This window comes from Lutjanus erythropterus, chromosome 14, assembly GCF_056507025.1.
Source record: "Lutjanus erythropterus isolate fLutEry1 chromosome 14, fLutEry1.hap2, whole genome shotgun sequence".
Taxonomy (NCBI): Eukaryota; Metazoa; Chordata; class Actinopteri; order Lutjaniformes; family Lutjanidae; genus Lutjanus; species Lutjanus erythropterus.
Window position 1 is genome coordinate 35,546,108 of NC_139330.1, and position 288,358 is coordinate 35,834,465.

The following is a 288,358-nucleotide window of genomic DNA, read 5'->3' on the forward strand; positions in this document are numbered from 1 at the left end:
ATAACTTGTTTGAAAAAACACTTAAGAAAAGTACAGGTGTGTGTGTGTTGTGACAGTGTACAAACGGCATGTCGGACTTTAGGAGACTGGGATTACACCTGATGACCACAGAACGTACTGTGAAACTCCAGCAGTGTTTTGTGGACTAAAAAACTAAACCCGACCTTCAATCAGCATGATACAATCAGCAAGAGATAATGACTGAATTTTCATTTTTTGGAAAGTTAGATCCTGTCAAACTGTTGTAACAGATGTAACTGATATTTATAACACTTTGTAAATGGTTAATAAAGACTGTGTAGTGCACACATGTCAAACTCAAGGCCCGTGGGCCACATCTGGCCCGTAATACAATTATATACAGCCCGTGGAAATAATTTCATGTGTCTATTATGAATGGCCTGCTGGTAAATAGCACTCCCACCACTCATACTACAAATCCCACAATGCACTGCAACAACTGCCACACAAGTCAAGACCTGTGCACCAACCTCTCCTCCCACTGCTTTCATGACACACTGATCAGTGGTCAGCAAATGAACACATCAGTCAGTGCTTTTACAGTGACACTTAAGCTAACCCCCAAAATAAATGACCAAACGAAAAGTGGACTTTAAAAACAGGGACTCTGAAGGCAGGTGGGAGGCAGAGGACCTGTCTGTCGACATCTGAGGTAAACCTGTGTGCCTTGTTTGAGGAGCTAATGTGGCCGCAATTAAAGAATATAACATAAGACGACACTATGAGACATAACATCAGGACAAGTACAAAAACCTAGACACACAGCAGAAGCTAGAGAGGTTTAAAAAGAGTTTGGTGTCACAGCAGGATATGTTCACAAAAGCAAAATCACAAAGTGAAGCTGCCGTGAAAGCTAGTTTTATAGTGTCAGAAGAGATAGCCAAGTCAGCCAAATCATCCCAGTCATTTACGGAGGGAGAGTTTCTGAAGCACTGCATGATGTGTGCGACGTCTTGCATCCAGACAAAAAGCATTTTCAAATGTAAGCCTCAGCAGAAATACTGTTGTGATCTTAATATGGGAGATTAAATATTCTGAGCTGAAATATTCTCATTTTGCGTAGTGTAGTGGTGGTGTAGTGCATCTATAAATGTTATCTGGATGTCAATTACAAACTTGCAACTAATCTTCATACAACAACTCACACCTCACACACTACAGTATCCCAGCATATATTTGTGTACACACTTCCTTTACACTGTGTGTAGGCCACACACACACAAGCACACAGATACGTGAAGGATTCCTCACAGCTAATGCTTTGTTTTTTCAGTCCTTTTCCTCCTCACGTTTTGAGGGCAAAGGGAAAAAGACAACATCCGTGATCCTATCTGCCAACTGATTTCCTCAGCAGTGCTTTGTGACAATTACTGGATGGACTTAAAAGGCCCCCGAGAGCTGACTGGCCTAAGAATAACCCCATTTAGAGCAATTTACTGTGGTGGGAGGGAGGATCAGACTGGAAGCCTGTTAAAATGTTATGATTTGTGTCTGTGAGCAGTCATCATCTTCACTTTCAACTTTATTTGTGTTTTGGTCACAACTGTAATTATACTGGTTCCCTCCACTGGTTTTGGAGGATTTCCACATGGTTTCTCTGAATGCACACCAGAGTTACTCTGTTTTTACTGATAAGCTGGCTGCTATCAGGCAGTTACTGACAGTCAGATCAGTCAGCCTGTTAGTATCATCTACCTCCAGTATGTGGATCTGCAGACAGCTGACAGCTTCAATGAGTTTCCAAATATCAACAGTGAAACTGGAGGAAATATGGGGATTTGTGAAGCTGTTGGGCCCTGAATTGTGCCTTTGTTGGAACTTTTTTTTGGATCTCTTAACCCCCTCCTCAAAAAAACAAGTCTGTATTGCAGACACACTGTTGGAACACATGCACAATGTGTCTCAGCACTACCACACTGAAATAAGCAAGGACATCGTCTGGATGGCAGCATATGTTGCTCCAAAACCTGTACCTTTCAGCATTAATGGGGCCTTCACAGATGTGACAGCTACCCATAATGCCATAGGCACTAACACACGCTCATACCATCACAGCTGCTGTCTTTTGAAGTTAGCGCTGGTAACAATCTGGATGGACCTTTTTGTTTTTAGCCTGGAGGACATGACATCCATAAAGGGGCCTTCATATGATAAGAAATTGTTCCAGACTCACCGTGAGGAAGGGCGCAGAGAGGTGAAGCACAGCACTACAACTGCTACGTCCTGTCTGTCAGGAATACAAACAGCTGAGCTAACTTCAGCTCTGGATGTAGCTAAGTTCAGAAACAATATGATTCAGAAATCTTATAACCCAACCTGACTGTTCACATTTCACCAGTTCCTGAGCCCATGTAGTATCCTTTATACAATGATGTAGGTTTTTAATGCAGTGCTGCCTGAGAGGTCAAGGAATACAAAATTGTAATAACTTTAGTATAAATGATCCAATCTACACCAAACTTCACATTTGATAAGAGTCTTGCCCTGAACACATCTAAATGACAATTTTCTCATGCTAACAGCATGCTAACAGGTACACATGCTAACAGCCACATATGCTAACAGCGATGCTAACAGCTACACATGCTAACAGGTACAAATGCTAACAGCCATTCACACTCACCTGCTCAGGTTAATTTTATCTGCAGTCAAACACACCCAGACAATTCACATGACACAGTTTGTTTGATGTGAATCTTGTTGATTTGCTTGTATTCTCACTCTGTTTATCATATGTTTCTTTGTCTTTGACTTACTGTGGTTGTTGGGGGCGGTTCACTTCCTGGTTGAGCAAAAGGTGTGTCTGAGGGGCGGGGCCTCTTAAATCTGAAAGCCAGCTCATCAGACCAAACCATGTGCTGCAGTCAGAGGGGGGTCAGGCTTTAGTTAGTGTTTGCCTTGTATTAGTTGTAGTTGGCGTCCATCTTGTTTTCCTCTTGTGTGTTATTTGTTTTGACCTGGTCACTATATATGTTCACTGCTGCCTCCACAACAGTGTGGAAGGAGCTTTCATCAGAAGAAGTTGGAGGGTGGGTTGATCGTGCGGTTAGCTACAAACAACTGTATTGTGAATGTAATAATCATGACTTTTGGTAGTGAGGATGAAGTTTGGGATTATGGAGGAATGGAGTGGCAGACAGTGGCGAATCTCAAAAGAAAGAAAAAGAAAAAAGAAAAAGTGAGGATTAGCTCTTCAAGCAGTTTGGAGGAGTCTCAGTAAAGAGTAAAGAGAGTGATGGCATATCAACTTCAACTTTCAACTTTATTTGTTCCCAAAGGGCAATTGGTTTTGCAGCAAGACACACAAAACACACACCAGAATTTACAGAGGGTACGGCAGGGGGTGAAGCAGGGGCACTGAATGTTATGGCTTGGGAGAATAAGGAGTGGCAGGTTGATATTACAACCCCATTACACATTTACCTATACATCGAAGCCCGAGAGCTGAAAGTGGGAGCAATGACTGGAAAGTCATAATTATGTTTGCTGAGAGTTTCCACCTTTTTTCGATGGCTAAAGCTTTTGAGAAGAATGTAGGCAAAGTAACGTTTGCAAAGTGCTTATATAACAAGCGTATACTAGTATATGCAGTGAGTAAAAAACAAGATGATTTGCTGAAAATGAATACTCTGGAGGGTAAAAAAAGTTAAAACCCATGTTCCTGGCACAGCTGCTAGACATAGGGTAGTCATTTCTGGAGTGCCACTGTCTGTCTCAATGGAGGAGATTAAAACAGAACTGAAAGGAGGCAAAGTGCTTGATGCTAAACGCATTACTAAAGAAATGGAGAACGAACAGAAACATTGTCAGTAATCATTGATTTTGATCATGATATTCCAAGGAAAATTATGATAGGCCTCTTCAGCTACACAGTAAGAGAATTCATTCCTCCAGCATTAAGGTGCTTTAAATGCCAGAGAATGGGACATACAGCAAAACAATGTAAAGGAAAAGAAAGATGTGCAAGATGTGGAAGAGATCATGCATTTGGAAAGTGTGGGAAAGATGTGCCAGTTAAGTGCTGCAATTGTGGAGGAGACCACAGTGCAGCTACAAAAAATACTGAACAAAGTGTCATATGCAGAGGCTGTTAAGAGTGGTAACAATGGGCAGGTAGCAAAGGAAAACAGAACTGAAAGAAGTAACACTGTTAACAGTACTGGTCTTCCTATTGTAAGAAGCAAAGAGATGCGTCAGACAGGCCAGCATGAGATCTCCCATAAGTGTAAGGTAAAGGAAGGAACTATGTTAGTTGATAAAGTGAACTTTGTTGCATTCATATGCAAAGTGGCTTACATTGGTTTGGAACAAAATGACAGGAATGATAGAACTGAAACCATTGTTGAAGCTGCTAAAGAATATCTTGGAATCTCAAGTGTAGAGTGCAAAACAATACGAGAAATGATAAACCCTTTCACCTATGATGTGGCTAGCAAGTAAAAGTTTAATCGCAAATGGACAGGAATTTAAGAAAGTCATTAAATATTTTGATGACAAACCAGACATAATTTGTATTCAGGAAACATGGTTGAGACCCCATCTAGACTTTGTTATGATGGGATACAACTCAGTCAGATGTGACAGAGCTAATAACCAAGGGGGTGGCTGTATCACATTCATTAAAAACAATATAGCATTTAGAAGTATAAATTCTCCATATGAACATGAATATACAGTTGTTGAGGTGTACAGCATACAAAGCCCAATCAAAATAATTAACTACTACAACCCTTGCTATACTCTAATTGCAGCAGTGTTTGAGGAAACAGTGGATGAAGAAAATCACAGAGAAGACAAAATAGTTTATGGGGAAGTGATCATACTGATAATAATGGTGAAGTGATGGAAGAAATGATAGACACTAGGAATCTTGTATGCTTAAACAATGGTAGAGGAACATGAATAGACATAAATAGGAATAAGATGTCTTGTATTGATTTAACATTGGTTTCTGCAAATATGGCTTGCTTATGTGATTGGGAAATATACAAAGATAACATAGGGAGTGATCATTTTCCCATCATATTTACTGTAGAAACTGATAAATGTACCCACGAAAGAGCTCCTTTATATAGATGGTGTTTTACAGAGACTCTGAGAGACTGGAAATTCAAAGTATGTTGGCGGGAATTGGTTGGCAGCATTAAGATGGATGGTAATGTGGATGAATGTACCACTGAAGTTACAAATATGATTATTAGAGCTGCCACAAAGAGTATTCCTAAGACTATGACAAAAGGAATAAGAGAGCTGTACCATAGTGGAATGATGAGTGTAGTATAGCTATTAAAGAAAGGAATACTGCTCTTAGAAATCTCAGAAACAACTTGAGTGTGGATAATCTGATTGAATACAAAAGAAAAAGAGCCATAGCACATAAAATAATTAAAACTGCTAAAAGAAACACTTGGAGAGACTTTTGCTCTACCTTTAGAAGAGAAAAAGATGTCAGCCATGTATGGAATATGATTAAAAAGATGAGGTGGAAAAGGGCTGCCAATAAAATACCAGTTCTTGCAAATTAAGATTTCCTAGCAATAACAGATGTGGAAAAGGCTAATCTTTTATATTAGAGTATTTGCAAATGTTCATAGTGGTCACCATCTCACAGACATACATAAAAGAAGGAAGGAAGAAGTGTTGAAAGATAATGAAATAGTGCATAACAAAAAGGTGGAATGTAGCTCAGCTACAGATATGGAATTCTCTCTAAGGGAAATGAGGAGGCCATTAAAAGGCAGCAGGAATTCTGCTCCAGGACCAAATCAGTTGAGTTATGCCATGTTCAGACAATTACCAGACAAAGCACTAAAAATTATGTTAAAACTTTTCAATAAGATTTGGGCAGAAGGAAAACTACCTGATGAGTGGAAGGTGGCATTGATCTTACCATTTGTTAAACCAGGGAAAGATGCAGCTAATGCTGAAAACTACAGGCCAATAGCTCTTACCTCACATTTATGTAAATTGATGGAAAAAATGATTGTTTACAGGTTATCATATTTCTTAGAGTCTAAACATCTGTTAAATGAGTGGCTTTAGGAAAGGAAGATCCACAGCTGATGCATTAATTAAAGTGAGTAATGATATTGAGAAGACCCTGAATATGAAGGAAGTGATGGCGATAGTTTTCTTTGACATGGAGAAAGCTTATGATTCCATGTGGCGAGAAGGCCTGTTAATTAAAATGAATAAGTAAGGCATAGGTGGACATTTATACAACTGGACCATGGACTTTCTGACAAAAAGGACTTTTAAAGTAATAGTAGGTTCAGAAATTTCAGATAGGTTTGACATTGTAAATGGAATACCACAAGGCAGCGTCATCAGTCTGATTCTATTTAATATTATGATAAATGATACATTTGAGAATACAGGGGTAGGTATACAGTCTTCGCTGTATGCAGATGATGGAACAACCTGGAAAAGGGGGAAGAACTTGTCATATGTGATAAAATGCATTCAGAAAGCAATAATAAGCATAGAAAGATGGTCTTATGATTGGGGATTTAAAATCGCTGTTTCAAAATCATGTTATATGCTGGTCACTAAAAAGAAAATAGATAACAAGGAGGGGTTAACCCTATACAGTAAGCCCATGGAAAGAGTCAAAGTGTTTAAGTATCTCAGTTTATGGATTGATGATAAATATACATGGAAAAATCATAAAAATCATAAAAAGTTGAGACCAAATGTAAAAAAGTGTTAAACCTCATGAGGTGTGTGACCGGCCTGACATGGGGAGCTGACAGAGAGGCATTACTACACTATATACAGGGCTCTGTGTAGAGCTACCTTGGATTATGGATGTATGGTGTATGATGTTGCTGCAAAAAGCCACTTACAAAAACTAGACAGGATGCAATATAGAGCATTAAGACTTTGTCTTGGAGCAGTTAAAACCACACCCATCAACTCTCTGCTTGTAGAATCCAGTGAACTGCCATTGTATTTAAGAAGAACTAAACTATCTTTAACTTACTGGATAAGAATTCAAGGAGAAGGAAATGGAAATGTAGAGTAGTGTTGAATATATAACATTTGCCGGCAAAGGGTTTGGGTGGGAAATTAATAAGAAAGTGAAACAGTACAAATTAGATTCTGTACAACACAGTCCAGCAGTGATAATTAGCTGCATTCCTCCATGGATTTATCTGCAACCCAAAGTAGACCAGCAAATATTAGACCAGAAAACAGCTATCTACATATTTTTACAGATGGATCTAAACACCCAAATAATGAGCATGTAGGAGTGGGCATATTCATCCCTGAATTTGATATAGGCATCATCAAAAGAATTTCAAACAAGCTGTCTGTGTATACAGCAAAAATGGTAGCAATAATAATCAGTCTTCAGTGGGTAGAGCAGGTCAAACCACTTGAAGTAGTTATATATTCAGATTCTGCAGCTGCAATGAGTATAAGATCAGGAGAAACTCCTCGAGAAGATCTTTAACTGGAAATCTACTTGATTTGACTGAATTTACAGCATCTTGGTATAGATGTTCACTTCTGTTGGATTCCGGCACATACAGAAATTGAGGGAAATGAGACAGCGGACAAACTGGCTAAAAGTGCATTAAACAAAAAGGAAAATAATGTGTCAGAACTTTGTTTTGGGAGAGGAGAAGCAAAATCAATCATCAGTCAGGGAATTATGTCAAAATGGCAGGAAATATGGAACAATGATACAAAGGATAGGGACTATTACTAAATTCAAAAGTCTGTCAGAGTTAAAAGGCTGAGAGGGAAATGTAGGAAAGATATTGTCACTTACTCTAGGATTAGACTAGGACATACAGGATTAAATAGTACAATGTTTATCATGAAAAAGATTGAATCAGATAAATGTGAAATTTGAGGATGTAGGGAAACTGTTGAACATGTTCTATTTGGATGTAGGAAATTCATTGCAGAAAGGAAAAGATTTAAGGACAGTGTGGTCAAAATGGGAAGGGAATGGAGCACTAAAGGGTTCCTCGAGTTAGGAGAGAACCAGGCACAGGTTCAGAGGGCTTTACTTTAGTACATATATGAAACAGGTTTAACGTCCAGAATATGATTTTTTTTTCTTTGACTCTTGTAATGAATCTAAGTCATGATGTTACACACTCCGATACAGCAGGTGGCAACATGCACCTTAACGTTGGTTTGTAGCCCGCCATTTAAACCAAAGAAGAAGAAGAAGAAGACACAACAGTTTGTTCCTTCCTCGGTCACAGAGACAGCTGCTCCATGAAAGAGGCTTTTTATGAACTCATAGGTACATTCAAGAATGGATTATTTAATGAACTGTGTTAAATGTTTGAGTGTTAATGTTAGAGGTGACAAATGAAGGATAACCTCTTTTACTTTTGTAGCCCAACAAATGTGATTGTGTCTCTGGCCTGAACTCATGTGTGTATTTAAAGTTTTTGTCCAGTCTGTACAAGACAGACTTCATCATACTCTAATGTCTAGTGTCATTTAGTTTATTTTAAGTGCCTGTAACATCATAATGTTCAGCTCTGTATCAGTCACTGTACTCCTCTGTTAAAAGTTATTAAAAGATTTAGCGATCATTGAAGGACATCACTGTGGTGTGGCATCAAGTTTTGATATTTTGCCATCAAACAGGAAGTTGTTGTAACTTTGCATGTTATGGTCGAATCCACCCCAAACATAACATGTTTGATAAGATACCCAGCCTAAACACATCTACAGGAAAATATTTAGTCAGTGTTGCAAAATGGCTCCATCATCCCCTACAATATTTCAGTGAAGCCGTCCCCGCAGTAGTATGTACAAGAAGCAGTAGACACACGTTTCATGTCCAGGCGTACAAAAAGCCTCTTGGAACCACAGTGTAAACCCAACAGGAAGTTGTTCATTTTTGAATTTCGTGATCAATTTTGGCACTTTCCACATGTTGTATTTAAACAAACTCTTCCTAAAGAATTGATCAGATTGTCTTCAAAATTGTTGTGTGCCATCTAGACTAGTTTGTGAAAGTTATATATTTTGATTATTGTCGAAGGGCGTGGCATGGTGTCGTGTTTTGATGCCTTGCCATAAAACAGGAAGTTACTGTTTATGAGTATAAATGATCCAACATGTTTGATAAGAGTTCCTTCATGCTCACATTTACATCCCATTCAGGAGTTATATTCATTGTGCCACCTACTGGCAACAGGAAGCAAGAATTGTGCAACAGTCATCATCTGATTTACATGAAATTTTCAGTGTTGTGTATACTTATTTTACTGGAACATAAAATAATTAATAGCTGTGTTGTAGTGGCACCTAGTGGAGACAGGAAGTGGCATCAGACTCCTTCCCGTGGTGTCCAAAACACGTAAAAATTCAGAGCCTTGTTGTCTGGTCTGGTCTGCTGATGGGGTCACAGTGGGCACAGATTGGTGTGAGGCCCCCTTCAGTGCTGCTTGCAGCTTTAGTTGTTGTTGTTTTTTCTGTTTCATTTTTTTTCTTCTATCCCTGCTTTATTTGTTTCATTTTTTTCTGCCTTTCTTTTCATATTACCTGTGTGAGACTGATGCTATAAAAAAGGCACTTAAGGTTCTGAATCTAAATATTTAGACTAAAATCATAATCAGTAATTGTAATTGCATTTTGATTTGCTTCAATTTATAACTGAGGCAGAATAATGACATGTAGTGCTGCTCTGTTTGACTGTGGATGCTGGATTATTGTTGGGGCAATCTGGTCATCATCGTCATGTTCAAAGCTGCTTATTGGTCCTTACACTCAGTCCCACCTGTAATTATGCTTTATTCTGTGTAGACATGACATCATTCTGTCCTCGTGGCTCTTTAAGAATTAAGGCCAATGAGGAGTTCAGATTGGTTTCAGCTATTTCTAAATGTGCGATGACCTCAGTAACTCAATTACTGCCTGTTATCATGAGGCATTCCCACTGCTTTGAATAAACTCTGCTCTGTGTTTCTAACAATAGGCCTGAGGCCGAGTAAACATACAGTATCAGGTGATGTGTGACTGGGTTCATCTGAGACGAGATGACTCAACAGCTCAGGCCTTGTGTTGTCTTCCCCTGACAGAATTTGAGCCAACAGCCACGTGAAGGACTGAGCAGAGAAATATTCATTTAACTCTGTAAAAAGACTGTCAGTCTACTTCTTATAATTGTCTTTTTAGAATGTAATAAGTCAGGACAGGATGGTGTTTCTATACTGCTTATTTGACACTAAGGGCCCTATCTTACGCCCGCCAGCGCAAGTGATTTTGCTATCTTACACCAGCGCAAGTGCCATTTTTGCCATGTGTGTAAGATAGCAAATGCACTAGCGCTGGGTCTGTGCCGCTGTGGTCTGTGGTCTGTGGTATTTCAGCACAACACAGCACCCAGCCGGCTTGGCCAAAACACACACACATCTCCACAATCACAGAACAGAACATTTTCATCAATGTTAAACAGTCATGCACGCCTGTGTCATTAAAGATAAACTCACTAATAAGGAAAAAAAAACTCTAATTATAAAGCCTAATAAATCGAAACAGACCTGCAAAGTGAGCACGGGACAGGATCACATGTCAGATCATCTTTATCAGATGAGTCAGCATGACAGCTAGAGCAGCTCTAGTGTTTATGTCTGTGTGTTTGTTATGATCCATAAAAACAATGATTAAACAATTATGATCTATAACATATAAAATATACAAGACACTATATTTGACCGCACGAGTCCGGCCCAACCTCAGAGAAAAAGGTCTGTGTGCTTCTATCAGAGCTGGTTGGATATATCTGTGCGTAATTTTTTGCACTTCAAACAGAGACTCTTTCTGATTGTATCACAGCGGGTCAGAGGAGTGAGGATGGGAGGAGGAGATGAGGATTAGGTGGTAGGGGAGAAGAAGGAGGAGCGCAGACAGCTGTGTATCTGCTCCTTCACCTGGCTCAGGTGGGCCAGTGGAACCGGGAAGATTTGCAGCTAGACTGGATCGGTAAATAATGATGATGATGATAATAATTAATGATAAAATACAACATGCTTTCAAGGTGCTTCAGGTTAAAATATAAGCAGTTACATATCTGCATGACATTTGCGGTTCATTTATTGTATTGGTTTTTGTAGGCGTTAATGTAAAATAAATTATTTACACATGAAGCTGTTTTGGAGACGTCCTGCTGTCTCCATATATCACGTCTTCACTACCAGGAGATCTGTCTCCTCACTTTAAAGATCTTTTCTCTTTGTTTCCTCCTGGTAAATCCGCAATCATGCGCTGGCGCACCTGCCTCTTAAAGGTGATGACAGCTGACTGTCTGACTGTTTTATTGCATATTCGGCTTAAACTCGCCTGTGAAGTAATGAGAGCACATGGGCACACCTTGATAGGTGTATCCCGCTTTGCGCTGGTGGCGCAAAGGGCGGGGCATTGCAAAATATCACTCCCACCCCTGGCACAAGACGGCAAAGGTGGATTTGGACACGCCTTGAATAAATTTAATCCATTGCGCCTCACACTTGCCACTTGCGCTTTACATCAGCATAAGATAGGGCCCTTAGAGTAGGAAATCCTTATGTCTCTTTGGGCTCCTGCCCCTCACTATTACTACTGTCTTAAAGGGACAGTTCACCCCATAATCAAAAATACAAATTTTGCTGCTCACAACAATGTCCATGGATTATCTTGAGTCATGATTTTTGGAAAGTGAAACCTGTTAGGGAGCGGGACCAGGGTGGCTAAAAATGTGGTAGGAGGCAGACGAGGGAGACTTGATCCAGGTACAAAAAAGTGTTTATTTACAAAAAGGGTGGCAGCATGCTTCATGAATAATTGAAAATATGTACAAACAAACAAAAAACAAATAAACAGTTAACTTGACTTAACTAAACAAACTCAACTCAAAGTAACATAGCATCAAGTGCACACTGCTACACTGATGACCCTTCCTATTCACAGTCAAAGACCAACTGTTTAAATAGACTCCTGTTGGCAGGAGTCAATCTTGGCAGTACCATCCCCACAGGTACATTAAAATATTTTCCCTAAAAGCAGGGAAGAAATACAATTATTTGCCACATACACTTTATGCTCAAAACCACTAAAGTACTATATAATGCACTTTTGCAACCAATCTTACCTAAATTACCCTTAAACTTTAACAGTTCATTCTACCTAGAGTTTACCTCCACCCCTCTTACTTGGTTTAACCCAGTGACATCACTAGTGATGTCACCCAGGGTATAAATACAGGGATAGACGGGCTCCTCCCTCCTTTTGTCCCTGGAACACATGGTAGGTATGGTAAGTAACAAACAAAAAAATGGCATGAATGATTTAACTTAACACAAACCAATAAACAATGTTTTTAACTCAACAATACTTGTCTATGTGTTTTACTTTAACCAGAAATAGTGATTGTATAAACTATAAGTAAACCTAATGCAAACACAAACAAACCCGGGATAGCCTGTATTTGCTGGTTACACATGAATGATGAAAATGTGGCCAAAGCAAACAATTAACAAGCAAGGTTAAATTATGGTATGATGTGAAATGGAAAAGACTGGGACAAATGGTGTGTTCTCACTCACTTTGTCACAAAACCTTTTAAGACTTTCACAAACCTTTTTTGTGCTTTGAGCATCATAAGCTTTTAGTCCCCCTGAAATTTACTCAAAGTATAAAGTGTAACCCTCTTTTCTTGTTTGTTGGTGTTCTCCAGTTCTTCCGGGCTGTGGGTAATAAGTGGGCTACAATATTTCTTTCTTTCTCTCTTTTAATTGTCACCAACACGGCACGACAGTACAACACACTCCAACTTAGGGGTACAGCGACATCTCTACACGGTTAAGCACGAGCCATTCTCTGTGTGAGTGTGTCACCTATACCTGTCCATACAAAGACAAGGGCAGGTAGGAACCAATTAACTACCAAGGTAATGTGATTGTGTCTTTTATGTTGTTGTCTTGTTACATATTTTAAATCTTTTTTATGTCTGTGATATTTTCATCTTGCTACATCTTGCTGAGTCACGTTACGTCGTGTTGAGTCGTGTTAAGTCTTGTTACATCGTGCTACATCTTGTTATGTTGTGTGGAGTCGTGTTATCTCTTGGTGAGTCTTTTATGCTGTTTTTATGTTGGCTTTTACGTTATTGCTTTGTTACATCTTTTACGGCATTTTTATATTGTTACATCTTTTATGTTTTATCTTGTTACATCTTTTATGTCTTGTTATGTCATTTTCCTCTCTTGAATTTTTTATGCCACTTTTACCTTGCTAGGTCTTTTACATTGTTTTTGTCTTGTAAAATCTTTAACATTGTTTTCATCTCAACATCTTTTCTACATATTATTGTCCCATCCATTTAGGTTGAAATCAGTCTTTATGTTACGGAGGCAACAGGCAATGACACAAAATAAAAATGATCAATTATTCCCCTCAAATGCATTAAAACTGAACTAACGGGCCTGTTTTGAAAATGTAAGGACAAGAAAGTACAGACATTTGTGTTAAACTGCAGGGAGTAAAACTAAAATGTTCCCAGAAAACAAATACTCAAGTAAAGTGCAGATACCTGAAAGCTCTGCTCAAGTCCACTAACAAAGTATTTGTATTTAGTTACTTTGCACCTTTGAAGTAGACTAAAGCATTAAACACCTGGTATAGTTATCCAAGCAGCTGTGCTGTTCAAACCAAGCCTTTGATGGATGCTGCATACTAACTGTGTTTGGTATTTTTCAACCATAATTTCTGCCTCCTTCATCACTCATGTCTTTGTTTGGTCCTTAAAGTGGTGAATGTGATACACTAATATGCAGAGAGGTGAATTCAAATTTATGGAGAAAATAGTCTTTTTTTTAGGATACCACAGTGAAATTTATGATGACTGAGAATCAAAAATGAAGAACATTAGAGGTTAACTGTATCAATATTTGGAAATAAAATTCATACAGTTTGTTACTGTTTGTAATACAGAACGTGTGACATAAAATGAAAGTATGGCGTAATGCTCTCTGCTACCATGGAAAAAGGGTAGAGACTGTACAGTCTGATGGAATAAATCACTTCCCAATCCAACCCAGATGTGCTTTTATTATTTTATCAGCTCCAGAGGTATTAATTCGGGAGAACAGAGGCCATTTGGAGAGACACATGCTTTCTCTTATCCCAGATCTTCTCACCGAGTGTTCGGTCCTAAATTCAGGCCAAAACACACAGGCTCAGAGTTGTCTCTAAACAAGACGGACTCTGGTGATCTCTCTGAAGTCCAGGTTCTCAGGAACATGATGAACTCTGATAATATTATGGAACTTCTGGCCCTGCACGGCTCTCTCACGACAGGTCAAATGATACATCACTGACTCCACCCAGGAACACCTGTTATACATCAGGCTGGGACTGACAGACAGGAGTCAACGAGCTTTCTGTCTAATGTTTACAGCAGTGATACTGATAAATTATTTTAGTTATTAGATGCCATTAATGAACAGTCTATGCCAACTAATCATTCTGCCAAATGTTTTCTATAGTACAAACCATTGTTCGAGATTTGTGCCACTTTTATTCTGTCTCAATGCATGAGAGGATATGAAGGACAATTGACGTGTCATACTTTGAGTAATGGGCTGTCTGATACTGCAAAGCTAGCCTGACTCACTGGATACACACTGCAGGTATAAGTCCTGCCACTGGTTGTTTATTTTCAGTGGCATTGCGGCGTCCCCTATCTACGTTTTCAAAGTCCCTGAGGAACAAGAAGAACCTCCGAGCTGCAGCCTATATGCTGAAAATGGCAAATTAGCACCTGGGATGCTAATAGTTTGAACATAAACAAGCTAAGAGCTGTTCCCCCTCAACACTATTTTGCAGCACCATCGCTGCATCCTGGGCGTAGCGCCACCCAAGATGTTTGTGACTGGTTAAAAGAAATGCAATCAAGGCAAGGTGTTTTTTTTCCCATATAGCAGAATGTGTATGTGTGGAGGCAGACCTTTCTCCAGCACTGTGAAGAGAGGTTTAGATATGTGAGACTACTGCAAAGCCTACAAATGGTTGCATATCCCTCTTCTAGCTGCTAGTGATGGGAAAAAAAGTTTGTTCTTTATAAAATTATATATGGGCTCATATATTTTAAAAAAAATCAGAATAAATGGTAATATTGAACTGCATTACTAAAGAATTGCAATACAGTATTGTGATATCAAATTCTGCATATCAGTGTAAGTACAAGGTTTTTTTTCTCCATCTGCATGCCATCAAATTTCACATACAGAATTCCATATAAATCTTTACAAGTCACAGCATTCCATATGGTGTTCCACAGGGCTCTATATACAGTCCACTCTGTCTCATTATACCTGCATCCACTCAAACCATGTGGTGTTAAAGTTTTATAGATACACAGACAGCACACAACAGTACATATCACTCAATGTCCCCCCTCATTTTTCAGCGTCCTGTTTTCGTCCCCTTCACTTATATTTTTTCGGGATGATTTTCTTTCTGCAATTTTCTCTCAAAGTCTGTGTAAAAGGAAATTCAGAGATTTTCTTCTAAACAGAAACTGCTGAAAACAAAATGTGAACATACTGTGAACTGTGTGGTACTGAGTTAGATCGTTAAACTGTTCATAAACCCTGTGCTCAGGATTTTTTGGGCAGACCTGAAACTCGATGAAATGCTGGAGCACTATATAATGAATTGACACATGAACAACACTATGACCCGCCCCTCCCTACTTCAGCTCACTTCACTTCCAACAACCTGACACAGAAGTAAATCCTAAATACCATCCTGTCACTGTCCTCTGGATCTGGTGGATCAACATGTCTGGGCATTTTCAGATTGTAGTGGTGTTTGACACTGACACAGCACAGTGGACATGCCCCCAGTGTTTCAGAGTGAAAGCTGATTATTTTTTCATGATTTTGAGGCCTATTTTTATATAATTTTATTTAATTTATGGAATAACATTCAGCAGACTTACTGTAGGTTACAAAGAGAAGAGACTAAGATAACCTTTCTGTGTTGTTTGCTTTTCTGGACTGAGAAGAATGTGAAGTGAAGTGGCAGCGGTCACTGGGGTCACGGTGCCATCCTCCTCCACAGACCAGCTGAAAACACCAGCAGGGAGGCTCTGCGGGGAGTTTGAAACACTTAAACTAAAAAGAAATCTCTGAGTCTACAGAAGTAACAACTGTTCCGCTCTTTCATTTGACTCCCTCTTCCTTGAATCTGTTGTTTTTGGAGCTCCTGTTGAAAACACCATTTAATGACAGGCTGCTGGGTCAGACAAGCTCACACACGCTGCATCGACACAACACCTGCTTTCCACTGATGTAGCTGCTTGATGTTCGTCACCTTTACAGAGAGAGCGGTGTTATATTTCAGACAGGGTGATGTGCAGCCTTTAATTTCTTCTGCCTTTCTTCTAAATATGAGTCTAACATATCCTCAGGTTACATTTAATTTGTCTGTGATTTATTATCCATTTGTTTGATCTGTTTTGCATTATTAATTTTGTTAAAAGCAGCATGTTTGTTCCTTTGATTGAAAAATAAAATGGATTTACTTTGGATTTTCATGGATTTAGAGACTATTTAAAGATTATTAAGAGTGTAGGTGGAAATTTTGCTGAACAGAGGTTTTTCTCATCCAATGTGTATTTTATTTCAGCTTTCTCTTGTGAGTTTTTTTTGTGTAAAACAAAAGATACACTACTTGTGTCTTTATCAAATGCAGTTTCATACAATCCTGTCTTAGTTTTAGGGATTTATCCATGGCAATTTACAGGTATAAAGTCATTATTTTTTTTAAAGAAAATGTTGGCCCTTTTAAGTTGAGTCTCAGATTTTTGTAAAACGTGATTTAATCAAGCATAAAAATGGTTAGCTATACCCTAAGGACCCCAGTCTCACTTCCTGGTTTAACAAAGGCAGGAATACTGCTCAAGCTCTGGTAAACTTTCTATCTTTGACAAATTCATTAAATAATATTTCTATCAGGTGTGTCTCAACTAGAGCTTGAGATCTGTGCCTGAACTTGAAGGGACCCAGTGGGTTCGGGTTGGGTCGGGCCTTATTTCTCACATATTTCATGGACTCACATCAGGCTCGGTCTGTACTTTATTTATTTACTTTCATTTTCCTCCTCAATTTAGTAATGGCCAATTCCAAGTAGGTCAGGTTTGGGACAGTTTTGGACAGAATTTTGTCAGCATCAGGCCTTGACAAGCTAGTATGCTAGTCTCAGCCATAACATGTGAACTTTGTAGCCCTTCTAAATCAAAGCTAAATTATGGTTGAGCAACTTTAACAAATAAAATGGCTGCTCACTAAGACTACACTGTGAAATGAAAAAAATGGAACGTTTTGTCAACTCTGTAAGACATCAACTCTGATCTGATCTTTCAATCTAGAATAATTGAAGAGTAAAAACCCTCAAAATACAGTTTTGTCCCAGTTCTCAAGAATGAATGCATTAATGTTCATGTTCTGAACACTTTATTGTTCATTCTTCCACAGTTGTCTTGGCTCTAACCAAGACACAACACACTGATTTAACAAGATGCTACTTTGGATGGATAGATGGCTGCTTGGTGTGTTCTGACAACTTTCCTCACAAGCTTACCTGCTGTGGTGTTACACAAGAATGGTTTGAGTTTATCTTTAGTGTCTATTTTGGGCTCTAATGATCAAATAAAGGTTAGAGGAAAAGAAAAAGCTTTGAAAAACAGCCTGCAAAAACTGTGCGTCTGTCCTTATTCACCCCGACTCTGCTCACTGTCCAGTCTATTTTATCAGTGGCTCACACTGTAGCTCTGACAGCTGCTTAGATAAAACACTGACACTGGGGAAAACACTTGTCCTGACTGCGCTGACTCATTTCCACTTGTATATTAGTATATATGTTTGAATTTCCAGAGGGGAACATGACTTAGAAATGGTAATTGTAATTAGTGTTGCTGTTAATGTTTTTTGGGCCCCAGTCTGAGTCCACTTACACATTTGGATTTTGTCTTTGCTGGCAGAGCAGCACTACAACACTATTATGTCAACCCTGACTTGTAGAAACTAATGTAACATACAGAAAGTATATAATGTATGATGACTTCTGTTCAGACACTCACAGCTGATTAAGGTTAGGAAAAGATGGTTTGATGGTTTGGTCTTTGTTTAATACTGAAAAGGTTTGCAGTGACTTACAAGCCAAGACACGAAGTATCACATTTAGCCAAAACAAAAATCTTTTCCCAACTTTAACAAAAGTACATTTGTTGCCTGGAGTCTGTCTGGAGTTTGTTGTCCTAGGCTGTGTATTAACAGGCAGCTTCACATCTGCAGCAGTGGTAACAGGAGAGGTCTGATGAGCTGTGCGTTACCACAACCTGATCCATATGATGTAACTGCCTTCAGTCAAGAAGACTTGTAAAAACAATGACTGCATGTGTCTTCACTGTTATTGTGAATGATTCACTATTGCCTCATTCAGGCACCACCGCTAACATTCCTCAAATGACACAGAGACTAATGTGGAGCTACACAAGAACACTGTGGCAAAACATCTCAAAGTTCAACACTCGGTGGGACAAAGTGAATTAGTATAATGTTTCTCAGTGTAAACAGATTAAGATTGATTAGTTCTAAGATTACCCACATTAACATAACAATCAAAAAATTGAATTCAAGTGCTGTATGGACATGGTATGTAAAATGGTAAAAAATGTATTATATTTCTTAACAAAACATTACATTGTTTGCTAGCCTGCTAAAAAGTTAACAAATAGTTAAATTGTTTTCTAGCTACCTCAAAAGTTAACAAAAGCACATGGTTTGCTACTGAGCTAAAAAGTTCAAATGTTACATTATTTGTTAGCTAGTTAAAAAAAAGTTACTAAAATGTTATGTCGTTTGTTAGCTAGCAAAAAGGTTAACAGAAGTTATTTTGTGTGGTACCTAGCTAAACTGTTAACAGCAAATTACATTGTTTTCCAGCTAGCTAAAACAATAACAAATAATTAAATTGTTTTCTAGTTACCGCAAAAGTGAAAAGTTATATTTTTGCTACCAAGCTAAAATGTTAACAAAAGTAAGATTTTTGCTAGCTTATTACAAGGTTAGCAAAACTTTGTATTATTTGCTAGCTAGGGAAAATGTTACATTGTTTTCTAGATAGTTAAAAAGTTATCAAAAGTTATATTGTGTATCAGCTAACTAAAGACTTAAACATTACTTTTTTGCTAGCAAGCTAAAAAGTGAAAAAAGAGTTACATTGTTGCCTGCTAACTAAGAGGGTAGTTAGCCTATTTATCATACTCATGATGGCTCGGCATAGAAGGTCTAAGTTCTCCTCCTTGTTGTCTGAATTAATGCCAAATAATAGATGATTTAAAAAACAGACAACGGCAAAGTGAGGAAAAAAGAGACAGTCTTGTAGCAACTGGATGTTTGAAAAATCAGCTGGAGTGACAGACAGAAGAGACGCATCATAAAATTCAGCTGGGTTGAGTTTCTCCCTTAACTTTCTTCAAACTTTATTAATGTAACTCATACATTAAATAAATAAACGGATGTTTAAATTGAATATTTCTCAATTCTGAGCTAGTTTTAAAGTATATTGCAATATCGATAAGTTAATTGGATTTAAAAATGAATCCTTGCTGGTGTAGTCCAGCCATGAAAGCCGATGCCCCATCTGAAGACTGGTCATCAACTATCTGTGCAAATCCAGAATTTTACGCTCCTCTCTAATGTTGTTTCAAAATTATGAAGCAGGACAGTTATGTAACAGGCCAAATGTCAATACCTGCAGAGACTATTGACATTCACATGAGCTAAATCTTTAGGGAATACGTCTCTTGAAGAGTTTCCCAGCAAACACTTGTTTTTGGCTGACTCTGTATCAGCGCTTTGTAGTGTGTGAGTGCCCCGACCACATTCCTGTTTTTGTTGGCGTGAGCACTCGAATGCATATTCCATTATCTGTGTTCTGACAGCTACCCCTGCAAAGACCAGAGGGGCTTTTGTGTCCTCATGTATTAACAGGATCACAGAGAGAGTCCTGCAGATGTCAGGAACATTGGAAACACATGCTTGATCACATGCTTGACAAGATCACAGTTTGATTTATCTGAAGGATGCGTGTCTAAAAGATAACTTGTGTAAACTCAAAGATTCTTTGCCTCTTAAAGGGAATTTTTCACGTGAGGTGAGGTACTTATCCATAGTCAGTGTATTACCTACAGTAGATGGAGGTCACAAGCTCCCAGTTTGGAGAAGCAGCAGGAGTACTGCTGTAAGAAGCTAAGCAAAGACCTGCTCTTTACAATATTTTCACCACTTTACCTTGCTGTCTGACAGGCTTCTCTGATGGGAAAGTAGGTATGCCAAATATCGTTCTCTGCGAAGCAACCAGTCTCCAAAACCATCAAATTTACAATAAACATGACTGAACACATACACTGAGCTGGTCAGCCCTATACACACACTACAAGGTAAGGACCCTGCAGTCTGTCTGTGTCGTGCTCACAGACACATCCAGGGCTGCTCTGTGACTTTGTGTCTGACACAAGTAAGAATGAAACACGATTGTTTATCATGTTTGATGAGTGCCAATGTGCAGCAGCATTTATAATCTGTAGCTCAGAAAAGATAAATGTGTCACAAATGATCATAAATTCATATGCGCGTGCACACTTTCCCACAGCCTCTGTGGAGACCAGCCCTCTCTGGTCAGTTAGGAGGGCCCCTTAACAGGAGCCCCATGGAGGTCAGGACCGCTCCACACATACAGAGACATGCATACATACTTACATGTACATAAATCTTAATTAATACAGAAGAAATCATTTCTACCTATCAAGTTCAGATTAATATCTGCTAGGTTGTTTCTGTTTTCATGTGACTTTGGTAACTTTTCCAAACTAACCCTCCAAAACACCAGTCAGGTCAAGTGAAGAATTTGAGCTGGTGGCTTCAGGTTTTGAATGAAATATAGTAAAAGTATTGTATGAATTGCTATGCAAATTGGTTCCCACATCAACACCTCAGTAATTACTTTTGGTACAATCTTATCATAAATAGAATGATTACCAAAAGATGAGTACTGCGGTGCAAATATTGAATTGCCAGAGGCTGACATTCTATTTAATACACAATTTATGGTTGAGGTGAGTTGTTTCCCACCAACAGAGAGGGCCGGACTCAGGGAAGCTCAGGCAGGCTGCAGGGACACTGCAGGAGTGCAAGACAGGTGCAGTATTGGAATTTAACGATGACAAATGTCAATGTAAAGCCAAACTCCAGTAACATTTTGTTTAATTTAACAGTTATAAACATCCACACCTTCTACAAGATGATTAATGATTTCTTATGACTCATTAACAGACATTTACTCATTTGGTGAACATTCAGCATTGATTTGAACTGTGATTAACATGAAACAAGCAAACAAAAACAGTTCAAAGAAGCAAATATTTCAACTTAACATGTGTCCTTGATCTGTGATGACACATCATGGTTATTTTCTGATTTATCACTGTAAATATATTCAATATCTAACAAATTTCTCCTTTAATGTTTTAATTTTCATTTGTCATTGTTGTAGGCCTTTCATTTCATTCTCTGCATGTCGCTATATATTTATATTAGAATAAGAAAAGTCTCCGAGGGAAATAGATAATTAAATAGTTATGGATCCAGATATATTTTCTTGTTCTGCCAACAGTGGCTCTTAAGATAGTAAAGGTTTCTGACCTCTGATATAATCCAGGTGAGTAGGATTGATTCCAGCAGCATCCTTTCCTTCTGAATTAAACACTGATGAGTGTTCTCTGCATACAGTATGATCCTTACTACTGAGGTGTGAAACATTCTTTATCTCACTGCCTTTGTCACCTTATCACTCAGCTACTCCTCCCTCTCACACACACTGGTGTTACTGTCACTCCACCTGTCCCATGACAAAACACTCCTAAAGCAGCCATTAAAATATAGATTTACTGATTTTCTTTAGGAGCCTGAAGATTTTTTCCATTCCAATTAGGGTCTGCAAGTGAGGTACAACCTCAACCAATCATATGCTATCATGATAGCCTCTATGTAGCCTGAGGGGCAAAACCCAGGACAGAATCACCCAGTTCTGCGTGTGAATCTTAAGTGCTGTCAGTTCTCCCAGAATCAGGATTTTCAAAGTCATCCCAGACTGATGGATTAAGTCTGAGTGGTAAGGTGTGTTTATGTGTGTGTGTGTGTGTGTGTGTGTGTGTGTGTGTGTGTGTGTGTGTGTTAATATACTAATTTGTCATTAAATAAAATATCTATTTTATTCACTCCCCAGCCCAGCTGAGACCCTTTTACACTGAATGAAAAATCCATTTACACCCACTAACACCTGGCTTTTGTCTTCAGTGGGAACACATAAAATGTGTATTCCTGGGTCAAATGACTCTGCAGATCTCACATATTTATCAGCTCCAGCTCTGATTGGCAGTGATGTAAACACACCTGGGTGGACACGCTAAATTTCAGCCCTTTTCCATCGCGATGCTATGAAAGATTGTTGCCCCAGTCTGTAACTTCTGCAACTCTTTGTCATCTCAGCAACAAATTCCTTACATCTCTGTTCAAGCAGTGCCTGGACCTCAAGAGACTGCAGTAAAAGATAATTTTTAAAAAAGACACCGTAATGCTGCTGCTTTTTACTAACTTTTCTGACACGTGTGTGTCATTGAATGTGACACATCAGAAAAACCAAACAAAAAAACAGAACGGCAAACTTGTTGTCTGGCAATGGGAGAGGAATCAGTCACGCTCATGTTTTAATGCCATTGTTCATCTGTTATGTTATCAGATTTCCACATTTCATGTGTTGATCTGTACACTCCTGCATTCATGTGGTGCTGCAAAAATGTGTTCCCGACTGAGAAAAGTGCACACCAACTCACGATGAAACAACTCAGAAAGTTGGTGAAAATTTCTTAACATGACTTGCCAAGTTGTGCAACAATAATTAAAAGGAACCCTGGGAGTCAAGACAAGAGTGTTTTGTAAGCCAGAGAGACAAGCTAAACACATGAGACAAGGAGACAACCAGTGTCTTTGAGGCTAGCAAAGCATATGATAACAACATATGTTGCCATAATCATTCTACCTCAACCTAATATTAAAGCAAAGGAAGCTATGCCTACTAAAGACCATCTGCTCAATGTATTTCCAGATGAGACCTTGTGATATTTCTAATAAATATGTAGTCTATAGCCTACAAAGTATAAAGCAGAGTATGAATCAGGACTTATGACAAAGTCTGAGACTTCTTAAAAGGCCAGGATAAATGATATAGCTAAATGGGTGAATGAATTTGTTCTCATAGTTTGTATGAAAAATACATTTTAAAAATCCACAAATTTTCATAAATGTTCTAAAAATAGACAGATTAAATGACAACATTCTCATAATGTGTGCACGGAATGTTGTTTTCATGTTTTCAAGTAACATTGATGTGAGCTATACTATAACTGTCCGTTTGAAAAGCATAATATTGGTCTAATAAAGCTAAAACTGTGACAGGATGAACAGAGCGCATCACTGAGGGACGGTTTACGAGTGGTTCAGACTGCCCTTCTAAAGGTGAACCTTTCAGAAGGTATACCTGAGCTAAGAAGACTCTGGGAAACAGTCCATATGCTTAAGGGACACCTTAAGGTGCAGCTTATGATGTGTGTAACTGATTGACTGCACCTGAAACACCTGCTGCCAATCCCTCACTGCAGCAGCAGTATGGGAGGGGAGATACAGTATTGAAACAGAGAGCACAGCAAGAAACACACACACACACACACACACACACACACACACACACACAACACTGTGGCACAAAACATTATGTCACATATGCAGAAACATGGTGGACAAAAGTAAAGTTTGGTTGATCAGTTTTTATTAACGGATGTATTCCATATAAATCTTTTTCTCAAATGTAATTTTTTAACATGGTATCAGGTTGTAACCAATGACATAAGTGGACAGGATCACAGCTCCCCAAAAGTGAAGCCAAAGCATCTTGATCGCCCCCTGGTGGAAGGCTGCAGTACAAGTAACAAATATAGCCTCCCAATGTTAAAGGGATAGTTCAACCAAAAATGAAAATCAGTCATTATCTACTCACTTTCATGTTGACTGAAGGTTAGGTTTAGTTTTTTAGTCCACAAAACACTGCTGGAGTTTCACAGGAAAGCAGTGTTGCAGAATCTCCCAACTAATAGAAGTGAATGGTGACCAGTTTTCAAACAGAATAAAATCATAACTCCATACTGCTGGTCTGGTGTCAATCAAGTCTCCTAAAGTCCAGACATGTTGTTCACTTGCACGCACACACCGTCACACCACACCCACCCAGTTCAGATGCTGAATTTTCATCTTTGGGTGAACTATCCCTTTAATAGATAGCACATGGGACAAACTAAAACATCAAAATACATGTCAAATAAATGTTTCCCAAAGATGGCTTCTTCCATTTCAGGTAGTTCTTATCACGCTGATGTTTGTTCAAGTGTTTTGTCTCATTTTTTTCTCATCAGTTTGGTTTTAATTCGTTATTTCATGACATTAAAATGTGGTTTTACGCCATGACTGACAGCTGAGCTCTGCCCATGAGTGAGTCAGTCGGCTGTGTGGGCGGGAACTCGATACTGCAGTATTCTGGCTTCATTTTTTTACAGTGGGAGGAAGTGGAGAGGTGTCATCCATCTTTATTTACAGTCACTGGTTATAATCATTAGTTTCTGTCCATACAGGGTAATGATTTATATAGATTATTTAGGGAAGACATATTTCAGTGGTTTAAGTTTACTGATGGATCGTCCATTTTGGTTCCACATCACAACTTAAAAACTCAGGAACACACCACAGTTGGAAGAACAATTTCCCAACTCAGGGTCAGACCCCTCCGAGAAGCACAAGACAGCAACATACAATGATGTAGCAAAAACAAAAAAAAAGAAGGGCTGTGGATAAGTAGCATTATTTCTGTCAACACACACACGCAGACACACACACAATGTCCCATTGTGTCCTGCTGTTGTTTATAGCCCCCCCGACTCCCTCCCCGCTTTAAGCATGATGCGAATATGACTGGAATGTCTTCTGTAGCAGAAGAGAGCCTGATATTACAGGAGGTCAGGCTGAGAGACAGAAGGAGGTAGATAATTTACTGTAACTCCACAGTGACCTTGCTCTGAGCAGTGTGTGTGGGTGTGTCTGAATTCCATGACTCGGCTTTGTTTTTCTAGTAAGTGAAGTAAAAACAAGGGAATAATCTTTCAAAAAAATATCAGACAGGCTGGTAGCCAATCAAGGGTCAAAATTTGAGAGGAATGTGATATTTCAATAACATCAACCACAGAAATACAATACAGTCCACGGTGATCAGAAGAATTGTTTTAGCACAGTTATTTCTAACATTAAGAGTTATATAAAGAGCAATAAAATGAGTAAAAAAATGCCATTTTCATAAAATCTTTATCACATCATCTGATCTATACTGTGGTATTTCCTGGCTTGTGAGACTTAATGAAAGACAGAATTTCACTCACTTCCTTCCCGTCCTCCCTCTGCACCGAAGTATTAATATTTTCATTGATCCCATTGGTCAGTGGTTCCTACACAGACACACTGGGTGGAGACAGAAAGAAAAGCTCTCCGCTAGATGAGCTCAGGTGATACTGTGTTTCTGCAAGAGATTAAGCAGAAGACAAACACACCTGATCTCAGCTTTCCCATATTTTTTAACGCTTAGAATTGATCTTTTGGCTGATAGAGTTCTGCATAACCTCAGTTCAGATTATACACTCATAGCATAATACTTTACTAACTCTAGAAAGCAGAGGTGGGACGTAACTACATACAAATACTTTGTTACTGTACTTAAGTAGATTTTTCAGGTATCTGTGCTTGAGTATTTATTTTTCTGACAACTTCTTCCTTTTTCTCCCTACACAGCACAGAACACAGATCACAAATTTCTGTACTTTCTACCTCTTACATTTTTAAAACAGGCTCATTTTATTTTCCATCATTGTGCATCGCCTTCCCAGCATTGAGACTGATTTCAAACTAAACTGATGGGGCAGTAACACACAGAAAACAAGGGAAATACTTCAGAGAACATTTTACTGAAATGTTCAGTGTCAGCATTTTTGCCACTTGCTTACGTCATAATAACCCTGTTCTACCTCATATTTTTATAGGACAATTTTTTTTACTGTTCTAAATCATAAAATGACCAGGATGTGTCATTAGAGATCAAGGAAACAAGTTGAAATAGTCACTTCACTTAACATAAACGCTGAATAGCTGTCTGTTTATGAGTCATAACTACTCATTAATAATCTTGTAAAAGTTGGTTTGACTCGGACCGTCAGTCCAGCACAGTGTGGGTTTGCATTTTCATTACAGCAGGGCTTGAAGGTGTGTCTTTTATCGAACAGTAAAATAATGAAAATACCTGAAAGTGCAATCAGTGACACGGGAATGCAACTACATTTCAAAACATAAAGATTCTGTACAAAAGAACATAAAGAGACTTTAAGAAACACACACATGGGTTGAGTATCACAACACACGCTTGTTCGAGGGGGAGACAGGAGGGCTGTCACAGGTTGGCCATGGCTGAAAAGACGTCACTGCAGCTCCACTCCAGAGTCGATCCATGTCGAACGCAGCTTGGTGCACCTTGGTGCAGTTTGGCTCGCTGAAAATGATAATGTAAATGTGATTTGGTATGGTATGGTTTGTCTTGGTGCAGCCAAAAGCGCTGCTGGAAAAGGCCCAGTGCAGTGTGTTATTTCAGAGTGGGCTTTTGTTTTCAGGATAACAGGCTGAACAGACAACAGCTGACTGTGGAGGACTCAACCCTGCTTGTTATTGTCAATTTACAAGGTTGTGAGCTTTCCAGAAGTGCAGGAGGGGGGAGAAAACACTTACCTCAATCATAGATTGTACATTAAATAGGATTAAAATCTATTTAATACACAGTGTATGGCTCTAGCTTACTATTTGGACTGCTGAATGCATTTTGCTTTAATAATGAGTGTATTTCAGTTCACGTTACATTCTGCTCAAAATATATGTTCTGTTGCAAATTAGCTGTAAACATAATTTCTAGGGGGGCTACAACAGTTGATGACAAAGTAGCTCGCAAATTAGATTTCTAAAAATAAAAAGTAATTTTTGGACCACAGGTCTATAAATGAACACATGTTTTCTTTTACTGGTCTGTTGTGGTTGTTTTGAAATATTAAACAGTCACAATAAAACTGTGAACTACGTTGCTTGTTTAATTTCACTGAGAACATGTGTTCTGTACAATGTGTGGCTCATTCACTGTAATAAAGTTTGAAGCTGTGATTGATGTGAATGTGGACTTTATCCAGTCGACCATCAGCCTCCTCCCTTTTGAACCATTCTTGCTTTTCCTCCAGCTCTTGCTGCTCCCTGTTCGCCTTCAGGCAGAGTGTAAATCTCAGTCCTCCTCCTCCACCTCTCTCCCTCTGGCTCCTCCTCCTCCTCCTCCTCCTCCTCCTCCTCCCATGACTCTGCTGGTGGAGCCCGGCCCCCTTTTACTCCTCTCAGCTGGAGGATTTGGATACATTCACACACGCTCTCACACACTCAAACACAGGCGCTCAGGCAGGCCAGCAAGCGAGGAAACACAGGTATCATGACCCTGCTCGAGGACAACCTCCACACCGTCTCCTCCGACAGCATATGCCTTCACCACAACTGAGCTCCAAGACAGAATTCATCTCTTTAAAAACATGATCAGGAACCTCTGAGGAAGTTTTTTCTTCTCTTTTCATCCTCCCCACACCTGACTTTTCCTCAGCCTCAGGGATTGTTACAGCAACATGAGTCTGAAGGGGAAAAAAACTGGGCTGGTCATCAGCTGGCAGAAGTCTTTCTCCATCCTGGCTCCTTGGAGAAAAGGTACAGTCATCTTCTCTCTGTCTTTCCAGTGAAGTTTCAGTGGTTTCACCGTCCAGCTGCTTCTTGTTTCTGTGAGATGAGATGCTGCAGTAGTTTTCATTCAACGTCTCTGATCTCTCACTGACAGACAAATCCTCTAATCACACACCAGTGCTTCATTTGATAAGGGATGATTAACACTGTGAGGGCCTCTGTGCTGAGCTTTGTTCTGTAGGTGACTGAGATTTTAATTGAGTTGAAGAGGTGTGAAAAACCTTGAAAATCTACTTAGCTGTGGGTCAGCAGGGGCATTCTGATGGGAAGCAAATCTGTTGTTGGTCAAGAGAGATTAGCAACTCCATCATATGACTCAGGCTGTTTAATAAGAGTTTAAAAGGATTCCAACAAGCTCTAAAACCAACTTTTAAGAGCAGATTCTTCACCTTCTCTGGCTGTTAATCACAAAACTTAAATTTAAATAGGTAGATTTAATGAAAGCTGAGAGCTGTAAATTCTGTCTGGTGTGGTTTCCCCTGGAAAACAGACATGGAGAACTCACTTTGTGTCTACTTGAACAGGAGATTGGAATAGAACAGCAGCTTTCAACAGCGGTGAATTCAGGCTTTCTGAGGGGCAGGGGCGAAAAAAATAAAAAGGGCACCATGTGAATGAGGTGGGGCACCGGTATACTGAAAGTGGTAATGAAAGTTGGTGAAACAGTTCCAATCCTGAGAAAGGCACCCAAGAGGAAACTTTATCATATTTTGTCCACTGGAATGGAACCTAGAGGGCACTTCATCACATTGCCTTGGACACTGGGCCACCCTAGAGCACACTTTATCATGTTTTTCCTACCGTAAGGTTATCCAAAATGTAATTTTGCTGCGTTTTTTTCATGCAAAAATGCTGTAAGGGTCTGCACTTTAATTTGCTAGGTAATGTCAGTACTACACCTTAAACCTGCTAGACAAAAAGACAAAATACCATGGCTCCATTAAAGTTACTACAAAGGGTTTTTAACTGTTTTTAACTATCTTGTGGTTATGGCAGAGGAAACACTACTTTTGTCTGCTTTAAAGCAGCCATGTATGCAAAGCTATTAGGAGTAGCCTGATGTCATGACTGACAAATGTAACTAAATTTACAGAAACACATTTTTATCTCTGCTCAACATAAGACTGAAGTAGATCATGTATTTGGTCGTATGTAAGCATATGTTCATATGTTCAGGGCCCACTGTCCTGCATGTTTTAGATGTTTCCCTGCTCCAACTCACCTGATTCAAATGATCAGGTTGTTATCAGGCTTCTGCAGAGACTTGATGATGAGCTGATCATGTGAATCAGGTGTGTTGGAGCAGGGAAACATTTAAAACATGCAGGACAGTGGGCCCTGAGGACCAGGGTTGGGGAACACTGTCTTATACTACCGGACCCATCAGCCTAGTATTTTTTGTGCACATTTCTGACTGTATGCTGGAGGACCTCTCATGGTTGCAGTGATTCCAAATTCTTGAAAAAACCTTAAAAAAACCAAAACATTTAATCTGACTGCTGACTCCTCACTTCTCTTAACCAGCCCATAGGGGTCATCAACAACTGCTCAGCTAAAAACAAGGCTTACCTAGTCTTCTGCAGGACACGTTTTGGTTTTTGTTGTGGTTCAAAACCTGGCATAAAAAAGTTTGGTCTCATGTTAAACTGAAGTATCTGCAGATTAATTCTATATCTGATATATTATAATCCACTAAAATTAGGCACCATACCAGATTAACCCGGAATTCATACCAGGTGCGCCTGCGCCGCATCATGGCTGCGCCGCGGTTTTGCTCCGTCATGCACGTGACTTCAATTTACACCAGCAGCATTTCAGAAGCATTTCAGCAGAGGAGCGTTTTGCCCGTCTGATTATGTTTACTTGCTCTGATTTTGTTGATTAAGTCCTCTTTCCTTGCTCTTTGTGCTTCTACCATGGATAAGCAGGCTACGCAGTTAAATTGTATATTTTCTGTCTGTCTTTATGATTGCGAGTCTGCACGTGGTCTTTTATTTTGAAAATCAGCTGGATTCTCCCCTATTTTCCGTGCCTGACTTCCTACCTGTTCGACTTGCTCTGTGCCAATTGACGCGCCATCTGTCAAAAATAGACTTGCTGTGTATTCTCTGTGGAGTGGAGCACCGAGCTGCTTCTGGGACACTGCTGAGACGCACCGCGGCGCTTCTGGTGTAAATTATAGCATTAACTAGAATGGCAGTGTATTTCTCTGCGTGCTGCAGCGCAGCCATGACGCGGCGCAGCCATGCCTGGTGTAAATTAGGGGTAATACATCTTCTCCATTTTGATTGTACCTCATTGACTGCTGCTGTATGTTGTCACTATGTATCTATTTGCTGGCACATTGGTGACATCAACATGTCCTAGTAAATAAAATAAAATGTGTATCGTGAAAAGCAGACTTTAACATTATCGACTGTAACTTGCTTAATTCTGAACTGATTTTCATGATAGTAGTTGTTGACATAAAATTCAGTTGGGGTGATTTAAACAATAAGAGACTTCCACTATACTATACCATACAAAAAGCTTTATTTAAAACTTTGCTAATCTCTACTGCATCTGGCAGTTGTAATGGCTTTGCAGTAGGTGCTTCACCATCTGTTAGAGATCTGCGGAGATCTACTGAGTGACCTCTTAGATTTGAGAGTTTTAAAGTTCAAAATTAAGGTCTTGGGTAGGTTTAGGTACCAAAACGACTTGGTTATGTTCTTGGTCATGGTTACAATAACTACCTCATTGAACTGAACCCTGGTTCCTCTGTGAAAGTTTTCCTGTCCCACCTGTCCATCCTGATGTCTGCCCTATACTCTCAGAAAGGTTCCAAAAGGGTCCTACATAGAACCATTTGCTTCTGAAGAACCCTTGTTTGAAGAAAGGGTTTGTCAAGGGTTTTGTGTGAGATGGGATGCATTAAGAACTCTTTTCATCCAAAGAACCTTTTTTGGAAGAAAGAGTTCTTCAAGGACTGTTGAAATCCTTGAAGAACTCTTTCATTAAGATTCCACCAGGTTCATTTTGTACCATAATATAAAAGGGTTCGTGGTAGAACCTCCTGAGTGTGTTCTAGATGAAACCCTTTGAATATAAAAGGGTTTTCGGTAGGACCCCCTAAGTGTGTTTTAGGTAACACTCTTGGAATATAAATCAGTTCTTAGTAGACTCCCCTCGGTTAGTTCTAGATAAAACCCTTGGAATATAAAAATGCTTTGGATAGAAACCCCTGAGTGTGTTCTTAGTAAAACCCTTGGAAAATAAAAAGGTTCTTGGAGTGTCTACCCTTTATAGTATGTTGGGCTCTAGGTGTAAATTTTACATTTCAGCATGTGTCTGACATCATATTCAGCAGTATAATGTTGAGCAGTGTTCTTCTGTGTTGACTTGGTAAAATCTCAGTCTATATGACGCAGCAGTGTAAAACTCTGCAGTTCATTCTCATCCCTCTTTCCTCTCTAATGCTGGCATCAGGTTGCTCTGCATTCCAAGTCGGAGCCTCGCTCACATATCACCATCAGCTTATTTACAGTACGAGCCTCCACACCTGCAGAGCAGCAAATCCTGCGAGCGTTTTGTTGTGGGAGGGATGATAAATCTGCTCATTGTTGCGGCTGTGAGGGAGCCCCTACGCTCTGCTTGACAGCGGTCACATTGTTTGCCATGTTCTTCAGAGTAAGAAGAAGAGGCCCATTGTAAAGATAACACTTACACTGTGTACAGTGCAGCGGGGAGCAGCTTTTTATTGGCGCTCCTGTGTGCGTCCTTGTTATCTTTGCATCAGTGTTTAGGTTCAGGATGGAGCGGGAGGAATTGTCTGGGGAGCCGTATGAAATAACACCACCTCTCTCCAAACTGTAACACAACATCACTGGCTGAAATCTGATGTTCTTTGTTTCATGTGACCGGAAAACAACCAGAAAGGTGGCTGTAGCCACTTCCCAAAAAACTACCATCTCTGATCATCCTTAGGTGATTAATACAGTGGAATTCTGTGTTAGACAGTTACAGTGTAGAGAGGGGTTGTCAGTTATTATTCAGACGTCAGGAATGTGAGCTGCTGAGGTGAGTAAAGTAGTAAATATGTTCTGTGTGGAGCAGCCCATAGAGCTAATCCACCAGAGGATCCCGTGTCAGGGTCATGTTTTGCCTCGCCTAGTTGTGAAAAGTACACGCGTGTATAGTACGTACATAAAGAGTGAGAGAGTTCATGCAGGGAGGACAAAACACAGGACGTTCACACTGGAGACTGGGGTTAGGTTTGCATGTCAAAGCTGATTGGTGACCAGTTTTCAAATGTAAAAAAACAACAGAATAAAAATATAAAATGCCTCCATACTACTCATGTGGTGTAATCCAAGTCTCCTAAAGACCTAATATGTGAAGTCGACTAAAATAATGTTATTTCCACCACGTTTTTAGTTTGAATCTTCACTATAGATCCTTAGCTCAGAGCCACGTTCATGTTCACATGCACACTATCTGAACTTGGTGTGTGTGTCGTGACGGTGTGCAAACGGCATGTCAGGACTTTAGGAGACTTGGATTACGTCAGATGAGTAGTATGGAGGTGTTTTTTTTCCAGTTGTTTATTACGTTTGAAAACTGGTCATCATTCACTTCCATTATTTAAGAGATTCTGCATCATTGTTTTCCTGTGAAACTCCAGCAGTGTTCTGTGAACTAAAAACCTGACCGTCAACTGACATGAGGGTGACAAGATAATGACTGAATTTTCATTTTTGGGTGAACTATCCCTTTAAGTAAAAGTGCAAAGTATCCTTCCCAAAAACTACTCAGAGTATTAGTTACTTTTTAACTATTGTTATCTGTGTTTAATCAGTCCCTCCAGCAAGTTGCCATATTGATGATTTCATGCACATTCAACCAATCTCCATGAAATCTGCACCACGATTTCCACCAATCACACAAACTCCACACACAAATGTCATACATGTAGGTCTCGATGAACTGACTCAGGGTTTAATTATAAATTTATTGATTTATTTTTTATTTTGTCACAGGTACTGAAAAAAACACGAGATTCTTCTGTGTTATTGACATCAATGCTCTGTGCATATTTATACTTTATAAATTTGTTCCTATAGTTTTAACTGAGTTTAATCTCCAAAAAGATTTTGAAGAATCTTTGAAGAATACCCCCAAAGTGCACAAATAAAGCAGATTTTATTAGAATTTTTCTAATCCTGGGCTTATTTGGTCACTTAGAACTCTCAGAATAGAATGTGGTTTAATTCTGAAACAAGTTGATTTTGGAATTATATTCAAAAAATCTGAAAACAGACGTTATTAGACTGATCCCCGCCTCCCCCACAGATGATTAATAAATTATCAATAGCAGTCTTTTAATCAATATGTTTTTAAAATTCTTCAGCCACACATGTACCTGCTGCAGCAGTTTGTATGTTTTTTTTTTGTTGTTGTTGTTGTTTTTTTTGCATTTGTATGTCCTGGTTTTCATTGAAAATAAGGTTGAAAGTAGAACAGGCATACAACCTGACTGGACCAACATGTGACCACATTTAGCACAGACAGACGGACATTAACCTGCAAACAGTGCAGCTGCTGCTGCTGCTAGCATTACTAATGTTAGCCACACTGTGTGTCAGGCTGACAGCTAACGTCACCTCCGGTTAAAAAATGTTGTTTTCCTGCAGACTCTGTGAGCTTTTTCGGTCTGAAAAGGTGAAGCATTTAGTGAATTGTTGTCAGGTTTTGTTGGTTAATGCGCAATGTTCATATTGCACAGTGCAAAGTGGCACACACATTTAAAATATGATTTCCCGATTGTGCACCATGATTAACGGATTTAAATGGCTCTTACACACAGTATTTGTTTGGACGGTGTTTAGCATGATCAGCTATTAAACTGTGCTCAATTTGAATTGCTTTCTGGAAGTTTTCTTACTGTTAGACAACTTGACATTTGCATTTAATTGTCAGAGAAATTAGTCACCAGGAACATCCCTAGTATTTACACTTTCGCATATTTTTTCTCACCTGACCAAAGAAATAAGCTTATACCATTAGAGCTTCAGAGTTTCAGTCACAAATATGACGGCAACTTCAAAGTGTTCTGGTAAGTTCAAGCCTTGCTCAGCATCTCACTGAAAAACCTACGTGGACAGTGTTTGCTTATACTTGTATGTTCTGTCCTTTTTTATGGGATGGGAAGTCAAACTGTCAGAGGAAATGAGCCTGAAGGAGTTTTGACTTGACTTACAGTACTTCTGCACATTCTTGCCTTATCTTAATGGTTCCTGATAAGACAGAGTGGAGTTGGGGGCCCACCGTTACCTTTGATAGAGACAGAGAGTCTGGGTACCATCCTTAGAGCTGATGACGCCACGGTCAGGAAAGAGGTAGAAAACAGAGCGGGGATCTCAGACAGGCCACGTGTTGAGAGATGAGTCCAGAGGTGTGCTGCCTGTCCTCGGTTTTGAGGATAGTGATCGGCCTAGATGGGAGACGGGGGTGGGGTCAGTGGTTTGTCCCACTTTATCACACATCTGCTTTATGTTGCAGCTCCTTGTAGGACAAAAGATTCTGATGATGCTTTAGACTCAGAGCAGTAATTATCAATGGTGCCATGAGCATCAAAATGTATTTTAAAAAAATAAAACTACATCTAATACTTTTGCCATGTGAATGTCAAAAAGCTACACAACTGTAAGAAAAAAAAATCTTACACAAATCAACAATCTTTTCTCATTAACTAAACATAAATACTCAATATTCAATTTTATTTGTTCAAGTTTTTTAAAGTTAACATTGCTGATGTTTTTACAGTCAGAACACATCAAAACTCATAAACTTGAGCTGAAGTCTTTTGACTTGAAATGATGAGTTGAATGAATGCACTGTTTAGTTGAATTAACTCATTAAATTACATTTCTGCAGAAACATGATCAGCATATTTGACATTGTTTTGAATCATTACAAAATTATTTCAACTTGTCTTTTAAAGTTCAGTCAACTTAAAATTTTAAGGCAGTCTGGACAGTATTTTATTTTTACAGGCTACCTGAATGGTTTCATTTGCTCCTTTTATAATTCATGTAGAATGTCAGTTGAATTTTACAATTTTAATTTTACAATTATTGACCTCAGTAATTCTGTACATGTTTGGTGTTTTGGAGATGATTTTTGGAGCCTTTTTTTTTTTTTTTTTTTTTGCTTATTCTAATGGTCATTTCCATTAGCTAACTGCTCTTCAGTCTCAGCAACACAGATTTATTTTCATTATTCAAGCATAAAAGTTGTTAACTGCTACAACTTGTTTCATCCTTTTTGAGAATAATGACATTGTGTGAATAAATAAATAGATAAATAAATAAATAAATAAATAAATAAATAAATAAATAAATATTTAATCAGTTTTGAACAGAGCAACTCATTTGCATATAACAATATGCAAATGAGTTGCCTCTGATGTCTGTGATGACATCACTGCATTCTATGACATCATACTGAATTTGCATGGGGGCATGACACATTGCTTTTGATGTCTGTGATGACATCACTGCATTCTATGACATCATCACTATTAGTTTGTAAGGGGGCACAAAATCCATCAGTCTTCCAGTAGTGCAGAATAAGTAGGGTTGAGACATAACGACGTAATACATCTGAGAATATACCGTGTAAGACACACAACACAGTTTTACTTTGATACAGACTTTTTGGATTGATAGAAAGATAAAAAATGAGTGAGCAGGAGTCACAGGACACAATTACAGCCCTCAACAACGAGCTCAGTGTCCTCCACATGTTAAACAGCGACCTCACCAGACAGAATGAGGGCTACATCAAAGACATTGAGAGACTTCGCCAACAAGTCTACCGCTCTAAGAATATGTCCAAAAGAGCTCTTCAAATAGAGAATGAAGCCTTTCGCTGTCAAAAAGAGGAACTCCAGCAGGAGGTTGACACCCTGCGCAGTAAAAACCACTCTCTGCGAATGGAAAATGGGGGCCTGGAAACAGAGAACAAGACCTTGTCCCGTAAAATAGAGGCCATGGAGCAAGAAAAAGACTTTCTGCAGAAGCAAGTTCAGCAGCTAAATGAAAGTCTGAAATGTCAGACAGAGCTGAATGCACAAGAGCGTCGTGTCATGCAGGACAAATATCAAACAACCAATCATGACAATGAGACTATTACCCAACAAAACAGGGCCCTGAAACAAGAACTTGAGGAGATGAAGAAAAGGTTTTGTGATGCAGAAGAGACCAGTAGACAAAAGACTGAAGTTCTTCAAGAAGCAGCTCAGAAAATGAAAAATATTCTGCAAGAATCTGAAAACAGCCATACTGCAATGACCCAAAAAGCCACATCTGTGATACAAGAAATCACCACCGTGGAACTAAATGTTCTGCAAGACCTCAAAGACATTCAACACAACTATAATGTATTGAAGTCTATGAAGCAACGGAATGAGGCCCTGGAAAAAGAACTTGAGGAGGTAAACAAGAAGTTGAGTGATGAACAAAATGCCATGAAACAGAAAAACAAGGCTTTTCAAGAAGAAGCTCGGGAACTCAAAAGAATTGCGAATGAACTCAGACTCAACGATAATGCCACGAAACAAAAAATTATGTCTATCAAAGAACAAAACACGGACCTGGAAGACGTAGTCAAGGACCTGACCAAGGAGGCTCAGGAGCTCAAAAACACTGTGAAAGACCTCAAGCATAAATATGATGTTAAAAACCAAGACAGTATATTCAGGAGACAGCAAAACCTGGCCCTGGTACAAGAAATCCAGTACCTTAACAAGAAGTTGTGTGATGAACAAGAGCCCAGTAAACTACAGAACGAGGCTCTTCAACAGCAGGTTGTGGAGCTCACATCCATTGTGCGAGACCTCACAGACAAGTATGATGTCAAGGTGAAAGAAATTATGTCTATGAAACAACAAAACAAGGACCTGGAAGACGTAGTCAAGGACCTTACCGAGACGCTGTGTGATGGACAAGAGGCCAGTAAACGAGAGACTGAGGCTCTTCAACAGCAGGCTCAGGAGCTCAAAAACACTCTGACAGACCTCAAACATAAATATGATGTCAAAAACCATGAAGGCATATTTATGAGACAGCAAAATATGGCCCTGACACAAGAAATCAAGGACCTTAAGAAGCTGCATGATAGACAAGGATACATGAAACAAAAGCATGAAGCTCTTCAAAAAGTAGCTGAGGTGATGAAAAATGTTCATCAAGACCAGGTCGTCCAGAGAGAAAGCCTGTCCATTAATGACACTCCAGAAGAGTGCACTTCTAAAATCAGACTTGTGGCTGATGAACTCGGTGCAGATGTGTGCAAAAAGAGCAGGGCAAGACATTGGTTTCGTTTCTGGAAATCCTGACCTGTCCACCACCACCACCACATTTGTGACTTGCAGATCATGATCAAGATCTTCCCCAGTAACAATTTCACATATGGCAAACCGTTTTAACATTTAATGGCTCAGCTTCACTATCCGGAATTAACATTATAGACATCAACAACTTCATTTTGACTATATTCTCATTCTGACCAGTCAAAGGACAGTTGACAACAAAAGGTATATGTAATTCAGTTTTGACTAATCGAAACTGAATTACGGGCAGCACGGTGGTGTGCATGTTCGCATGTTCTCCCCGTGTCTGCGTGGGTTCTCTCCGGGTGCTCCGGCTTCCTCCCACAGTCCAAAGACATGCATTCTAGTTTAATTGGTGACTCTAAATTACCCGTAGGTGTGAATGTGTGCGATGAACTGGTGACTTGTTCAGCGTGAACCCCGCCTCTCACCCACTGTCCAGCCTAGATATTAATGTTAAAACGCCTTGTCATACACTACAGCCAGTCTGTTCTTTAGTAACATTTTGCAAACATTTTTTTTCACCTTTGCCTGACACTTGAAAAATAAATTGAAAAATGCAAATAAAAGCAAGATGATTTGTATCTGTTATTTCCTCCTCTTTTGACCTGGGTCATAACTTGGTTGCTTAGTATTCAGTGTTTGTAAATGTGTTCTTATATGTAATATGCAGCTTAAAGTGATAAGAAACAATGGACAAAAGAATTTAAACATGACTGGGCGTCCCTATAGCTCAGTGGGTAGAGTGTGTGCATCATGTATTGAGGTCTGTCAGGTCTGATTGCTGCCTGCAGCCCATTTACTGTGAGTCATCCCCTCGCTCTCTGCCCCATTTCCTGTCATATCTTCAGCTGTCCTATCACAATAAAGGCAAAAAAGCCAAAAAATAATCTTTAAAAAAAAACAAAACCAAAAGAACTTAAACATCACTATGTCATGACAGCTGCAGAAACATGGCGGTACAACATGGCGGTCTTCATGGAAGAGGGCGGACTCATTTCAAGGTTATGAAGATACAACAATTCTTATTTTCAGGAGATTATACACTAATGAATGTACTCTTTTGTATATTATATTCCATTTCTGATTCTGCCAACAGACCCCTAATCTTTGAACCTTTAACAAAAGTTATATGGTTTTTGATTTGATGATGATCAGGTTGTAATCTCATTAAGCAGTCAAAAGGAATTTTACATAAATAAATCACAGAAATAACTGAAATTTAAATAATTGAAAAACAAAAACAAAAAACACAATAACTACATGCTTCATGGCTCCTCCACTCAAACCTCTTTGCTGCAGCCACAGCAGGTCTTGAACTGAACCCACCTGTGCTGTGAAAGTAAGTGACTTGTCACAGCCTGTTTGTGACCTCCTGTGCTCAGATCTGAGAGGCCAACTGAGTCAACTGCTTATCCCGAGGGCTTACACATGCCTGCGTGTGGTGGCCCAAAAAGAATCCCCAAATCTCTGAAGGTCAGACTGAAGGTGAAGCCTGTATTCACAGATGGACTGAAGGCTTTCGGCATACACCCGCCATGCAGGTTCATTAGAGCTTTTGAGCAGCTGGAAAACGATTTCAGGAGGAAGAGAGGTGTGGCTCCAAGAGTTTCCAGTAGAGTAACACATGATCATCATATTTGCAAATGCATGTATGTGGGCTGAAGATCAAAATTTATTTTGTGTATGGATTAAACCAATGAGATACAATCTGAGGTGTTGCCAATTTTATTCAGTGCCAAATTTCAACAAAAGTTTAATTTCAGAGAGGTTAACACACACACACACACACACACACACACACACACACACACACACACACACACACACACACACACACACACACACAAGTGGTTCCACTCCTTTTATATTTCCTAAAATGTTGGAACACTTTGATTCACAACAAATACAAAAGACAGGGGCAAGATTTGTGTCTGATCTCCCAAATTACTTGGGGGAATTAATGAAGTGTAAGTGACTGATTTGAAGTGTTTTGGAGCCATCATCTGTTGACCAGTAGCAGTTTGACAAGCCCCCATAATGATTTCATCACTCAGAACATTAGTTCTCAACTTTTACCCTCAGGAGTGTGGCTGTTTTTGAGTTTGTTTTTTTTTATGGCCCAATAGGCCATGGCCACAAAAAAATACTCTATGGTCACCAAGTCCCACAAACATTCTGATTCCACGACTTTAAGTTGAAAATTCTGTTAAAATATTTTGGATCACTGGCTTGCTACTCATGTCAGGGCTTCCTAAGTCTGGATTTATGAGGCCACTCAAAGGACTTAAGCCCCTCAAACTGCTAACATGATCCTTACTGAAGAAGCAGAAACAGAAAAGGTACACTATGGAAAAAAAAGACAACGAAAATGTAAGAGTTAATTGATGCAGGAGTTAATGTAATGTGCTGTTAAAGTAAGTCACCGTTAAAGTTGCATTTAATTGCCTTTTCTGAGATCACTACTTAACCCCACCTTATTTCACAACCTTTTTCACATATGCAGTAGTGCTTCCCGACACCTGGGTACACACTTTGATGCGCAGAATCTGTGGAGGTACCCTTTAATGTCACATCTGGTCTATAAACAGGTGTAGCTCTTCAGCCCGTCTGTGTGTTTTGCACCTGTGCTGTCTTCATAAATGACTCAGTGTCTCAAGAAGCCAACTGTGTGAATGAAAGAACAAATTATGTGTTTTTTGGCCTCTGTTAACCCTTTCAAGCAGGCTGTGTCCACCCCCCAGCCTTCCAGGCAGCTCAGAGCTTTGTTCTGCAACAGGGCAGTCCATGCAGTTTAACACCTTTGGTCCTGAAATCTCTGACTTTGTCAGAGACTCACTTGAAGTCCAGCCTGGAATGTGAAGTGAATATGACGGGAAATGGCTGAGGGACGTTTTTAAGAAGCTTTAGGATGAGTGTGGGGCGGGGAAGGGTGCGTAATTATATGTTGTGGGTTTCAGTCAAGCACAGAGACTGGAAATAGACTGAGTCAGCCCATGCAGACGATTACAGAAGAGAATATATGTTTGTGTTGTTTGGGAGGGACGAGGACAGCTGGATCAGGGCGACACCTGTACGGCTGACGGCGGTGGAGAGGATTGTAGGGAAGGACAGGGATCGAATCACAATAACACAAAGTCAGATTACACGGCTGAGTCGGCCGGATGACTTCAGTGTATAATTAAAGTCAACCTGCTCTCCTTCTTATTGTCTGCTGGTAATTCACAGTAATACGTAGGCACTGGATGTAAGAAAATCACACAGGCAGAGTGGAGGCAAGCTGACTAAAAACCAGCATCTGATGTTTGGTTTCCACAAAGGCAATCTGTGTTATCTGCTGGAATTGATAAGTCATTTAATTCATTTCAGAGCTTTCACTAAAGTTTTTTCCATCTTCACATTCCTGGTGTCTGGACACAAATTCTTTTGCTGTTCTATCACTGGAAATAGATCAGCTTCTAGCTTCTTGCTGTTAATTGAAGAAAGATGACTTGGATGCGGAGACACCACAGATGACTTCTTTAGAGATGAAGCTCATACAGCCCAGGAATACTTTTTTGTGAAATATAATAATGCAGTAGGTCTTAAATTGCATTCATAGTGGTCTTAAAAAGTCCACTTGAATTCAACTTGTTGAAACCTGCAAAAACCCTGTATGAAATGGGTAAAGAATTAAAACACTTAATGTGTCCTTGTTCACTTTAAATCACTTTAAATCTGGCGACTTTCCAAATCCTCTTGGCAACTTTTTTTTGTAAAACGCGACAAATCTAGTAACTTTTTCTGGTGTTATTGGAGGCTTTTCTGGTGTTTTGGAGACGTGAAAGTACATGTACTCTTTCTGTGAGCCAGTTCAGTGTGTGTGTGGAGGGGGTCATTTTCTCACAGTGACAATTTTTTCAATTGTCTCTTTTTGGTCCATTTAGATTGTTAATGTTGTCAGCTTAAAACTGTCTATACAAAAAATTGTTGTTAAATGTCATAATTATGGAAAAAAAAAAGTTCACATTTTACTGTGACTTGTTGTAGGCTCCTAAGTGGAGCATAAGGTTAGAAACTAAACCAAACTTAAGAAAACAAAAAAAATGTATATATATATATGTAAACTTAAAAAAAAAAACTTAAAAACTTAAAAAAAAAAAAAAAAAGATTAAAGTAACTCTGCCAAAGTGTCTGTTTTGGGTCACTTTGCTGGTCCCAAGCCCAGATAAAAGAGGAGGGTTGGATGTAGAGCTCGCAATTCCACCCCACATAACAGTCTTTTGATTAAATTTGATATTCTAACATTTAACAATGCAGGACAACATTGATTTATGTAATGTGGGTCTAGACAAAGCATTTAAGTCATGTCAAGTTATTTTGAGAAGTGATGGCCTATTTCAATGGCAAAATTAAAAAAAATCCAAAATTCAACAGAAAAAAGTTTGTAGTTCTAAACTTATTTAGGGTGGTTTTTATTCACTTTTGTCTTGTTGAGTGTGTTGTTCCTCTCCTCTCCTACAGTGTCCATTACAGTTACATGCAAATTGCCGGTTATGCAAATTAGGTGATGACATCATTTAGTGACTTCTGGCGACTTTCAGGACAGCCAATAGCTACTTTCCTTACTGAGGAGTTGGCAACACGGCCAGTAACTTTGGATTCTGCTTGTTTCCTTGGACTTTGTATTTTGCCTGTTCCTTTGGATTTGCTTGCTTTCTGAGCCTTTTGCCTTTTCTGCTTCGTTCTTGTCGTCTTGTTTTTGCTGTGCTGCCTGTAACAGGCTGTGACAGTCTGATCAATTAACAGGGTTTCTGCAGGTCCTTAAAAAGTCTTGAAGTCAACAATCAAATAATATGAGTTTTAGACCTTAAAACATCTTAAATAAAATCCTGACAGGTCTTAAATTGATTGGATCGGGACATTTACAGTACTTTTATAAAGTTGCATTGACTCAGTGTTTCTGCTCTGCATATTTTAGGTGTTTCCCTGCTCCAACACACCTCATTCAGATAAACAGGTTGTTATCAGGCCTCTGTAGAGGTTTGAGCTCGACAAGCTGAAATCTCTTATTTCAGCTTCCTAAATGTGAATATTTTCTGAACTGAATATGTTTGAATTGTGGACAAAACAGGTCATTTGAAGATGTCATCTTGGGCTGTGGGACATTTGACATTTTTCACCATTTTCTGACATTTTAAAACAAACAACTATTAATCAACTCCGAAAATAATTGTTAGTTGCAGCCCTAGTATCAACTGTATCAGTGTCACTTCTCAGACAGCACGCATACGTCTCACCGACGTCAGCCTCAGATTGTGCGTCAGCATTCTGCTCCTAAAGTCTGTAAATGCGTCTGAGAAGCATCGGCCCATAACAGGGACATGGTTGACATGGAGATACATCGGCTTTGGATTGGCCCATTGCATGTTATCCAATTGGCACCAACAGAACTGAGAGCAGGCGTTGGAGACGGAGAGAGGCTACCTCATGTCAGTCACGACTGGTCTTCAGATAAGCAAATATACATAAAAACTAGCTCTTTTGTAAATATGTCATGCAGGGTTAGCTACATAAGTCGGGGGTTTAGCAGCATAAGTTGCTAAGAAACTACAAAGTTGAAGAAAGAATAAAATATTTCATTAAAACATATCAGGTCTGTGGGACCTGTTTTCAGTGTTTACTAAAAGAAAAATGATGTGCTTAATTAACCTGAAACTCATTGGCTTTGGCTCATTTTCTGTGAAGAAGATATAAAAGAACACATTTTCAGTGAGTGCACACTGTCCAGCCCCACAACCAGCCTGTCAGCAGCTAGCCACAGGACCAGGATTAGTCCATCAGCAGGCAGCCACAGGACCAGCTTGTCAACAGCCAGTCACAGGACATATATATACAGTATAAGTCATCAATATACTTTGCCCCTTATGTGTTATGCAAACTGACATGAATGTGTTGAATTTCAAATTAAGTTCAAAGAAATAAACATCAATAGTGATAAAAGACATTGTTTGATCTCTATTAGTTCAAGATAAACATGATTTTTCCACCCATAACTGGATAATGTATTGATTTTTACATTTTATCACAGAAAACGAATAGCACTTTTGTTGAAAAATGTGATCTGACAGAGGCAAATGGCAAATATTAAGTATATATGCTGTCTATATTGCTTGCAATTGAGTTAAGTATTTTTGCATAAGTTGTGATGGCTGTATTGCTTTAAAAGCCAAATAGTACACTGGGTCCACCAGACCCACAAACATTGGCTGAGTAACAAAAACACAAGTGTTAATAGATTGCACCAAATTAAAGAGAAAGACTGAGTCATTTTCCAACTAACTAAGTCTTTCCAACTGAGAGATAAAGTCCTGAATAGATTTATTGTAGTTAAAAGTAGGTTTGATGAGACCTGAGACCTGAGATATCCTCTGACCTACATTCTATCTTTGGTATTTTGCTTCGACACGACGCTCTGATTCTGTCTGGGTCAACACACACCTGAGTGAAGCAGCTATAAATATTCTGGTGGGATTGTTTCACAGTTTACCTGCTTGTTAGTACATGTTCAGCTGACACTAACAGCTGTAAGACAGACACATGTCTGTAGTCCAGCCAGTCATTTCACTGACTTATGCTCATCAGTCAGAAAATCTACCCGTGGCAGGTTTTTCTGCTGTTTGTGCTCTGTGGTTGAAGCCTGGATGGATCACTGCCTGGGGGCCTCCAACCAATGGAACCCTCATTCTTGACTGATCTGAGGGTAAGGCCCCTCGTTGTCAGGGGCCCCTATAAGTGGAGACCATCACAAAACAGAAATGTGACTATAAAAGACTCACAGTAATACGTCAGGAGAGTTATTTGGGTCTTTGGCCCAGAGAAAACAGGCTATCATTTTACAATAAATAAAAATCCCCTCAATGTCTGTAGTTAAAAAAAAAAAACTAACTTGTAAATACACAGGAAGAAAAAAAAGGTTGTTCATGTTTATATTAGGGGGAAGAAATAAATAGATCAGTGAGAACAGAAAAATAAATTAGAAATACATAATAATAAAGCAATAACAACAACAACAACAACAAAATAAAAAATAAATAAATAAAAAGTGAAAATCCACAAGTTTGAGTCTCCTCTAACAAGGACCAGTGGTCTGCAATTTTCCATAACTAGTTTATGGAGGCTAAGGATTACCCAACATCAACATTTAGAGGGAAACACAGTTTTACAGTTGAAGAATGTAAGAATAACTTTAGACCTGCAACAATGATAAATGCATTAATGCAGATTAATTTCCATATAGTTTTTTTTGCCAAAGTCTCAGGGAGCCCATTAATTTTGGAAATGGATTATTAAAGCCATACTGTACATACTGTAACCCATCTGCAAATCCAAACTGAAAAAACATATGAAATAAATGGTCCCCTCCCCAAAAAAGCAATTAATCTGTGCTGTTAGCCAACTTAGCACAGCACTGCACAGCACTGCACAGCAGTTTGTATTTCATGACTATTGTTTGCATCGCTGGTGACTCATAATCATTTTACATCACTTTGGCTTTGATTCAGAGGTTTTACTCAAGAGACAGTAAACACTGATTTAGGCTACCAGCGACATAAACACACAGTGAGCCTCACAATTCATTCAGTACACCATGATGTCAGTTGGAAAAACAATATGTCTCAGTGGCGACCTGCTGAAGCCACAATGGAAATAGCTGCATGCATTCTACTACTTTTCCCAGCATTCAGCAAAAACAGGAAATGAGTTTTCTATCCTCCACAGAAAAGAGTTTGTTTTGGGAGTCAACAGTTTGAGTTGAGCTGTGAAAAAGAAAAATCTGCATGCATGACCAGCTTCTAACACATTCCAACAAGAGCTCACCACATCACAGCAGTGTCTGTAAAGAAAATAATTGGTAAAGTGTCTTAAAATATACATTAGCTTTGACTGTACATTTTTGAAGTGATACTTGAATCTCATAGTAAGCAAAGGAAAATATACACAGGGCATCATCATATTCATCTCCTGGATGAGCCCACAGTGTGGTTCACAGTTAGAGTGTAAGGACAGTAAACAGTGGAAATTTAATTTCCTCAAAAAGGCCATGTTAAGGTCCTCAGAAAATCTAATAATAGCTTATTTGTGTTGTCCAGTTTGCTGCTTAAAATGGAATTGTGACCTAAACTCTATAATTGTGAGCAAGTATATGTTTGTAAGTGTGGAATAGAATTTGCCGTAATCCAGCAAGTATCACATCTAATTATTGACAGAATAACTTCTTCAAATAACGATTTACCACAACTATTAAAAATGAACATGTGCACACCCAAATATTGAATACCTTCCTATTTGCCTTAGAAACAATGACCATTTAACCCTTTCCTTCTTAAAGTCTGTATAAAGGAAATTCTGAGATTTTCATCTAAACACATTCTACATGTATATTACTTACATACACAATAGTTGGTGAAAACTGAGAACTATTTACTTCTGAATTGTGGAGTTAAACTGTTGTCCACCATTTCTGTGTTCAAGACATTGTAGGCACATCTAAACTATGGCTTGGTGATGCAACAGAGCCATGGTTCCCCAACACAATATAACCCAACACACAAACAACACTGCTGTGGTGTGTCAGACTCACTTTACACAGACTTAAAGTATTCAGAAGGATAACATTTGATTACTGTGTCAGTGCCTCCTAAAACTGTTACAAATGACCATTAAAATTTATTGTTTTTACTTTTTAAAAATGTCATTTTATATATAATAATGTATGATTCTGGTACTTTGTTTAGGTTAGGGTAAGATTGAAATTTGTGTTTCAAAAATACTTGATTAATGTTAGGGAATGATTGTGGCCTCAGTAAAAGGTAGAATAAGGTTAGAGTGGACCCAGATTATTAAAACCACCTTTGAACCCACATCATTTTGTCTGGACAGTTATTCATAAGTTTATAATTAAGACTCATCACTAGAGGTCTAGAGGCAAACGTGTCATATTTTAGCAAACAACCAATGCTATAGAGATCAACCACTTTTTCAGTAGCTCCGGTTATGAAGTGAGTTTCCCATCATTCACTCCATTGATGTTTTAGAAAATCCTTATATAGAGAGCTTTACACCTGGAATCAAGCCAACCAAATGCGCTACACTTTTGGATTGTGGGTATTGTAGTTCTCGAAAACAAGGTTGATATCCAACATAGTTGTGGCTTCTACAGGAGCATATACCATAATTTCTCAGTCTCAGTTAGAATATGAAGTGAATTTTGTCTTCTGGAACCTCACTCTTGAGAAGACAGCGCACATTACATGATTTGATCAGTATTTGTTGTGATCACTTGTTCAACAAACACTGTGTGAAAACTGGGAAAATACACTTTAGTTAAAAAAAAAAGGCTAATCTTTTTGATTTTGTGCTGATCCACAGAAGGAAAACACAGACTTTGTTTAACATGGGAAGAGACCTGGTTCAGAGCCTTTAGCAGCTGATATGGTACAACAAAACACTGCACTATCAGTGTTTGGGCAGATCTGTTTCAACAACTGGATTATCAAAACAATGGTCTTTTTCTAGGAACTGTGGGTGTGCTGCTGTTGTGTTGAGCAATTGCTTTTGCAATCGAGACAAGAGGAAAATATTCAGTGTGTTTATCCTTTTTTCATTCATTTAATATACTTGCAATTTCATCGAAAGGATATGTTGTGTTTTTGTATCGGTCCAATTTAAAAATATTTTACATTTTGAGATTTTCAGTTGTGCCAAGTTACAATCAAAGTTGATACCACTCCAATCAGTTCCAATCAGGTAACAGTTTCGAACTAATTAGGCTACTTGTGAATCATTCATCATTCATTGCAGGCCTCCACCCTTCACAATCACAACATCCTGTCTGCCTCATCCAAACCACACAGAAGGAAGTGACTATCCACATACACACTGCATTTTTACTTTTGCTTTGCTATGCCTATTATCAGTAAACCAAAGACTTCCACCTCTGTTCAGATTCTCCACAACATGCTCTGGAGAAAATTCCCCTCCAAGGAGTCCCTTCTCCGAAGTTCCCCTCAGAGGGGATAAAAGCATCAGATTTACCACTTCAAAGAACTTTTAATCTCATGTTTGCCTTGGCAAGATCTCCAATTCACCCTGCAGGAAGTCGCCCAACCTCCACTATTGTTAAAATGAGATCTAGCACTTAGCTGCACTTTTATTTTTAAGCACTAATATAAGAAACCCTAAGCTTAATCAGGCTCCTGGGTTTCTCTGGGGAAACAGGGAATGCCTTTTGTCTTCTCTATTAAAATTCAAAGGCTGGAAGGGAGGAAAAAAATGTCACTTGATTGACAGGGAGACGTATCAAGTTTCCCACAGTAAGAAAGAGGAGAGGACACATATGACTGCTCCCTGTAATGGTCTTAGAGTTCTTCAGATCAAAGCTGGACAGTCAGGTATAGGGTACACTGACAAATTGTATGGGTCCTGTGGTATCTGACTTAAATAATGCAGGATTACATAAACAGCAGTCTTGGTTACCAGGCTTCACTCAAGCATCCAGTCATATCACCATAAATGTGCTTTTTGATGGTGCATATGAGCCATTCATGGTCAAAAGATTGGATCCAGTCCAGAACTGGATGATATTGACAGAATGGTTGAAATACCTACACATCTGCATTCTGAGTTTTGTTGCTCTTTAAATGAATTATAGTTGTGCATCAGTCAGGTATTATATAATTTGGCTTTCGTTCAAATACCTTAAGTCAAGCAAATCGACTCTCTGGCAGCCCCAAGCTACACTTCAAGTTTGGCTTAAGCTGAGGTATTTCAAGGTCTTTCATTTCTTTCAAGGCATATCAGAGACTTTTCAGACTCGTTACAAAGCGGCTGCCCAGGTGTTCAGACCAGGAAGACTGTTTTTCCATGGAAAAGAATGATATCAGTCATTTTACTAAAGGTCCAGTAATGACAAAGGTTACATTAAGGTAACAAAGACCGGTAGGGGCTCTCTTGGGACTCTGGAGTGAGGGAGGAAGCCAAGTAACATTACTGTAGAGCTAAGAAGTCCACAGACAGAGGGGTTTGAGACAGATGGACAGGTTGACAAAACATGGGACTGTGATGACACAGGAGAACACCTTTTGTTTCATAGTTTATGCCAAAAGTCAAAGTTTATTTCTTTTGACTCTGACCACAGTCATTCCCAAACCTTAATCAAGTAGTTATATTTTTTATCCATGTTGCTTATATCCTCTAACCTTATTCAAGAAAGTATTTAGTTACAGTGATTTGTAACAGTTATTGAAGGCTGATGACAGAATCAGATCAGAAATTAGGCAGCTGCAGTTACAAACAGACAGGTGATCACTCATGTCACATGTTTTGGACTTGAGTCCCACTCGAGTCAGAAATGTGCTGACTTTATACTCAACTTGACAAAATCAAAAGAGATTTGCACCTTGAATTGAGCCTTTTGACTTGAAAATACTTGACAAAAAAGTACAAAAATTTCCAGCTTTGTTTGACATTTGAAGTTGCAGAAAGGATAAGTCGAGGCTTTGTTGTTAAAATGGCAATACAAACAATGTACATCTGTATTATTGAAGGACTTGTTGAAATGGGGCTGCTTGAATAAATCTGTTTCTTTATCTGTTTAACAGGCAAAGGAAACCGAGATGCTGTTCTGGACAGTGAGGTTGTCTTGACAAAAATGAAGCTCTTCAGGAATTTCCAAGAGAGGCTCCTGACAGCTGATGACTCCACGTCTACTATCTCCACAGTGTCAGGTTTTGAGCCGGACCCCACCAAAGCCTCTGAGGTGAACTCACACCTTGATGACAAGTCTGGACAGCCTCAGGTGGAGTCCGGCTCAGACTACTTATCTGCCATTTTCTCAGACTCTCAGCTGCCAAGATTGTACAAGTTTGAGTCAGAGGACTCTGGAGTGGAGCTGCCCAGTGGAGCTAACTCTCCATCCACGCCGACAGGCTCTGAGCAGAGCTTTGTGGTGCACAGTCGAGAGTCCTCCTGCGATTCAGGCGACTCTGACCCTACAACTCTCACCGATAAACTGGTCACATATGGACAGAGCTCTGAGATTAAACAGGCAGTGGACTTGGTGGATAATAGTCTGAGTCCAGTGGATAATATTCAGGACAATGTGTTCATAGATTCAGAAGAACTCAGTCCTTCAACTGTGGGAGTAGAACTGCACATTGGTGAGGATGTGGAAGTGGACCTGTGTAGAACTTCAGGAATCAGCCCTGATGGAGATCAGATCTCTGGACAGCTTGAGGAGAGCAGTACTGTAACTGAAAGGACCTGCATAGAACATGTGAGGCAATGTGGGCAGGAATCTTCACCAGGAGCCTGTGATGACGCGATGGGCAACGACTTTGAGCCTGAGTCGATACGGAGGAACGCCACCAGTGACAGTCTGGAGGAGTACATGGATCAATGCTGCAGACTTAGTGAGGTAAGCAGACCTACCTACCTACCTACCCAACCATCCACCCATCCATCCATGCATCTATCAAGATGCAATTACTGACCCTGCCTTCCTAACTAGCTTACTGACTTTTTAGCATCTCTTGCCATCAAACATAGTGCTGGTCCCCACAGACTGGTAGAACATCTGCCAAAAAATAGAGCTGGCTCTGGCCCTCTTTGTCAAGGGTCATGATATTCCCTGTAGGGCTGAGTATCGGTACTCAATACCTTTAAGTGATTGATTGGAATAACCTAGAACCAAGTAATATCAAAACTTCTCCAGTAAAACAATACCTCAATTTGATATTTTTTTTTACCTACATCTAACAATCACAGCCAATCACCACACATATTCTTCAATTTAACACAACATGTGAATGGCCCACTATTGCAGCTACAGCTACCAGGTACATACTGTCTGTGGTGTGAGGATGAGTGTGATATATTTTGCCATCTCAGTGTGCCAAGCTGCCATCATAATGAAAGAAAAATGTAACAAATAAAGTACTGTAGTGGTATCAGTATCACTTTCTGGGTACTAGTGTTGGTCATAGTATTTAAAAGGGTACCTGGCCCTGGTTCCCAGCCCACTCTAGCCTGGTATTTATAGGAGGGAACAACCTTGACATCCTCCCCCTGGATGGATACAGGGATCAGACAAGGCTTGGTCCTGTAGATATCCACAGTCATCTCAATCATCTTGTTAATATTAAGCTGCAGATAATTGTTGGTCAATCAAAAAAATGTGAGGTTTGTGGAGCTGGTGGGAAGGGGCTGATGTGTTGAATCTGTTCTCCTGCAGACATCCTTGTCCTCCTTGATCTTGGTCCTACGCTCTCTCTGAATAGGAGTGAGCTCCTCCCTTGTCTCTTGCCCAGAAGGTTGTCTCCTTCAAGCAAGGCTGTGCTGTCCTAAAATGTTTTTACTCCAGTTGAAACCTTTTTGAATCTTGCAGATACCTCTATAATTCAACTTATACAGAGTAAATTGACATCTGCCAGTAAAACTTTCAGTTTTCAGTCTGAACACAACTTTAGAAAGATTTTTAAGCTCTTACATGCTGAGTGATTTCAGGAATAAACACTACATGCAGTTCAAACACTGATAACCAACCTTTGCAGTTGTGGTAGACAATACATTTCTCTCTGTGTGTGTGGTGTGTTTAGTGCTTCCAAAACTGTTGAATAAGGACAATTATGGTTCCTCAGGAAAATCCCCTTTGGGTGAGCAACAAATATATTTCATGTCCTCTGTCATTATCTCTAATTTTAAACTCTTTCCAGCCTCCATGTCACCAGGTAATTGCATCACTGTAACTGAAATACGGTTTGCAGAGTCACCCATTTTCTTGAGTATATTTATAAGTGTGATCAACACATGGAGGTCCTTCAGATGTTCTCTAGCTAAACAAAAGAATGTAAAATGCACTGGAGCTGTACCTGTGTTTTGACCTCCTCCTGTGTGAGGGACATGACAGAAAACACAGCTGTACTCATTCATAGTGATCTGCTGGGGCATGTTTCATTCATGTTACTGGGACAAAATAAAGAGTTATGTTCTTGTTCACATCCAGTGGGCTCTACAGAGAGCACCTGACAGCTGTGGAAGCTGCAAAGTCATAATCACCTGTTTGATGTTCCTGAAAACATAGACAGTCAGGCCTTCAGACTGTCTTTCATTACCAGCAGCTATTAGAGTGAGAATCTGATACAGACTTTCCACATGAATGCCTCCTGTTGTTTTAGAGAGGGCTAAATTGTGGAAATGATACTAACAAATAAGAAATAAAGCACCCTTTAAGTAACTATCTCGATTCCAAAAAGAAAATGCAGATTGAAAGAGAAATTAATTATTAGTGTTAGTGAAATTGCTGCTGACATTTTTGTGGTTTGAGACACTAAAAAAGAGCAATTTCAATATTTTAGAATTTTAGAAGATTTCCGTCAGCTCTGTCAGATTTTTACAAAAACATGATTTATTCAAGCATAAAAAGGGTTAGCTATACCCTAAGGACTGCTGTCTCACTTCCTGGTTTAAAAAGTCAGGAATCCTGCTCAAACACTGGTAAACTTTCTATTTTTAGACAGATTCATTAAATAATATTGCTATTAGATGAGTTTTAACTGTAACATATCAACTCTGTAGTCCTTCTAAATCAAAGCTAAATAAGAATTATGGTTTAAAAATGTGTATTTTGTGTGTAAAAATGAGTAAAAATAAAACAGCTCCTCACCACGACTATGCTGTGAAATGAAAAAAAAAAAAGTAACATTTTGTCAACTCCATAAGACGTCAGCTCTGTCAGATTTTCTATCTGACGGTGTTCATGTCCACATTTAAATAAAAAAATTAACCACTAGGTTGGCCTGTTTCAAGGTTTAATCACCAAGAGTTTGATCTATTAAAATATCATTATCATCGAATTCCCTCATGATTTGAGATCTTAAAAATATATTTTTCCAGTGTAATTGGGTAAAAATCAAAACCTCCTCAAAACACAGATTGTCTCAGTTTTCAAGACTGAGGATATGTCTCAAATAATTTGAACTGCTCACACTCTTCAAGCTAATGCAGGACTGTATCTCAGAGCTGCAGATATTCCACCACATTCTTCTCATCTCTTCCTCAAAGACCTTGTCAAGCTCAAAGGCCCTCGTGAAGACAAGACTTTTATTATCGCTGGCACATTTGGCAAACCAAAACATGAGAACCTGCTTACACTGAGACAGAGGCAGTAAGGTGGGGAGGGCGCGCGTTACAGTGAGCGGCAGCTTTCATGGACCTGCATGTCACGCAGCACCTGTTCATCTGTGCCGAGGGACTGGAGATCGTTTCAGCGATACTGTCGCTGACCGCCGGCCCCTCTCTCATCTGGACCCCCCCCGTACTGCTCGGCGGCCTACCTGGACGCATCAAATAGGTGTCAAATATCTCAAATTACTCGCATATTTACCCAGATAAAGTCTCTTTGATAGGTCCTTAGGGCCCCTGTAAAGTAATGGCGTGTGGCGGTGGCTTTTAGGGGCCCAGCATCAAGGACTCTGGGGGTACATTGCTGACAGGCAGCAAGGTGGTGTCGCCCCCACCGCCATCATGATCACCTGTCACCACAGCTAATAATGTAATTCCTTTCCCAGCTAAATGGGAGTCTGTGGTCTACAGCAGGGGGTTATTGGATTTTTCTTGCCTCAAACATAAAGAACTTTCTCTGTTTTTACCCACAAGCCTTTTCTCTCCCACTCTGTTCCTCCACTACAAGAATGCATTTCATAATCTCAGCAAATCTCCAGGTTCAGATGTTGGAGATATTATTGAGCTGTTATATTTCCAGCCATCATATGGACCTGTTTAGCTGCATGTCTGAGCTCACACTTTGTATCCATTTTCAAAGAATACTTACTTCATCAGTGCTTGAGTGAAATGTAATTAAAATATGAAATGGATGCTTCTGGTTTATTTGAATTCCTCAGCTGCACAGCAGAAGTGTGAACAGCATGTGTGCTGCTGCCCTGTCAGGGTTGTTTTCAGTAACTTAGATCATTAAAGAGGTATTGCACACTTTGTAAACATGTTTTTGAGCCATAAACTACAGCATATTATTATACTGTGATGATACACATCATCAGAGGTGGTGTGAGCCAATCAGCATCCTGCCGCTGCTGTTTTAGTTGTGCAAAGAGGGAGAAGTGTCCATGGAAACGATTTGTCTCTAACATACGACGCCTCCTGAAGAGGTTAGCATATAGATACTGTAATAGCACCAGTTATATCAGAGCTGGAGAGTATTTCTTCATTGAAAGAGGAGCAAAGAACGACACAGGGCTTTTATCGATGGAAAATATGTTTTCACTCTTCTTCTGGCTGGCTTCGGCTTCAGCAGTTTCTATGAATGGCTGCTGAGATGGTTCTGTGTCACAAACAGATCAGGTTACCAAAATGCAACCTTATGTGAAGAATCTTATGTGATGGAGCAGAATATTTTCATACGTGTCTGAACATCTTTTCTGCTAACCTCGCCATGTAATCATTGTAACTGCACACATCAAAGATGGCAACACCTTTAGCCTGAAAGTGTGTAGAGGACATCAAAAACCAAGAAATGATGAAACCTAGTACACATTTTCATACATTTGTCATGCCAAAACTAACACAGGACAGAAGATCAGCTGCAGCACAGAGTGTCCAGTTCCTGTCTGCAGTGCTTTGAAAGATATACTGCAGGAAAGCCAGGCAGAAACACTATCTGTGTGTCTGGCTGAGAGAAGCAGCGTACGTGATCTGCCCGTACCTTCCTCCCTATCTGGATGCTCCACACACATCTGGTGCTTCATTCCTTTCCAACACGGTCATGTTTAGGAAATTATTTTGGATGCAGCAAAGATAATGGAAACATCTACAAGTGAGGGCCAGAGAGGGCCTCAGTTACCATGGCAATCTCAGATGTTATTATCTTATCATGCTCTTATTTTAAAATGTGACAGAGGAAAAAACTGCAATCATAAAATCAGATATTGCCCAAAAAAAAAAAAATACGTGGGCGAGTAACCACCATAGCAAATAATATGATTACTCAGAAATAGTTCTCCCACATTAACACAAAAAGAGTCTCTCAAAGTCAAATCAAACTAAAAATGCATTTTTTACATACTATGGCTAGGTCACAGCAATGATACACACTAGAAATTTGGCTCCAGCTCCTGTTAAGCTCCAGTTCACCATCAGTTGATCAGTCCACCACTTTGATTCAAAAACAACATAACAAGATACACAAGATAAAAATGACATTAAAGATGTAACAAGACAAAAACAGAGTTCAGAGTCTATACATTTTCACTTTGACTTAAGTAAAAAAGTTGAGTCAATACTTTTACTTTTACCATAGTCTTACATGTCTAAATGTGAATGTCTGGGTATTTGCCACCTCTGGTAGGATAAAATAAAATAAATGAATGTGAACTTCTTCTTTTTTGGAAATTTGAATTATAATTGTAGTCTAAGTCTAAAGTCTAAATTGTGAACTATGAACATGACCAAGTTAATTAAATCTGTGTGAAATGAACTTGGAGGTAACTCTTGTACATTGTGGCCATTCTGTTTCTTTTCTGTGACCACTACCATCACTTTTAGTCCCACTCCCACTTCCAGTTTCTATTAAAGTGACGTCAAAAGACAGTTTCCTTCAGTGTTTAAAGTATGATATTTAGGCTTCAGACGTCCCAGAGCTACAGCATATAAATACCCCTCAGACGAGAATACATAACAGATAAATGGCTCCTGGCTCCCTTCCACTCACAAGGTTTCATTTATCCTCCTCTTAAGACCAGTGGGACATATGGGATTCCTGATCTGACGTCAGCCACTAATGTTCACCTCAGACAATATTGGATCCAGTGTTTCATGCCAACACAAACACACTCTGTTCAGTTATTGTATGCCTCTAGTACTGTCCAAACAGGCTTTATTTCTTATGCCAGACTTGCAGCCTTTCACATCCTTGTCGCCTCAGTCAGTCAGCTCCATGTCAGAGACGTTATTGGATGTTGACTCATGGAATGAGTAGAAACTGTTTGCGTGTGTTTGCCCACTTTTAAATGGGGGTATTACTGAATCCCACTCTCTCTTCCCGGCTGTGAATCACATAATGGTCTCTGTGGGGCCGTGGATAAGATCAGCTCTAGCCCTGTTACAGCCACAACAGCCTCTGATTGCAGACCCTCCCCCTCATCAGCAACCATGTCTGAGGAAGTGAGGGTCATCTTGTGGAAGGGATACCCTTCCTTATCTTAATTGCCACCAAAAAAAGACTATAAGTAGTCTAGTTGCCTGGATGCAGTAAAGAGGTTAGGAGGAGTCAACTGATGAGGAAATTCACCTGCTAATTATCACATTAACCTTCATCTTCATCCATCTGAATGTATAACTCTAACATGCAGTGTCTTTGATGTTTATGATGCCCTATTGCAAGTTTATAACTTGCAATAAAGTTACCTTAAAGTTGTGTTTAAACATTTTTCCATTACCAGAAGTTACCCAGATGCTTTTGTTTGTGCGTCCATGATTATACTGATAGCAGCTAAAGTAGCAAGTAGCATTTAATGGTGTACATTTTCCAAATTGTAAAGAATTTGGCCTAAAAAAATGGCCTAAAGCTTACAGCACTGATTCTATGCCAACATTATACTTCATATTTACATCACCCAAAGAATGATGAGAACTCCAGTGGGTAATTTTAAAAATTATATTAATTTTAAAAGACAAACGATAACAAGAATGTGACAAAAGCCATGAAAATTATCTTCTTTTTGGTTTTTCAGAACCCTTAAACACTGAAAACATGAATGAAATGAGGTCACATTTATAGTACAGCTGACATGCAGGGTGATGTCTGAGTAACTTAACATATTGTCCAAACAGTAATTTTAAGCGTGCCTGGTAAAGACAGTTAATTACTGCACCAAAGGAGAGTGTATAAAGGGACTGGAAACACAGCACAAAAGTTTTTGACATGGCTATTTATTTGGACTTTGACTGTTTTTGTCTGTCTTTATATGTTTAAGTTTAATGGGGCATTCATTTTTTGACCATTTAGGGGCATCAAAACAAGCAGGAGACACAACATCTGACATATTATTAAGAGTAATTGGCAATATTAGAAAAAGTTTACCTTTTAACAATTTAGCAGACATGGAACAACATTAGGATTCATTTGGAGTGGTTTGTGTCTACCTGATGAATTAGCTCAGTTTTCCATTGACTCTTGGTAAAGAATCTGTCTCTCTAGCTGCTACATGCTCCACTCTGTTCATCAGCAAGTCTTTAAGTTTGTCTGTGTACTGTTTGGTGCTGGGCAGGTAGTGCGCAGTCAGTTTATTAAAGCTTTTTTTCTCTAGAAAAAGGATGCCAGGCCAGGATAGAAACAGTACTGATGAGAGCGATGAGCAAACCAAGACCAACATATACTCACACCTAAACAACAGGAAAAGTTGTTCACCAGTTACTATCAAAACTTAAGTCACATCACATTAAACGTGGTTAATGTTGGAATGTTAAAATAAATACCTGAGGTAAGTGATGTAGCTCATGTACGTTAGGTAACTTAAAACTTTAAATTAGTCAGTGTTGACTTTGCTTTCACTCACCCTCAAATATTTTAAAGTGTCTCAGAGTCTCTTAATTCTGATCAAAATACACATTTTTAAATTTAGAAGGACTACAGAGTTGACATGTTATGGCAATATTTTATTAATGAATTTGTCAAAAAATAGCGGTTTAGTGTTTGAGCAGTATTCCCACCTGTTTTTAAACCAGGAAGTGAGACAGGGGTCCTTGGGGTATAGCTAACCATTTTTATGCCTGATTAAATTATGTTTTTGTAAAAATCTGATGGAGTTGATAGAAATCTGGGACTCAACTTAAAACGGCCAACATTTTGATTAAAAAAAAAAAAAAAAAATGAAGATGATTATAATAGCACAATTCTAAATCTGTGTTATCAGTAGGTGTTGTTGGTTTTAGATTTTGACATATTTTAAACTGTTTAAAGTTGTGAATTCTTCTGGGACAAGGTGTATTCTGGCAAGCAAGTTTAGAAATAAAAAAGAAAATAAAGGAAACCAAAACTTTTCATGTTACAGATATTTCATATATCTTTTTATAATTTTTTGAAGTTTTTTTGTAAGACATTATTTGTTCCAATTCTCAAGAATGGGTGCACAATAAATTACTCTCTCAAATTACACACAGTAATTTCACCCACTGTAAATGAATTAATATTGATTAGCACAGCTTTAAGATATAGTTTTTGCTCAAAATTTCTAATAATGATTTCCAAATTAGCTGTAATTAAGCCTATGACCAGAGGACATCTGATGACACTGTACTGTGTGAAAGTAATGTGACACATTCAAAGTGTGAAAGAAAGCTCAAGGCTGTTAAACATGACCTCCAGAGGTGTGTGGGAACAGGTTCATGGTCAAGATCCTGTGTGATCCACATGGTTTGTCCATCAGAGGAAATGAGTGATGTCAATCCTCCAGCCTGTTATGGCTGTTGCCCCATTGTTTGGCCACTTTTCCATCGCAGCTCCCTGTTGCCCCGAGTGGAGCTTAAGCGTCAGCAGCATGGGAAAGAGAGGAAAGACCCCAACCTGAGCTCATATCCTGCTTTTGTTGGGACACTTTTAGGAATGTTAATGATTGGACAAATATTTGCTCAAAATTTCCTTTTTTCGTGTTGCTGAAAACGTGAACATCTGCACCTCCCGGGTGAACACAACAGGTTTTCTGCCTGTCTCTGTGCTTTCTTGGTGATCGTTAAAGCATTTCTAAACTCAAAGAAAAGTGACTTTAGCTCTGCAACACACATCTGAGCTTTTATTTCATACCTGAATCCAAACTGTAATTATTATCCTCATTAATAGCTTCATATTATATGTTACACCTTATCACTCCCATCAAATACAACAGCTTGGCCAGTGGCCCTATACTTCAAACTGTAGCGCTGTAGGTAGCCTTCATGTATTAGTTTTCAGGTGCAGGGCTCCATGGTCACGTTAGAAATAATAAACATGCAACATTCAGGTAGACTTTCAAAATAAAGGCACAAAAACAACTTGCATATTCATGTAAGTTATGTAACTTAAAAAGAAATCAATATTGACGTTTGGTTTCACATGAACCTCGTTCTCCTGTTTGTTTGACCCATCCATCCACCCCACCTCTATACAGATTTTTCTCACTCTTTATACTATGTCACCTGACTTTGACAACACATTAAAACGCTTGAGGGACGTCTCTAGAAATGACGTTACAGTGGCACTTACAGCATCACATTTGTAATCAGTGGGACACTGACCAAACTGATGTATTTGATGCACTGGGACTGAGAACAGGCTGGTCAGTTACTTAGTTTGGCTGCATGTAAGCCTTTGTCAGAGTTGGACTTAGAATGCAACCATGTGGCTCTTTCCAGGAGGAAGAACATGCTTGTGCAGACCAGGTACAAATCAAACTCACAAAAGTATCAGTAGAGAAGAGCTGTTTGCTCAGTTTTGGCCTGCACTACGTATAGGGACAGAGGTCATGCTGAAAGGCCATGTTCCATGCCACCCTGTCTTGGCTCTGGGCCCCTCCTTGGCTACCCTATTCAAAATTCTTTGAAAGGCAACTAAACAAAGGCGTATAAGTTTCTTTTTCCTCTGAATTGCTGTGGTACACATAGGTAGGTGTTTTTTCCTCATAAAGAGCTGCTAGCCCTTCAGAATTTCCCTTTTATTAATCTGGAAACTTTGTTGCATGATGATCTCAGAAGCTTTTCCATCCCGATAAGAATCATACAGTGATGTAGCCTGGGAACCAGATGCATCTGCAAGCTCGTATTTCATTTGCTCTGGCAGATATGTCTGGCTGCACTCCTGTTCAGACAGATTTCCATCAGTTCTTGCTCTTGTCAGGTCAGTCACAGCCATTGATTTAATATGGGGCAGGTTTGATACGATGACTGACAGTGGAGCATCACTGGTCCAGATTAGAAAAGTCACGTGTTTCAAGAACTCACCAGGCTCACAAAACTTTGATCAAACTGTCAAACTAGGCAGTGCTGATCAAATACGGATCAAGATTCTGCTACTGCATGGCTTTTTCCCACCAGAAACACAATTTTGTATCCTGTTAGCTGTAATTTGAGGATGTTTGTAACTAGACCACCATTTCTGTTTCTGCCACGTCACATGTTTTGATGCTCTGATTGGTTGCAGGTCTTCTGAAATGCATCCAGAGCCATTTGGGTCCAATAAATTATGTCAAGCTAGCAGTGATGTACAGGATGAATCAATCCCAATGCCTGGCATGGATGCAGTCAAATATAAAATTACTATAGTACTGCCGAAATATGTCCTTCCAGATTCCAGCCATTCCAAAGTTAAATTCAAAGCAACAAATTACTTTTTCTCCACCTTATTCCTGGTATCTTGATTAATCAAACTGTTTGCTTGTCCATGCAGGCACAGCAGGCAAGTTACAACCCTCTGGGTTCAGGCCTGGGTTATCTGGAGCACATCTGCCAACTCATTGAGAAGATCGGCCAGCTGCAGGAGACCAACCTTCGGTTGCAGAGGCAGATCTGCAGCCTGCAGAAGGATGGCAGGATGACAAAGACCAAAGAGGTGTGTGTGACTGTTTTACTTTTTTTTTTTTTGCTATGTTAGGGATTGTAATCATGCCAGCAAGTCCTCAATCACAACTCGAAATATGGCAGCTTGGTCAATGGTCCTGTCCGTCAAACTATGACTCTGTAGGTACCCTTGAGGATGTTGAGAGCCATCTGATCTTTTCTGGCAGTATAATCACTCATCTATATTGGCACTACAAGTTTCTTAGTTAAGTAAGAGGAACAATGTGTAAAGAAGGGATTCAGAAATCTTGGATGTCGGTCCAGGATTCTTTACGTATTGTGCAGTCAGTTTTGGGCTCAGAGGCTGGAACAGCTTTCCACTGGAGCCAGCAGGAGACTTGGTCTTCAAAGCCTTCAAAGCAACCAAGTAAAGAGAGGGACAGAGAGAGAAGAAAGGAAAGGCTCGCTGTCATTTATTTAATTCATACAACCAGTCTTTTCAAGAATCTTCATATCTGTACATTCTATTTTTCAATCCACATGAAATGTCTGAATATCAACTCCTGAGTGATGGACCACACCGGCTGCCCTCCCACGAGCCTCTCTGTCTGATTCCCTGCTGTTATACTCTCAATGGCGAATCCACAGCTAGAGACAAAGAGCACAAAGAGCCCAACACTGTCTGAAGTATCCGAATGGATCATTAATGACAGCTCTGTACATGTGTGACTGACAGCTCTGGTCCACTGCTCACATCAGCAGCACAAGCACAGCTGGATACATGAAGGCAGTTATCACCTACAAGTCCATACTCACCAGCAGAGTAGTGAAGTGTGACCACTGGGTTCAGTCAGGATAACCCCAATTTAACACAGTTTTATAGATCTATGTGTGCATTCCAGACATAAAAACATTCTTGTACAGCACACAATGTTCTTCACTATTCTCAAACTTGGGTTTTGTCACAACCTGCTAGAACTCTTGACCTGAGCTTCTTCAGTTAATGGAATTGACATTCCATGGTGTTTTTTTCCTCCCTGGCTAACTGTGTAATACCTTTAACAGCCTTATCCTTTGCTGATGGGTTAAGGGTCATTGGCTCACCATGGGTGTCCCCTGTGAATCCCCAAAGGCATGATAAACTCCTCCATGAAGGCTTACCACACAAATGGGGTGGTCCACAGTAGCAGCTAGTTTGGTATTCTCACATTAAAGTGGCTATTATCATTATTTTTATAGCAAGATTGTATCAATTTACAATGCGAAAACAATGTAATACATGGGACCAGCTGACTACCTGTCATGAATGCAATAAATAAAAGTAGCATGATGAATGTGTCCAAATGTAACAGTAAAAGTAATGACGTTCCTTAAAAACTGTTGGGGAACCAGCATTTACTGAGGCTGATTCACAAAGATGGACTTTGACTATGGATTAGACATAACAGATAGTCAGACTTCACATGGACATCTAAATGTCTATCTTAAGTAGGACTATGGAGCAATAACGTCTGGATAAATTAACCTTTTAAAAAAAAATAAAAAATAAAAAAATAAGGCCAACCAAGTGACCACATCCAACCTCTCAGCTCCATTTACCTCAGCTGAAAATATGTCTTTTGCAGAAACTAAACAGTTACAAAGACATTTTACTTGGAAAGTTTAGCAAAGAGTGTAACAATACAAAAAAGTCTGATGTGGAAAAAAATGACAGTGACAGTAAACAGTGTTGATCCCATCACTGAGAGGAGCATCAGAGATTTTCAAACAAGATACAAAAATACAAGATGCAAAGAAATCATTGCTCTCTCCATAACAATGTTAGTAAACCACAAATTATGAGCCATGTTTTGCTCTTTTTGTTGTTGGGTGCCACTGATCAGTTGGTGGCACTGATTGTTACCATGGTAACATGAGTCAGCCTTGGAGTACGGTGTCTAATTTTTATAGCTTACAGCTAGTCAGTCTTTATTTTTGTGAACTGGTCTAATTCACAATATACTAATCTATGAGCAAAATTAAGACTAGTCTAAAGGCCCCTACACATGATCAGCAGTAAAAACACTTTGCGCTGGCTGTCCCATTATTTTCCTACCCTCGGCATGGCGCACCGCTCGGATCGACTGCTCACCACTGCGCCCAAAGTTCAAATTATTTGAACTTTGACCTCGTTTGCTCCTGACCTTTCAAAGCGCAACCAATGAGATAACAGCTGAATGTGACGTAGCCAGAAGCGACACATACAAACAGAGGAGGGAGAGGAAATGGAAGAAAAACTCATTCTCTGTGTTTCCAAGTTCCCCGTAGTCCCCAGTAGTCAGATCGGGCTACCAGGCTTGCGATTAGGCAGAGTTTACGAGCTACCATTAAGCTAAATACAATGCTAACGTTAGTTTAGCTGTTTGTGTACGTTCACTATTCCAGGCAGTGTCAGTGACAGGATCAGTGCTTCGTAGATATAAACTGTCGTTTAGCTCAGCAACAGTAAATCCTATCATTTTGTCACATAGAGCTGTGGTTTGTTTTTGAAGAAGAGGAGTCTGCTTTTTCCTCCTCATCTTTTTTCTTTCCAGAGTGACAAGTAGCGTTTGGTGTTGCCTAGCAACGGTGAATAGCTCGCACTTGTTGATGACGTATACCTGAGGTCCTCCGTGTCCGCTCGGCGCCTCTGCGCCCTACCTGGCGGTGAGCGAAGAGAAAATGTGAAGGCCCCTTAATACTACAGACTAGTCTGAAATATCTTTGTGAAACTGGCTGCTGGACTCAAAGTGCATTAGTTTGAGGTGCCCTTTGGATAAGGACACATGTGCACTCAAAAATCACAAAAAACTCCAAGGCATTGTCTTTTAAGACAACCTTTATTGTCATGACATGATTATGTTAGGCCTTAAAACAAACAAACAAACAAACTCTGATGTGTTCATCAGGGAGTCAATCCTTCACTTGGAGTTATGACCGAGAGAGGGTGTGGACATATAAACACTGCAGCAAATGGTGTCTTTTAGCCCACAATATTCATCAAAAGCAGCATAGTAAATCCAAGCAAGGACAGTGGTTACAGAGAACCTATAAATAATATCAATAATAATAATATAATAATATATAATAATAATAATATATAATAATAATATAAACCTATAAATGTTAAAAGAAAAGCAGTAAAATCTGTGTCCTCATTTAGCATTTCTTTGTCTGTTATTTATTTATTTATTTTTTGTACTATGGAAAAGGGAATCTGGTCAATGCCAAATTCTTGTCATGTGAATGGGTTGGTGTTCTGGAAGTCCAGATAGTGTCTTGTCATGGGGTAGTCAACATGATTTTCCTTGCTGCTGTTGCTTCGGTGTTTGCTCATGGTGGGACCAATTGAGTTTATAAAGAGTAAAACAATCCTCTTTGTTTGCAAAGTGCCCTGAGATAACTTTGTTATGATTTGGTGATATACAAATAAAACTGAACTGAAGCTGAATTAAAGACTGAAATCAATTTTGTCCATGTGGTGTTTCATGTGTTACAAGACATCAGGGGTGAAATACACAGTAAAGACCATGTCTGAGCATTTCCTGCTTTGAAACTGCAGTGAGCAAGAGCAATCTCAAAAAACCATATTTAGTCAGGCCGAGTATATGATGTCGTAAACCTAAAGAACCAGTCCCATTAATCAAGGGGATGGTGCTATACATATCATTAGCAACAATGCTCAGCCCATAGGAGAAAAAAAAGAAAAAAAAAAACATATCACGCACAGTTTATTACTTCTTGCAGAGAATTTTAAATTGTTTAAACCATGACTGGAAATGGACTTTGAAATTAAAAGAATGAAGAATGAAAGAATGAAAAGTATGATGTAATCAAGCTACCCTTGTAAGTACAATTTGTCAAAAAGTACTTGGAGTAAATGTAAGACTGAACCACCCACCTCTGGCTGCCTGTGTCTCTTTTCAGACTGGTTAAGAACAGTGCAACCAGTGAACATTCCATAAAGATTTAACAATTCGGTAAATGCACAAAAAAGAATGCTGTTTACCTGCTAATCTACTCATCATTTTCACCTTCAAAAATGCTAGTGAAAACTTCTCACAATGCTAACTGACTCTTCTTCGCCTCCATGCAGGAGAACATAAGAATTTGACCATAGTTCAGTTTGTTTGTACTGGGTGACATTTTGGCCTTCACCCAGTGAAGGCTCTCTGCCAGCTTACTCGTTTATTGTTATGTGCCTGCTGCTCTTTAGGATACCAGGTTTCCTTCTCCCGGGTCTTTCTTCATATGACTTTTGGAATACAACTCTGCTGCCTACTGAGAATTTGGCTCAACCTCAGATGCTCAGCCTCTGGAACACACTGCTGCACACTGCTTCTTCCTCTATATGAGTTGGTTGCATATTGCTTTTGAGGCAGCCACTATAAATGAATAAAAACATTAATCTTATTCATGTCTCTTCCATTGAGTGTTGAGCATTTGGAACCAAAGAGCAGATGCTTCAGTGAATAAATACTGTAGTTGGCATTTGCAGGATGGATTTGGTCAAATTTTGTCACCCTCATCTGCACCCAGCACTGTGTGAGAATATAAATGACCAGCGGTTATATAATAAAACTGAGAGAGGGCTGCTTTTGTATTGATGTCAGGAGGGAAATGTGTGTGTGTGGGTTGGCTGATGTGCACTCGGATGTGTTGCTCCAGAGGCCCAGCTGAACCTCGCCTCCACAGTAGGTGAAAGGTAACTTCAGAGCAGGGAAAGAGATCATGCGGCAGAAATCAGGAAATGACCTTATATAATGAGCCACTTGGGCTGCAGGAGGAAGCTGTGCAGGTGCTGTGTGGGACTGAACCCTGCGCACAGTGTAAACATTTTTCCTTACGATACAGCAGGAAAAGACACGTCTCATCCCCTAGCTATTATCTCGACCATGTGACGCTGACGTTCCAGGCCGCATTTACGTAGTTTGCACTATTATGGGATTCTACATGGAAGTGATGTCATCCTGTAGTTCTGTTTTAGTTTGCATGGAAGGATGTGAACCTCAGATTGACCGATGCTCTGGGATGACTGTTTGTATTGTTCTTTGTTTTACTGCAGGTAGTCACAGCACTGACCCACATATACTGTACACTCATAGAAAACCAAAATATGCACACACATAATGGGGGGTGTGGACTTGCGTCACAGATCTGAAGACTTTAGATTCAACTTTACAAAATCAAAAGACACTTGCAACACAACTTGGAATTTTATGCCAGTGACTCATGACTTCACTTGGATTTGAGCCACCTGACTTCAAAATACTTCATACCGTCTCTGTAGCCCGAAGATGAGAAAGCTTTTAAAAAGTGTGAATCCATGAATCAAATCATTTCCTTTAATTTCCTGAATCATCTAATGATAACATTATTCATTCTCATCAAGTCGACACTTACTGCAGTTCCTCAGATCCACTTTGTTTGAATCAATCAGACATCGTCTAATCAAGTTGCAAGAGAGAACCATGAAAAACTAATGTTATGTTACTGAGCTTCAGCTGAAGAAATAGCACCAAAGATAATTTGGTTCATGTACAAAAACTACGAGGTGATCAACAAAGAATGAACTGCGGTATGTAAAATGTACAGGTTGAAAGTTAGATAGATAGATAGATAGATTTACTTCCAGCTTTGTTCAACATTTGAAGTTACACAAAGAAATGTTAAAATGGCGTTACCTTTGGTTCAAAAAAGTGCCAAACATGACATTTTGGGGAAAGGTTGGCCCATGAACAAAATTAGGCTAACAGTATAAATGGTGTCAGTAGTAATTTTTTAGTTTTTACTTTTTTAAAAACACACAGTTGATTTTATTTGTTTGCGTTTTAACATCTTCTGGATGCTGTTTGATGACATATGAGCGTATATGGTGAACAATCACACATAAATCTAATATACATACATGTCCATGTCCATGTATGTCTCACACCTAAATGCTTATAGATGTAATGTACACTCTAAAACTGAATGCTCATATTATTTATTTATTTATTTATTTATTTATTTATTAGTTCTACTATCTTAAAAATATTGGCTTCCAGCAGAATTTTCTTTCTTTTGTGTTTTTTTCTTTTGTTTGTGTCACTATTTGGATGCTTGAAAATTAAATGGTTGCAATTAAAAATGTCAAATTGATATCCACAATTCACTTTCACTTTAATGAGTTAAGACAATAAGTATGCAATTATTTTGGTTTTGAAAAACTCAACTTCAATTTGAGTTTATCTAAAGAAGAAAGAGTAAAATGTCTCAGTGAAACATTGTTAGTTGGAAAACATTTAGTTTTTTGTTTGAGTTGGGGTTAAAATTCAAAAATCACTTCAAGTGAGTTGCCTTGAAATTTTGATTTTTCTCAACTTTTTCATTTTTACAGTTTGTTAACTTGTTGCAATGAGGTAAATGTAAATTCTGAGTTACATTAACTGAGAATATTTGATTTGACTTAATCAATAATTTACACAACTACAGCATGTTTAAGCTCTGATAACCTCAACCACCAACCACCAACTCAAAAAAATGTGGCATCTGATTGCCTCATTTCTTTTAGTACTGCTAACTTATTGGGGTTTACAGTGTACATGAAAGTCGCAATATATACTCATATCATGGACCTAATTACATGACATAATAGAATATTAATAGATTAATAGAATATTCTCTTCTTCCTGTCATCTTTCTGAACAGGACTTCTTCCAGCAGCACTGCAGCTGTGGTGCAGCCAGTCTGGCCTTCCAGGACGTTCAGAGGACACACTCCAGAAGTGAGTGTTTGTCACCCAGTGGAACCCTCTCTGACCTGTCCACCATCCCCGAGGTCACCCGGCATCCGCTCGTATCAACCAGGAGAGGTAATGCTAACACGTTGTACTTCATTTGATGGTAAATCAAGGAAATGGTTCAGAAAATAAACTGTCAAAATTACAGTGTCCCTCACCCAAAAAGTGACTGAAGTGTTGAATGCACAAAGAGAGCATACAGAACATCACATCCTCACACCTAAACAACAGGATAGGTTGATGTATGACTGGTGGAAAATACCAGGACAGGCATACTGGTCTTCAAGTACATTATGTAAGTCATGTGACTTTAAACACATGGTTAACATTGTAAAATGGCAGCAGTTTAATTAGGTTTAGGATTAAGATTTGTTTAGGTTAAGTCAAGGGAAAGATCGTGGTTTGGGTTAAAAGAAGTACGTTATGGTGGCCTGGTAGGTCAGTTGGTAGAGCATTCCTGCCTCCCTGTCATATTTTCAGCTGTCCTGTAAAATTAAAGGCAGAAAATCCCCAAAATATATATCCAAAACAAAAAAAGAGAGAAAAAAGTGTGTTACGTATGTCAAGTGACAGAAGTGACAGAAGTAAAGCAACGCAATGTCCTGTTTCTTTGAGCCATTCATCCATCCACCCCATCTCCTTACATGGACTTTCTCACTCTTTAATTCTACATCACCTAACTCTCTCCTCTGCTCCCGTCATAATCACTATGGCCACTAGAGGTTGCTGCCAACAAACAAAACAAACAAACAAAAAAGAAGTAAATATGGGTGGTAATAAGGTGCTTATACAGACAAACTAGAATTTTATATTTTGAAAACTTTCTTTTGGAAATGTACAACACCTATTTGCCACAGCCCTCCTATAACACCATAGGAAAAGGTGATTCAAACACTGTTATGCCCCACCTTAAGGTGGCCCTACTGGGGCAAAGAACACTCCACAACTATCCCACAGAGAGACACCTTTACAAACACAATACAAATTACAAATATACCAAATCAAGACAATACTAAATTAAAACAAGCTAATTCAAGACCACCAGAAAAGTCATATGGTCAGAACACAAGGAAAACTTCGGAGGTAAGAACACCAGCAGTCTCTCTGTTACAAACCTCTGCACAGGTGCTTTCACCTCAGTCAGATCAGGTGCAGCTCTTTGGCAAACAGAGGAGGAGCTGGAGAAAAGTCAGAACAGGGCCTGTCCCAAGGGCACAGGGAAAACACATCCACATCATCTTGATATAACCAAAGCTTGTTTTCTTATGAGGCTTTAAAAATAGTTGCAATGGCAACTGTTCTTGACTTTGATACACTTGTGTTTTTGACTTACATCAGACTTAAAGTGATGTTGCCCAGCAATTACTTGATGATGCAAGTTGATGTGTCAGAGGAAGGAAGAACCAACCAATCACCAAGCAGCAGTGGAAACTGCAGGGATGAATGCGTGGTTGGCTCTACAGTGAAGATAGAACAGTTTATTTGGACAGGCGATTACATGAACATACTTGTGTACATGCAACTTCATCTACAGTGAGAGCATTGAGCTTCTATAAGCCCAGAAGATAAGATATACATTCTTTAGAGGACTGGACCCTCCACAATTACAGACATACTGAACTCTCTGCTGTGAGTCAACTGAGCGCCCTTTAGGTTACTGAAACCACTCCTAATTAACGTTTAGCATTTAATTACTAGCAGGATCAGCACTTAATAACCTGCTCCAGTGCGAGCAAACACACACACACAAACACAACCACGAATTCATGTTTTAATTTCAGTGTTTGTCTGCCACGTTCCTGCAGTGGATCTGATAGTTACTGTATGTTATTTAAAAGCTTAGTTAGTCCTTAAGTTTCACAAGCTGACCCTGCAGCCACCCCCGGTGTTTTTCTGCCTCTGTGTTTACCTTGTCATCAGACACCAGCTCCAGGTGATGGTCCTCATTTGGGGAATACAGTCATCTTACCAAATGTTATCATTGCTGGCGTGTTTTTCGGAGGGGCTCACCTCACCAGGAGGGAGGCGGTCGTATTGGCTGACAGCTTGCTGGTCACGCAGGAAAGGAGAAATTATAACTGGAGTGGGACATGAGCGGAATTCCTGGAATCCTGCTCATGACAGCAACACAGAACGTCCTGTGGACTCTGGAATGCTTCGGTTCTTCCTCTGATGGGCAGGAAACTGGATCCGGGAAAAGTCAAGGGAGATGCGGGGCCCGAACTAGGGGCAGGGAATCAGATAGTTCTGCCTGGGCTAAGGTTAAATGTTGTGCTTCAGGGTAAACCTTTATTGTCACACATCAGCCACAGGTTGTTGGGAGTGTTTACACAGGAACAAGTGGGGTATTAATGAATCAGCGATAGAGAAACACAGGATTAAAGTGTATTTATCTATAGATTTGTGGAATTGTAGAGTTCAGGTTAGGATTAGGGTTTCATTTGGATTTTGGGTTGGTGCATTCACTGACAAAGGGGAAAAGGCAATGCAAAAATTCACTGATTGACAGACTTTCATGCACAAAAACCTGACTCACAGCTGTAGCCATAGTTGTGGTTTTCCTTATCAAGAAGAGTGCCATGCTCAGTAGAAACTGAGCCCATGTGAGGAGGGGAGGTGTGTTTACATGGAACGTGGGAGGGGTGGGGAGTGGGACCAACAGAGGTGAAAAAACAGGCTGATTTCCATCAGGATTTGTCATAACAGTCATCACTCCCTTCTCAACATACAAACGAAGCTTCCAACATGTGAACAACAACACTCAACTCACAAACCAAACTTATATGCCTCATAAATATAAACATACAGCTTTATATGGAAGCTTTATTTCCACCAACATGATGGAAACTAAAATGAGAAACTTTCTCAAAATTATTACTTATTTTCTGAAAATGAGTTAGTATATCAAGCTAGAATCTCAAAATAATGACTTATTATCTGAAAAATATATATGATAAAAATGACTAATAACCTGTTATCTGAAGATAATGAGTTAGTAATCAAATAATGAGCTATAAACTCAAAGTAATGAGTAGTTATCTGAAAATACCAAGTTATGGTCTGAAAAAAATAGTTATATATGAAAATGATGAGTTATTATCTAAAAAAAATATGTATTATTATACCAAATAATAAGATAAAATCTCAAAATGATGAGTTATTATCTGAAAATAATGAGTTCGTATATCAAATGATGTGCTACAGTCTCAAAATAATGAGTTATTATCTTAAAATAATGAGCTAGTATCTGAAAATATTGACTTATTGTCTGAAAATTGTGAGTTATTCTAAGTCTTGGTATAACTGTGTGCAAAACCTTTTTTTTAACCTGCTTTTAAGTCATAAACATGAGAGAGAAAAATATTTAGATCAGACTTAGTCACCAGAATATTAACCCTTACTTGCACCTCAGGACTTCTGTACATTTGGCCAAAAAGAATATTTAAAATGCAGCTTTAAAGCCACTCTGTGTTTATAATTTATTAGGACTTTGGCCTTCAACAAAACAGAAAAAACTGACTTAAAGTTGCTGAAAGAAAATGAATGAACCTGGTAAAACCTTATGCCTGTTCACTTATTTCCTCTATAGGAGAGTGCAAATATAAAAATAGTAGTAGTAGTTAAATGCACTTCCAAATAATTGTATAAAGAATGAAGTACCTTGTGATTTGTGTTTCAGAGATGGGCAGTGAGGCTCTGACACCCGTCCCTCTGTGGAGGAGAGGCCTGAACCGAAGGAGTTACACAGAGGGGGAGGTCCGCTTCCTTGGGGACAGCACCGAAGGGCTCGCCGTATCCCAGCGCAGGGTGAGTCATGTGCACATGGCTGTAGGTCCACTGTGAGCATTCCATTCAGCAGTATCTTGTATTGTTTAACAAAGGAGCGTTTCATGTCAAGACATATGATCAAAGTACCTGCTTCTCAGTATTAATAATCATATACACATATTTTATCATGGATCTGACATACAGCATTTTAAAATTTTATGATTTCTATGATCTATGAATATCTTTCTATAGAAAAGTTTTATTTCTGTTGGCGCTGCTACCACAGGATGTCTTCACTTATGACTCACAGCAGAGCATGTCTGCCCCTGCTACCACCCCCCGCCAACACACTCTGAATCACTTAAGGTTACCCAACATCCATATCTTCTGTTGACTGCCTTTCTGGCAAACAGGCAGAGCAAAACTCTCACTGATGACACATGATGAATGAGACACTTTCCTGGAGGGCTGGTTCTCCCTCTGAAAGGGCCCCATCTGTTGGGAATAGACAGTAATTAATGTAGCAGGGAGGATATTACTGCTCCAAACACATGAAGTCTTGTTTTCAGCTGTGGTGGAAAGAGGCACGTAAGTCTGTACTCAACTACTACTGTTACTGTACTGTTACTTTACAACCTTTGGTCTTGAAGTCACTTGTCTTGTCAATTTGTATTAAATTGTCCTTCTTGTTTGTCTTTGTGTCCAGCTGAGTGAAAACTACACATGGGGGCGAGTCAAAGACCTGGTGAGGAAAACGAAGTTGAGGAATCAGAGCAGACTGGGACTGACGTCCACCTCACTGAAGATGTCCTGCCCACAACTCTACATGTAAGGAACACAATATATATATATATATATATATGAAAGCTGTTTGGCTATTTACATCCAGACCCCTAGTTGAGCCAATGAGCCAAAGAGCAACAAAAGGTTCAACAAAACTACCTGGTTAGGTTTAGGAAAAGTCTTGCCACGTGAGTGTAAATAGACAGTGTTATACTTTACACAGGCGCAAATAGCATTGTTGGCTATGGACATGTTGGTGCTTGTCTCTGTCATGCTTGGCTATGTGTACCTAGTTGTAAATGGCCACATTTACTGTTTACATTTTGGGTGCAAATAGGATTATTGGCTACTGACACCTGGATGCAAGTAGCATCAACAATAAAGATATTACAGTGTATGACCAAGCACAAAATAACAGCAATACTACTTTTGGAAAAAATTAAGTCTATATCTTGAATCATTTTTTAGATTTTTTTTTTTTAGATTGAACTCATTGAATATCATTAAATGAGTTTAATATTACTGGCAGCATGTGAAGAGTTATCTTAAATAATATTTTTGTCAGTTGAACACTGAAACTAAGTATTTTATGAAGCATTTTTGCCTCTTTTAGCTCATAGTTTTGGGGGTCTGGCCCCTTAAATTCCACTCTCATTCTTGGCTGAATTTGGATGAATTACTCATTATGTGAAATTACGTCGTTGACCAGGCAGAATCCTCACTGATAGAGAAGGTCACACTGATTGTGACTTTAAAACATGTACTCCACTGTTGGGACAACTGTTTTCCGAAGAAAATATGCAGCTCAAGTGACTTATTCAGAATATTTGTCGACAGTAAGGAAGAGAAGTATCAGTGATGGATTTAGTACTCAAACTGCAGTTTTTATGGTGCATTCATGTGCATCGGAATAATCAGAAGAAATGATTTCCTGACTGACAAAATTCACGTGAACGCCATTAGCTGCTGTCCACACAGAGTGGCCTAGTTTATTAGAAATATTATTTATTAGTATTATCCCTGATAATAACTCAGGTTTCCAAATGGATTCAGAATTACATACACCCTACCCTACTCTATCCTCAGTAGCATCCATCTTTTTTCCACTTGAGGAACTGAAAACACATGAACACACTGAAGTCGGAATAATGATTTCCCATCTCGGAAACTGTGACCATCCGAGGAGCATGAATGCACCTTTATTCTCACTCCATGAAGACTTTCCAGTCAACAAGAATAACATCATTGTGACACAACAGAAGAGAATCAGACAGACCCAACCTCTTCCTGTCCACATGTCGAGGTGTCAAGAAACTGACCCTGAAGTTGGACTCCTGATGGTCAGGCCAACATACAGACACAAAGATTCTTGTAATTAAATCATTTGGTGGTGAAAGATATGAAGTGAACCATCCTGGTTTCTCTTTCTTTCATAAATAATGTTGAAAAACTCAAATGTGTTTCCAGACTCTGTGACAGAGCCTAAAACTTTATTGTCCTTTGTCTTTGTGGTCACGTCTCGTCTGTTTGGGTTGAAATGGCACCAGCTCAAACCAGTGAAAAGGAGCTGCACTTGTTTTCCTTGTTTGTTGAACAAAACCTAAAAAAAGAGAAGGAATGCAAGTTATTTGACTGCAGTGAATAAAAGCCAGCGTGAGGAAAAAGAAAGGCATTTTTGGGGTGGAAAAGTGGTGACAGCTTCTGTGAATTTTGGGCAAGAAGAAAAGCGTGACAGGTTCCTGGCAGATGGAGCCAAAAGGAACTATTAGCTTCATTTTTGCCTGAGAGAGGAGGGTCTGAGAGTGGATGAACTGTGGCTCCTCTGTGCTTGAGCAGGTTGTACAGTGCAGGAATCTGACGGGAGGTGGAGGGCTGTCCCGTCCTGACCGGGGCTTGGCACAGACCCAGAGGAGCAGAGGAGGGGAGGGGAGGGGGAGTCAGGCCTGAGGTATGCCTGGAGGAGTGGGAGAATTCCCTCCTGGATTTAAAGCTGAGGCCTGGTGAGATATGGCTGCGGGCCAGAATTCATCAGAAAGAACAGCAGCCTCCTGTGGAGATGTGCACGCCGGCCTGCTGCAGAGCTTTTGACAGTGTGGGGGTAACAGACTCAGACTACCAGGCTGAGCTGCTGTGATGCAAACTGAAGGAGTGAAATACCAGAAGTCCTGCACAGAGCCAGTAGCTCTCAGTTATAACTGTCTCCTCTTCTTCACAGGCCTGATCTAGGACCAGTGGAACCTGCCAGAAGAAACAGGAACTCCATGATTGCCCTGGGTCACCACAGCAAACTGGACTTCCCCTGGCAACAATAAAGATCCAGGTAGTGCAGACCCTTCTCTGTCCTTATCAGCCCCACACTTAAAGGTCTAAATGTAGCATCAGATACAACCTAAGAGGAGATAAGAGAGATAAGAGAGACTGTTGTGTGGCTGTGGGTGGGGGGTCTGACAGCCTGGGGGGTGGGGACCTATTGCTGGGTCTGGAGCGGGGATGCACCCGAATCTGAAAGCATTATTTGAGAAAGCACAAGTAATGTGATGGAAACAGGTATTTGTTTTCTCTTGTTTCTCATTATCAGGCTTGAGGAGTAATGGATTACATGTATAGGACTGCAGTCTGGATACAGAAACTAGTAACTGTATTCTATTACAGTTACTGATAAATATATGCAATCACATTACAGATACATTTAGTAAAATTTGGATAATTATTACACTTATATATCCTACCATGCACAGTGTACACACAGTGGTTTTTAAATCAGTCAATCAATCAATAAATTGTACATAACAAAGGAAGGAACAGCTTGAAAACTAATAAACGTAACAATGAACATAAAACATTTAGAGCTGCAATGATTGATAAATTCTAGTCATAATTTAGTCATAAGATTTACTAAGTGAACTTAATCTAAGTGAAAAATTTGTGTACCTGCCCTGTGATTCCAGTCTGCTCCAAAATGTAATGTTTTTTTCCACGACCCATGCTACCCTCTTCCACCACATTTCATCAGAATTGTTCCTGCAGTTTTTCTGTAATCCTGCTGACAAACAGAGAAACATGTTTTCATGTCTTAAAACATGTCCAGAGGGGATATTTTAGGGGAAATGGGTAGTGGTCACTGTTAAATAATAAAAATGTCAACACTGACTATTAATATGTGACAGGATGCAGGTGTTGAAAGAAACTGCTGATACACCACCAGAGTACTGGAAGTCCAAAATCCTGGTTTCCACCATCCTGACACAATTATATGAGCCCTGCTGTACCAGAATACTTTCACCCTGCTGTCCATGTATCTGCTGGAATTCCTCATGGAGGTGAAGACACAGCATTTTTTTAACCTCTGCCCTCCATCTTTGTGTCCTCCTCAGATTCGACAGAGACGGTTTCACACGGGGAACCAGAGGACAACGTGAAGTTTCACAGAGATGACCCAAGACTGGAAAAGAAACAGTGAAGAAGAAAAAGGAGGAAGAAGAAGAAAGGAAAGAAGAAAGAAGAAACAGAGAGGATTATAGGAGGGGACTGTATGAGGGATGCTGGTGCTGCATGTAAGGGAGAATTGAGTGTTTATGTGAGTCTGTATATTGTTTGAAATATATTGAAAAATATAAGTGATATCCTCATGTAATTAAGAAGACAAGGCTACTATCCTGTATGTCTAGAATGATCTACACTGTGACATTATTTAACTGCATTATACATTCCCTGTTTATACTCTTTACTCTAGTCGAGGTTTCCATTAAGGCGCTGCAAAATCCAACTGATGTGAAACAGACATATTTCATAACTTTTAATTTTGCATGATGTTGTAAATGTGTTATAGACAAATGGCTTTGTACAGTGTGTGTGTGTGTATGTGTGTGAGGTATTGTATAACTGGAGTGCATGCCGGGGTAATGCATCTGAGGAGTGGAGGAGATAAACCCTGCAGTGTGCATGGATCATACATCATGTTAACAGATGAGATGAAGAGAACATGTCAGAAAGTCTCGTTCATCAAACAGCAGCTTGTCTTCACATTTACTTTTTGAAATTTCAGCCCATGAACTCTGGTGAAAGGAGGTGGCAGAGAAACATCAGTCTCTTGATATTAGAGTATATACACTGTGTCAGTGGTATGTTTAAAGAACATGCAGAGCTTGACACATTAAGCGCTGTGATTTATCCTCTGTGCCAGTGTTACATCACTGACATTCTCTCGTCTTGTTCCAGATAAGATGCAGGAGTCAGGAGTTATAGTAACAGAAAGGAAAAGGCTGAGGGGGATTTTATACAAAAGCCGTAAAGGCCTCGGTATACTTCAAATAAAGTGCTCGTCTGATCATCTGATAGTGAAACCCCTTTCCAAAGCCAGGAGCAGTTGGGTGTGTCAACTTTACAAAACCTGGTAATCCAAGAGTAATGTCCATGTTAATGCAGTGATTGGCCGGGCATGTGGAGGTGATTCCATACGGCAGAGTCTGAACTTTCCACTTTTAATGAGAACATTCAAGTGCATCATCAATACCTTCTACAGAAGACTGCAGAATAGAGCTGCAGTGATTCATTGATTATGAATTGACTTCACAGACTTCACATTAGCTACAGGACTCACACTGAGCTCACACTCAGAGCTCAGCATGAACTCGTACTGGTTCTTTCTGTTTTTTGGCTCCAGACTGCTCTTCTTCTTCTTTTGACTCTAGATGTTCATAACAATGTTTCAAACATTTCAGCTCACACCAAGCGTTTAATTGTGTGGATTGAGACCAAAAGATAATAATAAAAATAACAATACTGTCCTTTTCTCTTCAATAACCACAGGAAAAAAATATCTTTGGATGACAAACTTAGTTCAGACATTCCAATTCCACCATCAGAGGAGGTGCTGCCTCAGCCATATTGTTGGGTTATAATGATACCAAGTGATCCTTCATATTGTGCTATTATATTGTACTTCATTAAGGTAAAAACTGTCTTTACTGTGTGTCATTCAGTCAGTTAAAGAAGGGATGTGTGTTGAATTTGGTAACACAACAAGAACTGTTTTTATGTAAATTATAGCTGATGTTTATCAGACAGCTGTATATGTATTTTATGTTTCAGTATGCATATTGCATCAATATTCAAATTTATTTTTAAAAATAAAGTTACATGAAAAGAAGATATTATGTGTGATGTCATTTGTTTCTGTGGTGTGAAATTATGTTATAGATTCCCATTACTGAGTGCCTAGATTCTCAAACTGTGGTGGTACACAAACTCCCTCTAGTGGTACATGGAGAAACATGATTTAAAATAAAAAAAACAAACCCAAAACTATGTAATATTATGAAAATACTACAAAATTTCAAATGTAAATTCATAAAAATAGAGCACAGCCTGCTACACAGTCATAATCATGCTTGTAGCCTGTGCATGCATCATCTGTAATTATGACTAGTAGTTACAAGATAAACTCTGATGCTGAGATAGGAAGTGGAGGTAAAGTATGGAGACTGAAAATGAATGGTTCTAAGGTGCTGAGCACATGACAACATTTTCAACATAAATCACTAAACTTTTATTGCATTTTGGGCACCTGTAAACTTTTGAAACCAGGTTTCAGACTGTTCTCTTTTGAACCCTTTAGCACCTTTACCATTGCTGTATAATCTGGCTTCTGTTTCAGTCGTCTGTGTGGATCTGTGTACATGAGGACCGTCTTTACAATGTTGTCGTCTGAGCGTGGAAATTTGGAAAATGGAAAAATTTTATTAGCAAGACTGCTGTCATGTAAATGTGATCAAAAACACTGAAACTGTGGTTCAAAACTGGAGGTTTGGAGAAGTGCAGAGCAGGGGGAGAATTTTTTTAAGCAGCCGTGTTGAAAATTAAGTGACAACAGTGAACCGAAGCAAAAGTTACTGGCTACTTGTGAAGCACCAGTGAACAGCAAAGAGATTACTTCAAATTTAGACTCAGTTTAAGCTGGAATAAACCTCTGTCCTGAATGAACTGTCTGTAGCCGAATAGGGTCAGCCTATCCTACTTTATTTTAACCATTATTGGTAATAATGGTGGTACTTGGAGAGCCCAGTATTTTCTGAGGTGGTACATGGTATAAAAAAATTAAGGAACACTGGTCTAGTGCATGTATAGGATTAAAACATCTGAAATGTATAGAAATAAAGCCAAACATATAACGGGGTCAAAGGCTAAGTTCCTGTTGACATACAGTAACCCTGATCATGTTTATGACAGGGCCGACTGTAGGATCGGACCTGTCGAAGGGCTCAGTCCTTTATGAGAATCTAACATACATACAGTGCCTTGCAAAAGTGTTATCCAACACGTCACTTTGAGCAATCACAGATTTCAATATACAGTGATGGAGCTGTTTTAGAGAGGAGCCACAGTCAGTTAATGAAAGCAGAAGCAAAGACTCACATTGATGAGAATTTCCAAAGTAAATAAAAGATCAAATTATTGCAAAGTAGATATGGGGAGAAATTTACACACCATTGTTTTCTGAGAGCAGCTAGCAAACACAGCTGATTGTTGAAGACTTAATACAGGTCATGTTAACAGAATATTCTGGTGCGTTTTTTTTTATTATTATTATTTGATATTAACTTATTTTGGATGTGTGTAAATACACAATAATAATAAATCTGATATTTGTCAGACACATGGTACATTGGAGGAGAAAGTTTAATATTATAGTGTCAGCTGCTGTTTCCAGTGGCTGTTGTTTTAGATGGAGAATCTTAATGTGGACCAGGCTTCATTTAGATTAAACTAAAGTATTCGTATTCACTAAGCAAAAGGCAATAGTTCAGGGTTGTCAAACCTAAACTGGTGGGCCATATCAGAATTATTGTTGCACTCTAAGAGCTGGTTGTAAATGTAAGACTATATGAATGCATCTACTTGTTATCATATTACATTTTGCCAGTGCCTTAGAGTTTTACTGATTTTAGTTCTAACTTAATAACTAGCAATGAAAGCAGACGTCTGGCAAGCAGACATTCAAGTGTACAACAACTATACAGTTTCTATTTACAAAATGAAATATTACTTATACTTTGATTATAGTATAAGTAATATAATCAAATATAATCAAAGTAACAATGAAATGGTTGTTTCAGTTTGGGTAACCTATTTTTGCTTAAAGATGTTCATAGGCTGCTATTATTAACATTACTTCAACCACATGTACAACTACTGGACATGCTATATGATATTGAGATGCTATACTGACAGCTAATGGGTAGATGTTTTCAGTGTGGATACATCGGGATGCTTTCTGTAGTTTACAGACACTGCAGAATTAGACAGAATTGCTTTACACAAATTAAATACTTTTCAAGCTTTTGCACAGTTTGACACATTGACAGGCAGGTGTTTTGCTATACTCTACATACTTACATAGAGCTGTGTCAACTTTTCATTCAAAGCAAATGGCTGCGTTTGATTTGTGTATTTCATTCCCACAGCCCTGCGATTGTGGTTTTCTCTGTTGCTGACACACCTGAATGGAAGTGAGTCACCATGAGTTATACCTGAGCTTCTCCTGCTGATTCAAACTAAAGTCACACATGCAGTAAAGTTTATGTTTGTGTTGGCTTTCATGACTCAGTTATATCAGTTGTATGACAGCCTCTTGCATCAAGAGTAACATAAGTGCTGGTATTGCTGTTGCACTGCTGTACACAAATGAAATGATCATAAGCTTTGACTGACCTCTGGTGGTCACAGCTAGTAACTACAACTAAAATCTGCTCTTCCTTTGTGGAGCAGTGAGCAGCCACAAGACAGCAGCCATGGGCCACCTCAGGACTGCTCTGATCAAGGATTGTAGTTAGTAACAGTAGTAACATACAAATGTTACTGTTGGTATTGCATTTGTAATAAAGACAATGAATTATTTGATAATAATTTATATATTATGACATGTTAGAAGTAGTGTTGTAGTTCATCACTATGACCACTGGAGGGAACCATTTCTGTCTGCAACAGCTGGAGAAGATGACACAGGATAGACAAGGGTGGAAACTGTTCATCAGTGGCTTGTGTTCTAAAAGGAATACAAAAACCTAAATACATAATTGTGCCAGACCTCTGATCTTAAATAAAAATGAGATGCAGACCTTTGAATAATATGTTTGTATATCATAGTTTTCAGCATCAGATTGATGTAAAAGTAATAATAAGGACGCACACAAGATGTAAATGAGATAAGTGAAGAAATACCTGAATAAAGAAACACTTTTCTTGAAATAACTGAGTTGTGTTTATTTGCCTAGTTCTTTTATCAACCTTTTTGCGGTGTTGGTGATTACAAAATATTACAATATAACAACTTCGGCTGCTCATAATAGAGAGTAGTGATGCTCTGTGCTGTCTGCTTCCCCCATCAGGTTTCCCAACACCACACCACCCCCAGCACTGTGGGAATGACAAATATCCCAACAAGCCAACAAACACTCCAAGTCTTCTGTGGCAGAATTCCAGCTTTGAACAGACTGAACATTTTTCTTCTTCTTCTCTGGGAGGAAAACAATGAGCAGACTTTTTGCCAGGATCCACCTCCAGAGGAATTCAGGAACAAATGTGCTCACCCACTGGCTTATTACACTGACTGCAGCATGCAATATCATAGGCAGGCGACAGGCAAAAAGTTCATTCAGTTACAAAATATTATCTGTTATTACAGTGATGACACTTCATTCTTGCACTTGTGAAGAGTAGTTTTATAAAACTCAAGGCCCATTTAAGTGTTTACCGGAGCTTTTAACCAAATCTCATGGTCTCCATCCACAGAAGTTGTTGGCTCAGTTGTTGACTTTGTGCCAGTGAAAACAGTCTGTTCACACCTGGGGTTAAGATGTGTCCTGGGTGATTCAATCAAGTGTCGGCAGCTCTAAGTACAGGTGTGAATGCACCAAAGATGCATTGATAATGCATTGAGATCTAATTGCTCAGACCACATTCGGAGGTGGTCTGGACCACATATGACCACATTCTTTCAGCAGTGTGTACTGGGTCACACTGAAGAACCGCCTACTCAACTGATGTCCTGCAAGTCCATATGAACAGCTGCCTGATTTCCACTGTAATGCAAATGACATGTGTTCTCTGACCTGCCAAGATAAGCAGCAAATGTTTGTGAACGATAGTTACACACTGTGCGAAAAAATACTGTGTATTAAGAGTAATTTGAAGCTGATAATCACAGTCTACAATTGCCAAATTGTATTTTAAATGCTGCTGAAATGTGTAACACTTTGCACTTTATACTATAAACATTGGACATTAATCTACAAAACATGACAACAACAACTTTTTCAAAACTTAGGAACTGAGTTGGGCTCAAAACTCAAAAATCTATTACAGTCCATTGCCTTGGAATTTTGAGTTCTCTCAGCTTTTTGGTTTTTATAGTGTGACTGAAATGAACCATTTATGCTACATTTGTAAAATAGGACACATATTTCTGAGGGTAAACATGGCGCAGTTGTGATGGGATCATCCAGGACAACATTAATATCAGGTGTAAAGGGAACCAAAGGGTGGTACTTAACAACTCTGCAGGTAGATCCTGAGTGGAAGACTTGAGTGTTGCATGACATCACATGTGATAGCTAACAGTGTTGACAGTTGGATTCTCTGTTGGCATATAAACACCATTAGTTACTTCACTTGCCTGCCAAACTGCACATTAAATGACATATTTGGTCCCACTATAGCCTTTTCATGACATGTATCTGAAAGGTATTGGCTTGTAAAATAATGTGAAAACACAGGGAACTACTTCCTTGTTTAGGTCATGAAAAGTTGACCACATAGTCAACTCATGTGGCTCAGAGCTGAGCTGATAGAATGTACCACTACAACACTGTCTGGAATACAATGAGTTCAGTGCAGTGTACTTGACACGCAGCTGTTAATATAGAAGCCCTATTTTATTTTATTTTCATAACTGTTATACCCAGGGGACCATGCTACAAAAAGATTTTGAGAGGATATCTCTTAATACAGTGATGCTAAGCTGTAGCTGTTACAGTAAATGTTATTCAAAAAACTTTCCGTCAGGTTGAACATCACTGTCCTCACAGCAGGTTAGACATTCAGTCTCACTTATCACACTGATGGGATTTATTTATGGTTCAGTTAGTTGCTGCAAGAGTGAAAAGCCAGAGAGCTTCAGGAGTTACAAGTGCAGCTTCATAGGACAGACCCATCGCTGGTGTTCAGATTCAGTCTGATCAAAGTCCTCAGAAGTCTTTATCCCAGCCAGAAAGCTCGTCAGGAGGCTCCTCTGTGTCAGGAGGAAACATGTCGAAGTGACTGTGGTCCATTGGGCCCTTCAGCTGCAGAAACAAGACAAATATTAATAGGTGGGACACAGGCCAAACTAAAATATCAAAGTACATGTCCAATAAATGTTCCCCAAAGATGCTTTCTGTCATTTTAGGTACCCCTTATCATGCTGATGTTTGTTTTCTGATCCGCTTGGTCTTAATTAGTTATGTGCTGCTATAGAAATGGGGTTTCATGCCATTATTGACAGCTGAGCTCTGCTCACAATCGAATCCGCCTTCTGTGTAGGTGGGAACTCGAAAGTGCAGCTGAAACTCTGGTCACTACTGCACAGACTCCAGATGGCACTGGCAGTGCAGGGTGGTACCGCTCACGTCCAAGGTTTTGCCTTCAGTTTTGTACAGGGGGTGGTGATGTGTTGTCCATCATTTATTTACCTCAATGGCATCAATGAGCATTTATAATAGACTGAATAAAACATGGACATAGTCTCAATGAGGTCACCCATAGAATCCTGATGACTAAATTTCACCAAGCACAGCTGTGTCCCATTAGCCGAGGCAGTCAGAGCTGATCGCAGCCATTCTACACAATGCTTGTGATTCCACCAGCAGCTCCTTAGAGCACCCAAGAAGCGGTTCTGTGCTTTACTTCAGATATGTGCCAAGTCTACTTTTGACAGATGCCATGTCAATGTGCACAGAACAGATCGAGCAGGCAGGAAGTGAGACATAGAGAAAATAGAGAGAATCCAGTCAATTCTCAAAATAAAAGACCCCACATAGACTTGCAATCATAAAGACAGACAGAAAAGAAACGATTTAACTACGCAGTTAGACTTAGCTAACTCTCAATTGGAATCCAAAAATGGGCATGAAGGTGGAGCTTGAGTGGAGCTGAGGCAGGCCAAATGAAATGGCTACCTAGCAGGTAGCCACCTGTGATGGCACCCAACTCAAAGTTGCCATGACCCTAAATATACACACCTTTAAAAAATAATATAATTTAAATGACTGAGTTATATCAGAATTCAGCACATGTACAGTTGCCATGAAAGAGGTATTTAGCTACAGACCAAACCCGTTTCTTGTACCAGGCTGTAAACTTATCAACATATGGGAGTCTGTGGGGACTGACTCACTGTGGAGCCAGCCTCAAGTGGCTATTCAGTTTTTGTGGACTGTGGTCCAATCAGCATCTTCACTGTCATTCTATATGATGCGTTTCAATTTTGTAACAAATATTTCTCTTTATAAAGGAGATAAAGGCAGTCGATCACATTCTGAAAAACTTGTAAACTTGTAAGCTGGGACAAAGGTGACAGTCTCACCTCTCTCTTCAGTGGAGACAGCAGCTTGTGACGCCTCAATCCCTCCCAGTTGAAGCCCTGGAACCACCTACAAAAAAAACCCCAAATAGATGTTACAAACTACAACAGCCATTATGCCCTGTGAAAAGTAACCTTCAATCATTTCTACGGAAGCCCAGTATACATTTTAAGTGATGTTTTGACCTGTCACAAGACTCTGCAGTGGGTATCAGGATGGGCTGCCATAAATCTACTGGGCCCTCAGACAGGTGACCCCTCTCTCTAGCCCTGACCTGATATACCTTTATTCTGCTGTTAAATCTGACACTCACCCAGGCAAAGAGCAGATATTCTGCAGCTTAACCTGGTCTAGTATTTACCTGGCATCTGCTCACGTTGAGCTGCAGTGTTTGGCCCTACTGGCAACTTCATCAGTAAACATGCTTTTGGGGCTCATACAGTAAACAGAATGTGGCCCCACTGGGGCCAGTTGAGGATTAGCGCCATGCCTATGGGTGCTGACTTGAGGGCATTCAGTGGGCATTCTGGGGGGACACTGGGCTTACTATGGGCACAATAGGGGCATGCGGAGCACACTGTGGGCGCATGGGAGAATTGCTCTAGTGTTCCTGTGGGCATACTCTGTGAGTCCTTAACAAACAAATTAGTTTGGTCTTTGCCCTCTACTTGCAGTATTGCAGTATGCAACATTCGCATTAGAGCCTTTAAGGAACAGTTCACTCCAAAATCAAAAATACTGTTTTTTTTCCCTGGCCTGTTTTCTTGTTGTTGTGGCGAGTTTTGGAGGTATCAGCACAGAGATGTCTGCCTTCTATCCAATATAATGGGACTAAATGGCACACAATGCTGCTTGTGGTGCTCAAAGCAAAAAAAAAAAAAAAAAAAAAAGAATAAAAAAATATAGTTTCATGTAGGAACAACTTTCTTTCTGTAGAAGCTAAGAAGCTACCTAGCATGTGAATATCATTGTCAGCATGCTGCTGAAAACACCAAGCAGCAATCATGCTCAGCAGCCAACTTAGTAGAAATTATGAAGAATGATGGGTTAATTTCCACGTTGTGCAGCTGATTTGCTCATTTTAAGCTTTAAATTAAAAATGTTAAGTCATTGGAAAATAAACTTACTTGTGTTTCTTGATGTCAATGATGCCGTTCTTTTTGTTTCCCAGCCTCTCCACTGGGTTTAGCCTGAGATGAAAAGAAACAGATGCTTATGTTGGTTTAATGTCAGGTTTAATAAGACTGTGCATGTTCTGTTCAAAAAGCAACAGCCCAGAGACTTAACCAGGACACTCACATGATTATATTAGTCTAACACATGGCTTAATAAACCCAGCAGCAGCAGCGTCCAAACACAATAATCTGCTGCAACGTTTGTGATGACCCATGTCAGTGTGGCCGGTGTGACAACACTGTTTCATCATCCCAACATTATTACCACCTGGTCTGTTCCACACCATAACAATTACACAGTGATTCTCTGATTATCTGTTTAAACAGTCACTAAGCTGTATTATCCTCATATCTGATGGTGGTTTGTGATTCTCCGTACTTGCAGAGTCTTCTGATGAGGTCATCTGGGCGCTTGGCTATTTTCTTGGGGAAGTCCACCTTCTCAATGCCATGGAGGACCATGGTGTAAATCTTTATGGGGTCAGAGCCTGCAAAGGGTGGGCTGGAAGACAAACATTTCAAAGGATGAGCTCATTTATGTCACTGATTATAAGTGCAACATCAATCTTTCAAGTTCAACTTTATTGTGACATACATTAGAAGTACACAACATCAGAACACATGTGGTTGGTAAGACTGCCAGTCACATCACAGGGTGTTTAAAACAACCAATCACAACATGGGTGGTTTTACAACAAGCAATCACAAATTAGGTGTATTTCAAAACAACCAGTCATAACAGAGGTGGCTTTTAAAACAACCAATTACAAGACAGACAAGACAGTTTCGTAAAAGAACAAAGTTGGGATTTAAAACATCCAGTCACAGCACAGGTGGTTTTTAAAGCAGCCAATCACATGTTTATATAACACCCAATCATAGCACAGGTGTTTTTTTAACAGTCACTACACAGTTGGTTTTTAAAAGACCCAATAAAATCACAGGCGGTTTTTTAAAACACTGTTAGTGTCATTGGTTTAGTTTGATTTGCTACACTAATGACGCTCAATTGTACCTTCAAACCAAACCTTCCTCCCACCTCTGGGTGTCATCCAACATGATCAAACTCAGTAGCAACAAAGCAGAACTCAAAACAGAATGACTGTGGCATCCAAGACTGTGAAAGAAGTGCAAATCTAAAAAGTAGGAGATTTTGTCTTACTGACTTACTTGCCAGTGAGAAGTTCGAATATGAGGATTCCCAAGGACCAGCAATCAGCTCCAAAGTCATGGCCTTTGTTCATGATGACCTCTGGGGCCACATACTCTGGGGTCCCACAGAATGTCCAAGTCTTCTTTCCAAGGCCGATCTTTTTAGCAAAGCCAAAGTCTGCCTGCAGAGATACAGAGGAAGAAGGAAGATATGTTAAAAAATAATGCAGATACAGAATGAATATCACTCTGTAACAAAGTGGCTTACCATTTTGACATAACCCTCCGTATCCAGTAGAAGGTTTTCAGGTTTCAGGTCTCTGTAGACAATGCCCATAGTGTGGAGGTAATCAAAGGCCTCTAAGACACAACCAGTACAGAACCTGGCTGTGGGATCATCAAAATAACTCCTGGTAAATTACAAAAGATCCAAAAATTAACGGTTGTTTCTGTGAATATACACAGAGCAGACATATGGCCAGTTTTAGGAAAGCTCATCAGTTGTTTTTTCTATCATTATTATCACCATCATTTGTCATAACATCTGCATCATTATTACTGGCAGAGAGATAACAGGAAACAAGGCTTCCTGAACAGAATCAAGTTTACACATGTTCATGTTCGGCATCTTATCCCCTAAATGACAAGGGCACCCTGAGAAAAGATCATGTGCAGCAAATTGCAATTACAATGGGCCTCGTGCAAGAACATTTTTGTATTCTTATCTTAGATTTCTCTCACTTTTCTTCGTACGAAGGGCACATACGAACATGCCACGTCAGATTCAACAAACACTTGGAATTTCAGATAAATGACCCACCTGTGCTTATCCGAGTGCATGTGCATGGAACTTAGAAATTAGTATAATTAACACCCCAATACTACCACATAAGGCTGGTAATAATAGATCATTGAATCAATCATGAGAGGTTTTATATGTAAATTTACAATTAGATTTGAAATGTAGTCAAACAAGTTAATTCTGAAGTGTAATTTAATTTTCAAACTCAAACTTTTGTATAAAGGCAGACTGACTGCACATGATTCTACGACAGGTCTGGACCTCGTCAATTGTGTTTGTATCTTAAAGGAAATTCAAAATATGAGCAAAATGGTAACTACGATAAGTTCTCTTAAATCACTTGTACACCACTTAAGAACGAATCTATTCGTACGAGTGGTTCTTGCATGAGGCCCAATGTCTTCTTTGAAACTTAAAGTGTCTTTAAAGAGTTTCTATGTGTTTATAACAACTTCATTCATTCTTGTTGCCCTAAAATATCTTAATCAGTTAGGACAGCCACTTTTTAAAGTCGACCTACCACCTCAGCACACAACACTTCACCTATTTATTTTTTCTCCTAACCCCGATTCAGTCCTCACCATCAACCACCTGGTGATCTTTTTAATGTGGCCTCTATTGTATGGAAATGTATTTTTAGTGTATTTTGTTTGGATGTGATATATTGTGCTTTTAATATACCTATATTTTGCACATGCAAGCAAAGACAAATGTATGCCATTTTCCACACAAATGGTAGACAATAAAAGATTTTCTATTTCTATTTCTTTTAAAAGATCTGATAGCATGTTGGTTATTTCAGAGAACAATGAAACAATTATTGGGTGGGGTGGTGTTGAGGACTCCTCCACAGTTAGATAACATTCACACTACATACCACTGTTTAGTCTCTGTGACAGAATCAATGACACAACTGATCCTTTAGACCAATCTTGATTGTAACACTGAAACACTTGTTATTTGTTAACCAACCCACAGTGGGTTAGTTAACAACTCACACTAACAATGGATTTCCATCTGCCTGTTTTATGTACAATTTAATTTGTGCATTAAAAGAAATTGCTAGAAATCTTAAACAAGGAAATATGGCAAAAAAAAAGACTTTTTGCCTGACTGAGATGCAAAACAATATATGAAAGCGTGATGTAAAAAGGGTTAGCCAATAAATTATGATGTACATGAAACGTGTTTAAACATCCACTAAAGCTTCTGCTCCACTACAATGATGAAAACATCTGATCTGTGTGAAGTGCTGAGGAGACTGTGACCTTCCTCACACATGGATAAAACAGTAATGTCACATTTCCATCATGTTTTCCAGGGCAGGTGGTAAAACGTGGGTTTTCAGACTGTTTTTAAGATATTGTTTAGCATCAGTTCATGGACGTTTTAATTTGCAGTCATCATGAATGTAACAAACAGACCTACACTCACATGTCCCGCAGCACAGTCCACAGCTCTCCACCGAGACACACCTCCAGCAGCATGTAGACAAACTTATTATCCCGAAATGTTCGGAATAACCTGGAATACATGGGCAAACAGCCAGGAGAGTCTTTGGTAACTACTGTGTTGCATTAAAAACCATTCACCTACTAAAATAGTCAAGTCAGTTTTATTTATATTGTGCCAAAGCATAACAGATGTTTCCTCAGGGCACTTTTCACATAGAGCAGGTCTAGACCATAGTCCTTATTATATCATTTACACAGACCCAGTAGTTCCCACCGAGAGCAAGCGCAAGGGCAACAGAGGCAGGGGGAAAAACTTCCTTTTTATGGGCAAAAACATGGAACAGAGCTAAAAAAAACTGAACTAAATATAAATAATAATAGTGCCTGGTAATATGCTGCATATTGGTGGTGCTAAAATACCTCACTCTCTAAACTTTACAGCCAGTGAGCACTTCTAGATTTCTTAGATTTAGCATAATTTAACATTGAGACCCAATAAAAACCTGTGAACTGATGAGGAAGAAACTGAGTGTTAGGAGGAGTGTTGTACTTTGGCTGAACTTTTCTCTTTGAATGGCTGCTTGCACAAGGTCTTTTTACTTTAAAGTCCTGGTGCCAGTAAATCTCAGCAGCATTCTCTCAGCAGGCTCCTTAGCAACTCCACTGAGAAGCCAACACACTGAGCTGCCCCCATTTAATCTTCTCCTTAAGGAATAAAGAGGGTTGGGCAGATTGAACTACTGGCTAACTTAACCATCCTGTAACCTCCTCTGTTCAACACCTAAATGCTTCCACTAACTCTGATTATGGAAAGCAACAAAACATCCTGACATGATCTCATCCTAATGTGGCTGCTTTAGAAATAACACTGTGCTCTTTGTGAAACCTGAATGTGTAATGTTGTGTGTTGCCCACACCTGATGATAAAAGCTGAGTTTGTTTGCTGAAGGATGTTTTTCTCAGAGTAAATGTGCTCCTGCTGTCTGGTGTCCACAATGTGCTTCTTCTTAATGCACTTCAGAGCAAACGTGGTATCCTCGTCCTTCAGCTTCACCTGACAAACAGCAGAGAGAAGCTCACTGAGCAAGCCTTAAAACTAAACTTTTATATAACATATTATTGGTTATTATTATGATATTAGTAGTACTATTATAATATTTGCTACACTGATAAATATTGAGGAGGATGAGAATAATAGAAACTGCACTACCTCTAATGGCCACCAGGAGAAAGAAAATCTGACTGTAATGAAGACACCGAGATCTCATGCTGATTTTCTAACCACACATCTCCTGTGTAACGCACATTTATGACCCTGTCAGTTCATTTATTGATTTCTAAGGGACATTATCAATACATACAGTGTCAGACCAAACCTACCAGACCTACAACCAATCAGAGAAATGAAACATGCGATATAGCCGTACTTGGTCCATTTCCGAGCAGGACACACAATGATGGCCATCTGGTTAAAATCTTTCTCATACAAGTAAACAGTACACTAAAATATGTTTTTGAAAACATTTGTGGTGAGAAACAGGGAATAGTAACAGGATCTTTGTTCGTATTTGATCAGCACTGTCTAATTTAACAGTTTGATCTGAGTATTAGAAGCCTGAGGTGAGCTGGATGGACCTGCTGACTGACGTGCAACAAATCAGAGCAGCTAAACTTGTGAAAGTTGACTTTTCAGATCAGGGGCATATTCAGTCTGAAAACAGAGCGCAACCGGCTTCACTGGCACAAATTTGTGCTTAAACAATGCGTAGAAATGTTTTATGCATGAATCTGGGATTCATCAATATTTTCTTACTTGAATTTGTTTGTACTCAAATTGGGATAACTGAAAGTCGCTCTATATCATCAATATGTGGCAGTTACATGCCGCTTTATCTTCTTAATCCCAAAGAGAACCAGACAAAGGCGGTGAAAGCGGGCCTTGATTTCATCTCCTCCACAGGATTACAACTTTGGAAATAGACATGGCCTAAAACTGCAACTTTACCCCCGACCTATAAGAGGCAGAAATGTGCCGCAAGGCATCCAGCCTGCCAGAAAACCAGAAGAAGCAGAAGAAGGAGACACAATAGTGTGTTCCTTCCTCGGCCACAGAGACAGCTGCTCAATGAAAGAGGCTCTTAAGGGTCTCACAGGTACGTTCAAGAATTAATTACTTAATTAATTAATTGTATGAAATGTTAATGTTAGAGGTGACCAGTGGAGGATAACCTCCTTTACTTTTGTAGCTTTCCCAAATGTTTATTGTTGTTCTGGCCTGAACTCAGTGACAGTGTTCCTGCAGCTCACCAGCTCCACTCGTCCAAATCCTCCCATGCCCAGTGTGGCTACAACCTCCAGCTCCTGGAAAGGCTGGTGATGAGGCAGAAGAGTGATCCTCTCCCTCAGCCTCTTCAGCTCCTGGGCCTCTGCAAAGTCGATCTGAGGTGAGAGGGGCCTGACAGAGGAACAACACAGGGAACACGAATTAGCCCTTTGATGACTTCTGAATCCTTCTTGCTTTAAGGTTCACACTGACCTGTTAGCACCAGGAAATCACCAGTAAACTTGGAAATGCAGAAATAACTGTATGACATCAAAAGTCACCACCATTATCACCTTACAGGGAAGCTTCATTAACATCTGTACAGCTGTGCACTTACAGGGCATTTCTCCTCTCATCACTCCTGGACAGCTCTTCCACGTACTCCTTCAGGTACGCCTGGAGCTCCTCATAAGTTCCCACCATTTGGTTGAAATTGCTGGTCAAGAGGCGGCATGGGGTCAAAAACAAACAAATAACTTTAATGTTAAATTATTTTAATAGAAAGGACTTTTGAAAGCATCATTTGCTTATGGACCAGGGCACTACTGTTAATACATGCCTGATCAGTGGTGAACACATATTGTATGTATGGCAGGAAACTAGTTGGGGCCATGGTCTGGGATTTTACAATAGTCTCTGATGTCATTTAGCCCTTGCTCAGATGAAGAGTTAAAAATATCTTGTGGTGTTCCACACAGAAGTTGCTTTGCTCCACTTTTAATTTAAATTTTACTAAATGGCTTACCATATCTTGTTAAAAATGCTGAGGTATATGCAGATAATGCATCTTTATTCTGTACTTCAGAGCCGAGAGAGAATCTACATATTGAGTTGCATATCATTAAAAATGAGCAAGTGAATACTGAATTCTTGAGGAATGGGACAAAAATTTCCCACCAAGAAAAACTTTAAAAATGATTAATACCCACACTCTCATTACATTTCTTGGTGAAAATGTATTCTTTATGGATTTATTTCTTTGAAATGTATGCAAGTCTGTATGCTTTATTATTTTTTAATTTCTAAACTTGATCTGTGCCAGAAAACAACTGATTTACAAATGAACCAATTCAAAGATGCATTAAGACTTCAAAATCTAAAACTAACAATATAACATACATATAGATACGTGCTACTATAATCGTCTTTGTTTTAAAATCAGTCAGTTGGTCCTTTGTGTCCCAGATTTCCATCAACTCCTTCAGATTTTTACAAAAACATGACTTAAGCAGGGCAAAAAAAGCCTCCATACGGTTTGTCTGGTATAACCCAAGTCTCCTACAGTCCCACACACTGTGACAACACACACACCTAGTTCAGACAGTGTGCATGTGCACGTGAACGTGGCTCCAAGTTAAGGATCTACAGTGAAGATTCAGGTTAAAAACATGGTGTAAATGATAATGACTGAATTTTCATTTTGGGGTGAACTATCCCTTTAAACTCTTTTTTTAAAACAGGTTTGAGCTGAATGATAAAAGGCCTGGTCAAATTCATAATTCTGTGCATTCTGATCAATCATTTCCTATAAAAACACAGAGACCAGGGGCCTCCACACTCCTTCATTTGTGCCTGGGGATAAAATGTAACAGTTATAAAAGAGAGAGCAGCTGTAACAAGAAAAAGTTCATACTGCAAATGTACTTATTTTACTTTTGAAGATTTATTACCGTTTTCATGGGTCATTACATAGTGAATGTTGTAAATGGTCTGGTCTAAGAGTCCTACATGTAAACTCTATGCAGCTACTCACTCTCTGTCCACCACCAGGCAGTGTGTGTCGTTCTCACTGCAGATGATGTTGGCTGAACGAACATCCTCACTGTGAACATACATGTACAGTTCAGTCACACAAAACCATATGTACACACTGTCATTTCTGCAGTTTGACTTTATATTAGCACAACATTACAATTACACATTTGTCCAATAAACTTGACTTTATGCATCAGCAGTTATAGTTTAGTTAAAATCCTGTTGTATGTTGTTTGTACCTGATGAGAGCTTTTTCTCCAAAGTAGTCTCCAACTCCCAATGTCTTGATTTCTTGTGGTTCAGCAAAGCCCTCAGTGCTCTGAGTCACTATGACCTGCAGACATAAAACATTAGAACTCATCAGTGCTTTTTTGCAGTGATACATTAAAATGTCTATGTAGGAAAAGAATGGAGTTTTTTCTAATATGTCAGAAATTGTTCACATCTGATCTGGTTTACAAAATATGCTTAAATTGGCTGGGATGCATTACATCACTGGTTCCTAAACTGTGCGGTATAGAGCCTCTGCAAGTGGAGTGTGAGTGACCAGAGGTAAAATATGGAGTGAAAATGAGTTGAAAGAATATGGTTCATTTAAAAGAAATAAATAAAGAAGAGATTGCTACTGCTGACTTTGATTTCAGTAAAATTCAACTTGGGTTCTTTTTCACTAGGTGCTCCCCATCATCATTCTCATCATTGTTGATGACATGAAATTGTTGAGTTGGGGAAGTGAAATTTGGTAATGCTTCAATCTCCAGGTCCCAAAATTTCATGGTAAATATGTGGTGATTACCAAGTAATATATGTGGAACCCTCAGATTTCATGGTTAATTATGTGATAGTTAGAAAATAACATTTTCATGTAGTTGGTGGGAAAGCATCATATTTGAAATTTGAATTTACCACAACTTACCCCCAAATTTCATGGCAAGTACATTATAATTCCAGAAATGACCATTTCACAAATCTGATCTTTAACCAACACAACACGAATGATTGAAGCTTAACTTAATGACTGAGTTAATGCAGTGTTTTGTGGACCTGACCTTCAATCAGCATGAGTGTGAATAAATAATGACTGAATTTTCATTTTTGAGTGAATTATCCCTTTAAAATGCTATGGACACATTGTTGGACATAATAAAAGGGCTGCTGAGATCAGACTAGAAACTACTATAAATTTGATAACACAACAGTAATGGGTTTTTCAGATACAGTTGTGAGTTTGGCTCATATCCTCCCCCCTTCTGTTGATGCTAAATGTATGCAGGGATACTACAGCTCCCAAAACATCCGGGATAAACTGGAGAGAGCAGGAACACTTGTAGAACTGTAGACTTGAACAGTGAACGATGACTTTTCCTCAGTCCATGGGAACACAAGCACAGGATTAGCGCTAGTGGTTTATATAGAAAACATCAACTTTAAGAGAACATGTTTGGAAAGACTGTGCAGATATCTCACCTCCCCTTTGGCGATAATAAAGAAAGTATTCCCTTCTTCGCCCTCTCGGATAATATGCTCCCCTTTTTCAAAATAATCCTGAAAAGACGTCAGAGGTCAGTCAATATCAGTGGTGGAAAGAGTTCTGGAAATCTGTATGCAAGTACAAGTACTGTTACATTATTAAAATATTACTCAGTTACAAGTAAAAGCACTGCTGTTGGAAATATTTTACATAAAAGTACAATGTATTTGTCTCAAAAACTACTCATAGTATTAGTTACTTTTTAACTGTTTTTAACCTCTCTGTTCTGCTCAGTGGTCAGTCACCTCTACAAACTAAGGTTACAAATTTTGTGCATTTTCCCCGACAATAATTGAACAACAATCGATTAATAATTTTTTCTTCCTTATTCAACAAATGGCTCCACCTGACAAAACAATGTCAAATGAGCTACCATTTATAGACTATTGATTGAATGTTCATGAACACATTTTTAATTGGTTATATTCTTAACAGCAACTGATTAATGATTAATCATTAACAACCTTAATCCAAACGTATGCAGCATTTTGTTTTGTTTTTTATTTGTATGTCAGTGTTTTCATTGGCCTGTTTGTGATCAGATCATCTGGCTACTGAAATGCAGATTTAAAGATTTGGATATTAATTCAAGTTGTACTCAGTACTCAACTATGATTTTAAAAGTAACTTAGTAGAATACATAGTGTAACGCATGCTTAAGTACTGACTACATAATCCTATACAATAAACATAACAGTGCAATTATTCTTTGCAATAATGCAACTTGTACAATAACCCTATAATCTACTCTGTCATAAAGCATTGCTATTTACACTGACATATAAATATATATCTTTATGCACACTGTGTACATAATTCTTATGTTTCTTATTTCTTATTCTTATAGCACCTATGTATAATATCTGTAAATTAACAGTATATTATTGTTTGGAAAACAAAGCACCTACCTTCACTGTATATATTCTGTTATATTATCTACTGTTGACATTTTGTATATGTACATATTTGGTGGATTGTACATATTATTATACACCTTGTTATATTTTATATTTTCTCTTCTAATTACATGTGATATATTTTTTCTACTCTTGAAAGAAGCATCTGTAATGTGAACAATTTCCCCACGGGGATAAATAAAGTATTTTTGATTCTGATTTTGATTCTGAGTAAAAGCACCGACTTGGAAATCTCATAAAAGTACAAGTACCCCCCAAAAAAACTACCTAATTACAGTAACTTGAGTATTTGTAATTAGTTGCTTCGACCCGTGGTCATTATGTTCTTCACTTAGATATGATCTGAAACTATTTACAGAAACAGATACTTATACATATAACTATATAGAGAAAAACGGTGTATAACCAAAGAAATGTGGTGAAGTGAAACACTCACCACTTCAAGACAATCAACTATCTTGGCCAGTTTCTCCTCAGGCAGTCCTCGCAGCAGAGACACACTGATGGAGAAACAAATACACTCATTCATTGCAGATGTTGGGATTGATAATATTCAGTGAAACTGCAAAACAGTGACCCACATGGTGACCAAAATCCCAGCTGATCACCAGACTCCCCTCGACTTGAGAAACGACAAACGAGCCCCTCCCGCATCACTCTTTCACCTGACTGCTGCTCTCTCCTCTCTCTCCTCCCCCCGCGCGCGCCCGCTTCACCACGGTGCAACGAGCCCCTCCTTCACCTGACCGCAGCGCTCTGCTCTCCTCCTCTCTCTGCCTCCTCTCTGACAGTCAGTCAGCTGTTCCTGTCAAAAACATGACGTGTCGTGGCTTTTATACCTATGGATGTTAACATTAGAGCTGGACAGTATTACGTTACAAGGCTGGTAAACATATAGCTTCGCTGTTTGTTTTTGTTTTGTTAGTTTTTTTTTTTTTACCCTGCACTACGTTGACTTTGCTTGTCTCAGCTATAGACTGTAAAGGTCTCAGCTTTATGGTCATCACCTTTTTAAAAAATATTTAATAAATCTCTAAAGCCTTCTCTTCTTCTCTTTTATTTTCTTCTCTGTTCTTCTCTCTTCTCTGACTTCTACCGACCGCACATAGAGCATACTGAACAAAAAAAAGTTTGATGGCCAAACCATTTGTGTGTGTTTTGGGGGGTTCTTCACTATTATGATAACTCAAATATTAGATTTTTTTCACAAATAGGCCTGTTTTGAAATATTTTAAATAATTACTCCATAATCTAATGAGGTCCCACCCATAGATATAGAAATAGAAGTATATAGTTTCTTTATCTATGGTCTCTACTATATCTACTGTTACCTGGGATTTACACCAGGTGCGCCTGCGCCGCGGTTTTGCTCCGTCATGCACGCGATTTCAATTTACACCAGCAGCATTTCAGCAGCGGAGCGTTTTGCCCGTCTGATTATGTTTACTTGCTCTGATTTTGTTGATTAAGTCCTCTTTCCTTGCTCTTTGTGCTTCTACCATGGATAAGCAGGCTACGCAGTTAAATTGTTTATTTTCTGTCTGTCTTTATGATCGCGAGTCTGCACGGGGTCTTTTATTTTGAAAATCAACCGGATTCTCCCCTGTTTTCCGTGCCTGACTTCCTGCCCGTTCGACCAGTTCTGTGCCAATTGACGCGCCATCCGTCGAAAATAGACTCGCTGCGTATTCTCCGCGGGGTGGAGCGCCGAGCCGCTTCTGGGACGCTGCTGAGACGCACCGCGGCGCTTCTCGTGTAAATTACAGCATTGAAGGGTTCTATGCCTTTGAGTGCCGCGGCGGAGCCGTTCCGCGGCTGGTGTAAATGTGGGGTAGTCTCCCCCTTTCGGCGGGAATCATGGCAACGGTGAGTGTCCCAAAAGTGGCCAACTTTGGATACAAAAACTACAAGTCTGATGGAAAACGGCGAATTGCAGAATGCAAAACTGACAAGCCTCCCTCCCTGCACTCTATCCCGTTGCAGTTCCTGCGACTAGCGCGCCAGTGGAGAGGGTGTTTAGCCATGGAGGAATCATTCTGCGACCCCATCGTTTGCGTGTGAAGGGCGACACTCTGTCCAATCTGGTCTTCCTCAAATGCAACAACCTGTAAATGTTTGTATTCAGCAAAATGTTAACATAAACAAAATAAACATGCTTTTGTTTGAAACATGTCACATCTTTATTGGAATGTAGCCTTTCCCCATCTGCCTTGGTCTAAATGACCAAACGTAATGTAAGAATAGATCAAATTAACAGCTTTGTGCTTTAATCCATGCAGACTAGACTACATGCTCTTTTTTGGATGAGGAACAATAGTGAGAGACTTGACATAATCTGCGACTTGACTTGACTCGACAACCTTGTGACTTTACTTGACTCGACATAACCTTGTGACTTGACTTGACTTGACTTGCCCATGACAAAAAAACTTGGGACTTGCTTGAGACTTGGACCGAATTACTTGATACTTGCTTGGGACTCGGATTGGAGGGACTTGTGCAATTGTCTGCTGATCACTAACCCATGTGGACGCCATCGAACAAACAGACCTTCATTTCAGTGACTGAACGCCGTAAATTGCCAAGTTGAGAGATGACACACAGAGAACTTGTCAGGTGTGTTTGTACCTGCGCAGAAAGCTGAAGTACTCCTCATGTCTGGCCTGTGTGGTCCGCATCATAATTGTCTGGAATGTCTGGCGGTCCAGTGCCCAGATGTGAGACTGGGACACAGCTGGACGGGAGTGGAACCATTAACATTCATTAAAAATGTTGCTTTATCATCACTGTGGAGGTTTATGAAGAGTGGGTCATTCTGAGACAACATAACTGACACTGACAAACACATGAATTAGAAAACATTTTAAATATTTCTTCTGTTACTTGGTATCTGAGTTGGTAGTACTCATATAACTTTACAAAACTTTTTTTTTTGTTATCAATTAATGAATTTATTTCTCAGCACAAATCAGTTGTGTTTTCCAGTTTGACCCAATTATAATTTTATGAGAAATTATTTATCATAACTTCTGCGTATCAAAAAAAAAATAGCACACTACTTTACTGTCATTTCTTGCGCAGAATAGATAATTGTAAGGTTGTGTGCCTTTTAAAGGGACAGTTCACCCCCAAATTTTTTCTATAGTGCTATTTATCCATCCATACTGTTTTGGTGTGAGTTGTGTAGTTTTGGACATATCAGCCGTAGAGATGTCTTCTTCACCTTCTCTCTAATATAATGGAACTAGATGGTATAAGTTCATGGCGCTCAAAGTGCCAAAAGAATACAAATGGTTAACTCAGCAGCAGTGTCTCTTTGAATAAATCATGACCTGATTGCTCAAGATAATTCACAGACCTTGTTGTGAGTATTTTAATGTAGGAACTACTATACTATATTTGTGCAGTAGAATCCACCGCAACTAGAGAAAAAAAAAGAGACACTGGTTTTGAATTCAAGTGTATTTTTTTGCAATTTAGTCCCATTACATTGGAGAGAAGGCAGACATCTCCTCAGCTGATACTTCCAAAACTCACACACAGACACACACACCAAAGAAAAAAGAATGAATAGCACTATGAGCCAGGGGGAAAATATGCACTTTTGATTTTGGGGTTAACTGTCCCTTTAAGGTCTGATGGCAGAGCAAACAGTGTTTTCAGAAATAATCTTGTTTGCTTTATTTACAAGAGTGAGATGAGAAAATTGATATTGATGTCATGTCTGGGCAAATTTGGACATGTGGGTGTATTTTTGAACTTAGGACAGAGACAGGCTAAGTGTCTCCCTCTCCCACCAGTCTTTAGTTAGGTTTCCATTTGCTCCGTATTAGTGTAATGTTTAGACATCACAATTTTACATTTTGCCTTTAAAATGTAGAACTTTCCATCTATCATTAGTTCAACCATATTGTGCGCTCCAGTTTACACCAGTTGTAAACATGAACACATCCATGCAGTATGTAGGAATCGGCTGAGCAGTTTTGAAGTATATTTAATAAGTCCCTCTGTGACTTCTACAGCAGAACATATCTGCTCATGTACCGTACAGCCAGCAGGTGCTTTACATATGATGTGGTTGTCAAAGACACACTTAAGCACAAGGGAGTGTGTGTATGAATGTTACCCCAAAGGCAAGGTGGGCACATATCCCCACAAACAAAACCTAACAATAGCAAAAGCTGTTTTGCTGCTGCCAGAGCAGTGCTGACTGAGATGACAGGATGCATGGGAATACGTTACAAAGTAACAGATTTATCTATATTTTTCACTTTCCCTAGAGGGTCTGAATAACTCACTAGATTTGTCACTAGGCACTTGATTTATACTATATACAGGGTGTCCACAAAGTCTCTTTACAATTTAAAAAAAATATTACAAAAGCAATTGATGAGATAGGTTAATCGGATTTGTTCTATGTACTCAGAGGTTATCAGAATTTTTAATCACATTCATGTTTCACACATGAAGCAGAAGATCACTGATGCCATTGCCACCATTGATGAGGCTGTGCTACAGTGAACATGGCAAGAAATCGAGTTTCCGTCTTGATGTGCTTCATGCAACCAATGGTGCCCATTTAGAGGTGTATTAAATGAGGCAAAAAAAAACTTCAATATCTACTTTTCATTTTGTAATAATTTCCACAGATTTGTCTATTCATTTGCTTTTGTAATAAATTTGTTAAATTGTAAAGAGACTTTATGGAGACCCTGTATTTTAGCTGTGAGCAGTGGCTACATTTAGGTAGTGGGCCAAACTAGGGCTGCACGATTTTGACTGAAATTGTGATTGAGATAAGATAAATCATCAGTTTCATTACAATTTTCATGTTAACTGAAAAAAAAAAAAAATCATCATGATGTGATATTTGTCAGCATCTGAACCAAACAAATATGTACTCTTAAATCTGGAGAACAGGATTTTCAGGACAGATCAACTCTGCAGCTCTACAGTACCTTATTATAATGCTGTTTGCTCCTTTTCCTCTTCAAAAAATTGCAATTTGTTTCTGGTTGTGCAATTTGGATGTCGCACTTGTCCATTTTTGTGATTTTATTGCGACTGCAATTTGCGCAGCCCCAGACCAAACAAATGTGAGGCATAATGAGGGGGAACGTGATCTTTCAAAACTTAAAAATACATTGTTTAGCATAGGTGCTGTGTCACTTATTAACATAGAAACTGCGAGGCAACTGTGCATATATTTAAATTTTTTGATCAAAAGTATTGCTAGGTGCAATTCAGTAATTCCTGGATATTGGTATGGACATGTCCCTACTGTCCCTACTCAGTTCTACACCCTTGTCCAAAGGTGAGACATTACAACCATGACTTCTTATAATCCCGTGGTGTTGTGTACCTTTCAACTATTGTTTGTGGTACTCTCTTTGGATTGTACACACATCAGCAAAACATTAAAAAAAGAACTTATGACTGATATTTTGTCTTATTTAAGGGAAATGTTCCTGTCCCTCACCTTTAACAGTGGCTGTTCTCTTGCAGTTGTACAGTATGGCCAGTTCTCCGAACGCTGTGCCAGGACGCATTTCTCCCAGCAGCTTCCCATGTTGGATGACCTCCAGCAAGCCCGCTGCAGGGAGGACAACATGCAGTTCAAAATCATTTTATCATCTTCAGTTTCATCAGATACATGCATTCTTTAGAAGATCTTTGCCATGCCATCTATGCCAGACAGTGAAACTTCACAACTACTAGGCTAAACAATTTCAGCCTTCTTCAAAGAACTCTCAATGTGAATTTATCATCATAATGGCAAAAAGACGTCCCATCAGAGCTACACATATTCTGTTGAGCTGACCTGCCAGTACGTAGAGGTAGTTCCCAGGTTCCCCCTCCTGAATGACCAGCTGACCCTCAGTGTAAACTTTCTCATACATACAGTCCACCATCTCCCTCATGTGCTGTGGCTCCAGCTTCTTCAGGAAGTCATTGTTCATGATGGCATCATTGATGAGCTTCTTGGTGCTGGGATGGAAAGCAAATGCAGAAACAAACAGTGCCAAAGCCGAGTCAGGTGTATTTATGTATCCCTGTATCACAACTCACAAATTTGTGAGGGATTACACTCTGCACACTATACAACAGTTTCTATCTTCAGAACCAAAAAGCTACTTTCTAAGGTCAAAGGTATGTGAGCCAATCAACCACTCTTTCCTGAATAAGTGAGATTAATGGCTTAGTGTCAAACTGAGAATGTGTGTGTTACTACTTAAATTCATTTATTTGATGTGTGATTAGACCTCAGGTGAAGTGAGGGTAGTGATTCTATTAATGGTGGGTGGGTTCAAGTGGTTGAAAAAAAAAAGAATGAGGAAAATATTGGAATATATTTCTTTGTCTAAAATGTGAACACATTTTAAGCTTAATTATTCAACAGAAAGACACAAATCAACAGAATAGACTCATTGTGCCTGATGTGAGGTCCTTTCTCACCACACTAAATTCATATATGAGCCACCATGAGCATGGTTTATAACTTGCATTTTAATGCCTTTCTCAGTCATCTATGATGTGACAGCATTAGATTTTCACATAATAAGAGAAAGTAAGTGTGCATCGGGGTGTAGTTCAGTTATAAAATCAGCAGACCAACAGAGCTTCTCTCCTGAGGCTGAAGCAGCTGTTGTCTGGCATCACCATTCAAATTCAAAGTTTTTTTTTAGATAATTTACTTTTCTTCTTTAAATAAACTTATAAACACGATATTTAGTAAATGCATTTAAGTGATAGTGAATGATGTTTAAAATTTTTGTACTTGCAATTAAAACTTCATTTTCAGGCACCAAAATAATGAAAAATCAGGTTCATAGCTCACTGTGACCTTTTTTTTTTTTTTTTTTAACTATTTCTAAAACTCAAAGTTTATCTAAAGAAAGCAGGTAAATCATCGCAACTAAAAATTACAGGTCAGCAAAACTTAAAGTTTCTTTCAAAAGTCAAAAACTTTGAGTTGAGCTAATATTCAAAAATCTATTGCAGTACAATGCTGTAAAATTTGGAATTGTCTCAATAATATATTTTTTAAAAATTAATAACGTGATTCTTCCATTCTCCAACTGTAAAAACATATATGTAGCCTATACACCAAATTAAAAAAAAAGATTTTAATATCTTGTCAACTATATTAAAGTACCTGGCCAGTATAACTGATGAAAGTTGTCCAAAACAAAATGTCGGATATTTAATAAATCAACAGAAATCGAGACAGTGTGCGGGAGTCTTTTCTGATTTTCTTCAAATATCTTGTCAAGTAAAATGTGTATCATATTAAGCTTCAGATCTGTGTCCAAACCTGATGGGACCCAACAGGTTTGGGTAGGGCTGTTTTTCTCACATATTTCATGGGCTTATATTGTCTTTGTTTGTTACATAGAGGGAGGCTTGGTAATATGCTAATGAGGGATGGGTTCGGGTTGGGTTCGGACAGAATTTTGTCAGGCTTGGGCCTTTTCAGGCTCAACCTGTCAGGCCCAAGTAAAGTTCTGGTGTCATAACCTACAGCTCAGTGCCTTTTCCTCTAAAAGTTGTTGGTTCATCTTCTTGAGTCTCCATAAGTTAACTATAGATGCAAAAAAAAAAAAACAGTCTTTGATTGAGGTGGCTCTGGACAGATTTTGTTTTTGACCATAAAGGTTGATCATAAAGGTTCTCAGACCCTTGATTACATTTTCAGCCATAACCCACCTGCCAACCTCATGGTCTTTAAACCCGACTGCACATGAGCGGAGGATGAATTGGATGCTAGAGTTTGTTTCAATTAGAAATGTGTTCTTACTGTATGCATACTGTTATGTTTTTTATCAGACCAATAGACTCTAGCAAACGTGTGTCCTGGGTTCAGGCTGCTGCATTAATGTCTTCAGTTTGAATTTATTCAGCAGATTTCCCTGAGCATGTGTTTGTGTGCGTCCCTGATTACCACATCACACAGACGATGTGCTCGTGCATTCAGTGAAAAGGAGAGTGCTGAATGGGTCTGAGAGTTGTGGGCAAGGGAGGCAGCATAGGTTGTGTAATTGAAGCCCATAATGACTCAGACCCTGCATTTAGATCCCGTGGCCTTTTGTTTCCCTCCATTTCTTTCTATTATCCTGTCATGCTAATACGGCCTTTCAGATGTGGGAGACATTATATAAGCCTGCCAGAGCTGTCTCGATCTCCTGAACGATACTCTGTTTGAGTTGATCACAGCCAATCAGCTGTTTGAATGACAAAAGGACAGTTTTAGGACAAGTGAAGAACTTAAGAACTTGTTGATTTCCACTGAAGTTCTATCTAGTTCTATCAAAAGTGGTGGTTTGGTAAAGAAATATCCAGGTTGAGTAGAATCCTACTTGAGTTTTCAGTGCTTTGTGTTTGAATTCAATCAGCACTGTTTGCATACATTTGCAGTCCTTTTTGTTTTTGTTCTGACTGAACAGATCAGGATATCCACAACTCTATGTGAACACAAGTGCACTTTAACAAACTGCTTAATTCAGCTAAGTTTGTAATATTTCTTAATAGAGTGCTGCAGGAATGAGTCCTGAAATCCAAATATTATTGTTGGTATTTGTATGTATGGTATTATTTTTTTTTACCTCTGGTTCCCTCGTCTTGAAGTCAGTCAGGTCTGTGGTTATCACAGACTGAAGACATGTCAGCAAGATAAAATATGTCCATAAATATCTCACTGGTGAGTCTAAATCCAGCAGAAAAATCTCTTTGGCTTTGAGAACAAGAGCGATGCTAACTTCCGTGTTGGCCTACAAAAAATTAAATGATCCCTGCAGCACTCTGCAACTCTTAAATTCACATATTTCTGTTGCAATGACAATAACTGAACTTCTGCTCACCTGCTCATTCCATTGGAACTGTACTGGTCTGAGTTTTTTCTTATTTAGTCTAAAAATTTCAAAAGCATGGAGTTTTCATTATATATTTTACTACTTTACAAGCAAGAATTTATTCAAAAAAAAAAAAAAAAAAATCCAAATTCCAGCATAAAACTACACAATATCAGCCTGGTGATGGCTCGACCTAACACACATGGGACATCAGGAGCCAACACTATCATGGGTGAAAAGTAGTTTGAGTTATAATGGAAGACTTTCTGATCACTTATGTTTCAAAGCACTGAAAGGTGGCGAGCTACAGTATCCCACTGCATTCACAAGAACTGACGATGTAATTATGACCTCTGCAAATCATAATTCTGTAAGTCTGATCCCTGTATAATGTGTACAAGCCAAACATATTCATGATAACATTTTATATTAAGGTTCCTGTATTAAGCATTAGTTAATAGGTAATAAGGACCTTATAAGATGCTTATTAACATTAAAATGTGTTAATAAGACTATATGTGTTAATAATAGCATAATAAATATGTTTATTGTTAGACTGTAAGACATTTTTAAACACTTCTGAGAAATCTCTTAACAATTAATAGACAAAGTGAATAATAAAGGATTTATTAACTTTAATAAGCACTGTTCACAATTATAGAATATCAGAAAATGGAATGAAACATCACTGTTTCCCAAAGCCCAAGGTGACATCCTCATGTCTTCTTTTCCCATGACCCAAAGATATTCTGTTTATTGTCATGAAGGAGTAAAGAAACCACAAAGTATTCACATTTAAGAAACTGAAATCAGAGAATTTTGACTTTTTTTCTTTAAACAAAAATTTAACAGATTTATTGATTATCAAAATAGTTGGTAAATAATTTAATAATCAATTCATAATCAATTGTTGCAGCTGTAAACCAGTCTATAAACTGTTAACAAGTTTTTTAGAAGTGTTTATCCATATCTTATTACCTATTAACAAACACTAATTACGGGCACTGTAATATAAAGTGTTACCATGTTCATGAGTAAGTATTAGCCCCACTGAGAGAAATGGTCACTAATGTAATCCATTGCAACTATTACAAACTAAAGTCTTCACAGCCACAGACCAGTTCACTTCTAGGGAGTGTTTCAAATTCAAAGCACAGATTTTAGTTGTAGCGTCCCTTTAACTTACTGTGAGTCTTTGCGGACGGCCTTTGCAATGGAGATGTGCGCTGCTCTGAACCCTCCACAGAAGTTCTCTGAGGTTGGTTCAGCAGAGACGCCCTCTTTTGCTTTGAGCCTGCGGTGGACCTCCACAGCCACCCTGTGGAAGCGGCTGGGACCCTGGTTGATGACACTGAAGCGGCGGTGGCTGTGGTGGCACAGGGCAGGTGGAGAGCGGCCCAGGCCGTTGTTGTAGCCGATGGCATCCTGGAGCTTGTCGATCTGGGAGATCTTGGCCTCTAGTTCCCTCTGGAGATACTGTAACTGAAGCTCCTGGGCTCGAAACTCTTGGTCCCGACGTGCTAACTCCACCTCCAGGTGGGTAATCCGCAACCTGAAGATCACAACTGGTTCAGTCACTGAACACACATAAAAGCAGGCACCAAAAGGATTGAATACAGGCATTGTTTGACTGGAGAAGTTTTGATACTTCTTGGTACAGGGTTATTTCAGTCGAGACCTTAGAGGTATAGAGTAGTGATACTCAGCTCTGGTCACATCCTTGCCAGGTGTGCATTTGATATACATACCAGTACTGGTTTTAACAAAAGCCTTTGTTGCTGCTGGAAGCTAGCTAAGAAAATATTAGCTTGAATAACAGCGGCATGACTGAAAGAAACACACTAACAGTGGGCAGCAGAAAACAAACACATGCCGAGCATCTTGGCTGCACCTAATTGAGCAGATTTAATGTTACACTAAGTGGTTGATGGCTGTCAGCCACTGGCAATGACATCATCCGTTGGCCCAGCCCATGAGGGGTTATACGAGGTATTTAGTTGGTGTATTACCTATACTGTAGATGGTTTGGAGAAGCAGCAGGAGTACTGCTCTAGGAAGCTAAGTAATGTATTGCTGTACTACATTTTCTGATGGGAAACAACCTGTATATAAGCCAAATATCACTCTTTCCAAACCAACCAGACTCCGTTGATATTTTGCCTCATAGAGCATAGGAGTTGCTGGTCTACAGCTGCTTGATTGGTTAGTTTCTTTGTGTTACTGTGTGACTGTGGTATTTAAAAAGGTTAGTGCAGATTCACACCAATAAACAACATATCTTATCATTACATTCGGAGGATGTCTAGGTTATAGATGAGGCCTGTGTTTGAAACTGCATGCATGCTGTACTCTAGTCTACACATAAGCAAGGATCAGTGACAGCCCATCAAAGAGTACACTGATCCAATCAAGGCGATCCAAGTGTAGGAAAAATTTGTGGTGGTGTCTGAGTGACGGTGAGGTCTTTTAATCATGTCAGAGTGCTTGAAATGATCCTATGCAAGCAAATTTAAAGGTGACATATGTAAGTCTAGTGTTCAAAAGTGGTACTGCAGTCCAAATCCCACAGACCTTGTTGTGAGCAGTTTCAGTTGGGAACTACTTTATTTCTATTAGAAAGAAAAAGTAGTTCTACTGGAGAGAAGGCCAACATCTCAAAGGATGATATCTCCAAAAACTAGGCAACGCATATAAACCACAAGTCCCTGGTACACTCCACTGGTCTTATATGTTGTTTTGGGAATCCTAGGCAGCTGACTCATTTTATTGTTTAGGTATGTGGATGTGTTATAAGATTCAGTTTACAACAAATTCATCACTGAACCTGCACACCATAATGAAACAAAAACTTTGCTCATTATTTGTGTCAAGTACTGGCTACCTCAATTGTGCGGATTTGTTACATTTCCTACTGGTCACAGATGCATATTAATACTTTTCTAACATTAATAATTAGATCTATTAATCCATGAAAGTATAGTATATAATAGTCATAAGGTTTGGTACTAACCTGAGGACTTCTGTGTCCAGGCCAGGAGGGTCAGTGTGGATGGAGGCCAGGCAGCTGTTCTCTTCAGCCCGTGGGGCTTTTATCGAACCGTTGCCCATGGCCAGGCTTTGGCTGGCCACCATAGGAATGGCCCTCAGGTCAAACTCACTGTGATGACTGTGTGAGAGGAAGCTCTGCAACTGCAAGCTGCTCGTTCTTCTTTCACGCCTCCTTTCACAAAAGCTAAAATGTTCTAAAGAGGTGAAAATGACAAGGATTATCAGTTCAGTTTTGTTAGAGGTTAACATATGGTTAGTAAAATATGTTGAGCAAGAAAAGCAGGTCAGCTCAGCAGTAAGAGCACTAGTCGTGTAAAGATAAAGTAACATAAAAAAAAAACATAAAACTGGAATAAGAATAACACTGTATAAATCACTCATTCTTGAGAATTGGTTCAAAACCGTATGTTGAGAGGTTTTTGCTTTCTACTCTTTAATGGGCCAGACTATAGTGATAAAATTTTTTATCATTCATGGACGTCTTACAGAGTCAACAAAATGTTCCATTGTTTTCATTTCACAGCATAGTCGTAGTGAGCAGCTATTTTATTTTCTAAAGCATCTCAGAGTTCTCTTAATGTTGATCAAAATACACTTTTTTAAACTATAATTCTTATTTAACTTTGATTTAGAAGAACTACAGAGTTGACATGTTATGGTTTAGACACATCTGATAGAAATATTATTGAATGAATTTGTCTAGAAATAGAAAGTTAACCAGTGTTTGAGCAACATTCCTGCCTTTCTTAAAACGGACAGTGAGATGGGGATCCTGAAGGTATAGCTAACCCTTTTTATGCCTGATTCAATCATGTTTTTGAAAAAAAAATCTCACGGAGTTGACAGGAATCTAGGACACAACTTAAAAAAGCTTACATTTTCACACAGACAAAAAAGAAAAAAATCAATCAATCAAAGATAATTCTAACTGTGTGCGATGGTTCAGGTAACCCCGGATGTTTGTATCAGAGTCGGACAGATGACAGCTCATAAAACCGGCATGGTTTGGCAGTGTTTTAATCTGTCGACAGGGAAATTAGTTGCCAGGAATGTCTCTAATTATAACAGCACATTTTTATACCTATGTTATCAGTAGGTATTGTTAGTTTTATTTTTTGAAGGATTTTAAGACATTTTTAAATCGTTTGAAGTTGTGAATTTTGTCTGGGACAGAGCACGTTTAGAAATCTTTAAAAATTAAAGCACTCTAAAACATTTCATAAATTACATATATATATAGACCTTTAAAGAATTTTTTACAAAAAAAATGGAATTATAGTGTTGGTATTAATAATTTAATTCGTTTTTTTTTTGGGTAGGACATGATCTGTCTCAGTTCTCAAGAAAAGGTAAATAAGGTAAAGAAAAAGAATAAAAGTTAAGTAAAAATGGAATGAAATATAACACTATAGAAATACAAAAATGAGGATTTGTCTGTACAAGTAAAAGTGTGTACTTTTATTCAATAAGTATCACTATATACATACACTATATTAATTATGCATTTAGATTTGAGATTGTTTGCTTGACTGATGACGTGTCAGTCAATGAAATGTGATTTTTAACATGAAATAAAAACAATATCAATATGACAACAATAACAATATAATAATGTTCAATGTCTTGGACGATGCTGCCTTGGATCATCCTGTACACATACTACTACTTACATACTTCACGTATGAACAAAACGTCACACGTTTTAGCTTGTATTTATCCAGATGTTAAAACCTTCCAGCACTGTAGACAATACACCCTTCCCTACACTCTGTCAATAATCTTTAAGCAAGTCTTAAATCAGGTTTTTCACCATGCAGCTCTCAGATTCTCCCAACATGAAGCCAGTTTATCATGAAAGAGAAAATGTTCCATTACTTACCTACAGAGTGGCTTTATAGTGTGCTGGAGATGATAATCCTGATGCTGTGAAACACTGACTGTACGACCACTGTCTCACACTGCCTCTTCAGTTCAGCTGGGTCTTATTTGGTTCCCATCCACAAGAACAATGACACTAACAAGTGGATCTGCTGATGAAGTTGAAGTATGTGACGACCCCTGGTGGCCATGTGGAGTTTGACATGTTGAGAGGGACGGACAGTTCTGTACATACACAACAAATCTCTTTAGATACTGTGTGGATCGAATCAGGTGATAATTGTAAGCCTGCCTACAAAACAAAACGGTTTTGGAGATTTGACAGCTTTAGAACAGTGATACTCAACCCTCTCTATGGTGCTTTGTGGCCCTTCAATCACTTTACAATTCAAAATGAACATAAAGTGATCCACACTATTACTAGGATTTTTTCATAGTTCTGAACATTACTGCATTACATTTTAGAAATGATTTTTTTTCCTGAATAATAACAGGCATATTTGGATCAAGCAAATATTTGTTTCCATGGCATTATTTTTGTTTTCCCGAGTAACATGTACAGATTTGGGTGCATCCCTAATAAACGCATTATAATGCACTATGAATGCTCCCATAATGCACTATACATGTGGTCTTTGGAGACAGTGTTAACAGAAATGTGAAACAAAAGTGTGACTATTGTGCTTTGGGAGTTGGTGGTTGATGTTTCAGGGATCCATGGAGGTAAACTTTTTTAGTTACTCAAATAGATTTTTTTTTTTTCAGTCGCTGGCTGTATGTGAGCATTTCAGCAAAAGAAGCAGCTGTCTTCCTGAGTCAACCAGACATGTTGTCAAGCTGCATATGCTGAATCAAACCTTTTACCAGCACCAAAATCACCAAAATGTCTGGTTGTTGTGATACAATACATCAGAATTGATCAACTTAAAGTTGTTCAGAATTCCATCAGGATCATGTTCAGCAGCGTCTACGGCTGCAAGCTAAACATGTTGACTGAAATGAAGACTCGATCAAAACTGCTCGTGTTTGCAGCGGCCCCTTGACATACCGTTGTGGTCTGACATACTGCTGTTGCCAAAATGCGCGCACAGCTTTCTAATTGCTTGCAAACTGTAAAAGGGTCTATACACCTCATCCTCTCTCCTCCCGATCCATTTAAAGGGCCAGTTCACAAACTTTGTCCTTAAAAACACATTTTCCCTATTACCTCCAGTATTACTTCTCCATTCAGAGTTTGAGATTTAAGTATTTGTCCAAGTTTTGAGATAACTCAGCCAACTTTGTTTGTATGATGATTGTTTTCATTGTTGTTGTTTTTTAAATATTCCAAACCCAAGATAATTTCACATCCTACACAGATAATGCAAAGAAAATAAGGGTTTTGCAGATTGGTAAAATACTGATATTCTTTGCTGGCGATGGGATTGTATCAGAGCAGAAGTAAGAAAAGAGGCACTTTACTGCTCTTAGAATGGTCAAAAGCGTAAACATTAAAAATCCAACAGCAAAAGACTTGCATGCACACAAACTGACAAAAAACAAAATCCATTGAAAATGGGTTTCTTTATTCTGAGTCAGTGGCAAATTACTTAAAAATTTGACTTGTGCTGAACAGTGAATCTGTTTGGCAATCAGTGACGACAGCTGCCATTGTTTGGACTATAAAAAGTAAAAATAAATTCTTTTGGAAAACAGAAAACAATATCATTACCTTATAAACATTCAGTTCTGACACTACACTAAACTAAGAGGCACTCAGCATGTGGATTGCAGTGAATACCTCACCTGTGGTTGGAAGTCACATTGAATCTTGGAAAACAAACTTATACATCTCAATTCAATGTTGTGGTAGCACAGAAATCTGCACACAGGCCACTCAGCTGGCAGATTTCCTCTGAATGTGCAGAAAAAACATCAAATGTACAGTATATCTATGTTCCATGACCAATAAAAGAAAAAAGATAAAAACAAATGTAAATAGTGCTTCATACAGGCTTAACAACAGCATGCAAATTCTGTATAATGCCCTCTTATCCATTCTCAGATATTGTTCTAATCTGACAAGTACAGAATTTCAAACCAAAACAAATTATACATCAATATTTCTATGTTGATCAAAATAAAACAGGTTAAGTGTGTTTATGAATGGTTTCATTTTCTGCTTCTTCTTCTTTTCATTCCAAATGTGAATACAAACAGTGTGACCTAAAGAAAAGACTGTGCAGCTGCTGCTGTAGCAGCCCGATCTCATTCGTAAGTCGTCAAATACCGTCATTTTGTCATGGCCTCAGCATCTCACACAAACACAGTAAACCCACTTGCATTGCATGACATGTAACGTAACATACTTATTTTAAAAATTATCTTTTCCTATTTAAGAAGCAACAATATACAGTACATTAATCAACATTCAAACAAATCCAGTTTTGGTGCCTAAACCTATCCAGGTGGTTTTGAAGCCTAAATCTAACCTAACCTAAATCTAATGAAGTAGTATTGGTACATAAAACCTAACCAGGTAGTTTTGGTACCTAAATCTCACCACCTAGTTTTGGTGCCTAAACCTAAACAAGTCATTTTAGAGCCTAAACAGAGCCAAATGGTTTTGGTGCCTAATCTTAACTAAGTAGCTTTGGTACCCAATCCTAACCAAGTAGTTTTGGTGCATAAAGCTAAGCAAGTAGTTTTGGTGCAAAAATCTCACCACGCAGTTTTGTTGCCTAAACCTAACCAAGTAATATTGGAGCCTAATTGGAGCCAAATCGTGTTGATGCCTAATCTGTACCAAGTAGTCTTTGTGCCTAAACCAACCAAGTAGTTCTGGTGTGTAAAGCTAACCAAGTAGTTTCACAGCCTAAAACTAATCAAGTAATTCTGGGGCCTAAACCTAACCAAGTACTTTTGGAATCTAAACTTAACCAAACTGCAACTGCAACTAAGGCTTCCCCGCAGCGTCTCATTCAGACACTAAAGCGCACCTTGTGCTTCAGAATGAGATGCCGTTGGGTGTGACAAAGACGTCGGTATTTTGCCAACCTGTGATGAGAACATGTTGTCAAATAAACAGCAAAGCATGTAAGTGCTTCACTTGTAGAGCACTGTAATGCATGAGTAGATTGTCGCTATCAAAAAACAGAAGGTACAAATTATTCTGTTCCCTGCTACCACTACAGTAGTTTCTGGGATAAGTGAAAATTATGTCAGCCGGTGATGTCCCTACTGATTGGCTAATATTAATTATGACAGGAAATCAACTAATCCAAACAGACTGAATAAATTAGCTTAAACTAAATGGCAGTCTGATCTGAGTGTTGTACCTGAAGAGCTCATCAAGTGAAGCAAATAATACATAGTGCACAGAATGGGATTAACAGATGTGTCACACCATCACATGTTGTAAAGTTACAGCAAAAAGTATATGTGTACTCTTCATGTAAAATGAGTAAATAATGCCTTTATTTGGATTCTGCTAAAAACATATATTCTGGATGAAGTTTACAACCTGTTGCAAATGTTTGATATTTTCTTTTTACATAGAGTTTATATCCTGTAACTCACCTTCATGCACAAAAATGTTGATTCCTGCTTTGTTTGCAGGCTATTACATAAAGAGTACACTCTTATAACAAGGTTAAAAATACTGAAAAATAGTGACATAGCAAACCAAGTAAATGAAGGAAATGAACAACTTGCTTATAAATAAAAAAAAAAAAACCAACATGTTTTCACTCCTTACTCAAATATGGCAGCTTGGTCAGTGGCTGTACACTTCAAACTGTGACGTTGTAGGTACCTCTCTAGCTCCGCAGTCATGTTAGCAATAATAAATATACAATGTCAAAATAAAGACACAAAAGCTAATTAGTTAGGGTTAGGAAAGATAATGGTTTGGGTTAAAGTAAGTATATTACTTATGTAAGTTCATGTACATATTGTATTAGTTTACAACCCAATGTTGGGATAATAACATAGCACTATGTAACTTATGTACGCAAGTTGGGTAACTTATGTAACATCTTAAAAAGAAGTAAATGTTGGTTTCACGTGGGACACAAATCCTGGTCTTCTGGGTGAAAGTCCAGTGTTTTTTGATCCATCCATCCACCACACCTGCTCTATAAATACACTTTGGCTCCTTATACTATATCACCTGACTTAAACAGCACATTAAAACATAACACTGAAGGGTACAGGGGGGCCTATAGTGTCACGGTTTGAAGGGGAACTGACCAAGCTGTTGCTGGAAAAAACTGTGCTAGTTCCATATTTGTGCAAATTAGAAATGTGAAGAAATAATCAGGAAGCGTATCTTTAAAATAATGCTTGACAGGAAAGTTGCTATTGAAATGATAACTTTAAACAACACAATAAATGACCAATTTCTACTCAAATATTTTACTGTAATAAAATCAGATGTGACTATTGTGATTTGTGGTTATGATCCCTTTTGTATGATGGCTGAGGCAGAGCAACTAAACACAATAATATAGATAAAATCCAACAAAACTGTGAAAATAGATGATGGTATATTCTACTTGTGTTTTGTCTTTTTGCTTGTGTTGTCTGAAGTTGCAGTGCTTTGAGCTCTCTTGCCATGCTACTTTAGCTATAAATGTTTCTTTTTTAGAGAAACACTGATTCAGAAATTACAGTAACAAATCATTCTTTAGATTACATGATTTTCAGGCTATTGTCATTCACACATACAACTGCTGTCATGAATTTAAACATTAACGAAAGGTACATCTCACCCACTAAATAGATTTGTGGGCACACCCGCACCTGCTGAAACAATGAAACTTCATTCGATTTCAAACTACTGAACTCAAGAACAACAAATAAATAAAAATGAAACACCATTTTGACCCAGGACTGTTTACAAGGCAGCTGTCAAAATGACATAAGGAATGCTTCTGTACATTTGATTTTCAATGAAACAGGAAAGGTTTTCTTGTGTAACATACTGGCAAAGGGCATTTTTTAGATTACTTGCATGTACAGTAAATCAAATTCTAATCAGAATGATAAAGCAATAAATAATCTGAAAATACTTTTGTCTGCTGACAGTCAAAAAACTAGAAATTTTCTGAAATATATGGCACTGCATGTGATAGACACTGTGTAATATATGCAGTCATGCCAATAACGTCAATTGAATTGAAGTGAATTGATATTTGGAGCATGGAAATGAGAAAATCTTAAAGCCTTGCAAGTTTTGATGAACAATAGGCCACAGTACATTTTTCAAAAACTGTAAATATATCAAGAAACTATTGTCAATCATCTGTACATAATCAGCATATGCCCTTTGAGAATTTCAATTATTCTGTATGTAAAATCATGTTTCATTAATGCAATGTATTTACAAAGACTACGTTGTTTTATACATACAATCCTTTGTCTTATATTGTACAATACTTACAATTACAGCATTGAATCATGGCGTCCTTTAACACCTCAATACAAAAAAAAGTAAAGAATATCATATATATGACCAGGCAGGATGTCTGATGCTGGTTTCAAAGTATTTCCTATACAGCACAATCATTCAAACAAAATGTCATAGCTGCAGGTAAAGGGATTTTTGAAAAGGCAGTGAGTCAGATAATATCAAGAAGGAATCATCAAGAGGGTCTTTGTCTTTTGGTTTTTCATGGAAACACATGGCATCTATCTGTTCTGTGAGCTGCTCTGAATTCTTTATCACAGTTACAGGATTGATGTCACATCAAACACAACAAATAGCATGTGCTAAAGTGTCCATGCCTTGCTTTCACTAGGAGTTAAATAGATCAAAGTGGATGCAGTCAAAGAAACACATGAGTAAAGTATCTCCCGTGTCCTGTCCAGAGAGCCTTCAATGACCAGCTAAAGGATCGGATGTTACAGCGTCTCAACTTTCCAGTCTTATTGAAGTCAGTGTGCTCACCACTGCCACTGGAGCCTCCAACGTTACTGGCCCTGTGTCCAGCCTCCTGGAAAAATGTTGAAATGCCAATTCCAGGTTTGGATAAAAAAAAAACTCAAAGATATCTCCGAATGTCTTCAAGTTTCCTTTCTGTAGCTTCATGGAGACTGTCTCTGGTAGCCCTACTTCTTAGCCAGTTGGAAAGGATGTTGACCCTTTAAAGATAGGTGTGAATATAGAGCAAAAGAATTAAGCATAGTAACATTTTTAATGCATAAAAGATTATTTATCATCAGTCTTGTTGTCCAGTGCATTTCCAGTTATTTGAGCTATGCTATGCTGCATTGAACTTGCTTTGTTTATTTTTCCTGTACCCCCCTGGTGGTCGTATCTACAACCAGCTGGACTCTGTTGTCAGCTTTGAAGATTTTTTAGAAAATATTTGATGTGTCTTTGGACTCAAGTCCCACATGAAAACAGGCATGTCCCAAATCAAGTCCCAAAACCTAAACTTGTTGTACATCAGTATGATGAATGAGTTCGCTGATTTAAAAATGTTGTGCAAATTTATACCAGATATTATCAGATTTGACCAATTTGATACTTAAGTATATTTCAAGACTGAGACTTTATTAATTGGCTATCATTTTTCCCTGATTTAAGTCAGGGTGGTGCCCATAAGATGGATTTAATGTTCAACCCTATAATTTAAGGTAAATATTGATAATTGTCAAAAATGAATTACAATTCCTTCATACATTTAGTGCCCCATATTAAAGGTATTCACCACACATATTTGCGTGCCCCGCGTGAGGCACAGTACTGCTGGCAATTATTCATATGTGCAATATTAACTGCAGAATAATATCAAAATTTAGATTTAGACTAAAAGGTCTTTACATTCAACACCACTAGTCTGCCACAGGAATGTGGTGAAAATTGATTTCTTCATCAAATTAACTAAAGCATTTGAGAGATTGGGTTAAAGCAGCCATTTTGCCAGTGTTCAAACCCTCTATATATAATGCAACATCCAGATAGACTTTCATAGTAGAGGCTTTGTGCCTTTATTTTGCAACTACTTGGTAGGATGTAGGAAAAGATCAAGGTTTTTAATGTATGGCACGTAACTTGCATGTAGGGTGCATGGCCTTAACACAGGGCCCCAAATATGTAGGGGTTATTATTAATTTTGGGCTATCAGAAATAATCAATATTTATAATAAATACAAGGATTCGACTTATATGAAATCCACCTTGTGGGCACCACCTGTACAACTTATCAAAGAATCAGTGATTCATGGACATTGACATGTGGACAGGAATCAGACTTCCTGACTTTTATATAGACCTGATTCTGATGCAGGGGCAAATAGTCCATCTACTGTGACATCCTATGCATACCCTAGTATGAATGTGTGGTTCTGTAGTTATCCTGTGTACTCAATCAACACTGCAGCCTGAAAGACCTCTAGGCAGAAGGTACGATCAAGCCATCCCAGTTTATCCAAACTATTTCCACTAGCTGCCGAAAGTGCTTTAAATGACTGTGAGCTACACCGTCAGCTTGTTAGCTATAAAGTCGCTCAGGTTAACAGCTTGTGGTTCCCAGCATCCAAAATTCTAACTCAGTATAATTAATTTGATGTCACATTTTATATATTATTCTCCCATGGAACAGCCTGCCCCTCTGACAAGTGTAGTACACTCATTTAATATCAAAGAGCTTTCAATACTTCCATAGTACTACTGCATTTACATGTGATTTACCGGCTATAGTTTGACAATGTGATGTTATGTCAATGTGTCAAAATATGAACTGCCACCGAAAAACAGGACTCTGGATTGCACAGGACATCATGACAACTGTTTATAGAAGTGTATGTTAGTGGATCTTTCCTTGCTTTCACGTTTTGGTCCTTGTGATGGTCTTGAACATCATTAAAAGGCTCAAATAAATCCATAATATTTAGTCCATGCTGTGAGGCACACACAAATTCATCATTATCTTAACAAAAGTTAACATTATTCAGAGACAGTCAACAAACCAAGACAAATGAACAGACCCATGTACAGTGAAGACAGGCTCAGGTCATAGACGATCAAAATGGAATTGATTTTACCAGCATTTATTTTCACAGAGTTTTTACTGCATTCCCTCAGATTATTGTTGGTTCTGTTCATCAGACCAGTATTTATTTAGTTGTCATTATCAAGTGTAATTAAGAATTAAGTGTGCTCTTTCTGTGCCACTAGAAGTTGAAGGGTTTAAATCACAGCTGTGTACTGAGTCAGACTCAATTGCGAGCACAGGTTGAGCTGAATTACAGCTAAACTGACGTCAGACGATGACTGTGAAGCACACCCACAGAATGACACTACCTCTCAGAGTATGGTAATTAAGGAAGTGGGTCTCAGATCTCAGATTTTCTACTTCAGCTCACCATAACATGAAGGCTGAGGGAGGAATTTAAAATTAGCACTGGAACAATAAAGTGCATATTTTATCAGTTATCACTGCACATTTGCTCAATACAAAAATATCATTTTTATCAGTCTATATACATGTTCACCACATCTGAAGACATTTTGATTTTACTAATAATTTTGTTACTGTCTAAAGCACTATCAATATCCATACATAATAAATGGCCTTTTGCCTTTATAGCCTCGGTTGACTGAACAATTCAAATCTGTCACATCCCCAGATCTTGTTCTTCAGGTTGTCAGATATGATAGTAGAATAATAGACCTTTTCACAGCAGACGTTTTGATATGTGACAGTAGTAAAAGTACAAATGTAAACTGGGGGTTTCACAGACAAGTCAGCTAGTCGACACTGTGCATCATTCAGACTAGCTGTTCATGTGTGGTTTTAACTAATTGTAAGATATTTAGAGAAGGAAAATCTTGCCTGCAGTCAAACTGTATCTCCTGCTCTCACAGGCTTACTGTGGCTGAGTCCAATCAGAACGCAGCTCATTTGTTAACAGTGTCTTAGAGCCACTCAAGGACTCTGCTCTTTCACAAATCAATAGGTTTGTCTCACACACGTTAATTAACCCTTTACTGATTGCATTTGAGTTGTTAATTGTTATTGGATGAAAAAAAAAGATATATCTCGACTTAGTAGTAGTCAGTTTGTCGGCTATGTTTTGGGAGTAGTCGATGGTTAGAAAAATGCAGTAGTCGTAAATGCCGTGGTGTAAACAAATGAATGGTGGCCAAATTCCATTTAGCTGCTTCAATGTCAGCCTCTTGATATTGTTCCTGCTGGCTCACTGTGACATTGTCACGGCTTACTTCAGTGGTTCCCAAACCCTTCAGAACACCCTCCCACCCCTCAGTTATTATCATTCATTGACAATAATTTAAGAAGCAACTGAGAAAAGGATTAAAGTTGAATTTCAGTGAAATAAAGGTTAGCAGAATAGTGTCAGCAAATTCCTGTTTGTTTACATCCCTTTACATAAATCATAGTCAATCATTCAACCTTACATTGCTCTGTGCCATTGTTAATGTCTGTAAGTAAGTGGAGTCCAAAATGAACTAAGGTAGAAGTGAAACCTTCCAAAAGTAAACAAACATATACAGAATTACATTAGTTTGAAACTGAGAAAGTTGTTTTCATAAGATCATATGTGATGAAAGATTTTAACTTACTGCTGACACTGTAAACTAGTTAAACCATGTCTGCAGCAGGCTTAAGTTACACCTTAGAGAGATCTTCAGTGATATCTGTGCCCTCTGTGAAACACAGCAACTGGTTTAACCAGCAGACATGGAGACAATGTGGGTTTATACCAGACAGCACAGGTTTTAACTCGCCCTAAACCTTGAACTGCAGCTAAGTTAATGATAGAGCGGCATTCTATAATACTTATTATTATTATTATTATTATTATTATTATTATTATTAGTAGTAGTAGTAGTCTTTTTAATATTGTGTCTTGAACATCCATGATACAGTAGATCAAACAAAATGAGTATGATTTATTTATTGGTACTCTGCTCTCTTTAAGTGAGTAAGCTTAAAATATTTTTTTTTTTTTGGAGAACAAAACCAAAATCATCAGAAATGTATTTTTAATTATGATTGTCACTTTGAACACAACCAACATTTTATTTATACATAGGTATTTCAATATGACAGCAAAACGAAGGCCAGCTAATGACTAAGGCATGAGTTAATGTGAGGTACTTGCAGAAACAGGACACAATGAATATTATGGCAACATCAATCTGTCATGGCAACATCACATCCAGGCAGAGCAAAACACAAAGAGCAGCAGCATATAATGGACCAAGCTCCACTCCAGCCAGTCCATCCATTTCTTCAACACTGAGTCACTTGGTAAAGTTAATGAGGTTAGCTTAATGAGCACAGCTACTCCATAGAAATGCTTGTGGATAAAATGTTCTCTATTAAAAAAAAAAAAAAAAAAGATCTCCATTGTCCAGGCAGGTTACAGCTTTCTTCATATATGGATGAGACAATGTGACAAGGGCAGCAGCATGCCTTAAGGGTGAGCAGCGTCCATCCAACAATATGGGCTGTATACTGTGCCTCAGATTAGAAGACAGACACACAAACAATCTACAAACACTACAGTTAATACACAGAGCCTGACAGCCGTAAAGCAGGAAGTGGCTGCCTGTAAAAATCTGGCAAAACTATTTACAATGAACTGAAACCAGAAGGAATATACAAGGAGCTAAAACATAGAGCTGTTGCGTTCCTGCTGTACAACTAAACATTTAGTTTTCAGGATCTTTCATGCCTGAACTTTAAAGCTTCAAATGGTCTTGGTTGACACCCTCCTCCAGGACACAAGTGTTGAGCTAACTGATTGGAGATGTTGAGCTAATTGATTGTCTGGGATACTTGATTCCTCAAGAGCAATGAAAAATCAGACCTCAGAGACTAAATTCAAGGCTGTCCCCTAATGACTGAATCACATATCACATGACATGGTGTGGTTTGGATATAACTGTTGGTAGTTTCAATCCAAAATGTGTATGTTTTCAAAAAGTATTTACAGATGAAGTTTGTCCTGATGGTGGCACTATAGGCACTGAGTATCCAAAATGCTCCTTTTGTGGAGCTTGACATGCACAGACAATATCATGTCAGCCTTCTAATTATCAGATTTTTGCAGCATTTGTGGTATTTTTGTGGAAGGTTAGAGTTGATTGTGGCACCAAAGAAACCATCCTAAATCATTATGGATCATTTCTGGGCACCATATTTATCTAAAAGCAAATTTAAACTCAAAGTAAAGACTGTTTTTTTTTGTTTTTTTTAACATTTGAGTATCATCAGCATAGCAGTGGATAATCAGTCCAATTACCTCATAATTATCTGGCTAAGAGGTGAAATATAAAGAGGAAAATACAGATATGTAGATGTGATATTAATAGGAAACACAGTGTGCCAGGCAGAAATAGCAAATTGATCTTCCACTCAGTGTACGAGTTACTAGAAATGTTAATAAATCTCCTCTGGGAATTTGTGGAAAATGATTAAGTAATAATTTTGCGACGTTATCACTTGTGTTGTTTACCATTTTATATAGGATGATCTACTGTTCTGGACCAAAGTACTTGTGTGCATTGATGGACCAACATTGCCAGACAAAAATCCCTCTGGCTCTGGTGACAGCCCTGAATGTGATCTTTTAGATCTGCATATTCATCAGTACAATATGAGCACACGACCAAAAATTCAAAGTGCAGACTTTAAACAGCTTTTTGTCACTTTTACATTTAGTGTAATTGAAACTGGCATATTTGCAGTGCTTGTCCATGTTTGTTTTTTTAACACTATCACAAAGAGGAGAGTTCAACTAAGACTTTCCAAATGCTAATATAATCTTTCCAGCCCCACAACTCAGTGCAGCATGGTCTATTACAACAGAACAAAACAACATTATACAATAAGTTAATAAGCATTATCAACACATTATGCACAAATATCATGCATATGTAGCCACATTATAATTTTTACTTATCTGATCATATTAAAATAATGCATAGATATAAAAATCCAATACATAAACATTATAATACGTATTAAAAATAAACAATCTGTACAAAAAAATTTGCCATGTCTTTTTAGGATTTTTTTCAATTTTTTTTCCACGTATAACAGAATAGGGAAAAAGTAAAAAAAATAAATATCCTATGTACAATCACACAAGCCATTCCAAAGTTATCGTCACTGCAAGGAGAAAGCAAAAGGCAAAATATCAAATGTTAGTTCAAACAATGTTTTATTGTGAAATTAGCAGAGTGTGTGAGCTGTTACAGTGATGAGCAACAAAACAAGTCAGTGTCAAACTCTTTAACTTACTTTATTCCAACATCCTGGTACAGGTAAGCCATCGTCTCCCTGGAAAAAGAGAAAGTTGAGTGAAAAATACCGTATCCTGTAGAGGTGAACAATATCCTCATGCAAGTGTACAAGGCACACAAAAGCAGCTTACAATTATATATATATATACATGTAAAAAAAAACAGTTGAAATTAGGATTCTTTCTACAGTTTACATCTTACACACACTGATACACCAATACTCTAAGACCTTACCTGTGGAGATGAAATTTAGACATGAAAAAGACAGACCTACTGTGTATTGTTGACCCATTTCTCCATTACCAGATTTATGGACCATGATCAAAAGTACCTTTTGAAACCAAATCTAACCACATAGAATCCTTCTGTGTTGCAAAACTAGAGCATGTCTTGCAAACTTCTGAGAACAGACTGTACATGACAAGGGGCATGTTGGACCAAACAGCAGATAAAGGCAGGTGTTTAGAAAATGATTTGTCTCCCATAACCTGCAAACAGCTAAAGTTGTGTTGGTTTTTTTCTTTTTTGTGATGCGATCACACATTTGCTTTACCAATCACACCCACAGCAGTGCAAGCAGCTCTTAGTAGTACCTATATCATGCAATTGGTAACACAACTTATCCCCAAAACTAAAGCAAAACAATTAAACCAATTGTTTGCCTTACTTAACTAAAAACTGACCCACACCGCAATGATGCTAATGCTAGTGCTAATACCAGGACTCTGGCTTGCTTTGACCAAATAAATTCATCTACTGCTTTTCCCACTGTGGTATTCTGTCGCTTTGAAGATGGAAAATGGTGCTCCATGCAAGAGATGATGTAGTAAACAAGGGAGTATGAGGACAGGATTTAGTACACTTTACCGTAACAATGTCAAGGCTTTAGATTTAAGATTATTTGGTGGTTATGGCTATGTAATTGGTGATATTAGTCACAATCATAGGTCCACATGTTAAGTTAACATAGAAAGTTTTAGTAGTTGTGATGAAAAGACTGAGGTAAAAGAAATCTTTTCAGACTTGTTCATATTAGTTCTGAAGGAGTTAGTTGCAAAAGTTGGTTTATTACTGTGTGAGTCAACTACAGGAAGTAGATTTAAACTTCCATGCAAACATGCATGTTTTGTGTGAATCTACAGTGCTTGCAGTCAGGATGTGGTTAAGGATAACTAAAGGCATGCTAGGAAAAATGAAGGGAAAGAAAGAGCACCATACCACAGGGCAAGGGGCATCCAGCCCATCCAGGCCTGGCAGGCCTGGTTCACCTTTCTCCCCTTTAAAGCCTCGGAAACCCTGTTTGTGAAATCAGCCATTTAAAAACCAGTTTTGTAGCTCATGTGTAGCAGAGGACTGTTTGTCCTCCACTGCGTGACGACACGTCGATCTCCGCCTCTGTCCACTGGATGCAGGTTTCCTAAACATGCAGGAAGCCTGGGACTGACAGGAACTGGGCTCACTGAGAAGAGCTTTCAGGTGTACAATGTGATGCCAAATTGTTTCTTTGATATAAAAGTAGAGGATAGTTCTCTTTAGTAGTGAGTTTGACTTCTGTCACCAACCCAAACCTTTAGAGTCCAAACAAAGTATTAAGGTTCAGATCAGGTTTGGGCCATTGTGTTGCATAATTCTGGGCTTGGGTGAAGTTTGAATTTGGGCCATTGTTCATTCACTTTGGGATCCTTACTTTTAGAGGGTTGGTTTGATAGGGAGGAAACCCTGGAGCAGACCAATAAACTACTGTAGAATTAAATATCCCATCTGGCCTGGGAATATCTTGAAATCCTGCAGAAGGAGCTTGTGAACGTGACTAGGCAAGCTTGCTTCACTTGCTGCCACTGCAACACAGACTCATTGAATGAAAATTGATGGATGAAGGGGTCAGACTTGACTATAAGTAATAGAAGCAGAGTGTTGTCAATGTGTTGTTCTAGGCTGCTGAGCTAATGGTCAGCAATGGATGTTGAAAAGGATGGATGTAGAGGTGTGAGGTCTATATAGCTCTGAACTTTTGAAGTGCCCATTGTATTTGTTTGAGCCGAGTACTGGGCATGGTCTGGGTCTCAGTTTTGGGTTAGTGCAGAACTCTAGCTTGATTGTCCCCAGCCTGTCCATAATTGTATTATTTAAGGTGAAGCACAGGGTTGCAGAGCTGCAGAAGGGGTGCTGAAAATCGAGTCTAACTACTTTGGTACCTGTTGATAGTCATAATCAGTGGCTGCCTGGTTCCTGTCTGTCTCATTCCTGTAAAAAAAACAGGTTCCTCAGGCAGAGTTTTGGTCTCCAGTCCATCTTCTGTATACTACAACCTTGCTTTTGCTTTCATGAAATGATTTCAGTGGACTGCAGATTTGGGTTTTCATCAGTTCAGTTCCAGATCTTCCTATATATCTGACAGTTTGCAGTGGACACTTTGACCAAACCCTCCCTGAGGTTGATTAGAATGACTGAATACCAGAGCCAAAAGGAAGCAGACTACTGAATACAAATCTTCAGGAAAACTGAAGCTCTATGGAATTATGTTGCATTCCAAGATAGTACTCCTTCCCTTTGCCTCATGGTTACACATCAGACAACTGACATACCAACGGACAGGGGGCATCTAATCCAGGTGCTCCTTGGTCTCCCTTATCCCCTTTGGCCCCCCTGTTGCCTTTCTTGCCCCTCTCTCCCTGCAAACAACAGTGTATTAAAAAAAGACAAACTTTAGTCCTCCTCATTAAGCCACACATGAAGCAAATGTTTGTTTTGTGTAAGGTTTCATCTGTCAGGTGTTCTTACAGTACATATATGTACTTTAGACAATATGAAGAATACTGTAAGTTATTTTAATTCACTAATGTGTTTGGTGCCTTTTGCTGTTTTCAAAAGATAATATGATTTTGTAATGTAAATTTAGTGGAAAGGGAAAGTGAGAGGGAATTAGGGAAGGGGGATTAAAGCCAAAGCTGTTGGTGAGCAGGTTTCATCCAAGCATCCTACCAAGGACTACCTACAAGCTAGCGTACAGAAAAAGTAGGTTTTGGAAAACTCGTGAGTGAGAAGTGAGAGGACTGAGGGAGGAGGCTACAGTTTTTCATGATGGGAGATAATCTACTCAGTGAAACATTCAATATGAAAATAAACAACAGGGTAATGTCCAAACATAAAAGCTAAGTTAGTGAAGTGGCGGTTGGACCATGTCTGCTGGGTCATTTGGTCAGGAAATTATTCTGGTTGAGTCATCATTACAAATTGAGTAAAAAATCGCATGCATTGAGAAAAAATCATATGTTCAAGAATTTGTAGATATAAACTTTCACAGGTAAATAAAGTTCCACTGAGCATGGTGGTAGGAAACGAAATGAAAGACTCCTGTTCATTTTTTTGTTAGTTACAGTTGGTAACATTGGTTTTATTTTTAACAATGTTCATGTTCTTGACCAAAAAGTTCTTGGAAACATTAGAATGAAGGTTCACAAACATGGACAAACTAGCTGTGTTTAACCAACCCACCATGATCATTCCCTAACCTTAAATTTTTAAGGGCAATGAAAAATGATTATACACATCCAAGTCTGGTTGCAGGTCTTGGGGAGTCCATTGCTTAACACTGCATAACACACCTGTGTATCTGACCAAACTGTGAACAGTCTAGTTATGGGTAATGGTTTTGCCAAGTGACATCACCCATTGGTTTGTGGACTACTGCATCAGCATCTTATTTTTTACAACCAGAACATGCACAGTACTGAAAAGAGAGTGAAGCTAGTGGGTGACATACTGCAATTGGGCGGTGCTTGGTTTCGGCTCTAGTCCATTCAGCAGGAAAATATGCTGGCCACCTGCCATAAAGTTTCTTGTATTAGAGCTAAACGGTACACTAACATAAACTTTTTGGGGGGCATTTTATGCCTTTAATGACAGGACAGATGAAGACGTGACAGGAAATGGGGAGAGAGAGTGGGGGAATGACATGAAGCGAAGGACCATGGGTGGGTGTCAATGGCCAATAGCTGCTGCAGAGGACTCACAGCCTCCATATATGGGGCATACGCTCTACCAACTGAGCTATCCAGGCACCCCCTAAGATACACTTTTGAAAACAACTGAGTTGAGAAATAAGCAATGCATTAACAAACGGTACCTAGTTTGACAGTTAGATCTGAGTTTTGTGGGCCTGGTGCATTGCGCTGGATGGATCGACTGAGAATGTCTTGTCAAAGAAGGTAGCCATGCCCTAAAGCATCCTCTGCTTCATGGTCTGTTTTATGCTACAAAATGGACGTTGTGTACTGAAGAAAAAGAAGAATTGAAACTAACAATTGGGACCATAAACTAATTAGGAAACTGTTTACTGTGGTCATAAATCTAGTGAGAAGTAGGCACATTTTGCCATAAGCTTACATACACTGACTTCTTTTTGAAACCAGTGGAATTGCCCCCTGCTGGCCATTAGACAGAATGCAGGTTTAAGACACTTCCACTTCACTTTCCATCCACTATTTATTACACAATCTATCGTTTTTACAGGGAAGAAAAAATGCATGGAACAAAAAGACAGTATCTCTGGTTCTACAGCATCTGTCCTTTATAATCCAGACTGTCCATTGTGAGCTCTACAGTGTTATAGTAGTGCAATGCTACATCGGTACTCATCTAAGTTTGGAGTACTTGTAAGACTTCATTCTGTATGCAGATTAGAAAGTAAAACTGGAAAACTGAAACATTTCTTGATCATAGTATTAACAGAACACCTGCTCACCAAGATTAAGGCTATAAGGCATCAGATAAAGAGATTAAAACATTATGTATAGGGAATACAGTTTGATAAGAACTGCAGTGTTCTCCCAGTGCTGTCTTAGCATCACCTGTGCAACCACAATCTCATAGTTTAGACTTTTCTCTGGTGTAAGGCTTGTGTCTCAAATGGTTTTTGCTAGAATGTTGTTGGTAGTTCAGAGATGAGATCATGAGGTTCATGCAGTCACTGAAAGTGACATGAAATGTTTCGTTGCGTAATCTTACTATTCTTTGACCAAGCTATCTGTGGAATTTCACTCTAACTAACAAATTAAACTGTCTTCAAAATGATTAGCTCAGAAACATGCAACAGTTTTGGTGTACTAGCAGTTAAATCATACATCATAAATTCTGACAGTGATGGGAGAGCACTGCTTGCCAATCTTGGGTATGGGTCAGGGGTGGGAGGGAGAACATGAAGGCTTGCAAGGAAGAGGTACTGTTAAATGGGAATAGGAGGAGTGAAGTGGAAGTATAAGAGGAGGAAGATTAACCCAGGACTACATTAGAATGCAGGAGGAAGAGGAGGAGCAGGAGGCCAAGGTTTGTGAGAGGGAGAGAGGGCAACCCCGGCAATAAAAAGAGCCACGGGCCACAGAGCAAGGTGGAGGGAAGTAAAAGGGGATAGGAAGACCTGTGGAAACAAAGGAAGACAGGACAAAGAGTAAAAACACCAACACTATCCCATAGCTTTGTCTTCAGCACCTTCAACTGGACAGTCACATTCAGGTCTGTTTTTCAGAGGGGTGTTCGTTCAAATCTTTACAAGGAGATGGTTCTTATTTTGACAAGAGGCCAGTTGAACGTGCTGAGAGAGCTTATGAAATGTGAAAACTTAAAAGATGGGAGTGGAAATATTAAAACAGTCACAGGTTAATGGGAAGGAAACAGAAACATTCTCTTAGAGGAAGGGTATGGACATTACAAACAGATTCTCCGATACACTGTAACCTGGAAATACAGTTTTTACTCAGTGTCATTTTGCAGGGCTGATAATCAGTGCCAGTTAAAGGGAATTATTTTGGGAAATATGTTTGTTTCCTTTATTTTCAACAGTAAGAAGATGGATATCAATCTCATTTTTTTGAGTAAAGTACAGAGCTGGAGTCAGGACGTGGTTAGCCTAGCTTGGCATAAAAACTAAAGGCAAGAGAAAACAGCTAGCCTGGCTCTTTCCAAAGTTAAATGAACAGTTTACATGTCTACATGTTGGTAAGTACATGTTTTAACTTTGGACAGAAAGTTTTTGCAGCTGTTTGAACACACTGTTAAAACGAATTTCATGATTTACATTAAGATATGATTTTGTTGGCTGAAAACATGTCAGATTTTATAAATACAGAAATCAGTACAAATATAGGCTACTTCTTTATCACCTGTGGAGAAAATTCTCAGATTTCCTTTAAAAAAAAACACCCACAAATTTATTAAAATAAAAAAACAGGTGTAAACAGGTCCTCTGAGTTTTTTGGTCAAGTGGACACTACACTGACATATATTACCTCCTATAAGTTGATGCAGTGAACGTCTTAGCAGAGAGTGTTCCTATTCATGCATACAGAACAACATTAGGTTTCATCTGAAGTTATGTTGCTGGTCATCCAAATGAGAAAAGTCCAATATTCACTCCACCGTGTTCACCAGCTCAAACGTTTTAGAGTTTTTTCATTGAAAACAGCTGTGTGCTGCTGCTGCTGTAAATGACGCTACACGTGCAGTGAGAGTGAACCAGAACAATAACATTATGGGCCTCTGGCCACATAAAGCTCTGTAGAACTGAGGGGAACTGCAGAGTTGGTGATAATTCTCTGTGGAGCAACACCTTTCACTGCTTACACATACTTAATTGATCCAGCTTTATAAAATATTGATCATAGCTGTTCAAACACATAAATATGAGAATGATATCCATCTCTCAGTTGCAAGTCAAATACTCCTTGATGCAAATATATCTGTCTCCAATGTCACTTATTAACCTTAAAATATTTTTTCTTTCATAAAAAACATCATATCAGGGATATTATCAAGAACTATTCAAGTATTTTGACCTCTTTATTCTGAAGTGCATCTATGACACTCAGTTTCAAAACAAAGCCACTGCAAAACAAATCCATTTGCCTCAGAAAGGCAAGATACATCTTGATCTCAATTATTCAGGATCATTCAAAAAGAATCAAAGCAAACTATCTGACTCATCTGGCTTTCCTTTCAAGCACGATATCAAAGAGCACGTCCTGTTTATTGATATTCAGCTCTTTAATGCTCATCTCCTCCTTGAGAACGTCTTTGAAGTCGTCTCAACTCTGAACAGGTGACCTAATACGGCCCCATGAGGCAGCTGCAGCAATACTGGCAGAGGTTAAACAATGTACGGATGCAAATATTTGCCTGGCCTGTTGTCATATGATTCATAAAGATTCAGCAAATGTTTAGTTCAGTTTTCTGAATTTACTGCATAAAGTGACCTGGTCTGTGTGTATTCCAGAAATCAAATCTAATGTGTGTCCAACAGCCAGATCATGTCCCTGGTCCTGCCTCTGTTCTTTGTGACTGGCAAAATAGTATAAATGATATCTTACCCGGTTCCCTTTGAGTCCTTGTGGTCCTACTAAACCCTGCAAGAAGGAATACGAATATCATTAGAAGGTGCATATATCTGCTAAACTACAAGTATTCTAGTTCACTGTCTTAGGCCATGTTCAATCTGACATTATTACTGTGTCAAAAATAGTGTCCTCATTCATTTCAATAGCAGAAAAAACACAGGTTAGTCCAGAAAGAAAGATGAACCTGCTCAACTTTTGCCACAATGCAATGTGACATCAGCAACAACCTGCATTCATCTGTCAAATCATTAGTGTATATTACTTTGTAGTGCAATTCAATCAGAGGTGTGGACTCGATGACTTAAGATTTGACAGACTTGCAACTCAACTTGGACGTTAAACCAGCAACTTGTGACTTCACTTGGACTTGAGCCTTTTGACTTAAAAATACTTGATACCCTCCCCACAAACCAAGAGATTTAAAAGTCTGTCATTTAAAAGGTGTGAATCATTAATCAAAACATTTCTTGTCATTTAACACGTTAACACTATTCATTCTCAGCAAGTCAGCGCCAGATCCTCTTTGTTTGATCCAGTCTGAGAGCATCCAATCAAGTTGCAGGAGAGAACCATGAAGAACTGATGTTTCATTGCTGAGCTCCGTTTGGACAGAATGATGTCAAAGATGATTTCCTTTGCATACAAAAACTATGCAGTCATCAACAACAAATGAATTGCAGTATACGAAACGTGCGGGTTGAAAATTACACACGGAGATGCAACAACTTCCAACTTTGTTTGGCACTTAAAAGTGTACACATAACGTTAAGTCAAGGCTCTGTTGTTGGGATGTGGTACATGAGTGCAAAGACCTGAAACTGACTTGTGACCTTAGAATTGTACTTAAGTGTAGTAGGGGAGAGTCACCACAATTATAACATTTTCACTTCTTTACACTATTACTCAGAGTTTTTCTTTTTTATCTGCATTAGTAATATTTTCAGGCAAACGACCTAAATGTGTTTGCTATCCTAAACCACTTAAAGTTTTCCAATAGAGAAAACAAGTCGCACCGTCAGTCACAGTGTGAGCTATGGATGTAATGGCTAAAAAATAGCATTAAACAAACATTTTTATGGCCAATCAACAATATTTCAGTCAAGCAACAGTTTTGCATTGATTTGATACCGAGGATGTGCTCAGATAATGTATAAAGCATACTGGTATTATTAAAACTTAGCAGGCACATTCATGTCCATCATTGTTGGAAGTACATTGATTACATGCACATAATTTGCAAATTTGATTTATGGAACCTAAATGTGACTGAACACAGAGCAGCCTATGGACTGGTTGCACAACAAACATTTTGACTTGTCAGAGCAGGATAAGCACAGGTGGACTTAATCATAGTAATCCCAGCTCAGTTCTAAGAAGTGTCCCAGAGACAGTGACACTGAACCAGCATGCACAATAGCAGGGCGTCCCCTGAGTGGCATGCAGCAATCATTAATACACCTGTGAGTTTTCTGGTATGACATGTCACAATTACTGCTGTGCAACTAGTCCACTGGCCTATGCAATGCATGGATTTTGGGAAGGCTCTGTGTAATAATGGGATAATAACGTGTTACAAATAAGCGGCTGGTCACGTGCGTCTTTTGGTGTTTCTTACAGACCAGACTCTAGCAATGGATAACATATGAAAACTATAACTGATGAAGAACAGATACTTGCAGACAATGTGTGAATGCTGTGATCAATGAGCAATAACTGCTTGTGTGATGGAATCAAAATTGAACTGCAGACTTACAGGGATGCCTTGAGGCCCAATTGGTCCTGGTAATCCTGCATCTCCCTTTTCACCCTAGTGAAAACAGACAAGAGTGTAAATTCTCCTTAAACTATATATTTATGTTAGAATAAAAACCTAATTAAAACACACACAAAAATACACACATATACAGAGATACCCACTCTCTCTCCCTTTGGTCCTGCTGGCCCTGGGACACCTGCTGGTCCTATTAGACCCTTTAAAACAGAAAGGGGAAAATAAATCCACTTTAGTAGATACAAAGAGAATAGTACTAAAGAAAATATCATCATTAAATGTTTCAAATCAGTAAATCAACAAGCCTTCTGTTGAGCATGAATACATGTCATGAAAGATAATATTATAGATCATTTAGACCAAAGTTCTGTTACTAATTTTGAGTGACATAGAAGGTGTAGGTCATTTTTCTGTCCTGGTACCTTCAGCATCAACACAACAAGCTTGTTGAAGCACTGTCCAAACTGTTAAAAAGGAGGGAAATGAATAAAATGTCAACAGCTGCAGTCCTCTGTCTTGAGTAGCAGTCAGGATTGGAGAAGAAGACCTTGCATCTCAGGCATATCCAGTATTGAATGCAGCTGTCATATGCACTGTTTGACATGTCAACATGCAGCACGGGCACCTCTGCATGCTCCTTTTGGATAGTTCTTTGCAGCCCACTGCCGATACAGGATCATGAGGCAGGAAACTGTTGAGGCAGGGTTGAGGACTGAGGATTTACACTGGTATGGTGTCCAGTCTCAGATAACACCAGGCAACATTCCACTTCAGTGGCCCAAGATAGTGGCTGGGAGATAATGGTCACTTTAAAGACTAGTGGCCATGGTTGCATATGATTTCTTTGTTTGTATGTATTATAATATTTCCTCATAAACAAAAATTACAGTTGTATGGTGCTCAGATGGTAAACACTAAAATAAAAAAACAATATAAAGGAAGGTCACCCCCCCCCCCCCCAAAAAAAAAAAACAAAAAAAACAGTGACAATTCATTTAAAGGAAAATTTAGCAGAGTATAGATTTCCACAGTATTAATTCATTGGCACAAAAAAAGAGTCACACTTATGAAAGTCCAATCTGCTCTACTTTGTTTCTTTGATTGGTGCACTGTCAATAAAACTCAACACTTGTTACACATTTTTTGGAGTCAGTCCTCACCAGAAATATGTTCACCTGAGTTCTTTAATGTTTTAAGTTACTTAAATTACAATATGTAACATATGTACACTGTGTAATTTAGGTAGCATTGTTAGGGTAGAAGGGTACAAGTACTGGCTGATATACCAACCAGGCCTTGACAGATCATGTCTGGTTGTCATAGAATGCCTCATTTATGTGCTTTGAACTGTTATTCTTTGCTTAATTTCAAAGTTAGAATTAAAAAAAAAAAAATATGATTGCTGTATGGGTTGTGGTCCTTACATGAGCCAATACAAACCATGTGGGCATAAGGGTATTATATACTGTGTAGAGTTGCCATGTTTGCAATGAAAGTAGATTCCTCATCCCAGTGCATCCTCAGAACCCAACCCTGAACAGTCTTGTCCTCACAGAGCTACTTCAGGAAAGAAAAAGAGACAGGACGAGCATGGGAAGCAGGAAAGCAAGCGGACAGGACAAGCAGACATGGCAGACATTAAGCAAGCGGCAGCAGCAGGGGGTTGGAGGAGGAGGAGGAAGAGGAGGAAAAGGGTGAGGGGACCGGAGCAGGACTTGCACCACTCACCACTGGACCCGGTCTGCCGTCTAACCCATGAGCCCCCTGTATAGCGTTGTACATAGTTAGAGAGCAGAGATGATGGTGGAGATGGTGGGAGGAAGGGGGGGTTGGGGTTGGGATGGGGAGGTGGGGGTGGGGGGGGTGAGTGAAGCTGTGACTCAGGTGACTTAAAACACATATTCAGATGATGACAAATGACAGGTGATGGAAGTGGCGGAGGTGAAGGTAAAGTGAGTGACAGTAATTGTGAGTAACTGCTTCTACTGATCATGGTGGATGATGACATCAAGTTTACAGGTTCTCAGTGGAACAACCTGGGTAGGTTCTTGATAAAACCCTTAGAATATAAAATGGATCTCTGTAGACCCTCCCGAGTGGGTTCTTGAAACCTTTCACAGATGGTTCTAGGTGTAACCCTTTATGTTGGGTTTTCGGTAGAGCTTTCTTAAGGGTTCCAAGTGAAACCTTTACAAAAGGTCTTGATAGAACCAAAAAGGGTTCTCCTATTTGGACAAGATGAAGAACACTTTATGGCTCTAGTTAGCACCTTTATTTCTAACAGTGTACTGTAAAGTTTAATTTTCATTCAAGACTCAGTAATTTTTTGACAATATAGTTTTTAGCAAATTTTACTCAAACAATATGCATGTCTGTGAAGGTTCTCAGTCATCCAAGTCATGGTATTTGTAGCAACGGTTGTCGTAGGCAAGTGGACTTCAACTGGAGTTCATCCAAACTGAAACGTCTTCAAGAACTCTATCAAGTCCAGTTGCATACGACAACAATTGCTATGCAAACAATATGTTCTATTTACTATGAAGTCTGACTTCCTCACCGAAAACCAGTGGCTTCAGCCATTTGTTCGAGGCTCACAATCTTGTTTGTCCAGAGCTTTCATTTACATCTCATGGTCTTTATCAGCTAGGATTCTAGAGCAAACTTTTTCCAGTGATGTTAACCATGAGATGCAGCTCAAAGCTTTTAAAAAAAATCTAATTTGTGTTTGGTTTGTGTTGTCAAATTGGTGAATGTGTGTCTAAATTTGCTTTTGTTCTATTTATTTGCAGTAAAATGCTGGCTATGTGCTTTACAGTTCCATCAAATCAAATTAATTAAGCAAACCCACATCTGTTGAGATGATTTCAAAGCCCAAGAGACAAACTGATGAATATATGGTCATAGAAGTCATGGTTATTTCCTGAAAGTGACCGTAGTGTAAACCAAGAACAAAGAACAGGAACCCAAAGTGAAGAGAATAAAATGAAATAAGGTAAAAGTCCAAAAGTAAATGCTTAGATTTATAGTGTAATGTTAGTCATTTACGTCCTTTGACACAATCCGCCCTTCCATGCAATATTTTAACAGGATTATGACAACATAAAGGCAACATCTGAGACACTGAGAAACATCAGTCAGTAACAACTACAATATGGATTTTAAGGATTTTTAATATGGGTTTTTAAGGCTGATATAGTAATAATAGCATAATGTAATGCTAACATTTCTGTTCTGAAGCAGTGATATAATCCCAAAAATAATCAAGACTAAATAAGACAACAGGATAGGACACAAAAAAAGATAGAAGACAGAATTCTGAATGGACAGGAAGTCTGGAGTACTTACAGGAAGTCCAAGATGGCCTCTGTCTCCCTTGTCGCCTTTCTGACCAGTCGCTCCCTTTTCTCCTCTGATGCCTATGCCTGGTTCTCCCTGAGAGAGATGGTTAGATAAAATTGCATCCTTACACTTCGAAGGATAGAATGGCTCTGAGGGCAGATACTAATCTATAAATATAATATCTCACCTTAGGCCCCGAAGATCCTTGAGATCCCTGGATAGAACAAAAACAGTTATTAATGACACAATACTTACAGTATCATAGACCATTGAATTGTTTCAGAGCACCTTGCACCTACATCATGTATGTATCATTAATTTCCCACAACAGTACATACTGTATCCCAGTTGTTGTCACTGTATATCACTGCTGAACGTTTGAGTCATGCCGAGAAATAAATTGTAAAAATACATGTTGGACATGTTTGATCAGCTTCTATTAGTGGGGCTTTGGTTCATAAACAATTCATTATTATATTTATTTAAAAAAAAAAATTTTCATTGAGAAATGACTATTAATTGCTGAAAATCATTTTTTAATCCCTTTTGTTAAAGGTATATAAATAACAAAGATTGTAGAACTTCCTTATATGCAGATGATATCATACTATTATACCTAGTTAATGTAGCATGATCATCATTTATGACTCACTAAATTAATGAACCCTTTAAGTAGTGAAATAAACTGTAGCAAATCATATATTATGGAAATCAGCCAATACAGGAAGTATTATTCTTACTGCACACATTTCATTGTGTTATTTTTCTTCATTAAAGGTTACACTCATAGTTCTGCCACAGGTGTTTTCACTTATTTCACCTGATTAGACCTCATCTCAGAACTGTGTAGGCAGGTTGTGCTTGACTGAAAACCCCTTGACAATCTTGTTACACTTATAGCCGCATACCTCACACCACCTTATGGTGCAACATTTAATACTTTTTCATTCTTATTGGTCCACTTGTTCTTCATCTACTTTAAGTGTGAATAAGTCTTTAGATCAGGGGTTAAATGGTATATTTGACTCACTGCTGGGCCAACTGGTCCTGGAGGTCCCGGGGGCCCTGGAGGACCATAGATCTAAACACAGGAACAAGGACAAACACAAGAAACAGGTTTCAATTAATAAAATATTGCCCATAAAATATGTGCTCTATTTACCATGAACTGCACCAAAATTACCTGAGGGTTAATGAATGACACTTACCATTTCTGACCTTCCTCCTTCTCCATTTTCACCTTTAGGACCCTGTGACAATAAGTGACAAAGACACAAAAGGACACAAAGTTGACAATATATTCTTTGGTCAGACACCTTATAAAGTGAAGGAAAAATGAAGACACAACACTTTTTCACACAGCACTTAAGGGTGAATACAAAATGTATTCAAGTGTTCCCCCTTTGCCAAGTCAGACACTGCATCCAGAGAGATGCAGCCTGAGGGGCACTATTGCGTACCATTGCACCAGGTAATCCAATAGGGCCAGGGGCCCCTGTAGCCCCCTTTTCACCCGTAGGGCCATCTAAACCCTACAGAACAAGGAAGGGGAGAAATTCAGGGACTAATGAATTGGTCTTCATGTTAGAAACAAAGCATAAAAGACAAATGAGATCATTTTGTTTCTTATACAATCTTAGTATTCATTACCAATCAACAACAGGGGCAATATACTTCTGTCAATTGTTTTCTTCTTTTCTTTGTATTTGAAATGAAAAATGTGTCAGCAATGTCATTTTTTAGTTTTTAGTGCTGTTGGTCCATAAGTAAAGGCCTTCATTTTTACCTGCATGTGGTTTATAAAAATTAACTAAAGGCTCCTCCTATATGAGATGAATGTTCAGTTTTTCATACGTTGACCTGCTTACAAGCCCCAGCTGCTAGTTCTGGGGCTAACTCCAAATGTGGAGAAGAATCCTGCAACTGTATCCAGGCCTTACCTTCAACAGCAACTGATGACACCACTGATGACTAATTCTATTGGAACATGTTACCTGTTGTTACACTGTTTCTCCTTTTGGACATACATTTGAAAAACTCACGATAGCTAGCTCAGTGATGCTAACGTTTGGAGAAGGAGGAAACCATTAATCACCATCAGTTCCATTACATATCAAGAGAAAGGCAGACATCTCTAAGGCCAAAATCTCCAAAACTCTGCAACTCACACCAAAATAATCTGTATACATAAACAGAACTACAGGAAAGCATATAAATTGCAAGTAAGACTAGTCCATAAAACTTGCTAACATGTTCATACAGTCTGCAACTTGAACTGAACTAAAAAATTGAGTATCCACCTGATAACAATAGAGCGTTTAATTAATTTCATACAGTATATACAGTACAAAGGCATTCGCTGACTGCCTGTTGTGTTTCATGTGTTTTCATTTCAAATACAATTAAAACATTTGACCACATGGCAGCCACCAATGCAACTTTGTGGACATCTATTTTTAACAACCCAATATGCATATTGTGCATATTATCTTAGCTGTGCAGAGATCTGTAGTCACATCTCAAAAACAAACAAGCAAACAAACAAAACAAGATATATAAGAAGAGCAAAAACATGTCTTACGCAGGGACATGCACAGGTTTAACAGTGTTTACTGTAGGCTCTTGAAGTAACACAGGGCTGCAAATAGAACAGCTCTTTATATGGGGGCACATTTGGCATTCCATGCCGCAGTGAATTAAAAGTTAAACTCAGTGTCATTCCCGGGGTCTCTTCCAAGCCAGTGAGTCTCTAATTAGATAATAAGAGGGCAGCTGGAAAAACCAAGGCCTTCCCTCTGGATAATGACAGATGTGGGACTCTGGCTTTGGTCAGGGAACCCTAGGCAATGATGTGATGTGGTGTGGTGTGTGCTTAGCTCAGTCACTCACAGGTGATCCAGATGGACCCATGTCTCCCTTGTCTCCCTTGGGTCCTGGGAAGCCCATGACGCCACCCTCCCCTCTGGGACCTTCAGGACCAGCTGGGCCTGTGGGACCAGGCTCTCCAGGCTTCCCTCTGGGTCCCTGAAAACACAACAATTCTTTATTGTATCTGAAAGAAACTACATTAAGACATATTTTTCAAAAGATCTGAAATGGGGACGTGTCATCACACTTAATATACTTTTAAGATTCTTTGTTGTCCTTAAAACGAATAAATAGCCTGGTTAGTAATATGAAGTACTTATAATTAAGTACTAATAATTAAGTATTACCTTTTCTCCATCCAGTCCAGGAGCCCCAGGTAGACCCACTTCACCCTGAGGATACATCAAGGCTGGATTACTAACTGGACAAAGCTGGCAACTGCCCTGGGGCCAAGACCCAGATCAAGTGGCCAGTAGCCATTCAAACTTTTCTACCTTTCTCTTTAAAATTTTTATTTTTTCATTATACTGCTAAAACACATATGACACAAAATACACTTGTTGGCATTGGTGTGTTGAGCTCTTGAGTGCTTCTAAATTGCAGATAACCTTCGACTCAAAACTGTGCCTGAACGCATCCTGTGCCAACCCAGTGTCATGGAATTTACACCAACATGATACAATATGAACTACGGCAGGGGTGCTATGTGGATACCTATTTTGAAAACCTGTATTATTTCAGTTTTTGTCATCTTTGAAATCCAATGTGAAATGAAATATTACATGTTAACTGTCATTCTAAAATGCCTCCTACCTTGGCACCAGGGATTCCAGGGGGGCCTGGAGGTCCAGGTAATCCAGGGGGGCCCTTGAAGGAGAGGAGAACATGTCACTGAACAGAAGTGTAAAAAGTACTGTGTTTGCAAAAGCTGTGATAAACCCAAAGTACTTACCATCAGGGGTATGTTGCGAATATCCTGTGGAGGAATATTAAAGGTTAACAATTCTCTATTTTATTCTTTTGTTTTTTACATTTAAGAAAATGGCAACTCAATAAGACTGACTTACATTTTCATTGTTGAGAATTTCAGCCTTTCCTGGCTCCCCAGTTGGGCCTGGTGAACCCTGTATTGTGAAAAGATCGTTTGTAAACTTCATCATATAAATCAAGACCATACAATTGACATTTTGTGACCTATATGTCAGCATTTGCAACATGTTGTTATGAGTCTGCCAGTCATGACTTACCCTTGGTCCAGCTGGGCCTTCAGGGCCTGCTTCCCCCTAAAGGTTAAATGAAGGTATAACAGTTAAATTCTCCAAAAACATTCTCAACTTGTGTTTGTACTAGGAAAGCTACACAATATGATTAGGGCCACATATGAATAATTTATTTGAGTAACTAAAACCTATTGCTAGTGCACCATGCACATCAAAACAGCCACCCCTATAAATTTTTATGGACAGCCCCACACTGGTGGTGGCCAGGCATGTGCCTGTGCAGCACCTTGCAGCACTTCACCCCACTGTCCTATCTCCAGCATTAACATGCCTGAAAAAGAACATTTTTTTCCCTTCAGAGAAACAGGTTTTTTGTACTTCAATACAATGTTGGCCTGACTACAGACATTATTTACTAGTATGTTACATGTTATTAAATGTAGTTTTAACTCCACCTGTGCTCCAGCTCCACTCTCTGCTCATAGCCTGTAGCTGCACCGGTGGTGTATTTATGTTTCAGAATTGTGAGAATTAAGAGGTCAGAGTTCAGTCTCAGAATTCAAGAATTCTTTTCTGACTTTATTAATTCTGACTACAGTCAGAATTCTGACAATAAGGACAGAATTCTGCGTTCAGTCTCAGAATTCTGACTTTAAACTTAGAACTCTTCCGTAGAAAGCAGTGTTCTCTTTTAAGTCCTGCCAGAAGTCCATTCATTCTGTCTTTTCTTACCTTCTCTCCCTGGTCGCCTCTGTCACCCTGTAAGAGGAGTAGCAGGCAGTGATTTGCATGTGTTTTTGTTGAAGTGCTACTCTATACTCAGGATAGATGTGTTGCTGTACATGTATGTGCCAGGTATCTATCCACTGATCAAACTATTCCTCTTTACCTTGGCTCCCATTAGGCCTGGCAGTCCTGGTGAACCTGGTTCTCCTTTAATTCCCTGGGCCGCAGTACTTGGTTCTCCCCTCTCACCCTGCCGTACAGAGAGAACAAAGTCAGATAAGAACAGCAACAAAGCAAAAGTGTAATCCTCAATAAAACTCAGATGAACATGCTACCTTTAAACCATGTATTTTACATGTACATTTCATCATTGACATTGAATGATTAATTAAGAGCCTCATATATCTGCATAAAAGCATCAGTTATACTCATAAAAAGTTATTCTAATGCACTGCTTTAGGTTTATATTTTTCACACAATAGAACGTAGCAGCAGTGAATCACATGGAGTGCCATAACAGTTTGATTAAAAAGTCTTGACTTTTTTTTCCACAGCTTTCATCTGCATCACACAGTCATCATCAGTGGATTAAGTTTGCTCAGTTGACATGGGGATGGCTCAGTTGTCATCATCTACAGCTATGTATGCAATTTTGGTTAGGTGGTTGTACATGGTAATTATATGGAGGGAGATGGTACTGTAAAGACTTCTGTTCTGTGTTTCAACTGTTCTTTCAGTCTCTCCTTGTTGTTTCACTGCTGTAGACACAGATGATGCCACACACCACTTTCTTTCAGGTAGGGTCCTGTCTTTTGGAAGTAAAAGCCAAGAGGCTTGAGGTGCTTATGATAAGGTCATTTGATATTAGTCCTAATACAGGGAAATTTGCAAAGGTGTTTTGTAGTCAAGTTGACAATTGTAACTTGTAGACTCTGACTAGCTATTCTGACAGTCCATCCATGTGAGGGTTACCCACTGGGATGCTTTCAGTGGTCCCTGTTGAGTTAGCAGCATCTGTCTTGGTCTTAAATCATGTTGGATCTCTCATCATCCACTCCTTGTTGGCCTGGAGTGCCCCCTTGAGCTGTTGTACCTCCTGTTCTCTATCCTCCTCCTCCTCACTGATAAGACATGTTCTGTCTGTCTGTGGAATGATCTTCAAAATGGACGAGTGCTTGTTGAAAAAAAGTGTCTTGCCATCTCCATGCCAACTGAGCACACTCAAGCCGCTAATGGAGACTCTGAGATGTAGCTGTGGAAAGCTCTAGAAAAAAGCAAGCTAGTAAGAGGACTTCAGTTAAGATTATTTTGCCAGATAGCATTCCTGTACATTCCCATGGACACACATAGCATCTAAGAATGGTTTCTCACAAGCCATTCTTATTTGATTTAGAATGAATCAAAGAATGCATGTATAAATATTATTAGAAGTGACTGACAAGTGGTATGGTAGGGTTTGTACAGTACAACAATTACATATATGCAAAAATCACAGAACTCCAACAAACACCAAGTGAAGCACAGTGGAACTAACATCACATAAAGATGAAACAAAACACATTAAGACTTTTTGAACTTTGGCCACAAACACTGATGTAATGACCATGTGACTTTGCAGACATCCAGTTATGAGAGGAATAAGGATGACTGACAGAAGCACAACCAAACAGTTAGGATGCTCATTCCATTCCAGGCCTACCCTGTAGCCCCTCTTGCCAGGGATGCCAGGGGTACCAGGGATGCCAGCCTGGCCCTTTGCAGTGGAAGAAAGACATTCATGACTGATTGGGTATTCAATAACTGCCACAGACACTGATCAGAAAATTACTTGACTTTTAAACCAGGAGCACCTGGAAACACCTGTTAATGCATACAGTGACCATGATGGTATATACTGTATGTCAACGGCAGTAGAACAGAAAGAAAATGAAAACAGCTGCTGCAGAGTTGCTTCAGTGTTGAAAAACACATGCAGACACATCCAGAAAGCAATTATTCATGCAGTTACGTGGATCGCCAAGGGCCCCAAGGGGTCTGGGAGCTAGTGCCTGAGCCACTGTGTGAAGTAACAATAATATTTCTTGTTGGAGATACACTAAACAACCACAAATACACACAAAGCAACTACAAAGAGATATAGATCAACCACAAAGAGACACAAAACAGCTCCAAAGAGGTACAAAGCAACTGCAAAGACACATAAAACAACCTCAAAGAGGCACAAAAAGAACACAGAGAAATACAAAACAACTACAAAGAGGCACAAAAGAACCACAAAATGATATGCAGCAACTACGAAGACACTAAACAAACACAAAGAGACACAAAAAAAACTTCAGAGATACAACGCAAACCACAAAGAGATATAAAACAACCTCAGAGGCAGAAAAGACACAAAATGATGACAAATAAAATGTCTGAGTTGTTCTTGTGTCTCTTGAGAGAACTGGTCCACCCCAAAGTTGCAAAACAACTACAAAATGTGTGTGTGTGTGTGTGTGTGTGTGTGTGTGTGTGTGTGTGTGTGTGTGTGTGTGTGTGTGTGTGTGTGTGTGTGTGACAGATTATCCTCTGTGAAGCACCGGCCACAGCATGTTGAACCCTCTGAAATTGGTTGTTAAAAATAGAAAGTAAAACATGCTTGAGTCGTTTAGTTCATCTGTGTTGTTGCTCCTCTTTTCAGATGAATGAATGGACGATTTATAGATGATGTACAGTCACAGCTGTGACCACACAAGTGCAGACAGAGCTGGCTGGTAGAGGGAGTTCAATCCTGGTTGCCTTGGTGGAATCTGTACGCTGTCAACTGTGTGTCTGATGATGTTTCAATATAATTTCTCATTGTTGTAGACAGAGTGTAACAAGTTAAGTGACAAAAGTTGGAATCTGATTTTGACAAGCATCCAGGTTTTTGGAGTTTTCAAATCCAAGAGTAAGTGTTGTAAATCCTTCACACTAACACAGAACAGGGCAACACTGTTCAAAGTTGTAATGTTTCCATTTCAATTGCTAGCAGTTACTTGATATATACAAGCCGAGATGTCAGGAGAAATTGAGAGCTTTTGTCTGTGTCAAGGCTGCAGCTAATCCCTGGAAGCAACCACACTGTTAAAAAAAAAAAAGTTCAGACAACTTATAATTTCAAGGCAACTTACTGAAGATTTTTGAGTTTTTAGTTCTTCAGTTTTGAAACAAACTTCAAGAAGTTTTGCTGACCTAAAATCTTAAGTTGAGATAATTTATTTTTCTTCTTTAGATAAATCTGAATCTTTGAGTTTTAGAAACAAAAAAATAAAAACTAAAAAATCACAATGAGCTGTGAACCTGATTTGTCCTCTTGTGCCTGAAAAAATAAACAGTTTTAATTGAACATTTCAATTAACACTTCAATAAATTTACTCAACATTTTTTAGATAAAATGTTTTGAGTTTCTAAAATTTAAAGCTTAGTAAGATCAGCAGTTGGTAAAACCTTTTTCAAAACTTCAGAATTTGAGGTGGACTCAAAAATCTACTGCAGTCTGCTGCCTTGAAATTTTGAGTTTTCTCAACTTTTTTATTGACAGTGCACTGAGACAGTAAGACAGATATTCGGTTTCTTGCACTGTCATAACTGTATCCTGAGAAACTGAAGTTTCAGTCACATATATTCAGAGTATGGTGTCATTAGTGCTGCACTTTCATGTGTCAGTTGTAAGGTGGAGATGGAAGGGACCACATTGGGACAGAGTGCCCCCGGGCGTAGATGAGTTCTCGGTCTGATCAAAGCATTGCTGCCTCCATCACCCCTGCTACCCTCAGGAGGACCTGGGTGCTGATGGCTCGAAACGCACAAAGTGGTTCATTAGAGACGCTCCCCGAACAACAGACTGCCTCTAACAGCAAAATAACATCTCCCTTTGATCTGTGACTGCACCAATCAGCTTGCAGCGTTCCTCTGGTCGCCTTAAAGATTTGTCCTCCATCCATCAAGTTTCTATTTTAACATCTCTCGCTTTCTGTTACATATGGTGGGTGTGGGCCCACATGGATCTGTCACACAGGCATGCCACATCTTGATTTATCAATACGCTGATCTCTTTATTGAACCCAGGCAGCCACAGGATTTCAGCTTCAGAGAAAAAGAACATTGATAGATGAGTTCAAACCAATCAATCACCTTCACACTGAGAAGAACTGTAATCATTGTCCAATGACATCATTCTGTTTATTGTCCTCTCATTCTCTGTTTCAGAGGAAGGACATAGAGAAGTAACTACTCACTGCCAGAGTTTCTGTAGTGACTTACAAGTACAAGTACTGTACACTATGATGATGTGAAACATCGCAATGAACAATGACATCATTACTGGGTCTTAAAGGGTCTTTGTCTCAGAACCACATCTTTAACTTCTGTCTTTAGTTGTGTTTAAAATGAAAATAATAAGCAGGACATGGAGACATAGTGCAAGGAACAGCAGCCACATGTCAAATATCAAAATAAGGGAATAACTCTATGGTAACTCTGAGGGCACAAACTACCTCAAATACAGAAGGCTCTTAAATCACAATGGTACAGTGGAAGAGGGCTCATTCGATAACTGTCAACTATCATAACTATTAGCCAGTGTCACTGACACCAAATATTATAGAAATTAGGTATTTCACTGGAAATAACTAGTCTCCTTTGCCTAACTGGTAAAGGTCACATTTGCCTAATTTATATAAACGGCATCTGCATATGAATGTAGAATCTGTGTGCAAGGGAAAGATTTTGGTATCTGAAGTCTGAGCAGGCTTTAGCTACATGCAGGTAAACTGTCCATGTGGAGAGTAAAACAGGTGGAACACATCAGCTGAAATTCAGTCTTGGAACTCATCCAAATTCAAATGCAGATGTCTGTTTTATAGAGATTCGTTATATAGAAGAGGAATTCTTGGACCATTATTTTCTACACCGGAAGCCTCAGAAACATTGGCCATTGCCCCTAGAGGCTTAATCATCAATCGACAATAGCTGATGGGTTACAGGGGTCCCTGCACCTGCTGAAGATGTTTTGATCAGATTTCCTACAAGCAAACAAGAGCATATGTTCCAATGAACATAGTCAAACAAAAATAAGTTGGATTTCTGTTCAAACAGCCCATGACAGGAGGCCAAATGTGCAGCAGTGTGAGGTATGTTCCAGCAGCCTGCCATTCCCTCCATGTCATGTCCAGAACTTTTGTGTTGCCCCCACACTGCAGCTCCCACACCTGCCTGCACACATGCTCCGAATACCCTCATCATCCTCTTGCCAGTCCTCTCTGCATTCAGTGTTGCTTTACTGCCATTATCTCCACTCCTAGCTGTATCTGTACCAGTACTTGCCTGTCTGTATCCTGTTCTTGGCCCTTAACCTTTTCCTGTAAACCTGCTCATGATCTAGTTTAGGGATCTGCAACCTGCTGCTCCGTACCACATGTGGTGTTTTTGCCCCTCTCCAGTGGCTTCCTGTGGCTTTAACAACAATGATATGGAAATGAATAACATCTTGTTTTTAACATTTTAATTTTCATTCATCATTGTTGTAGACCAAAAGTGATTCTTACATTCTCAGCTGTCAAACTGTGGGGGCCTATACATCGAATACAAAATAGTTTTAACATTTAGTCAACTAAATGTGCATCACAGCCTACATCTACAGCTCATGCCCTTTCCTCTAAATTTTGCTGGTAGCTAGTCTTGAGTCTCCTGAGGAAAATAGATTTTAATAGTTGCAGCACCAGACAAATTTCTATTTTCTTTTTCTGCCCAAAAATGGTTCCTCTGAGAGAAAAGGTTGCAGACCCCTGATCTACTTCTTGTTTAGACTTGTTGCCAGCCTGTCTTCTGATTTTTGTCTTTGTCAGATTGTTTGCCTGTTTGAACTGCCTTTTTCAGTCAGCAGTAAGCCAGTTCAGTGGCCATTCACTAAAGTGCCTTGGTGTCTGCATTTGGGTCTTCTTTCCTGTCGACTTCGCTCTGCTGTTAAAATGGCATTACATTTGGAGCACATAGTTTGGACTTTAAACCTGATTCAGGACTTGTCTATCTTGACTTGGGGCTTAAGTGCAAAGATTTGAGACTTACTTGTGACTTTCAAAATAATGTCCCACCACTGGATATTGACATTGTGTTTCTGCTTACTAGTCCAAAATCCTTTAGCCAAATAGTCTGTGCAGAGCCTGCAGGTATTAGGGGTAACTTCTTTGCTAATTTGTGCACGAGTTACTATCAGGACTGTATTTCTGAATTTAGCTTCACATTCAAAAGGGTACATCCTCTTGGGACCATGAGTCTGCCAGCTTTCCTGTGTAACCTTATTATCAGTGTGTTCTGATTAGTGCAGGATATTAAGATTTCTCAAATAAGCCTATGATTTTCTATAATTTCCTTACACAACAGTTAAAAAGGACAGATACAATCAAGATGATGAATACATTTTGTTCATTTTTACTTTCATTTCCTTATAGAGAGCCAAAGCAAAATGTCTGGTCAACGTGAAGAATAATAGAATGAGGTGGGTGATTGAAGAACTTAATTACTGTCTTCCTCTCTGCTCATCACATTTCCCCCAGCTGGGCAGCTCATTGTTTCTCATTTGCGGTGAAAGGAAAAAGGCAGAGAAACCTTTTCATTCAGTCGAAGAAGTGCAAGTGTTGGCACACTCTCCTATGTCATGAAATCCACTCTCTGTCATCTGTTGCTGCTCTCGGTTCCCACAGGGGAAAATAAAATCAAAGCTGCTTTCAAAGAACGCTTATTGGATCAGTCTGAAGCAAAGCAGTAGCACAGTGACAGATGGCACAAGGTCCTGAGGTGGTAGTTGTGTCTGCTGCCTTCATGGCTAGACGTGGGCCTGTTGCCTGCTGAGAGCTTTTGGAACTGAAGAGGTTGAGCCTAGAGAAGTCATTATTTGTGGTCGGCACCATGCAGATATTAATGGTTATTGTGTATACCACAAAACCTCTACCAGGCCAATTTATTTCATTCTGTCAAAAGGCGCCAGCAGCCAGCTCCCAAAGATTATATATAGAACAGATCTCCCCTGGGTTGAAGGAAGACTCGACTCCTTAGGCGACCTAACATATTAAGGGATCTAACATTGAAGGATCAGCCTGCAAAAGCACTTTCTCTTTATTATTAAAAAAATAAAAGCCTTTCCAGATCGCTGTTTCCTGTGGATAGCAATGAAAATACATTTTCCTTGAAGTTTTCCGCTTTTTACTTTTTCTTCCTCTTTCCCCCCATCTGTCCGTTTGTGAGGCTTAATGGAGAAAACACACACACATACACATGGCTGCGACTGCTACTGCCATGCTACCATGACCAAAGGAGAGCTGCTGTAAGTGCTGCAGTTCATCAGAGAAGGAGTACAAAAGTCAGAGAAACAAGTTCAACAACTGATTTGAGACGAGGACACTGTGAGCTCCTGTTGTGGAGACATCAGACCTCTAACAGACAATAATCACTGGAAACATCACAAAGTTGCTCATCAAGGCAAATACCTTGATAGCCCATTGATAGCTGTTTTACCCTGTTGGAGAAACAGTCAACCAATCTGGCTGCCCAATCCAAGAACTATAACTACAACAATAATGAGAACATTATGTAAACGTTTGGGTCAAACATTCAGAGTGTCCTTCCACACTGTTGTTACCAGCACTAACTTCAAAAGCCATCAGTCAGTGATGTTATGGGGCTGTGTTAGTGCCCATGGCATCATGGGTAACTGTCGCATATGTGAAGACACCATTGATATTTAATGATACATACAGGCTTTGGAGGAACATATGCTGCCATCCAGACGACATCTTTTTCAGAGACGTCCCTGCTTATTTCAGCAGGACAATGCCAAGAAACATTCTGCATGTGTTAAAACAGCGTGACTTTGTAGTTAAAGAATTTGAGTAGTAGACTGACCTGCCTCCCACTGAAAAGGTGTGGTGCATCATGAAGCCCAAAATATGACAGTAGAGACCCCAAAACGTTGAGCTATTTAAGGCGTATATCAAGCAAGAGTGGGAAAGAATTTCAGTTGAGGTGTCATTTTTCCATTTGATGAAAATATAATTTTGTAGTATTGGACTACGCTGGCTATAGCTGCTATTTCTCATAGAGTGTGGCATGAAAAGTTTTTTAATAGGGTATGTATGAACTGGGGTAAGCTGAGTGTAGACTGCATAAAAGTAGAAAGCTGGATTGTACTGATGTATTATAGGGCCCAATGGAAGCATTAAGAATATATAAAGGCTAAAAACCAGACCCTTGAGGTATAGTTCAAAGCAGCATCACCAGACAGAGTTGAAGCAAATAGAACAGATAAAAAATCTAAAAGGCTAAAAATATCCTGAGTACAAGCACTCAGTGTTCATTCTAGCCAGGTAAAGACTCTGAGATAGTACACTAAAGCTGTGCCAGTGAGTGTAATATTGGTTATGCTACCAAACTGTTACAGTATAACTCATAAATAGATTTTTCATGAAGGATTTCAGCTCATTTATGTTCAAAGACAGACAGCAGCTCCTCCAATCCTGAAGTGCCTTTCCACTCCAATCATCCAGACCCCAGCTGCAACGTCTGTCTGTAATCTGGTCATGCATGAATGGACTTCAACATGCCACACACACACACACACACACATGCTTGACTCTACCTTCTCTCCCTTCTCTCCTGGGAAACCCCTCTTCCCTTCATCTCCCTAAAGAGTGGATGGAAACATCAGGTCAGAGAAGCAGCGAGGCAGTGAGAGCAGACACGCCCTTTCAACCAGGGGAAAATCAAAGACGAGCAAAGGCTCAGGGGAAAAAAGGGAGTGCTCTGTCTTGACATGGAGCTGACAGGAGAAGATCTACATGTTTAGAGAAGACCTCAGGGGCCTTCTATCATGTAGGTCCCTGGACAGACACGACAAGTGGTTGCCTTGTGAAACAATTAAACAGTAGTCAGTGGAGAGATGATTTCTCATCCAGACCGAGCAAGTGACTCAACGTTAACCCCATTTGATTAACATGGAGACTACAGAACCAGACTTAATATGATGTTTCATTTAAAGGCTTACCATACAGGAACAAAACTGACCTTTCACAAAAATGTGCTAATTGTAGGGCTGCCATAACTCTAACCCCAGCTCTAGTGTTAGGGCTCTGTTATAACACCAACCTTTTCTTTGCTGAATGAAGTGTGTCTCACTGTATTGTACCATTGTACAGGCTTAGCCTCATTGTACCAAAAAACCCTTTTCTTCTCACCCATAGTGTTATTTATCCATCTAGACTGTTTTGATGTGAGTTGTGGTGCTCAACGCAGCAAAAAAAAAAAAAAAAATAAAAAACATTTGAAAAACTCAGCAGCAATGTCTCTTTTCAGGAATCATGATCAATCCACACACCTTGCTATGAGCAGTTTCAACTACTTTCTTCCTACTGAACCACACCCGCTGACCGAGGTTACAGCTCAACCAAGGAGGACACTATTAATGTTTAAACACACTGTCAAAAGCACAAGCCTCTCGTCCGTAAGTAGATGCATGTTTCCTTCTCTGTGGTGATATGGTTCATGGTAGTAGTTTGGTAAAAAGAAAATAGTACAACATGGAACTGCTCCCAAGAAGGTGTGTGGATTATCTTGAGTAACTGGGTCATGATTTCTGGTGAGAGACATTGCTGTTGAGTTATTTAAATATATATATATTTTTGGTGCTTTCCCACAAATCGAGTGCCATCTAGTTCCATCATACTGGAGAGAAGGCAAACATATCTATGACCGATATCTCCAAAACTCTCCAAGTCACACCAACACAAGTTTAGACGGATACATAGCACTACATGTAAGAGGGGCCTGAGCTCATCTGAGTTGGACTGACAGAGACATCCCTGTTTATTTCAGCAAGACAATGCAAAGACAGTTGAATAAGACTTCAGCTACAAGACTGGCCTGCCTGCAGTCCAGACCTGTCTCCCATTAAAAATATGGTGTGCAAAATGAAGCACAAAATATGACAATGGAGACCCTGCACTGCTGAGCCAATAAAGCAAAAACGAGACAGAATTTCACTTTCAAAACTCCCTGTCCTCAGTTCCCAAACACAAAGTGTGCTACTAAGTGTTGTTAAAAGAAAAAGATAATGTATCACAGTGGTGAACTTGCGCCTGCACCAACTTGTTTGGAATGTGTTGCAGCAATGTACTTTATTCAACTGAATATAAATATCTAACATATCTAACATTTAAACAAATCCCAACTAGTTTGTAATTGGGGTTCTAGATACAAAATCAATGATCTTTTTTTAGTTACAGGTATACCATATAGGAATAAAACATTTGAGAACATTTGCTAATGGTAGGGCAACTATAACCCTAACCGCAGCTCTAGTGTTAGGGTTGTGACAATCCTAACCCTTTCTTTGCTGAATATCCTGGAAAAACTCACAAACATGATTAAATGGCAAGAAGGATCTGATTGAGGTATCTGGATAAGAGGCATTTATATCTTCTATTTTTCCCCAACCATTTTGCTATATCCACGTGTTTAAAACAGAAGCTAAAGCTAATTCAGAACAGGACCGCAGCTATTGACAAGACTAAGCTCACTAATAGTTCCACATTTTGACTTTTAAAGGCATTCAAAGTTTGCCAAAACACTAAATAGTTTTTCTGCAGCACTCCTCAAATTAGAGACTTGGCCCACATATCTCACAGATCTTGGATTCAGGACATCAGCATTACTAAAATCTTGGCCGTGGCCCTGAACAGATCATAGGCCCAGGGCTGCAGCCTTTATTAGTAGCTGTTCCTAATACTTTGTGACACTTCAGAAAAATGAAAAGGTGAAAGATCTTACCTGAATGCCTTGGTCTCCCTTAACTCCCTGTGAAGCAAAGCAGAGACAGATGCTGTGAGTGTAACAACTGATAATAATCACAGCCGTCCACTAGATGGAGCACAAGATCCTCTCTGTGCATCGTAATTAACAGTGACAACAGTCCAAGGCCTCACAGAATGGATGGACAGGAGCAGTGTTCATTTCATCTAAGAAAATATCTAATCCCGGTTGTGCAACCTTGAAGGAAAAAAGTCAAATAACAGTGACTGCAAAGGCTTCTCCTCTGTCCTCATTATGACCTTCAACTCAGCAGCCTCGTGTGCTCATAAAGCTCATGGCAGAAAACAGAAACAGGATTCTGGGCTGATTTCATGGGAAAACAACACGAGAGGGAAAAATGGTTGAAGCTTACAAGGCAATAATCTGCACAGAAGCTAGCAGCAGTGAGGTTCTTCCAGCGGTTCCAGCCTCAGGAAAGCTGCCGTATAAACTTCAGAGGGACATTATGTTTTCACTGTGACCTTTAGAGTCACAGTGAAAACATAGAAGCTTCAGAAAAAAATCACTCTAACAGAGAGCCATGTTATAGATTTACTGTTTGATGATACCCAGATGACTGAGATGCTTTGATTTAGCTCTGTGGAGTTTAGAAGAAAGGGAAGACTGAAAGTTCATATCAAGTTTGAAGGTGCTATTTAAAGTCTTTATTGTTATTTTACTAAAATTTGATTTCTTTTCTTACAACGTATTAAATAACTGTGTAATGCAAAAGGTGTCACTTCAATAAATCCAAAAGCATAGAATCTATCACCAACTCTGCAGTACTGACCTAATCACACTAACCAACATACAATATTTGGCAGCAACCAACCCACCACATTATAACATGAAATGTTTGTTATAATCAGATGTTTCTCACAATTTAACAAGATCATTTCAAGTTATTACGACATACAAACTGTAAACAACAAAGAGATATTATTAATCTTGTTTTAATACCTTTAAAATGTAATGTTATAACAATATAAATGATCATGTTATAACATGAAATGTTTTATGTGATGTTAATCTGTTTTTCTTTTTGTGGTGGATCATCAGCACACTGCTGTACGCACACAATGTGTGTGGCAATAATCTATTTAAAGGGCCAGTTCCCCCCGCAACAAAAATGCATATTTTTCCCCTGGCCTGTAGTGAGTCCCATCACACAGCTACAAAATATTCTCTACATAAAGCCTAGGGGAACAGTCACATTTTTTACCTGTTGTCCAGCAGTGGTGATCTGACAGGTGTCCGCCAAAAAAATATATTTGAAAAATTCAAAACCAGCATTTCTTTCCAAAAATTATGACCTGATGACATTCCAATGACATTCCAAGCAATAGTTTATCGCTGCAAGTAGACAGTGGACACCTGTCAGATCACCATTACTGGATAACATGTAAAGAAAAATTGTTTTTCCCCTCAGCTTTATGTAGAGAATGCTTTGTAGCTATGTGATGGGACATACAAAGTGTCATTAGCATTGACTGCAGGTCTCATTAGGTGTATAGGTGTTTAGGTATGTTTTCTGTGAGAAAGCGTTGATAACCACCACTGTGGACCAGCTGCTCAGCACCAAACAGCAGATACACAAAGTTGGAGACTAACATGTGAACATAGTGGATGCACCTGGCACCTAAGGAAGCAGCTAGCTGACAGCGAGCTGTCAGGGGAGTGAATATTGGACTTACATGTATCAGTTGGCCAGTAACACAACTCCAAATGAATGCTAATGTTGATCTGTGTCTGCTGGATGTGTCATATGTTATTAACCCTCTTCAAATCTTTCACGTAGCTTCCTTCCTTCTTTAATTCCCCTCTTAACTTGTGAGTGAGGTTTGAGCTAAGTGAAATAGTTCCTGTCCGACCATGACAGCCCATCTCTGGCCTGCCACAGACAGCTTCGTTTAATCCTTTTAAAACATACTTTATCTTAACTACTTTCTACTTTCCCCTCCCTTTGGACATTTTTGGCATCTCTCCTTTCATCATCTATAATTTATCAAAACTCTAGTCTCTAGTAATGCCATAATGGCTTAGATTACTGTACAGCAGTTGCTGTGTGCACGTTTGCGTGTGTGTCTGTCCTCTAGAGGAAGTCTGTTAAGCCATGGAAAAGTGTAGAAGGACAAGCATGTGCAGAGTGTCCCGGGCATAGCTCACTTTGCCCCCCACACAGCTTCAAAGCCAAGGTTAGATCCTTTAAGCTGCCATCCACAGAGTGTGTGTGCATGTGTGTGTGCTTTATTCATCCCTGTTTTTTCAGTACTGAGGAAACTATTATGCAATAATCCAACAAACACTTTCCATTGAATAAATGTCAAAACCATAAACGTGGCAGCAGATGCTACCTGCATCATTTTGTGAGGTCAGGGCCTGTGTGTTTTTATGATATCAATTCTAAACAACTCCCAAAGCTTCATTTAATGCTTTTTCTTACCATTTCATATAAATGATAAAATGTGGTGATTGCTAGGAAGGGCCAGATGGTGACTAAGATGGGGGACACAGCCCACAGTCCTCATTCCATACAAGAATTCAAGAATGCAAGAATTTAAGCACATGCTAATAAGAGGCTTCAGGAATCTGAGTCAGACAAATCTAAAGTCTAATAAAGTTCAGGTATTTTTAGTATGAAATACCACCTTTGCTGGTACAAAACCAAGACAACACCTACCAAGATGACTATACACACTGATTGATTACAGCTCAAATTATACTTCCACAAAATGCATGTGATGGTATTTATCATCTGTTCATGTACACAAAGGAAACATCCATAAAAGCCTATAAAATAACCTCAGCCTCACTTTCCCAGTCTATTCATCGCCCTTATGAGTGATCTTTCCACACCTCAAACCACACAACAGCTCACACCCTTTGTTTTAACAACCCTAACAATAGCCAATGAGACTATGTAACTCAACTGGAAAGAACAAACCTTATTTGTCCATCAAACACTGGCTTAATATGCTGACTGCACAGTCCAAGTCACAAAAAAAATTTATAAGACACTCCTGTTAAGCCAAACTAAATAACCACACTTCTCTGACACTGAGACTTACTTGTTCAGAGTATTTATAGGTATAATATGCTACATTTTCCTAAAAGACAACCCGTAGACTCATGTTACATGATCTCTTTCAATCATCACTTATGACCTACTAGAAGTGTGTAGTGTTGTAGACTGTATCTGCAAAGACTCTGCCCTCTGCCTGGATGGTATTTCATCTCCTACTGACTGTATCTTTGAAATATTTGAAGTGTTTGTAATATGTTAAATAAAATTAGATTTTCAAGACACTCTGGCTGATAGATTTTTTATATGGAACAGGGACTGTGGATTTTGTTTTCTACTTCTTACAGTGTAATCTCATTAGAAAAGGATGACTTCAGAGCCAGTATGGAGAAGAGGAATGATAATAGTGACCCATAACCAATTCCAGTGTACATACGCCATGTGAATGTTGTATTCATTTTAAAGTCCTGGTCATGAACCTTTGAGTGAAACACAGAACACCACAGTCATACATGAAAAAGTTATAAAACAAGTAGAGAGTGGACTACCTGTGGGCCTTCAGGACCTGGTGGGCCGACATCACCTCGATCACCCTGTGGACAGACGGAAAGGCAAATATTAATACAAAGCTGATTAACAGCCAACAGAGTGGACCAGGTTTTCCTTCAAATTGTTGTATGGTCTGGCTGAGGTTAAAAAATGTTTGGTGTACAGAACACTACAGCAAAGCAGCGGGGTCGCATTTCATATTTAATCAGTGAATACTTGCTGATCCCTGATCCAGTCAACACATCCTCATACTTAAACGTTGGGCTTATTGTCACTTACTCCCAAAATTACATATATTACCAGTATATTAGCAGTGACAGGCTTACTGGGTCTCGACTACATAATACAGGTCACGTGACACAACTCTTGGCACATTACACACATGGTTTATGTTGTAAAACAATCACAATTTGGTTAGGTTTACGCACAAAGAACTACTTGGCTAAGTTTAGGCAATCAAACCACTTGGTTTGGGTTAGGAAAAGATTGTGCTTTGGGTTAAAATAACTATATTACGTATGTTGGACGTGACTTGACTGTTGCAAAGGAAGTGAAATTTTAATAAAACTTAAAATTAAATAGCTCTACATTTACCTTTTGTTCCACACAGGACTCAAACCACGGTCTCCTGGGTGAAACTCCTGTGCTTTTTTGAGCCATCCCTTCTACAAATGTGGACTTCCTTGCTCCTTATACTTCTCCTGTCATGTTCACTACGTCCACTAGGGGGCGACACTCAATGGTAAGAGTTGGGCTAAGCTGCTTGCACTTACGACCAGCATGCTTTTTACTGATGAGGTAGGACTGGATTCAGTATGTATCAGAGGCATTTCCAATACTAACACCGGTATCAGAACAACCCTAGTCGAAACCATCCTCACTTGAGGTATTTCATAGTTTTACTATAATCTTCTCTGTCGTATGTTTACTTTCTCTCTAAAATACCATCTTACTGCACAGGAAAAGGTAACCTCTTTGACTTCTGAGAACAATAAAACTGTATGCTTTCAGCCAAAAAAAGCAACAAGAAATAAATTACAACTTCCCACCCTCAATCCCTAAAGAAAGAATATGATACGTAAAAGTTCACCATTACTTGGGAAAATTAATGGTTATTGCGTTCTCTCTAAGATGAAAAATCCATTATTTATCTAAAGGGCAATATGTACAGTAGGTTGTACACTGGAATACATATTTTCCCAGACAATCTAACATACCGGATTGTATAGACCATCTTCTGTTTCAAAAGTGAAATACAGAGGAGAGCTCACCTTTTGTCCTGGCACACCTGGCTCACCCTGCAGAGATAAATCACAGTGTGTACACACAAAGCACATATCCACCCAGTGTAACAAATTCAGTATCTTATACTGACAACCGGACAGAAAAGCAGGTGGCTAAGGCTTGATTTGAGGGCTTCAAAGTCATGTTTTCCACCCAGATGCTTCTCTGGTTGGGCTGCAGAACAGTTCAGATATTACTGCTCATGCTAAAGCCTGTCACAAGTATGAACCACTTGTGATAGGTGTTGGTAGATCTCTATGTTTCTCTGACCTCCCAATCTACATTCCTCCTTTCAAATAATCCGTGACAATTACAGCATCATGTGGAGATCTACTCGTTCAATCCAAAGGGAATGTGTAGTCTTGTGTAGGTGGAGTTGGTCTGAATTTTCAGAGCAGCTGCACAGAGACCAGTTGGAAACATCTTGATTTGATCCCTTGTTTCATGTGGCTTGTTTTATTTGGGCCTGAGTGTGTTTGTCTGGAATAACTCTAAAGTCATCACGAGAGGCCACAATGATGCTAATCAGGTTTTTTTGAATTGTAATTTTGCTGTTTGGACAAGAACAGAAATTTGTTTACCTTCAGTCCTGTTAAAAGCTGCAGAAACAATGTAGAAATCACAAAAAAGTTCATGTCAGATGGGCAAACTTTCATTAAAGAGAAAAATCTGGGAAGTTGCGGAACTCACTGAACCAAAGCTTACCCTTGGGTCTTTTCCCGGTTTGCCTGGTTCACCAGGCTTACCCTGTATGAAAAGAGCAAAAATGATTTACACAGAATCAAAACTATCTACAACACCACTTCCATGCCATCTGAATTCCCAACTAGGCCTTTGTGCATTATAACAAGAGTCTGGCAGTGAATCATAAGTATTTTGCTCACTGAAATAATTACTGTATTTCCTCAAACAAAAGACTCCAAATAAAATGGGAATTAGTCTGGAACCTCTCAGTTCATTTGTTTCCATTTGTTTCCAAGAAACACTGATACCAGGTGCAGAACACCACACAATTGAACAGACAAAAAAACAATTATACAATGAAATGTGTGACACAGCAGAGACACAAAATGGCGGCCGCCTGGTCACAATCTTTCTACTATCTTTCTTTCTTGTATCACAGCTGAAGATCACACTGAAATATTTTTCTGAAAACATTTGAGGTGAGAAATAGATAATGTTGTAACAGAATCTTGATTGATATTCGATCAGCACTGCCTAGTTTGACCATTTGATCTGAGTGCTGTGCGCTGGATAGACCTGCTGACTGGATGCAGTTGGATAGACCTACAACCAATCTGAGCAAAAAAAAAACATCTGATGTAGTGGTGCTTGGTCTGTTTTCAAGCAGCACACAAAATGGCGGCTGCCTGGTCACAATCCTTCATGTATTATGTCTAAACAGCACAATAAAATGTTTCTGAAAACATTTATGGTGACGAATGCAATGCAATAACAGAATCTTGATCCATATTTGATCAGCACTGCATGGTTTGACAGTTTCAGTCAAGTTTCACTTTCAAGAGCCTGAGGCAATGCAGTGAACAGACCTGCTGACTGGACGCAATTAGATAGACCTACATTCAGTAAGAGCAGCAAAACATGCGACATGTGACTTTTCAGAACTGGACCTATCATTATATAGAACCCAGACAGGGGGCCAGACGTATCTGCCAGAGTAAATGAACATATGATCTTGGCAGATTCATCTGGTTCCAAGGTTAGGTACCCTCTACAGTTGAGGTAAATGAAGAAAATACAGTAAGTCAAACCAGCACAATGTTAAAATAAGCTTGCATCAGGCTTGAGGTTGCACCTCAAAGTTTGAACACTGAACAGTCTGTCGTATTTTAAGTGAAAGGTTGATTCTTAGCTTTATATTCTTAGGCTGCACCATGAAATTGTTGCCAGTTTTCAGACAGCTGAGTCACACAGCAGCACGTCCAGGTTTTAATGGTGTCCCTGAGCAAAGTAGCATTTCCAGTCCAGACTAATACTTGTAATATTTTTACTAGGCTTTCACTTCTCTGGGAACAATTTTGGGTTTATAAAGGTCTGTTTTCACGTCATGTAGGATGGATGAAGTTGGGAAACACTCCCTTGTTTACAGTTTGTAAGGGTTTATGACATTGGACTGCTGCAGACTGTTGTATGGTTGTAGTTTTGGCTGTGTGAGGGGTAGAAATATTGTGCATAAAAACAATTTTCATTAAATCTGGGCTTAATTACTTTTACTAACAGACTTTGCCTGACCTGACCATCCATGTGTTTGCTTTTCAGGCATAATATTATGCATCAAGTCAGATGTTTCCCAGTGGTAGCTACCATTTGTTGTTATTTACAAGATGGAAGCTGGTTATCATGGTATGACATATATGCATCATAATCCACATAGAGGAAACAAAGCCCACGGCATTATATATAAAGTATTTAAAAATGACTGAATCATTGAGGAATGTATTTTCATGTCCAACAATGTCCAAAAATGTTTGGTAGGGTCGTTCATTAACAGGTATAAAAGTAGACCTCTGGCACTCACCGGTGGGCCACTGGCTCCATTCAGGCCAGGTGTTCCTGGGGGTCCGGGTGGCCCTGGAGGTCCTGGGGGTCCCTGCACTCCAGGCTCGCCCTGCTGAGAGACCTTGAGTTACAACCTGCCATGCTGGAGCGAGCCCTCGCCACACTGGCCATGCCAACACAACAACCTCACACTACACCACAAATAAGTGCAGCACGGGGGGTTGCAGAGAGGAAGGTTAGCTGGGGAGCAAGGCAAGCGGTTATAATGCTTGAGGGTGACGATTCATCGTTGACCTTGAACTCTGATCTGGGATCAAATATGCAAAACTCAAGGTTCACTTATTGGCTTTTCTGGGACTCTCTGCTAACTTTGAGAATTTCTCTGCACATGGGGTCAACTCCCCACAGTACCCCTGGTACTGTTGGACCCTGGGTAAGGATCTGGAAACTCTAAAACTTTCAGAGCCAACCGAATGTGTAATATCAGCTGTCTGCGAACATGAGACAGCAGCAACTGGGAAGTGTTTAAACTTTTGACCAGGAGTCAGTGGATGGTCGGAGAAACATCAAGAAGGACATTCATATCTGATGCCAAATATAGTAAGTGCACCTTTAGTTTAGAATATTTAATCACAGTTGTGGCTATAATGCTGTTTCTTTTCAGTTACTACTTTTGTTTGGAGGGCATGGCACAGCCATATAGAATGAAGGCTAATGGTCCTGCAGGTCTCATTTTTCCAGGACTTTTTGTCAAAGGTACTTCAGCATTTTTTAAGTTTAGCTTCTTAATTCTTGTTGGGTAAAAGGAAGTTGCGAATTGGAGATCATAGAAGACCTATAACTGCATGAAATTAATTTTGACATTGATTTCCTGTAGCTTCTTTGAAATAAACAGCTAAATTGAGTGTGGTTATTCTGAAGACTGCTCACTGACAGCCAGGGCCCTGGAACATTATCTCAAACTAAAGCCAAGACTAAACAACATCAAATAAAGGAAACTTACAATGAGCACAGGATATGAGGAGAATAAATACACTTCAGTGGCTGAAATAAATTTGTCTGGCTGCTACATGTCCTGAATCTGCTTCTCCTTTGTTTCAAATAATTTCCCTACTGATCTTTTGGAACTCATAAAGTCAATTTCCTGATTGCTACAGGTCAATATTTTATAGAGTAGACACCTCTGCATGGAAATATCCGTTATCATATAGGGCAACAAGTTTGCATGGCATGACATTTAATACATTATGCAGCACTACATGATCTATTTGAACACATGGTCCAACTTAGAGGAGTTCCTAACACAAAGCTCTGGCCTCACTTCAGTCACTCAGCAATCACTGTGTTACTGTAGGAGAACACACATGTACAGTAGCTCAGGACTGGAGAGCGCTGCCAAGCTTCTATTCTGAGATAATGGAGAACATCCATCTGAATCAGATCCATATTTTATCATTCCTTCTCTGCACTGCAGTGCAGAATGTGTCCAGATATGATTTATATCTCTGAACATGTTTGGCTTTTCTCAGGGGTTATACACACACACTGTTATGGGTCCATTGCAGCTGCCAATAGCTGCCAATAAAATGTGCCGTTCTGCACAACTTGACCACATTCAAGACATTATAGAAAGAAACTGCCATAATTTATTCTCATCATAATGAAATCCCATTATTGAGACAGTCACCACTGATTGGCTGATGTCAGATTTATCATAGGGAGGCAATATGAAGTCTGTACAGTATGTTAGTCCAGCTTATGTTTTCACAACACGCTTTCATTCCCAACTCGTCAAATATGGCAGCCAGGTCAGTGGCCCAATGCTTCAAACTATGACAATGTAGGTACCCCTCTAGAATCAGGTTTGCACATGCAGGGCTCTGTGGTCAAGTTAGTAATAACAAATATACAATGTCTAAGTAGACTTTCAAAATAAAGGCAAAGTGTTTAGGTAATGTTTAGGAAGTAAAGGATTTAGGAAGTAAAACTACTTGGGCAAGTTTGCAAAAAAAAGCATAGCTTGTATTAAAATGAGTACATAACATACCATACTACGCTACACCGTACCGCATCATACCACGCGATAACGCATCACACTGTAATGCACCACATCATAATGGACTGCACTATAATGTAATAACGTAATGGAACTGGACTTATCAGTCTCTTCAGGACTATGCAGGCTGTTTGGGGGATTGCTGCAGCCTAAACTGACTGATTTCATGACAGCTTTAATAAAAAATGACAATGCATGTCGCAATGTTTTTAGGTTTTTTTTTTCTTTTTTTGCAATTAAATTGCAGGTTCAAGTGAAAACTGCAAAATAAAGTTTTTGTATGACTCATTAAAATCAAATGCAACTTGTTTCAGAGAGAATAAAACTGCACTCTGTTCTGAGTGTTATGACTAACCTCACAAAAAAGGCTCAGGATTACTAAAACTCTCACAAAATGTGTCTTATATGTAATGAAGAAGTTTTTTTTAGCTCAAAGTCAGTCAAAACAGCACAAACTTCTAAAATAATAAAAAAAAAAATGTCAATAACAACGACAAACTTGGGTCTTTTCAGACCCATGACAAAATTGATTGGTAGAACTGGAGATTGGTCAAATTTACAGAAAGGTTGTGGAGTTTTGACGAAATTGCAAGATTGCACATTATTCAAAGGGACTGGTTGAATTTGCATTAACCGTTGCGATCACAACATCGCAGCTTCCTGGAGGGACTGACTTATGTACAGAAGTCATGTAAGACATGTAACACCTGACTTCAATAGCCTATTAAAACATAACAGAAATTACTCCAGAGACGTACCTACTGCGTTATACTTTGAAGGACAGGGGCACTGACCAAGCTACCATATTTGGCTCATTGGGATTGAGAACAGGCTCTTTTTTTTATGTATGACTGTCAACAGTGCTGATCTCCAAACAAAGTGCTTTGTCCTGGCACAGAGCAGATTGAACATACACAAGCAAGCAACCTGAGTACAAAATGAACCACAGGGCAGCACACTGAGGCTCCTTCACACACAGCTTTGGTCCAGTGTTGTAGGACCTATTGGACAGTTATGGCTGCAAGACAATGTAATAACTCTACATGTTTCTTAGAGTTCAGCTTCATGGTAAAAACTACTCAGTCTGTGAAACAAGAAGACTGAGTTAGAATCTGTAGATGTGGAGTTTAAAAGATGGGGCAGGGAGGCAGTCTGGGCCTTTAATGGTCTAGTGCGTAAGATTTAGGGGGATTTATTGGCAGAATATGACAGAAATGGAATTTAATTAATAAGTATGTTTTCATTAGTGAAACTAAGTTTTGTTACCTTAGAATGAGCCCATAATATCTACAAAGAAGCAGATCCTCTTCCACAGAGGCTGTCATGTTGTGTTGCCATGTTTCTACAGTAGCCCAGAGGGGACAAAAAAAGTTTTGCAGCTTGGGAGATATTTGGGAGAGGCAAGCAGCATTCAGTTGTGTCTGCAACCTCACTGCTAAATGGCACTAAACCTACACAGTGGTCCTTTACATGATGTAAACACTATTTCTTTTGGTTTGTATCTGTTTTTTGTTTTTTTTTATTTAAGATGAAACAAAGATTTAAATAAAACTTTGATGGTTTTGTGGATTGCTTTAAAACCTGAAAAACTGCAGCATTTATGTTTGATTTCCTGTCATGCATTATTGACAGAATTGACCTTTAGCCTTTAATATGACTAAACATTCAGAAGTAGCAGCAGCCAAAGGTTGGTTAATTGCAGCATGATGGCAGAAAAAGGTTGGGGAGGTTTTGGCGACGGATGGCGGCGGTTGACATCCACAGGGCGGGCAGAGAGGAGGGGGCAGGTAGGGGGCAGAGAGAATTGTACCTTGAGGCGTTTTAGGATTAGAGGGCTTATTGAGGGCATGTTGCGCACGGTGATGGGCAACATCTGCCGGGGGCAGTCACAAAGCACAGGTGGCCAGCGGTGCAAAAAGGTCGCAGGGTAAAGGTCACCAGGAGGCCAGAGAAAGGAAACAAGGTAGAACCAGGAGAATGAGGGAGGAATTGGGGGAGGGATATGGAGGAAAAAGAGAAATAGAACATGAGAGTGAAAAGCAAGGAAATGGGAAGGCAAAGGAGAGAAAAAAGGAAACAAGGCTGAAGAAAGGAAAGACAAAAAGAGGCACCAGCACAGCAACCTATGGGCCTGGAGTGGCAGAGGGGATGGCTGATGCTCTGTGATGCTTCTTTATTTCAAAAGAATGTGACATCTTCAAATTTCATCGATACTGTCATACTCTGTAGGTTGCATATCATCACACATCCCCATTTCAGGATTTATGTGCATCAGTGTCCCCATTAACAGCAGGCCAGGCCCTTAGATTGCAGCGGAGCAGAGGTGGGCGCCAGTCTTGCCACAAAGAGAGTACAGCAGTACAGTTACAGTACACATCCAGACTTACTGTGGCCAACTGTCCAACACAGGGCTGTACAATACGCCGCTTCTGTTGAGATGACCAGCATGATCAGATACAAGTTTAAGAGAGGGCAGTACAGGTGTGATCCTGCTGACAGCTACATATCACCACTGACACCAAGCAGAGCCAGCTGCAGGCAACTTGCCTACTTTTTACAGAGTGTACATATTTCCACAATTTTAAGTATGCAGAAGTATTAGGCGAAGACTATCTGCACCCAATACCTGAAACCCAAAGAAGTATTCACTATTATTTACTACTTTAACACACAAGACAGTTGTGGAATGTAATTCTTTTTCATTGTGTAATCATTCACACTAATTTCATCTGAAAGCCAAAAATAACAACAGCTCTATTTCCATGGAAATATATACAGCATGGTATAAGTAAATATAAGTAGGGGTATAAATGGAGTAAAAGTAGGCAAGTGTGCTGCTTTGTCCCTCACCATGTCCAGCTATCCACCACAACTGGAAACACAACTGCTTTGTTTAAATGTACAGAAGTCAAGGGCTGCCAATATTAAAATTAATTTTAGTTTTCATTTTACTGTGTTCAACTTATGTATTATAGAAGCTTATGGCTGCCATGCCAGAAAAAAGAAAAACGGATCAGTATCACAATATAATGTGATTTTTTTTTTTGTTGTTGTTGTTATAACAAGATGTTTTCATGTTATTAAAAAGTACAAATGTATCATGTTACGACATAAAATGATTCATGTTATAATGTGATAACATATTGTTATAACAAGAGCCTTTTCTTGCTATAACAATTCACTTTTTTTATTTAACCCTTTATATTACGGTGCTTGTAATAAACATTAGTTATTGTAATAAGGTCCTAATAAGATATTTATTAACATTAATCTGTGTTAATAAGTGTTGATAATACAATGATAAAAAAGTTTGTTTCTAGATTAGTTTAGAGCAGTTCACTGACTGCTTGAGAATGTTAATAAAAGCCTTATGAGGTTCTTATAATAGTTTATAATAGTTTTACAAGCACATTTATTAAGGTCAACTAACCTAACTATTGTTAATCCTTTCCTAGGCTTTTGTTGTGGCTTTGTTAAGATCTCTACATACTTTATTATGTATTTCTTGGCAATTAACTATGCACCTATTAACAATAAGCAATGTTTTTGGTGGTGCTGGATCTAAATTGTGCTCTTTTTTATTACTATTTTCTGGCTTTTTTATTCTGCTAAGAATGGTAAAATAAATGCATGATGAAGTATGAATATATCTATATCTATCTATATCTATATCTATATATATCTATATCTATATCTATATCTATATCTATATATATATCTATATCTATCTATCTATCTATCTATATATATATATATATATATATATATATATATATATATATATATATATATTGGTAGAACCTGACTTTATAAGATTATGTTATTACATTATAAATGTGTTATAACATGAAGTTATTAGGTTTATAACATGAAATGTTTCATGTTACAGCAAGATAAATAGTATATTGTTATAACATGAAAACTTTCTTATTATAGTATGAGAAGTTTGTATGTCCTAATAACATGAATATATCTTGTTATAACAAAACAGAATGTCTTATGATAACAACATGTTATAACATGATAGTGATCCATTTTTCTTTCTCTGGCATGGCAGCAATATGCTTCTGTAGCAGAGAATGTGCCACTGAAACTTGAAAATTAAATTGTCATCTATCAGTAATTTTTTTATTTTATTTAATTTTTCATTGTGTGCACATACATGGAAAATGGAATTCTTAATTCTTAAATATTGGCTTCCTGTGCTTCAGTAGAACGTACAATTCACCTTAATTCCAGTAATAATTCAAAGAGAAACTGCATGAACCAAACCAGTGACAACCTCGTCACCACATTGATCTTTTGTTTAATTCAGGTGGGTGGAGAGCAGAGGGTTGAGGAGTGCCATGGCTCTAGGGCACTGCCTCTCTTTGCGGCACGACTTGGTGACACCCCTGCTGAGGGTTATCTACCGGGGTGTTTGGAGGCACCCACAAACCTTTAACGTCAGAGCCTGACTGGAGCGCAAGGCAGCCAGGGTTTTCAGAGGAAGATCCTGCACAAAGAGGCCCTGCACACCAGGGAAGTCATCCAACCACACAGAGAGTCAGTCATGTCTGGTGAAATCTGACTTAAAGTTGATTTCAGAATCCCTCAAAATATTTATTCCTTTTTTTCAAAGAGGGAGATGATGGATATCAACCTCATACCTTTGTGTTAAATACAGAGCTTGAGTCATTATTTGGTTAGCCTGGCTTAGTGTAAAGACTGAAAGCTGTGTGTGAACAAAAGTCTGAATTACTAATTTATGATTTTGGGGCTATTAAACCTGTGCTACAGAAAACAAAAATACACAATAATAACATCATCTCTGTGTTATGTTCATCTAACAGCAGTAGTTGTAGTTTTCAAAACATGTCTCACATCTGCAGTGAATATGATTTTCTAAGTTAAAAAAAAAAACAACTTAAAAAACGTATTTAGTCATTTTACAGCGACTGCTGATTCCTCACTCCTTTTAACCAGCAGGAAGGGCTTGCAAGTCGTCAGCAACTGCTAGGCTAAAAACAAGGCTTACCTCGTCTATTATAGGCCATATTTTGGCTTTTGTCGTGGCTCATAAACTGACATCCATAGAGATAAAGTTAGGTGAATGAACAGACAAACCACATCAATAACTATAACTATACCTATAAAAATATTGTTCTAAAATTGCACTTAAGGGGCGTCCACACCACAACTATTAACTCAAAGTCTGTATTCTACTATCCACTTGAGTTAGAGCAATTTTAGAACTATATACATATATATTTATAGTTATAGTTATAGTCCTCGGTTTAGATGGAGAGATAGAGTCCAGACCACAGCTTTATAGTTGTGGTGGGACCATCAACATCCACTTGAGTTAGAACAATTTTTAGAACAAAATTTCTATAGTTAGAGTTATTGGTGGGACAGCCCCTAGATCCTTGTTTTTGTTAGCTTCTCTGGCATCTTGACCTTTTACTTACAGCCAAAGCAAGAGCTACCTCATTGGCTGCTGCTGTATGTCACCACTATGCGTCTACATGGACGCCATATTTTTGAGGTCAATATCATAAACACATACAACATATACTGAGAGATGCAGATTTGTCTACAAACCCTGTAACTCAGTTCAATTGACTCAATTGAATCATTTTTTGTGTAATAAGTTGAACATGACAATGATAATTTAAATTATTGACACTACTAATGACTGGTCTTTATGCTAAGCTAGGCTAGCCACATGACTCGATATGAGATTGATATCAATCTATTAATCTCACTCTCAGAAAGAAAGCAAATAAATTATTTCCCATCCTTTTAAAGGGACAGTTTACCCCTAAATCAAAAATACATATTTGTCCCCTGACTTGTAGTATTATTTATCAATATAAATAGTTTTGGTGTGAGTTAGAGTGTTTTTTACCTTGTTGTGAGGAACTACATTTCTTCTGCAGCAGAATCTACTGGAAATACTTTAGAAACGACTTTCTTTTCTACTAGATAAAAGAAGTTCCTACCTGAAACTGCTTGATTATCTTTGGAAACAGAGACTGGTTTTAAATATTTCACAAATGTGAATTTTTGGTGCTTTGAGCAACACAAGCTGAGTGCCATTTAGTCCCATAATATTGGAGAGAAGGCAGACATCTCCACAGCCAAAGTCTCCAAAACTCTGCAACTCACACCAAAACTATCTAGATGATAACCAGCACTACATGCCAGAGGAGAAATGGGCATTTTTGATTTTGGGGTGAACTGTCCCTTTAACAGTGAGGCTGCTGCTGAAATACACATCACACAAACACAAGAAGGATTTTCTGATCTTGCTGGCAAACTCTCTAAACACTGAACATTTTACCTCCACCTACAGCAACTATAAGTCTCAGTGTAGGACTAAGCTCTGGAGCAGACACAGAAAACGGACCTCCCATACATACAGACTGCTGCAGGGGGCTCTGAGAAGTATATGAAAAATTCAGCAGGCATACAACTTGTGAGAGGAGGGGGGGCAGCTTCCAAAATAAAATAAAAAAAAAAAAAAACCTACTTTGATCATCTTAGCAGGAGCAGTTTAATAACTGAAGGTTGAATTACGCTGGAAATGGACTTAGCTATCTGAAAAATCCCCCTTTACACAGGAGACTCTTATTCTTGGCACCCCCACACTCAGGCTCTTATCACGTCCGACTGTATGCTCCAGCAGGCCGCCAGTAATTGCCTTATTTTCTCTCAACTAGCCAAACCCTAGAGACGGCGGGCCAGAGAACTGCAGAGCTACGCATGTGCTACCTATCACTGCGCTAGCCGCCATGTGTCTGTCCAGCTTCTGCAGTAGTTTCTCCTCTTCCAACTTCACTGTTCTGTTGTGGTCTGACATTAAACTGTACAGGGGGCATTTTAGATATAATGTCATACGCTGTAGGATGGAACAAGTTCATAATAACATTTATATTACAATACAAAGGACAATTTCTGAATTTTAGCATAAACATTAATAATGAAGTGGATTTTTTTGTGAGAGAGTAATGAGAAAGATTTAGTTCCACAATAATGTTTTCTTACCCTGTGTGTGTAGTCTCCACATACACCCTGGAGAGAACAGAAAAACCTTCAATCAGAACAAAGACCACACATAGTCGAGGTTTTCACATATTTTTACATTAATTAGTTACAATCAGTTTCAAATTAAAGGGGAAGTCCACTGATTTTACACATGAAGATCGGTTTACTCGTCATGGGGAGTTCAGCTCAGGCTGTGAAAACAGTTTAATGTGGTCTGAGCTGCTGTAGAAAAGCTTTGCCAAGTGTGAGAAAACACCCTGGGGATGTCATCGTGATGTCAGCAGGGTTATTTTATCTTGGGCAAAGAGACTACAAGGTCATTTAAGAAAGTCTGTGTTACAAACTGGGGGCATTAAGTTTAAAAGACTTTGGTGCTCTTCTGTATGGAGTCATAAAAGTGCCATAAAAAAGACTGAATCTGTAAAAAAGTAAGAAAATAAAGCTGGAAATAGTAATAATAAGAAATGAAACAATAAATTAGAAGATAAAAATCTGTAGAAATATATAGAGGAAAAAATGAAAGGATAAATAAATGCAGAGATCTTGAGACAAACAAAATACTAAAGATTAATTCTAAGCATTTACATTTCTCTCTCTGTGGTGTGCATTATGATGACAGATGATAAAAACATATTTGTAATGTTTTTGTGTTTTATCTCAAACCACTTAATGTTTAATATTTGAATATAACTTACTGCAATAGTAAAGGACAATACTCAACAGCCTCGTCAGTTTAAAATTCATGCCATTTAAAATTAATAATATTACAAATTAACTGTTTTCATAAGTTTGTTTGACTTTACCTCAATAATTGTGGATGTATTGTGTGAGTGTAAAGGGCCAAAAACCTAAAGATAAGGCAAGTTACCTAAAGGCAACGCCATAGATGGTTACTTTCCTTTTTTACTTGTTTGTTTATTTCTGTATATAATTTAATATATATATGTACTTATTTCTGCATATAAAGTACTCTTTACTTTTCCTATTGTTTTCATATAATGTCATTTATATTTTAAAATCTCTTTATTCCCCCTTTTGCTTTTCCCTGTTTTTTTTTGTTTTTTTTTTGTTTTTTAATTTGTTGAACAGCCAAGCTGAGTCAATTCCTGCACACACGAACCCTGGCAAAATTCATGTGGTCATTCAAGTAAACACAAAAATAAGGAAAAATAAAGTCATAAAAGTAAATAAATTACATTATATTAAATACATACAGAAAAAGTCAGAGCAATTTATATATATATATATATATATATATATATATATATATGTATAGTGTGTGTATAGTGTACATATTAATGTATATGTACAGTAAATACATACAAAAACTAACAAATAACTGTTAAGATACATAAAAATCCTGGTAATTACTCTTTTATTTATTGATTCACATTTATTTTCACATTGTTTTACATGTTGTATTCATTTTCATGGCACTGATATGACTCCATATTTACCAAGCAGCGAGGGTTTAACTCAAAAAGAAGCTATCATGTTGTATTATAGTTTTGAGTTATGAGTTTGATCCAATAGAATAATCAAAAGTCAGGATGTTTCAACTTCTGCTGATTCACATTTGAACTCTTTTTAGGGTCCCAAAACTTCATGGAAGTGCAATGCTAATCTGCTGGAGTAATTTACGCAGTGTTTCAAAAACCTGAAGACATTTTCTCTACCCAACTCTACTCTGAAATTGTTAAGCTACTGCAAACCGTGTCTCACCTTCTCGCCTTTGGGTCCAGGTTCCCCCTACAAAACAAAACAACACAATGAGACACATGAGACAGATAAGACAGACGAGTGGATGAGCAGGTTCTTATCTCAGGACTGGTATCAGACTTAAACAAACTCACCGGGAGTCCTTTAGGACCACGCTGACCCTGAAAGACAACAGCAGCACAGTCAGTCTTTAATGTGATTTGCAGCTTAATGAAGAATTCAACATGACTGAACACAAATTCCTCCAATTAACGCGAGTGAAATGAATCAAAATGTCAAGGTATCAGTCAAATTGATGAATTAGCCTTTACAAAAGTCTGCTCCAATTATTGCTGCAGGCGACAGCACTCTGTTTGACCTCCCATCAGGCCTTGGGGTGTGCCCAGTGTAAGTAGCTGTCAGAGCTCGGCCGACCGGTTGATTAATGAACTCAGGGAGACGGCCCAGTAGGACACATCCAGTTCACCCCACGCTGCTGACCCCACAGGCCCAGCAGCTCAAAGCCACTTTGTGAAGGCAGCAGTATCTCTCAAAGCCCTTTTCAATACTCGCTGACATTCATCAAGAAGGAGACACAGAAACAGGAGCTCATTACACGGCCATTAATCAACAAAAACCATCATCATCTAATTAAACAAACTGATGGTATAATAGCAAGTTAAAGAAACTCGCACAGTCACAGAGGTGAGGTCTTTTTACTAACCAGACAAGAACATTGCATTCAACAATTCTGCTCTTCTCTAACCATATTATCATTATTATGGTCATCATCGTTATGGCCAATAAACCCTGTTTAAGGTACACTTAAGGTTACTCAACTAAAATACGTTCTTATGTTTTGGGAAAGATCGTGGTTAAGTTTAAAAAAAAAATATTGTCCATCCATCATCCTGAGCTTATTAAAGGACACACTAGTTTCTGAGTGAAACTGAATAATGATCATAAACTTCAATAGCCTGTGGAAGCTGGACATCCGCACAGTTACTTTGGCTCTGTAATCACTGCAGATCTGCCAAGTCACCTTCAGATCATTAGTTATGAACAACACTGAAGAAATGGACGATTTCAAAGTCCTGCTCCATCTGCAACACCGTGTTCGTTATGATTTATGGCTAATAATGAATGAAATGATTTGAGAATAGAATGTTAATGTTGAATGGAATCCTTGAGGCATATAATGTTCTCAAGCCTCAGTGTATGGAGGACCACAAGTGTCATGGTCATTAGAAATTCATTTATTAATCAGTCAATAAATGAAGTCAATTGCAAAGTAATTTGATATTTTAATGGACAATAAAAGGAGGAATTATACATGAAATATTCATCCATCACTAAGTAGTTCAAATTAAAAAGGATTTTAATAATCAACATAAAACAGTCAATAAGTACATAATTTAAAAATACATCAATAAATAACAGAATTTAAATGTCTATTTGAAAGATTTTAGTTAGGCATTTAAAAGGGGAAATTTCTGTGACACTTTCGCCCCATTTACACCTGGTATTAAATCTGTATCCATATAAAGAAAAAAAACATTGTAATGCAGGGTGAAAATGCTATGTGAAAAAAAATGTGCCAGATCACATCTTGAGGTATTTTTGCTTGCTTTGCTTTCAGACCTTAGGCAGGTGTTAATGCAATCTGCTCAACAATCTGGAGAACGTTTTTGGATACAGATATTATTATAGTACTAGGTGTAAATGAAGTGTTTGGGCCTTGTATGTTTAAAACAAGTAAAACTATGCAAATTAGTGGTTGGAGGTAACAAGCTCTCTGATTGGTTAGAGAGCCACAGCTGGCTCATTCTCAAGACAGCTGCTCTGATAAGTGTATGTGCTTGAATAGATCATAGTGATTTAGTCTGTTTATTCAAAGATTAATAAATTCATTTGTACACACATTTTTATTGTACAATAAGTTAAGAAGCAATGAAACGCTTTATTACTGTTTCTGTGACACTTGTGGTCCTCCGTGTGGTAAGAACAGTCTAAATTGTTTTGTGCCCAGTTCAGTTGGTTAGTGTTACCTTGTAACCCTGACTGAAAGCCAGAGTGTGACTAACAGCTCCCATCTGTCTCTACCTTTTCCCTCCTGCATTCAGCCCACTGTCAGCTTATTATTGAGCTGCATAAATCACAACACCACTCTGTTTTTTTAATGACTTTGTGGGTACAAAATAAACACCCAGCTGACAGCAAAACAAGGCCCAATGCAATTATATTACAATTTCTTTGGCTTGTTGGTCTAAAGTTTGAGCAACATGCCCAAATTGTTTGACTGGTGATAATTAAAATATAGTGCAACTATGTTTATGAAAAATGTAAGGAATGCTCACCATGTCTCCCTTCACTCCGCTCTGTCCCTGTGTGGACATTAAAACAGTCAGTTCAGGTGGTCAAGCAACAAATCAATTGAAACAGATACTTCCACTTGATTTACTTTGAAAAACTTCTTAGAAATATCCAGAGCATGTTTAACTTCACCCTGTAATAACAGTCATGACACTAATAGAGATTTTATTACAATAATGACCATAATCATCCTCAACTTAATTATGCTCATTATCACAGATAATCACAGTTCTGGGCGCTGAAGGAGCACTCAATTACTCAGTTATTTCACTTTTTGACAGGAAGTCAGGGAAACTCACAGGTTTGCCATCCAACCCGATTGGACCCTAGGATGAAGGAAGAGAAGGAGATCTTTGAGCACATATGGAAATTTCTCCACCAACAGCTGGAACCATTACATGGAACACTGGAAAACTGAATGTTTGCAAATAGTGTCTAAACACATCACAACAAATAAGGTAAAATGCAGAGGTGGTTCCATTGTAGATTAATTAAATCATGTTTGTAATACAGTGAAATTTAGGTTATGATTAACCCTGATTCAGGATTGAATGTTGTGTTGTTTAGAACTTCATGATTATAGTATGAAAGAGAATAAGGGCCAGATATGAACATTTTATTTGAGTTCTTAATAAGGATGTGAAATTAAAGTCACATGTCTCAGAATTAAGTTAGAATAAATAAAGTCTGAATTCTGAGAATAAAGTCAGAATTAATTAAGTCAGAATTTAATAATTGTTTATTAATTCTGACTTTAAACTCAGAACTCAACTTTTTCATATCTGGCCCTAATTGTCTTCCAGTTCTGAATGAGAAAATAAAGTCAGACTTAATAAAGTCAGAATTCTGAAATTAAAGCCAGAATAAATAAAGTTAGAATTCTAAGAATTGAATCAGAATTAAAAAAAACATAAAAACATATTTTGCCCTAATTCTCTTCCCTATTATATTCATGAAGTCCTGAACAACATGACATACCCATGATACATAGTCTGACAATCCTAAATCAGGGCTAATCATAACCTTTGTCTTTGTCTTTGTCTTTATTAGGATCCCCATTAGCACCAGCATAAGCATTGGCTATTCTTCCTGGGGTCCACACACATACACACATTGACACTTATAGATACCACAACCACATAAACACAACAAACACAAAAGCTCATCTCTAAAATTTACAATAAAATAAAATAAATATGTAAGATAAAAATATCACTTTACAATATATTCAAGTGAGTGTGGTCATGGTTTGTTTCTTACTCCTTCCTTTGTAACATAACTATTTTCTGTACTGTAATCATTAATAACTTTGTTGTCTTATTAAATATTAAAGTAAAAACTAAAAATCCCAGCTTTTACACAAGTAATGAAAGTATCATGATAGTATCAAGCTGACGGACAGCATGGTCATGACTTACTGGAAAGCCTGGAAATCCTCGTGTTCCAGGTTGTCCCTTGAGAGAAACAGAAAAACAATCAGTGTATTTGTTGTACCTTCAAAGGTCTGACATAAAAATCAGCTGGAAGCAGGTCAGAGAAAGAAAATACTGTTCCTTTCTCCGGTCCCACCACTGCACTGAGGTATTTGCTGAGTGTTGAAATTGATTTTGACGTAAGGAGTGATACTGAAGACTCTGGGGAATAAACTGAGCATGTGTGAGTGTGCTCTCTCTGCAAGGGAGGAAACTAGAAGCTGAAATGGAACACTGAGAAGAAAAGAACAAAGAGTTCTAATCTAATAAAGATGTAGAGAAGGTGAATGAGCTCAATGAGTGGATGTCAATAACTATTAGCCAGTGTTGTCTGACGGTGGCCAGTTTGAGCTTTTCTACCCCAGTTCTCGGACTAGTAGGCGTAGAAGACATTTAATATCCCCGGGAAAAGGAACGAAGGGAAAATAAAGGTGTAGGGGAAGGCAATTACAAGGAAGGAGTGAATGTGCCTAATGAAACAGATTGTCTGGAAGCAGCAGTGGTAGTTAGAGGGAGCTCTGAATGGTTTCTGTCCCTGAGGATGCTCTGCCTTTTGTTTGGGCATACTCTTTGACCGTGGTCAAAAGTTCTGAAAAAAAAAAGAATGGATTTGACTTTAGATGGTGTATTTTTATGCCTGCATCAAAGCACTGATTCTTAAAAAAATGAATGAACTTACACACTCAACCTGAAAATAAATGAGATGCAGTTTTAAATAAAGCCTTGTCAGTGTCTTCACTTTCATGTCTTTTTCTTTTGTTGCAGAATACCTATGTATTTTTAAGGTCAAGAATGAACTTACGCACTGAACTAGAGCCAACACAAGCAAGTTCCAAAAGTTCCAAATATCCACTAATGAAGACCATGACATGTGGCTGAAAGCTCTTGTAAAAGATATTGTAAGTGCCTTGACTTTTTCTACAGAATACTTCCATATTTTTAAGGTCACAGATAAACTTTCACACTGAACTCTTGTGCCAACACAAACAAGTTCCAAAAGTTCTTAATATTCATCCACTGATAAAGACCATGAGATGTGGTTGAAAACTTTTGTAAAAGCTAGGAAGTGCTTTGACCTTCCTGTGTCGTTTTTTCCCTGAGGTCAAGAATCAACTTTCACACTCACTGGCATTAGGAAATGCATTTTTTTTGTATTGCAAACAAGCACAATTTTCATGACCAATGTGTAGGATTTAGTGACATCTAGCAGTGAGGTTTGAGATTGCAACCAACTTGCCTCTCTCTCCCCTTCCAAGCATGTAGGAGATTTGGTGACCATGACATTCATGAAAAATGCTAAAAGCCCCCTTTAGAGCTGGTGTTTAGTTAGTCCCTGCTGAGGTACTGTAGAAACATGGAAGCTGTAGGGATGTCCAAATCACATCTGTTTATTGCCAGCCACAATTACCAATCATCTATAAGTCATATCGTCATCTAAAGTTGAATACCAGTCTGTTTTTCTTTTTTGTTATAGCAGCTTGTATAGCAGTATTATAGGTCAGTTAGTTTGGAATTTTAACTAAACCCGACCAGTAATACCAAATGTTACCACTAAGTGTTGCTAGTGATTGCTGAATGGAACATAAGAGCCCATGAATTAGAGTAGAAGTCAGTTGCGGGTCAATGAATTTTCCACAACAGGGCCCACTAAATGTTTCAAAATAAAGGCCTTGCTAACAAATGAAGGGTTTTTGTCAACTGAAACACTGGATGGCTTATAATTTGAAATGGATACAGATAGTGTTGAGTTCATAAATGTGAGTGAATCAAAATAAGCTAAGCTAGCTAGCTCACTAACATAGCAAACAGATGTGAAAGCAAAAGAGACAGTTATCAGGGACAGGGTTATATTATTACTATTATGTATAATTGTATATTATTATTGAAAAGGGAATATGATTGATTGTTATGATTGCTTATAAGCTTTTGAGTGATTAATTTCACAAACTAGTTATCAACACTCCACCACTGCACACCTCCACATCTCCTGCCAATATAGTCTCCTAAATCTTAACACTGGACTTTCAAACCAGAGGTTTTTCCTCACCACTGTTGCCTCAGTGCTTGCTCTTGGTGGAAATTGTTGGGTCTGTGAGATAAAATCTGTTATAATTTGACATCATATAAATAAAACTTGACATCCTGCATGTATTTAAGGAGTCACTGTTCTTCTGAAATATGACTTCTTTGCAGCCCTCAGTCAAGCTGTTAAGTTGAAAACCTTTCTCGCAGTGGAAAATATCTTCGCACTCATCCATCTAACCTGATGAAATGACAATGTGCGAAGAAGTTGAGGCACTTGGCTTGCCTGAGCTGTCATTTCCTCTCGTTCTCCTCACCCCAGCACTGAATTAACTCCCTTGTTCCATCTAAGGTCACGACTGAAGTCTCTCATGTCAATCTCACCTGCTGTGCTAAACTAGCTTCTAGTGTTTCTGACTGACTGGCCCCTGTAAGTTCAGAACTCGGCTCCTACTGCACAGAGTTTCCTCCATGGACTGTTATTCACCAGAAATGCCTGTTACCTTTCTGGAAGAGTGGGTGCACAGGTATAGATTATAATAACCATCAATTAGCAAGATAGATGTGTACCCTGCTCAAGCTGGCTTGACTCTAGGTTGTGCCACTACTTTTTAACATCTACTGGAATTCTACAACCACTGAAATACCCATAGCAGTCATTCTGACTGCTCATGCATTCTTCAAATGAAGCTTTGAATGTCATATTTTTAGTAACTGCCTGAAAAAATACCCTATGGGAATAATTAATTGGATTAAAAAGAGTGCAGACTGCCAAGGAAACACAGATATCCTACATAATATAGTCCCTTTTTCTTTAATGTATGATACTCGGAGCCACAAAAGCCTAAATTGTTTGACTGCAGTGAAAAAGCTGTTTTTGACAGACTAATGGGCAACAAATATGGATAAATATTAGATAACTACTCAAAAATCTAACTAAAAAAATCTCTTACTTTTGGACTTTCCAACACTCTGGAGTTTTTGGAAATGCTTGGATCACAAAAGTCAGAAACAAAAGTCACCAATATTAGCATTTTTAATTCAATCTAATCTTGATTTGCAACTGTGAAGAAGTGATGGGTGAATAGAAACGCAAAAAAAAAAAAAAAAAGCTGCACATACACTGAATGCTGACTCTTCCAGTCTGTGGCTCTCAAACGGTGGAACAAGACACCAAACCATGTTCAATCAGCAGAGTCCCTCTCAGTCTATAAGAGAAGACTGAAGACCAGCTCTTTTTTTGAACACCTTTGCACTTCATTAACTGCACAAGATATATAGGCACCTCGTCCTGTCAGACTTGATCTTTGCTTCATGGCACTTACTGGTGTTGTCCTCTCCTGACTAGATCCTTGTGTTGTACCAGCTCTCAAACATATGTTGCTTTGGATAAAAGCACCTGCTAAATGAAATTGTAGGATTGTAAGATTGTAATTAGGATATGGACCTGCTCCTCTATCAGACTTAGTGTTACCAAGGCTCTGAAGCATGGCTGAAGCCTCTGTGGCAGTTCTTGCTGACATTTTGTTTTGGTATTCTTCCAAGCTTCTTTCCTCCTTGGTTTTAGCTCAAAGCTAATGCTAGGTTTTAGGTCGGCAAGAGTGTAAAAAATAACTAGACAAAAACTGTTGCTAGGCAATGATGACACCGATACACTGTTTATAATGTGGTCAATATGACTGCTATAACTCACTCATAACTTTTTTGTGTTTTGTAATTTAAAAAAAATCCCAACGTTAGAATAAAATTACACACATTTCGGAAAAGTTGATGACCTATAGTTAGACGGGTTCAATTTCAAGTTATTGGATTGCAAAATTTAAAAATGGTCAAAATGACTGGCTTGGTAAAGGCATATTATGCAATTTAAGAGGCCAAACTGTCTTCCTGAAACAGAAAAGGAGAAGAAAAAGACACTCTAAACTTTTTCAGCCTTGCAAGAATTTATGTTGACCTGGTGTCTGGATTACTACTGTAACACTGACCCCAGTTGGACCTGGACAAAGTTTCTCACTTTACTTCCTGATAGAACAAACATGATTAATGATCCAGTTTATTGCCAAATCACAGTTCCAATCCTCATGAACAATGCTGCTCTTTCCACACAGTCTATAATTCTACAGTATTATTCTCTCATTTGTGGTTCATTCACCCAGTTTTCAGTATGATTCAATCTGGCTGGGCGAGCACAAACTTGAGCCCAGTGCCCTACAAAAGCCTGGAAAGAGCAAAGTCTTTCCAATTGTCTCATTTAATCAACGGAAGTGAAAAGTCTGTTGGTGTCCAAGAACCTAATGTGTTAAGCAGAGGTCTGCTAAAATGGTAGCTAATATAAAAGCTTGGCAAGACTTTTTTATGTGGTGTTGGGAGAGGTGAAGACACTTACAGGAGGTCCTCTTGGTCCAATGATAGACAGACCTGGCTCGCCCGGTGCTCCCTATAGACAGATAGAAAGACAGGAAGAAAACAGAATGAAAAGATAAGATGGAGAGGGGGTTCCACACGCTTTCCAAGTCACCTCTACAAAGAATTAGAAAACTCAGCTTATTAATTTCTTTTCTTTCCACATATAAAATCACATACAGGGCAATTTTGGTCACACTATTTCACAGTACGCTTATGAGAAATAACAATCTGTATTTTATATCAAATAAGACTAAAATAATATGTTCTTTATTAGGCAGTAGTTATACCCTAACACCAAGTCACATATTGAAAAGATGTAACAAGCTATACTTTGTATCAAATTAGACAAAAACTAGAAATTACATGTTCCATATTACAGTATTAGACCCTTATAAGACTTATAAGAGAAGGTAGTTAGGGAAATATTAAAACAGAACTGTACTCTAAACTTGTGTGTAGCATTTCCCACTGTTAGACACTATGCAACAGCTATCACAGTGACACTCCAAGACAGTTGACTTGTTACTGTCAATTAGCAAGTAAGCTAGCTTGGTGGCTAACCGAACTATAATCTAAAACAGCACTCAAGACTCTTTGGCTCTAAACAAGCCAGATGATGCCATTATAGCCGTGTTTCCAACGCAGGAACTTTCTTCAGTGACTAGGAAACTTTGAAGGAACTCGGTGTGTTTCCACTGCAGGGATCTGGTCTGAATTAAGTTCAGGGTATAATGCTTCATCTCCCAAGAAGTTCTCACTCAGGAGGTAGTATTTTCTAAAAGTACAAGAACTATGGGGGTGGGGCAAGCAGTGCTGAACAATTCTGGTTGGTCGAGTGCTCGTAGCATATTATTTCAGCCACCATCTCTAAAAATCTCACACCAGTTTTCTTTTTGATTACTGGGCTGGAACACACATAAACATGGAGTTAACAGCTGTTGATTTGTTCATACAACAGCAGACTGAATTGCCTAATTTTCGCAGGTCTTTATGATGAAAATGTAGACAGGCTGAGAGAACCCCAAAAATAGTTCTTGGGATTAAAATTTCCAAGTACTTTTTGATGGAAACGCGACCTGTGTCATCAGACTTTTTTTTTTTTTCTTTTCCCCACGACTGTTCCACCAGACTTTGCCCAACAGTTCTGTGATTGGCTCCTACTACTGTGCTTTGATTGGCTCTGAGCATGAGTGTAGACTGGCACTTGGGAGAAGTTAAGCAAGGTGATTGTGGAGATGAATGGATCAAGAACAAGACTTTGACCCAGGCCACTGGTCTCTGTGTCCTGTGTGAAGCTACATGTCACTTTTAACCATTTTTCACACTTAGCTGACTTATTATTTTCAGTTTTCAGTCACAGTTTGTTTAGGTTTAGGCTCAAAAACTTACTTTAGGCAAGAAAATTACTTGGTTAGGTTCAGCTACAAAAACTACTTGGGTAGGTTTTGAATCAAAAACTACTTATAGTCACAAAAACTTGGGTGATATTAGACACAAATGCTACTTCTGTAGGTTTACAAAAACAGTACAGTAGGGCAGGTCTAAGCGGAAAAGTCATATAAAAAATGATGCTATCATCAGGGTTATCTCAGTTTGGGATTAGATTGTATAAATGTATCAATCTGACTTACAAACATGAAGTCAATAACTTTAAGAAATGCAAGCATTTGCCAGGTGCAGAGAGTCCAACAAAAGATGCTGTAAATTGCATTAAATGTATGATCCTGAATTTTTGGAGCACGACATGCACAAGAGATCAAAACTCAAGTATACTAATGTCTGCTACATCAGTTTGGATCACTACCCACAAGTCAAACATTTGTACATGTACTATGTGTAGGGCATTTGTGGAATAGTACTTGGATTTAGGGCATCGTGCAATACTCTTGTATTGTTTATGGTTTTGGGTGTATGGATCTCGGGTTGATACCGTATGTTAATTGTAGTTTGATTGTACATGTGTGTGGCTGTGTCACCTGTGTTCCCTTGAATGTCAAAAACTAATAACAATAAAGTCTATTCTAATCTGATCTAATCAGTACTGAAGCAACCCTTTAGGTGTTTATTCAAGGAACATATGCACTATTGACTCATCTCTGGCAGTCTACACTCCAGCAGAGAAAGAATATATAAAAGTGGTGTGACCCAACTAATAGCCTCCTGTTTTGGACTCTCAAGACAATTTCCTGTTGATGAATGGCATGAATTCAAGTGTCAAAGTTCAACCCAAGTTGAACTCAATGCAAAATATTTGTGTGGATTTACTTTGCCCGTGCAAGGAATATAATTCCATATGTGATTTACATCCATGTTTTAAATGCTTGTATGATCAGGCCTCAAGTGTTCAAACTGACTATCACTTTCATTCCAGACAAATTGGATCTGATTTCAGGATTGTTCTTCATAACTCGACAGCGTGACTCAGGTCAGCGGTGCTGTACAAACAGTGGAGTGCCTCTGGGCTGTGGATTTGGTGCAAAATAATTGATTTGCACTGTGACAGCGGCAGTCTGTGCAGCCCCTCTGACCCTCCCTGCACAATCCCACAAACCACTGAGGCCAGACTGGCCCAACTCAGGTTTCCAGCACTTTCCCTTATTAGCTTCTCTCCTCCTGAAGGGAAACCCTATCACAAGGACACATCTGATAGTCCCAGTCATCCATCAAAGACAAAAGTGAATAAATATTTCTGAACAAATGTCTACTTTAGGAGGCTAAGAATTTGTTTTCTCACTCTTGGTTTGATGGCAGATATATCACTCAGAGGCCAGAAGGCAAAGGTAATGAGGGAAAAAGAGATTTTCTGTTAGCTGAGGCAGTTTTCAGTTACTTCCTTGGTTTTCTACAGCTTTAGTAGATTAGACAAGTGAGAATCTACAGATACACTTTGCAGAGATTGGATTACTTTGGTCGCAAGAGGTCAAGGTAACGAGGCAAAGTCAGAATCACAACTAAAACCAGGACCCACTCAGACCAAATGCACACACAGAAAGTCAATTGCTGTGGAATCCTGAGCAGACAAAACTATGTAGATCTCATTTCCTTCTAAATGACATTTTCTCAAGCCCACAAAGAGTAGAGTGTCCATCTGCTGTGGTTCTCTCGCTACTTTTTTTGTTTTTGCAAAACCAATCCATCATGTCTTTCTGTTTTTTCTCTCAGCCTGGCTCAGTCTGCCAGTCACTTGCCCCCAAACACTCTCCCACAAAACCCACAGAAGCCATTTGTTTGAAGAATTCAGTGTTCTGGAAAAGCTCCTCTTCACTTATTCTTTTTGTGCCTGCCTTACGCTTCCTTTCCTGAGGAAGAAGATGCTTCCTTTTAAGAGATGATCTACAGCCAAGTCTGCTGCGTATAATTCCTGGATTTCTTCATCTTCTCTCTCCTGGCAGCTACTGACTAACCACACATGAGACAAATCGCAATCACACTGTTACAATATGTCCCTTGCCTAGAAATAAAAAGGAAGCCAATAGATTATTTTGGATGAGGATGTGTAGAGCAATCCAAAAAGCCGCCAGTACATTGTCTGCTTCTCCGCTTACTGTCTTGGTGGTCAGGTTACTATTTCTGGTCTCTCATGAGTCGGGCCGAGGCTGAACCTACTTTTGTTTTGACTGGTCGTATTAAAGATGCCTGGCTAACAAACCACACTCGTCATTGTGGTATGACAGTCAAGAATGTGCTGAGTGTTTTCCCTTTTATTGCACATTTGGCCCTACACATCACAAATCATGTTGTACTTGATGAGGACAAATCTGTAAATCTGCTGTTTCTGGCTTTGATACAGCTGATAGATGGGGACGCTGTGATCACTTTACCGAATGTGGAGAGTCAGTTTTGAAAAGTGTTCAAAACCAACAGGCACATTTATTTGCAACATATTGTATTGAGACCTATTAGCAAACAGCCTTTACACATCCAGCAGAGACAGACCAACATTATCATCCCACTGGAGGTCTTTCTAGCCAACATTCCAATATGTGTTCTCCTTTTAGCTCTTTTCTGGTTTCTACCACCTCCTTGCAATAAAAGAGGCAAAGCAGTTTTGCAGAGCTGGCAAGGATGGCAGCATTACACAATAAGCTACATACATGGTTGATTTAGTCAATGTTAATATGAAAAATAATTATTAAAGCGGCTAAAAAGAAACTTCAACAATTTGAGAAATATGGTTGGTGGGTAGGTGGTGAAGAAAGTTTTATTCTTTTATTCCAAATGTATTGCAAATTTCAAGTAAACCGCAAAAGAATTTCAAATGAATGCTACCAATAAAACTGTCCCCTACCTTTATGTAAGTATGAGGAGTTGGTTCTTCGAAATTAGCAGTAGGTAGCACCAAAACTGCAGTCAGAGAAGCATTTTACCATTACAGAAGAAGAGGGTGCACCAAGTTGATCTAATTAAAATAGCGCCATCAAACTTCAAACGATGAAAACAATGTGGAAAACAGGGTGGAAATCAGACATTTCTGTTTCATGTATTCAGATAAAGAAGATGTATTACAGAGTCATGGGAGCCATGAGGAGATTGTCAGAGCAGAAACAGCTGACATGTCATTTGAGTTAAATGTTCACTTTTTTTTCTATAAAAAAAATTTCTATATATATATATATATAAAAAAAAAACATAAAACATTGCACCAAGGTGCTAAAAGTAACCAACACATGCACAAGGTACCTCAGTTTTAAGCAGCTAATGTGATGTAACCCCCACATCTGAGTTCATTTTCATTGATGAACTTAAAATCAACCTTCAGCAATGTGCAGCAGACATCACATTCTCTTTCTGGGTAGAGTTCATTACACTGATGTGAATAAAAGTGATCATTTTGATTTTTATGGTCCTGCTCTGCTGACATTGGCAGGTGTACTGCATGTTTACCATCTCTGTTGACACACTTTTGCAATTCATGAAGCCAAGTGGGAGATATCAGAGCCGATAGTAAAATTTGTTTTACATATAATTTCCACCCTGAGGCCAATATCAATCTTTTCTCTCCCAGCTGGCAGCTCATATTTATGGTCACTTCAACATGACAGAGAGTTAAGACTTAACTGTTGTGCAACGCACCAGTAACGACATTTATTTATCTCAATATATAACTCTGCTTTTTCTTAGTTCTCTTTGAGAATCTCCTCATGTACTCTGCGGTGGCCTCTATAAATGTCTCCCCACTTTCTGTGGGGAGTCTTAAATTAGAACTTTCAGACGCTTATGTGACAAATCGTTACTATTGTGTTTCATGGTGTAAAGAGTTCAGGTAATCCAACCAGGGTGGGAAACCATTCACAGAATGTGACTCTCATGCTGTTTGAAAATACAGTCCCTGATATAAATCACATGCTACCTGTACACACAGTCCACTGCACAGCTCTGAGCTTCCAACCACCAACACCACCACCCACTAAGTCACATTTTAGCAATGTCTCAAATGACAACCTATTTATATTTCACTGCTTTTTCTAAGACTCATCCTGCTTGTGCTGATGTAAGCAGACTGGGTTGACCATAGATGACCAAAGTAACAAAAGCAGAAAATTAAAGGACAAAGCTGCAGTTTGTCTTTGACTGGTGCTACATTGCTAAATTCTGTATGTAATCCTGCTGATGGCACATGCTCCTAAACTTACCTTCTCCCCTGCTTGTCCTTTTAAGCCCTGGGATCAGTCACAGCAGACACAGTCGCATGCAAAAAGGTGTGAAGAGGAGAGAGACACAAGAGAGAGAGGAACCAGTGTTAGAGACATGGAGAGGGATCGGGGCATGCAGCATCCTCAGGACTAGTGATGGGGAGGTGGTGAAAGAGCTACAGTAAGGGGAGTTGCTGAATGTTTAAGTTAAGGGGGAGCTAAGTGGAAGCTAAAGGAATCAGTGTGCTTCAAATCACCTAACACTGTCTGAAACATCTTCTCCACCGCTGGAATCAGAGGTCTAACTAGTCATCCAACAATTTTTGTAACTTTTCAAAGCAGATAATTTGACATTCACATCCATTTTATGGTTTTTTTTTCATTATTCATACTTTCAACACGTGTACAAATGAGTGCAATGCTTTCAAAGAGAGACTGCCCAAATGTTATTGCTTTTGGTCTGTAGACATTTGGTACATCCATCTTCACTTAAAGCATACTGAGACCTTAAGGACTGCCGTATGGTAAAGAGCTACATGGAATACAGTAAGTGCTGCATCAAGATGGACTTTTCAAACAGACACCATTATACAATTTTGAGTAAGTCTTAAAACACCACTTCATGTTCAAGTTCATCAATACTGGCTTTTTATTTAAAATGAGACATAAACAGGTCGATGTTTAGACCTTTGATGTATTAGATATAATCCACCTAAACATTTCAGAGGTCTTTGTGACTCCTTTCAATATCTGCTATGAACAACCTTATTCAATCACTGCTGGCAGTGAGAAAAAAATCGAACCCATGTCTGATTGAGCACTCGAGATTCTTTTCAGGCTGTGAAAATTCCTTAGCTAGGTAGGGGCCTGTGAGCTATATCCAGTGTTAAATATTACACATGTGGCAGGGCTCAGATTATTTGAAATATGGCCATGTCCAAAAGAAATGTTCGGAACTGACCAGATGAATTGTGTGGTAACCCTGTAAATTACAGGCCGTTAACTGCACAGTAATGACTGGAAGTAATACCAAAGTAAAACAGATTGTGTAATAAGTAGTTATACTATGTACTACAGCCTGGGTGGGCATCAAGCAAGGCTGTCTTGAATATCTCACAGCAACATCTAATGCCTAAAGTATATAATATATATGACTGGCAGCTGTAAAGCAGCAGAAGTTACATTTACAGGTTTATGTAGTTGTTTGTCTTGAATTAATATGGAATATGTTTCCATGCATATGAAAATATGGCACAGTGCCAGTATCATGTATTTTCTAAAATTGTATGTACTTTACATTGTTGTCCTACATCTCATCATTCGACTCTGTCACTGTTCTCCACTGTTCAAGTCTTTAAACATGTGTGGTAGGTCATTTTGTTACAACACCCAGTGGAGTTCAGCTATTCCAAAAGTTTTCTACCACTGATATTTTTGCTCAGTTAATATGAAACTGTCCACAGTAGAGCTTCAAAAGTTCAACAGTAAGCTAAGAGGCAACGTGGGGATTCCGGTCATTGTTGGTTGCTGTAGCAAAATGAGGGAATGTATGTTGAAACAGGATAACAGTTACAGGTAAAAACATATTTTTAGTCAGTTTGTAGGATTACTAATTCAGGAGCTGGTAATTGATTTTATGAAATGTTCATTGGGTATTGCCTGATATTGTGGTGTAATAAATGGTAACACATTCTCACTATCAACTTGTCAAATAAGGCAGTTTGATCAGTGGCCCTACCAAACTATGACTATGAGTTTTACATGTGGTGTAAACTGACGTGCATCTGCATCAGGTTAGCAATAATACATATGTTGGGTCCCGTCTTAAAAAGAAGTCAGTGTTGACTCTTGGTTTCACACAGGATATAAGCTCCAGCCTCCTGGGTCAAAGTCATAATGCAATGCAACATAATGAAATGCAACATGTTCGATGGCACACCTGATTTTGATGGCACATCAGAACATAACACTAGAAGGGTGTCTCAAAAATGATGTTAGAGGGGTACCAACAGTGTTATAGTTTGAAGTGTATTGCCACTGACCAAGCTGCTATATTTGATGAACTGGGAGTGAAAACATGTTGAATAACCAATGATACATTCAGTCAAACACACCTGCAGTTGGTTTCAGTTATTTTGGTTGATTTAAACTTCTGCTTGGGTTGAAGGTGGGCGAAACTATGTCAGGTTATGCATTAGGTGACAGGATTCCTCCAACTACTTAGAATGATAAAGGTGGAATTTGTTCCACCTTAAATGGAGAGGGAAATATTAAACAGTCTACACAAACCCACTCAGAGCTGACCTATAATCAGCCAAAATAAGTGAAATCACTGGTGGGGCAGGGTCTTAAAGATCAAATAAATCCCGGTCATGAACACTAAGTTATGCTGATATGTTGCTTTTGTCATTTGCCATGTCTTAATGAATTTGACCACTGCTATAGTGGGCTAGATGCACAAACCCAAGTCACTCACCATTCTCCCAGGAATTCCCATACTTCCTTTGTCCCCCTATTGACCAATGCAAATTCAAAAGGGACAGGGGTCAATGAGAAGGTTAGACTGAAGACTGAAGTGAACTCTTAAAGGGATACCTTAGCATGTAGACTTGTAGGCTCATGTCATCTTCAAGACATGGATATAATCTCATCTAATTAAACATAATTTATTTTGAATCATAATCCACCATTACATTATAAGAAGTTGCTCCACATCACTAACACTAGTTTGTTTGCACTACTTGAATTGATCAGTGGGTGCCACTACTGAGAAAGAGATGCTAACACTGGGTATACAGAGTTTGTAAAAGTCCAATGCCATGGTATCCATTTAAGCAACAGAATCATTTGTGTTGAGAGGGCTTAGTCAGTTAACCATGCCATGCCTAATGTTAAGACTAGAGACAAGCATTCCATGATACTGTGAGAGGAAAAGACTGCAGTCATGCCCAACCCAAGACTCCTACACATTTGAGATGTTTGGAATGATGTTGCAAAGTGAGCATCAACTCTTCCTTGAGTCATTTGAGATGAGTGGTTGGTAGTCATGACAAACACTCTGACAAAACTGTGACACAGAAGAACTTTAAGGCCTTGCTCTAAAGCTTTATGAACACTTGTCCACCTAGCATCTCCATTCACACTACATCAGAGAACCACGCAAAATAAATTAAATGAGGGTATCTATTTCTAAAAGCCTTTTAATGCATCTGGCCTCAGCAGCTCTACTGGTGTCTGAGGATCAGGCAACGCTCCAGAGATGACAGCTGGTTGAAGACTCACTGCGGCAGGAGGTTGTGGACATCAGGAGAGTTGTAGGGCCATGCTCTATAAGTCATAATATTCACCTGTGCCTCAGAGCTCTCATCTGTGTGGACGGCTTTGTGGAGACACAGCTGAGCAGCCTGTGTTTGGACTTTTGGGAGAATTTGGGGACACCCAAATTGATTTCCTGTACAAACAATGCTCTTACTTTGTTCTCCTGCTGATGGATGGCACTGTATTTAAATTCAAAATACCTCTAATAGTGTTGACTGCAACAATATTACTAAGGGTCCCTTCTGCCACTGCATAAAGATATGAGAAGTCTGAATACCTTGTATACAGACTAGTGTTTTCAGGAAGGCTTTGTTCACCTTAGTATAGTGACACCTCTGGTTGTACAGATTCCACATTTCTGCTCCAACTGACACAGGATCCCTCCTGCCTCCTCTGTTGTTCTTGGGGTTTCTTTTGCTTTTCCAGAGGTTTCTCAATTTTATTGCCCTATAAAGTGTAAGATCTTCCTTATCCGAATTAAGGGTTTAAATATAGAGGGTTTCATTCATACTTGCCAACCCTCCCGATTTTCCTGGGAGACAGGAATTTTTCATTAATTCTCCCCGTTTCTTCCCAGGGGTCACAATTCTCCCATAGTTCTCCCAGTTGATGACAAATTTTATACTAGTTTTAAGTTAAGTTTTAAAGGAAAGGTGCACAATGTTTCTGAGAACAGCCAATTTAATACCACCTGACAAAACCATTTGTAAACGATTCATTTTCTGTGTTATTGTGATCAAAGATCAAATTAGAAATTGTGTTTTCTAGCTAATAATTGGCAGTTAGAAGTCATCTTCAGGCATCTATTTGCAAAGTTTGTTGTTTCTTTCAAAGTCGCCAAAATGCAACAAACAAAGTCTATGAAACTAATTTTTCAGGGGAAGGTCTCTCAGATCTGTTGTTTTGGTTTCGAAATCCTCCCTTTTTTCATGGTCTCAAGGTTAGCAAGTATGGTTTCATATGCAGCAGAGATCGAAAAGTCATCTAAGCCCAATTTGACTTGCATGTAGTGTTTTTTAACATGATTTCAACAATGCTTTGCAACCCTAGAGGCTGTCACTGGCATCATGTCCTGTATGCTCAGGCATTATTTTCTGTGAATTATGTGGGAATGATGGTCTCCATAAATGTACAAGAAAGGTTGAATCAAGGGTAAGTGACTTGGCAGTAGATTCTTGAAAAAGTCAGCTTTTCATCCAAGGGGTCTCTTCAGTTCTAAATGACATCTGTGGGAGGTTAAATATCTGGGACTCCCCACATGTCTTTCGGGTGCACTACTAAAGCACAAAACCATGGCATGTTTGACTCTGTGAGGCTAATCTCTTATTGACTACTGTCTGTCTCTGTTCAGACGTAATGGAAACCCCATCACTCAGTGTTGAAGCCAGCGCAAATGGCTGCTAGATACATGGCTCTAAGAAACTAACCCAGGAGTAACGTCTGCGTTTCCATTGCAGGTCCAGCTGTTTTTATCTGTGCAGGAAGAGACTGCTCCACATCCAAATCTGTTCTGACTGTGCCACAGGGGCATCACTGCATAATATTGAAAATGCATAGTCGATTTTTCACAAACTTATTTTCAAATAGTTGCAGAAGAATTTCATAATACTTCCAGAACAGTTACGTTTAAAACAAACATCACTGACTGCCATTATCCAATCAGATGTTAGGACAGGGAAGGACACAGGACAGGTCAATGAATGGGAACATAACCATCAGTTTTAATGAAGACATTTCAGTCAAGCTGATACCACTGTCATCTTATCTGTGCGGACTGAGTCTGAGCATACATTCAGCTGTTTTCTGTACTGGTACATCACATGTGCTGGTATCTCTGTGGCATATTTTCTAAAGCCTTTAAATACTATCAGGCTATGGCTGTGCTCTTTGAAGCCCTGTCCAAGGTCCTGATTTAAACCAAGGCCTTGGAGAGAACCAGAAAAGGTTTTAATCCAGAGCTGGGGCTTTACACAGTGTCTAATGTGATTATTTGCTGTAACCTCAAAATACAACCTTCACTAAAGTAGGTTTTATAGCCATGAGACGAATTGAGTGTTTTATAAAACCTCATTCAGTTCATGAGTTGCACTACATTCCACAGACAGAAACCTGATCGCTGCTGCACTATTCCTGCTGCTGGACAGCCCAAACATGGTTTTACTATTTTTTTTATCTTCCTTAAAAACTTAGTGTTAGTTTGGCTCTTTTGTCTGTACAAACACACACACACAGACACACATACACACACACAATCACAATCACACACACACACACACACACACACACACACACACACACACACACACACACACACACACATTCTTGAATTATCCACTGACATAATGCATTCCCAAGCCTCTAACCCTAATCTCAACTCCAACTCTAAACATAATTCCAACCTGCTGTAGAATTTAATGTCATTTAGTGGTGAACTTGCATATTGCACACACCTCACCTCACCTCTCCCTTCCAAGTGTATGGAAGAATCTACAGTGAAAAAGTAAAAGGGCATATCTACAGCCAGTGTTTAGTTTGTCTGGTTTGGGCTACTGTAGAAACATGATGATGCAACATGGATCCGAGGATCCAAACTCTCTGTAGATATAAAAAGCTCATTCTAAGATGACAAAAACACAATTTTTATTTTCAGGTGATTATATACAAATGAAAACATTCTTATGAATATTACACCTAATTTCTGTTGCATTCTACCAATAGATCTGCTTAAATCTGACAAACTGGACCTTTAAAACCAAGTTTGAACCCTCAAACAGCTCTTAAAGAGTCTATCTAAAAGTGAAGACCAGCCAAAATGTCCCCACTTTTCAAAAGTATTCTCCTCCAAAGGTCTAAAACTTAATTTGATTCTCACACAGATAGCTGTACAAGTACACACACACAGACACACACATTAGTGTCCATCTTTCCCTTGTAGCGCCCGTCACTCTCTCATGTGGTTTTCAGATTTATTAGGGCCTCAGTAGTCTCCCATTCACTTGTGTCTCACAAAACACACACCCACACACACACTGGGCCTTGAGCTGACAAATACACTGCAGGCAGAAGGATTTATGCAAGTCCTTAGCAGTGCAATGTCAAGGTGTCTGAGGCATATTTACAACCTTAATGATCCTCAGCTCGTCTCAGGCCAAACACATGCACACAAATACATTCCTATATTACCAACAGTGGACTATCCTGCTACACTGACCAAGTGAGGACCTATGGGTCTGGTGATTTAAAAAAATAGTATGATTGGAATCGAACCTTTGCTTTTTAGGTTTTTTAATAATATCACTACAAAAGTGCTTATCCACATCAGAACTGTGCATTAAAGTTGCTTCTACCAATCTTAAAAGTACAAGAGGCGACCTTCAAGTAAAATCAAAATTTTGTGTAACATAAATGCTCTATACCATTAGTTCCCAGCCTGGAGTCCAGGCCCCCCTTAGGGGGGTGCCAAAAATGACAAGGGCTCCCTAAGAGGCTCCTTAGGCTCCTCTGAGGATGTCAAAATTAGATTCGAACGTGTTAACTAAAATCAATATTTGTACAAAAGTGTGTGTACAAAAAGATTCAAAAACACATTTTTTGTCCTCAGTCAAAAATAGGCTACTTAGTAGGTCACACCCATTTGATAATGAATCATTATGTGTGTATATAACCCTGCTCTGTTGGGTTGTAAAAAGAAAACGTGTTAAGCTTATACTAGAAAAGAAATATTCACCAAAGGTAAAGGCTCTTAAAATGTAAACAATTACAATTGGAATTAATCACTTATTCTTCATGTAAGTGCTTGTATATGTGGGCTTTCAGCTCTTCATTGATACAACTAGGGAGGGCTCCAAGGTAAAAAGGTTGGAAACCACTGCTTTAGACAGTACACATTATGTGGAAAAAAATATTGCATTGCTGGAATCTATCTTGAAGACAAAAAACTGTTCTATTTTGACATTAATCACAGATTCTATAATTGTGACATTCTAATGATGGAGTGCTGCTCCAGTCTGTCTCAAATATACACCATATTTGTTGTGATATAGTGGTGCAGATATCTGTTAGCTTTATTAATGAGTGAATTAATTATTCTTCAATTGCAAGTCAGTAGTAGCAGTTAGTAGGAATTATAGGAATACTGCACGCTGTAAGTTTTGCCAACCTGCATGTGGAGAAATATGAGAGGTGTGTGTGTGTGTGTGTGTGTGTGTGTGTGTGTGTGTGTGTGTGTGTGTGTGTGTGTGTGTGTGTGTGTGTAAGAGGTGAGAAGGAACAATACATTTATGATCCATCCATCATAACAGTCAGGTCTTACCCCCTTTGGTTATAAAGAGCTATAATGTCACATTCTGGAATAACCACATTCTCTGGAAAACTCTGCTCCCTGATTTTCACTTCTAACAGGTCCTCTCTCCAAAAACCACATCCTCCCACCCTCCTTCAGTCAAAGGCCGCTGCTGATTTCATTTCCCGCTGCTTGACGTGTGTAATCAATCACAAATTGTGGAAGGAATCTCATCCTCGCTTTTGACACCAAATGTCAGCAAAACCCCGGCAAAGAAAGAAAATGTGGGGCCGGTCTCTGCTTGACTCTTTTATGGACCTGTTTCACAAGTGAGCTTGTCAGGACAAAATGGGGGGTTTGCTGGTTGCAACTGGCAACCCAGGACAAAGGTCAGATACTGGATGGCCACCTGTTGTCATGATAGGAACCATGTGGGTTTGACATGTTGAGAATGCTGAGGAGGAGTTAGACTGAAGAGAAGAGTGGTGGAGAGATGACAGCACAGACTCAGGTTTGTTCAGAGAGATTATTGAAGCATTACATTCAAGGTGTAGCAGAAATACAGGAAGAATTTAAATGAAAACAACCAAGAGGCCATGGCACGATCCAGCTGACAGCTCATGGTGTTACGAAGAGATGATGTTAAAGTTTTAAAGCTATAAGCACTCAGTTACACTGCTGTACTGACGTCTGCCATGTTGAATGTATCCGGATGGTTTGGCTTCCGTTTGAATGTTTGCATTAGCAAGTGTATTTTGTAGGGAACATATCTTGCTTCGATTAGATTATTTAAGCTTGGGTTTCTACAAGATGAGTATTTTTGTTAGGGTGGTGATACATAGCAATGTGGGCATGGGCGTCAGAAGCTCATGCACAATGCATCCTGGTACATGTAGGCACTTTCTTGGTTAGTATAATATACTGAGGAATTTATTGCTTCAAATGACCACATTTACCATAAACACTGACTGGACATCCACATGAAAAGTGCCAGAGTTTCATTTTAAGGGGAAGAACACTTCTTCCTTTATTTTGAAAGATTTGAGTTTTAAAAAATGGAATTTGGGTAATAAGTGAGTTGAATGGAACCACAAGCAGGAAACAGCAATTTAGGCTAATATTAGCCACCATAAGCTACTTGTTGAGTGGGCCGGTAGCACCAAAACCCCTGTATTTAATTTAGTAACAATCCGAGTTCTTGTAAATGTATTGATGTGTGAGTAGCAACTAATTTGCAGGTTACTAGATAATTCCTGATAAAGTAGCATAGTAGATAAAATTAGCTTCCCTAAGCTACTTGTATGTACTGTGTGCAAGTATGTTTTCTCCAAAACAGTAAGATGTAGATGTAGATAGCTTTGGCTGTCATCTGATAACCATAGCTGGATGTATTCATTTTTACTATAGTTATGATAATCAAAACTCATTAGAAAATCAAAATGAAGATAACAGCTTGGTAGAGCTCATGGAGAGATCAATACTGCAGTGATCACTATACACATGCAATATATAGAGACACACAAAGACACAAGTTAAAAAGACAGTTACCGGAAAGCCTGCTCGTCCAGGAGGACCCTGAAAAAGGGGTGAGAGAAAATTGGTACAAAAAGGAAAGAGAACATTTCACAGATAAAGTCCACATAATGAAAGATACATGCACTGAACCAGGCCAGAATAAAATGAATTTCAGGTGTTTTTGTCTTGTATGAATAGGTTTTATTTTGGCCTTTTCAGCTCAGTGACTCAACACAGAAAGAACCCTGCTGATGCAGTAACATGCCCAAAAGGCATTCAGTCAATCATATTTCAACACAACACAGGATGTTTCTGAACACAAAAGAACAAACTGTTTCTTCATCTCATCACAAACACTCATGCAAAGATTGGTTTTGTGAGAATGCATGCTGGAAGTCTACGTTTCTGTGCAACTAACCCTCATAAAGACTCCTGACTGACCCAACCCTACTTGAATACTTGCTAATGTGGATATGACAACATGTCAGCGTGGTGGCTTCCATCAAAAACAAAACACAGGAGCTGGAATACAATGGCTTTCACTTATGTCCAGGTTCTGAGAACAAGAAGGGACTCAATGAATTAAAGTCAAGTGTGTTTTGTTTTCATTGAGCGAGCGGAACACACATCAGTGCTTCTTGTGTGAGCAGCTATTATGTAGCAGGACGGAATGCTAATTGGTTGGAAGTCAAAACAGGAACTCTTGACATTTTCCAAAAAGCTGCTGAGGAATTGACGCTCCACCAAGGAGAATGATAACCGCCTGCTCGTGAATGCTGGCATGTCATCAATATTCCTCCATGAGGAGCCCGGTGGGAGTGCTGCACTTCCCAGAGAGAGAGAGTGTGTGTGCGTGTGTGAGTGAGTGAGTGAGCGTGGGCGACTGCTGGCCGACAGCAGCAGTGGGGAAGTCATTTCTCTCACATTAGTGATCCTGGATGGAAGGAACGTCAAATAATCATCTGAGCTCTTTCTTATCGGCTTTCATGAATGAATATAAAAGTTTATTAAATGCTGTTGTGTTATGGATTGACTGTGGCTTTACGGTGCATTGTGACACATGTTATTTAAGTTAAATGAAAACTCCAAAATTGTCACAAACCCAATTGAAGTTGTTTTCAGTGGAGCTTTGGGCAGGGGTGTGTCCAGACTTTTTTGACTGTTGTGGCCCAACTCACTTATGCAGTGGTGGCCATACATGTGCCCAATAAGCATAATGAAATAGCATTAATTTACCATTACTCATATATTACTACTACTATTATTACTAACATTACAGTGTCTTACATTCATGTTTAAAATTTGAGTTAAAAGATTAATAGTCCCACTAATCCCAAAACAACACTTGTAACACCTTACAAATATAATACAAGCTTTCACATCATATTCTTTAAGCCCTTGAAAAGAAATAATACCTCTATTCAACCTCTAGACTCCTTAATTCTTATTCAACCTACCATCATGAAAAATAGTTTTAGACACACATAAGGATGGCCAGTTAGCCCACTGTGGGGCCCTGGGGCAGAAATTAGCAAGAGTCATAACAGGGGTTCCAGTCTACCTTTTTGCTATGGTTTGGTAGGTCTGCTTTTAAGGTTACTGATACTACAGAGTACTGAAACCCTACATACTACCTAACTACTGATACCCTACATACTACATAGTACTGATACCCTACGTACGTTAAATTAATCCAAAATTCTGTACCTGAATGCTCATCTGGGAAACAGTGAGCTGGGGCTACGGCTAGATAAAAGTGGTCAAAACTTGATGCAGCAAACATGTAACACAAAGCTGGGGATGGTTACTCTTCAGTGTCAGTCAAAATGCACTATATTCGATAGCCACAGCTAACATTAGCACACCTGCAGTCAGCCCCTTAATGGCGTAAACTGGACCCTCCATGGAAGACGAAACTTTAAGTGAGGCTTTGACGATTTCATCTTCCAGAAAATTACTAGCCCATTGGATAAGTTGTTGTTGCAGATAACTGGGCTTTTTTTTCAGTGTCTTGTTTGATGTTATCATAGCATTTTTTCTAGCATTAGCCAACACTCAGTCACTGGTTGTGTGTATCACTTACCAACATACTGTTCAGTCAGCAATAACAGTATGTGTGAGTTATTGTACCAGACATTTTTGTACGAATTACATCTCATTTATGGTGAAATATTACAGTGTAGAAGCACTGCAGTGATGATAACAACAACATAACAGGAATGAGATCACATGTGCTTCTTCAGAGACACACAACAGTGTTAAATGTCCTGGTGACAGACTGACAGGCTGGAGGCTGGAGGGAAAGGCTGGGAGGGTAGGGATGGAGTTTATTTTGTGTAGTGTCACAGTGGTCTAAATAAATAACTAAATGTTCTAAATAAATCATAATGTTGAAATTCTGAGTAAAGTACAGAAAAAAGGCTCTGTTGGGTGCCTGTACTGAATCCCAGGTCCGGTATTGGTTCAGATGTGAATGGTGCCCAACCATACATTTTTCTTGCTGTTAAATGTTGTGGTTTGTTCAAAGTTGGCTCTCCTCCCCGCCTCCATGGCTCCTTTTAGATCCATGATTACAATCTGGCACCTGGTCGCTATGTTTTTATAGCCTTCACACCCTGCGTGCTGCAATTGGCTGGCAGCTTCACACCCCCTGCCCACACACTGATGTCCATAAGTGTCCAAAACACAGCAAAATACGAAAACTCAGGCAGAGGCTACGCTGATACAGACACTTCTAGTGGGTCACAAGTGACGATTAAGAGAGATAATTCTTGTATGAATTTATGAATCAACACTTCCTCCACAATATCTCTCATACTTTCCTTCATAAACAGCTGTTTCAATGTAAAAAATGAAATAAATAAACATTCAGAAGTGTAGCATAATACCATGTTATGTTGTTGTATATCTTTGTATAATGCACATATTTTTTTATTTTTTACGTTTTATTTTTACATATTTATTTCTATTTCCATTTTTATACAACTGTGATGCAAACATTTCTCCTCCCTGATTCTGATTCTGAATATCAATCAGGAGTACAGGGAAAACACTTTGAAGACTTTGAACTTTTTGTAATTCTGTGCTTTTTTGGTAAGGTGTGGAACACAATGTGTTTTTAATCTTCCTGGAAATTCTATTAATTATACAAAAAAAAAAGTTGCTCCCCCGATTTAATTCCAAAAAACACCTGAAAATAATGCAGCATGTGTCACAAATTTTTAGAAAACCTGAAGAGAAATCAGGCATTTTAGGACACAACAGCCTGTGAAATCCTGGAGGATTTCCTGATTTATGAACCCAAACCACAATTTCCTAACTTGTGGGTGTTTATTTGTAGTACCCTGCTGTCATTCACATGATAGAAGTGTACTTGCACTTCAGTTTTGAGGTTTCTGGGTCAGATGAGCTGTACTCCTACTAACTCAGGCTGGCACTTGGAGGTAGGTGCATGGTAAAGAGCTGAGTGTGAACACGCTGCACGTAGGTGCCCACCCGACAGCTACTGGCTCTTCAGGGGCTGTCTACAGGGGGCAGAGGTCACCCACTGCCGGAAGGAACCCTTCACTTGAATTACACAGTAAACCCATAAAACATGTGGCTCCCATTTGGCAAAGTGCTGCTGAATGAATGGGAAGGCAGGGAGGGGGTGGTGGGAGACGGGTATGTTTGGTGATCATACGTGGGATGTATGGTCCCCTGGGTCCCCTCCTCTGCTCAATAAGAAGTGAGCTGGGATATAGTATAGGAGAGAGGTCTGATTTATTCCATTCTTGTTTATGTTATTTTACCCAGTGGTTGGCTAACCTTCAATACACACGCAAAAAAACCATCAGCAAGTCAGCATCAGTGAATGAGGCCACATCCTTTTGTGTGGCTAGATTAAATATTTGTTTCAAACAGACATTGCAAATTGTGCATCTGTGTTTTAAACTGCTTGTGAAGGACTTCTGTTGTTATGTTGTTGAGGTTAATCAGAGTCACAGAGTGTTTCCAGTCATCTCTGATGTGTTTTAAGTGTGTTGGCCAATGCAAAGGTCAACAGGGTTGCGCTCCTGTCATGTTACCTGTGCACAATCATGATATTTTATGTCTTCCAAAGGATGCCAGCAAGACACTTTAAAGGTGATGAGTACAAAAGCATTGTCATATCACTTTACAGTTGTGCTAGCTTATATTAAAACTACATGTTCTTGAAAACTGGCACAAAGTATGTTCTACAAAAAAAAAGAAAGAAAGAAAAGAAAAAATATTAATACCAACACTCTAATGCCATTGTTTGGTGAAAGATTATTCTTCAAGCATTATATGAATTTCTTAAATGTTTGGTTTGGTGTAATATTTTTAAATTCTAAACTTGCTCTCTGCCAGAAAACATCCCTGTCCCAGACATGAATTCACAAGTTCAAACAATTTAAACATGTTTAAACCCTTCAAAATCTAAAACTAACAATGATGACATGGGTATAAATTGTGCTATTACAATCTTCTTTGTTTTAAAATCAAGCTTTATGAAAATGTTGTCTCCTTAAAGTTGTGTTTCTAATTTCCATCAAGTCAGTTTTTACAAAAACATGATTTAATCAGGCATAAAAATGGTTAGCTATACCCTAAGGACCCCTGTCTCACTTTCTGGTTTTAAAAAGACAGGAATACTGCTCAAGCACTGATGAACTGGTAAATCAGATGAGTCTCAACCATAACATGTCAACTCTGTAGTCAACTAGTAAACTAAAGAAGAATTATGGTTTAAAAATATGTATTTTGATTAACATTAAGAGAACTCTGACCAATTTTAAAAATGTAAAATGGCTGCTCACTACAACTATGCTGTGAAATAAAAAATGTACAACTCTGTAAGATGTCAACTCTCAGATTTTGTATCTGACGGAGTTTATGTTTACATTTAATAAAAGATTTATTTGCTAGAAGGTTGGCCAGTTACAATGTTTTAATACTTTGATCTTTTAAAATATATTTTCCAGCATAACTAAAGTGTAAAAATCAAAATCCCCACAAAATACAGTCTCATCCCAGCTGGGATGAGAAACATTCCCCTGTGAACCTGAGCAGGAAAAGATGTTCAGACTGACTGAATGGATGGATACTGTATTCATAAACACATTACTCATGCTTCTGCTCCATCAAACCTTTACTGTACCTTGACTTGAGCGTATGTTAATCATAAGTTCTAAGAAATCTTTTTGGAGGGGATGGATATGTTCTTGGCAAAGTTGTCTTTGAAGATCAGACGGATTCCAAAAGGCAGAAACCAAATGTTTTTAAAACTTCCTATTGGACTCAGAGGACAGAGAAGCTCACTGACATGGTTGATTAACATCAACCAGGCTTTAAAAACATCTCATCTAATTTAATCTATAGTGATCTCAAACTGGCAGCAGTTAATATTCTTTATCTCTTTTTCTATAAAACAGAAGCCAGAGGACTAGTCAGGTCAGAGCAAGATATTTTAGAGCCACATTTGGCCCAAGTGGTTCTACCAAGAATCCCTTGGGTGGATTGGATCTAGAACCCACCCAGAGTGTTCTAATAGAGAACCTACACAGAACACACATTGTCTTTTTTTTTATTATTATTTTACTGGAAGGAACTCCAGGCAAGGAGGCATGATTAGCAGCTAATTTGCATTTTCTGCCTGATCTTTCCTTCATTTTACTGGAAGCATTTTATAAGCTTTGCTGGTCATAAGAGGAAGTCAGGTGGAAAATGAGTTTCAACCACTCTTGTGTTTATAAAATGCTTTGTATTCTTTAGTGAAAATTGGTTAAAACCTTAAATAATGAGCCAAAACTATATGTGTTTGGCATACTGTATGTGAAGCAAGACGTCAGAGCCATGTGGAATCTGACCAGGTCTTGGAGTTTTAAATGCTCCGATCCTGTGGAGATAGAAGTGTAGTGAGGAATGGTGGAAAATCTGCCTCACTGTCTGACCTCATGTACCTTAAACCTTCCTCCGTAGGAACTATCCCTCAAATTTTCCAGGGAGGGATACTTGGCATAGGTGATTTTAAAACTGACACGGCTGTACAAAAGTCAAACTCATAGTGGCCAGATGCTTGGCACAGTGTTCCTGAACCGTGTGCCATCGAGGCTCAGGAATCACGAAGTCCATTTAGGTGAGGACTTAATTTCAACTATTTAAATGCATTTATCAAGGGATGTAATCTGCTTATCGTGTGCAGTTGCATGGAGCTGAAGTCTAGGCCTGGGCGAGAGGTGGGGTACACCTTGAACACATCGCTGACATATCATAAGACTGACAGACGACCATTGATGGTCATATTCCAACACGTCTGATTCCTAACTCTTCAAATATGGCAGCTTGGTCAGTGGCACTATGCTTTAACATATGAAGCTGTTTAACCCCTCTTGTGTCAGTTTTGCAGGTGCAGGGCTTTGCAGTCAATGCAAAGAGGAAATATATAATGTCTGGGTAGACTTTCAAATTAAAGGCACAAAAAGCATTTGGGCAGGTTTAGGAAAAGAACATGGTTTGGATTTTAAAAACAACCTCGCTGTAAGGGGGAAACTTTCCGTCCATAACTGTTACTTTTCAGGATCCCTGGGTTAAAATTATTGATTACCATGTTTACAAAAATAGCTTAACAAAGACAAAAAAAAGTCTAAATTTTCTAAACTTTTGTTTTCACTTTGGACATGAAAGTCCCGTGTCCCACCTCCTTACCACATGGACTTTCACGCACTTTCCACCACCTCACCTGACTTTTAAGGCACATTAAAACATGTTGAAGAACAGGGGCACTGACCAAGCTGCAGTCTTTGACACATTGAGAGTGAGAACAGGCTGCACAGTCATATTTACATCTACAAATTCATCAGTAATTTAGGAGGGAACCCATGCAGACATGGGGATGACATGCAAAATCCACACAGAAAAAGTTCAGCAGAATGAACCTTTTCACCATCATGGTAACAATGTTAACCACTGCTAACCAACACTTATTGAATACTGTTAGAGTCCAGGTATTAAAAATGTCAATTTACAGTGAAAAAAAGAGAAGACTTAAATGTTTCAATAGAATCAGAATTGTGTGGACACTTTCAAAAACTAAATATCTGATTCATGACAGAAAAACACTCATGTAAAAGCACCATCACTGCATCCAGATAAGGCAGTGTATTGGCATGACATCTGTTGGAGCAGACTTTCTAGTTCATCTACATCACACCATAATGCAGAAATAACCAGTCACTTTACCACATGCAGGTCACACAAGGGGTCTGGTCTACTTACTGGAGGTCCTGTAACACAAGAGAGAGAAAGAGAAAATATTTAGATTTATAGTTTATGACAACATACATGATATACAGACAGTCAGAATGCCTCAACTCTCCTGCTTATTATCGGTTCCTAGTGTATCAAATACTGTGAACATGCCAGATTAGCCTGGAACAAAAATGAGCCATGGGACCCTATTCCACCCCAAACAGTCTGGGGCCTGCTGTTACTGTAATGTTCTTTTGTTCATGAGGAAGGGCAGAAATGTACACTTTGATGAAAGCTCTTCAATAACCAAAATGACATTTCAAAGATGGGGCATTACTAACTGATGTGTTAACTGTATTTCCACCAGACACAAGAAATTACTCCCCGGACAACACCAGACTCTGCTTCAAACACACGTCATGTTCAATCACTGAAGTATAAACCACAGTATCAGTTTCAGGGGTCTCGATCATTGTGCATCTGAAAAGCTCCATGTGTGGTCCCCTGGGACGGCCACAGTGAGCCCTGAAACTTGAAAACATTTCACCAGCCTGGCAGTGTTGGAAATAGTCTGCCTACCGATCAATCCTGGGATTGATGGGGGGAAAGAGAAAGCGAGGGAGATGCCAGATGATACATCATCATCTGTAGACTGAGCTGGGGACCAACAGCAGCATCGTGCCTCCAAGAATTTCCACCACGCCCAGTCCAAATTAATGCAAGGCGCTTGGCTCGACAGCAAGACCTTCTTCATTCAGGCATACGGTCCAACTCCCAGTTAGAAGCAGGATTAAACTGATAAATCACTTTGCCTTTGTCTGCTGTTCATATCAGCCATTTATAAGTACTCGGATATAATAAATCATTGTCAGTCACTGTATGTGGATGTTAACAATTAGATCTTTTTTTTAAAAAAACATCAGTAGTACATTCTCATCTATACTGACTTCATTCTGCACAAATCATTCTTATCTTGATATGCTTCCAATAAGACTTTTAGTGACCCCTTATGGTCTAAATCATGTTGAAATGGAAAATGATTACTGACAAAACACAACTTCTTATTTTTGACCCAGTAGGCCTTGTCCTAAAGATTGCTGATGGCCTTGGTGGTATTTCCTCTTCTGTTAAATCTACCCTCTGAAATCTAGGTGCCACTTTCAATCAGGTATGACTCTTAAGGGACTGATGTGTAGGATTGAGTGGCATTTAGCTGTGGGGATGCAGATTGCAAGTTTGGTGTCTAAACTCTTTGGTGTCCAAACATCTATATTAACAATCACTTGTCTAAATGCATTTCAGAAACCATCATATCCCAAGGAAAAGAGAATATTTGTCTGCTTATAGTCTTTGTGCTAAGCTAGGCTAAACAGCTCCTGGCTTTATACATACAAAACAATCATTTTAAGGTATCACAAGCATTGCCACAGTCCTTGACTTCATTCTTACATGTACAATATCATCTTTTTTGATGCATCACAGGATGTTAGCAAAAGCTGTCGTATCTCTTACAGACTTTTCAGTCACTTAGGTTCTGTTCAGATTGCAGCAAATCAGACCTGTTTGTTGAATCTGATTTTTAAGACAGACCATCAGTACTGTTATTTTCAAGTGATGAGATCAGATTTGTGTGTTCCAGCTTTTTTTTCCATCAACTGTTGTCCTCCATATACTCTGATGCACTTCCGTCATTTTGGATTTGACATTGTCATCATGCGTCATGTTCAGACTTACACAAAAGACCCTTTCAAATCATATTTGAGTGGCCAGGTGGCCAGACTGAGACACATTAGTAGAGACTGGACTGGACTCATATTTAGCAAAAATCACATTTCATGTGTTTTTTTCATCCAGTATCAATCTGGATATATAAACGGTCTTAGTTCTGAGAGTGGAAACTATGGGTACAGAAACAATATTGATGTCACTTTTGGAGGAGCCTTTCTATTTTGTGAAACCTTATCAAAATTCTCCTCTGTTTGGTAATTCAAACTGTACTAGGCTCAAAACTCTCATCAGAAACACATGGGAGGGACAGACAGCCCAGCCTGTGACTCCCACTCAGCCCCGTAAAATAGACCTTTCACAAAAACCAATGTGCTTCCCCTTGACCTTTTCATGAGTACAATGAGAGAGCCGGGAGTCATCTGACAAAATCAATTACTGCTGAATTCAGACAGGGGTCACTTAAGATGTCGTTACGTCAATCACAGCAAGGTGGAGAAAATCACTAATGACAAATCTCTTCTGTGAAATGTCAAATCAAATCCCTACTTTCTCTTCTAAGCAGGTTTATTGTGTCTGCTCCCCAGACTGGTCCGTCCCAGCCTGGAAGCAAGCTATCAGCTCAGTTTGTCCACTTTATGCTCATATAAAATGAAAAGCAGTTGGAACAAGGAAAAAGACAGTTTGGACAGCTCAAATAGGTAGCTGCTTGCTAAGAAAAGGAATGAAGCATGGGTTCAGAGATTTAGTGTTGCCCCAAGATAAACAGTCAAAAGGTGTCATAAATTTTACTTCAATTTCCTCAAACAGAGGAAAAGACATTTAATAAAACTGACCAGAGGGAGTGCAGAACATTTGGTCACTCCTCCGGCCCTAAGCACCATTTTGACATGAGCAAAAACATTGAGGAGTAACCTCTGATGCAGTCAGGGTGACAAATTTCCCTCTCTGGACCTGGACATTATTCTCCCTCTTCCTGTTATTTTTAGGTGTGGTTCTTGGAATAATTTAAGCAGTCATTTTGTTCCTCTTGTGTTGTTTGCTGACTGGGCTGGAAGTGCTGTTTTCATCACACAGACCTGAGGGCAAACTAATGTCAAAGAGAAAGGGCATTTTGCTGTATGGAAAAATGCAAAATACCACCGTCAGTAATGGCTCCCAAACCAGGCCTGCAATCTCAGACTCCTCTTGGTCTGTGTTATTTTATTGATGTTTCATAAATTTTGACCTCTATTATAGGACTTGTATAAATTTTTTAGCCATCTCTATTTCGGTTAGTGATCTGAAAAGGCTGTATTCACATCAAATCAGGCATTGCTGCTTATATTAAAGTCTTCCCATTCATTTGAATGGGGTAATGCATTTACAGTTCAGTGGCAAATGATGCCACAAAAAAACAAAAACATAAGCAGCGATCCTGTGGCAAAAAGTTGAAACAGAATGACCTTTCACATAAGCTGACAATCAGACTAGACAATGCCCATGGAAAAAGAAACCTTATTTGTCAAGTAGCATTGGTGTTGCAATTGTATCACTGTTCAAGTTGGGACTTCCAAAACACGTTTTCACTCCCAACTCACCAAATATTGTAGTTTGATCGATTATGTTTCCCATGTAATTACTCAGATTTGCCTTGTGAACCAATTTAAAATCCACTGTAATGATAGGCCTGGCACTCTGGGTATATATTGACAGTAAGTGTATGTCAAATGGGCCATGTAGTGACACTGCAACATCACTGCACAAACCTCTTGTAATGCCTGACTGGATGTAGTCTGACTGAATGGATGTAGTCTGTGGGTGCAACACTGCCATTGGACACCTCTTTCAGGCCACATAAACCATATCTACTATCTCCTTTTCCAAAGTCCCAGTCCCTATGGGAAACAACAACAACCATCCCAAGGTGATTGTGATTGGCTGAAAGGAATGCAAACCAGACAGAGTGTTTCTTCCCCTTATAACAGAATGATCATGTAAACAGCTAGACCTTTCTCCAGCTCTGAGTGCTGTGGAGAGGGGTCTGGTTATGTGAGATAGGTTTGGTGTGGACACCTGAAAGGACCTTACGAAACGGGAAGGAGCAAGTCATTACTTCTTCTGCGTTTGCTGCCCAGCATCAGCATTGGCCTAGTCCAACAAGTGTCTGCCACTGCTGCTAAAGTTCAACCATGCCAAAGGTTGATCCTCCACTAGACCAGAGAGGTTGACAGAAACGTTGGTCCATGACAAGATGTCTTTACAACAGAGTCCCATGGAATTTGCTGAACAGTCATGTTTCCCAGAGATTCAATCACTTTTTGCTGCTTTTTGGTCAACACGTCTAATTTCAGGCAGAACTGTGAGGCCTGTATCACTTAAACACACCACAGGTACTAAACTGTAAGGGACTATAACTTTAGACCAACAAGTGCTACCTTACTTGTCACACACTTTAAGCACTCACAATCTTATAATTTGTGAGATGTCTGTTATGAGATAATGAAGTTTCGGTTACAGCGGTCCATGGCTCTGCCAGTCATTCCTGTAGTTGTGATCCACTCCCTAAAGGGCAAACCTTAAACCTTCTCTGCATTCAAGCTTGGGGAAAGCGAACATGGAGGCAAGATTCCTGTTGCATTCTGGGCCTGCCATCACATCCTGTTGGCAGGAGCCTCTCACCCAAGGGACATGCATACTGGAGAGCACCTTGATCCAAAGGCACTTTGGAAGGCCTGGGGGAAGGGGGTTCAAATATAGCGCATGGAGTGGCGCCTGACAAGGGGCCACTGAAGTAACAGCTTTACGTGCAACAAGCAGTGGGCACAACATGAAACAAACTCTTCACTCATAAACACACACACACACACACACACACACACACTGACTAGGGAATTTGCTTGACTGCATTGATATCATGTATTTCAAGCTGTCTCCTCTGCTGGGCTTAATGCTGTGTAACTATTGCTAACACCTGTTGTTTTTGCTTATGTAAGGGCACTGCGGAAATGGAGATCTAATTCTGCATGCCAACATGCAAAGTCATGGGTGTTCCCCCTTTCCTGGTCCTATCAGAATCCCTCATTTACTCAATGCTGGCTTTTATGTGGTTTTAAAACAATAATGCAACCAAATATCTGGGATACTTTGATATAATATAAAATAATATCAGAGGTGGCAAAAAATTACACATTCTTTACTTAAGTAGAAGCACAGATAATTGTGTAAAAACAGGCTCTGGTAAAAGTTCAAGTATTGATTCAACTTCTTTACTCAAGTGAAAGTGAATAAGTACAGGCTCTGAAATGTTCTCAAAAGTATAAAATTAAAAAGTAACCGTCTGATGAACATTTCTATCCAGCTGTTTCTGTGCAAAGCTAACTGATCCTCACCTTTTCTCCACCTCTGAGTCTCCCTCTCTTGTCTGATTTGTTTTGATTAGTTATATTTGTCTTCTTAGGTCATTTTCATCTTGTTATGTCTGATTATGTCATTTTCATCTTGTTATGTCTTATTACATAGTTTTCAGCGGGTTATGTCGTTTTCATCTTGTTTTGTCTTGTTACCTTGTTTTCATCTTTCACATTATTGGCTTATTACTACGCAATTGTTACATAATTTTTGTCTGTTGCATTGTTTTTGTCTTTTACATAATTTTTGTCATATTGCATCATGGTCATCTTGATATTTCTTGTTATGTCATTCTTGTCTTTTACATTGTTTTTGTCGTTACATTATTTTTGTCTTTACCTTTGTATTCATCTTGTTATATTGTTCTTGCCTTGTTAAGCTGTTTTTGTCTTGAGTCTTTTACATAATTTTCATGTTATTGTATCTTGCATTGCTTTCATCTTGTTATGTCTGTTGTGTGTGATACATGCTGATGGATACACCAAAGAATCATCTTTTCTATGTGTGTTTTATATTTTGGGAAGGCAACACAGAATGACACTGAATTATAATTTATAATTCTCCTTAAGTGCATTAAAACTAAAGTAACAAGCTGTTCTGAATATGTAATGAGTAGAAAGTACAGATAGTTGTGTCAAAATGTAGAGAGTAAAAGTAAAGTTTTCAGAAAGTAAAGTACAAATACCTGAAAACTCTATTTAAGTACAGTAATCAAGTATTTGTTCTTTGTTACTTCCCACCTCTGAATGATACACAGTATAGAAAGAGTATGCCAACAACTTTTGAGTGCTCCAATGTTCTACTAGGATACAGCAACATTATAGTTTTCCCCTCTGCATCTGCAATAATTCTAAACCCTCCAATTAACCCTCCTAGTATTCCCTTTATTCTCATCTTACTTGACCTGTTGTGTTACAAAGAGTAATCTGGTGTGGTGGGCAGGTGGACTGCCATCTTGAGACTATCTCTGTCCCAGCATATGGATCCAGGAATAAGCTGTGGAATTTCAGTTCTGAAAATATCCGGATCCGAAAACCCACCGCAGCCTTCTCATCGTCTCCCTGCTCTCTCAGATTCCCTGCTTCTCCAGTTGCCCTTGTAAACACACAGCAGCAGCCGGTGCAAATGTTATGGCTGTCAGGCTTCCGTTAGGTGCGAGACATCTGAGGAAATATGTCAGTCTACACTGGAAGGAGGCTGAAAGATAGGACATCAGACAGCAAACATGGGCTGAAACGTACCAAAGACTTCCAGGTTTGCAGGCCCAGTCTGGTGCACAAGCACGAACCAGTTTAACTCTGTGCAACCAACTAAACCAGTATTTGTCATTATGAAACATTTAGATAAATTAAAAAGACACGCAAAGTATCTCTCAACAATTTCAACCTTTTGATAACAATCACCTTAGGGGACAAGAATTTGAAGACAACATAGTAAAATACAGCTTTGTTCAAGAAATGTAACTGCCGTCTCATTAGTGGTTGAATGATAAACCATTATAAAAATCACAGATGATCTTTACTGATTCACAGTTGATAACAGGGATACCTCTTAGCCCAGGGCTGGGGATAGCCCTAGCAGCATGAAAAGCTCCATAGTCACATCTTAAGTTAGCTAATTTTTTAGCAAAAGTTAAACTAGCTGACAAATTTACATAAATTGTTAGCTAGCTAGCTAGCCTTTTGCTACAGAGCAACACACTATCTAGCTACCTAATATACAACAATCGTTAACTAGCTAGTTAGATCTAATGGCTGGTGTTAGCTAGCTAATCTACACCAGTTGTTTTGCTAATATGTTGCTCATAAAATATTTTTTGGCTTGCACCTTTAATTTATAGGACAGTTGAAGATATGATGGGAAGAGGGAGAGAGAGTTGGGGAGTGACATGCAGTGAAAGGGCCACATGTGGGACTTGAACCCACAGCTGCTACAGAGAACTTAGAGCATCATTTCATGGGGTGACTGCTCTACCGACTGAGTTACCAGGCCATCCAGCAACGTCTTTTAACCATGTTCAAAATGTGTTTTTCTTTTAAACATAGACAAGTTGAGCGCAATGCATATTCAAGAACAAGAAACAGGAAATGGGAAAGTTGACCGAGGTCCCACCGGATAACGAGCTTGCTCAACTGTTACTGGAGCACAGAGGAAAAAGTGGCAGGACATAGAAAAGGTCAGTTACCTGGGATATCTAAATTACCATATTCTGAACAGATTAAAATTTTAACTTCAACTTTTTAACTAATTAAAAGATTTGTGGATGGATGGAAAATGGATGGAAAACTTATATTTCTTCAGAGGCTGTTAGTGTTGTGGAAAACTCATTGACTTGTAACTCCACTCATTCATGGGCTGTCATTATGTTCCACTCACTAGAGTCACATTCAACAACTAGTGGTATTACTGGTTTGGTGTTTGACTTAACATCAAATCATTTGGATATTTTTACATCACCTAGTGTGAACCCTTTAAACTCTTAATTTGTAGTGAAGAGTTAAAGACTTTAATGGACAGCTCTGACAGACTGAGACTACAAGTTTGGTGCTAAATGTTTTTTTGCAAGACCAGCAGGGACACTTCATCCTTTACAAAAACCCAGTGCAGACATAAGCCGCCCTGGTCTGCAACACTGTTGTAATTTGGATTTAGTGAGATTTTTTATTGTAAATCAGACAGCTTGGACCAATAAGTAGCCTGATGAATTGTGCAGGTGGTGTTAGGTGCGTTTGAGATCTTAGTCTATGCTATGCAAAAAACTCAGTCCATACTGACGTCAAAGGTTTCATGACAGGAAAGTGAAAAGCCTGTTTGCATTGTCAGCAGAGCATGTCCAATCTCCTTCACAGCCATGCATTAATCAGGGGGCTCTGAAGGCAAAACCATCCAAATTTGCAGGTTTCTAAAGGAAGAGAATACTACGCTATGTAAATTAACTTTCACACCTCGAGGATTTTTAGCTGCAGTTGTGCAAACAGTGGAGGGGATTTACTGAGGGGCGTGTATCTATCAAAGGATAAAGCTATGTGAACTTTTGCACTTCTCTCTGTCGTGGGGAGGAAAAAAACGCCTCCACGTCTTATTGAGACCTGGAAAAATAATTTTACAAATTTCATGCCTCTTCACCACTTGTTGCAAATATCCCTTCCTTTCCAAATGAAACATGCAGATATACATATGAGCTGTGTGAGGCAGGCAAGGAGGCACTTGTGGATCTGTGCTTGAAAAAACGCAGCAAAAGTGCCCTCATGGATGCTCCTATCTAAATAAAATGTGATAAATGCACTCTAGAGAGGCCAAATGTCCAAGACATCATGCTAAAGTGCCCCCTATAGGACATTTCCAGCAGAAATGTGCCCTCTAGAGTGCATGTCCAGTGGACAAAACATTAAAAAGTGCCCTCTATGGTGCATTTCCAGTGGACAAAATGTGATCAAGTGTCCTCTAGAGTACATTTACAGTGAAGAAAATGTGATAAAGTGGCCCCTAGAGTGCATTTCAAGTGGACAAAACATGTTTAAGTGCCCTCTAGAGCAAGCTTCCAGGACACAAAATGTGATAAAGTGCATCATGACTTTCAGTGTGCTGGTGCCCCACCACATACACCTGGTGCTTTTTTTACTCATTTTTCCTGTGACTTGAGTGCACCACTGCAAAGAGGGCTAGTTGAGTCTATTAAAGAATAAAATTGTACAGACCTGTCCTTGCTAAAACCACAGAGGAATTAATGAAAACAATAAATCAATATTCCATTGAACCCCCTACAGAAGAATCTAATTGAAGCAAACCGTTCATTTCCAGGCTGTCCAGTGAAAAGAGAGGCCCAGTAAAAAGATGAAATGTCCCAAGACGCAGACAAAGGCTCCCATTCTTCATCCTCATCCTCTGCATATTAACTATATACAAGACAGCTCAGCCATTCCCATGGAGCACTTACAGCTTTGTTGCCTTGTAAAACATGAAGTCATAGTTTTAAAGTTGCCTGTGATTTCTTTGGCTCTGTGCTAACCTGATGTCATGCTATGAGAAAATGTCAAACGTAAAGAGAAAGGCAGCACGCTAATGTGAAGAGATGCTTTTTAATGCTGCTGAAAAGCCACTTGTAATACTGCTTTGGCTGTTGGACAGAGGGCGAACCTGCACATCCAGTCATATTTCCTACATGTCATTTATTTTGAAGAGGGAGTTCACGGCCAAAAGGTCTCACACAGGGAGGAATTCAGCATCCATAGCTTCTTCGGGATGTGACACCTTCAGAGCCCAGACTGTGGAGCCAGTATGCTTGAGGGTTGGCAACAACATGCTGGTTGCACTGATGAAATATCCATGTGCAGACTGTAAAAGTGCCATTTATTGTCACTGAACGTTCTGCAGGATATCTAATGTATCACATTAATCAGAGGCCAAATAACCTGCTTGTATAATACAAACAGCATCTAGTTTCATTAAAGCCTCTGCGGCTGTTTGATTTCATGCCATTCTTGTTAATCCAGGAATGGGAAAATTGAATAAGTGTACTTGTTTTGCTCCTGATGCCAAATCCTTTTGTAGGGAGACTGGAATATTTTCCAACAGGCCTTGTACCACAGAAAACAACGCTAAGCCTGGGATTAAATAATTACACAGCACTCTCCTGCAGCAGATCACCACAATGACGACATTGTATCTTGGCCAGAAAAGCCACCATTAACCTGACTCAACCATTATTGTGAAATTGCTCTCAGGAGGAGAAAAAGGCATCTAATAAAAACCTCCAGTGCTCCACTCCAGTCCGAACACAACACAAGCTTCCTAATGCAATTTATGGCATTGAGTGGGCCTGAAGTGGAGGCACATATATAATACCTGTTTTTACCCTTTCACATGCCTTTCCTCAACTTAAATCACACTTAAAGCTGTGATAATAAGTTCCTTTTGCCACTTGGGGGCAGCAGAACAAGCTGAAAACACAACATTTGACATATTATCACCCTATAAAGTTGTTGGCTAACACCTGCAGAATTACAAATCAAGCAGACACAGAGAAACATTCCAACAGCCGACTACAACCAGAAGCAAGGTGCATCACTTTCTTTCTCCAAAGAACTTTTTAAAACAATTTTTACATGCTAACATCTTTCTGCATCTTTTTTTTTTAACCAGTTAGGTGCTTTCTTCACAAGCTAATTTTGTCTCATACTACCTTGTCAGGAAAGGTTAGGGTAAGGGTGGGGTTAGGTTTAAATAACACTCCAAAGTTCACGTAAAAGATTTTGACAAGGCAATAATTGGCATAGCCCATTTCAAAGAGGTCCCTTGATGTCTCAGCTCAAATAATTTGTATGAAAATGAGTACCTCCTCTTTACATGTATGCCCACTTTATGCTAATATGCAATTTGGGGCAAAAACACATAAATGTGTGATGTTAATGCTCATAGTAGCCACTTTATTGTAGGGAGACCATTTTTTTAAACTTGGCATCAGTGTATAATAAAATGACTTGTGGTGACCTCTAGGATAATCAAAGCCTCGTGAAACTTTATAACTACATAGGATAGATGGCTTTTCTGCCTATATTTACAATAAGGTCGCTTATTGGGTCTGAGCAATCCCCAAAACAGAAGTGCTCGGCATCCAATCATTTAAAGATAAGGTTCTAACAGAAATCTCCAAATCACAGCATGAATTTTTCTATGGTGTTCTTGCTGTCTGAATGGTATTTTGGGAGGGAGGGACCTTTTTTTCTTTAAATCAATTCTCCAGTGGTAGAAAATGGTTACATTTTGCACTGAATTTGTGTAATAAATGGTATCAACCCTAAAAATGCTGCAACATCTTATGAGACTTGATAGAGCATCATGGGAATGACCACCTCTCTACAGTTAGATGCCCTTATACACCATAAACTTTTTGCAAAGATTAGCAAAGATTGATGACCAAAAAAATGTGACAGACTGCTGTGCTGCATCTCAAATTAGTCTTCAGGTTCCAGCTCTTAGATGACGTAGGCCACATCAAAGGGGCATAACACTTTTGGCCCACCATCTCGCCCTAAACATTCCCTGTGCCCCACTAAAGCAGACAAAAATGGGCCTATTGTAGGCAGTTGCTGAGAAGAAGACAAAACTAAAGTAAGAATTAAATTATTCCTGCAGCAACTCAATTCACAAAATAGTTGCATTTGTCTGTTTGAATCCACTCTGTGGGTGAAAGGTAGTAAAGCTTTCTGAGGAGTCCTGCATATACAAGAACAGGCTCTGTGTCTAACCTGTTGAGTGACGAAAGACACAATGTTTACTACATGTCCTTTAAATCATATTTGACTGCTTTAGCTCAATGTTCCCATGCAACAAACACTTTACAGAGCTTGGGAAGGTAATAAAGCCTGAAGTCTATCATTAAGAAATTAGGCTAAACATCAGTGCCCCAGGATACAAGCTTACATTTCCCTGACTCGCTAATTCACTAACCACTAGAAATGCACAGTCAGAGGCTTTTCGCAGTAGGCCAGAGCTGAAATGAGCCCGCTCCTCTTTCATTGACTTAATGGTGGGGTTGCATTCAGGCACACTGAGGGTTTGTTCAAGTTTTGCTTTTGTGGGACACAAAAGATCTGTGGTAGGAGAAGAAATGAGTTTGACTTTCCAAGCAGAGAGGTCAGTGTGGTTTAGGAAACTGATGGAGGTGAGATGATTTCCAGCAAAACCTCACCGCCGTGCAGAATAGAAACAAATATGGGCTGCCGATGGATGATTCAGGTGGACAAATAAGCATAAAGAGGAAGACATGAAGACGTGCCAAAGAGAAAGAGACGGGCTCTTTGTAAATAGTGAGTGATTATGTGTGAGAAAATGTGGGTAAATTCACATAGTGGGAAAAAAGAAAGAAGATGTAATGTATTTCACCAACGGAGCCATCGGAAAAAGACTTCCTCTCAACGCCTTCAGCTAGGATGCGCCCACCTCCCACACTGTAACCCAAGAGGAGCCCCTCTGCTGTTAAATAACCTTCAAGAGCGGCCTCTATCGTGAAAACCAATAAGTCATCCCACTTCCTCAGCTTGATGTCACCAGCCAGAGGAAGCAGCAGCAGAGCTCTGGGACGTCACAGAGAGACAGTGTGTGGAAACAAAGATAGCAGTTCATCTGCTGTGGGGTTTTAAAATCATCACGGTTCATTCAAAGCTACTCTGTGGGATTTGGAGCCGTTCCTCAGAAGCTCTGGGTGGGGCGGGTGGATGTCTGGGTGGAGTTGAAGTAAAAAGCTCGATGGGTGGAGAGAATTTAACAGGCAGAAGCTGTGCCAAAGGAAGATCTACTGAGGAGACAAGGATCTGATTCAGATGTCATACTGTAGCATGCAAAGTCAGGCCAGCAGAATGTAAACAGACAGGGGATAGTTAGAAAAATGATGCCAAGTGTCTTTCTTAATTTTCTCTTCTCTGATATGATTAATATGTTTAGCTCATTTTTAATGCCCCCTTGTCTAAATGGATAATTCAGCCTTCACCAGATGTTTTCATGACCGGATCAGAAAGCCTAATAAAAGAATGAACACACTGAATGCATGCCACACACAGCGTACCACATGAACTTCTGCAGCTGAAACACTGAAAAGCCCCATCGAAGAACTTCATCCCCACCCGTCTGCTCTGAAAATGAAAAAAGGCAAAATAACAAACAAGTGCCAGATGGAAAGGCTAACATGGCCATGCTGGACACTCACCTGTCTGTCTGGGGAAACTTAAACACTTAAAAGACATGAAGGTGAGACAAAGACATCCAGACACCAACACTTACCAGAAATACTTGCCAGTAAAATGAACTAGATTCTGAATCTCCTTTTTCATGTCCCAAGCAAGCTCCCACATTGTTAAAATACAGAAAACACAAAGACAAATACTAGAAAACACCCTCCCTCCAATAAGTGAGTTAATTGGCCGAACCTGGCCCATGCTAGCTTTACACTAGCCACAGCTAGCACTACGTCTATTTGCTTTCCTTCTGAGAGTGAAAGGTGTGACAGCCCCCCACCCCATCACATCAAACAGGTCAGTGCCCCAATGCTTCAGTCTATGATGTTGTATGATGCTCTAGCGTCGAGGTGACATAGTAAAAAAAAAGCGAGAAGGTCCACGCATGGAGGAGGTGGGTTGGATGGATGGTACAAACAACCACAGGACTCTTGACTAAGAGACTGGGGTGTGTTTCCTGTTTCAAACCGTGGCTTTCTAAGACATTACATTATGTTATGTCATGCTACGTTACATAACTCTTGCACTTACATTATGTATTTACATAAGCAACATACTCATTGTAGCTCAAACTATGATCTTTTCTGAAATAACCAAATAGTTTATATGCATTAATTTTGAAAGTCTACCTGGATTTTGCATATTTATTACAAATCTGGGTGCAAGCCCTGCAAAATTGATGCTAGAGTTATGTTACATTACATTACATATGTGCATAAACTTACATACAAAACATATTTATTTTAACCCAAACCATGACTTATTCCTAAACACCCAAGTAGTTTTTATGCTTTTATTTTGAAAGTCTACCTGGATGAAGCATATCTATTATTGCAAACTTGAGTGCAGAGCCCAGCAAAACTGATTTAGAGTTACTTTATATTCCATTACGTTACGTTTGTGAACTTAAGTAAGTAACAGACTTATTTTAACCCAAAATTTGACTTGTTCCTAAACACCCAAGCAGTTTATACGCCCTTATTTTGACAATTTAGTCCTGCACATGCAAAACTGATGCTAGAGGTGCACTTACTGTCGGGAACGTGTTGAGTATGGAGCAAACTCCTGGAGTTGTTTAGCAAAATAGTTACAGCCACAAATCCCACTAAGATCACAAGTGATTACTTATTTTTCTGTTCTATTTATGTACAGGTTAGCAAACAAGATACATGTTGTAAAGCAATGAGTTTTAGAGGCGTTGGTAGGTGTACTTTTGAACTTCAGACAGAGCCAGGTTAGATGTTTCCACCTGCCTTTATGCTAATCTAAGCTAAAATAATGGATACTGGTTCTTCCTACATAAATAATACAGTAACATGGAAGTGGTATCAATCTTTTTATCTCACTCTTAGAAAGAAAGAAAATATTTCCAAACTATGAACTATGCCTTTACAAATGTGAATTTGCTTTGAGACCAAACAAGCTTGAGGAAGTCATTCAAATCCTTGCAGGTTTCCTGTTGTATCACTTTCACAACTCACTGCTTTTCCCAGATTGTCCCAATGTTTTTGATTTACAACTTTTCCTGTTTAGTATGACTGATCCCCACAATCATCCTGTCCCTACTGACTCGTCACATCCACAAATGTTGTATAATGTGAAATGATGGGTTCAAATTTTTTTTCCCTTACTTCCTTACCTCCAAAGTCGCTGTCTAATTTCCTCATATATTTCCAGACTTTCACTGTGAAGGAATCCTGCCCTTGAACTTATCAATCTATCTTAAGCACATGATAACATAATTCTCAATCATCTATTGAAGGCACTTTCTAATAATAGGTCGAGCACGTGGCAGTTCTGATGCGAGCAGCATCCAGGCGCCACTCTCTTCCTCTCGGCCTCACATTAACACGAGACTGTGGTCGTCATGGGAGGGAAACCCCACCTCTGCCTGACCCTTCAGAACATTACTTAGCCCAGACAAATGGCATCTCAGCAAAGGTTAAAACAACAAACTCACAAAGGTAAACCTACGGAGTGTTTTATGCATGGGTTAAGACAACACTATGCACATTGTGCAGGCTGCACAGTTGCCCTTCCTCCATCTTTTGATGCTTAATTTGTATATCCAAGTTCTTCATCAAGAGACGTTCTGAGACGTTATCTAAATAGCGTTCTTGTTTTCAGAACCTGATAAATGGATTATCAGTGAAGTGTTACAAAAACAGCTTCATTTAAACAAACAAGAAGAAGTGAGGCCAGTAAATCACATCAACAAGCAGCTGGAGCAGTAAAGATATCTTTTTTTTTTCATCATTCATAACAAGCTTTAATAATTCCACTGTAATATAACTCGAGGTCGAGGAAATTACCCACCGACTCAGAGAGCATTTTCCCTAACAGGCCACCATTATAACAGAGACATCTGACAAACTGTTGGCAGGACATCTTGAACTGCAACAAGCTCAGTTATGACTCTTCTTCTATGGGCTGAAAGGGCACTCATGGGCGGGGACAAGACAGGAAACACTACTGTTCATATTCAGTGAATGTATAACCAGGAAGTATAGCTGGACGCTAGAAAACTTTTTCAGTTTATCTGCCAATTGAGCAACTCTCATTGCTCTGAATGGGCACCATCTTTGCATAAACAATTTGTTGTTTGTTGTGAAAGTGAGCTAGCTAGTTAGCCTCTACAAGTCTGGCTAAAGACAATCAACACAGCCTAAAACCAGAGGTCTTCCAGATACTTTTCAGAGCTGGAAGCTGCAGGTAGCAAACGTAGTCAAATCACCAATTGTTTTCTCGTCATGGAAAAAAAAAAAAATCATAATTACTCATAACTACTAACTAGCTTTTCACAGGTCAGCTCTGCTGTGAAGAGTACATAAAGACACCACAATTTTGTTACATAAAGAGACTTTATATTTCTATTATGTGGCAGCAAACACAACACACAGCTTTTCATACACTGTGATCTGAGCTGACCTACACACTTCATGTCTGACTGACGTAAAGTAACCGACCCTCAGCAGCAACCAGTGGAAACAGTGGAAATCACACATTAATTCATGCCCAAATATAATGAATATAATGATATATCAGCCAGCCCTAGTCCAAACAATTACAGTTAGAGCTAAAATGTAATAAACTGGAATGATCTTAAAATCTTCAAAAAGCAGTGCTGGGGTCTTGTAATACTGAACTCACTCCATGAGTCCCTGATATGAAAAGGGAGCAGGATCTTGTTTACTGACTTTAAATAATGGATTTTAATGTGCCTCTGACAAATTTAGTGAGCTGCAGGAATTTTTATGTCCATTTATCAGTGTTATTTATCACGGGGGCACTGACATACATCATAGTTGTGTGAGGAATGTAATCACAGCTTGGATTTAAGATGGCAATTAGTCGCTTTCCTGACACCCTGCGGTCTTAAAACAACAAAAACACTCCCCTCTGTGTACTCTGTGCTGTCATATCACTGCGTTGAGTGAGGGGAATACTTTTCAGTCCAGCTTTGTCACATCACTGATATTACAGACGTCACATCCCCCTGAGGACCAGTGGGGCTGGAACCTCCATCCCCCATGTGACTTCATAAGTCAGTCCCTTGCCAAGTTTAAGAATGAGGTGCTGTGAGGATTTAAAGAGGCGATTCATTCTTAAATGGAGTTACCAGGCAGGAGAAATGGTAGCCGACACACTACGCTATGCAAGCTATTAAAACAGAAGCTCAGACAGAGGGAGAGGGAGAGAGATGGATGAAAAAATGAAAGTAAAGTCAATGATTCTAGCATGTGTGCTGTAGGAGTTTGGCACTGGTCCAGCCTCACACTCTGCACTACTCTTAGTGTTAAAACGAAGGCTCTCGGCCTAATAGCTCTCATCTGTTAGGCTCATAACAAAAGCAGAACCACCAACATAAACATCACAGGTCTGACGTGTTCGAGGGGACCAAAGGGTCTGGCTCTAATCAGAAAGCAAACTGTATAGACGGAAGTGAAAGAAAATACAGGAAAGCACACTAAAAACCAAAATATTTAACAATTTCTAGATGTTATCACAAAGTCACGTGATATGTGAATGGAAGAGATTAGATTTGGGCCTGAATTTATAAACTGCAAGGAAATCCAAGGCCCCAGCACCTCTCTGAGCCTTCCCTGTGCATTTTATTAATAGTTGGCCACTGTACACCCAGGCCTTGAAGTGTTTCTGTGGCTCCGTGAAGCCGAAAGATGAGCCTGAGATCCAAGCTAAACCCCCCTCGTGCAGTCGGACGGTGGGACCATAGCAAAGCTTGGATTTCAGCTTCTCCGAACCCCCAGGCAAGAAACCACGCAGCCCACCCCACATCGTCCTCTACCCACTATCTGATTCCTCCTAACACCTTACACAGAGCAGCGCTCTGGCTTTCTCAAGGCCAGTGTGGTCGCCAGTATATCTGGAGTGAAACCAAGACTGTGAACTTCAGTCCGGTTGGAAAAGGTTCTGAAAAAAAGGCACTTTTTGGAAGCCAAAAATGATCAGATATATTTAGATCAAAGCTGCTGATAACTAATACAGGATTCAGCATCAATGACATCTAGGTGCCTGGAGTCAATTTGTACTTGGCCCTGTACAAACTGTTTATTAGCGGTTATCAAATAACAGCAATACAAAGTAACAAGACTAAAGTTATCATTAAGTTAATTGTTAAGTTAATTGTCATGTTTATCCATATCTAAAAATAGATAAAAATGTCAGTCCTAGTTTCTTAAAGTCCAAAGATATTCAGGTTAATATGATACTAAAGTGAAAAAACACAGGTAATCTGAGAGGAGAAAACAGCATTTTCTAACATTTTTGAATTAAACATTATTTGAACAATTAATTTTACTTTATTTTTGTCCCAGACAAATGGTAAGTCCTTGTTGTTGAGCCCTGTAATATTACAAGTTAAAAAAATAAACTAATATGTGTCAGAAAACCAAAACAAGAGTCACAGTACAGCTACAGTAAAACATAAAAGCACTGTATGGGCATTGACAGTTAATCTTTCCATGTGAATTTCAAACTATACTTTCTGCATGAGACATTTGATTGGCCCACTAAATTTCTGGACATGTCTGCAGACACCTGAACCAGTCTTTGTGTTGTTAACTGCAGCCAGCAGCTCTATGGGTGAATCCCAGTTCCACCATCTAGTGACACCGCCAATTCTGTGTGTCTGATGGTCATGTCTAGAAGGGGACCCAACATTTGCGAAATTGTTGTAAGATTTTCTCATGGTTTGGGTTAAATTATCACTCTAAATAGGGCTGCATGATTAACTACAAAAACTCGATTCATACATCTATGCAATCTCATTTCTTAATGACAGCAATTTGCTTGCTTCTATAGAACAAACACCATATGACAAAATCCCAGCCGCCAGACCACACAAACCTCAATAATGCAACATTTATACACTGCATCACCATTGTATTTTTTATGTTTAGCAGCAAGTAAGAGACTTGAAAACTTTAAGTGTTCAAAACCCTGTCTAGACAGCAAGCGTCTCAGACCCGTTTTGTTAATTGAGCATCTAACAGATGTGTTTTCTTAAAAAATAAGAATCGTATGAGAAAACTGTGATCTCCCATCTTACAAAGAAAAACTGTGATTCACATTTTAGGAAGAACTGTGCAACCTTATTGTCAAATCCTTTATGGGTCTGGGGTTCTCTTCTAGACACTGTGACTGCTGTTGCCGGCTGGCAGTGACAGCATGGATAACTGGATTGAACTGTGTAACATATATATAAATTACGTACAAATTCATATTTTTTCTAGGTACTTAAGTATTAAGTCATCTTACATCTCAATCCTCTGTACACGCAGTGATTCTATGAAGAGTGTCTGGTCTCACAGAGGCTCTTCACGAAATTTGACACTACTGTTGGAGCGAACTGGAGAGAACTGCACAGGTCACCATGTTTAGGTGTGCTGTTTGCCATTAGCAGGGACACTTGAATGTCATAAGGCCAGGCTCAGAATGGGAGCTGTCATCAGAGACATTAGTCAGCTGGACTCCCATCCAAAACAAATGAATCAAGTACACATGGAGACATGATGGGTGTAAACAATCACTTCAAAATAGCACACAGCAACTCTCCATTTACCTAAAAGTGAAAACTGAAACCCATATTTATATTCAGTGTCAGTATAAAGATAAATGAACAGAAAATGTTAAAAGGAACAGGAAATGTAACATTTTGTTTGATGGTTAGACTAAATAATAACCCTGTGGTCAGAAAGCTAATAGTTGACAAGACAAATCTACATAAATGTTACACATAAAGTCTCTGAGGACACAGTTTAGTCTGTTTTTTGTGTCCTCTGAAGGATGTGTTTGGAGCCATGTATGTATGGAGAACAAATGAAGGAACATGATAAAATGAAGTGAAGGCAGCTAGAAAAGCTTAGAGACTTAAAGTAGACCTACTCTGTATGTCATCACCATTATGTGCTTGTGGACTGCGTACAATCTATTTGTTGCTATTTAGCGTGACGGAGCTACATCAGCAGCAAGAGTGTAGTAAATGGGGAATTGACCCACACAGGGGGGCATTGTAATTCCTGTGGTAAACCTTCAGGTCAATTCTCGGTGGATAGTCTCGCTCTCCTTCCCAAACAGCCTATCAAAATAAACAGAAAAGACTGATGAGGGATGGCACGTCCACTGCAAAGACAAACAAAATGAAAAGCTCAATCACACCATGGAATCGGGTTTCGTACAGAGCTGCCCCAAATGAGAAAAACAGCCCTGGCCGCAAAAAACAGCAGTTTACCTCCAGCTTGGCAGAGTTATGACTGACAAGACATTCTCGCATTCCTTCATCGCACCACCAATGAGTGACTGCTTCTGCGCTTTTTTGTTTCCTACCCATCAGCTCTCCAGAAAAGAACAAAACAAAAGGTTGGAAAGCGAATATATTCTCATGTGGACCACGCATGTGAGGCTCATAAAGCTGAGCACTGATATGTGACACCCCATGCTGTCCAGTTTGGGACACCACAAACATTTCACTGCCCTATAACACCACATAGTGTGCATGCACTGTTAATGCTAGATACAGTATGGAGCATGGAGACCTTGTCATGTGGTGGTCAAGTAGGAATTTAGACCTGACAGGGTTGCCAGAGGAAAAGTCAAGGGGGCAACCAAAAACAATAGGAACCATCCTCTGGGAACCATGAATGTCCACATTACAGAGATTTGTAGAACTGGACTTAGATCCAGTTGAATTAAAATGTCATTTTGCTGGGTCTTGTTACTGAATAGGAGACGGCCGCTGTGTAAATACATTCATAGTAGAGGGGTTGTTTGTTAGATTATTTCTTTAATGTTGTCTTTACTCTCAACAAATGTCTAGGGAAAAGCACAAGCAGCCAGATGCTGTTTTTGCAGCCCTTAGATTGACATCTGCTGTGCTGTGGCCTAAGGGCTAGACTATACTCCCAAACGGACACGTGCATGGACAGCTGCAGACACCATGCCTATTATTTCTGTTTAAATACAAATTTCTGGAGTCCACTCGGAGGATGTGTTCCAAACATGCACAGTAGATCACCATCTGTAGTGGCTGCATGGAAAATTCTGCACAGTCACAACAAATTAAGCTATGTAGATGTCCGCACAGAGTGTGTGCACCCTCTGATGGCAAAATGTATTCCACACAGACCCCAGCGGACCCTTGCAAGCTCAGGGATGCAGAAATTTTATTGTCACTGTAGGGCATAACCTTTGAGCCAATGCACATTGGTTGTGTAGGCAAAGTGTATAGTCAACAACCATGCTGGCATATACCTAGCTGTTAGAAAGATGAATCAAACAAGGGGATAATTTGAAATTTCAACCTGATAATACCATAAAATGAAAAATCTGTGGTTCACCAAAGTTTACAAAGACCATAATCCATTCATTCAATCCATTCTCTGAACACCATGACTTTCTGTACCAGATTTCATGGTAATCCACTCAATAGCTCAGTTTCACTGAAAACTGAAAATGTAAGCTTTAAGATGGAACTAAAACAAATTGGTAATCCATACAGTATGTGTAGAGAGGTTCCTCTCTGGAACAAAGTGGAGGACTGATTAGCTGACATTCCCATCCACAAAGCCGCTCTGCTGACGTGGCTAAAGATCTAGAAATTCTGTGTTACCATTGATGATTTCAAATCCTCCACTTAGCATTTTTCTTGTGGAGTGCCTCAAGGATCAGTCCTTGGCCCTTATTATTCTCAGTCTATAAGCTACCATTAGGTCAAATATTGACTGGTAAAAACTCGCTCTCTCAAAACATTTTCCAGCTAAACTTTAAAATTTGACATGGAATACAAGAAATATGGTCTGTCAGCTGCAGCAGTCTTGTCTACCACCACTGACAGTATGAACCTCAGTGAACAATCATGGTTTCCACAATCTGTCCTGGCACATACAAAAAAACAAAAAAACAAAAACAAAAACATCAGACTTTTTTGCCTTTGTTTTGAAGATGTTTTTTCTTGTGACCTCTCCATCCCTAACTGTTTTTTTCTTCATCAGTCACTCCTTGTCTCTCCCTACCTTTCTCTTCCTGTCACATAAACAGTGTATCTGTTTCCAGATGTCTTCTGCCTATCTGTCTGCTGTGTGATCATGGGATTTCCCACACATCTGCCTATCAGATCTACATTCAAACACACACAGACCTGTGCATCTTGCATGCCACCCAGGTTCTAAACCTAAACTCAAGAAAAGTAAAAGCCACAGCTGGGAATCAAGTTCAGGGTCTTTATTTTAAAATGTGTTATGTTACAAATCAATGGAATACATTTAAAGTTTTAATTCTAGATATGAGCACTATCTGTTAACTGCAGAATAAGATCAAGTTGTGCACTGCTTGCAGCACTGAACTGAGCATGACACTGACAACAACTGGTTTGGCTGAGATGCAGAGGTTTCTATGAAATGTTGCAGCATATATTTTGATGTTGAGAAGATGCTGAGAAGGTGATCTGCATCACGGTTAAAAACAAATGTAGGTAGACCAAAATTGTTTCAATATCTGCATCTCTAAAGCAGACGGAGTTCAAAGCTAGGCTACACAGTTTAAACCTACAAATACGGTATTTCAACACAAACAACATGCAGTCCTACTTCATACAACAATCATACAGGAACTTGTTGGAGTTTGTGACCTCCAAGGATAAATGCATAAAAACAAGCCTGACAAAACAATCAAAATCACCGTCTTACATCAGTGGACAAGAGGTTTCTTCAATCTCACTGCAGAGAGGGGGTGAGGATTTTTCACGGTCCACACCAGAAATTGGTCATGCCATCACCTCACCACTCCCCCAGTGCTGCAGCACTCATTCCAGGTCATTCTATGAACTCGTGTCAGTCTATGAATGTGGGGGTTGTAGGGAGTGATTGTCAAATCAGTACCCAGAGCATCAGTACTGCTTTCTGTAAAATCATACTTCAGCATGGCTTAAATATTTCCTACTATGTCTCATATTCACTCCAAGACAACAATATCTGGGACCTCAGCCAACACAAGTAAATGTTTGTGGCCAAGTGTATCTGAATAAGTGATTAAGACCTGGTGGTGGTCACTAGCTATGCGCTTCCAGTGCTTACAGACTTCAAAGCATTCAAAACACAGACCTCAGTCCACCCAAATTGCTGCTTACTCCTTGGGGTGATGATAAAAAATGGCTCCAGGGTTTCCGGACAGGGGAAGCTCGGACACATGAGCTCTGGGCCTCTGTTCAGTGCTGACAATGTTGGTCCAGATCAACCATCTGCTATTCAATTGTTACCTGCAGAACAAAAACTGGAGGCCACTGTTTGTCTCTGTGTCTCAGATCAGTGGAGCAGAACCTCTGAGCAAACACACCTCTAGTCGCCCTGTGGGACCACTGACACAGTGCTGCAGGCAGGGGAGCTATGCTGTCCATTTTGGCTTGCTGGAGCGAGACTGAGCCACTGTGGTGACACACTGGTTGTCCAAACCCCCTTTAGTGGCATCAGGCCTTGTAATCTGGGATATCCATGTCATCACGTGTGAATGGTCAACCATGAAGGCAAACACTGGGGCCACAGCAAAGAAGACCATATTTAAAGCCCTCATTCACATGACTTAAAGGTACAGTGGAGAGTAAAGGTGTGTGGTTGAGGTCTGCTTTGATAGGACAGCAGGACAGTTAAAGAGGACATTTATTATATCACAGGGTTGCTGATTTGGAATCCATCAGAGATCTTAACATTTCAGGTGCACCAGAGCAAGGCCCTACTAGATCCACTTTGATTGAAATCCGTTAGCATTCAGTCAAGTTGCAGGTGAGAACTATGAGGAAGTAACATGTTACTGAGCTCCAGTTGGCAAAAAATTATTAAGATAATTTTGTTCACGCATAAAAACTACAATGTGGTCAACAAAGAATGAGCTACAGTAAGCAAAGCATGCAGGTCAAAAATGACAGACAGAAATGCAACAACTTGGTGAAGAGCGCATGACAACTTGTTTAGGACTTGAAACTCAAAGGTTAAGATTTGGGACTTGCCTGTCTTTGATTTGGAATTTGACTTGGGACTTGAAGGCAAAGATCTGAGACTCCCTTGTGACTTGCAAAACAATGACGGTCTCTCCTCTAAAATCTTAACTAACTCTAACTCCTAAGATCATCCCACATCCTTTAGGGTAATGTGTACAACATCAATCCTCATAACATGAATATATTTGAACAACAAAAATTAAGAAATTATGACTTTAAAAATACATGGCATATTGAGAACTTTTATCTTAGAGATTGCTACAAGTTTGCCTGAGCATCCTTGCAGACTTGACTCACTATAGATGTAGACAGCCCTCTGAACTTGTGAACTTCAGCAAAGTCTGGAAATCTTTAAATGCGGGAATGTCCGGACATTTGTGTTCAGCCAAATACTGATTATTTTACTATTCACAAAGCCTTGCAAAGAATTGAAGCTACAAAGGGGAAGTTTATCCCAAGGGTAAACTGCTACAGGAAAGCTCAAAGTGGGAAGGGTTCATCTTCTGGGAGTATGAGTGTGCTCGGTGAATTACACTCCAATCTAGATTAGATTTAGATTTTGATGTCTCATGCACATGTGGAAGAAAGGTCACAATAAACCAATAATAATAAATAAAGCAGCAAATATGGTCAGTATCATAGACAGGGCGTGAGCTGTTTCTTGACTGCCAGAACAACCTGAAAAACAGACTGAGTGTGGAATGTGTACTTCAGGATGTTGCCGGACTTGGAACCTGGATCATCCTCTGACTGCCCTCCTGAGCTTATGCTTGATGACTGAGCCACTTCAGTGCACGATCAACTGGGGACACATAGACGTCCATGTCTATGATCTCATCAGTTAACTGCTAAGGTGTGTCTCTCCATCTAGGTTTGTTTGGAATTGTTTTTCATTGTGGAACGTCCCTTTGTTTTACAGGCTTGGTGATGAATCCAACTCCACCTGATCTGTATCCAATATGACAGTTTGAACAGACTGGCTTTGTTGGAACTGATTTACGTTGTCATCATCTGTTTATCCAACAGAAGCACGGCATGTGTGTTGTCATCATTCTCTCAAATTCCTGTCCATTCCTGTCCTGACCCAACAGTTTCACTTAAACCTAAAAGTATTTCCAGACGTGCATGACAATGGATACAAACCAAGCTGGTAATTAAATGCTTCTCTTTGTACTGCCTCTTGCACACTGAAGACATTATTTTGTGCAATAAAACTGATTTAAAAAGACAAGATCCAGGAAGTCTTACTTAATATTAAGAGATGCAGACAACAAGGGGAAAAACAAGGCTCTCCATCTTCTGGTAATATTTAAGCAAAGGCAATCAGACAGAACAATACATATTGAATCTAGGTCTACAATCTAGAGTTGATACATGTTGACATGTGTTGGCATCTCAGCTAAAGATCTAGAATCGATATGTGTTGATTGTTACAGGTTGGTTGGTACACATTGGTCTCTAAGTCTACAATCTATAGTCAATACATGTTGGTTGTTAGGAGGTATTTATAGTATTATTCACTAGAGGACAGATTCCCTTGGTTGCTTCCATGGTTGTCTGCACCACTTAATTTAACGTAAGATTTTCTGGATCTTTTTTATCTTTTATATATTTTCACATGCCCCACTAAAGAGATCCTGTCAGATCAGCCATCAGAACCATGCAAAACTTTCTTCCTCCATTCTGAACTGTAGGAGTTGTGTTGTTTCTTATTACATTTCTGCTGAAAGGAGCATTTGACCAACAAAATGTGACACTTTTTTCAAAAGTGAGGATCTGAATTTCAGGTTGAACTAAATGTTCAGCAGCTTTAAGTTGGGACAGTACAATGCAACCTGTGAAATCTTTGGCATAATACTCCTGGCTATATTCAGGTTATGGTCCAGCAGTTTGTACTTTCCACAAGTCAAAGTCACAGTGACCTAAACACACACACACACACACACACACACACACACACACACACACACACAAAATGAATGAACCTGTTGCTACACACACGTGGTTGTGTTTCTCAAACTCCATGCCTTTCCAGCAGCAGGGATACTCTCTGATAGCAGCCAAGCATTTACCACAGGCAGCAAATTACCCAGCAACCTTCAAAACAAAGGCCCTGGTAGCTGCAGACACCTGCCATTATAGTGCTGCTGTGGAATGACAAAATGTGATAATGTGATGCAACTGGAGGTGTGATAAAGAACACACCGAGTTCCTTGATTACCCTGCAGGGCACTATGGGCAATAGAGTTTTTGTTATTACCTAAACATGATAGAAGTAAGGCTGGTCCCAAACTAAGACCTACAAACAGAAAAATAAAGGTGCTAATTGGAACCAAAAACCGTTCTTCAGAGTGTTGCCATATAAGAACCATTTTAGTTCCACAAAGAACCTTTTGAAAATAGCTTCTATAAAGAACCATTTCTGCAAACATTTCATTAAAGAACCCCTGCAGGTGTGTCAAAGAACGATAAATGGTGCTCCAAACAAATTTACTAACAGATAAGGAACCATTTTTATAATAGTTGTTTGTAGACCTTAACTGTTTCAGTTGAGAACCTTTTTAACTAGTTCTTTAGAACATTTTCAAAATAAATGCTAGCTATAAACTTTGTTACACATTCTGTGCACAACATGAAAGCTTTACAGCAGCCAGGTCTCTGCTGGGTTCCAAGTTAAAAGGCTTAAATGCCACTTACCCACCACCAAACTCCAAGAAAATTAAGAACCTTTAGCACTTTAAAAGAACCACATAAAGTACATCAAGGACCACCCTCTTTAATTGGTGTAATTTCAACCTGGTGTGCAGCAGTTGATTCTTTTATTTTTATAGTAATTCAGTTGACCATAAATTCTCAAATACGAGACAATATTCAAATCCTGTTCAAAAGTGTGTGTTGTACATCATTGTACATGATGTGCAAAACGTATGCTATTAGTGGAACATTGAGTGCATCAGTAGTGTTCTCGCGCTCACCCTCTGTGGATTAGTCTCAGTCATCACCTCCCTGCTGAGGAGATGACCTGTGTTGACACAGGCAAACAATGCACACACTGAGACGCACTGCCCTCCATGGCCTCAAACATACACACACAGATGGGGGACTAAATCCCTGAATACTATGAAGGCAGCCCTAACAAGCTTAGAGTGCTGAACTGATCAGCCCACCATCTCCATCACTCTCACTTGCGCTGTGTTCCGCTGCATAGTATGACACGGCTCTACTTGACTAACTTTTGGTCCCGGGTACTTTTCTCCATTTCATTTTCGACCGCAGATCATACCCCCTCAGTGAAGGCTGCATTCTTTGGTGATCGTCTTCACAGTGTCATGTCAAAACTGTTGTTACCGCATTTTCAATGCAACACAAACACAGGAACATTGGAGGATAGTCTGACGGCTGCTGCGTTAAAGAGATAAACTTTGTTTAAGAAAAGAGTGAAGGCAGCAAGACTAACGACTACTGAAAAAAATAGTTTTTGAAATCCTACATCAGAGCACAGATAATAAGACGCATGTTTGCTTCATGTCTGTATGTGATGACTGTAGTTATGATTCTCTGACCAATCAGTAGTCTGCTGTGCTTTTACTTATTCATCATATCAACTTGCTTGGAACCTCAACTGAGGTGATCCTGCCAAAAAGTACAAGGTAGTAAAATGCACACAATGTAAATATGTAAAATGTAAAATACCCAACAAAGAATTTGAAGATGCACCACAGACTGCAAATGACATAATGATAAATAATGTTTTATGCATCTATGTTGGTGCCCAATTTTATCCTGTGAAAAGTAACTGAAAGGCAGCCATCCATTCTTTGGATTGAGACAAATCATGTGGATCATGTCACCATTGGTGAAAGGGTATTTTTTAAGATATATACATACATATACATATATATATATATGTAAGATTTTCCATGTCATGGACTTGATGTCTGCATTTCATAAAAAAAACATTAATCACTAGGAGGTTTGGTTCAGTACAAGATTTAATAGCCAAGAATTTGATCTTTTAAAATATATTTTCCAGGATAACTGAAGAGTAAAAATCAAAACCCTGTTAAAATATGGTTTTGTCCCGGTTCTCAAGAATGAAAGATGCCTTCTCTCTCTAAGGCAATTCATTCTGTTGAAACATTGGAGAAATGACTCAGGCATACACATGAACACCCCAAATACTCCCTGCTGCAGTGCAACAATATCAGGGAGTGGTTGCATTAAGAACATAAGAGAAATGGGTTTGTTTTCATCATTTCAAACTACTGACAGAGAAAACCTGGACAGGGAACGTGACTAACTGCTCTCATGCACCATCACTGTCCAAAGGCCAATAGCAGAGCATTGTGGTTGTACTGGATATCTGTCTGTGTGAATGTGAAGCATGCTGCTCCTGGAAAACAGCATGGTGCGCTGTCAACTTTCCCTGAGTAAACACACTGGCAAACAACTAAAACACACGAGGAGTGTCAGGAAAGAGCGAGAGAGTGGCGGTCAGCTCCGGCTCGTCACTACCTCCTCCTGCACTGTAAATAACCCTGTTTATGTTAGCAACATCAAAAGGTTGGTTAACAGCTAGATGAGCAAACCAACTGTTCCCCCTTTCACACACACACACTCTCTCATTTAGCAGCTGGGGAAGTCATTGTGCACAGACGCATGGTGTCATCATCTGGCTTCACACACAAACGCATACACACACAGCCCGGGGGGGAGCCAGCAACAGGTTTGACCTCTGACATCTATAGATAAGAGGCCTGCAAACTACACACACACCCGCAGCCACTTCACCTCCACTTAGCAGCAGCAACACTGTCACCTCATCCACAGAAGAAGGCTTTTTGATCAACATTCATCTCATTAAAGGGCCAGTTCACTCTAAAATCAAAGTTTTTCCTCTGGCCTGCAGCACTGTTTATTCATCTACTGTTTTAGTAAGAGTTGCAGAGTTTTGGGGATATCAGTCGTAGAGATGTCTGCTTTCTTTCCAATGTAATGGAATCCGATGGCACAGAGCACAGGGCACCAAAAAATACATTTGAGAAATTCACAGCAATGGCTATGTCCAGAAACCATGACCACCAAGTAATCCACATAACTTGTTGTGAACAGTGTACTTCCTTCATAAAACAAGTTCTGTTGATTATCTTGAGTAACCGGGTCATGACCTTTAAAAAGACACTGGTTTTGAATATGTGATGTATATTTCTGGTGCTTTGAGCACCACAAGCTGAGTGCCATTTAGTTCCATTATACTGGAGAGAAGGCAGACATCTCTACAGCTGATATCTCCAAGACTCTGCAACTCACACCAAAAAACCTAGATGGATAAACAGCACTACAGGCCAGGGGGAAAATATGTAATTCTGATATTGCGGTGAACTGTCCCTTTATCTGTTTCCAAACTAAATCCAGTTGATGGACAATTGGTACTCTAAAAAGGAAGACTTGAAAATACTTGAAAACTTCCCCCCAAGTCTGAAGATGAAAAAGACTGTCATTTAAAACATTGTGATTCCACAAATCAATTCATTCCCCTTCATTTCCTGAAAAACCTAACCTTAACGCTATTCATTCTCTGCAAGTCAGCGCTTAACTCCCCAGATCCACTTTGTTTGAACCAAGTGACGGTGTCCAATCAAGTTGAACCATGAAAAGCTAACTAATATGTTACTGAGCTCCAGCTGGGAAAAAATGAATCCAAAGATAATTCTGTTCACATATGTGAAACAACAAGGTGGTCACACAAAAAAAAGAACTGCAGTACGCAAAATGTGCAGATCGAAAATTACAGATGGAGATATGACAATGTTCAGCTTTGTTTGACATTTTAAGTTATGTTAATATTAACACAGTGAGCTAATGCTTAGCTCATGTTTGCTTAACTTTTCTAAATCAATGAACTGGCAGCTCACTGTTACATTATGACTTTTTTAGGACTCAAAACTTGAAGTTTAGGACTTGGGACATGCCTGTCTTGACTTGAGACTTGAGTGGAAAGACTTACCCGTGACTTTCAAAACAACACCTTGGTCCCACCTCTACTGGAGAGGTACAATTTACACTCTATTTATCTTTTACAGACCCTCTTTCTGAATGAAGTACTTGCTTGTGTTTACTAGAGGGGTGATCACTGTAAAGGGATTGTGGTGATTTCATATTATATTGAGTGCTGACCTTTCTTTTTTGATATAAGGTAAGTTATTTTCTGAATTAGTTTCTTTTTTAAAAATCATTTCTATCATAACATCATTGACAATAATATTACTAAAGTACACAAATACAAAAATCTCTGAAAGCTAATATCAAGGGTGTTTAAATTGTCAAGCTTGTTTGGTAAGTCTTTCACCAAAATGATATTAATTATTCATAATAATCATTGTTATAATCAACACAGCATACAACATTTTTGGGCTGAATACTTGGAAACAGTTGATAAAATACTGGCTTTATAAACTGTTTATAATGCATCACCCACTTACTGACTGTGATGGTTCATTTATAAAAACAGATATCTCCATTCTGACTTATCTTCCTAAATCATGGTTTGTTTGTGGTTTTTGTGCACTCCAGGAAATTCCAATCAAACTGGTGTTGGCTTGTTTTGATAAAATATCTCTTTTTTTTCTTTTTCATGTTTGTGTATTGTGCAGTCAAGAGAATATCAACCAAACTTTTTGCAGATTTCTGTGCATTTATACGAAAAGCACAAAGCACGGGGGTCAGCAAAGTATGCATATGCTTTTGCACGTTAAGCTATAAGCGAAGGCTTCCGTCAGTCTCACTGACTATGCTTAGATGGGGGGCTTTTACAGCAACTGCAACTGCTAAGTGTTTGTTGAAGTATGGAAGAGGTTAGCGTCAGTTCTGGAGAAAAGCTTAACCTGACTGCAGCCTCAGTCTCCAGTGATCTGTGTTCCCAGACTCTGCCAGTAGAAGAACCAAATTTTTCAACTTTTCAGATGGGTTGCTTCAGTGTTTGTGAGAAGGAAAATGGAGAGATAGATGGATGAACTGGTGTGTGGAGGACCACACCAGAGGTGGACTTTTAAAGCTTTTTGAATAATGAATTGACAAGACTAAACTTTCCGTCTTTGGCTGTTCTTGGAGTAAATCTGTGCGCTTACTGGAGTGTCACATAACAATGCAACCCGAGCACTCCAACAGAGCCTATCTCACTTCTCACTTCTTCACAATAAAATGCTCCAGTCATCCTCAGGTTGCTGCGGGATTTTAGCTTCTCGCTGACTATTGCAGGACTCAGTGTCTCTGGTAAACCCATAGAGCTTCTGTTGCATTCTTCAACTCACCTCAGAGACCTGATGTGCTAACGTCTTTACAAGACAACAAGAAGCAAAGAAGCAGCCCCTACGTGGGAGCACGGCACATTCTTGGGCTACTGAGAGGAATCTTTGGCACTTTGGGTCCACGTCCAAACTCACACCACAGCAAAGATGTGAATGTGGAGGATAAGATTGTTTCAGCAGAGTGGATGGCACATTAGAAAAGAATGGGGAAAAGAACAGACCAAGAGAGAGGCACTGATCAGTGTTACTTGGTTGTATTTGTGTACCTTCAGACTGTATTATTCATCAAAGCAAATCATCCTAAAAACAGAAATGACCCTTCAGGAGGAAGAGCACTCTTGTCATTAATCATGTCTGTTTGTTTTCACAGCATCATAAACTGTGAGAGATGTCTGAGTGCTCTTCCTTCCTGCCCTTCGTCCAACAGAAACCTCCAGGTTAAACATCTGAGATAAGAGTGATTAAGACAAATGTATCTCATGGAAATATGAGTGCAGTCTTTCAATGCCAATGTCTCACTGTCACTGTAAATTAACAAATAGTGACCAAGTGTCCAATATTGTCTGGAGCAAGAACAAATAAAGACTGGTTGCCATTCAAGGGAGGAGTCAGTGGTTGAGATACTGAAATAAATCATAAAATGACAATGACATCTCATCTGAGATCAAAGAAACGTGTTCAGTTGAAATACTAATGCGCAATGTCAAATGAGTCAGTGTCTGTTTTATGAGTCATAAGTCATTATTAACAGTCTTATAGAAGGCATAGATGTTTAGTGTAGTTTATATGATTTATAAAAGGACAGTGTGCAATGACATTGATCATTTACAAGCAATGAAGACATGGTTGCACCAGATTTAACGAGACACTAATTTCCACTTGTAGTCCTACAAATAACAATAAGATGCAATAAATAACATTTAAAGTGTAATACAGACTAACATAATAAAAGCAGTAGGTCCATACTGCATAGTACAAATACAATATGAAATACACAATAACTACCTTATAAAGTGACTGTTAAATTGAAATGGAAACTGTTAAATTGAGTAAAATGTTAATGGAGTTTGGCAGGCAGTGAGACAGGCAGCAACAGCAGGCTTTTGTTTTTAGGATAACAGGCTGAACTTTACATTTAGAAACAACTGACAGAGTAATAAACAGCTGATCAACTCATAGTGGCCATCGCTTGTTACTGTCAATTTCCCATATTGCACACATCTTACACTCCTGTGGTGCTTCTGCAGTCAGTCCAGTCCCCGGTCTGGGGAGGAGAGAAAGGGGGGAAAGCAACTTGCTTCAACCATAGATCATATCTTAAACAGGATTTCCACCTATTTCATATACAGTCTATGGCTCATACTTATTATTCGGACTGCTGTAATCATTTTTGCACCACCCCAAAGCATTGCCATTTGATCACTTGTAGCTCCTTTAAAATGCTGTGAAAATGTACATTCTCAAAAATATGGATGAGGAGTTGAGCAGCAAAAAAGACCTGGGTCTCTCTGATTTTGGGGTAAATACATGTACAGTGTTGCTGATACCTCCCTGAAAGTCATAAAAGCCAAATTACTACAGCAGGCAAGACCTCATACTTCAGACCTAAAGAGAGACGGAGACAGACACAGTAAAGTTTGTTCATGTCCATCATCATGTCTCAAGTATACTTATTCCCAGATTATCACACATAATTTTAGGGCCAGAGTGGGTGGGTGGGTGTTTGAGGGTCAGAGGTCGAAATGACCCCTGTAATGGATCCACTTTACATTCTGATGTGACGCTTTTAATCCTCACCTCCCACTTTGTGCCACCCCTCCCACTCTGCTCCATCAATAGCCAACATTAACTGCACTGAAAAAGTCCCGGGTCCCAGGCCTATAAAAGGATCGGGGCCTAACCTTGTTATAGACCAGTGATGAGGAGACAGGAGGGCAGTGGATGGGGGTGGAGGTCGAGGTGTTTCTAGATCTAATGTCCTGTCAAACCATCTTCACCCAGAACATTTCAGATTTTCACTCTTGAGTTTTTGCTAAGCTACTCTACCACTGTTATTATGTTCACTTGAGTGTGAGAGCAAGATTATTATTGCCGTCAAGTGAATTGTATGATATGAAATACAGCTTATGTGCTGTTAACTGTGTCTAGTGTGGATATGTTAGAGCTGAAAGAAAACAAAAAATATCAAGCCAAGCAGTTGACTTTTAAATGACATTTTACATTTTAATGTAACTTTGCTGGCTGTGGATGGGTGTGAAACAGAGTGGAACAGGAGGGAGAACACCGAGACATTAAAATCACAGCCAAGAGAGAATGACCTTTCATTCTGACCCTTTTGGCAGATGTTCGGTACTGATATTTAAAATATGGAATTTCAATAGAGACTTATAAAACCTGTGTTTCCACTACAGGAAGTTTCTCCAGGGACTAGGAACCTTTGGAGGAACTCAGTGCATGGGACTGCAGGGATCAGGGTCTAAATTAAGTTCGGGGACATTATTTTGTGCATTAAAAAGCCACTGCTCTGGGGTTCTGCTTTCCAAAAGTACAGGAACTGTGGGGGTGGGGCTTATAGCACTTAAGATTTCTGAATGGTTGAGTAAATGCTGCATTTAATTTCAGCAATCTGCAGCTGCAAACCAGCTTTTTGTTCATTGTGCTTTGATACATCAAACAGTTACAGAAGAAAGCAGACAACAGACAGACTGACAACAGTCCAGACCTTGTCAAACTTTCATGCTGTCTGTTGTTGTTGTTGTATAATTGCACAAAAACATGACAGCCCTTGTTTTTTCATACATCAGTGGACTAATTTACCTAATCTTTGTGGGTCTTTAGACTGCAGTTACAATAACGGGCTGAAGTAAAATTTTGGTTCCTTGAAAAGTAGTTCCTTAGACTAAAAGATCCAGGAACTGTGGGTGGAAACATGGCTAAAGGTTGCCTAAAAATAAAAATGAGCACAAAACAGACATCTGCAAAAGAAATTTTCACAGAAAATAAATCAGTTGACAACTGCGGGTGAAAGTCCAGTGTAAACAGGAATGTAATTGCATTCCCTCTATAGAAATAGTGGCAAAGGTTTATACATGAAAGTACACCATTGCACAGTTACATGGGCAGTAAAAGGACTGTGAATGGCCGACACTCCCTCAAGTCAAACGAGGTCACTGTGGCCGTTCAAAGTTCTATTCTGAGAAACAATTAAGCATCATTATTGCAAAAACCTGCACTTCTGCCAGTCAATCTGAAGAATCTCTACATAAAGTGGCCCCACAAACCCTGTGGCTTCTGGCCTCATATGAAAAGTCCATTGAGCGTGAGGGGAAATGGAATAAGCTCAGCCTCAAGGCTGATGGGGCAAATCAGAGCCGTATGTCAGACACAAAAGGTAAACCATCCATGGGTGAAGCCTCTCATACTGTGTGCAGCTGGAAATATCGTTGAATTGATTTGAAATATCAGACAGAGGACTTCACTATGATTAAGTAAAGCTCTTAGCACTCTTTGTTAAAGTGGTGCCTGTGGTACTTTATACCAAACCACACTTAAAAAATACAATGTTTGGAGAGTGGAAGTTTCTTCTTCAGTATGAGTGACAAAATTTTGGCTTTTTTGGAGCTTTCAGCTGCATCTCAGGTCTTCATCAACATATGGAACTGCCTCAGGTATCATGACGTGACCTAAGTATGGAAGGTTAAACACAGTATCCCCAGGAATTTGATCCATATTGGGGAATTCTGCACCTGATGATGCCAACATTCACTGTAGGAAGTAGTGTGTTCTTTATATAGCAAGGTGGAAAGTGAGGTAAGAGTGTGAAGGTCGTGCTGGTGGACTGACTTGTAGTGTGTAAGACTGATGCACAGGACCGGAATTCTCACTCTTTCAGAGATCTACAATTAGCATTTTCCTTTTTGCCTAATCTATTGAGAAAAGTGAAATATTGTAAAAAGGTTCACATTGGACATAATGTGTCAAAAATGGAGTTGGGAACATCTTCTGGGTTGTTTGTAATGATAAGACTACCAGAAACACAGAATCAAGCTGGAAGCTATTTGCAATGGAAGATGGCAACATGAAGAAACTGATATCCAACACTTGTTGCTGTGTGTCGTACAGGATACACTACAAATCAAAGTTGAGCTGGTCTCAACTTTTCTCAGCACTCGGCTGCAGTGTAGCTACCCACATTTGTCTGTTTTGTAGCTTTGTTGCCAGTAATGTGAACATACAGTAAGTCCTGACCCAGATGACCAACATTTTAAATTGAGACCAACATCAAACATCAAACATCATCATATAGAGGGAACATTCATGAGACCTGTATAAAGGTCACACAATCCAAAAAGTTCTTTAATGGTGACAAATGTCCCACACCTTTACAGAATACTGGGGACATTCCTAAAACATAGCTCCTTATATGACTTTGGAGAGACATTCCATTTTGGTTATTTTATGGTCACACTGCAACATAGATACTATCTGGTCCCCTGCTGGTCATATAAGAACATTTTGTTGGGGAACAGAACATTTACATACAGAACATTTGCATTTGGATCTAAGTTGATCATAATAAAGATACTAAAAGTTCTGCAAACATTATGGGAATGGGTTAGTTTCTTAAACATTCCCAGATTGTCCTGAATGTTCCCTGAAAGTCCATTTGAAGAACTTCACATAGTTCTGGGAAAAAAAAAAAGAGTTAGGATTATTTTGTCAAAAACATTACAATGAAATTCGAGCTTAAAATTAGAAGTAACAAGTGACTCCTGTAAGATTTACTGAAGGTTCTTGCTTTTGCTTGTTGCTTAAACATCTTGGCTATTTCCACTCAAGGACACAATGGAAGGCAAGAACACATACATGTCTAATATAAAAACAACACATGGTTAAAAAAAAAAAAAAGGAAACACTGTAGGTATGAGCTGCTCAACTGATTCAGAGCCTGATAGTGGAGTCAGTGGGTGCTGTTTAGTACAGACAGACAAAAAGAAGGAGAGTCCTTGGAAACCAACAGAATATCACCTGTCACCAGCTCGCTGCTTCTAAAGCTCCATTCAGAAGAATACAGCTCTTTAGAAGCTGAACATTAAAGCCGCATTTGGCACAGCTCCTTTTCCTGTAGTCCAGGTTGTGGGTTTCAGCTTTCCACATTCCTCAACTCTTTTTCAAAGCCAAATATGTGGATGGGTTCTCCAAGCAAGCAACTTTAAATGCAGAGTGGAGTAACATCTCAGCAGAAATCCAATTACAGAGAGAAATCTATAATCCTCAGCAAACCTGAGCCTCTAGACTGCAAATAATCAAACCACTGAATGAATACAAACATCACAGAGTCCTGTGTGATTCAATATACAAACTTCAGGTTAAGCTGAGATGCATCAGAAGCAGAATCTTGTGGATTGTTGTCCCACAGTTTGATTTAGATGGGAAACATTAAGGCTGGGCAGTAACTTCAAATTTAATATTACCCAGTTGTGGTCTCTGGTGATTATTAATATACAATCCTTTCACTAGGGGGCAGCAGATATGGGAGCAATTACGACACATTTCGCCAGTGAAATGTCAGCGGTGTCAAGAAATATAACCAACACCAACTATAAACCAGCATAATAATGCTATTACCAACATTAACCAGCTAAACAGACACATTATCATACCAATACCGACAGAAAGTAACATTTGCATTTTGGAGCACACTTAAACTTTTCAGTTCAGTCCAGCACTAGACCCAGGCATTATGGTAAATGTGGGCCATCACTAGACTCCCACTCAATCCTGTGGGCTCTGACAAAGTTTGACTGTATGTTCACAGCTACAAAACAGCCAGACGTAGCTGACAACATTGTGACTGAATGCTGAGAAAAGATGAGGCCAGTTCAACTTTGATTTGTCATGCATCATGGCTGACACAGTGACAACTGTCATATGTTGACTTCTGACCTCATGACCCCAACTTTAATTGAAAATGGTTTGCAGCTTGATGCTGTGACACTGGTAGTTTGAACTTAACATTACATTGGTATGAGATGGCGAAATCAAGGCAAATTTATCTTTCATTTTATATTGATTGCCTTGATTTTATTGTGGACCTTTCCATGTGCTGCCACAGCGCTGTGCAGGCATACAGACAACAAGTGCCACTACAGGAGGAAGTTACAGGGGTTCTGGACCCATTTTCCTATGAAAAATGGAGTCCATTTATTGTCATTGTGTGTTAGAAAATGGTCCGAGGGCCAGATTTTGCTTATGGGCTGCAAGTTGAGCATCCATGCCCAATGGCAGTTACTTTTACTGCAACCCAACAGAATGAATAAAAGCAAATTATTTATGAAAATATGTCTTCATTACAAGGGAGGTACTGTGGACAGTTTCAGAATTTTAAACTTTATATAATCTGTAAAGATTACTTAAAGATGTTGCTTCCCTCTTTGGTCAGTTGCTCAACACCACATGTTGAAGAGGCCAGTGTGTGTGTGTGTGTGTGCGCGTTCCCTTCAGTGGAGTCTTTTAAGTGCCTGCAATTACAACTGAACTTTGAAGGTGATACATGACCTTTTGCAAATGAGCTACTGCAATTTTAACTACCATTCCCTCTGCCCTCCTTCAACCAGCTGAAGGAAAAAAGAAAAGAAACCAACCGATTCTCAGCTCTGGTCCTGAAAACGCCTCTGAAACGTGCTGTTGTTGGCCAGCTGCCCAGCTCTGTTAACATAAGAGCACGCTCCCTGTGGGTTTACTAAATCACTCTGATACCCACAGGATGTCTGGAGCAAAGCAGCACAGGCCTCACAGACCGTATGCCAAACTGGGAGCTGGTGTGTGTGTTCATGTGTGTGTCTGTGTGTGTGTGTGTTTCAGGGGGTCTCGGTCACGGAGCTGTGGATAACTCACCCTCTTGACAACTTACAGTATGACAATTTTGGCTCAGTGTTCCCTGTAAGCAGTAATTAGTGAATAAACGTATCTTAATGACTGCCATTAGCTTAACAGAGCTGATGTGGTGACACACCAGCAGTGTGTCCCTGCACAGTGGGTGTGTTCCAAAGAAAGAGCTCGGTGTTGGTCTCGACACACCACAGTATGTGTTTCCATATGTTTCCATCTTGCAAGTAAATTGTCAAACAAAATAAAGCCCTAATTGAGTGTTTTCACCAGCTCTTTTTAATGCAATTATTCAGCAGTCCAAACACCTGAAAATAAACACCATCTTCAGGAGTCATACAGATCATTTGGACTGGGGCGAATTAATTTAATTCTCTGCCATAAAATACACATATACACGTGTTCACACCAGGGTTGGGCTGATAGTCAACCACTGAGTCCTACCATCGTAAGACCAAGAATTAAAAGCCTTCTGTATTTAACGTAGTGTGTCCCTTCAGAGTTGCCATAAGGCAGGAGTCATTGCTGAAGTTCTGTACTGATGTGGCAGAAAAAATAAAAGGATGTTATGTCTCCATGTCCCATTTTTTATTTTCTCACTTACTAAATTGCCCAGTTAGATGAGGCCAAGGCACTGTTTTCTGCGGATACTGTTAGTTCTATTATTTTCTTAGTTCTATTATTTTCTTAGCTTATAGCTAGACAGCTTACTTTATTTCAACCTCCAGAGGCTGAACACAGATATATTACAGATATGTGGTGTGTAACAATAATATCATCCATCTGTTTCACAGTGGACATTATCATATGGCAATTTAGTAGACATCGTCCAACCTTTGATCACACCTAAAGATCCAGTTCATGGAACCGATGTGATGCGTTGTCATAAAGACGGCGGAAAAAAGACAACAAACATCCCAATTTCTACATGGACATTAGGGATGAATGATTTGAACAAATATCTAATTGCTATTATTTTGACTTATATTGTATTATTGTGTTATGATTTGAGATATTTTTATTGAAAAACACATTAAAATGATTGTGGTGTGTTATTTTTTTCAGGGATCTGTACTGAATAAAGATGTTTTCTGAAGTCTAAAGAATGACATGTTGGTCAGGTCACCTCTGTAGCACCACAGTATTTCACTTAAAATGGTATTTTGTCACACAGTTAAACTTTAACAAATATTGCACATTGTGCGATTTGAAAAATGCAGTAGACCATGTTGCAATTTCGATAAAATTAATTGTTCACCCCTACTAGATATGGTTCATCATGGAGCACCATCAGCTTCTGTTCACACTGGGGTTGATCTGGATCATATCAGCGGACTTTAGAGGATCTTGTCTTATAAGACAGGAGGTATTTAATAATTTAATAAAGCAGGCATTTCTCACTTCATCGTCCAGTCCAGGTTTGTCCTGTCAGTCCACATTTTGGTAGCAAACATGCTGCTAGTTCACCAGTCACCACAACAGGAAGAGAAAATGTTTTTGTACCAATGAAACAGCATGCAATGCTAAGCTTCTGTGACTGGTTTGAATGGTGATCACATCAGAAATGAACCGTTCACTTGATCACCCCTTTGAGGTGTACCAGGGAGTAACTGTCCACACCAGAGTTCAAACTCACACCAACCCAAACAAACTGCTCCATTCAACCAGACTAAACAAGGCTGGTGTGAACACGCCATAAGTGGCACTGCTGGGGGCAGATTACAGCAAACAAACTGTGACTAATTAATGTTCATATCATATGTAACTTGCCAAAACACCAAAATAAGACTTTGTGGTTGTCTGGGTAATGTGCTGTCTGCAGGTGGACTGTGGACAGTGTGTTTCAGCATTCCAACAACACCAACGGAGAGTCATCTGTCTCTCACAGTTTTATGAAAATCTGATCAGCGTAACACTTCTGAATGTGGACCATTGCACAATGCATTTGAGATTAGACCTGTCACACACAGGCAGTAAGGAACAAAGTCTCTGATTGGTCCATTGACTCAATCCAAGGCATCATATGTTATTTTGAAGTATAGTTATGTAGTATAGTTATGAACTTACTTACTGTTTTAGAACCCAGAATACAATCAAAATAACACAATGTCAGTATTTTCCACTTCATACAGTCAAGTTAATTTTATTTCTTTCGCCCATATCACAAATCATAAATTTGCCTCAAGGTGCTTCAAGGTGCCTCTAGACCACCTCTTGCACATGTATGTCCTATAAATATTACATGTAGTACAGATACTTTTCCATCCAACTGCAAATATTTAAAGTTTAAAGTAAAATGTGTTTTGAGGGAAATGCTGTAAAAATGTCTCCTAAAAGTGTTGGATGTGAAACTGTGGAGTTGAGCATGAAGGGCAGTGGACCATGGTGTATGTTGTGCAGCACTTGTTCACTAAGTGGCTTCAAGGGCTCGTACAGTCTGTTGCCACAGTAGTAATAGTGTAAAACCGCAAGTGTGATATTCACACAGGGACTAATTAACACCACAAAAAGGCTGAAATGTGTGAACACAAGCAATGTGTCAGTGAAGTGTGAATTCAACAAACACATTTGGTTTGGAGTGGGTCGGCTTGTCCAACAAAGCTGTTAACTTTCCACTCTCAGGCTGCACATTTGTGCTAATTGCCAGTAAAACTGTGCTTAATAGCATAACATGAACAATCATAGGGGCTAAACATCAGATCCACCACCTCTGATGGTAGTAGTTAAACCTGTAAGTTGTTTTGTTGTGAATATCAGGACCATCTGGAAAACAACTCAGCTGTCCATGAGAATAACATCTGACTTTGAAAACGAAGCTGAGGTGCATGTGTGTTTGGTGGTTTTCATCCAATGCAAACAAATGCTGTTTTGCATTCACATATTTCAGTTTTTACCTTCAGTTCCTTGGCTGCATGTTCATGAGAAAGATTTCAGCCAAGTCTCACTAAACATGAGATAGTCTGTCCTTTTTTCCTCACCTCTTCTTCCTCTTAGAGGATCAATCTGATTTATTACAACTTGAGTCTTTCTTGTAGTTTTGGCCATGATTACTATCTGTAACAGTGATGTATGAACCAAGTTAATGGTCTGAGAAGTCTGACAGATCAAGAAATATGAGCAGTTAGACAGCCAGGCTGTAAACAACACTCCAGGTTAGTCAAACTTATTTGGAAGACAAAATGAATATACAGACAGATCTTTTTTGGCTTACTTAAAGGTCCATTGCGTCAGATTTTAGATAGATAGATAGATAGATAGATAGATAGATAGATAGATAGAACCCTGACTTTAGCCTAGGGCTAGCTGGCCCTGCTTTGCAGTAGGGTTGGCCCTGAGTTTGCAGGGGTTATCCCCTGAGTGTGTGTGAAATGAGGCTAAATTACCTAGGGGTTAACTCTTAACCCAGGGCTAAGAATATGCAATGTGTAAAGCCCTTTAGATAGTTTTTTTTATTAATGAAATAGAAAAATGCATTGGGTTATACTGCAGATTTTAAAACATAACTGGTACAGAGAGCTAGTCAACTGCATTTTTCTATACATTATAAATATATATTTAACACTAGCCAGTAATGGTTTCAGATTAGATTTGCTGTCATTTGATGACAAGATTGTGTTCACATTTAGAAAAGACAATGGTGACTGTGGACATTTAGACAAACATTTACAGCAGGGCTCCAAACTCACTTTTTAACCACCTTCCCAAAACTCATGGGGTGGTGGGGGGTGGGGGGGTTACTGACATTGTTCTACAGCAGCCGTACTGCTGCCTCTGATGTGTCTGCAAACACAGTTTTATTCATCTGCCTTGTTAGCGCAGAATGCCAGATACTTGGCCCAGCGATGCCCTTATTAAGTCGATTGTATCTCAGCCATGAGGTGTATTGATAGCCTGCTTAATTGATCCGCCATTTAGTTGGTCTATTACGACATCTCATGGCTGATATGCAGTCCACTTAATAAGAGCATCACATAATGATCCAGTGGATCAGATCATTGAATTATGAAGTCTAATTCATGATTAGGACCAAGCAACCCAATAGCTGACATGGAAATGTCAGACAAAAGAATGGACTCACGAAAAGGCTTAAACTTGTGTAGTATCAAATACTCAGCCTGAACATTTCTATACTCCAAACCTACACCTCTGACCTGCTGTGGTTTGTGTATTAAAACACAACAAACACAGAAAAGTCACGTCAGTACATTTTAAACCCTGTGGGGCTGCAGCGCCGTGCCAATACAGACTCTATTTGGAAGCCCTTTTTCCCGTAAGAGGCAGCTGAAGAGTAATTGTACTTTGGGGAGTTGGGGTGCGCTGGGGGAAGGTCAGATTCAATTACATCTAATTTCACCTTGCTGTATTCACTACCATGCTTCTATCTGGACCAGCAGAAATGGTCGCTTGTTTGCGGTCAGCTCTTGCTGAATGAGAGTGTATTTTCTAAACCCCACTCACACACACACACATGCAGAGAACAGGCCAACATGAAACAAGATCGAATGGAGCTTTGCTTTAGAAAAGCTAATTTGCAAAACCAGATAAGCATTACTCTTCATTCATGATTCATGATTTTGAGTGCACAATAAACATTGTGAATCTGGTTTTGTTTTTGTTTTGTTTTTTTTGGGGGGGGGGGGGGGGGGGAGACTTTTGAGGTGTGTCATGCAGTGTTGTTTTGCATTATTTGTTTCAATGGGTATTTTTTGTCATTTAGATTTGAAATTCTGAAGTTCAGAGATGTTCATGTTGATTTGTATATCAGAATAAGCTTAATTAGTGCTGTCAAAACACAAACACACACTATGTCCCTGTTTGCATTTCTCAAATTCAATCACGACGAGACAGAGTGCAGGAGGCCAAATGGGCCGTAAAAACACTTCTCTCTGAGTTGGCTTTGAACACTTTCCAAACAAGATGCTAACAAGTTCAGGGCGTGAGTGGTGTGCTGGTTGTGTGTGTTTGTGTGTGTGTGTGTGTTGTGTTCAGGCTGGAACAGTGGGAGAGAGAGGAGATCAGGTGGCCAAAAGCTCACTACAACATTTATTACGAGGAAACCAGATGGTGTGTTTTGCTCACTCACCTACTGCAATCACCTCGTCAGACTGACTCTCTACTCACTGCACGTGTCACTTAGACAGCAAACCAGGTCATGTTCATTCATATTCATGGTTTCAAAAGGGCAAACAGTTAGTACCCCATTGCCAAGGGTAGAGAAATGGCTAAACCTCTTCTTCCTCACCACCTTTTCAGTTAACAAACAAGAAAACTGTATCACAGCCAGGATCTTGTGAGGTGCTGGACAGACAGCTGGCTGACAAAATCATTACTAACATTTGGGGCTTAAGCCCTGTAAGCCTGCCCTTGGCACTGCCTACTGGGCCCTGTTTTCATTGAAACTATAAAAAGAGGATGCAGGAGTTTAACATGTTTTACCATTGAAGCTGTGCTTGTGTATTTACCAGTGCTGGAAAAGTAAATAGGTGGAAAATTCTGCCAAACTATCATTCACTGCACTGACTGTTGCTTATCCCCTTCATGGACCAGTACAAACATCCACATATCACATGTTTCAGTAGAATCAGACCACACAAATAGGATAAATCATGACATCATTGCTTGGCTCCTTTTATAAAGTGTCCTAATGCAAACTTGTGTGAGTGAATACAATCCAACACAACAGATATTATCCCTTGGTGAAGACTGTAATGTTCAGTTGTTGGTAACACTGTAGTTGGCAACATATTCTAACTTCCTAGTAATAAAACACAGCAGCTTGTTCAGAGGCCCTGAGCTTCAAATTATGACACTGTAGGTAGCCTTCTAAGATCAGTTCTGCATGTGCAAGTTATTAGTAATAAATATCCATTATTGAAGTAATTATTAGGTTAAGGAAAAGATCATGGTCTGGGTTAAAATAAGTACATTACTGAGATAAGTTTATGTAAGTACAGTAACTTGCATAAGTTAAGTAACTAAGGAAACATCTTACAAAACAACTCACTAACACTTGGTTTCACATGCGATATGAACCCTGACTTATTGGGTGAAAGTCCTCTGTTGATTTATTTAGGTTTAGTACATTGTATGTTTGTTATGTCTTACAAATGCTGACTCTACTAACTTGCAAAATATGTAAGTTCACGTACGTAATGTAACTTGCATGAGTTACGTAACATAAATAACATCTAAAAGAAGTCGCTGACTCTTGGTTTGACACAGGACTCAAACCCTAGTCAATCCACCCCTTCTCCTCCACATCACTTGACTTTGACAGCAAATCAAACGCCTCCAGAAATGGTGCCCCAGGGATATCTACAGAGTCTTAAGGGGCTTTTCCATCTGTGCCTTTGACCGTGCAAAAGTGCATCCCACCCACCACCTCCAAGAAGGCTACAGTGACATCTTGTCAACTGTTACGACGCCCTTCTTCTAAAAATGCATGCTCAGTTTCAGTGCTTTTGTAGCTTCTAATTGAATCTCTGTGGTTTGAAATTCAGTTCCTCTCATGTGTTATTGTGTGTACTTTCACACATTTGCTTTGTTTGATTGTTTCATGTTTGGCTTCAACCGATAGAAGTCATTTTAAGTTACTGCTGATGAAATCCCATTCTGATATTGCTGCTTCTTAATCAAAGTTTTCAGATAGCATCCTGGATGCGGAACTTTTATTGTGAAGAATTTATAGGCAATGCAATGTTTATCCCATGAGAAGCCAGCACATATATACGGCAAAGGGGTGTTACTTTGCGGCATAGTAGCACCAACCGCACTGCCATATTTGACGCATTGGGAGTAAGAATGGGCTGGTAGATGGGTAGTTAGTGGTGGTGCTGCCATTATTATGTTTCACTCATATACTGTATGTACATGCAGGTGGATGAAATAAAAGCTGAACGTACTCTTGACAAAGACGATGTTTATGTCAGGGACTGTACAGGTGTGCCTCATAAACTAGTAATGTCAGTGTTGCAAATCGTACAAATCACAGATAGAAGCGTATAAAAGTCACAGTAAAGGTGATGCCTCTTTTAGCTGTGTCTCCTCCTCTTTTGTCTGTGGAACTGTCAGTATCGTGTCTTTTTCCTCTCCCTGTCTCCGGCTGCCACATTCCTCCAAGTATGGCCACACACTGGCAGCTGCACTGTGAACTTATCTCGAGCTAAGAAAGGGGATCTGCCGTGCTCTCTTCCTGTCAGCACAGATGTCAAGGTGAACTTGGGGGACTTAAATAACCGGCTCCGCGACCCTGGGACCCTCGCAGCCCCCCTGTCAGCTGCACAGATTAGAGGAAGCCTCTTGTTTACAAGGGGGGTGGGCTTTCTTTTTTAGCTGCAACCATATCTACAGCAAAGAGAATATTTATACAGGATGAAAAAAGTCAAGGCCTGTGGATTACCTGGATCTGTTTGATCTAAGCATGTCAAACAGATCTGAAACCTATTATCACACATAAGAAGGAGGAACCTTTGATGCACTCCATCCCCCATTTCTGTCTCTGCTAAACTGTCCACTATCAAAAATAAAAAGCAAACAATTGCCCCAAAATACCATATGTATTCTGTGTTCATGTCAAACTGTTTAGAGTCTAATTACAAACAGCCAAGTAGGAAAAAACATCCACGTCAGCCTCATCATTGTAATTCTGTGTCTGAGAAATCTAGCAGCTACAATATCTCCCCCAAGAAATACAGAAGTGTCAACAAACCTCTGGCAAAAAGGCTGCAATAAAGCCTCACTTGTCGTCACTGCTAAATAAATTCCAATAGCCTACTAACATTAATACAGCAATGATTACATATGTTGGCTTATTTTTTTTGGTGTGACTGTGAGGTAGGCAGTGGGCTTATCTTGAAATATGGCATGAAAACAAGTCAGAAGAATACAATACTGTGTGAATGAAACAATAGTATGGAGGGTTTGTACACCATTTTCACTTTTGTTTGGACAGTCATTGCAGAGAGTGACAGGAAATGTGGGGAGAAACATAGGTATGAAACGTACCAAAGGTCCCCAGGCCAGAAGGTGGACCATGGACATTGCACCTACCTTACAAACAGCCTATGTTGCAATTTTAATATATCACTTGTGACTTTGCAATAACGTTACTGCATTAGTCCCTTTGGCATATGGATGAATATATCGCCCACCGACAATGGGTTGAATCCCTCACCGGTCATTTTTTTTGGCAAATTTTTGGGGTGATATTTGTCTTTTTATTTTGGATATGTAATGTTCTGTAGAGTGACAGCAGGGGGGACAAAGATATCACCAGTCGCCGATAGATGAGCTGACAATGGTTGGTTGGAAAATTTCAACATATTATCCAACCATAGTAACACATATTCTATGGTATTTTTACATTGTCTCTTCAGCATCCTTTTTCTGTACTTTATGTCATGACGTTGCTGCAACATGCTAGTGATGACACATTTCACTTGGGAGGTTGCCACAACATCACATGTCACAAAAGCTACATTTCAACTATGTTCCTGCAATGACTTTGTATTTGTAAGGTATCTGATATGACTTCTGTTGACGCCCACTTATAGCATTATGTTAAAAGTTTTCTAACTGGCCCAACAACCAGTGATTGCCAATATATTTACAAAGGTCTGTCTGTGTCTTCTTCCGAGGTAAACCTTTAAATTAGATAAATAAAATGATAGTCAACCAACAATGGACCCAAAATGCCCAAAGTTGATCTAAAATAGTGCAAAAAAAGAATGATTGCAAGGATGGTACAGGGCATCTACACAGGACAGGTAAAACACATTGACATGGAAGACCAGAAAAGATCATTTCAATTAGCTTTTCAGCAGCAATATTGCTTTTAGACACGTTCCACTGAACTGGATACGTGTCTGTCAATCTCTGTCTTGTATCGATATCAGTGACTCTTCACAGCCACAGAAATCAGATACAGTCTGATCACTTTTATGTGGGCATGCAGTTCATCATGTATCTCTTTCTGTGCTGCTGCTCTACGCCCCCTCCCGACACACACACACACTCTTCAGCTTGCAGCTCTCTTTGATCCCATACCCAGTAGTCTGTCAGCAAGCAGACTGCTGGGAATACTCCTAGTGCTCAGAGATCCAGTTGCCCTCTAGTTGTACCGGCATCCTGGCAGCCGTTTTGGCACTGGAGCCCTTCGGTCCAGGGCTTGAATCTTGGGTATCTTGGGGCAATAAAAAAGTCACATTGTTCCTGCATAGCTCTGTCCACACAGGTCATCCTCCTGTCCTAACCAGTGTGCTATTTACATGTCATAGATGAATATAGCACAGTGGTTAGGCTGACAGTAGGGCCAGTTCTGCTGCTGAGAGGATAGTTAGAGAGATACTTAGAATTGTTTGGATGAAGCTCGTGGCAAGAGTTCTGTGGATCAACTTCAGTCTGTCTGTTCCTTCATTTGTAGATCTGTCACAAGCAGTGTTAGGAACACCTCTCATCAGATTTTGACTGATTTGCAAATTCTCAAGTTTTTGTAGAAACTGAGACACCCAAGGGGGGTACTAGGACTGAAGTTTGAATCACTGATGGTCCAGGGCATTCTCTGTTCTTGGGGACAACATACTTTCTGCTTGGCCAGATGTCAGGTAATATAAGATAAAGATAAATCAAATAACCACAAACCAGCTGTCACACAGTAAGCCTGGAGCTATGAGGGCTTTGAAGCAGGTGCCCAATTTGTCTGGTTGGTTGTCCATTTTAGTAGGGGAGGAAATCACAAGTTTCATCATGAAACAAAATTATACTGGTTCTTTGGATACGATATTTACTGCAAAGATTCCGTTTCAGTTAGATTCGGTTTGATATGAGACAAAATTGTATTCCAATTTAAGAAGCTGCAACCCCTTTCAACAAGAGTGCATCTGAAGGATTAGGGATGAACCAAATCTGAATACGTTGTTTGGGAAAAGCAAAAATGATGTGATGAAAACACATGGTTCTTATTTTTGAAGGTCAAGGTTTTACTTTTACAGTATGTTTTTAGATTAATTTTGGCATTATAATATATTTAGAATATTATAATATTATATATATATACTGCTCAGAAGTAGTGACTTGTTATGCGCACAGTTGACTTTTCAAACTCTCAACCAAGAAGAAAATGTCAGAGGACTTCGACATAGAAGAGGAACATCATTTCTTTGCTGCAGCTGCGTCACTTGGGCGAGAGTCTGTGTACCCGCTTCAGGTGTCTGCATGAGGATCACTTCTGAAAGGCTACAGTTGACATTTAGTCTAAAAACATGGTGTAAATGGCGTCTTTTTGGGTCAAATTTTAATGTTGCAGCTTATGGACACTTGGAATACACCACACGAGCAGTATGGAGACATTTTGTGTTTTTTTTGTGTTCTTTTTTTACATTTTAAAACTGGTCACCATTCACTTCAATTGTACTGGATTTGGCTGCAACACTGTTTTCTGCTGAAGCTCCAGGAGTGTTTAGTGAACTGGAGATCTTCACCCATCCTCACATCAGCACAGGGGTGAGGAGATACTGGGTGAAATTTCATTTTTGGGTGAACTATCGCTTTAAGGGGGTGGTGATCATAAAACTTTAAGTAAAAAATAAGTTTAGTAAAAAATAGAAAAGACAGAGGTGAAAAGTACAATGAGATGTGCAATATATGTCATAATTAATTCAGTGTCAACATTAAGTTAACGTGATGCTTTGTGGGCACAATAATTGTATTGCAGGTGAATATTGGGTAACTTTTGCCTGATTTAACATGTTCCATATAAACCACACCCACTTCTGGTCTTCCATATTTGATCATTGAATTGATAAATCAATACAGATTAATGAATCATTACACCACTACATTGTACAGGCTGAGAGGATTCAAACTGAGCAAATTGAATCAATCAGTTGTATGTAACGTAGTGGGGAAGCAAAACTTTTCCCTGCCGCAGCCCCAACAACTGAAACATCATCAAACATCAACTAGAACATCAGTAATCTGAAACTAAAACCACAATAAACAAATGTGACCCTTTTGTATGTGTGTGTGGAGGGTGGGGAACAGGTCTGAATGGGGTGAGGGCTGAATTATGCCAACCACGCCAGGCTGCCAAGCAGTGCGGCTGGCGGGGAGGGGGGTGAAGGGGTTAGATTACATGCCTCTGTTCTCCCATCATGGCTTCCTCTGGGATCGCCGCCAGGTAAACTGTCAAAGCCCACTTCCCCTCTCAGAGGTGTCAGGCTTTAAAGGGCCTTAAACCCACCCCACAAACCCTGCTGTCTCTTTCCTGCTGAAGCCACCATCTCCTCCTGTTTTTACCACTAATCCACCCATGTCCCGTCCAAGAGAGTGTGGGTGGAAGGTTCATGGTGCATTTGCCCCAAGATAGAAGTGAGGTCATGAGCATACAAATATTCATGGGAATACAAACATAAAACTGATTTTTATTAGTGTGGGTTTGACTGAAAACAGCAGTGGTCTCTAATGGGCAGGGGCAAAAAAAGTCACTAGCAGTGTGCAGTGGGGCACCGACGCACCAAAAGTTATCATGTTTTATCCACTGGAAGGGGACCCTAAAAGGCACTTTACTACATTTTGTCCACTGATTGGCACTCTAGATGGAACATTATCATGTTTTATCTACCTCAGGGCAAACCAAGAGGGCACTTTTGCTGCATTTTTTCAAACATGGGGTCACCAGTGGGGGGGGCAATCGTATCAGTATTCCATGGGGATATTGAAGGACAATTTGGACAGCTTGGGTCACATTTACAGACATTTGATCAAAATTTCTTTCACTTATGATAACATTGTATTCACTTCAAGTAAAGTCAAATCAACCTTTTTTATGAAGTGCCAAAAACAAGTTTTCTCAGGACACTTTTCATATAGAGAAGACAGAACTCTTCAAAATATCAGTTACAGAGACCCAATGATTCCCACCATAAGCAAGCACTATAGGTGACAGTGGTGAGGAAAAACTCAAAGTGATTGCTGAGATCTGAAATCGGGAAGTTGGTTGGTATACTGTGAAGGAGGTTTGCAACCACCAGTTGCAATCATGATTTTACTGATGTCCTTTTTCTTCCAATTTGGATGTAAGAAGAATTCAATATCCTAAAAAAAATTCAGAAAACAAAACTAGCACTCAAAACCAAATGTTTAATTCAAACATTAAAGCCAGTCAGTTATACGTTGTTTCTTTTAGTTTTATCTGTCTATGTATTCTACAGATTTTTTCCCCTGCAGATTAGCGACCATTTTTACTCGGTGACTCAGACTAGAAAATGATATTTTGTCATCAAATAATGTATTTTGTTGAATATAAAATGGTCCACCTAAATTGTTTAAATTATGCTGTTAAGGTTTTTGCAAACTCAACTCATTGAACAAAACCATCTAACGCTAAATCATGCTAACATTTGCAGTCATATTCTTTATATTTAACAAACAGAGCACACTGAGAGTACTACAAAAACTACCTTTCCTGAAATCACACTATTAGATTGTTAAGGAGCAGGATTTTACTTTTGAATAAAGCAAATAATTGACTTTGAAAATTTGAAACTAATGCAAACTATTGATTTAAAAGCAATCAGTTTATTAAGTACATTTGACTTAAAGTTGACTTAAAACTGTGTTCATCTAACTTGTTAACTTGATTTGACTGTGAAAAACTGAAGTTGTACAAAATCTGTATTTCCAGAACTTTAAACATTAAACAGAATTCTGAATAGAACAATGACCACTCGCATAAAACAGAACAATCATTCATCTCAAATTGTGATTATCAGCTCTTGTATTCAGCTTCCAAAACCCCAGTCTTAAGCATGGCTCCTCATGTCGATCACTACACAGAGCCCTTCCCCACAACTTGAAGTTCTCTGGCATTGTGAAGCTGGGGCACAAAGCAACTAAATCCCGTGAGTCAGGGCTTCTTTGCTGGGACGGAAATGCGATTGACAGGAGAGGGAGGAGGGGTATCGGCATCTCACAATCCTCTCTCTTTCTTCTCTTTCTTCTCTTCCAAAAAGAATTGCCACTCACCCTCTCCCTGACAAAAATGTGTGGGAAAAAGTCAGTTCTCAGACTTTGGACCTGACTTCAAGACCACAGCAGTTATACAAAAGCATGCACTTCCACATGATAAAGTGCTGGAAAGAAGTAGATGTCAAAAAGCCCACAAACTAGAAAATGCTTCCATGAACATTTACTTGTATACCGCCATGGCTTCAAGACATCCCCACCATGTTCCCCTCCTCTTTCCTCTGACCTGATGAACTGCTAACTTGTACTCACGTGGCTTGTCTAAACAGATCTGACCTTGGGCTTGTTTTGCACAGAAATAGTCATTGGTGGGATTTGTCACTTGGCTCTCTCTACGATGTTCTAAATAAAAACGCAAACATTGTTTATGACAGTCCTGGATGAGGTGGATAAACTCTGCTTGTGTATGTTGACCCCCATTAATCACTGTGTAATGTATACATACTGCATCCTTTGTCCTGAAACACAACAATGGCCTGATCTCATTGCAGAACATAGAAACACAGATGATCCTCACACTCTGTTTATGTGACAGTGAGGCACACTTCCTCTGACAGTGACTGAATACATTTTACAAAATTTATTTAAAAGTCATACAGCGCATAATGAGTCAGTTGCTCTTTTTAGCAGGTTTAGCCAGGTTTAAAAACCTCGCACATAAAGGGCCTGCACTATCAAAAGCACAGTTCTAGTTCACATCACAACTATAAAGCTGCAGTCTGGACACCACCATCCACTTGAGTTAGAACAACTTTAAAACTTTAATTTGTATTGCTATAGTTATAGTTGTTGATGTGGACCACCCTTTAGAATCTCTTATCTCGTCCCCTAACCTACAAACCCTAATCCTAACCCAAATTTAGATGTGCATACGCCAATTACCTAAATTATCTCAAAATGGAGATGTGTTATGCAGAACTAGTTGAGACCAAGAGCATGCGGGTCATTATAACAAACTAACCTGATAAATCATGCTTCAGCTGCCAATGAAAACAAAGGCTCTGCAGAATATTCTTATCCACTGGGAAGAATCTTTATTCTTGGCAGCATGGCTGGTCGGCATGTGATACTGAGTGAGAGGTGACACATTCAGTACATAGTTTGACTCATCCAGTCAGCCAGGCCATGGTGTCCTATGAGGTAGAGATGAGTGTGTGACTGGTGTATGGGAAAGTTTAGAAAATGTCATATAAGAGTCAAATTAGTAGGTGTGTCAGGCCGTAAAAATATATAGGAACTATAAGATCCCTCAATCTGCTTACACAGAATGTACAGTCAGAGAGTCAGGGTGCCCACAGTGAGAATGGGAATGATGATACCAAACTGCCCCAAGAATCCTCCTAGAACCATAGTCTGCAGGTGTGTGCTGGGGCTGGGGGAGTGGAGATCATTTCAGGCTAACAGCGACTGAGTCAGTCACTGGTTTTTTAGGGGGGGTGATATTTGTCAATTTATTTTTGCTGATTCAATAGTCTGCCTCTGAGAGCTGCTGCTCCACATATGACTTTCATTCAGTGAAACAATACACACACACTGAGCTGAAGAACAGGTGAGAGGAAAACAACGCAGAGCCAGAATATTTTCACATCTAACTGTCATTTAAGGATTGATTTTAACCAAAGCAGAAGACAGTTTTGGTCACTTTTGGTTAGTCTTAACATAATCTTGCATAACCCTGTCCACTGTGCTCAGCGGTGGAGAAAGGGAAAGAAACAAAAACCAAACACCCTGCCTTGTTTGCATTTCTTTAAACCAATCACACGTCTTGGGCAGCACTAAACCCAGGATGCAGCAACAGTGCTGTTGCAAAATATTGTTGAGGGGAACTTGTTTTGGAGGAACATGTCAGGAGGTGAGCTCTGGCGTTAAAATGACTACATCACTGCAAAAGAAAAGGTAACAGCTGTTAGCTTGTTTATGTTCATACAATTAGCGTCACAGGCACTAATTTTATGTTTTCAGCATGTAGATTGCAACTAGAGGGTTGGTCTCATTTTCAGACTTTAAAAGTGTAGATAGCTGATGCTGCGATGCTGCTTGAAGCAAGCAAACAATGGCAGGACTTATACCTGCGGTGTGCACCTGGTAAGTCAGGCTAGTTTTAACGTTACTTCAGAAGGTGTCTGGATGTATTTATGTTTAATGAGGAAATATTGGAAAATATTGATAATGCTTTATTTATTTATTTTTTTTAACCTAATACTAGAGTTGCACAATTAATTATTGGCCAACATTGGTATCTGTATCGGTATCGGCGTATATTAACCATTAAATATCAGCTGTATCAATATCTGATTTGACAGATTATGTCAAAGCAAATCTGCATTCCTCCGTGAAATCTCTATAAAAGCTAAAGTATGTTTGTGATTTTTTTTTTTTTGTTGTTGAACTTGATGAACTGTTCCTTTATTTTTGTTGTCATAGTGATGTCATTTAGCTGTGCATTCCATGTTATATGAACTCCTTTTTAAAATACAAAAATGTGAAATTATCAGTTATCTTATCAGTATCAGCCATGAGAAGCAGGTAATTATCAGTATCAAGTGAGAGAAATTAATATCATGCATCCCTACCTAATACTTTCTAATTACTGTGAACAAGTCTGTCTGTCCGTTCCAAAATGTTCCTTTGTTGTTCTGGTTTGTTCAGAAATTGCTGCTGACCTTACTTCACATGCTGATATACTGACCCCACTGATCATGGGCTTAAATTGCATGTTGCAGACACAACGTCTTTCTTTAACCCTTGCTCTGGCTGCAGCTGATATCTGCTGACCATAGAGCTTGAGGTTTCTGCCTGTTATAAGGGAGTTTTTCCTCACCACTGTTGCCATAGTGCTTGCTCATGGTGGAAACTCTTAATAACTCAAATAACAAGAGTACAGTATAGATCTGCTGTATATGTATAACGCTCTGAGATAACTTCTGTTATGATTTGGTGTTATATAAATAAAAATTATCTTGACTAACTTGAGTTAATATTTAAAGATAGACACCACCAAAGCTCTGAAGGAAACCATGTGAAATTACCATCATGTAAACAAGCATAGAAGTGCTCTGAGGGGAGAGCAGCAGATAGCAGAGAGATGTGTGATGTACGGAGTGGAATATGTCACATGCAAGTGCCAGAGCACTCCAATTCAAACCAGCTCATAGGCTTTGCCCCATTATCATTGTCTGAAAACCCCGTCCTGCTCAAACCCTAATAGGGCCATGTGGTGATTGCACATACACAACATACCCAGACTGTTGATATGAGGCTCACTCAGCCATAAGCAATGTGTCTGGTGATTCATCTCCATCCACTTAAAGCAACACGTATGTTAAACATATTTTTAGGCCCATTGCTTTGTTTCATGGCCATGATAAACATTTGAAAGACAACAGACTGTGTGGCACCTTTGAGGCCTGAAGTGTCTCACATTCTGCTGCTCTACTTTTAGCGAGTTCATTTTTCACAGGCTGCTCAGAAACATGTCGAGCTCAGAATAATACTCAGTGTCCTTCAAGTGACACACATCCATGACACACACGTGTGTGTTGGAGTGGCACAGCCCAGAGTCACAGCAGCTATGTTCTCAGAACTACACAGAGATAATATATTCATCTTAACTTTTAGCATACACTGTAAAAAATACATACATACAGGAATTTTCTCATTAAATATACATGTTTTATTTATTCAAGTTAGTTAAACTTAAAGTTTCTTAAGGAACATGATCAGCATATTAGACTTCCCAGCATGCTCTGAGAGTTTAAACTCTTCTTTTTGAAGAAAACATATGATGAAAACTCGCTTTCAAACTCACTTAAATTTTTAAGTTGACTGAATTCAAAAAGGCAAGTTGAGGAAATTTTGTAATGATTCAAAACAAACTTTTCTTGTCAAATACACTTGATATTAATTCAGTTGTACATGAGAAAACATAAAAGATATTAAGTTGAACTCTTTAGTCACACTGACAAACATTTTCTTTTACACTTTTAACAATTATCTTAAAATCTATTAGAGACACAACTTTTCATTATATGTTTTCATCAAACTGCAAAATGAGGAGTCTCAGGAGAGCATGCTGGGAAGTCTGCTGATATGCTCATAATATTCTTTTGAAAGTTGAAAGTTGATTTAATGAGTTGATTTAACTCTGTTCAGTACATTATTTCAACTCATCATTTCAAGTTAAAAGACTTCAAGTTAGAAAAAGTGTGACTGGAGTTGTTGGTTCAACCTAATATCTTCAGCATATTGAAAATGTTTTCTCATGTACATGAGTTAATGTCAAGTTTATTTGACTAGAAAACATTGTTTTTAATCATTACAGAATTACCTTGACTTATCTTCTCAAATTCAGCCAACTAAAAATTTCAAGGCAACCTGGACCTGGAGTTTTAGAAGTTAGAACATGTTTTTACAGTGTAACAGAAACCTTCATGTTAATGTTTATGTTAATGTTATTAGGTCATTAAAATCCAAATTCTACAGGTAGCAAACATGCAGAGTGTACATTCTATATTTTATAATGTTCAGTTCAGGCTCCACTAGTGTGTCAGAAAGTTTTTGGGGTTGATAATTACACATAAGCTATGTTTTTATCATCTAGTCTCTCTGTCATATGAGCTGTTTAGTCCTTTTACTGATTGTCATTGATTATCTGCTCCCTTTAATCAAATGCATTTGTGATTACATGAGTTCCAGGCTGCAGTGTCTCCATCGGGGCGTCACAGTTCTGCCCTCTCGGTCACCTGGCACTGTAAATAATCAAAAGCACGGCAGCCATGTGAACATGGTGTGCAGCTTGTGCTGACTGGCAGGCACCAGGTGGGCACTGGCAGGCTGCCCCGCACAAGGGCCGGGGCAAGGTCTGCTCCACTGACAACAGCTACAAGTTAATTGAGAGCCATGAATTTGCTATGGTATGGGACTATTATACAGTACAGTTAAAAAGGTACACTGTAAAAACAAGAAAAGGTGAGAAAACTTGAAATTTCAAGGCAATTTACAGCAATATATTTTTTGAGTTTTGAGCCCAACACAAACTGACTTCATTTGTTGAGGTAATTTACTTTTCTTCTTTTGATACACTTGAATTGTTGAGTTTTAGAAACCTACAAAAATTGCATTTTAAAAATTAATGAATAAACTCATTGAAGAGAAAGTGAAGAATTGTTAATATTTTCACTAAAATACATTTTAGGCACCCAAGTAATGACAAATTAGATTCACAGCTAATTGTGACCAATTTTTGAAATACATTTTTTGAGTTTTAAAAATTAAAGATTCAAGTTTATTTAAAGAAGAAAAGTAAATTATCTCAGCTAAAGATTATAGGCCCAGAAAATGTTTTTTGATTTGATTTAAAACTTTAACTTTAAAAAAGAGTTTGATTTGGGCTCAAAACTCAAAAATACATTGCAGTAAGCTGCCTTGAAATTTTAAGTTGTCTCATCTTTTTTTGTTTGACAGTGTACATAGATCCAGCCATGGGACTTTTTAATGTCTCTGTCTTTCATGTTCATTTTGCTGGCTGCTGTCCAGCCTGAACAGTAGACAACAGTGCTTTTAGGTGACTGGTCAGCTGACAACTTGACACTACAAAAACCCGTCTCTCCCAGACTCCTGTTCTACCAGTTGTAGAAGACGGAAAGTCACAAGAAGCTGTAAAAGTGCCAGACCATCTGGCAGCCCCGAGTTGAAAGACTTCCACACCTGCAGCGACTGGAGAATCTCCGCTGAGGCTGCGAGCAAACCACCACCTTAACAGGCGTTCACGGGCCATCCCACAGACACTTACCGCCACGTTAAAACACTAACATCCTATTGACAAGACCAATTAGCACTAATGTGTGGTGACGGGCCCCTCCCCCGGTTCTCACAGTACTGTCCCAGACAGACACACACACTCACAGTGCACACACACAGACGAAACTAAGCAAGGAAGACCTGTACCCTGCACGTCTCTGTCCACATTCTAAGTTAAATGGTTGCTTGCTGCACTGGACAGTAAAATGTGAACAACCCTTCAGTAACAATTACATCAAAACAACACATATTTTCTTTTATTTACTTAAGTATGTAACCACATCACATAAGCATAGCCATGCTTCCAAACGCTCACTGGAGCTGAAGCTGTTACATATTTAGGAAACAGTCAACATTTTATTTTTGTTAACATCACAAGGTATTTAAGTTTTATCTCTGATTTAAGAGTAAATAAATATCCAGGACAGTAGCTCCCGTTATCATATTTTAACTTTAGCTCGAGTAGGGATATAACAATACCAAATGCTCACAGAACGATAATGCAAAAAAATAGTCATAATTAATACTAATTAATAATAAATCTCATGTGTGCAGCATTTTTGTCTACATAAAATGTGTTAATTTTGTAGTTTTCCTTTCAATTGAGGGTGTTAATGACTAATTATTAATAAGAATAATTAATTAATTATAATCACTGTAATAATCAATAGTATAGCAAACATTTGACACTGTTTTGTCTGGTGGAGCCACATGGTGAATAAGGGAACTTAAACTTCAACTTAAAATGAAAGAATAGGAGAACAAACAAGAATAAAAATGAAAATCATGAAAAATTAGAGAAAAGATACAACCCTGCTTTACCTGCACTTATGCATTCTTTCTTTAATCGAATGAAATTAAAAATAGCAGTCATGACTACTAGCCGTCCTTTTATCAAATAAAATAAAAATAATAAAATAAAACAATTAACCATGTAATATCTCAGTATGTATTGTCACAATCTGGTATTGAGATATTATTTCATTGAGACATTATTTTATTGTGATGTTGCAATTTTTGATATATTGTGACATGCTTATAAACTTTATACTTTGTCAGAATTGTTTGCTGGATGGTGGAACTCAGAATCTCTCCTGCCACCCACAGTGAACTGTGAACACCAAAGTCCAGCACTGTGACTGACTCAAAATGTTGTCACCTTCCTGATGACGTCATGCATCTTGTGAAAGACGGTAAGCAATGACTGGTTGGGTACTAATGCGTAATCTGTCATGTCTCTCAGCCAAGTCATGGCAAGAATTTATGACTCTATAATCACCTCATTTGACACCACCAGTGAGCATCATAACAAACAAAAATCTGACTCTGGCACTGGTATGGAAGTTTTTCTTCACCACTGTCGCCTTAGTGCTTGCTCATGGTGGCAATTGTTGGGTCTCCCTTTGCACTTCAAGCACTCAGCCACTTATCTTGTGTTCATGTCATATAAAATTTAAATGTAAATCCCTTTCATCAACATCCAAGTCATATTTACCAATGGAACCTTTTTCTGAAAGTTCCTAAATGAAAAAATAGATGATCTCATATCAGCCAACGTCTGTCATTCAAGGTTATCATCCCTAAAATCATCACTCACAAGTGTCTCGAGTTGTTTGGTGAACACTCACAAACATGGGGATCCTTTCCTTCTCTGCCATCGATATGTGATGTGAATACACCATTACTGCAAGAGTTAACACACTCACACACAGACAGACACACACACACAGACACAACCCTTGTCTAGCTGATGACTTAATGACTACCACCTGGAGCCGCAGCAGAGAAACAGGTGGCTTTAGACACTGAAGGAGTTACTCAGCCACTCTCATTCAGCTGCTGTAGCTTTAGGATGCAAATCTGAGACAGTCATTGAGTATTTTTAGATCTATAGATCTCAAGTTTAATGTTGTCTGACAAGGGTGAATAACTGAAAACGGCTGAAAGGCTCAGGCATGCTCCATGTTCAGTTCACAGAGAGCAGAACATGTGGCCGGTTATCCAGGAAAGCCTCAGTGATGCCACCTCATCTCACCAGCTTGCATCATGACCTAATACAACACAAAATGGCCCCGACTGCCAGCTGAGCTGGAAATACACCACAGCTTGTCATCGTATCTGAGTGAGCTGAGGAGCATGAGTGCAGTGAGGCCACCAGCTGGCATGGGCACCAAATACAAGACAAGTTTTACATCAGTGAAACAGACTAGATTAATTTCATTTGATTCTGCAAGTGAGAATTAGGCCTCGATCCAGTGAGCTGAGCACACAGAGAGAGAGCACTGCACGACACAAGTGGCCAAAAAGAAAGAAATGTTTTTTGTGTAGCACCAAATATTGAAATCAGTGTCTATTTGCACCCAGGTGAAAATAGTCACATAGCAGCTACTCTGCTATTTACACCTGTAGATTCAGGCAACAAAACTACTTGGTTAGATTTTGGAAAATGTCATGGTTTGTCTCTGTCATGCTGGTGTAAATTGTTACATTGGCTGTACACCCTAGGTGCAAATAGAATTGACCTGTCGCTAAGCCCCTCCTCCAAACAGCAACTGTCCAATCATAGGTTAGTAACCATAACTAGGGCTGTCAAGCATTCCATTTCTCTGCATTTTGAAGCAATGTGCAGGAGGCTCAGAGAAAAGCGATACTCTGTATTTCATGAATCTGGATGCTGGCGTCTTTTTTGTTGTCCCTCAAACACATGAAACTCAAGAGCACACGTGTGGAGAATGGATTAAACTCTGTCTTCATCTGCTTTATTTGGAGTTTTCTAACACACATAGATCATAACCCTTGAATATAGCACCACTCATTGAGATTGGTTCTGAAATATACATAGAGTGTTTTTTTAATCCAGAAATAATGCAGCTCCCCTTTTTAAATAGATCTGTTCACAGGTTAGTCTTAACCTAACAAAAATGATGGTGGCATTAAAGCAGTCAGTGTGGCATTTACATGTATGAATGTCTGTCTCAGCCATGCCAGGCTATATACACCCTGGTGTAAACAGTAACATTGGCTACCTTGGAAACAACTTGCATCATTGGCTACTGACACCTAGGTGAAAATAGCATCTGCCAAAATTAAATGTATAAATTACTAGTATGGCTGCACAATTAATCACAGTTGCAATTAAAATATGTGCATTAAAAACAGCATTATAATGAGATACTGTAGTGCTGCATAGATGACCTGACCTAAAATCTTGCTCTGCAGACAAAAGAAAACATGTTTGTTTGGTACAGACCTCAATAAATATCACATTGTCATGATTTTAATCTTTTTTTGAGCATGGAAATTAGACTGCAAAACTGATCATTTCCACTAATCTTATCACATATTGCAACTCTTTTGGCTGAAATTGCGATTGCAATATGGCGTTTTTTAACAAATTGTGCAGCCCTAATTATGTAAATGTCATTATTATGAATTTACTTTAATTATAAGCATCAAGTCATTTCACTCTCCCTTTCCTTTTCATGACACATTTTATTTGTTGTATCATTAATCTTTATATGTTGCTGCTGTTGCTGACCTCTTAAACAACAAAAGCTGACAAACAGAATTACCACATCCAACTTTCAGTCATAAAGTTGTGATGTTACAAAGAGGTCACATGTTGATAACCTGTTTAAATGCAGCCCTCTCATCTCCTACTAACTGATAGACAAAATGTAACATATCAAACATGAAACCATCACACAGCAAACAGTCGAAACCCAACAGTGCAACACAGTATGTGCACCGATGATTGCAAAGGTTTTTGAAGATCTTTCTTGACCTTTTGGCAGTGCTTTAAACTGAGCTCCCCACCCACTGCAGCTTCGTCTGCTGATCCAAACCTGCTCCAACAAGCACTTAGAGCAACATAAGAGGCTTTCATAAGGAGGAATCATAACTGACATGTCTAAATATTGAATAGCCATCATAGTGGCCACCATGAGGAATGTCAAAACACCCTGTAGCAGTGAAGCTACACTTGTTGACTCCTGCGTTGAGTAGTGACCACACAGTTGTGTTCAGTGTCCCGTGTCCTCTGTGTGTAAAGTTGAATCAGTCAGAAACATGTGGATGGGTGAATGGATGGAGGCTGAGAATCTTACCTGGGGGACACAGGCAGCTGTGGGGAGCTTCTCTCACCTCCCGCGTCTTTGGTAGTCGTGCTGCAAGCTTCTGCATGAGAGAGGGCACAAAAGAACAACGTTAGAGAGCACAGACATTCATGTTGCACCTGGTGTGAAATGTCAGCTGTCAAATTTACATTTTTCCGTGCGGCCATAATATCCTTTCTATTAAATGCCTTAAATTACTGTGGATGATGGCATTGCAGCTTTTGACTAATATGTTGCACTTGATGCTGCTGTTAACTCTGTTCAAAATAGCTTGAAGTATTTTCTCCCAAAATTAAATCCTTGACAGATTAGAAAAATCTCAAAACTTAAGACCCTAAAACGAGGTACCGTGTTTGCCGGTGGAGGACCCTTCCTGGAGGTGCAGAAGGTGTGGCCACGGGCTGAGGAGTCCTAAATCAAACAGGCAGCCTATTAGGCCAAACCATGTGCTGCCAGTCATAGACGGGCTTAGTTTTCAGTTTTTCTATGTATTAGTTGTAGGTGGTGTCCATCATGTTCTTATGTTGTTTGTTTTGGCCAAACCATCCTGCAGTATTCCCTCATGTGTCATTGTGTTAGGTTAGACCACCTTGCCAAAAATGGATTAAAAGCAAATCAAGCAGAGTTGACAGTTCCAATAAGTAAAACCAAGTCTTATGGTAATAAATAATATGGAGAGAGTCATATGGAGAAAGAGTTGAAGGAGTGTCAGATGCCATGGGACAATGATACTAAAGTTTGTACAGGATCCAGTAGGAAGTTGGAGAGGGTTAGACAAGACTGCTCCTCTTAAATTTGAAAGCAAAAACTCTTTCTTTTCTCTTATCGTTTTATTGTAAAGCACAAGGCCTGGCTGCTAACACCTTTTAGTCTTCCTCGAGACATCCATGTGTGACAGTTGACCTCATTAGATCAACAAAAGCCTGCATGTGATTCGACCCTGAACAGAATACAAAACCATACGAGTACATTCTCTGCAGCATAGCAGTCAGTCCCACTGGTGATGGTTACTAGCAGAGGAATGCCAGCACGGGCTGTTTAGAGGCCTGTAACAGGTGCTGAAGGGGATGTCATGAAGGCACTGTCTTTCTGAGCACTGCTGCAGTATTCTGGGTACTGCTGCTGTTACCTCAGTGTATCTCGGAGGATGGCCATGAATCGAACCAGAGATCCTTAAGGGCAAGTGTCCAACATTTGCCTGGCCCTTTTTCTCGTAAATGGACAACTTTGTATGAAGTGTCGTCTGAACCTGACTAAAGCTAGCCATTATATTGACCTGTTATTGAACTGTTAAAATAAGGTACATCCTGTTTCAAAAAGATGAAGAAAAACTGGTCCATGCATTTAATATTGATTATCAAGCTGCCACTGTCAGCTCTGAAGAAGATTTTTCTGTTATATTCATTACATATATGTTCAGAGGGTATACTTAATGTGTGTTCTTTCTGTTAGAAATAATTTTGGGGTCTGATTGAGCTGATAAAAGTCCTCAACTACAAAAATATTGTTTAATAAAATAGGAGGTTGGTCCGTACAAGGTTTAATAGCCAAGAGTTTGATTTTTTTAAAATATATTTTCCAGCATAATTGAAGAGTAAAAACCAAAACCCCTTAAAAAGCCTTCTAAATGTTGCACAATATGAGAAGTTCAAACTCTTCTTTCTTTCATACCTCCTGAAACCCGGCCAATCACTGTATGAAGTGGGTGGGATAGTCAGATGATCAGTTTTGAATGGTTACCAAAATTGATGGACGGAGCCTGAACTCTCAGGGGGTTACAGACCCTGTTTGGGGATCCAATAAGCATCCTGAGGCCTTAAGAGCATAAAGTCTGAAGAGAAACCAAATGTAGATAAAACTATAAGAATGACTGAAAAAATGCCAGTTCTTGAGTATTATTCCTTAAATATGGGGTTAGCTATAAAGCACACTCTTAAAAATGTGCATTAAAAAAAACAAAGATTCCAAAGCTGCAAAGTTAAGTGCTCTCGTCGTTCAAAAGTCTCATGCGGAATCAATTGTAGGACTGCACACTCAGGCATAAATTTCCCTTAGCCCACTTTATATTATTCATGAATACTTCCAGGAATTTATTTGGTTGATACTGGCAGACCCCGCTCACGACTGGAGAAGTCTTTAGTAAGACTAATCCACAGAGCCGTGCAGCCACAGCTCTCCACGGTCCGCCCTGAAGCAACATCACTGAAAGACTCCAAACTAGATAATGGAGCTAATGCAGAGTAGAGATTCAGGTCAACTGGAGCAGTCAGCTCTGAAGAATAAAGGGCTGCACCTACAACCACATCAGAGCTCACAATATGAGAGGGCCTGTCAGAGGGAGATGAATGGAATGACCACACTTCAAAGACAATCAATGGCCTTTAACTCCTCACACAGACATTGTCCTACAGTCTAATGACTGTGCTGGGACACAATAATGTCATAAACTGAGAAATTAAATAAGAGCCAGAGAGCCACTAACATACAAGTTAGTCACAAAAATATGATGTAAGATATTAAACTAAAGTCAATTAGCTTTAAAGAACTCAAACTATCCAAGTGAAAGCAAATGAGGACCACATTTTGTACAGTTTCCAAGTGGGATGTTTATCTGTGATGTACATTTTAGATACTGTTACTGGAAAGAATGAGTCTGTTTCCAGGACTGTGTGTATGATATATGGTTACTGTAAACTAGTGGTTCTTTGGCTCCACCCACTCATGTTTAACTCAGCCAATGATATTACTTCTGCCTGTAGCTGAATTAACTGAGCTCTGCATCCTAATAGGGATGTCCTGTATGTAAAGTCATACCATGATATCCTACAGACGGGTTGTGATGCATACATAGAGCAGCTGGGGCACTCAGTCTGTTTGGGAAGGCGGATGAAGTGTGTCTGAATGTGAGACAGAGAGAGAGAGAGAGAGAGAGGGAGAGAGAGAGAGAGAGAGAGAGAGAGAGAGAGAGAGAGAGAGAGAGTGTGTGTGTGTGTGTGTGTGTGTGTGTGTGTGTGTGTGAGGTGGTAACCTGATGCCACAGTTTTTGATGTGGTTTTAACAATCTATTTTAAAAAGATGACAGAGCCTTTGGTTATCCTGTACTCTGATTAATATTAAGACCTGGCACTGCTGCTACATGTACACTGCCTCATATGGTGTTCTCAGTCCTGGCCTTCACTCAGCTTCTTAGCTTCACAGAGAACTGAAAGTTGTAATCATACCACTTACTAAAAAAGTATGCTCCAAACATACCCTTCCTTAAGGTTGTGCCAATAATATAATTTGATATTTCTGTTTTATCAAGCTCTAACAAACTGCTTTGCGATGTGACTGAAGTCTGTGGAAGCTTGTTGCTCTTATTAAAAGAAAACATTTTTTTAATCAAATTTTAATTTCATTTAGCATCTGTGTGCATGAAGTACAAAAAATAAAAATTTTAATAATTGAATTTAACATATTTCAAAACTTTTTTTTCATGTTCAGTCTTAAGAAAAACTTTCTTGATTTATTTTCCCAAACTTCATGTCTGAGAAATGTCAGAACTTGACCATTATGAAAATGACCACAAAAAACTAATTGCATGTCATTTTCATTTGATTGACTAACTGTCAGGACATGATTAAAATGCAAATAGTTTGAAATTTCATTTTCACCTTGTGGTTGCATGCTGTCTGAAAGTGTATAGAATCCTATTTCCATGAATGTCATTTTAAAAAAGATCCTGTAAGTCATTATCATGAGACACTCATAAGACACTTTCTCATAATAACAATCTTTTTTAAATCACAGTGGTAGAAATGGGATTCCATAAAAAGTGAAAATTAAAATTTGAGACAATTCTTCAGTATTTTGGCACTGTCACACTCACCAAAATACATTTTTCAGTGAAATTTTTATTTTAAATTTACCAGTGTTGATGATTTTTAAATGAAAATTCAAATAAAAAATGAAGTTAATAATTATAATGTACCCATGAATGGAAAGTGAAATTTAAACTTTTACATTTTTTAGTCTTCAGCAATTATGATTAGAAGAGTTACAATGATGAGGCAACATTAGGTTTACTGTGTTTTGAACACTCACAATATTTAAAATATTTAAAATTCTATTGGCAAGTTCTTTAGTAGATAATCATTAATTGATGACAGACCCCAACAAAACAAATGAAAGAAGTTCTCACTCAGAGACTGTATTAAGTTAAAGAAGCATGTGGGACATCTTTAGAAAGCAGAGATGTTGCTGTGGGCTGTGGCTGTAGCATGAATTCAGTGGCCTTTTTTGGCCACAGCTGATTTATCTAGCAGGTGCAGTATTAGCAAACAGCTCCCATCAATCACATAGTCCTGTAGCATTTAATACAGTGTAATGAAATGTCTTATTGATTCTTTTCTTCTCGACAGCGATCTGATGTTGTCATTAAATAAACACTCACTGTGAAACCTCACTGTGCTGTATATCTTTACAACTGTCAGCATGCCTGTTCAGTCTCAAGCTCAACTGTAACGAATCATTCAGCTCAGGTTGGAGAAGTTACTCTCAGTGTGTGTGTTTGTGTGAGAGTGTGTGTGTGTGTGTGCAGCCATCACTAACTGTGCTTTGACGAAGTGCAGAGGTGGCTCGGGCACTTCTGCTTGAGTATGCTGTTTGCATTAGGCTGTCTGATTAGCACATGGGTCATTTATACTCCTGCACACACACACACACACACACACACACACACACACACACACACACAGATCACAGAAGATGCAGATGTGTATATGCATTTATTTGTGTTTGTGTTGTGTGACTGTATGCTCAGACCTCGTGGTGTATTGGGTGACAGCTCTGTGGGGAGCAGAGTGAGGAAACCGGGGCAGGGGGAGACTATATTTTTCACATTTCTTCACCTCACATTGTGGCCTCCAGCTCCCATCATGGCTCTGCGCTCACTATGTGCACCAGGCTTGTAGTGGGTCTGCAGAGAGCACTTTGTGGTTAATTGTAAATGTTAAAGGGGCCGTGTTTGGGGCGAGATAACGACAGAGGGGGAGGTTAGAGGGTCAAACTGTTTTCAGGGGTGTTGTTAAGAGTATGGCAGTTATTTTGGGAGAATTCAAGGACCTCACAAAGCTTATTCTTAGTTATGACACCTGTTGAGAGTTTGCAGCTATGAGGAGTTGTGAACCTTCATTGCTTTCAAAATAGGAAAATGTTTTTACTAATACAGAGGAATTATTATCCTTGTCTTTGCATTAAATAAAGCACTGGAACTGGGAGACGGTTAGCCTAGCTTAGCACAAAGACTGGAAGCAGGGGGATTTAAAGCACAAACCTACTATTAAAACCTCCAGTGATCACAAATTAACACATTGCATTTTCTGTTTTCAATCTGAACATAAACAGAAATGTAAATCACAACCATTTGTGATTTTAAAGGAGCAATATGTAGCCATTGTGCATGCAAAAATGAGTACAGCAGCCCAGATAGTGAGTTAGACTCATAGGCTGTATATTAAATAAGTTGTAAACCTAGTTGAAGTGAGTTGTTTATGATTTATTACAGTAAATTTCTCCTTTGAGGTACATGCTAGAAAAATTTCTTGATAACAACAATTTTTCTAACTGCTCTGTCTCTCTGTCTCAGGCCATAGGTTGCCAGATACTATCAGTGAGCACAGGTTTTGGTTTCTGTTACAACAAGACTCTTGTGTCAAAGGGCAGGACTGAGCTCATCCTCCACACACCTACACACACTGGACTGCAGCAGCAGAGCTCACAGCAGAGGAGGGAATGAGACGGACTTGTTGAACAAGTAGAACACAAAGCTGCAGAAATGTGATGTCTTTGGCAACTCTGCCTGCAGTAACCTGTTGTCCCCTCTTAATCTGTACCTAATTTGTTTTACACAGCCACATGTAGCATGTTATGCTAAAGTGCTGAAAGTGAACTCATGTTATCCTCTAAAGCTGCATAAATTGTTGAAAACCACAAAAGCCACAAAAACGGAAACACAACATCAACTATAATATAGAAGTGGTTTGCATATCTCAAAAGTGACACTGAAGCACATATTACGATACTAAGACTAATACAACTAATACAAAAATGATTCTAGACTTATTATTCACTGCAGCGGGTTACAATTTAAAGCATTATTTGAACTCTTTCTATTGTCGAGAAATCCCATGAAAAGACCAAAACCAGCAACATGTTAGATCACCTCTCACTACTCTTTGACTTTTACACCTGGTATTATAATGTGATCTGTGTCCAGTCATCCAGATAAGGAAAAACACATGTTAATGCAAGGTGTAAATGCTATCGAATGCTATCGAATGTGATCAGATCTGCCAGACCACATCTGGAGGTAGACTGGCTTGCGCTGTGTTCAGATCTTAGGCAGATGTAGACGCAATCTGCACAACAATCTGGATGACACATCTGGATACAGATCACATTTTATTAGCAGGTGTAAATGGGGTGTCTGATTCCTACTGAAGATGCACATCTTTAGAAAGATGCTTGTAGTTTTAAACAACATTACTCAAATAGAAGCAAACAGTGCATTTGATGAGGACTATTTCTCTTCATCCTAACGGCGGACTGATCCACATTTGTTGCTCCAGTGAGCAGCCTACTTATGGCAGTAGGATAATGTGTATATGTGTCTGTGATAATGAAGGAACACTAATGTGTTTTAATAGACAGACAGATGTGTTTAAAGCAAACTTTCATACACAGGCACAGTAACTGCAAACAGAATTTACTCAACACATTCGTCAAAAAGCTAATGGACTCAGCTGTGATCTAAATTTGACTGGAATAATTAGAAGGACCAACACTGCTAGAACCGGGGACATTTTCCATAACAGAGGAAGCCGGTCATCATTGAAGGAGACAGGGAGGTGGACTCTGGACTGTGTTGGGTGAAAGTACCACAGACGTCTCTCTCTCCCTACAAAAGGCCACATCTGTGCTTGTGTCCCATTAATAATGACTATTTATACACAGAGAGCTAAACAAAGAGGCAGGCTGCATCGCCCTGGGCCAGTCTGGAGAGGAAAACGGAGAGATCCTACTCCCCAGGCCCCACGGAGGAGCTCCAGAGCCAGGAACTCCATCAGCAGCACCTTCAATTGTACTTAAGTACATCAACATCACTACGTTCAACTTGTGAATGCAGATATGAAGAGTGGGAGCACAGCATAAGAAAATATCCAGTCTTATTTGATTTGGTAATAACTTCATGTCTGTGTGTTAGGAACAGAGCTGGAATCAGGACATGGTTAGTTTAGCTTAGCATAAAGACTAGAACCAGTGGGAAACAGCTAGCATGGTTCAAAAATACATCTACTAAGACCTCTACATCACAGTTACAGTGGTTGGCTCACCACTATAGAGTCCACTCAAGGCTTCTACCTGTTAAAAGGAGGTTCTTCCTCACCACTGTGGCATTAGTGTTTGCTCTTGGTGGGAACTATTGAGTCTCTGTTAATAATATTACAAAGAGCACAGTCTAGGCCTGAGAAAAATAGCGCTATACAAATAAAATTAACTTGGATTGACTCTAAAGCTCTTAAATGTACAAGTTGTGTCATGTGCAAACACATCTCATTTTGTTTCTTGTGTTTGTTTTGTTTGTTTGTTTGTTTCTTTTTCTGATTCTGATGATAGACTCTCCTGAAGTCTAAACCATCCTGGAAAAGATGTATTTACAGTAGAAATGACCCTAACCATGTTTCCTGAACCAAGACCACCTTTTTTTTTGGTCAGACCAAGGTTGTGGTCCAATGTAGGTAACAGACACACCTTGGTCTGACCAAAAAAAAAAAAAAAAGGTGGTCTTGATGTAATTTTGGTTCGGGTCAAACTGAAACGTCTGAAAGTCCACATCAAACAGAGTGAAAGGGCCCTTAAATCCTGGCTATCATCAAATGTGTATTTCCTCAAATTTTGAATTATTCCTTTAAAGTGTCTCAGATAAATCATGGGTCAGCTCATTGAATTATTATTTTCCAAGCTTAGATTATTTTAGGAAATTTCTTCCTGATATTTGCTCAGGTTAACATATGGACAGTGCAATATGGCCGCCCTCCCTGGTAGTAAGCACCCAGTGTTCTTCCCTCTCCTGGTTAGTGCATTATACTGGCCCTTATACTGGCCCAAGTGAAAGGGCTCATGGTGGAGGGGGGAGGTTGGGGTGATAAAAGTTAAACCAAAGCAAACAGAGGAAGAGAAGAGAAAACAGGGTCCCTGTGGGACTTCAATCACGGGTGAAGAACTTGTTAGTGTAGCTGTGGAAGTGGTCATTGAAAGGGCAGCACGGACTAGACTTCAGGAGCAACAGATGTGAAAGGCCAGAGAGAGCTCGCCTCACGTTATCTCAGTGAAGAAGCACACATGGACAGCCTGCTCGGTAACAGTGTTGAATTTGTCCAACTTTGACTAACAGCATTCTGGGTCCACTTTATAACATGGAGCACTTTATAAAGCCTTTATAAGTACCTGGTGGTTTTATTAATGGTTAATAAAGCCAGTAGTAACACTTTATAGATCAGTTAGAACCCATTAATAAGAATGTGTTTAGGGTTACCAGGGCACAAATAAGTCTTTCTGACTGGTGTTCACCCTTTTAATAACACTTCCTAATCAGGCAGCCTTAATTAAGTGTTTATAACTTGTTCATTAATGGTTAATGACAGCTTTACTAACACTTTACAGATCAGTTGGAATCGATTATTAAGAGCAAGTTTGGGTTGCCAGGGAGTAAAAACATCTTTTTGGTTGGTGTTCAGGCAGCCTTACTTTAGCGTTTAGAAGTTATTAGTAAATGGGTTATTAATGGTAATTACCATATTTACCAATGTTTTATAGATCAGTTAGAAGCCTTGAATAAGAACAAAATTTGGATTGCCAGGGTGTAAAAACTTTTTGGTTGATGAGTTCCCTTTCACAAACACTTAAGCCATACTTAAGTGTTTTTAAATTGTTACTAATGGAAAGACAAATTTACTAATACTTTATAGATTGGTTTGAAGCCACAGGAACAAATTTGAGTTGCCAGGCTGTTAAAAAAACAAAAAACAAAAAAAAAAACTCTTTGGTTGGTGCTTACCCTTTCACATACATTTAGTCTGGCAGCCTTAATTAGGCCTTTATAAGTCGTTACACATTATTTATGAATGGTTAATAACAAATTTACTAACACTTTATAGATATTAGAAACCATAATAACAAATTTGGGTTGCCAGGGTGTTAAAAAAATCTGGTTGATGCTCACCCCCCTAATTAAGTGTTTAGAAGTTGCTACTAATGGCTTATTAATGGTTAATGACAAATTTACTAACCAATACTTTTGTCCTTTTACTTAAGATGTTAAATTCAGGAGTTTAAACCACGACAGTTTCTACACTACAACTATTACAACTTTCAGTAAATGATCTGAGTGCGTCTTCCACCGCTGGTGTTTCACCTTTCACTAACACTTCTCAGCAGGCATTCTTAATTAAGTGTTAATAAGTTGTTACTAATGGCTTATTAATGGTTAATGACAAGATTACCAATGCTCTATCCGGTTAAAAGCCACTGATAAGAATAAGTTTACCAATTGTGACAAAGTTAATATAACTAACAAGTTATTTGATGACAAGTTTGTCACAGTTTTTCAAAAGGATTAGTAGAAGGCAATAATGTTAATATTTATTTAGTTAGTTATTATTTATCTATTTTATGTTTACTGAAGTTATGTGGACAGTTCATTCCACTTAAAACTTCATGAAACAACTAATAAACCTGCCTAAAAGTAATAAAAATTAAAATTCTTGTTCCATCAAAACTAAATAAAAAAAATGTGGACTCTCGATTATCCTTCATTTCTTTCCATCATCTACTTAAAGACATGAACTAAAGCTCGATGTCCCGTCTGAAGTTGCAGCAACACAGCAAAACACTATAAAACTGAAAAATAAATTATTCTCAGTCCTCATCAGATGCCAGACTGCTGTTTGTAAAACTTTTAGATTTAGTTTGTGCGTAAAGCGCTCACCTCCTCCAGGATCTGGTCCAGCCGGCCCAGGATAACGGGCTCCACCTGCTCCACAGACAACATCCAGGCGGAGAGCTGCTGCTGCTCTAGACTTACTATCCGGGACTGTAACTCCGAGGTCCGCACAAAAACCACAATGCAAAATCCAACGCACAGAACAGACAGCGCGATGCAAAGCGTTACACCAGACAGATCCCTCCAGTTCCTCCACAACGGCTGTTTGGACGGTTCCTCCCGCTGATCCTGCTGCTGCTGCGCGCCCAGAGTCCTCCTCTCCTCAGCCGCTCCACCGGCGACTCCCCATTTCTGATCCTCCTCCATTTTATACCTCTAACTCTGCTTTATCCACACAGAAATCCCTCTGTTCATCAGGTGAAGAGCTGCACAAGAGGAATCCTGACGAGCTGCAACTGTGGAACTTCTGAGATACTTTGTCTCTGAAGGGAAAAAAAGTTTTCTTCTTCTTCAAACTGTCTCCAAACTGCTGCTCCGCACTCAGATGAGCACCTATATTAAAGTTAGAATATTAGACATTGTGTAGATGGTCATCAGTCAGTCAGAGATGTTCCTGATTCACAGGGACCGACTCTTATTCCTCTGCGTTCCGCTCCGTCTGTCCCATCCGCTGCGTCCTCTCTGAGCGCTCCAGTCTGCTGCAGGTCACCCGTCAGTGCGCGTCTGTGAAACCCGAGCCAGCCTCTCCTTACTCTGCTCTGCTCTGCTCTGCACGGCTCTGGATGCCGCGGGCCCTTTGCTCACTACATGCTCCTCCTCTCAAAGGTTTTAGGTTAAATACCGGGGCGGGATCCATGGCGGTGTTGCTGCCCTCTTTGATCCGCGCACTTGGTGACGGATATTTTTAGGGTGCGCACAGCGAGGCCGCTCAGTCACACAGCTGGTGTACTGACGAGCCGCCTGCTGTCAGTACAGCTCAGGTCCAGACCAAAACACTCTGCTGTCCCCAGTCTGGACCCGGTTCTGTTTGAAAGAGGATCCGCAGCATTCATTGAAGCTGTGCAGAAAGACTGGAGCACCATGGAGTGGATGACTTGTACTTATCAATATTTCATACCAACAGTTATATCTATTTCCTTAGGCTGTAACTGGAATGAGTTACCTATGCACATTTAAAAAAGATAAATAACCACTGCTATAGCTATAAACTGTGACACTGGCGTGTGCAGGCTGTCTGGAGGGCAGGGGTGAAAAAAGGCACCGGCTGTATGCAGTGGGGCACCAGTGTGGGGAAAGTCAGAATGCATTTAGAGTGGAACTGTTCCAATCCCTGGTTTAGATTAAAATGGTTTTAATATGTGACTTAAAGCATAACTACTATTACATCTCTGTAATAAAAAACACACAGGGAAGTATTAATTATGTAGCCATTTAGAATAGGGCTGTGCTAGATGGTAAAAAGTGATATTGCAGTTATTTTTGATTGAAATTGTGATATGCAATATGATTTTTTCATTTTTACTGAAAAAAACTATTAAAATCATGATGATGTGATATTTGTTGGGGTCCGTACTGAACAAACATGTCTTTTTCATCTGAAGATCAAGATTTACTTCACTTGGCCGTATTGCAGTTTTGAGACTATTGCAAATAATTTTGCAGCCCTAATTTAGAGACTTGTAGAGACCAACTAATTTTCTTGCATGTAGGGCAGCCTATATGTCACTGTATCATGTTTGCTCTACTTGAAGGCATGTAACTTTGTTTTATGCATTGTAAGGGTCCGCAGAAAGGCACTTTATCATGTTTTCCCTGGGGGCACCCTACAGAGCACCTTACCATAATTTTCTACTGGAAGGACACCCTAGAATGTACATCATTACGTTTTCTACATTGGTGGGGCAACCTTGATGGCTCCTTATCATATTTTGTCCACTGGAAGGGTACCTAGAGGGCAATTATCATGTTTTCTTTACTATAAGGATATCCAAGAGGAGAGCGTTAAGTTGCAGGCAGTCCATAAAGGAGATATATGTCACACTACGTTGTACAAGAGGAGAGTTGATTTACAAAGTTACTGAGATGTTAAGCTAATATTAGCTGAGCATTGACTCACTAACTATGTTAATATTAGCCTCGACTTACAGTTTTTTGTGCCACTTGAAAATATTGAATTAAGTTGGAATTTATTGCATCTCCAGCTGTAATTTTCCACATTTTTATTGATGGTATAGCAACATGATAAAGTCCACATAAAGTCACAAGTTATTGGTTTTACAGTCCAAGTCGAGCTGCAAGTCTTTTTGATTTTGTTCAGTCAAGTCTAAAGTCATCAAATTTGTGTCTCATGTCTGACTTGACTCCAAATCTTGTGACCACACCTCTGTGAGTAGCTGGTACAACTCAGTGCAGCACCTTTACATTTACAACCTGTTTCTGGTCTGAACATAGCATTCCTCTTTTGTAACCATGAAAGAGGAGTTTGACCCATAGATGTATTCAATTGAACTAGATAGTGAATGCAAAAATGGCACCCATTCAGTCCGTTGAGACATGCCCAGCAGGCACTTAAGCCAAAAAAGTTTCCTCACGTCCAGGTTTACGTCCTGGTTGTACGGTCCGCTGATTATGCACAGTTGTGTTTCTGCACTTACACCTGCCTACAGGTTCCTGCTCAGCCTGTAGACTTTACGGTGCGATGACATTACATATTTTTAAATTGCTTTTTTCGACTCCAGGAAAGTTTTAAAAATCTAAAAAGTTCATAACAGAAGAGGTCATAACTGACCCTGTCTGCACTTTGAGGTGTCCTGTCAACAGTTTTACAGACGTCTCTTTTATAATGGTGGTCGTTTCCGAGGAAAAATGCTTTCTGGGCTGGTGCCCTGTTTAGTTCTATTCCCCAAAATGACTTGAGGCTGCCTTTCTGTCTCATTCTTGTCAAAGTGCTGTTTCAAAGATTAATCTTTGTGGAAGAATACGAGAGAAATGAGAATAATTTAGCTTATTTCATCCTGAAAAATTAAAATGAGACAAATGTAACATTTGTCACGGGATCTGCATCAAACGACATTTTAAAAAGACCTGTCACTCATTTTGAACATAGACGATATAAATGCTGTCAATATGAGCATGTCTCTGTCCATTCTAAGGACAGCAGCTGGAAGGAGCGGCTCTGACAGTGAGGAGGTGAATTCCTTCTCCTGCTGGTTGCTGGTCCACAGAGGGTACAGGCCGGTCAGAAGGAGAAGACAAACTGATTAGTTTGTTGGTGTTGTTTAACCCACAGTTAAATAAATTACAGTGTTCAGGTCAGCTCTGCTGGTCTTTGAAGTGCTCCTCTCCCAGACCATTAGAAACACAGGCCGCTCAACTGGACTCTGTCCGACTCTGTACATCTGACAGCCAGGACAGAAGCTCTGAGAGGCAAGTGAGAAAAAAGAAATTCTGGTGATCCAGGATCCAAGTCTGATCTCAGTAATTTTCTCTCTTGTGTTTATGACTTAAGACTTTTTTTTTTTGCCAGTATCATTTTTCTAAGTTACTTTATTCACCCTTTGGCAAGTTTGTTGGGTGTTTTTGGGAGTGCACCATTACCCCATGTTGTAAATAGGACTAAAAGCATTCATTTTTCTTTCAGGTGAGTTTTAATTTCTCTGCGCCCAAGCTTCATATATAATGTGTGTTCACAAATTATGGAACATTATGTCTTTCTTTTGGCTAGATATCAGCCCCTCTAGGATTTTGCAGGCCTGAAATGCCTGATTTCACTGCAGCATGTTTAAGAAATTGCAGTGCATGTTGCAAAGTTTAAATGAGAACTGCAAAAAATGCTACAATTATGTTTATGTAATTCATTAAAAATCAAAGGCAGCTTGTTCCAGAGAGAGTGAAACCACAGTCTGTTCTGAGTGTTCTAACTAACCTCACTAAAAAGGCTCAGAATTACTAAAATTTTCAAAATATTTATATGAAATATCTGTAAAGTCCACCAGGGCGGTGCTCCACAGAGAAGCAGTATCTTTTTGGAGCTCAAACTCTGGAGCTCAAATACCTATGGCAAAATTTAATAATTATAAATGCATAAAAAAGTGAAAAATTCAAAACTCTGAGTTGGTTCATTGAGACGTACATGTATGATGTTTCTGTGGGGGACTGCTGTGATTGGTGGAACTTGTAGGAAGGAGCGATGATTGGTCAAATTTGCAGAAAGTGGCAGAGTTTGGTCAAAATTGCAAGGTCACACAGACTTCACGGGGATTGGTTGAATCTGTGTGAACTGTTGTGATCGCAACATCGCAACTTCCTGAGGGGACTGAGAAATGTATTTTAATGCTATGGCAGAAGATAGATTAACAAATTTTCCTCTTTTTAGAGTTCAAGAAGAAATTCAAACTCACCTGAGAGAAAACATGAATGCTTTCAGTCCTGGTAAGAACATGATGGTGGTGGACCTCAGCCTCTTGTGGCTGAAATGAATATGACAACAACAAACAGTAATCACACTACATCTTCCTTTGCACCTGGCAGACAACAGGCATAACTCACCAGAGGGCCGCACTACGAAATGAGATCAATGTGTTAGCTTAGATGATGTTCTTCATGAGCAATATAGATTCTGAGTTGAAGAAAGTTGCTGAGGTGTATGTTAGTAAATTCACTGAATTCTACAACAGTATTATGTTTAAATCTGCTGTGTCAAGATTTAATGTTTAATTGTCATGTTAGAAATACAGTGTACAACAGGCATTAAGAGCTCATTAAGTCAATTAGTAATTTCGGCTTTTTTGCAGCAACTGTTAAGTTTTGCAGGAATATACTTTTTATATTCTTACCTGTTCATCTTGACTGAAGTAAGCAGTGTATAATTGGTCCATTTTGTGTGGAAGAAGAGTCAAATACACAGCCTGAAGAAGAAACTGTGAGTTAACAAAGAAAGGTGATAACTGCCATCGTGATACCCATTATCTCTGACTGGGGTTTTAGGTTTTGTAAACCAGTTCATGCAAAGGGAGCCTGGCTGTGTTGAGCTTCCTTAATAATATATCCAGGTTGTTGAAGGGACAGTTCAGCCCAAAATACATAATACATATTTTACCTCACCTGTAGCACCTGTAGTGCTGTTTATCCAACCAGATAGTTTTGGTGTGAGTTGCAGAGTTTTGGGGATATCAGCCATAGAGATGTCTGCCTTCTCCCCAATATAATACTAGCAGTAGTAGTAAAGTAGAGTAGTATTAGATGGGTCTTTGCTTGTGGTAGTCAAAGAGCCAAAAATACATTTGAAAAACTCAAGAGCAGTGTCTTTTTTCCAGGAATCAAGACCTGGTTACTCAAGATAACAGTTTAATGTAAGAACTATTAACTAACCATTGTCACTGTGCAGAGGGAGGCGTGCACCTACTCATGGATGAGAGGTTACAGCTCAGCTGAGGAGAACGCCATTATTGTTTACATCCTGCGTGGTGACAGTCTCTCATTCATGATTGGATGCACCCTTCCTTCTGTGCAGTGATACCGATGGCATTCAGAAGAAAGAAAATAGTTCCTACATTAAAACTTTTTTTTTGGTGCTTTGTGCACCACAAGCTGAGTACCATGTAGTTCCATTATATTGGATAGAAGCCAGACATCTTTATCGCTGTTATCTCCAAAACTCTGCAACTCACACCACAACTATCAAGGTGTATAAAAAGCACTACACGTAAGAGGAAATATGTGTATTTTTGATTTGGTGGTGAACTTTCCCTTTAATATGTAGGAGGAGTTATTTCCATATAAAACCGATGATACAGAAAACTGGCATTGTAAAATAAAAACAGCCTTTGAAAAAAGGACAGGTCATATTAAAAACTAATAAAATAACCTGCAATTAACTGATTTTTTATTTTTTAGGATGAAATAAAATCTCAATAATGAATTCCATAATCATTAAAAAATGAATACCTTGTTGATTATGTAATGTAGTGCTCTAATGTCTAGTCCTGATGATTCATGATACAGTATAACATGAGATTTACTGTATAAAATTGAATGTTTCTATTGTATCTTGAAGTTTGGGTAAGAACCGTGCCCATGAGTACACACTGCACAAAAATCTTTTCTGTTGACAGAGATATGTTGTATTAAACTTATATATTCAAGTAAGAACAACTGAAGCTCCTCAAGTTTTTTTTTCACCAGTCACATTTGCCCAGAAGGACAAGTTTTTCTTCATCATATTATTTCACAAGTTGGTGGTTATATTATGCATTTTGTTTGAATTTATTCACAAGATGACTTGTAATGTTCTATTTATCTGATATTTACCACTGTAAGCATAGGCATTTCTTCACAGCTAGAAACAGGGAGAAATATGTCAAACAGAAAAATATTTTTGATTTCCTGCTCCTGTCTATGCCTGTACCCACACGTGCTCATCTTTAGCTTGTTAGCATCCCCTGTATACAGTATACACTCCACCTGCCTTCTTATAGTCAGTCCCAGAGGCAAGATTTCTCTTTTTCATTGTAATATTGACAGAATCAGCATCACTTTCCTGATGTAGAACAGAAGAGGTCACTGTTTCAGTGAGTCCACTGTTGCAGAGAATTTACAGCTAGTTGATAGGTTGAGCATGTGTTCATGCTCTGCAGGGTCCTGCGCACATAAAGGTGGGATGTTCATCCATTGATCGTTAAAAAGCTAAATTAAAATTTACAACCTTTCTGTTTTTATGTGGTGGCTTCTTCATGACACCATGTTGGTTAATCCCCAACATATGGACGACCATCCACAGTCTGCTGCTGTGCTGCAGCTTGACCATAAGACAGTTCACGATGGTCGACCTCATGCAGCAGCTCGTCTAATTGCGTTTATGAAAAAGCACACGGGTGGTTTTCTTTACGGCCTAGCGCCACCACAGAAGGCTTTTTAAAACTAAAGCTAATAAAGAACTTCCTGCCTTGTGTCTTTGCACTGTAATTGTAGTCAGACCAAGAGATGTCCCTTCTGCTGTCAGCCACATCTTAGAACGCCATGCGCGGAGGTTTATGACGATGGCTTGATGGGCCAGAATCTCTCCATGCACTGTGAGTCCTTGTAATTACAATGTGGCTCAGTGTGGCCAGCTGGCTTTGTAATTCTCTGAGCTGAAAAACACACTTTGAAAATGATCCTCTAAATGAAAGGTACATTTATTGCAATCATGGGATTCTTTCAAATTAAAAGTGACTAATCCTGCTGTTATAACAGCTGTGATAGACGTTGGAGTTGTAAAGTGACTAAAGAATGAGATTACCACTTGTTTTCATGCAAATCAGTGCAGTTAAATGCTTCACTATCTCTGCAGTCATTTGATCTTCATTGACCTTCATTCTTGCTATTAATGTCTGTCAGGGTTTCACTGGTCCTGAACTAATAAGTGGGTGTTTCCGCTACATTTTCTTTGTTATTCCCATTCAGCTTTTTAGAAGTGAATACAAAGTTAGCCAGTAATGAACTTTGCTTTCTCTTTGACATATTTTCCCAACTCGATGCATACTGAGTGCTTATTTTTAACCCAGTGTAATTATGATGATGAAGCATGAAGGAAGGAGAAAAGCAGGACAAAAAATCTAGTGCTTTTCAGGGGAAAAATCCTCACAAGTCATTTTTTTGTTAGTCCAAGTCAAGTCTCAAGTCTCTGAGGTGCGATTCTACGTCACATTTTGTCATCTGCTGTGTGCCGTCCAGTCTGCTTAGAACCCTGCACAGCCGTACCAATGGAATTCAAAGTATGTACTGTTATGTACTGTATTGTAGCACACAGTATCAGCACTGATCATTTGTTTGGTATATGATCACTTTAAACAGACTATTGTATTATAGTATGATATTATGCCCAGCCACAGTGTCATGCATACAATATCTGGCTGGAGGAAGAGGAGCCTAATTTCCTGCACTGTAAAAGTGCAGCGAGGAGCAGAGTAGGGAACAGGCAGGAGGAAGAGTGTGCAGCCATATCACCTCATATCAGTCTCAAAACACTCAGTACAGAGTGAGTCACAGAAGAACAGAGACATCCTGCAGATAAAAGCAAATGAAAGAGCAGGAGAAGACCAAGAAAAGCTGCTGCCATTCCTCCATACAAAGCAGGGGCAAGATCTCTGTGCACACTCTTTTCAAAATATTTAATATTCAATCTTAGCAAATTAACCTTCCTTAGATACAAAGCTAGTAGCAAGTTAATGTTAGATAGCTGACAGCTTTGCTAACCATCCATAGGTGCTAAAATTAGCTTTCATGTTGTGGGTGCCTTTTTGTCTGGGCCTTGTGTGAAGTAATTTAAGACAAAGATGATGACAAATGGCTCAGCAGCTGCAGGTGTGCTTGTCATGTTTTGTTGCTGCAGCTACAGTCATCTGCTGTGTGCACCAGATAGTGATGGGTATCATTAGGATTTTATCAATACTACTACTCCTATTGATCCTGGTTAACGATCAGGTACTTTAACAGCTCTCTTGTCAGTTCATCTTTAAAAATCTCTACTTTTTAAAAAACAAATTCAGAATGGAATTAGAATAGAAAAAAAAAAATGTTGCAGAGCAGCATTAGTAATGTTTATAACAGTAAAGTCACTATATGAACTCAAACCTAAAAAAAACTCAAACTAAATCATATTTAATAAAGGAAATGGTTGCTCTATAATAAATCATAGTATTGACATCACAATACATAATGTCTACAAAGACTGAAGAACATCCTCCCTCACTGCCTGAAGGTACAGCTGGTAGGGAAGATGCTGGTTTGTAATAAACAACAAAATCTGCTGGAAAAAACATAGAACATATGTATGGACAAAGTTGACAAGGATCTTCGCAGTTCTGGGCAAAGTCAAACACAAACTGGATCATAAAGCACTGTATACTGTTCTCCATATTTAAATTATTGTGCTATTATTGGGCAGTATTGGGCAACACTTACAAAACCATCCTACAACCATTATGTATTCTGCAGAAAATAGCTGTAACAATATTAAACCACGTTGGATATAGGGAACACACTAATAACCTGTTTTTAAAGTCACATGCACTGAAATTTACGGATCTGGTGGATTTTAAAAGTGCTCAAGTCATGTACGAAGCAAGAAATAACATACAAAAATTGTTCTTGGACAAGGGGGGGTTAACTTAAGAGGTCATTTAAATTTGAAACAACGTATGTTTTTGCACCACTCTTAAAAACATGTGTGGATCAATTTGTGGGGTGATTTTGTGGAATGCACTGGGTGAAGAAATCAGAAAGTTTAAAAAGACATACATCAAATGCTTATTTATGTTTCTCATTGTAAGTCTGTTCATTATTTATTGTTTGTTTCTATTTTGTATATATATATATATATATATATATATATATATATATATATATATGTATATATATATATATATATTTTTTTTTTTTTTTTTTTTTTTTACTTAAATATATTTCATTCAGTGTTCAAAATTAATTAAAAAATGAAATCAGTCAAATCGATATCTAAACCAGGGGTGTCAACCTCAATTTCATCCACATCTGCATTATTGTTTCCCACAAAGGGCCTGTTGTAAGACTATATAAGTGATTCTACTATTACATTTTTGCCTCTGCATTCAATTATTATTGGACACATTCAGTGTTCTGATAACAAAATTGTGATGCATTCTGGGACATGTAATTTGGAGATGCTCGGGGCAGTACGTAGTATAAAATATGTGTTAGCATCTCTAAAATCACCACAAGAAGTTCTTCATAGGTCAGTGATAAATGTTATAAACACAGCACACAAATATTACAAGTATTGTTTTTATTGTCTCTTACAGTAAATTGCAGGGAAGTAACATTTGTTCAAAACGGCCATATTACACTTCAATTGAGCAGAACAAACAATCTAAATATAAATCTGTGGAGGGATTTTGTTCTATGATAAATGATTTATTAAGAAACTAGAATGAAGGTTTTGTTGTTGCAATACAACAGTTTCATAAAATCTTTAACAAAATGCATTACCCTATTTTAAGTATGTTATTTCTTTCATCATTTTTCATCATTCTATGTAACTCTTCAAATTATTTAGTTTACTCACAAACTACTCTAGTTTTTACACACATTGCAAAGCTGTATGGCATCTTCCAATCTTACTCCTTCCTTTGTACAAATCATATTCTTTGCAAGCTCTCATGGGCCACATAGAACAGGGTACCAGGCTGTGGGCCTGCAGTCTGACACATGGTCTAAAACTTTTAATGACAACCCATCCACTAGTTGTTGGGATTTTTCACTGGAGAGGTTTAGACCTACAGGTGCTGCTCAGGATTCGTCCTCTGGGAAGCACAGATGCCTGTACTAAATTCTATATTGAGTTTGACAGTTCTTTGTTCACCTAGCAGGCAGCAGTTGACCAACCCTGAATCGCTTTTTCTGAATCGTATTTAACAATAATCCGACAATATCGCACATCAGCATCAGCAGATGTAGTCCTGGATCACAGGCCATGTCCCCACAGGTCCAACTGAACAAATAACATCTGCCAGTGAAGACTGTGTGATATGGTGCAAAGCTCCAAAACAAACCTCAGGACCTCAGTTACTCTACTTTGCTCATGTGTGGTTAAGGTTGAATGCATCTTTTCTCAAGACAGGATTTGTCTGTTTGCAATTATCCACCCTCACTAAGTGAGACAGAGAAGGAGAAGGAGGATGAAAGGACAATATGTCTTAATCTCCCCTTTCTCTGTCCCTCATTGATCACCTTCCTCTGAGGCCAAGTGTTTTAAGATCGAGAACATTTAGTTGCTCCTCGGATGGATGTGTCTGTGAGAGCCACTAATGGGTGGGAACACATCTGAACACATACACACACATGTGAAGCAGGAGTGTGCCTCTATGACCTCGAGCTAATAATCCACCAGAAAAGTGATCTGTCTCTTGTTTTCCTCCTGTTTCTCTGAGAAACCATAATTTAAGAAGCCTGTAAGCACTAGAACCTATCATGCTTGCACCAGGTCACTTCAGGAAAGTCTGTGGAAAAGCTTGAGGTAGCCTGTTTTTCTTAAAGCACACTGGATTTCTGCTTTCAGTTTAGGTGACACTGATGTCATTGATGAGAATTTGTATATCATTTATATTCAGCCTTATGAAAACATATTCATGACAACAATGATTTTTGGGAACAGTTTTGGGACAATTTGTAGAAAATATTTACCTGCTTCTACAGCAGCCAACTCAGATCTTAAAAGTAGCAATACCAAAGTGTAGTAATAAACTTTACTGTACAAGTAAAACTCATGTTTATTCATGTAAGAATATTGTCCTGTAAATGAGGAAATTCTTGCTAGGGATGCACAGATACCACTTTTTTCAGACAGAGTACAAGTACTTACATTTGGGTACTTGCCAATACAGAGTACCGATACGAGTACTTAATAATTCCATTAAAGTTCTTACAATAACTTTAAAAACATGTTTCATTTTCATTAAATGGCAACTTTCTAAATGTAACAAATCATTTTTGCTGTTTCCTGCTACAAGTGTATCTATGTTTCCTGCTACAAGTGTATCTATAGTACACATGACATTTTTAGGTTATTTGTAGTAAGTTACTTTACTGATTTTGTGCAGTTTACTTTGTAAATTACATATTTCGGTATAATAATTTCACAACATTATTCTGAACTTGCAGAATTAAGTTTACTGTTATAAATGTAGTTATATATGATAATTATTTCATTATCATTGACAGCACTTTAACTAGTATTTTAATGACACATTTATATGTGTAGTATTTAAGTTTCTTCTTCATGTCCCTCTTGTCTAAGAGCTAATCAGTTCCTACCTGCCATTGTTTAGTGGGGACAGGTATGAGTGTGGTGCCATGTATGCAACAGTTTTGTTGACTCTGCTGTGAAACCCAAAGAGTGAAGTTGCATGTACTTTGCTGTCAGGCCGTTTTGGTGAAGAATAAGTACACAAAGAGAAGTTGTATCAGCTTATTACCAAGAAAAGATGGTTACAGACTGGTGGTGGCAGGGGTTTTAAAAACATAATTGACTGTGACAACGTGTGACAGTCATGTTATGATGTCAAAGAGTCATGTTACGCTGTCAGCAGCCCCCCTTCTTCCAGTCTGTAATTAACTTTATCAAGTGTCTTTACAATCGCGCCTTGAACATCTTGAACTGAAAGCAAATAAGGTACCATCACTGTCACTTTTCATAACGTAAAGCTCATGTTTAAATGTTTAAATGGACTCACTCCTCAGCTGCTCAGTGATTACAGAGCAGATTCACCAAAGCAGCTTCAAGTGGCCACTGTAAAGTTCCATTCTGTAAAATAGCTTTTTTCTGTGACACAGCAAAGTTGTAGAACTCACTACCTGATTACTTAAACTCTGCTGCAGAAAGCAACCAAATCCAGGTTGATTCAGCAACAAATATGAACTCATGTATAGTTTTTATATGTAACATCTTTCAGTGTGTGCTTCATTATAATCTGCTGTACTAATTTTTATGATACTTTGTTGCATCAATTTACCACCAACATAAAAGCCTTTCTAGGGATGACTGTTGCAAATTTGTGTTCACTATAAACTTACTTACATCATAGCTGTTTTTCAGCTTGTCTATGTAAACTGTATCTGTCCCTATCAAATTATTATTTTTTTTCTTTCAAAATGTACAAGCGTGTAGGGATCGAATGGGCCCGTTCCCTCAGTGTGGACACTGAAAATGTAATAGATGATGCTGACGCCCTGGGTGGATGGGTGAAGCTGTCTTAATGCGGCCAACGCACAATTGCTGCAATCTGTCTTGAGCTTTTTCGAAATAAGGGAAATGTCCACAGGTCAAAGGGATGTTCACAGGCCTGGAGGCGAAATACCACTAATCATGTGAAGAAGCATCCTGTTAAAGTGGACACATGTGTCCACACCAGGCTCTGTGTCCATGAGAGAACTCTGAGAATTAGAGGGAGCTAACAGATCATTTGTCTTTGATTGGACCACCATGAACACTGCGCAATAAATCACTGAGAACCTCCCTCCCCTCTACACTTTGACACAAATCTGGTTCAATCTGGTTCAATTAGGGTAGTCACACATGACTGCTTTAGGAAGAAGTGTGTGGCATTTTAGTAAGTGTAAAAAAACCAAAGAATATACAAGATATACAGTTCTTGATACTGCAGACCTTCTTACTCAGTGAGTGGAGGTCAGGAGGAATTAGTGGCATGAATTAGTATTACAGGCCAACACCAGCAAACACAACACATTACACATGAGCAACTCTGGACAATTAATCTGTTGCACAAGTCATGTATTCTTAAATGGTATCTGAATGTGGATTTGTTGTTTGATTGATATATACCATTATTATATTTTTATGGCATTAGAGTTTGGGCAAGGTAACATGATGTGGTGATCACCTGCTGATCTTCCTTCTGACCAAAATCTATTTTGCCTTGGCCCTCCCTGAGCAGTTGTAGAAAAATGATTCAGTCCGATGACCTGAATCATTTTTCAGACCCAACAGAAGAGCCATTTCAACATTAATCAACATAATAATGAACAAAATATAAATTGTGCAGCAGCTTGACCTTTGCTGCAGTTGCAATGCCAAGTTAACTGTCTGTGATCTTTCACTGTCTGACTGAACCTCATGGAAGTCATATTTTACAATTCTTCATATTATTATTTACAACATTTGTTAAACAAGGAATTTGGTGTTTTTAAAATAATTCTATTAACCTGAGACAGACTCCATATTCTGCTCCCGTTCAGAGGCTGCAGGTCCGTCTCCAGCTGACAAGGTGCACACTGCACTGTTAGATATAGTTGGCCTGATAAAGTCAGTGATCACTCAAAGTTAAAAAGCAAAAATCTTTAAAAAAAAAAAAAAAAAAATCTCTCACTCACTTGGTGTCAGGTCTCAGACAGCTAACTGTTGAAGATAAATCCATCATGTGCTGCATCTCTGTCAGTACTTCAGCCAGAAGTGGTTTGGATAAAGTCTGAATCCACTGTTTTTGCACACTTCGGGCTTCTCTTAGAGTTTTGTCTGAGCGAACTGCTCACTGATCCTCAGTCACACTTTACATCCTCATTGTATCTGTGACGCTTGCAACTCTTTCGTTACATAGCATATTTTCAAACCCTAAGGCCTTGTGTTTATAGTTTAGTATGTTTTAGCCTTTAGTATTTTTCCTAAGTATATTTTATTTGAGTGTATAAGAGTGTGAGAGTATAAGTGTTCTGTCCTCAGACATTTTGCTTGTAGATTGTTCACTTTTTTTTGTTATTCTTAGAGTTGTTTTCAGACATAAAGAACATTAAAAATGGTACATTGACTCCTGTTCTTATAACCTATCATGCCTCTATATGATTTAATGAGGGGAAACAGGCTGTCTGCAATTTTTTTTTGATTTGTTTTTTTTTTGCCACATGTCCTACATTGCAGAGGGAAGCTTGTTAAGAAAAATGTTTTTTGTTGTTGTTGTTTCTTTTTTAAAGTGATCAATTCAAATTTCCATGGCCCTCTCCATGATGTCAATTAAAAAGAATGTACCCTCCCTTTGACTAAAATTAAAAAAAGCATGACCCTCTTTTGTTTTCCTCTAGCGGATCCCTCCATTACATTTTGGAAATAAAGAGCAAAGTGTTCTAAATATAGAACAAAATGTTCTAAATAAATAACAATGTTTAAATGGAGAAGTTTAGACTTACATACACACAGTTACATAGACTTATATATAGATAGTCACATAGTTACACAGACTTACACAGTTAGGTGGAAAAGCTGTACTATACAAAATCACTTTATTAAAAATGTTGCAAATCTCAGCTGGTTGGTTGTGATGACATTGCAGAAGGTGCTGGCAGAGATCTGCACTCTACTGGGTGACCTCTTCTAGTTTCTCTCTGTGAACATGCTGGTGAGGCTAACAGGCACCAGCTTTTCCAGGCTGGTTTTAAACGAAACAAGTGCTGAACAGGCCACAAAAAGAGCATCAGTCTGTCTCTTTTTCATTAATTTGCCTTTAATCAGCTTCAGTGAAACCAAACGAGATGAACAGTTCAAGGACTCGTAGAACACAAGGCACCTTCCAGAGAACTTCAAGTGGTTTTTTCATCTTTTCCTCCGTCACCACAGTATCAAGCAGCTGTGGCTTCTGAATATCAAAATTACAACCTCTGTCCCTCTGTGCTGTGTTATTATCCAGTAGAGCAGTCACGGGCTACACTTGTTCAAAGGGACACACGAAGCCTGCGTGGACTCTAATGAGGCCACGCTGAGGTTCCTCTCTCAGGGCTTGTTTTCCAGTACATCGCTTTACTTGTTCTTCATCTCCACCACCTCTTCATTTTGTGCTCTGTGTTGCTGCTCTTCTTTCTTTCTTTCTTTCTTTCTTTCTCAACTATTGGATGGATTTCCATGAAATTTTGCACAGATAGATGTCCCACGGTCAGAGTATTTTCATGACTTTGGTGGTCTCTTCGTGAGGTGGTATGTGGTGTAAAAAGTTTGAGAAACATTGATTTAGATCCAGCAGTTCCCACTATGGGCAAGCACTTGACAACAGGGGTGAGAAAAAACTTCCTTACAACAGGAAGAAACAAGAAACCTCGAGCAGAACCAGGCTCTGAATAGGCAGCCATCTGCCTTGAACTATACTATAGTACAGATATTTGGGTTAATGCTGAACTATTCCTTTAATATAGGAAAGAATTGTTTCAAATTTACACTAAGCAGTGTTAAGCGGGGATGTGTTGAGGGGGAACTGGTTCTGGTGGAACATTTTGCATGTCAGGAGGTGAGCTGTTGGATTTAAATGACCACATCACTCCAAAAGAAAAGGCAACATTTACGTTTGTGCCATTACCAGCTAATTTGCCATTTTCATTGTGTAGGTTGCAGCTTGGAGGTTGTTCTTTTTTCCCTGGGACTTGAAAACGTAGATCGTGGTCACGGTAATGCCGCTTTAAGTAAGCGACCAATGGCAGGACTTCTACCTGCAGTGCGCATCAGGTGAGTCAGATTATTCCAAATTTAACTTTCCAACAATGACTTTTGAACAGGTTAATTTATTTATTTTATTGTTAAATTGGTGCCCATATCAGTTTGTTTCTTGCTTGCTCTCAGTCAAAAAGAAAGTAGTCACAGTAGAATATACTTTAAAATGACAATAGTTCCCAAATGAAACTGCTCACAACAAGGTCTAAGCACCACATGCCAAGTGCCATTTATTCCCAATATATTCATGAGAAGACAAAAGCTCTGCAATTCACACCAAAACAAGCTAGATGGATAAATAGTACTGCAGGCCAGAGGAAAAATATGTACTTTTGATTGTGGGTGAACTGTCCCTTTAACAGTCTCTGACGCCACAGACTGAGGCTGATCCATGTAACATATTGGACCTAAGTGTTCTGAGTCCTCACCCCAGGCCACCGGTGGTTTGTGCGGTTTTCTCACTCTTCTATAATTAGTCGCTCACTCCACCCTTCATGTTATTTTCTTTTCCAATATTAAAGTATTGCTGACATCCTCATCAAATAAATTATAGGCTCTCATGGTCAGGTCATTTAACTTCTCTGTGTGCTGGACACTTGCCCCTCTCAGCTCCACATGCTTTAAAATGAGGCACCTGACAGAACAGGGCAGTACTCACACGAGCTCTGAATCTGCAACAAGAAAGACATTTCTCACCATTTCTTTTTTTCATAAATATTACAGCCATTACCAATGTACCATTCTTACCACCTGCTTTTATACACATTTTACATTTGCACATAAAAACCAGATGGTGAAACATATAAAAAAAATGAGATGGTGTTATAAAGACTTATGGATGCCAGTTGTTCAAACAGCCATGTCAGCCAGACAACAGATTTTGGGAAGTGAAATTTGCTGCAAGGGAGATTGTATGGAGCTGCAGAATTGCCATCTTCCGATGGACCACCATGGAACCGAGATAACTTGAAGTATTAGACTGTGATGATCAGTGTTGGGGCTAGTTACTCAAAAAAGTAATATATTACATATTACATATTACTCTCAAAAATAGTAATGCCTTACTTTACTTTATTACTCCCTGGATAAAGTAACTAGTTATATTACTAGTTACATTCGGATCTCAACATCTCGGATTTTGATGTTGGTAGTACTTTATGTTCAAATGAAAGTTTTTGCTGCTTGCAGGGATGCTCGTTCTTGTCACTCCGTCACTTCACAACAAGCTTGATGTGTCTGTGCTGTCGCTCCAGGTGCTTCTTCAAGTTGGAGGCAGAGTTACAAGCGGTGGAGAGCAGCTTTCTCCCCGGGCAGAGTGTGCACTTCACCAACAAGTTATTTTCCTTCCGTTGAACATATTCAAAATAATGACTGAATCTCCACCCGTCGAAACTCGCTTTCTGCTGCTGGGAACCTTCCTCTGAAAAAGAGCTTGCCGTTGTTGACGTCTTTGCGGGTGCCGCTCTGCTGCCGGCTGCCGGGTGTCGTCCAATCGGTGATGGTAAATGATACCTCGTGCCAAACCCAGACCAATCACTGTTCCATTCACGCCCCCTCCCCTTCCCTTCTGTTCTCTGTGTTGTGTGCGTTGTGTGTGATGAAGGTGCTACTGGCAAATGTAACGCAAGTAACTGTAATAATATTACCATTTTCAGATGAGTAATGCCTTACACTACTAGTTACTGAAAAAACTATGTTACTTTGTAACACCCAACACTGGTGATGATACACAATTAGAAAGACTACACACCCAGAAGTCACCTAAGTGACAACATCAGTGTAACGTTAGCTGCTGAAACTACAATGCCTGCGTGTTTTCATACCAGTCACTGCTAAAACACTTAAGGTAAGATAATGTTACAAGGGACAGTGAGATTGGTGTTGATGACGTATATTTTGTGAGATGAGAGATGTAGTCATTTCACACAAAACTAAACTATGACAAACTGAGACTTTCTTGACTTGTAAAATTCTGTTTTAAAATGCCAAACAACATATGTGAAATTTGTGGCACAGTTCAAATGGAATCTCTCCATGAGAAAATAAGAAAATATTAGGTTAGTCATTGGGGTGGACCAGGGGGCTTCTGGTTTTTGTAGTTCCTGCTGTTTGCCATTAGATGTTAGTAAAGAGTACATATTGTTGATTGTCCCTTTAATAATTGACCAGTATGAAAAACTCCATAAAACTTGGCTTAATCCTGAAGAGGATGACTCAACAAACATGTGGCCTTCTTGCTAAGTACTACCATCTGCATAGCAAAATAAACCAAGTGCTTATTAAATGCCTTTGGTGTCATCCTCCTCCCAGCAACCTCTTATCCCACTACCTCCCCCCTGCTGTAGATCCACTTTAAGGCTGGTAAGGTTAATAACGAGTACGGGATGACAAATTAGAACCAGCTAGCCTGAGGTTTTACTGCTGAAAGTGGGGAGTTGTTATAGGCACATGTGGAGCAGAGATCTCTTTAATGAAGAAAGAAAAACAAGCCGAGGCAGGCAGAGGGAGAGGCGTATGGGCACTTTCTGATCACTGCAGCTTGACTTGCAGAGAAAAGCTGAAACTGGAGGGCCTAGTGTATCATCCATCTGCTGTCAAAGTGTGTCATTGAATTACACAGCTTATTTGCCTAGTTGCATTTGATTTACTGCTTATTTCCACACTGTAATTTTGACATTTGAGTATTGGGTCCACGGCTCTTGCCTCAGGTGATGGATTTTCATCCATCACTGGTCATTACGAAGGCAGTTTGCAACTAATAGGCTTCCACTTTGGTAAGGATTGAATTTCAGTTGATCCATGTCCCATGGTGATTTATGCACTTCTGTTCTGGATTCTGTTCTTCTTGTTCTGGTTCAGTTTCTCAGTCAACTATTTTATTCACTCTCAGATTTCCAGTCATTGAAAGAAAAAAACTCACAGTCCGACCAGCCTCTTTATAGGAATTATTTCCATAAGTCAGCGTAGTCTGTCCAAACTTTTATGCAGGAGATTTACATCCCATTGCAGAGCTGTTAAGAACTTTTGTACCTTTTTATTAACACCAATGGAAATCTTTGTTAACCTTATCCATGTGTTCTGGTCGCCTTAACAAAACAGACACTGCAATTCATCTTCTCACTTTGGTTTTTGTAGAGAAACAAATAACATATAGTGTAGTGATCTTAAGAGGTGCTGGTGGGTAGCACACTAACTGTTTCCCAGTTTCTAGTCTTTATGCTGAACAAAGCTAACAGGCTGTTTGTTATAGACTCAAGCCTGTATAATACTTCACACAGACAGCTGCACACACTATGGATGCACAGTAGTTCAGTTTATACTAGAGAGAGACAATCCTGGCCTCTGTGGGGCCCTAAGCAAAATTCTGTCAAGGGGTCTTCCTAACTGACCAGAGAGCCATGTAAGCCAGTTGCCATTTCCACACATTCACACCCCAGTTCTCCCACTACGGTCCTTCCTCCTTTAAAATAGTTTGCTCCATCTTTAGGTCAAAATATCCTAACCCTAACCCTAAGCAGATCTATACAGAACAGAATGAGGTACAAAAACAATATTTAATGAAAAGAATATTTTGTGTAGCATCTCAAGATAAGTGAATATAATAAGAATTTTTTAGAAAACACAATGTATAAAATACTAAAACATAAATAACACTGAGCTTTGGTGTGATGCCTGGTGATTAGTGAGTCAGTCCAGATTTACATCAATTACTGTACTTATTTTGTACTTTACTTGAGTTCCATCTTATCCAACTTTATGCTTCTACACAACATCCCAGAGGCAAATAATGAACTTTTTAATCCACAAAGCTGAAAAAAGTCTGTTTTCTGACATTTTAGAGATACATGGTTCTCACAGGATAGTGATGCTACAGATGTTAGATGGTCTCATAGACCATGATGCATTGCTGTAGAGTAAACTAGCCACAGTGGCCTGAAGTAGTTGAAATGAGTTCAACCTTAAACATCTACAGCAGTAAACATGAATACCTTTACTTTAAGTACATTTATCTGATAACATTTACATACTTTTACTTCAGTAAGGTTTGTGAATGCAGGACTTTTACTTGTAGTGAAGTATTTTTACAGTGTGATATTTGTACTTTTGCTTCAGTAAAGGATCTGAATACTTTTTACACTCCTGGTCACCTCAGAGGAGGAACGTCCTGTCCATATATTATCTGGACAAACAGACAGGCAGACAGACAGGCAGACAGACAGACTGGTCTCCACAGAGGCTGCAGAAAAGTGTGCATGCACGTATGAACACATGTTCATGCACAACATGGTTATCTTTTCTGAGCTACAACTTCTGTTGCACATCAGGCGTGATAAATAGTTTCAAATAGATAGTGTTTCACTCTCACTTCAGTCAGACACAAAGTCAGAAAGCAGCCCTGGATGCGTCTGTAAACAGGACGCAGACAGACAGACTGCAGCACAGTTAACATCAGACAGACAGAGGGAGGAGCATCACATGGAGAGAAGGAAACACAAGTTTACCTGATTACTGTTACTCTCTGGATGTTATTTTCTCTTTAGTTTTGCTTTATCGTTTTATCAAAGTTGTAAACACTGACACCCAAGTTGACACGAGGCTGAGGCGTACCTCGTAGGGCCCTACGCAACTTGTGTAGTATGCGTATTGGACCGGCCAGCTCTGATACCAAGTTCTGGGGTCCACTTAGACCTGGACCACACATGTCTGCACAGAGCTATACATCCTCTGATGATAAAATTTACATCACACAAACCCTAGCGAACCTTACTGCATCAGCAGATGTGGAAAGTATAAGACATTTACCATACAGAAGCAAACAAGTTTTTTTTCCCAAAATGTTGAAGTAGCGCTTGAACCACAAGCATTCCTTTCACTCAACTATAGTTACCAAGTGGAATATATTGTAGAAAGCAAGAATTTTTAAAAATGTAGGCAAAAAAAGTAATTGAATATGAGGATTTTGCAGAAACATCAGATACCAACATCCTTCTTTAGTCAAGTGAAGGCTAAAATGTCTTTTCAGTTATGTATTAATGTAGGTATAGTGCTGCATATTGTCCATTGTTGGACAGATGGAGTATTAATCTTCTCCACTCTAATTTATTTGGTTTATCATTCATTTTAAGGCACCAGTAGCAAACCAGGCTTTAATCGAGCCAAGCTAATCAAGATTTATGAAACAAACCCGCAAAGGAAAATAAAATGAAAACAA

General features: G+C 39.1%; 4 protein-coding genes across 4 annotated transcripts; 1 reads left to right on the plus strand and 3 right to left on the minus strand.

Moving 5' to 3' along the window:
- Nucleotides 1-27,622: 27,622 nt before the first annotated feature.
- Nucleotides 27,623-76,459, plus strand: LOC146315911 (uncharacterized). The gene is made up of 8 exons (XM_084736239.1): nt 27,623-27,971; nt 49,020-49,834; nt 59,849-60,010; nt 66,667-66,829; nt 70,437-70,564; nt 71,232-71,353; nt 73,524-73,628; nt 74,683-76,459. The coding sequence occupies exons 1-7, from the start codon at nt 27,893-27,895 to the stop codon at nt 73,618-73,620; spliced, it is 1,566 nt and encodes a 521-aa protein (XP_084592365.1). The 5' UTR covers nt 27,623-27,892; the 3' UTR covers nt 73,621-73,628; nt 74,683-76,459.
- Nucleotides 76,460-80,942: 4,483 nt separating this feature from the next.
- On the minus strand, nt 80,943-106,122 carry prkg2l (protein kinase cGMP-dependent 2, like). The gene is made up of 19 exons (XM_084736255.1): nt 105,895-106,122; nt 104,071-104,436; nt 99,857-100,023; nt 99,515-99,628; nt 96,664-96,769; nt 94,472-94,535; nt 93,055-93,132; nt 91,827-91,921; nt 91,586-91,654; nt 90,170-90,268; nt 89,817-89,964; nt 88,427-88,563; nt 87,490-87,579; nt 85,522-85,663; nt 85,272-85,435; nt 84,481-84,603; nt 84,054-84,116; nt 82,929-82,995; nt 80,943-81,648 (listed from the first exon to the last, which is right to left on the minus strand). The coding sequence occupies exons 1-19, from the start codon at nt 106,014-106,016 to the stop codon at nt 81,553-81,555; spliced, it is 2,310 nt and encodes a 769-aa protein (XP_084592381.1). The 5' UTR covers nt 106,017-106,122; the 3' UTR covers nt 80,943-81,552.
- A 13,173-nt stretch (nt 106,123-119,295) lies between these two features.
- col13a1 (collagen, type XIII, alpha 1) lies at nt 119,296-189,480 on the minus strand. The gene is made up of 39 exons (XM_084736599.1): nt 189,460-189,480; nt 182,788-182,823; nt 180,312-180,338; nt 174,659-174,709; nt 170,197-170,232; nt 169,078-169,104; nt 168,763-168,789; nt 166,561-166,587; nt 166,430-166,456; nt 164,708-164,734; nt 162,117-162,188; nt 155,642-155,734; nt 153,808-153,849; nt 153,684-153,701; nt 153,090-153,116; nt 151,818-151,862; nt 148,227-148,253; nt 146,041-146,085; nt 139,084-139,137; nt 137,548-137,634; nt 137,391-137,417; nt 136,686-136,721; nt 136,506-136,562; nt 136,391-136,414; nt 136,252-136,305; nt 135,786-135,830; nt 135,460-135,594; nt 134,031-134,102; nt 133,779-133,820; nt 133,601-133,651; nt 132,758-132,784; nt 132,577-132,663; nt 130,960-130,995; nt 129,378-129,431; nt 129,214-129,267; nt 127,434-127,469; nt 122,658-122,744; nt 120,071-120,109; nt 119,296-119,938 (listed from the first exon to the last, which is right to left on the minus strand). Exons 2-39 carry the CDS (start codon nt 182,806-182,808, stop codon nt 119,936-119,938), a joined length of 1,746 nt encoding a protein of 581 aa, XP_084592725.1. The 5' UTR covers nt 182,809-182,823; nt 189,460-189,480; the 3' UTR covers nt 119,296-119,935.
- Nucleotides 189,481-257,090: 67,610 nt separating this feature from the next.
- Nucleotides 257,091-267,937, minus strand: LOC146315914 (collagen alpha-1(XXV) chain-like). Its single transcript, XM_084736600.1, has 2 exons — nt 267,192-267,937; nt 257,091-257,225 (listed from the first exon to the last, which is right to left on the minus strand). Exons 1-2 carry the CDS (start codon nt 267,510-267,512, stop codon nt 257,106-257,108), a joined length of 441 nt encoding a protein of 146 aa, XP_084592726.1. The 5' UTR covers nt 267,513-267,937; the 3' UTR covers nt 257,091-257,105.
- Nucleotides 267,938-288,358: the final 20,421 nt, after the last annotated feature.

Bases quoted from the DNA above. Each gene is read 5' to 3' on its own strand.
- col13a1 (XM_084736599.1), bottom strand. From the start codon at position 182,808: ATGGGAATTCCTGGGAGAATG. The intron at 169,105-170,196 runs GTAAGTCATGAC...CCTTCATCCTAG, and splicing joins GAGGATTTCCAGGCTTTCCA to GGTCCAATCGGGTTGGATGG. The intron at 129,268-129,377 runs GTGGGTATCTCT...TGTTTTCACTAG, and splicing joins CAGGACCAAAGGGAGAGAGA to GGTGAAAAGGGAGATGCAGG.
- LOC146315914 (XM_084736600.1), bottom strand. From the start codon at position 267,512: ATGGAGGAGGATCAGAAATGGGGAGTCGCCGGTGGAGCGGCTGAGGAG. The intron at 257,226-267,191 runs GTGAGCGCTTTA...TCTCTCATGCAG, and splicing joins TGGACCAGATCCTGGAGGAG to AAGCTTGCAGCACGACTACC.
- LOC146315911 (XM_084736239.1), top strand. From the start codon at position 27,893: ATGAGTCTGAAGGGGAAAAAAACTGGGCTGGTCATCAGCTGGCAGAAG. The intron at 27,972-49,019 runs GTACAGTCATCT...TCTGTTTAACAG, and splicing joins CCTGGCTCCTTGGAGAAAAG to GCAAAGGAAACCGAGATGCT. The intron at 66,830-70,436 runs GTAATGCTAACA...TTTGTGTTTCAG, and splicing joins GCTCGTATCAACCAGGAGAG to AGATGGGCAGTGAGGCTCTG.
- prkg2l (XM_084736255.1), bottom strand. From the start codon at position 106,016: ATGGTGGCCAGCCAAAGCCTGGCCATGGGCAACGGTTCGATAAAAGCC. The intron at 104,437-105,894 runs GTTAGTACCAAA...TGTGATCTTCAG, and splicing joins CTGGACACAGAAGTCCTCAG to GTTGCGGATTACCCACCTGG. The intron at 88,564-89,816 runs GTGAGCTGCAGG...GCTGTTTGTCAG, and splicing joins GATTTGGACGAGTGGAGCTG to GTGAAGCTGAAGGACGAGGA.